We start from the raw sequence: 259,976 nt of genomic DNA, 5'->3' as shown, positions 1-259,976 counted from the left end.
GTTTAAGTGGAGGCCGGGAAACAGAGGAGTTAATAGCGGTGACCCTCTTGCTGTGCCTCTGTCGCTCATCATTTATCAGGCTTAAGGGGCTTAAACAGGCAGCACAGACCCACCTTTTATTACATATCAAACCCTCTCTCTCTCCCTTATCTACATTATAGGAAATACATGCATCGTTGCCTGTTATGCGGATTTGGAAATAGAAACATGTCCAATAAAGTCGCCCTCCTCCGCTGATCAGAGGAAATATGGCTTTAGGCGCTGCAGAGACAACCCCAGCGGTTTAAGCCTTTATTAAATTGTCTTAATTCCCCCTCTCCACTTTCAAATGAATATAAATTCCGCCCTTGCGTTGTTTGTCCAGTGCGGAAGCGCGGGGGAATGAAAGTGTGTGGATGGTTTTTCATGGTCCCAATATGATTAAGAAGTTGATAACGAATAAAAATGCGCAGAATTAAAGCATGCTGCCTCCGAGTGTGTGGAAACTGGTAAACCTGTCCAGATCTGAAATAATGCAAGAGCTAGAGAGATTTAACATGACTGTAAAAAAAGAATAAAAAATACCAAAATAAATTACCATGTCTTATCCCAGCTTACACTGAAGACGTCAGGCAAAACTGTCTGCAGCAAAATGGGAGCTGCTTTATTCATACAATTAATTAAAGGTGAGGAAAAAAGAGAGGAAACTTCCATGTGAAAAGTTAGGATATATTTAGCCTTAGTCTAATGCGACTTCCGTCACTCTCCTTTATTTATAGCCTTAATGAATTACATGTCCTTTAGAAGGAGACCATAAAACAGCTGCTGAGTCTTCACTCTGTGCAGATTCAACCTAAAACTTTATTTTTGTGGTAAGAGATTCTTTATTGTTTTGAGTGCTAAAATTCATTTTTAAATCTAATATTTGGCTGCAGCACTAAAGTGATTATTTTTTGGTATTTTTTTAACAAAAAGAAATGCTGGCACAGTCTTTCAGTGAAAACTTCAGGGGCCATGCCTAAGTTGTCTGCTTGATTCCTCCAAGGAGAGCTCAGTCAGTCAGCCTGAACGCAGCTGCATTCACATGGAGTGACGGATTTTGATATTCTAGTCACACAACAGAGTAAACACTGCTCTCCTATTCAATAAACATCATTGACAAGGTTCTATATCCAGCCATTAGAAACACCAAGCTTAACCCCATAAGAGTATCAGCATTTTTTTCCCCAAAAAAATGTTGGAAAAAAGAGAATCATAAGATTTCTTTTTGATTGTTGTTGTTAAATCAGTAAAGTTCTGGATATCTTCAACGCCACTTCATGTGCATATTGTAATTTTTTTTCTCTATGAATTTACTGTAATTTTGTACTTCTACTAATGATTTTCCAATTAATGCTTTAATGTAATAGTATTAAATATTTTTAAACTATCTTCGGGTTTGTTCTTCTCTTATTTCTCTCATTCAGCACATGTACACAAGCTCATTAGTACAAGGTCTCATTGAGTTATTTCTCCCTCACTCACACACACACACTCACACACACACACTCACACACACCACTGACTACAGGCTAATCAAACGACTGAACCCCAGAGACAAAAACACTATTCATTTGAGTTATAATAATCTTGCACCTAAGCGATGCTTTTCTGCAGTAACCCATACTTGTCTGACCTCATGCTTACTCCTTTCACAGCATGGGACTGTCCCACAAAAAAAAACAAAAAAAACAACAATAAAAAACACACACACACCACTGCGGTGCGTGTCTTCCTCATGACTCCACTTGTTTGAAATACTTGCAGAAAACAATGCAGGTAAACAAATGCAGATGGTTTGTTTGTGTTTGGGTGTTTTGTTTTCATCCCCCTTGCTTTGCTTTTTTTTTTTCCTCTCTCCCTTTTTTCCTGTTTATATGTTCCCATTTCCATCTCTACTCCCGATACCCACAGCCCAGCTCTACCTCCCCACCCCCAACCCGCCTCCACCCGCCACCACCCACCCTCTTTCCTCTCCCTCCTCTTTCCACTCTGGTTCTGCAGGAGTTCACATGATCAAGCAAGGTACCCAGGTAATTACCTGGCATTGTCAAATAAAGCGACCACTGATTCAAATGAGGAGTGAAGTATCAAAGACCAGCATTGCCTTTGCAGCCGCTACTTATCCACACAGGAGACAGAGAGGAGATCTGAGAGCTTGGGGGACCTGCAGGGAGGCAACAACAACATTCAGCCTTCCCTTCCTAGATAAATATCACCAATAGGAGCTACAGAGCCATACATGCCCAGGTTCACTAGGAACAGCGTATTTATTTGTATTACACATCCTGCTTGTCCATTATTAGCTTGTGGTATGCGTTATAGTGGCCGCAGCGCAGCTTTAACAAGGAGGGTTTAGCTATATTTCCGGACCTTCCTGATATGAGAGACTCAGCGTCCCTGCTGAGTCTCTCTCAAAGGTCAAAGGTCGGAAGTTCACGAATGCGAGTGTGCTCTGGAGCTGTAGCAGTCAGAGCGGTCACACGATGTTTCCGATCCTCTGTTACAGAGCATTTATTCTGTGTTTATGGATCCAGCACAAACGGAGGAATAAAGAGAAGCTGGTCGCCAAGATTAAAAGTGAACAGCGAGTTAATGTCTGGCAGAGCAGAAGTCCAAAGTCCTCAGGCTAATTAACTCAGATAACCGCAAGAATCTTTTATAATTTGAAAAGTTTGTATCTTAATCTTGTTCAAAGTTGTACAAACTTTTCTTAAAAAAAAAAAAAAATCAGCATGCACCCCCCTTTTCTCCCACCAGATTCAGCTTTTTTACAACATAATTTAATACACTGTGTAATTTCTCCTGCCGCCATAATGACACTTTGATTCGAGCCGCACCAACAACAAGACCTTTGACACGGTAAGTGGAAGGTGATCTCAATGAGCAATGTCACCGCTCTGGAAGCAGCACCCTAAGAAACCTCATTTCTGCTCCCCTTCACGTTCAAAAACTAGACAAGCAGCGTCCTGGGATTTCAGTTCGGCACAGAAAGAGTACCTGTAATTTGACTTGCCACGTCTAAATGGAAGTTGAATAGGTTACATTGTGCAACAACAAATAAAATGCTCGCATCGCTTTAGTGAGTGTTTTTCATGGTTGGAGGCGAAATAGGAGGCTGGTTGACGATGTCTGAGTGTTTAATGCTATAAACACACAGACTTCCCTCCCTCTGGCATATGGAAGGCTCCCAGGGACACTTTGCATGTAAATATTCATAGCGTGATGGGATGGGCTATTAATTATTAAGCACAGTAAAGAAATGTAATACTTCAGCATTTAACACATGAATCTTATCTTTTATTTGCTCCACCTGAGGACGAACATTTGGAGGTGAGATGGGACATTTTTCACAAAATGGTTGAAAGGCTGAAAAATAAGGATGTGCTCAAAAATGACGACTTCCAAGAAATAAAGAGTAATAATTCTTGAATAGAACATGAGCAACGTGTAGAAATATACATGACTAACATCTGAGCTAAAAGGCAAAGTAAGTTTAACTGATCCCAGGAGAGCACAAATACGTTTCTCTTATATCAAAAGTTGTGGCGTGACCACTGTAAAATTTAAAATGCTACTTTCCCTTGATTCTTCGTGGATATAAAGTAGAACTTTGAGCACTTGAGCTGTGTAACTTTCCAGGTGAACTACATCAGCGCACATTCCTGCAGCTCTTTCTCCTCCGCACAGCTTTCTGAAGGCCTGCGGCTCATGACAGACTGTCACACTGTGATGGAGCTCGAGTGGGGCCACCACTGAGTCGTGGTTAAAGGTTCATACCTAAGCTTCACACTCCAGACATTTGACAACTGAGGACAGAAGTGGTCCTATATGACTGTGAAGTTAGATAAGGGGTGAGTAATGACAGAAAGTGTAATTCTACACCTAATATGGACACTGACAGAGCTGTGCTGCAGAGGTATCATGTTTAAAGGGACTCTGAGGAGGAAAAAGAACTGTATTTGGATGAATAAAGCAATGTTTGATTTCCTCCAAATTCACTGTAGCTCTACCTCCGAAGCAGCATGCATCTCTGAAAGTTGCAGATATGAAACAGAGAGGGCTCCTCAGTTATGAACAGAAGAAATAAAATGACCTAGATACAATCAGGTCTTTGATAGTTCATATCTTATTGTGCCACTGACAGAAATGAACCAGTGATCTACCTCATTTGTGTTGACGCGAGTCAAAATCAAAAAGGACATTGGCACTCTGTGAGATTCCTCCATCCCTGCAATCCAATTCAATTCATTCATGCCCTGAAAAACTCAGTATCATCTGAGTGGAATTGAATTAACAATTTCCCCAGCTGATTTGGTCTTTTAAAACCCTCATTACACAGAAGCATTGTATATATTATCGAATCCCTCGGAGGAATATGGAATGAGGAGTCTATGTTCATCCTATCATCACCAAGTTGTAATATTATAATCAATTAGCATGGATGAACTAATTGTCCAATCTCTCACTTGCTAATTAACCCTGGAAATATAAATGGGACAAACTAATGCACAATTTTTTTTTCTTTTAAAGGGGATGCACAAATTGAGCTCATGCTTTAGTTAACGTGGTTGGTTTCTTGGCGGGGTCGTCAATATGTATGAGCTACATCAAAGAGCAGAGATAGAAATGAGGCCCTGCACAAAAAGCGGGACGCATTTCAGATCCAGAATATATGCAAATATACTGGTTCTTGTTGAACTCTGGTGTTTGCATAACATCGGTTGACACAGTCTATGAGAGCTTTTCTGTGCCACTTGTGTACCGACTACAAAACACACTGTCCTTTGGGATATTTTATTTTAAAAGGCGCACACTAGGAGCTCTGCATAAATACACTGAATTTCAATGCATTTAGTAACACAGCTTTTCCAAATTGCCACAGCCTGAGCATGTCTGAAATTACATAATTTTATGTAGAGTAGGGAGTATGTGTTTAATGCAAGTTGAATATTATCAGTCACATGAATCTCACATGAAAGCGCGTTAGTCTATGTGTATGCGTCAGAAAGCAATTTTACCTTTATGGCCAAACAAAGCGGTCTCAAACGCCAGACCAACACTGGTGTCATTAACGCCGATAACTGTAGCAGAGCAAAAGTTCACAGCGACTCCAGACAACAATCAAATACTCAATGTGACACTCCAGGAAAATTAGCGAGAGGTTTGCTTGTGTAACCATACACCTGAGTTTCCAGGGAGTCACCGTCAACTGACTCACACTATGATTCACTAACAGAAACCCAGAAACAATAAGCCCACTGTAAACGCAGCCGGTGATCGAATATCTTTTAATTAAAATGTAGGTATAACGAACACAAAGATTTTTAATCCCCTTTCATCATACTATCAAGTGTTAAAAATAAATGTCACACTCATAAAAGACTGCTTTTTGTTTATTGCAAAAGGCCAAAATAAAAAAAAGGCCCAAAATGGCAGCCAACTTTTTGTTTTCACTCTTCAGTCCTTTGTTCTGTGCTGTTGTCAAATTTGAAATTTAATACTATTTTTCACCTGACTCCATCTGTAGAAAAGATATCCTGCATTCTCCTTTAATATTCACTGGTTGTTAATTATTAAAGGTATGTATTTGAATTATAAATATACTAGTTATACAGAAGTAGGCAAAGCAGGCATATAGCCCGAGGCTAAATTCCTCCATTACCCATTATTTTCCAGTCTGCCGTCTCCATATGCCTGCCTCCTATTCCTATGTCATCTCCAAAAACACTGAGGCATTCCTTTGTACTTACCCACCCCTCCCCACTTTGGCCACCCGAAAAATCTCCCCCTCCATACATATGTGTGTTGCCTCCTTGAAGTAGGATGTCACACTTGTCTTAAATATAATGAATCACTATCTTCAAGGCATCCCTGGATCCCAAACACTCCCCACAGAAACCTGCCTCGTCCTTCCCCGTTCCGAGCCTTCCTACATGTCACAAATCATCCGTTGTGGAGGGCTCTCCACTAAATCATTAACATTGTCAGAAATGACTGGGCCAAGAATGGGAAGAGCCCAGAGATGCAGCAGAGGCGTGTGAACGTGTGATGGGAATATAGAATGGTAAACAAAGACACGCAGCCTTATACCCCGCTTTTCCCTTTTCCTAGCCGTTCCCCTTTGCCTCCCCTTTGTTTTCTTTTTTCCTTTCTTTACTTCTCTCCTCTTCCATGGGATTTCTGAGCAACAAGAAAGAAGTACAGTGTGAGGAAAAGTAAAGAAACTGTCAAAGAAGTTTTAACAAACTCACGTGAAATTCAGAACCCTTTTCTTAAACTGCTGTGGAGTTTTCCCTTTCTCCTTGGAGTTTTTCTTAAAAGCCCTTTGTTGTAAACACACTGTAAAAAACTGTGCAGTGCCATTTACTGTATGAGATTATGCCTCTGGGCCATTTCAATAACAGGTATTTATGAGTCCACTGTTGAGACTATAATCAAAAATATTACTTCTTTTACTTACTTCTTACTGCTGTGGCTTTGTTGTTACAGAATGACAATTCTCCTGTCATACACCGTTATGGCTCTGTCCACATATGTCTCATGTCTTAAAATGCAAGCTCCTCATCTGATGCTACTTATCTCGCCATTTCCTCTATAATGCTATAGCCACACTTATATCTTACACATACACTCCTACCTATGCTATCATCCATCAAAAGGATTACTAATTTTCCTTCAATTTCCGTTGCTCTCTTAAGAATCTAAAGGATGATTGATAATAGATGAAGGAAAAGCACAGTGGTACTGTTTTTAACCTTGCTCAAGTCATTAATCCGCTTTATACCCATGAAGGTAGTAAAGGAGACAATGAATTAGTCATTAAAGCACAGGTCAGTTTATTAGAATTCCTGATTGAACTGTAAAACGACTTCTCCCGGGCTGCCGGGGCAGACAGAGAGGAATCTGCAAAACCAGGGAGAAAAAAGGAGCTGAGGGAAGCAGGCAGAGGGATTCCTGCACGAGTGCATTTTCCTCTTGAAGAAAATGACAGAGGGGTGTGTATCGGCAGCCATCGTTCACCTGACAAAATAACGGCTAATTAGTGCATGCTGTGTATCTCTACACACAATCATGTGGCAAAGATCATTTGAAAATGATGAAAGCACAGAAATGATGCCAACATGATGGATGAGGAGACTATATACGCACACACACACATAAATACAAAAACCTGTAGTGACCGTTTATATGGTTCAACCGGGTGCTTTGTTTCTCTGTTGCCATGTAATGTTGCTGATTTGAGCGCTGGCTTATGTTTGTCACCGTTTGTTAAGTCATGTGGTTGTTGGCTCCACTCCACAGGAAAAGTTCAGATGGTCTCGGATGTTTGCTGCTCCCCAAAATGGAGTAATGATCTAATGACTGGTAAGGAGGGAGGGGGAGGATCACGTAGGGACCCGGCTGAGAGGATGTAATGGATGGAATCAAACCAAAACATGGCACAAAAGTTGGCACTGTTAAAACAATAGATTCAGTCTGCTGAGGGGAGCGATGGCTTTCAAAGTTTGCATTAATTACTTCCTGATACTTCTACGCAGAAACATAACTGCTTAGGTTCCATGTCAGGAAACAACTTTTTAAAAAATCTATACATATATCAGTGCCAGAGGACTATCACAGGGGCATTCGCTACACTGAAATTACTCCACAAACACAAGTGTTACGTTAAAGAGTTGTAGCTTGTAAACACCATCTTCCACTCCCAATAAACGCACATCCCAGTTATGAGAAACCCAAGTGTGACAGCTGAGATATGCCATTATTAGCCAGCGTTCTCACTCATGTAAACATCTTACTCCATTAAATGGTGATTCTGTGGCCTGTGTAAACTCTGTTGCCATGGCAGCAAACAGAATATTGTTTATTTATGTAAACAAGGGTGTTTGTGAATGGGATATGAAGATCAGTATAAACAGCCTATCCTAAATATGACCTAAATGGGGATGTGCCGTTATGGAATATCGGATTATCACTATGCATCATTTGCAGTGTGTAAGATTAAATTCTGTTAAAAAAAAATTTAAAAAGTATTTATTTTATACCCTGCTTGAGCTGTGAGATTGTTTTGAAACCAGTCACGGCCTGAGGGCTTTCAAGAGCAGACTGCAGCATGTCATGCTAACCAGGAAGGCCACTTATCTCAGTGGTGGACTTCAGAGGAACTGGCAGGGCAGTGGGGCTCTCCACTTTATGTTTTGTCTATGCCACATGAATTGAACTGCGTCACTTTAAGGAATGCTTGAAACAGCCACACCAGGTGCTCTGTGCATGTGGGCACACGGCCTTGACTTACACTGTGGTGATTTCTTGTTTACAGTCATGTCTACAGACTGTCATCCCAGTCTGTTTTCCTCCCTAACTAAATGGAACTTTCATTTCCTGGTTTGTAAATGAGTCTCTCCCTCTGCTTTTGTTTCATATTTATTTATTCAGTTTATGTGACAGGAACAATGCACATTAATCAACATCTCAGCTTTCACGTCACCGTAAATGTGTCAGACCCCCTCTCTCTCTCTCTCTCTCTCTCTCTTTCCCTCTCTCCCCCTCTCCTCCCTCCTTCCCTCCTCTCACTCCTGTTCTCCTCTCTCCTTCCCTCACAGTGTAGCGGCCTCAGCGTAACTCCAATCAGCAAATCAGCACCGTAACTCTAATGAGTGAAATTGCTTATGAGGGGAATCTGTTTCCGATGGTGGGCCCGATGATTAATGCGCACTGACAACATGTCTTTCCTCGAGGAGCTTTGCTGGGCTATGGCAGCTGTGTGACGCCACCTCCTCAAAGATGGCCCCCCTCTTCCTCTGAGAGGCTGACATCCCACAGGGAGAGGGATAAACTGGAGGTGCTTCTGAGGATCTGCTGCGGAAATCACGGAGGCTCAGGGGTTTGGGACAGCCCGGGACTGAATACTGATCATAATGGTGAAATTTTATCCTCACTTTACTTAGTTATGATATGCCAGCATGCGCCACATTAAAGTTGATGAAGTCAGCTAAAATGCCCATTATTCCTACTTCAAGGAGTTCATGCATATTTCAAACATGGTTACTCTTGTTTTTATCCTTAGAGTTACATCATATAAATGAGCCATTTTGCTATGTTACATATTTGAGTAGTTCGTTCACAAGTGAAAGCAGATACGAAGAAACGATACACGGCTCCTTTTAGATTAGCTGAATTCATTATATCAGTGGTAATATTGGTTTTAATTTAAATGTAACTGCTAGTGATGGTGGCTTTGCAGCTATTTGATATTCCTGACATCTTTGACTCAGAATTACAAGTCAGAGACTGACCTGAATGTTTTTTCCAACTCGGTGGCTCTTAATTACCGTCTGAGTGACGTGGCATGAAACGAGCAATATCTCATGCCTTAAAAGTATATACAGCTCCATAATGTAGGAGGTTCATGTAGTTTTACTGGTACACTGAAAATTCAAACACAATCAAACTACACCCAAAAAACACTTCCTGGTAGGCTAAGTTTTTTAGTGATTACAAACTGAAGTAACAAAATTTCCATACATACAAACAAATGTAGAACTTTATATTAACTCACAAATACTGAAACTAGTAGATCCTGATTGCTAGCTGGTGATACAGATTGGTAGGTACAGATTGTATGCAGCTGAAAGTAGAGAGTATGGATGCAAAAAGTTGAAATAGTTTGAATTTAACGTACTTAAGGCATATTCAACATTTCTGGCAACGTAAGAGCAGGGGCGGACATTATACTAATATATACTGTCGCATGAAATGGATTTGTCTACATAAGAGATTTGCCATACTGTTTATATGGAGGAAATTATTTTTCTCTGTAATATTATTGGTCAAGACACTGTTATATTATTTATAATATTTTTAGATGTTTTTTGCATTAATGTGATAAAGTACTTTGATGTTTCAAGGATTTGTTTTGCTGGGTTAACTAAAAACACATATTTCTATGCCAGTTAATTTATACATGAACAATTTCTCAGTTAATTACCCAAATGTATTATGTTATGACATAAAAGTGTAGATACTGCAATATGGGACTGCATCAGTGGATTATATACAGTGCAACTTTGGTTGCAACAAGTAGTATGACAGAGTTTCATATGATGTGATGCTGGTCTTACTGGGGACCAAAGAAAAAATGTCCCGCCACACATTATTTCATATGAGGGGACTCTGGTAGCTGCAGGTTGTCTCTTGCCTCAGCTGTTCAGCTGTTTCCATTTCATCATGGGTGTACATTTCATCAGGCTCCTGTTAATGCTGAGAGATTTCTCACAACTAATGGACATTCATGAATGTCTTATTATTGCTACATGAAATTAGCCATTGTTTGGACAATTGTTTTAAACAAGTAAGATGATAGCACTAACAAGCACACTCCCCCAACTAACTGCTTTGGGTCTGCAGTTTAAAAAATACTTTCAGTCATATATCATCTGCAATAAAAGTGTCTTATGTATGAATCCATTCGTACTGTAACCAGTGTGTCCCGGCTGTACAGCATGTGATGACTCTGGATTAATAAGGAACTATTCATCTCCATACTTCACACCTCAAGAGAATTTCTTACCAACCATAACCATTCTGTAAATTACATTACACAGACTCTGAAACACTTATCCTTGGTTTGTAAGGCTCTAATGTAACATGCACCATTATCAAAGAATTTCTACCTAACGACCCAACTAACCCGAACACTCCTTTTCTCATTCCAAGCTTGCAGATGAGATGAGACCCCACTGAGCCAATGAGCTTCAACAAAACTGACTTGATTGCCAGGGCTTTAGCGTCAATGATCCTAGAATAACAAGGAGCATATTGTACCAGCAGCACAGGGCTGCATAGCCAGGCCTGTTCCAGGTTAACAGGCTCTTAGATGCCTGGGCTCAATGATGGAGGTAATGACATCGTCATGATCCAGCAATACAGGTGAATATGTGGCCATATGGACAGAGGGGGACTACAGAGGGGAAGAAAACTACAGAGCAGAACTGGACATCGACATTACACTGCAATTAGAATTAATGGAGGTAATATAATCTTAAATCATAGTAAATGATCAAAGACTTTTATATCATATCCTCTACCTGATTATTCTTTTTAAAGTGTCACCGAGTGAATGTACACTAAAGCAATAACTGTAAAGTTAAACAAACAAGACATAATATTTAGTAGCACCGTCCCCTAAGATAGTCGATGCATCAGTCAAGAAGACCCGAGTCAACATGCATTTTGTGAGTTGATTCACTGCAATTGTTTTTTGGGGGATTTTTTGCTGCCTCACAGTACATAGAGCAGTGCAGGAGCAACAGTGTGTCAGGCTGTAAACATTACAAACCAGAGTCTTGTATTAAAATGACTGAACCACAAAACAAAATGTGGTGGAAGTGGAGACGGTGATGGAAACAGAGGGCAGTACAATGCCGGGAAGCGCGACTCATTTCTGTTGGCCGCTCAGACACTCTCAGCTCCGGTGTCTAGCTGACAATACAGCTGGCAGTCCAGCAGGAGAGACATTCTGCCGCAGTAGGATTTCACAATATGGTCCCCTAATCTTAACTGTTAAAGCTAAATGCCTAACCCCAACCCTAATTCTAACCTTAACCCTCAAACCAAGTCTTAATCCCCAGACAGCCCTCTGATATTGTGACCACAACCAAAGAAAAACATGCAAGCATGCACAAAGAATTGATGCATTGGTTAGAAGTAACAACTCTGAATCAATTATACAAATTCTGACTTGAGGACAGCTCTAATATTTAGATCATGAGTGACTAATACCAAAAGATTAACAACCATAAATGTGCTTTGGCATTGTGTCTATGAGGCACATGTACAGTATCAGCTTGCAAGCAAGTCATTATCACAGTGAGACCACTGACATTGCTACGCATCCCTGTCAATATTTTGAGTGGAGCTGCAGTACTTTGCACAACTCTATACGAAGCCGTTTGACACTCCTACTAATTGTGTGTGACTTTTATCAAGCATGGAAAATCCATTTCTTGTAATTTCCGCTGTAAAGACACCTTGTCAGCCTGTCCCTGCCAGATGCCACAGTAGTGGCGAATGAGTGAAAGAAAAAAAAAAAAAGCTCATTTTGATTATTAAGATATGATTGACACCAAAACAAAGAACAGTCATAGTGCATTGTGCATTTGTTTTTAATTTTCCACAAGTTTTTAATCACAACATATGACATCTGTCACAGGGAGGTCCTCTGATGTGAGAGAGATGGAAAAAAAAAAACACATGTGGCTCTATTTGTGGTGAATGCGTAACAGTATGTTTATGTATGGCTCCATGCATGAGTGCATACATGACTGCTTGCACATGTACACTGTATCCATACATAAAAGCTTGTATGCCTCTATATGTTGTGTCTGCTATATGTACAGGAACACACAAGTTGATGCAGAAAGGTAGCATTATCATTGCTTTACATATTTGCCTGTCTCCTACCACTACTCATAAGTTTAGTCCCTGTCGCTAACCGCCTTGGGAGTTCAGATAATGTTCCTTTGCTGGCAGAAGACAGGTTGATAGCTGTCAGGGACAGAAACAGAATAAATGACAGGGTTTCATTGGGGCGCCTCTAAGGCGCATTAGGGACCTCAGGATCCCAATCCCCAAACACGGGATGAAGAATCATTTTGTCACAAAGGCACAGGGTCGCCCATCACTGTCTAATGCATGCCTTGATTAATCGTAGGGATGGATCAACATTATGTCCCATTCAGGGTGATGCTTAATTGCCTCCGCCATCTAACTCATCCATTGCCCTTAATGATTGTGCGTCTGCTTCCCTGGACACATGGTTAGTCTGGTGGACTGTGGCTTAGCAGGACAGGACCCCCTTAAACATCATCACCAGTTGAGAGCTCACCCTCTCCAGACACCTTTACCTCCCCCTCACCGCGAATATGTGGATAAATGGTGCCGGCTTCATCGCCCGTGGCCCTCTGTTTATATTCACGGCAGAATGTCTGCAAGTGTTAATGTATGTAGATTTCATTTCTGATGAGTGATTATTTGACTGCTCATTTTGCCTGAGATTTATGGCACATTCTCTATCTCCTGACTGCAGTGCCACTCTTATCTTTAATAAAAGAGATGAGGACATTAATCAGGTTTTGTTGGCGGCCCTTACTAAGACATTAAATGTATTGTATGGGGTAAGTAAACACGCTTCACATCCTTCTCTCTCACAGACGAGAGAGAGAGAGAGAGTGAGGGAAGGAGCTGGAAAGTGAAAAAAAAAAAACCCTCATTATATTTATCATAATTTCACATCTGCTGTTTTTGAAGCAATGTACCATGAGCCCATAAAGTGTATTACAACTGTGCATAAATTCAACTGATTTGTGGCTGGAGTAGCTAATTCCTTGAGTACATTTTAGAAAAACAAGCACTGAGCCCTGAAATTGCAATTCCATAAAGGCTTTAAATTACTGAGTACAGAATCAAGAACTAGCTTGATGTGCTGCGCATGGTGACCGTGTTATAGGGAAAAGCAGCGCTTCCCGAGATAGAGACAATAAAACCTGAGATGAGTGAGCCATATACTCAAACAAAATAAAGGAAGAGGAGATGGGCTGGCTACGTGATGAGGGGGAGTGACTATCACACGTCTGCATCTCATTTTACCCTTTTAACCATGAGGATGCATTTGAGAGGACACATTTAGTTTTTTTTCCCCTTCCATAATATCTGTCTGTCTCTGCCTCATCCCTGTGGAAGAGGTAGTAGATGGATGCCAGCGCTGCATGCAAAACCTCCTTCAGAAGCAGTTAAAGTGATATGAATCTCATCATTAGCAGAGGGGGAGGCTGTGTACTATGGGACACTCCTTGGCAAAGTCAAAAACCTATACAGAAAAAAAAAACAAAAGGGCAACACACTTTGAAACCTACAATGTAAGCTTGTGCACACACACACACACACAGTCAGTCATGCACAGCCTCCATCCATTCATTTATTTCCCTGAATCAATAGCAAACACATTCAAATCTATGGGAAATTTATGCTCTCCACTTCAACTGACTTGCATGCTTTGGCAATGGTTTCTACACAAATCAATAAAGATCCTGGGCCTCCATTTGATACAAAGCCTTATTGTGTTATCATGCAAACTTTAGGGTGTCACATTGGCTCAGACCGTATTAATATTTTATGTCATTCTTTCCAGCCACCCTCTCTCCCCTTCCCATCATACCCTACCACCTCCTCTATCCCTCCTTCGCTGTCTCTCACCTCCCTGCTTTCTCCCTCTTCTATCTAGAGTCATTTGGGATCGGCATGAACAAGATTTTCATATCAGGTAAATGAATATCTTTATCACAGAGGCAGGAGCCAGGATGCTCGGGGAGCTGGAGAGAATAATCACACAGAGCAAACAGTCTTGGGGAAACAGAGAGGCACTCAGTAATAACAACCTCTCTCAGTCTCCCACACTGCTCTCTGTGTACATCTAAATAGCCTGCTTACTGCAGTGGATGCTGCGGGATCAATGGCCTTGCTGTGGCTTAGCGCTGACCTTTAACCTTTGATGAGCCTGCAGGGGGAAAAAAACTGGAGGAACTTAACTGTAAATGTTTTTGTTAGAATTGAGATGTTAGACACATTTGTAGTCTCGCTAGCAGCATGGCTCTAGGGATGGCAGTGTCTGTCTGTCCAGACTGAAAAAAAAATTGCACACACTCATATTCCCCAAAGGATAAAATCTACTGGGTTTGGTGATCCATTGACTTTTCCTTCAGTACCACTGTGAGATTTCACATTATTGGATTTTAGTGAAATATTTAAACATGGATGGATTTCAATGGCTTTCCAAAAACACATGTATGGTGTCCAGAGAAGTGCCATCAGCAGGTCAAAGCTTTCACTGATTCTATGAAATCTAACGGATGGATTGGCACAAAATTTTGTCCGACGCTGATGGTTCCCAGAGGATGAGGCACTACGAGGTTAACATTTTACAGAGTGAATTCTCTTGACAGCTATAGTATGGATGGCCATGAAACTTGGTACACCCATTCAAATCCCCTTCACGTTGATTTGTAACCACTTTGGTGTTCCTCTGGCTATTCGTCTAGCGCCACCATGTTAGCAGACTGACATTAGCATTTAGCTCAAAGCATTGCTGTGCCTAAGCTTCTTAGTTTGGTTTCTTGTTTTCCTGTCTTGTTTCTGGACTTCCTGAATACATAAAACTGACCATGCTGGCTGTACAATAATCTACACAGGGAAAAAACTACCTGAATTATTACCCTAAAGACAGACTTAAGCATATTGTTGTTAATAATGATATCCGCCCTTCAATAAAACAAAAGTTTGATGCTACCTTACTTGTTACACAACACTGGGATACTAAATATTTTGTCACTATTGTGTATAACATTAGTAAGCATCATGGAGATTTTAATATGCTAAAATCATTTTGTTTATATGTTACTGGTTGGTTGATGACTCATTTACCTGTGTGAAAAAATTTTTGCATAATTCATTCTTTTCTAATGTGAAGCGCAGAACAAAAAGCAGCCATCTCTCTTTATTACAATGCCCAATAATAGTTGATTTAATGGCTATAAAATGTGTTCATTAGAAGGTTATAGTTAAGAAATATTGAAAGTATACCTAAAAGTGTCACTTTTATAGTGAATGAACAGGATAATATAATCTAAAAAGGGTGTGATTATATTCAAGTCCTGTCCTCCAGCATTATCTCGGAGCTCATAAAGAAATGAAATTTAATATGATGCTTTCAGTCAGTTTAATTGAATTTTAATTGCCACTTTGGACAGAAGGTTTAGATCTAATCAATAAAATATTAAACTTTTGGGGCTTTGACGTGAAATGGTCTCCCTGTCGCCCCGCTGCAATGCATCCTGGGACCGGCGGGTATAAAATGTCTGTTTATGAGCTGAGCTAGCTGAGCCAACACCTTGCTGTTTTCCATAGTGTTTCAACAGAATGCAGTGGATAAATAACACAAGGAGAACACGCTGAGATTCCATTAATTACACTGGTGTGGAAGAGCGGTCGGTCACCTTCAAAGGAAGGCCTTTAATGTGCCAGAGCTATAAATATTTTGAAATGTCACACCTTGGGAAGACAGCATCAGGACAGAGCCGCGGCAATAAATCAGAGCTGAGAAGAACCAAGAAAGAAAAGATGGCTCTTTGGTATTTTAGAAATAATTACTAATACAAAAGGGGTAATGAATGAAGCTATAAATTACATTAAAACAGACCATTAGGAGAGGATTAGTTTATAAAACTCGTTGCTGCTCCCTAAAATTACCCTCTCAGAATATCGCCTATTTTACTCCATCCATAACTCATGGGAATAAAAAACATGTATGCATAATATCACTAACTCTGTTGATTAATGCTAAATTAATTGATTTTGCTCTGCTGCTTTTAAATGAGAAGATTGTTCTACTGAAGACGCCAGATATGACATCATCCTAACAGATCTTTCTTACTAATATAATGCCAATGTAATAATGTCTGTGGCCAACTTTTATGGTAGCTTCTAAAATCTGCAATGAATCTTGTGCATTCTTTTGCAGACTTTTGTCCAAGTTAGAGCAGGTATGGCCGGACAGAGATCTGTGTGCTATGTCTTGTATGTGGGCCAGTCATCGTCTGCCACCAGCATCACCAGCACTATATACAGTTATAAATCTAAAGGGAGCCTTGGTTAGGCTGCTGCATGGATGGAAGGAATTTATCCTCCATCCCCATAGAGAGAGCCTGGGAGAGAAAAATGACATGGCCCATCCTCTAAGGCTCATAAAAGTCTAAATTAAATATCAAATTGAACCACTGATGGATAGCGCCCCTTCCATGGATCCCTAGCGCCGCCTCAGCCTCCACTCCCTGACACGACAGGTGCTGCTCACATGACTGGAGAGCCAGACAACTTTGTTACCGGGATTGTTCTCGGTTCAGTGTAAAGCTGCTGTGTACAAAATGAGGGAGTCGAATAAGTGAACATAACAAGGCGCCATTATTCCTCGCTGGTTCCTGCCATAGCTGGATCCTCCCTTCCTTTCAAAGGATTCTTAAACATTACACTGTGCATGCGTGACTGAATGAGGAGGTTTCTTCGGATGACTTAAAAGTGCAATTTGTCACATATCTGAATTACAGAGTATATGATTCTCTATATCCATATTTATAAACTCACGATTCTCCCATCCTCAGCAGAAGAACACTTCCACAGATTGCTGTCAGCCGGGAACACCTCACTGGGAGATACTGTAATACTAATGCCAACCCCGCCACAATAGCTGGCGCTATCGCCAGGCTAAAACTGTACATTATGAATCATCAATTGTCGCCCTGCTTTGTATTATCCCCAGAGAAAATCCCAATCTGGGCTTGAGCCCACGGCTGATGGACACCCCATTATTCACTCTCGCTTCTTCAGCTCTGAGACAGGAGTGGGGATAGGCAGTAAAACGACGGCCTTAAGATTAATCCTCCGCTCTTTCTCCTGCTTCCCGAATCAGAATGAAATAGAACATTCCCTTCCCTTAATCAAAAAGTTTTTATCATCTCCCACCCCTCCAACTCAGGAAGTGGGGATAATGCTTGTTCCATAGCTCGTTCTGTGAATTGACATTGGGGAGGGTGGTGAGAGGGATCTGCTCTTGCTGCCTTTTGTACTGTAACAAGTGAGGACAATTTAGATGAGCTGGTGGTCGTCGATCAATACGTGTATTATCTAGCACACGATGCACCACGCAAGTCTTAATGATGGGGTTAGCAATCCCTACAAAGCTCCCATAGCACCCACATCACTGAATGGACTTCACAATTAAGATAATAACATGGTGAAAGTCAAACAGAGCAGAAGTTTGTGGTGCTGATGTGCAATGAGGGGGAACGCAATGGAAAGAGTTTATAGAAAATAAAACCCATTTGCCTCAAGTTTACATCTAATATTACATAAGAGGTACACTCATAGCCAATTATACTAACTAAATACAAACTTCATACTCTTCTTCTTTCTCCTCTTGCCCATAAAGTGGAGGATGTGTAGCACAAAGTGAGATGTGATTTGGTTCTCAGCAAGGTCACAAGCATCAGGTGAGCTGTGAAGTTGTGGTAGTAGTCACCTGAGTCTCGCCTCACACAGCCAAAGCCTCAATGCCATCACGCCTCGGCCCGCATCACTTAGCAGAGGGGTGTGAATTTGTTTTCACCCAGGCGTTAATGAACTGTGGGCTTTGTGGGCTTAATGAGAGCGCGCTTCTATTGATCAAAGGTACCTGGGAGGATAATAAAGAGTTCACAATTCACAAACTTCTCCCTTTCCACAGTTGAGGAGGGTGTTTTAACAAAAGGGCTGTTGATGGCCGCTGCAGCGGTTCAATCTCTGACCGGCCAAATCAGCCGCGTGGAGGAAACAAGACTCCGGGAGTATTCGTCATCCATCAAGAACATGCAGTTTTGTGCCACGGCTGCTGGCTTCCAGCCAAGTCCAAAGCGACTCATTGTACAGCAGCCAAAAGACAAAGGCAGCTCCCCCTCTGCTCTATGAGAGCAGTGCGTGGAGGTGTGGGTGGTTATGCAGATCACTAATTGTACAGGCCACCGGGGGAAGAGAGAACGGAATGGCAGCCTCTCTGCAAGACATGCCGAGGGAGGGGAGGGACGGACTGGTGTGAGCCTCCCTCCCTTCTCTCTCCCTCTCTTTCTCCTTCTTTTTCACTCTCTCTACCCTAAATTGGCAGCTGGCAGGCAAATGAATGCGGTGTGAAGTGAGCCCACTGAAGTGCAGGGTCCTGCTGTTCAGGCAACAAAGGAGCTCCATGCGAGACATCTGCTGTTCAGTTATCAGAATACATTTAGTCACGTGCCTCCCTTCCCTTGCTCTTTCTCCATTCCTCTTCCACCACGGCCCTGCAACATCCATTCTGTCAACTGAGAGCCTTTCTTTCTGTCCCCCCACCCCACTTCTCTTCAATGGCATTCTTCTTCAGATCACTCCTCCGCTGACACCCCTTCCTCCTCCTCCATCCCTCTCTCATTCTCTCATTTGCCACCGTAATCCCTCTCTCCACCTCTTCTTTTGCTGCCTTTATTTAAACAGTTTAGGTCTGGCAGATAACCCCAGAGTGCTTCCTATCTGGTCCAAAATGCGTGAACCCTGTGTGAATGATCACAAGACGGCCTGAGGAAACGGCAGGCTGAATCTTAATGAGCCACGCTCGCACAAGCAAAAGTAAATTGAGCTTACCACCATGATAAATTAACCTAATGAATGCAATTGTTTTGTGGCACGCTAGCTTGGGCTAGAGCCAGATGGTCAATACTTAGCGCTGAGTTTTGTGGCTCCTGTCTTTCTTTTCTTTCTCGCTTCCTCTCTTTTAGGTTCAAGAAGGCATTCCGATGTTAAAAAAAAAAAAAAAGCCTTAAAACAAACTAATCATACTCTAACTTCTGTTAAATTTTAAAATCTTTTTGTTTTCTCAGTTGAATGCCTCTGATTTGTTTTGCAATGGATATAGCCCGTGTCAGTAAGCATCCATCCCACACCTTGGACCAGCGCCTTGCAGCTGAGCAGAGTAAGCAACTGTGGTGACATGATAGGGCTTCGCAGAGGAGACGGCGGTGTGCATTTCTCTCCATTTCCTGTCCCAACTCACGATATCCGTGTTTACTTTAACACTTAATCCATGTAAAGTGTGTCATTTGGTTTGCACGCTCTTCACTCTCCACTTCATCCTCCATCCTCTCCCAGTGGTGCAGGCTAGCATGAAGGTTGCACATCCAGGAAGGGACAAACCCCCTCCTGTACTGCGTGTAAACTAGATGACTTCCTCTAGGCAGGTGGCACATATCCAGATGTTCTCTCAATTTCCTCTGTGTCTCTACGTGTATGTGTGTGTGTGTGGTGTGTGTCTGCCTATGTGTATGTGTGCATGTATTGCTTGACACACCCCGAGCTGGTGACCTCTCCGCTCTCTCTACAACATCACCACTGGAGCAGTTTACACCATAATGACTTGTATCGCCCGAGGCCCCGCCACATCTGTGGCTCCCTTCCTCCATCTCTGTCTCTCAGTCTTTCTGTCTCTTTGTCTTTCTACCTCCCTAACACACAACATGTCCATATTTCTCATCCTTTATTCCATTCAGTTTTTTCACTTTGTTCAGTCTGTCATTGACTTTCCCCATCGCTTTGTCCTAAAGCAAGTGCTTTCCCGCTTTGGTCCACAGCACTATTACCAGAGCAAAAAAAAAAAAAAATGCATGGCTCACTTTGCAAGGACTTAATGCATGTCTGACATGACACCTATCCACCATAATAAACAAACACATCATTCAATGTCAGCAAGCTTGAGAAGGTAGTAGCATCCCCTCACTGGAAGGTCCCAGTGTCCAAGATAAAGCACAGGGTAGGCTCTGGCAGCAGTGACTGAGTCTAATGTCACATGGAGTGACGTGTGCTCCACCAACAACAGCTCATTACCCACTCAGGAGGGGTGGGGAGTGAAACATGGTGAGTCCCAAAATGTGACCATGTGCTGACCAGGCACTCTGTCCCATTCCCCACGAACCCCCCACCCCTCCCCCCTCCGGCTGTATATGGAGAGCAATGACCTCTCACTCAGACAGTGCGGCGTTCGATCGATCACACGTGACATTTGTGACATTGCATGCATCCAAGATATGCATCTCCGCGGTGTCAACTTATCAGTCAAACCATCTCGCAGGCAGGACATACATATCACATTACATGTTCAGCAGCTCTCATGTTCCAGAAGTGGTGGTGGGGGGGACTCAGATTCTTGCACTTTCACACAAGGTAAACTGAGGCTCTGTGATTGTGGCGAGGTGCCGATGCCTGTTTCACCTTTTACAGCTGATAGCGTACTCCGTGAAATCCAGAACACATAGGCAAATAATTGACTTCATCACGGTAACACAGATTGCCTATTTCTCACCAGAGACGCACTGTATTTTTTAAATGTACCACAGCCAGCTCTGAGGTACTGTACAATACCCATCTGGATTTATGCGCGCGCACACACATACACACACATTCATACACGCACACACACAGTCCCCTCACCACACACAGTGTCTTGTTTTCAGGTTCATTAAGCCCCAGTGTTACCCAGAGTGGCTGACAGGATGAGGAACAGTGCAGAAATCTCCCCCTGCAGGTATCCATTCACATTATCATTGGGAAAAAGCCTCTCTCGTCAGTGCCCTTGTTACGGCTCGAGGGGGGACCACTAATTAGAGAGACAAGAACTGCTTGAGAATAAGTCCATTACACCCATGTGGACCCAAAAGCTTAAAATACCTGGAATATCAGCAAACTCCCAGCATCCCCTCCAATCCCTCCCTTTCTGCCGAGGGCATCTTTTAAAACATGGAAAAATATGGTGAAAGAGTTGTAGAGGCAGACAGGAATGGAGGACAGAAGCTGTCAGCTATTTGAAAGGCTTTATGAAAATGATCTTCCAATTAGAAGTGATGATCAAATCAGGCATGAACCCCACTCGAACACTCAATGATTTCTATGTCTCTCTCTCTCAATTTCTCTCTCTTTCCCCACCTCTCCCTCTCTCTCACTGTCTGTCTGTCCCTCACTGTCTCTCTCTCTCTGTGTGTATGAGTGAGTGTGTGTGTAGTGTAACTGCAGCTCAGATGAACTCATGAAAGGAAATTTGGTTAGTTTTCTCATCCCTGGTAATTATACTAATACATCGGAAATGCCTCTTTCAAAGTGCATGAGCCATGTGGGGCACCTCATTACTGTAATATAATTTTGGCAGGAATATGTATCAAACTCATCATCACCATTCATTGTGTATTTTCAAACCCACAGCCACAGAAGCAGCAGAGGGGACGCAACAATGAAAAATACAATACACAGAGATGCAACTTACTCTGACAAAATATTTCAACCCAGTACAAGTAACACATAGTGGTGTTTAAAGAATAGTCAACACGATGAGAAGCTTAGTACTGCACTTAAGTACAAGTCAGGCACTTGTACTGCATTTCCATTTTGTGCTATGTAACACTACTCCTCTAGATTTCAAAGGGATATATTGCATATTTTTCTCTGCTACACTTAAGCTATAAAAATAAGTTAACTGCAAATTACGACTTTAAATAAACACTGCACACACTGCAGATGGATTTCTCTCATTTTCTTAAAACCGGTGAAAACACCTGACAATGTGATGAGATCACTTTAACTGTTCATTAACCACTTTCATGATTTTTACAAAATCAACTGTCACATTCATGATACTACAATCCCTCTTGTCCTGTCTTCTTTCACACTCTTTTGTTGAAAATTCTTGAAACAAATTGACTCCTATTGGAAACATTTACATAATTTAAAAGTAAAAGTAATAATATGACAGTATACAAGTCAACACATATAATGTATTATTGGTGCATTTACATGTAAGCAGCATTTTGTGTTGTAGCAGCTCAAAGTGGCTAAATGCTTTTTTTACTTTATATATAAGTACAGTACTTGGGTAAATGAACTGGAGTTACGTTCCATTACAGATAATATAACACATTAAAATGGGCCATTCTGCATTGTGAGTACTTTTCCTTTTGATATCCATTCATGCTTGTTTATTTTCACTTAATTACATTTTAAATCTAGGACCTTTACTTGCAATGGAGTACTAGCACTTGTATTTGATATTGTTACTTCTACTTAAGTAAATACCAAATGCCTTTTCTTCAATGTTAATAAGGTCTGCTGATACGTTTTACTACTCCTCACAGTACACAGCTACTTAAAATCACAATACTACATCAGAATGTGTGTGCAGGTTTGGAAAGCAGTGCACAGGCAAAGACACCAGCTTCTAATCATCCCCATTCTTTTGCATTTTGATTTCATTACGATCCGACAAATGATCCATTAGTTTGGATGCAGGCTCTAAGTAGGCAGGTGAATTCAGTTGGCAGTTGGCAGTATTTATGCGAGTTGATTTAACTGCTGGATAGGGTCCTCTTGTGAAACATGAGTCAGTTCCAGCATTTAACCTCACCATACTAATTTATGCACCGTGGCATAGGGTACTTTATCATCTGCTCTTTGGGGAGAGACAGTCATCTCATTAGGCAGGATTTAATGAAATGCAAGGATACACTTCTTAATTCCATAGATGGCTGAAACAAAAATCCAGTGTAAATCCTGCACTCCTCCATGGCTGTATAAATTGTAGCAGCCAGAGGAGAAAACGGGAGGGAGGGAAGGAGGGAGGGAGGAAGCAAACAGAGACTTTTGGTGAAGGGGAAAGGAGATCAAGGTTGATGTGTGTCAAAGTATACCTGAGTCTCTAAGTAGCATCAAAGTGTTTTGCAATTGCTACATTCCTGGCTAGAATGTTGTACTGAACAATGTCTTGGAAACATGTGAAATTAAGATGCATTACTTTACATTATAATGCATCATATGTAATATTCATTGCCCAAGAATCCACAATATAATGGATATTGTGTCTACACAAATGTTCCCCTTGGCCAAAAAGCTCCCCAATGTAGATGTATCTGTACTGACAGCAATAGGCCAACGAAGATATGTTAAATCCTTTTGAATGTACAGACAGTAGAAAGAGAAGGGAAAAAAATTAGGGCAGACCGTCGACTGTTCTTGGCAAATGTACATGTTCATTTCCAGCCGGTGATTGCCGGGGCCCGCAGACGAGAGCCACCAGAGGAGGAACACACCAGCCCCTCATCAACAGCACGACGCAGAACATTAACACCATAATTTACATAAAATTACTTACATACTGGTGTAGTAATTTAATTTGTTTGACCAGTACAGTGCAACTGCAAGGAATAGATTCATACAGGCACCATGAGGGAGCTCTGCTTACTCTTCCACATGGCTAATTCTTTCATACAATATTATGGAAAAAAAGAGAGAGAGAGAGAGAGAGAGGAGAGAGAGAGAGACTATAGAAACCTTGATTTCATTTACAAGTCCCTTCATCCCAACCCGAGCACACAATAACCCAAGGACGCATATGCTCACACACATGCAAGGGAGATATTTTCATATACAAGAATGTGCTAGAAATGCTAATACAAAGATAGCATTCTGTCTGTTTGTCGTATGCTAACAGTACAATGTACATATTAAGCTACATAATAGAGAACTGCAAGATTTCTCCTTTTGTTTGGCTTTCATATTTTCAAAGTCCTTTAACAGTTGAATAGTTTCACCTCTACAGAGTCTACACTTGCCTCAGCATTTAGGCTGCATGTTAGCACATCATCCACAAAACATGAGAGTCCAGTGTCCATTGGAAGGTTCAGTCATGTTTCTGACATGCATTCAAATATATACAGTCAAATGGTAATGTGCATCATGCAGACTTCAATCTTAAAGGACATTAGGTTAAGACGTTGAAATATAAACATTTAAAGGTACAACAAAGCTATTCAAAATAAAAGTGTTGTGTATTCCTAAAGAGAGCAGGATAGAGAATGTGTAACTTGCAGTTAGAGGCAGTTGCACAGGTGGATCATATCAAGTTGAATGTCAGTTATTGATGTGTCAGCTCTTGAGGAAGTCTGACAATCACCAGTTTCATTTGCACATTTTCAACACAAGGCTGAAAACAGTCAGTGTCTGAATTGATGCATCCATCACAAAAACTGCAAAATAGCTTGACTGTGAGACAAACAGCAGCCACGAAATTATGACAAAATATGCTAAACAAAAACAAATCCCATAGCCTGAAACCACCTGTACTGTATCTATAACTACTGGCAAGTATGTTAAAAACACTGGTGTTTCCTGGTGCGAGAAGCACAAACCCCGAAGCGACAGAAAAAGTAATATGGCTTGATCAAGAGTCACCTTTCACACCTTTGCCTAAATTCAACTGCCTGATGTCATCTGTTAAACAAGGTATAGGATTGAAACGGGGTGGTCAGCAAGCTTTTCAGAGTCATTAGGTCCAATGATCACTGCAGGGCACCATACGTGCAAAGGAAGTGGAAGTCATTTTACAGGACTATACAAGGACCACTGGGTGCCAATACTGTTCCTTAAATTGAAAAGGCCCTCATACATGTTATTAAATAGATTCAAAAGGGTTTTCATTGAACACCAAGATAAAAACATCATTCAACATTAATATAATATATATTAATAATATATATTTTAGGGCTTTATCCTAAAATATCACCATCATCCTTTATCACAGACAACACAGGTACACTCACTTTCAGTATCACCCCCAAATAAAGTGGTTTAGATAATCTGGCTAAACTGCTGGCATGTTAACAGCTCATCTGACCACTACTTTCCTGACCCATCAGACTGTGTTGAACAATGTTGCTATGTTACAAGATCACAGTAATTACTGTGAAGAATTAAATGTCATTATAATAGATGGAAACTGCTGGTCAAAACTGTGAAAATAAAAACCAAACACCAGATGCGAGTCCACCGCAGTTATTCTTCCAATTTTGTGTAGATTTTATCGTGACCAATTCTATTAATTGTTTTGCTTTTGATTATTCCTAAAATCTGCTGAACAAAGTTTATTTTGCACCTTGTCAATCAACATCCTATCAGAACTCTCTCTGAACTCTCCTCTCTTCTAAATTGTCCACAGCATGTCAGACTTTCCTCATACTTGTGACAGAATTAAATGTCACCATGAAACGAGGTAAGTATGAAAGAATATAATATAGTCACTTCTTAGGCTGTTTACTCAATGGATTCTCTGAACTTAAGAGAGAATTACAACATCAGGCCATGGCTGGCCTAACAGGAGAGCTGTCACCTTGCTTGTGCGCTAGGACTGTCGTTAGCTTCGATGTTGCACCTCGTCAGCATGACAGCGGAAAAAAAGAAACCCACTACCACTACCAGAGAAAAGAACTTAATGTCCTATTCACCCCCAATTCCCCCCACCACCACCCTGCAATGCTTTGAAAATTGCTCAATCTTTTTTTTTCTTTTCCCTGTCCCTGTGACATATTATTATACATTGTTTCTGAGGAAAAGCATTTTCTATTATTGCCATTAGAAATATGAAAGTTTAGAGGGAAAAAAAGAACAGAGCTTGTAGGATGTAGAAGAACATTTGGGGGAGAGAGGTGAGGGTAAAAAGCGATTGAAAGGCTGTAATTATTTGAAATAGTCTGCTAATGTGTATTATCATGTCATTAAATGTAAATGAGATGGAGCTAAAAGACCCAATGCAGAGAACTTGTGGCTTGTTGAAGAGAGAGAGAGAAAGGGGAAGGGGGACGGGGGGTGTGAGATGGAAAAAAAAAAAAAAAGACAAATGTCAAGGCTATGTTCATTTGTGGGAACATAAACTTTTAATAAGCTGACCAACCTATGACAATGAACCAGCACACCATCACAGGGCTGTGTGATACATTTACAAACAACCACTGCAACTAACCGAACCTTTGAGGCTGCTACTGACACACAGATAAAGAGAGGGCGGATGGTGGGAGCGATTTAGTGGGAAGATCCCGATGCTGTCTGAAGTCCCGAAGACAACTGTCTTGACTGTGAGTGGGTGTGTGTAATGTGTGTGTAATGTGTGTGTGTGTGTGCATGCATATGTGTTTACTCTTGCATTTGATCCTCAACGCGAGCGAGCATCATTCCACTCCAGCTGCTTAATAAGGCTGTCTGGGCCAGCGGCTCCTCATGGCCCCCAGCCCTGTTATCAGAAACATTAAGCTGAATATTAATGGCCTGGCCCGAGACGCATGCCATTAAGCTTGGCTGGCCATTTCTCTCTGTCCTTTCCCTACCACTGTACAGGAATTAATGAATCGTGGGTAAAACAGGGGAACACAAAAGAAGAAGGGAGAGATAGAGAAAGTGAAAGAGAAATGGGAGGCTTGCACGGTGGCTATTTCTCAAAAGCGAAAGATAAATACGAGCAGAAATGTAGCATGTCATGTGTGGACAAAGGAGAAAGAGCAGAGAAAGAGTTAGGTGGCAATATATCTAAAAATAAACTCCAGGTTGTGTTTTTCTCTCCACCGATATATTAATAACACACCCAACCCTAAGACAGACCTTTGCGTCTTACTCAAAGGGAGAAACAACGAAAAAATTATTTGGTAATGATTTGTTCGTCTCTATTTCCTCTGGCTGAGAGGTTTACATTTGAAATAGAACAGAGAGGGGAAAGCACTTATTACTCCCTAAGTGCTGTGCTGTTGCAGTCTAAGCAAAGTGAGCTGTTAATGGAAATAATTTGTGCCGAATAGCCAGAGGAGAGCTTTTGATATGCAGAAGAGCTGACCTCTGGACTGCCACTTTAATTGGGTTTTTAATTTTCCAGGCCATCTGACAGTATCAAACATGATCCCTGAGCTTTGCCCCACTGATTGGAACCACCATGACAAGAGGAGCTCGGCGTTCCCTTTTGCTTTTCACGAAAAAAAGAAAAAAGGGAGGACAGCGAGAAGAAAAAGCGAAAAGAAGCAAGAAGAGGGGAAATAAAAGCATGGAGGCCAAAGGAGATTGGCGGGCTTGGGATGGAAATTTGCCTTAATAGCGAGGACCTGAGTGTAGTATTGTACGGGGGCTGGGGCTGAGGCTGCGCCGTTGATGGGATACCACCCTCAGAGACAGGGAGGAAAAGTGCAGGCTGCTGAAATATAGGCTGTCACTTCTGACTAGCGACAGCACACAAAAGACCAAACCAGACTTCACCGCTTGGGAGAGGTGCAGCAGTTGTATACAGTACACTAAAAGAGACTGCAATCCTGAGAGAACTCAGAAGAGTTTTGACAAATCTACCAACACACTCATCTTTTCTGTGCTACTACAAAAAAATCAAAGTCATTAGGTGTAGTGTGTGTGAATTCATGAGCAGAATTGTCCAAATACTCGTCTTCGCTCTGTAGGAAAACTTCAGCTCTCATATCTGGAAATGTAATAGCACGGAGCGGAAATGGCTTTCAAATGAGGCTACATCGTCAAATCCTAACATGGCCCATCAACACGCCAACCACCACAGTTATCACCTGCGCCAGTCCATCTGGCTTGCTATCGTCACACAGACAAGAGTCTGTCTTGTGGTTTTTGGACAGGGGTTCCTACTGGTGCCTGTTTGTTCAATCTGCAAGACCACACAAAGAGTTTCAGCCCTCTAATCTCCTAACCAAACAAGACAGCAATTACACAGGCAGATAACTAGGGGACATTTTCATCCGCAGTGACAGTACTGGCACAGAAGTGTGTCTGCTGTAGACAGAAGAAGAAGAGAGAGACAGACAGAGAGAGCGGGAGAGAGAGAGAGACTGTTGTCCTGTTTGAAGAAAAGAGAGGTTCACCTGCCAGTCAGAATACACAGAGACAACTGACACACACTGTAGTCATTACAAATGGACAGGGTTATCTCAAGGACCACTGAAGGAGGTTGAGCAGGTCCCAAACCTGCCAACAGTATGTGGCACTTATTGAGTAACTGACATATTTAGCCATGCTATTGATGTGATGGAATTTATTTGTTCCAAACATAAAAGTCTTAGAGCGAATCTGAATTGGATTCTCCTATCCGAGCCTAAACATCGGTGTTAAACTCTTTGTACAAGTAACCATGAATATAAAATTCCAACTATTAAAGTTGAAAGAAAATGACTCATGTCCTTGGTGAGCGTGAGAATGTGAATGAAATCGGTGGACAGGATCATCATTCAGAATTAAGTCAGTTCTATGACATGCATTAGACAAATGTAGCTATTTTTCACAAGTAGTGGAATACATTACAGTTGAGATTGAGAGTAATGTACCTTTCTTGGCACCACAGAGATTCTTCAACCTTTAGTCATTAAAAAGTGGGAACTTTTCCACCTTTTCCTTAAAGTTCATGTTCTCATTGAAGCTAAATTACTCTGTCCTAAGATACTCGTAAAAAACCTGCAGTGACAAAACCCTTTTAACGTGTCATGAAATGCAGAGCTGTTATATATTTGTACGTGTGAGCCACGTGTCTCCTAACCCACACTATGGAGTCAAATATGAGCACATAAGCACTCGCACACACACGTTCAAGCAAGGCCCCCATAAAGTCACGCTCACATACACACTCATGCATACGCAGAAATCTCATTAGAGTCTTTGTTAATTGCAGCAGGACAAATGCTAATGGTTCAGGCAACAATGCAGCTGTGTGTATGAAAAATGAGAATCCACAAAGTAATTATTACATCCAATATTAATTTAATTATACCGTTTTGTGCGATACAGTAATTTAGGAGGGTTTTTCTAATCACACACACTCTTGAAATAAATTAGGAGTTACGAAGGCGCAGGGGAGCTGAGGATTTCTCCAAAGACTCACTAGGGGGGAAATAGCATCATTCTCCTTCAGAGAACTGGGATTTTCACATTTAAATTAAAACACCACTGTTGCTCTCTCATCAAATGTGAGACTAGAAGAAAAGGAGTGGGACGGACGCCTATGTGTTTTTTGAGATTCTTTGCCAGAAAAACAAAGCCAGTTTATTTCTTTTTTTCCCTTCTTCTTCTTCTCCTGGTGGCTGTGCTTTTGCATTTGGCTGATGAAGGAACCAGTGAGACGGTGTGACTGTCAGTACATTGGCTGAATCTGAATAAAAAGAATATTAATCATCTCTCCTGGGCCTGGTTTTGCCTCTTCGCCTCTCTCTTATGAGCCCAGAAATGTAATTGCAGTTGTTTTCTATATAATCAGTAGCCAGAGAGTTGGTGCTATTACAGACACTCGACAAGGGAGCTTTTGTTTTAATCTTTTGATTCCAAAGTCAGGTTCTTTTTTATCTGCTGTGGTGTACACAAAAGCAAGTTTGATTGGCGGGGAGTTTGCATCTTTTTTTCACCCCTCTCCCTCTCTCTCTCTCTCTCTGTCATGTAAATTGTTATTGTCTTTTACCTCAAATTGCCTGAGAAGTTTGTCAGATGAATGGATCCACAGCAGCACCCTTTCTTCTATGCATTTGTAGCACTACAGAACATGCATTCCGGCCACTTATAATTCAAACAAACACACCTCGGCCTCAGCTAGTGCAAGGCTGTATATCTGCATGTACAAATTGGACAGATGTATGTTAACAGTCTCTGCCATTGTACCTCTCTTTGTGTGTGTGTGCGTGTCTCACTCTCTTTCCCTTGCTGTTTTTTTTTTATATATATATTCACACTTTTTAATAAAGCAGAACATCTCGCCTCTGGACGTCACATGGATGGACAGCTGTGCCGGTGGTCGAGGTGAAAATCAACCCCAGGACATGTCAAAGAGTGAGATTTCCAGTCCTAAAATTAGATGAGAAACCTGGGTGTCTGTGAAGGGTGGGAAGGAGAGGGAGAGAGAGGAGGGAAGGAGCGCGGAGGGGTGAAATAAAGTGTTAGAGAAGCACGTCCACCCCTGGCCAGTTACTGTAAATCAGGTCCCTGAATGACTAAGGGTTACACCTCAGGAAGTAGCTTCCTGGAGTCAAAAGTGCAATGGTATTTATATAATAACACTGTTTCATTCCAACATCTCCCAGTAACAGAGTAATGGGGCCTCTGCCAGCAGCGCCTTTAATGCTCTAATGGTGGAATTAAAACCAGGGGATGGCAATGAACGGATGTAAATTAACAATCACCTCGCTATCACGAACTTGTACGTACGTACACACACACACACACACACACACACACACAGGAAGTCAGCACGCCAACATGCTCCCTCCTCTCTAAAGCCAGTAGGGAATTGGAGGAGCATCTGACAAAAGTGGGCTATTGTTTTCTTAACTGCCTGGTAGACCTTTTAAGTTAGGGCCACTTGGAAAGAGTTAACGGTTTAACCTGACGTGCAGCCAGCGGTGGATTAAGTATTCAGATCTTTCACTTTAAGGTGCCCTGCAGTGTTTTCTTACATAACAAAAGTTATGTTCACAGTGTTTCCAAAAAAAAAAAAAAAAACACAGAGCCTTTCTTTGGAATATCTTAACTTAACAAACACTGGAATAGCATGTAACTGGCGAAGGAATGTGTCTTGTGTTGCCCACGTGCTTATATGCATACATGTGCATCCTCATGCACAATATAAACAAAATGGTGGTCCCCTCAAAAAAAGATTGCTCCATAGCCCTATTACTGGTCAAAATTTCCACAGGATACCTATAAATGAGAATATGATACTACAATGTAAAAACAGCCCTAAATGCAAAACTTTACTTGAGTAAGAACAGCAAGAGTTGTGATTTATGATTTAATGGATATTACCTAGATTGTATTATTATGGTTGCATTAATGTCTGAACAGCTTTTCAAATGTTGTAGCTGGAGAAGGTGAAGCTAATTTTAACTACTTAATTTCATTTGTGTAAAATAATGTAGCATAAAATTGAAATACTCATGTAAGTTGTGCAGTATGTACCTCAGACTCATGGCTACTTTCTTATTTGGTCTAAATTTCCATTTTAATTTTTTTGTAATATTATACTTGATTCAATTCTATTTGTCTTGGTTTACTATTCTATCATGTTCCTTAAATAATTTATGACGCAGTAGGTCAGGCAACCTGTGCTGTTAAAATACTTTGTATATAATTAACTGCAAATGTTATTGTAATTAAAGGAAATCCACACATGGGGATTTTACCCTCCTTTCACCACAGAGGCTTATGTTCTCTTCTGGGACAGGAAATGTTCGAGGGATCAAACTTAGTTCACATGTTACAGGTGGTTAAGATAGTGTATAGCTACAATTCATTCAATGATATTCCTCTGGGGAGACAGTGGCCCTTGAGTATTTACAGCAACAATGGGTCTGGCATACTGCCCGTGTTACTGCCATAGCCATGTGTGCGTGTTTAGTAGAGGGGTGAAATGGGGCAGCAGGAAAATAATGGACAAGCAGGGTGCAGAAGTAGCTGGCGGACCATACAGTATTTAGGATTTAAAAAGAAAATCCAGATCCCTACTGAAACAAATGATGTCAATTTTTCATGAACTTATCTGTACTCCCCAATGCTCCTTCCAGGGCTGCTATTGCACCATTATTCATCCACCTAAGTAGAAATAAATTGATGGATTATCATTTGACTTTATTCAATGGCTCAAACCTTATGGAAGGAGAAAAGAACAGTCCTTGCCATTTAGGATAATGGTTAAAAATGTGTATGAGTGTTTAATGTCCCTGCAGTGTTTGCTCTGTAGGGGTCTCACGGGGAGAGGAAGATGGCTGTTCTGGGTCACTGGGGTGGGGACGGCAAGAGCTTAGTCGATTAGCCAAACTCTTTTTAACCTCATCAGGCCCGACTGGCAGGCTGGCAGGCAGGCTGGCTGGTAGGTTTGGGCACACTCAGGCTTTTTGTTGTCCTATTATTCCGCTCGATGATTGAGATAATAAGCAAGGCTTTCTCTCTTACCCTTTATACCCCCCCTCGACTCTTTCTGTCTCGTCTCTCCTTTAAATGTCCTGTTGTTCCACTCTGTCATTTCCCGATGCTATTTGCATTTTTCCTTCTCTTCTTTCACAGACAAGGTCATTTACGGATTTGGAGCTGCTGTTTTTAGTTTTCTTTATCAGTCCTTATCAGTCTGTTTTTGTAGTTTTTGCCATAGGTCAATACTAGAATCACATCTACAAGTCTTAATCTTATATTCTGCTTCATGAATATGTTATCTTTACATAACATAATATCCTATAATCCCATGGTGAGGCTGTGGCCAAGTGACTATAATTACCTGTGATACTAGGAACAGAAACAGGGTTAGTCAGTTCCCTAAAATACCCTGCTTGACCTCAGAAGGCCTTTCCTTCAAGAAACAAACAGCAGTCAAACATGCCACCACATGCCAATAGACACACACATGCACACACTACCTCCATTAGATCATCAGAGAGGGTTTTCCTGACACTGAAGTGACAGATGCACAGTGAAACCTACACTGTAATTAAAATGTGTTTCAGTTTAAGTATTTGTCTTGTTTGTCTCTAAACCCATCCATCTTCTAATGCTTTGGTAAAGTCATTTAACCTCAGATTGGCTCAGTGGGGCTCTACATAGCATGTACTGTGCCACCCAGGCATACTATGGCACACAAACCTCTTTACTGTAACAGTCAACACGGTAATGCTGCGCTAATGACATTACAAAAGAGCTATTCAGTTAAATACATGGAAACATACTCTGACACAGATCTAAGTTCCAGACTACATATGTCGAGGGATTTAAAAACAAGGTACTTTAAGGTTAAGTGGTGCCGGGCTTGCCCCTCCCCCTCTGATACCCCCTGCAATGCCTCATTCTCCATTTGCTTTTGTATAAACCCAAATAAGGAGATTTGAAGAGATAAAAGTAAAGGGCACTTAATTCTGCTAACACACTTATGGTATTGTGCAGTCTGGTACAGTCCAGTGTATTAATGACTTTATCTTGTTCAGCTACATATTGCTAATTTAAAAGAGGAAGTAGAATTTTACTATGTTTCCTTATCAGAGTCTCTTTGCACAGTTAAAAGAGTGACTGAGCATAGGCTAGGGCTATTTAAGTTCATGGATGACTATAAGCCTGAGGGTTAAATACCTTGTGCTCATGATCTTATGCTCAGGACACACTGCCCACCTTTACCTGTGTGTGAAGGCTACGTGGCTGAACTGCTGCAGCTTGCACGCAAATAATGTCCCCACACACAGCATTGCTGCTGCAGCACTGCTATTGGCAGTCGTAGCTTTCTACAGTGAGTTTGCCTTTGATAATGGGCATCAATCACTGAATGTTTCATTTTATTCTAAATTTCATTTATAATGAGAAAAAAACAACAGATTTTTTCATGTCTGTGACATATAGATACAGACATTGAAACTGCATTAAAAGGTGTATGACAGCTGGTGTGATGTCAATATGACTATCAAAGATCATTTTCACTGGCTATATTAGCCAAGAACTGTGCATATCATGTGGAAAAACAGGTGACATACTAAATTTCTAGACAACTCTGCTTCTTTCAAACGCTGCACTTCCAGACTGTAATGCAGGCAAGTCTCAAGTTCAAGATAAAACAATGCCAATGACATCATCAGGGTTATTAAGTCAAATATCAAATATCAAATTTTAGAAAGCTTCCTCCAGAGCTACAGAGGACATTACAAAACTGTTTGCCTAGCTATGTAGTACTCCTCATGATATGTAAACCGCACTGATGTGTAAAATCTGAGTGCTCCTTTAATACATTCAACATATTCAAGGATAGGAACAACCAGTGTTACTATATAGGATGGTTTATGTGTTTACTACCTACATTATTACAATAACCGAGTAAATAAGTAAATAGCTTTTTGAAAGCAGGTTTTAAGACTCTTTGAGGATTTACTCTAAACAAATTCACGCCTTAAAAACTCATTCGCTTATTTTCTGCAGTTTAATTTCTACTTCATGTAGGCGTTTTTACTCTCTCTCCCATACAGTATTTAACTGATCATGCAGATTGATCAAAGTGAATAGTAGAGGTCAGGTAGGGTTGAAAGGTCAGCTGAGGACAGGTGTTATAGTAGGAGTAAATCCAGACCTACTAGATACAGATATCATCATGGTTGGAGGGGACCTTCACGTGACCCCCAGCCTGCCATTAGGGGCTACACAGATAGATGTCCTTATCTTTCCCTGCAGCTCCCCCGCAGCTAACTGACAGAACTGGGGACTGTCAATCACTGCTGACATGTGATGTCTTACTCAGCCAGGAGATGGGACAGCACCAGACGAATCACTTCTAAATGACAAATCACTGTCGTGGTGGTGGTTTATCACCGTTTTGTCTTGGTACTGAGATACGTCTATCACTGATTGAGGGTAAATATGTGTTTGGTTGGGAGTGATATTTGTGATTTTTGTGTGTGATAGTTGGCTTTAAAATGTCTTCACAAAAGGAAACTTTAAAGCAAGAGTTAGCTGACAGGAAACAAAGAAAAGCTATTAGGCTATTATGTGTTGTACAACAGGTTCAAAAAGCTGATTTCACAAACAGGTGGCATGAATAAGAAGGAAGATTCACTTGAGCTAAGTGGTGATAATTGAGTGCTGATCTTCGGTCTTCCTTTCCATCTGAAACTGACAGCCCTGGTGACCTCCTCTTTCTTTCCCTTTCTCATCCCAGCCGCTTTCCTTATATGGCGAGCTATAATGATACACGTTGTAAAGTCTCTGTAAGCACTACCTTCCAACACTAAAAGTGACCCTCAAGAGTGTAATGGGGCTATATTCCTCCTGGCATTGTGAAAAGGTGAAAAAAAAACAATTTATAACTCTTTGTACTGCCACTTAAGGACTCCCATCACCAGTTTATTTGAGGTGAATGAGGAAGCTTGTAATTTTCAGTGTTTCTCCAGGAAAATAAGTATGTTTAAGAAGGCAAACAGCAGGTTAAGCCGCAGGTTTGGGGCTGATGTTTTTATGGCTCTTGAGTATATGTTTGCCTGTTTGTTTAGAGAAGAGATTAAAGCTCAGCAGAATGAATACATGCAATGACAACATGGATAACCATAACTTAAAAAGGTCAACACAACTCAAGTCAGTCAGGTGCAGATGTTGAACAATAAGTCTGATGATACTTTTTTTCACTGTCAACAAATCCAACAAATTGATTGTTTATTTTGTGTAGCTCTTACATACACTCAGTCACACAGTCCAAAATAGCGTGAACTAAATGTGTATTAATCTGAAGGAAAAATAGTCCCAAAAAATACTGTTTTGTTTTTTTTCTTTTCTTCTGTTCAAATAAAATTTGTTGCCCGGTTGTTTTGGAAAATTACTTAGCCTTTTTTCCAAAAATGACTATATCGTCACGACCTGTTTTAAAAATATATGCATCCATTGAGCCAATGGGCTTGGAGCTGAGTGCCAGAGACAGAGAAAGTTGTCTATTAACTTTTAAAACTAGAAGTTATAGTAGTGTTTTACACATGGCCATCTTTATACTCAAAGGCTTCCTCATCTCCAAAGCAGGTATAATTCTTGATAAAGCCATCATAATTCACTCCTGTGCTTATAAGATTACATTGGAAGTAAGAAACCCAGGAGCTGTTGGTATTAGCAGGCCTGGGAAATTACATCTTCTCTGTCCAATAAGTGCTTGGACTGTTAATCGGCCTGAGTATAAGACTATGGACCACAACTGAAGCAAAAGCCTCCAAAAGCCTATCCACATGTTCGCCTGTGAGGGAGAAAAAGAGAAGGGAAGAGAGATGAGAAACACGAGCAAGTTGAAAGAGAAAAGCTCCTCGCTATCAGCTGAGGTTCCCATGTATTTATATGAAAGATATTTATTCAATTTCTAAACTCGGGGGACGGCGAATGATAATCCGTTAAATGTCTGCACACACCTTCCCTGCTACTGGCACCTTATTAAAATATGTAGATTAATTTGCGACTGGTTCAGCATGTGATTAGGAGCGGGTGGATTGGGTGCTCGACATTCAGCTCATATTTGTAATCTTCTAAATTTAACAGCGAGTGAGAGCTTGTCAATTAAATGGGATGAAATGATGGGGAAGAGTAAGATTCATCTTCATCTCCTTGTTTTATGCTCGAGTGGCCACAGAGTTATCATTTACAGGGCTTCAGATAATTGGCAGCAGTTTTGTTGAGCACCTCCGATTCAGGATGAATTTGTATTCTTCAACCAGACAGCAGCTCAATACACTTTGGCAAAGTGCAGCCAGGCTTTGTCAATTATAGCACATGTCACAGGGAAAAAATATCATGTCACTCCAGATGAGAGAAAGGCATTAAGAGAGGAGTGAGGTAAAATAAGATCTTATGGAATTTAATGGTATTTATGTCACTTTGTTTGAAGGTGATTGATTTGCACTTTTCATTCTTTACGTGTTGGGCTTTGGTCCTATTAATTTGACTTGGAACAGAAAGTTGATTTCAATCATAGGATGCTTCTGTGACAAGCTAGCAAGACCAGTTAAAACTGCCTAAGTGCTATATATATATATATATATATATATATATATATATATAGATAGATAGATAGATAGATAGATAGATAGACAGACATACATAGTCCTATCCCTTAGCACAGCATCATTAGTGAGAGTGAAATCGAGATACTGAAAAAGTTGAATGTGAAAAGGCAGTAATGGGAGGAAATGCAGGCAGTTTTTCTAAGAGTTTAAACAATAGTATTTTTCTTTTCTTATTCTACATTATTGTGACACCAATTTTGCCATGCACTATTTGTCAGATTAATTTTCCATTAAAAGAGAACTCTTAAGATACAACCAAGCTCTTCATTTTGTGCCTGTGGTCAACAGACAGTCTCTCTGTCCAGGTACCTAGTGCCCGCCCTCCATTAACAATACAGTAATGTAAGACCTTCTTTCCCCTCTATAGTCCGTATTGGCAGCTGGTCTTTGTCAACCTTTAACTGAGCTGAATGGGACAACCAAACAATGATCTGACAATGAGGTTCCTGCAGAGAAACCTCTTTGTCATCAAACACAATAACATGATTTGGGTTAATTAAATCTAAGCTAATAGGCTGTGATTGAGCCCCACATTTGACTCAAATCAAATTAGCCTGTGGCTTCAGATGATGCCGGTGCTGCACGGCTGTCGTACGGAGAGGTTGCATAGGTCTCTGGAACAAGTTTGGATTGATCTGTCCAGAGGAAATCATCTCCTGCTCATCATTACAGCAAAGGGTACATCAGAACAACATACAACATTCTACTAATGGTAATCCTCTAATTAATCATGTTCTTTGTTATTATAAAATATTTGACATTGTGTTTCTAACTTTATCCGTGTAACAGTTCACTATCAAACTCAGCTGCACTGTGCAAAGTTATCTGGGGAAAGTTAAAGTCGACCTGTTGTGCTCTGTGACAGATATAGCCATGGGGCTCTCCTTCTCTTTGACCAGACCTCAGTAAAGACCCCAGGGCTCAGGAAAGACAGAGGTGAAACACACACACACACACACACTCACAGACAGAGCTGTCTTGACAGTGTCTAGTTTCACCTCCCCTCAGCACTTTTCCATCCCTCCGGCAGGATTTTGCAATTCCACTTTTCACCCACTTTGACGGTAAAAAGTTTCGGCTCAAAACTAAAACTCCTGTGCTGCTTCGTTTTGTTGGCTCCATAACTTTAAAAAAAAAAAAAAAAAAAAAAAACTCTCCAGTTGGTCAACCAAGTATTTAGGTGGAGTAAGTAGGTGGTCTTCTCTTGTGCAGGAGAGCCTGCAGCAGAGTTGAGCTGAGGTTGGTATGTAGGTAGATTGGTCTGGACAGGAAAGGTAGTCTGGTGCTGAGTGGCCAACCAGACAACGAGACAGGATTAGAGGCCACTCCTGACATTTGGCACAACACCCAACTGGGGGCAGAGTTAATTTAACGGTGAGGGGTCAGGGGGTCACGGGCCTGACCCAACCACTGCTGGCAGGCTGAGAGATGGATACAAGACGTGCTTGAGCGCCACCATTCTGTCAGAGAGATAAAGTACTCTAAAGAAATTGTTTGCTTATGTGACGCATTTACCTCGGATAATAACACATATTTAAAGATACAGCTATTAAATGGGGCAGGTTAAGCATTTCTACATGTCTGTGAAGATGGGTATGTCTGGAAGTATGTCTGGAAGAAAGAGAACTTGTATGTATGCTAGAGAAGAGTGTGTGTGTTTGCGCATGCGTGTCTGTGCGCAAGTGTGTCTCACAGTCGGGTGTGTGATGGGTTCAGAGCAGGAGCAGCAGGGCCTCCTTGGTCCTTCAGTCCTTCAGTCACTCACTTCCCTCGTGCTTGACTGCTTTGCTCAGCCAGGCTGAAAGCTGCTCCGTTGTCAGGTTGGAGTGTGCTAATTAGGCTCCAGTTTAATTTTTCAGGATGCTCTACTGCCCTTTAAATGGCTATTTCAAATTCAAAGTGATGGTAATTGTACCATGGCATGCTGATCTTGTAATCACCCTGGGATTTTTTATTTTTTTTGTGCTTGGTATTTTTTTTTATTTTCTCTGGCACATTCTCTCTCTATTTGTTTCATCTCGTTTTATTTTTTCTGAACCTTTATTGCTTTCTTCTGAGATCTTAAGTGGGATGCACAAAGCATCTATGCCGGCACACCTCACCAGGCTGTGCAGACTGTGGGTCAGAGGTACCAGAGGTAAACAGTGGGACTAAATTAAATGTTAATTAAATGTCTTCTTGTGAAAAGTATGGGATTTTGGCTCAAACCGGGCTGGTTACATGCAGAAAAAAAAAAGCAATAAAATCAGTGACAGTTCTCTTCTCTTATGGTCTTATGTTGTAACTCCCAGAAGTCACAGGGTCACAAACTGTACTAATCTGCTACAAAGAAAGCAATGGCCAACTTTTAATGACACATTCAGCAGGGTGGGAATGTGCACTAACTAAGAGAAAAGGCAGAAAATGGACAAATTACATGACTTGGAGAATGTATTCAGGGTGATTAACCTCATGTTACATTTTTTCATTTGGCTTACATCCCAGTCTAACTCGTCCAGATTAAACTGGTTGATGAGGAGAGCAGCTGGAGTTATTAGAACACTGGAGGGGGAAAAAAAAGAGTAATTTTGATAGCCTCCTGCAAGAGTAATTGGGGTTAATGAGAGGTACTGTATGGGAGGAAATTATTACATTTGGTCAAACTATGAAAAATCTTAGTGGCAGGCATCAAAAAGAAAAAAAGAAAAGAAAAAAGAATCCAAGGCAACTCTGCCTAATGTTACAAGACTTGAAAAATGCACCAACATGCATTAGCCCCTATAGGAGATGCTTTGTATTTCACTAATGAGACTGTTTGCCATTAAGATCACCTCAACCTTTCATTGAGAGTGGCTGCTTTCTGCATCTCGTTGGAGCCAAGCCCATTTCCTTTTGTCTACTCTTATTTATGAAAAAACTCACACACACAACAGACCACATGCAACTTAATCAAAATTCCTTTGCAAAATAAAACTTTCAAGAACATAATCAATTTCACTTCCCGGATCTTAATTGATTCCAGCGGGTGCATTTCCTTTTGTTAAAAGTGGAAATACCCTTGGTGTTTGATGCTATTTACTCTTGTCCTGGGCTAGCTTTGCTTTGTCAGGTGAGGTTTTATTTCTTCTTGAAAGGGATTCCTTGAAGTGACTCGGGTGTCAGGTTTGTGACGCTTCCTCTTTTCAATTGTCTTTGCACTCAGAGGAGATGTGAGGACGGGCGGCTCCTCAGCCGTCACAATATTGATACTGTACGATGGCTGTCGAGGCACAAGCCCCTTGCTTCTAATCTGCCCTGACAGACCATGCAGCACATGAATGATAGCAGGTGTGACATCACAAATAAGAGAGAAATCAAATGAAGTGAATAAAGAGAAAACAGAATAAAAATGGGAAAAAGTTTTTGGGGAGTTTTTTTTTGTTTTTGTTTTTTTTTAATTCTCTCGCAGAGATGATGGGTAGATAGAAAAGAGATGGAGGTCTACTGTCAGATTCTGTATACGTTCTTTTTTTTTTTATTTCTTTTTTCTCAGATCCAACATCCATTATCCTTTTCTCCTTCTGTTCTGAGCAGGAAGAGATGGTTGATGGGACGATGGCCAGGGCCATTCATTGTGGCGGTGTCAGCAGTGGATTTATTTTCTCTTTAGTGTGCAGAGGGAGACGCAGGACAGGATGCTTAAGACTGTAGAACAAAGGCATACAATAGACTTCTTCAAAGACACCTTGAAGACACTGATTCATCAGTCAGACAAGAAGCCTGTGGGCAGGTGTCTGGCCACAATGGGTCACTCACAAATATACACAGACGGGAGGACACACACATACACACACTCACACAAGCACACAAACAAAAGGCACAGAGAGAAAACACACATGCCAGCTAAATCAACTCCTTGCTTTCATTGTGATCCTGCGAGATGGATGGGTCCAGGGTGGCACCTTTGTCCCAGAATGCAATAGGCCCAGCAGCATGAGGCTCTTTGTTAAGTTGCGGATCTCAGTTACAACACAGCCAATATCATCACTGTCAGACACAAGTGATGCAGCGCTTTGAATACCAGCCAGATGAATGATGAGAGTTCTATTTTCTTTTGTTAATTAATGATTAGTTATTAATGGCTCTGTTAATGGTATATATAGTATGTATAAGTATATAAGTATTAATTGTTTAGTTTTACATCGCTAATGTTAATGATACAAGTTCCCCAGAGTCCAAGGTGACGTTTTCTGACATTTTCTGACCATGAGACCAAAAGCAAACAACGATCTTCAACTATTCTGGCAAACGATTGATTGTTTGAGTGGTTTTTCCTAGCAATAGCAATAGCAAACATCAAATGCCAGGATTTTCTGCTTTTCTCTGCTGTTAATCTTTCTAAAGTTAGATTGACAAAACAAGAAATTAAGAGGAGAATTTAATCAAAAAAGATTAATAGAAAGTTGTTGTTGTTGGCTAAAGCCCTAATTTAAAATGATGTACAACAGATAGTTTGGCATTTTAGCTTTAAAATTATTAAGACAAAATAGTTGCAGATTTTCTTTTTTTGATCAGCTGACTAATTGTTTGAGTTCTAGTAAGACCAAATTTCCTGAACATTACATTTGCATCTAATTCCATGTTATGTCTATAAAAAAATAGATTCATATCATTAACCATGTTCATATTAGCTCTTTTAATCTTCTAAGTCAGCAGTTCTTTGCTGAAAAATAAATGATAAAGTTTAGCAATAAAAGATAGATTTTTCTCTGGTGTCATTTTTTGTTGTTTGAAATTGTGAAGGCTAAAAAATAATAGAGTTTGTGTGTTGGAGCAGGTGGGTAAATACAGAGCAGGTCTGTATCCCTGCACTGTCAGAGTTTGACATGACAATAAGAGGTTTGCCTGGTCATATTGTGTGTGTTCAAGGCTATTGTGGGGCTATGTAGAACCGGGTGTGAGTGACAAGTTGAGAATGGGGAGCAAATGTCTAATCAGGCACCATTTCAAATTCAATCCACTATGAGCAAGATGCCACTTCTATTTTCACTGCCCAGCTACAGGCCACTTATATTTGCTGTAAGTCCATAAAATGCAAAAACTTATCTATATTCATTGTTTTCACAAACAGCCAGAAAACTTTAAAATGTGTTTACGATGAAGTCGAAACAGACAAGAAGTCTGCGTAATATTTTAAAATTTCATTTAATTCACTACACTGCACTTCACTAAATCGCCCACATGTGAAGCTGAGATATAAACATAATGTATAACCGATATAGCTTCGGTAATAATAGCCAAACCTTCTCCTGAGAAAATTATGTTGTTTTTCTCTCACTGTTTTGTCTCGTTGCCAAAGAAAGTCTTTTTCCCCCCTTGTCCCACAGGAAAGACTCTTGAAATTGTTCATTTACCGAGAGGAAGAAGTTGAAGGCCAGGACATTCTTTTTTTTCTGTCAGATTTGTAAAGATTATTCCCATCATGATCCTATTAGCTACAGGGAGAATGTGACTACTTAAGATGGATTTATGGAAAAATAGTTATCCCCAAAAAAACACTGGTCGGTGGATGAATCCAAACCCACCCCTCCCCACCCACTCCACTCCACAGAACTTATTCCCTCTGCAAATTCAATTCAAGAGGCTACATTTGTGTTCTCAAGGCCAACAAGTCTGAAAGTCATAATCCCAGACCACAAGTACCACTTCACGTTCCCAGCAGGCTCCTTTCCTGGAACTTTGAGATTGCTGAGGCAGAGCTGATTTGGCAAGGGATTAATCTGCCCCAGCACCTGCAGTCTCTGTAACCAGCCATTGCCTGGCCCATAGAGATCCCACAGCAGCAGGTTACCAGAGGTAGAGTACAATTACTGAAGTCTAGGAAAATGCTGCTTAATCCCTTTGAAAATGTTTCATAAAATTTCACATATTTTTATATTTTTGTCTTATGGACACCTACAGTGTCTGTTTGTCACATCATAACCTTTTGGGTACGCGTCAAAGTCTAACCACAACTCTGTGTGAATTCAAAGTTCACTCATGGTTTGTTAATAAATGGATTCCTTCTTGTGCACTCATCCTAATGAGCAAGGCTTACCTTCCCCTGCCCTTCAACAGTTTATTTTCCTCAGGTCAGAACCCCAGCTCAAGGCCCCCATGGCTGACGCCATATGTGAGCAGAGCGGGGGGTAGTGCAGTGGAAGCCTGCTGGTCATGCCACTGAGCTCAGGTAGGTTCCCCGAGCCGGATCCCCCCCACCCGGGCACCCAGGGGAGAGGAGGTGTTAAAACCTGAAGGGCCTTTGCTTGGTCCCCCTGAGCATGCAACCATCTGCTCCCCGCCCCCGCCCAGCTGGCCACCTTTGATCCCACCAAATTTGAGCTAAAACGAGGATGATGACTGAGGTCTTCCAGTTTGCTCTGGAGAAGGAGGGGGGGGTAGAGGAAGAGCAGGGGTTCACGGACTCGAGATGGAGAGAAACTTGGTGATGACACGGCTACTAATCCCAGTTTAGAGAAAACGCATTCTTTTTCACAGATGTGTTTCCGCCTAAAAGCTACGTATTGTTGTGAATATGCATACTGATGCGTCATCTGCCCTCAGCTTGTCTGTGAAGGAGCATAAAATTTTTTCAACGTGAAGCCACACTGTGTTAAGGTCTGAGAGAAGTAGAAAAAAGTCATATCAGGCTGTCATTATCGTAACATTGCACGCTGTACAATGAGAAAATTACAGGTAGATTGTCGAATAATATATGAAACTATATGGAATCCTACCATTTATCTTCCCTAATGGCTTGGAACACATTGTGACCATGGCAATGTAATTGCAACATCTCATATCTCTAATTAAAACATGTCTCTCAAACAGATGTAAAATGTGACCTGGGGTCAATTAAAATTGATATCAAAATGATCAGAATTACTCTCACACACGAAAATGTATGGATCTGAGCCAAATGGCTTATTTTCCTCATGATTAAAAGAGGATTTTGACCTAAATGACCAATTCAGTGATGAATCAGTGAGGGTGCACACAATCAGCATTTTGCTCCTGCGACCCAAGACCAAATTGATTCCACAGAAAATATCATGTGAATAATTAAACGCATTGATTAAACAGTGAGATAATATTTAATTAAGGTGGCTCATTAGAAATCCTTGCGCACCACCATTAATGGGTCATTAACACAATTAATTAATTAAGCACCCTCTAACTACCAAAAGGAATTCAATCTATAATGAGTACATGTTTTTGAAGAAGTTAATTAGGTAATCCTCGCTCCTAAAGTCCTGTATACAGAATCTAATGTGAACTAAAATTACTGATAAAAACTTGCTGAAGTTCTTGACAAGGATGTAGCATGAATAGTTGGGACTTCTTAATCTGGGAAAAGAATGTGTACATGTACTTGTACAGTAGGAGATTAAATAAGTTTGGAGGAGACTTTTTCCACCCAGGTTCAGCTGCACCTTAACTTCACGACCGGGTGTTACATTGTTGTATTTCCATTAGAAATTTCGTTCATGATTGACAAAGATGACAGGTGATAATAAACAAAAAATCTGTGGGAGCTAGAGAGAGATAACCAATAATAGAGGAGGTCTGAATGGAGCCTGAGGAGGTCTCCATTCTCTGAGGGTGTGTGACGAAGTTTCTTGGCAACGTAACATGATTTTTTTTGTTCACTAAATTATATAGTTGCAATGATTAGTCAATTGATTAGTTGACTGAAAATGAACTAGCAACTATTTAAGCTTCTCAAATGTCAAGATTTGCTGCTTTTACTCATCTTGACATTGTAATAAACTTAATATTTTGGTGTTTTGGACTGTTGATGAGACATTTCATGTCTCTAAGACATTTTGATGAGCATCTGATGTCATATCTAGATCGAGAAAATGACTGGCATTAACCCATAAACAAATAATCCAATTAGTTGCAGCCCTATAGAGTACTAAGATGATATTCATAAGTTTGACAATAAAATTCCCACTGTTCAATCTCCTCCAAAAATACAAAGTTTGTTATTTAGGTAAGTCTTCATGGCAAAACTACTCTCCAATTTGGTTCCTTAGCAGTAAAAAAAATCTAAATCAAATGGAGGCCTGTGGAAGAACACGTTTCTATTTGGAAATCCTTGACATGAAATATTTTGGGAATGCTTGATCTATATTCTACAGAGGGAAGAAGGCAAGGTGGAGAAGTGACAGCTAAAGCAGCCCTGTGTGTGATCAGGGGTGAGCTCCCCTGGTGCGATCCCTCACCCCTGTAGCGTGAACAATCCTCAGACGTGATCTGCCAGGCTAACCGGCTTGCATAAATAAAATCGGTTATCTCCCCATCCCTTTTGCCTCCTTGTCCACACTCTGGCTGTATTTAATCACGCTGGGGTGGGGGGGGGGATAGGGCCGTTTTTCTGCTGGAATAATCAGAGGGCCTCCATGTGTCCTGGTCATATGTATTAATCCTGCCTTCCTATGGCTGGCCTTATCAGCTCCCAAAGCCCACCTCTCCTGGGATCTGGGCTGCTGTCTCAGCGCCCTCTAATCTGCCCTGAGAAATTGTTAACAGGATGTAAATGCGTCCAGGGATGATATATGGCTTCTTGTATAACATACATGTTATTGTTAAGCGTTTTGCATGCAGACTCTGAGATTATGCACACAGAGAATGGGAGAGATGGTATTGATTGATGGAATAACAAATGTCGAATATCGTTTTAGATGCAAATGATCACACAGGGTTATGGGACAAATCTTTTTTTGCTGCTTATGGATATGGGCAAGAATGAAATAGTGGAGGGATTGGAGGACTTATCTCAGGCAGCTATTTTTGTTTAATGGAATGTAGGTGAGGAAGAAAGGTGGATTCTACCATCAAGATTATCATATTACACACATGTATATCTGAACGGGCAGCTGAAAATTTGTTTTCATGAACTAACCAAGTTTAAAAACCTCACAGGAATGATATGAGTCACTTTCTAAAACATCTTAAGGTGTCATTTGTAATTAGTGTTTGAGACACAGAGGGAGAACAGGACATGTGCTTTGTTTTTATGTCACCAATGCAGAAATGTATTCACTGCTTCTTTACTTGTTAGAGCATTTTTTTGACAAGAATCCCATCCTGTCAGTGTCATTCAGAACCAGGTTTGAGTCAGAGTCAACTTCAGCTTCACGTTCTGATGCATTTCTATTTTGATGTACACTGTTTCATCTGTCAGCAAGAAGGGGCGTATCACTGATATGCATTGGAAATGTTCATACAAAGCTGTCAAGAATTGCATTTTTAAAACATCAATAAAATATATGCTATATGCTGTCAACTGTAACAGAATATTTTATCTTATCAGCATAGTTATCTATATTTCCAAAGGAAAGCTCAAATGAGAATCACCATGCCTCCACTCTGAAATAGAAAAGGATTCATTAATCCACGAGCTCCAATCATGAATGTCTTCAGTTTTGTTGTCTTTTACTTTTTCTTTTGTTTTGCTGTGTTCAGAACAGAAGCAGTCTTTGGTGTCACTTCCTGTCAAGGTTGGTTAGGACTCAGCATCAGTTCCGATGGACAGGAAGCTGTGTGATTTTTCTGTAGTACAGTAATTAGATCCCCCCCTTCCTCTTCTGTGCAAATGCGATGCAAAGCATCTCAAAGTACTGTCTCCCATGATTAAAGACAGCTCATTATCTGTGGCTAGTCTCTGTCTGATTCAAGCCCCCACAGAGGAATGTGCACAACCCAAAGAGAAGGCGCAATTGTCCTTGTCACCCAAAAGAGGATCTGCCTTCTTCGTATTTCTGGTTCCACCCACTCCAGAATTGGATGTTTGATTTCTTTGTTCAATTTTAGCTAAAATACCAAATTTTCTGAACTGAAATCATAAAAACCATATTCATCATTTATAATGAGGGGTTTTGTTTCTGATGGAAGACCACAACAAATACATTTTTCAAATAATTAATTTGCTGTTAATTACGTCATTAACTAAGGATTATTATTTAATTGTCAATTAATCTACTTTTTTTTTAATTAGTTGATCGTTAAGTCATTAAGTCTTCAAATGACCAAAACCCAGAGGTATTTGGTTTACAAAGATACATAACAAAGAAAAGGCACAAAGTCTCTCATTTGAGAAGCTGGAAGCAGATAATAACCAGATAATGTTTTTTTTCCTTTCTATTTTTGTTTAGAAAACGACTGAAACAAACTATCGATTATCAAAGTAACTGATGATGAACTGACAATTCAGTTCAATTCAACTTGTAATTTCTTGATAACATCCTCATAACTTGTCAGAAAACGCAGAAAACCAGCGATGGTGTTTAACGTTCTCAGCATGCCATGCTCCACTCAGAGACACCTGACAGCATCCTAGGACAGCGCAACTGACAGAAAGTGGCAGGACACAGATGACACTCCTTAAGGGCCTCCACACAGAACCAGGAACACACAGATTTGAAAAGACTGAATGATACATTTGTCCAGTAACTATAATTATCAAAAAATCAAATGTTGAGCCTGACTGCATGGTGGCAACTTTTAATGGAAATGTTACAAATGAGGCCCTCAAATAATGAATAATTTCTGACCACTCTCAGCAGCGTCTCCCAGCAAGAGGGTGCCAAAACGTGGACATTTTTCAAGCTGGGGACTGATTAGGCCGAGGATGAGACTCGGCTGGAGGATGGACAACGCGGCGCTTCCCCAGAGAATAAATTTGCACCTGCCCCATCCGGAACAATGGCCCTCTGCCTTCGCACTGTGCACTGGGCTTAATTAAAAAACATGGCTAATTTGCACACTCTACTTTGCTTCAAAATTGGAATCCAGTTCACCACTGAGTCTGTTAATTTACACAGGAAACTACAGACTGCTACCGGCTGAGAGGGGATGGGACTGTGATGGGTTTGACAGCGTACTGGACAAAGAGCGGACACAGCGAAAACATCTGCGCTGTGAGGCCCGGCGCCTTGCTCGCTTGCTCTCCCTATCTTCTGTTACATACAGTGTTCAGGGAGGGAAAAACTAACTTTGATTCAACATAGCAGAGGAATAATCCTAACTGCTTCATAGTGTGGGATAATCTCCATAAAGTGAAATCACAGAAGGGCAGATGGGGGAATGGGAATCCTGACATGTCTTTTCTGACAGGTGACCGGATTGATGATTCCACGAGAAAATGTATATTGCTGAAAAGGCGGATGAATTATGACAGTTTTCATATTAAGCAGACTTATCTGTAGCAAAGAGCATTAAGAGCGCCAAGTACATCGACCGATACTATCACAAATTGACCTGCCAATCACCTCGTCCTGGCTTCAAAGGTGCAGATAAGGTATTTAAGGTCATTGAAAGCAGATTCCACTGTCTGTTGGCCTTCCTCTTTACTATTATCAGAGCCATTCCCTACGAGAAGGCGCCTTGGTCTCTCTTGCAACATGAAAAAGATCTTGGATAATTCACCCAGGCTCAAAAACTGAGGCTATTTCACAGCTAGGATTTTACACGCTAACCAAAATAGCCCTTTAATACTTCCCTCCATGTCTGAGTAGACTTGGTAGCGGTAGGGTCGCGCAGGGAACTTCCCAAGGCTTATGAGGTAATCTCATTGATATTTATTCGTCTAATGATGACTAAGAATGTAAACTGATGGCTACATTCATTCCAAGATGACCCCAATGAGTCTTTCGTATTAAAGTAATGAATTGTACATAAAAGCAGCTCCAAATCTTCAAGTCAGACATAGAATAAGCTCTAATGCAGAGAAATCCCAGCAAGGTATTAAAGTTAGCAAATGGTAGATAATACCAAAAGATTCAAAGATGTATGTCCAACAATGATCTTGTAAGGGTGAATTAAAGCTCCTGGCAAATTGGATGTAACTAAGACTTAAATAAAGACTCTGATATTGTAGACTGAAATTTATACTGCCAACCCCCATGTTCCTTATTTGAAAATTCTCACATGGAATTTGGATATAGACTAAAAACAAATTCCATCTTCAAACAGCTTAGTGTACATGTGATAATTACATATTTTCACAGCTCAACTATGATTTAGAGAAAGGAGAAGACATCAAAAGTGAGGCTTGAGTTGTTCCTGAGAGATAAATGAGGGAAAGGGGAGGAGGCACTGGAGACAGAAAGTCGAGGGCAGGGAGAGTGTTACTTTTTGGGGGGAGATCACTCCTCACGTTGAGCTGGAGCTGTCGTACCTGTCGCTGCGGCGCTGACAGGCGGTTTGTTTGGACGGCGGGGTCAAGCAAGGAGCAGGGGAAGTGAAAGAATGCTAAGGACACTCAAAGTTAGTGATAGCAAGAGGGGATTGGGCAGCAGAGGTGACATCGTGATTTATTGACTCCTCAGGGGGGTTATCTTGACCTGAGTTTGAGGTCACTGTAACAGCCACGGGTAATGGGAATGTTCGTGCCCTTATGTTCACTTTACACAAACTGCGCAGCATGCTTTATGCAAATATGTATCAGGACAGCTCGTGACCTATACCTCAAAATTCTGTTGTTTTTACACTTTTTTGTCAAATTTATTAAATGAAAGATTAAAACTGAACACTGTTTCAGGCTTGCATGAGCAAACAATGGGCTAAACTGATAATTGTGTATTTAAAAAGGTCACAAAGCAGCAGTCCCTCTCACTTCAGCTGAGGTCTGCTCCCCTTCAGCTGTTGTTTTTGTCTTGTTTACTCAACATTCACTGGCGTCCATGTTGTCATCACCTGTGAAATGACTAAGCGCAGAGTATAAAGCTCTAATGAGAAAACACACAAAGGCGCTCATTTGGTCTTGCAGTATTACACACAGATACAGTATGAACCAACCCACCAACCCAGCTATCCAAACACGTAGCTTTTCATATAGCCTGTTGTTGCCGGCCGTTTGGCTTGCGTGGCCATGGGGGCAGCTGTTGACACTGTTACCATTGCATTTCCTGTTAAGCCTACCAGCTGCCTCTCCTCTATTCTCCACGGCCCCCTGGAAGGGTGGGTGAAACAAGTGTTACCAGCCGTCTCGACGACAGACAGCTCCTTTCTGCCTCTGGCTGTTACTGTATCGCCGCGCTTTCATGGCACAAAGAAAACCAGCGAGCGTGGAGACCACAATGGCCTCGCAACGCACCTCACCAAACCCTCTCTTCTTAACACACACCCTTCGTGCCGCAGGTTCAAGGGGAGAGGGGCGTGTGGAGGGGTGGACTGTATGCCACGTGCACAATGATAACATGGCTGCAGATGAGTGTACGTCTGCATAAAACCTGACCACACTTGACCTGCAGCTGAATACACAGAGCTTCATTTAAAACAAGATGTTAATCAAAAAGCAAGGGACACACAGAGCCAAATTCCCAAAAACTGGACCTTATTTGTAAATCATCATAGTAATACCAACAAATGTATTTATATTTAATGAATGCCTCCTCTCTAAGTTACTGGCAGCACTGCAAAGTGTATCACTAAAGAATATGTGTGCATTTGTGGATGTGTATAAGGGCCACTCCATCCCCCTCAAACTTCAAATATTGACTGTCAGAAAGAGTGAAGAGTATTCAAGTAATTAGTTTATATGCATAAGAAAGACAGAGGAGGACTTGTGATGTAAATGTATTGTCACCATGTTAGGGATGTATGTATAGCTTCTCAAAGCAAAGCCAAAACAATGATTGCCTAATGTGCAAGAGAGTCTCTTTTTCATAGCGCGCAATCGATAATGAAATCTGACCATTTTGATGGGACGGGGGCTTTTAAGAGCAGACTTTGAAAAAGTTCTCGTCGTTATTGATGGCGGCAGTTTTCTCTTGTGAATGCGGGAGATGGGGAAGGGGTGGGGTGGGGTGTGGGGGGTTTGCTGAGAAGGTGTCACATGATTAAAGCGCCGATTGGAGATAGCAGGATCGGTAGGGTATGGGAAGAGATAAGAGGAGAGTAACCATGTTTAAAGTGTGCTGTGATCAGCCATTGCATGAGGGAAAGCAATGACAGGTGTACTGTAGATAGGCTTGCTGCGAGGAAAACAGGAATGGGTGACTCCTCCAAAGCTCTGCTGCTAAAATTAGAATATTTTAGAAGATGTGAACAATGGACTGTTAGATCAGAGAATAAGGATTCAAAAAACAAGTATTTTTATTCAAACTGATAATGACCCTCCCTGCTTGTGCATACTGTTAATTCAACAATGGTGGAAAATATAGTTTTACCAAGATGAAGGAGCTGTTCTGTCTTGCTTAGGAATGACAAAAGTAAGGCCGAGCAACACTGGAGGACAAGGCCAGCCCTGAGGTAGAGGAGGTGTGGGAAGAGGGTGTTTATTTCGTACTTTACAGTCGTGCCTTGTCAGCATATCATGCTCCGAGCCAGTGTCTCAAACATGAAGCCACAGCTGAGAGAGAGACACCCCAACCGCTACAACATTCGATAAATATAATAAACATCCCTGTGAAACAAATTGTTCATAAGCTACCTGTTTAATTTTTCAGATCTCCTTGAACCATATATTTCCTTATTAGTTTGGAGACGTTCGCTTGGCTTGAGTGGATGGATGATGCTGTCAGGGGCCTGGGCATTATGGCGGCTCTGTGTGAGTGATTTCTACCAAGGAAAGCCTATTAGGCCTGACAGGGGGATGATGATATTAGGCCATCATCATTCAGGAGACACCGCCCCCACCAACCCCACTACACCCTCATCCATCAGACAGCCCAAAACACCCAGCCATGCTCCCTCCTCTCCTTGCTCACCCTGACTCCCTTACCCACTTACTCTCTCTATCCATTCCTTCCCTTGCTTTTTTTTTCTTCCCTCGCTCCCATTTCCTTCCTTCCCAGACTCTCTCCTGCTCTCGCAGTAGTCCCCTTGCATTCTGTCTCATCCCATCGTTTCTTCTTTTCATTGTTTTATGTCTTTCTGTCTATCATGTTCCCTCTCTTCACTTTTCCCTCTTCTCTCTTGCTCTCTCCCTCTCTCTGACAGCAAACACAAAGACAAATTCTGCCCTTTTCTTAGCCCATGAAACATTTAACATTTCATTCCAGATCTTGGCAGACGCAAGTAAAAAATGACCTAATGAATCTTACTTATTGTCTACCCTGAGTGCAATCACGAGCTAAATATGAGATCCCTGTCCCCTGGCCTGTATCCATTGTCTTGTTGGCCTTCCCTGTTCTTGCTCATCCAGAGTGGATTGAGATCTTTACCTTAAAGCTACAAAAAAATGTGCAAGCCAGAAAAATGAGTGCACTCAAAAGCTCTTGGGTAAGCATTTCATACTGTTACTATGAAGAGAAATTCAATATTTTTTCACTCCTAAAATAGCTTGCTTTTGTATTCACAAAGAAGACTGACATAATCAGTAAGTGTAAAGAGAGAGGTCTTTGCTGATTTAACATTCCAAATTGTTTGATGATGGACAGTTTGAAGAAAAGTATCAAAATCGATGCAGCAGAACCAGATTCTTCTTCCTCTTCATAACCTGGTCCCTACATTACCCACAATCCAACAATTCGGTCAGAGATTCTAGGTATGTTAGCCTAGTAGAGGTAAATGCAGTGTCAAGCTGCTAGTCTCAAGCAGAGATGAGTGAGATACAGTTGTCTGATAAGCTCACTTCTAACTCCACACCTTCAAATTTGCTTCATTTTAAACTTCAGCACCAGCCAACGCTGACTCAAGTGACATCACTTTAGGTAATTTATCAGACTGCACAGCCCCCTCTGGAGTCATAACCTCTTTAAGTGGTTATGACTAGCTCTTGAGGCTACACACATAGCCATAGCTACACCACAGTTACACCACAGGCTTTGCAGTAGCTAATATGCAACATTACTACAAGTCAAGGCTACGACAGCTACAGAGAGACCAGGTGGAAATTGCAAGAACTGGGGTCAGCAATGGGCTGCTTGTGGTTTCTAGTCAACTTTTTTTAACGCCAGTAGAGACTGTTGATAGGAGAAAACAGCATTAAGCAAGTTGAATAAAGGCTCAGTCATTGTCTCCTTTTTAGTAATGAGACAAGGCGAAACAGAAGTTGCGCAGATGTAACTCCAGTTCTCCAAGTGTGTGAATGCACTCACCATCACTCTATATCACAAAGTAAATGAAAGGGTGTAAACACGGTTATAATTAAAGCACAATACAAACGCTTCAAGTGCGTCTGTCTCGTGTTGCAGTGGTGCTATTGATGGTTGAAATCCATCTGCCGTTAACACCCCTTGCACCAAGTATAAACCCAGCTCAAGTATCTTAACTCCTACAGATAATGTGACAGGTTTGATTCCCATATAAATCACCTCTACCTCAGCTGCTTGCCATATTTAGTTGTTTCTTTTCTGTATAGAGGGCAGCACTGACCATTTTCTGTTCCCACAGGATTAGATAGCAAACAGCAAACGGAGGGAGCTCTTTTTAGTAATCCATCTGACCCCCGAGTCTCATACTCTGTGCTAACACCCTTTTGTTGGGGTATAAACCTAAGTCAGCCCTACTGACCTTTAGCTTTGGACCAGAGTGCCCGTAGCTGTGACCCCTGAGACCCCTGAGTCCTGCGGAGGAGTCGGACCGGAGGAGCTCCATTGATGAGAAAAGCTTGGCTGGACCTTCGCTCTAAGCTTGTTTCACATGGTGATCAGTGCAGCCGATGGCCGCCTGTTGGCCTTGACAATGGATGGTTTATGTGCCAACAGTCAAATGGTGTCAACAAGCCATTACTCTCACAATGTTCATTGTCAGCCTCTCTGTTTTGGTTTTGTTTAAAGCCTTGGTCAAATATGCCTTTGTCTTGCGCTTAAATGTTCACGTTTAAATTTAGCAAACATGGGTATAATATCGCCCTGGTGGAATTTGGAGTAGCAGTTCCACATACTTTAGCATATAAGTACATTGACACATTTATAAATATGCTCATATAAATAGTAAGCTGCATAAAAGCTGCTCCACGACACTATTCATCCTCCCTCGATGCATAGAGGGAAACAGCTTCATATGTTAAGTGAAGAAAGAACACTTTAATTGGAGCTCATTATGCACCACATATGCATACATTTGAAAAGCTGATGATTCCAAAATATTCAGGCCAATTTAAGTTCCACTGAATGATGCTAGCAAAGAGAGGTCCACCACTAAGACAGCCTTCTCCCTAGAGAGCATTACACATCTTCAAACAGCATTCATGGTTTACTGCTTTCTATCATGTCCTCTTTGAATATTGTCAAAACTTTCATTATGACATGACAGGGTTTGCTATGCAGATGCAGGTCAGATGCTTTTTAAGATGCTCCACCCATAGATTCTTTGTTTTTGTCAGTCATCCTCAGAAAAATGTCTGTTCAGTAACGATACTACTCCAGGCATTAGTCAATAGGGTTCCTGATGTCTTCATGTATTCTCAATGTCCCTCAGGCCATCACAAGGGGCCTGTCAATGATGTTTGACAGCTTTCTATAGGGATTTTTTTTTTAAACCGTACAAGAATATTGAAGATATAGATTATTTTTTTTACTGTTCTGTAACCCTTGACCATGTGTACCACATTGTCAGAATAATCACAACTGCCACACATTTACTTAACAAATCATAATTAATACAAAATATATATATACAAAAATAGTTCTGACCTGATCCATTTCAGAGATGCTAGATTATAAATCAGGATCTAGTGTGAAATAAATTGTGCGTCTGCAATATTTCACTGTACACATCTGCTGTGCACAAATGGTCTTTAACAAGGAATTATTGTATTCTTAAAATTGATCTACCTAGTCCACCAAAAGTGGTATTTTCATAAACATGAATGATTGTATTTTTTGTAAAGCAACATGCACTAGCCTTCTCAGGAGTCTGATCATCTTCAGTGCTAGCCCTGAAATAGATAAGGGATTACCTCGGATGTGAATATGTCAATGTGATCAAAATGAGAGAAGCAGACCACATTGTGAGGCAGTGGCTTTAAAGATCTTATGCAAAACATGAGATCTCTCCCTGCCTTTCCATTAACTGCCTGTATTGCTTAATATGGTATAGACATTTTTGGTGTGAAGCAATTAAAGGATTACTCTAATATAAATCACACTGCTGTTTGCTGGTTTGCACACACATTCTGGTTCAGGGCTCCAACTGAGAATGTAGGCTAAAGGAGACATGCAAAAGTAGAAAAAAAAACTGCTCTTGCTGATGATTGTTAGTTACTGTAACAAAGACGTGCATATCCATCTATGGGTAAATGAATGTTGCAGCATTTCCAGACAAAGTGACAACAGAATTTGGCCACTGCAAACAACTTAATTTGATCAGCTTTATGTAAAACAGTCATTTGAGGGGGGAGAGACGGCGAGAAGATTAATTGCAAATGTTTACAGTGGAATTTGGACTGTGTGTTCAACACGATAATCCAGCCAGGAACCAAACAGAAGAGAAATAACAAATTAATAACAATGGAAGCCTTTGCTTATCACAGACTGCTGTCTGTTTAGTGTGTGAGGAATCCAGACGTCTGCCAGTCCTAAACACTTGTACAATGTAACATATTTATTTAAGACCCAGCCATGGTTACAAGCTCCTTCCAAGGAAATGTTTGCTTTTTTTAAAAGCAACATCTGCCAGAAGTTACTGACTGCTGCATTTTTCTTATTTACCCCGCTTGCTTCGTTGGCATCATTAATTTGCTAAGGACGCTGCTGGGATAACTTCTGTGGCACAAGACACAATTATCCCTGGCCAAAAACAGACAAAGGCGAGCGCATTCACATGTTCTCTGCCATGGCACAATGCTAATGACAACTGAGGAAGTATAAGTCTGGTTGTCATGTGGTAATCAGTTCTGCCTTCAGTCGAAGGACATAATTAGCCAACACTGTATGGAAAGTAAACACAGCTCGCCGAGCATTAAACCAACAAACAATTACCATTGCTGACCTCTGCCCTGGCCTCTTGTCCCATGTTCCATCTACACACAGAGAGAAAAGAAGTATGCTTTAAGCTGTTACTTGATCATCTTCAATAATTATGTTTATGGGAGAACGAGAGAAGTGTTTTTCAGTTTTATTTCACACAGATTTTTTTTTTTTTTTTTTGAAGTATTTTTTTTCCTTTTCGGTAGTCAAACCAAATTGTGTTGATGCCAATTGTGTGAGTAACCAGAAGCTAAAATAGCTTCTTTAGTATTGCAGATCTTTTCAGGCATTGAAACAAAGACTGAAAAGGTTTTTTTTGCACATTACATGCATATACACGCACGCGTATGCTCGCACACCACAGATGTATTCAAATTATTGTACCTTGACCCTTTATTGAATATGTGTGTGTGTGTGTGTGTGTGTGTGTGTGTGTGTGGGTGTGTGGGTGTGTGTTTGTGTGCTCGTGTCACAGGCAGAAGATGGTGTCAGTCCTTAGCCAACCCCCACCTCTTTAGCTACCCCTAATGCCCCTTTTACCTCCCCATTTTCTCAAGCCTATTCATACCCTGTCACTCACTACTATGAATTCCATTAAACCTAAAGGGCGCCGTGCATTCACCTGAAAGAAAGGAAAAATATACACCGGTACTTTGTGTGCACTTGTGATGCACATTACTTTAAAAATGTAGTTTGTCTTTTTCAAATAAAAGTTAAGAAAGCTTGCGTTTTCTCTCACCGAGTATAGCAAATCCAAAACTAGCCTCTCACTGCTCTGCTGTCAGCTATCTCATTTTTTCTCCACCTGAACAGGGGAAACTAAAATCCTAGCATAAGGTCACATATTAAACAGGAGCAGAAATGAGGAGTCAGCAGAGCTGGCTGGGAGAGAAATGTGTGTCTGGGTCTGAATGTGCTGAATGAATGAATGCAGGTCATGATTTATCGGGCCCAGAGAGCCACTCCGCCTGTCCTGCTGAGTCCTGATGGCTGCAGCCTTTATGTAAAACAAACCCAGCCTTTTCATTCTGCTGCTCCCATCGTACCACTTTGCCATGACTAGAAAGCCAGACTCTGCATTCCCTGAAGCAGCCCAACAGCCACAAAATGACCACGGGTTTCTATTTTATTGAGGCATGAGGTAAAAAATCTGCTCCACATGAGAGACACTTATTACACAGTGAAGAACAGTTTGGATTATGGAGGAGGTGAGAAGTCGTGATTAAAAACAAAGGGATGGTTCATTCTGAGCTCTGTCTTACTGGAGGGGGGTGGAGGATTTAGCTGACTGCACTAATATTCAGCAGGTATCGGTCATTGATCATGATTCTGGCAACATATTAATACTTCCCCTACAGCTTAACATTTGTAAAGTTGAGTTTATGTGAGGTATAATTGGTGGCTACTGAAATCTTAATGGTTTGATCATCATCTTGGCACCATTGATCAAAAGTTGTAATCCAAAGAGATGGGGCTTCCTGTTTTAAATATACACTCTGATCTCTCCTTTCAGAAACTTAAACAAGTCTGCTTACTCAGACTGATCAGGCTGTGTATGTGTGAACAAGCCAGCATCTCTCAACCTACCACTTAAACCTAAAGGGCTTCAGAGTTTGTACTGAAAATGACCCCTTTCAGTTTAATTACTGAGAATGTCATTGACCCGACATGTCCTTTTTTGTCCAGCAAGTGGAGGGAGGGGCACCCATGACCAGCTCAGCCTACAGCCTGACAGACGCTGGACGTGTCTGTGGTAACCCCACGGCGGTGGTGTGTGTCCCTCCACTGGCCAGCAGTGTTAAAGGGATTGACAAGTGACCAGGACAAAAGCACTCAGTCAACAAGCTGTTTAATATCCATTATTATGGAGTGAACATTGTTCCCCTAGACAGGTAAACACATCTCCATTGATCCATTGATGGCAAGATAGAAATATTTTCTCTCACCGCTCACCTCCATAAAGTGCCCCCTTTCACAAAGGCAGGGAGCAAACAATACAGACAGAAAAGCAAAGAGGTGTATAGGAGGGCTGACATTCTGCTCCATTGGTAAATAATAGCGTCGGCAGGCTGGCCTATCTATAACCTCTGAAACTGCTGTCTGCCAAGATAAAATGTTGGGCCTGTTTCTCCAGAGCCTCCAAAATGATCAACACAGCTGATGCGGTTTTATTTGTCTTTAATGTCACACTCAGTCTGGGCTCTCTAAAAAACAGTCTCGAGTAAACACTAATGACAAGAATGCTCTTAGACACTTCAAATTGGACGTAAAGCACAGCGCTGAAAAGCCATTGCACCCCGGTGGATCGCTAATCTGTTGAACCTCTGAAGTGGATAAGACCTTGATGAAAAAAACCTCAGGAGCTCTTCACAATACAGATTGATGATGCATAGTGCAACCTTGTGCCTGCTCACACAGAGTCAAAAGAGAATCAAACTCTCTTTTTTCCTTTTTTTTTTTTAACAATTTTTGTTTCATCTCATAATTGAATTTAAAACGTTGCATCTGCCATTTTCTCTAAAAATATCAAATTGCATGTTTTACCGTTGTAATTGCGCATTTTTATGTGCTGTTGACACCCTTTCCTCCTCTGCTATCTTTTAACTGTGTGCTATTATGACTTCCCTCTTGTAAGCTGTGAATTAGATGCCTGCTTTTAAGTTTAAATGGAGGCGTATCCTTTTCCACAGGCTCTTCACATGAGCCCTCTGTCAAAGAGAGGGGGACACACACTTCGTATATGCTGTTATTTTGTGAACTACTCCGCTTAGTGTGAAAGCAGAGGGCATCTCTTCCCAGCAGGAAGTGGACAGCTCTTCCCCCTGTAATGATGCATAACTAGTACACTTCCATTCACTCTTGCGAGCCTCAATGAGGATGGCCCCTCAAACCTAACTATTATAGTCTAGCTAATGTCAGAGAGTCAGCCGCATTCAATATTATATTTTGGTCTTTTTTTTTGCTGTTTGATTACTCTCCTTTACAAACACTCAACACCCGCACCCCCCCCCCCCCAACCACGCCCGCTATCTCATCCATTTCCCTCTGTCTGGCTTTGACGTCTCCACCAGACCCCTCTCTCAAGTTTGTCTGTCTCACTGGTTTCACTACCATGTTTAATTTCAAAGAGGCTCACTGCTGATTTTCAACCCTGTTCGGGTGGTATAAACAAGCACAGTGGGTAATTCACACTATATTAAAAACTGTTGGTGCAACAAAGAACTCTAATCAGTGGAGGCCTGCATAAGCAAATTATCACTGTTAAATTAAAACCCTAAGCACAGGCTAGATGGTAATAATATTGTAGATCTCTAGAGCAACAATCACAACCTGGGTGCTTAACTTTATTTATTTTTTACTAGGCAGGCTATCATACTGTTTTAGGAGCTCTAACAGCATCATCAAAATATCTTTATTACACCATACATATTACAGGTAATGTAGATTAGTATCTGATGAACCATGCGGGTGAGTGCAAATTTGGGGCAGTGTTGCGGCTTTTGATTTTAGAGAGCAACCATATTGGCAGATGTATGACAGTAAAGCAACTTGTGATTTTCCTAGGTTATTATATGTTTAGATTTCTATGGTCCAAGTCACTTCCTGTGTTGTTTGTTGGAAAATTCACTGCTTAGTTTTGCAACATTAAAACCCCATTACTAGGGGTCTCATTTTAGTATGTAATAGGGTTCATATTTCAAAACACTTCTTTGTTTCCCTAAACTGTTGATTGCTATTCATGTGATGCAAAATATCCTCTCCATATTCCTTTGCCAGCCCTACAGTGATGTGTATCACAAACTCTTGTCTGCCTCCAACCTTTCATATCGCAGCCTAATGCGATAACATTGGGATTATTTCTTGTTTAAACTTATGGTATCACAAACGTGCAGAAACAGGGAATTTGCATAAGCATCAAGAAACTCCATTTAAGCATCATCTCATGGGTTCACGGGATTTAAATGATATACAATGTTCTGTTACTAATATTATATGTTATCCTGTTGGAAACTATAAAAACATCAGTATTTTGGCTTTTACTAAATCTTACAGTGTTTTCGTGAATGCATATTTTCGGGTGCTTAGGCAGTGGGCGCATTCAGGATGTTTAGTTCTGGTCGCAATGGGCAAGGGTTGCGTATTTTTAATGGGACGAGAGACGTATTTTAATGTACCACAAGAACATGTTACCGCTGCACCTCTCTTTCAGCTGTGGCCCTCCTGAATTCAAGCCGATTATGGATAACAACCACATTACAGCGCGATACATCAAAGACCTAGCTTACTGCTCAGTGGGGAGCCACTCTGGCACATTTCAAAAATCTACCCATTCAAGAGCTCTCACTGGAAGCATGTTATGCATTAAATGTGTCACACACAGGAAAGTGTCTTCTGATCCATCTGATTCCAGACCTCAGTGCTGCTGCTGCCATGTAGTTGTGCTGGTTTCATTTTTTTTTATTTTTTTTTAACTGAGGAAAAAGAACAAACAGCAGCATAAACAGTCTGAAAAATGGGAAATATCGTAACAAAAGGCTTAAATAAAAAATGCATCACAATAACTACATCTTGCCTATTATGTTAATTGTTTGGATCATTATAATTTCGAGTTTTGAGGTATTTTTCTGAGGTTATTTTTGCTGTTTAAGCTTACTTCAAAAAACGGTAATTACAACAAATTAATCACCAACACTGAAACTAATTCAGATGTTCATTAACTGCCTCAATAAACGCAGAGTGCACTATTGATTCTACATTTTAGTTCAGGAATATCTCACTTTCTTAAAGAGAAAGAACAACAAATATTCAATTTGCTCCAAGAGTATTAAAGTACCAACAGAAAAATCAGCACTACTACAGCACTGCTGTATATATCCAATTCTGTGTAATTTGGCAACTTCATTTTCCTTCCGCTATTCATGCATGCCCACGTGCATCTGGACATTTACACATACAGTAGATTCTGGTCCATTTTAATTGAATCTGATTCTCCTAAACTAATTGCAGGGTTGTTGTGTTAATAAGCAGCTGTTTTTCACATGCAGGTGTGAGGACGGTGGGCTATCAGGGTGTGTTTATGTATTTGCATAGCTTCACACCTGGTAATGAAAGTGCTTGTTTTTCCAATGAATCTCCATGCTCCTCTAATAAGACTCAGTTTCCTCCCACGGCAACCCTAATGACTGTTATCACACTACCTTCGCAGAGACCAGTTATAATAACCTGAGTACCATAGCACCGCTGTGTGTGTGTGCTTACACAACCGCACAGGTGATACATGATCCATGTAAGGGGTGAGAGACAACCAGCAGATCTGCGAGTTGAACCAGGGGAGGAGCCATAAAAAATATATTGTACATCATTTTGGATTAACTAGACTGTTGTTGTTCCATTTTTAAGCATCCACACATAAAAACAGATATTAATGTTTTTCTTGCTTATTTTTTCCATTATTTTACAAAAACTACACAAAAATGTATACTTATATGTACTATACTATATAATACATTTTTGACTTCATTTTTTTCCCTCTTTCGTACCTTGGGTCTGCTCTATAAAAATCCAGCACTCAGCCTGACACTGACACATTTTGTAGGCGAGAACAGGTGAGAGCCTGCCAAACCTTTGCCTAAACCCATCAACAGTCTTGAGAGCTGAAAACATGCCAAGACTGCCTCCGATAACAAGCAGGAGATGTGGAGATCCTCCTCTGGGCAGTAAGAGAAGTCTCTGAATAGTTTAAGAATTTTCATCTTTTCCCTCAAAAAGCCCCTCAGCCTCTCGCCCGTGACTTTACCACGCCTGGAACCATAGATACTTCTACGAGCAGGCTTCTCCATTACCGGGAGCTAAATTAACAGCATTTAAGTGTCTATTAAAACACCAATGCTTTGCTGCCTCTGGCTGACCTCGCCTTGCCCTTATTCCATCCGCTGCTGCTCATTAAAATGACATAATTGCAGGTAAGCATCCTGCAGTATCAACACGCTTAATTACCAAAGTGAGAGAGGTTCATGATGCCACATTGGCCCAAATAAACCTGGGTAGCAGTGGAATAAATAACAGTTATCATTAGCAGTGCAAGCCTGTTTCATTACTGAGTGCAGGGCCTCTGTTGATGTGTCCTTATTAACAAAAGAGAAATGTTTTTTTCTGTTATTTTTCATCAATGAATTGTCAGTTAAATGATTACAGTCTTCTTAACATCAATAACATTGTCTTTTATATATATATATATTTTTTTTAATTTAACAATTACTTACTAATGCATGCATTGTAATCAAGACAGTTTTTTCAATCATGGCCTGACAAAAAATTTTCAGTAATGTAAAAAGAATTGAAAAACATTAAAATGCAAGTCAGGTTGGTAAGCTACACTATACTTATTCTGAAGAGTATTAGCCTGTAAACTCTGTTTACTTGGGTTTGCTTTGTGTGTTGCACTTATCACACTGAATTCTTTTTCACACATTCACACTTCTCCCAGCACTGCACACTGTGTGGTGATTTAGTTAAGGATCTGGGGCACAGTTAAGCACCACAGACAAATCTTATCTTTTTACCCTTCCCTACTTTAAAGTGGCAATCTGCTAGATGGTTTTGTTTCTTAACTTTTATTTTGACTCCACTCATAAATAAGCCTCCATGTTGCCCTTCAAAGACAGAGAAGTACAGAGTATGGAGCTGTATCTACCCCCTCCTCATGTGAAGGTTTAACTATGGTGCTAATCGGCCCTTAGATTCCACTTTTGTCATCTGCCGTCCCCTAATATGCACTAACTGGATATATATTGTATGGGAATGCTCTTACTTTTTTAACCTGCCTCTGAACCGTCAAATTTCTGCTTGCTCTTGATCCTTCCATTTTATACATTTTAGGTCCTTTAAACCCCCTCTGAAAGCTTCTTAGTAACAGTCGGTCGATCAAAGCCACCACAGCCTTTCCATCCTCTCCTGAACTGAAGCACAAGTTTAAGATTGTCTGAAAGGAGACTTGGGGGCAAAATAAAATGGCATTGTTTGCCACTGACCTGACTCAGTAAACCAAAATGTGCTATTCTTAAGCTAGAGCACATCGTGTTGGAACGCAGAAGTGCTGGTTTCATTCATTATACTAAAAGGTCTGGTTTTGAAAGTGTTGGACTTTATCCAAAATCCTGCAGCATAATTGTGTTATACTGTGAAGTCAGAGAACACACTGCTGTGAATGTAGCACTGGTGTTACTGCACCACAGTAATGGTAGTACAACTATTAAAAAAACTGATTTCTATTTCCTTAAGCAGAAAAAAATATTTATATTTTTACCAGGATTACACCTGAATACGCAAAGTTCTAAGTACCATTACAAGTAATATATTATTATGTTGAACCTGACTGCATGTCTACATTTTTCAAAAGAGGATACTGCAGGTTGTTGCTTTTCTACCTGTGTGTGTGCGCATATGTGTCTTCAGTGTGAAAGCAGAGAGAGAGGGAGAGTAAGCAAGTGCATGTGTAAGCCGTGTGAGAATGTGTGTGTATGCTCTGTTTCTGTGTTTATCTGTGAATGTGTGTCTGCGTGAGCGCGTGTGCAGCTAGGTATTATTTGGCGGTCTGGGTTAGAGGAGGGGCAAGGTATCAAAGATCACAAAAAGTGTATGACAGCTGACAATTTCAGGCTTTTGATTAAGATTTGTTGATATGACCAGTCCCTGGGTCTCTCCCAAACACACTCCAGGGATTCTGGGCTGCCTGGCTGTGCCGCAGACAGAACAACCCGTCAGTTGACAGAATCAGGCGGCACAGGCGCCTTCTCCTCAATGCCTGCCTTACCTCCCCGCTGAAACCCCAGTAATTAGAGTCTGGGCAACATGCAGAAAAAACACCTACAGAGAGCACAGTGTCATGGGCATCGCCAATTATGCAGCCATTTTGCTCATGGATGCAACCAGCTCTTGTTGTAATGACACACACATACACATCCATGGGCATGCATAGCCAAGCGTGCACACACGCACGCACGCACACACACACACACACACACACACGCACACAGACACATAGACACCCACAAACACACTCTCACATACACATGATGCACATGTGGATACAATGAGATCATTACAGGACTAAATCAGGTTTAATCCTGACATATGCTTATTATTTACCAGAGTGTCATGTCAGCAGTAACACCAGGAACACATGATGTTGCTTATTATTGCTTTTTTGACCACAAATCCCTATCAAGGCCCTCACCTATAAACCTTGTGTACACCTGAGATTCATTTCACCTTTCAGTCACACAGTCATTAATACTAACTCTAAGTCTGTTGTAGCTGCATTCAGGTAGCTGTCTGTTTAAGAGGAGAGAGGCAATGGTGCATGTTAAAGCATAAAATTGTTTTGAACAGAAACTTGTTGAAAGTTATGCATATGCATTTCAACTGATGACTGTAATAATGTCTAATAACTATCTTCCTTTGGATTTTTTCATTAAATCATCCTTGTATAATCCAGCATAAAAGGGCTATTATCTTCAACTGTAATATTAAGCTCCACAGAGGAAAAAAAATGTCTGTTTAAATTTAGCAGTACCCAGAAGATGCTGTTGACTGTAGGCTAATGTCTTTAAAACACCTTCTCCCCCCAGAAAAGAGGAGGAAAAGTTAATTGCAGCATTTGCTCATCGGGGAGACAGAGGGCCACTCAAAACGTCCCCTCATTTGTGAATTAGAGACACGCATTTAGCCACAGGAAATGTAAAGTGGGATTGCTCACCATGAAGAGGAGGTTAAGTGCACTAATGGAAAGCAGTTAAGTGTTTGTTATTGTTGCTCCGTTATTTCTTTTCTCTTCGATATTTATAGTTTGTATTCAGAGATGTAAATTTTTTGAATGTTTTAATGGCAATTCTTTGATTTGTCCATCCAATAATAAATGGTGTCGGAGCGTTATACTAAGTGCATTTCATTGTCTCGTCCTTGCAGTGGTTTGGTTTTGAGCAATTACACCATGGACAGTCATGGACAGGTACACGGTAGATCACATTCAACACCATATTTGTACAGTGTTTCTCTTTGAAACTAATTTATACAGGAGAAAGAATAACAAGAGCACTTTACAAAGGTGTGACACATATAAGCTATGCATCTGAAATAATGAATGTTAGTATTTCTTGTGCATATTGGCTCATATTAGGCATGCAAGAAAAAAGACGGACTTTCTAAAAGGCCTGTCAGTGGCCATTATTTTGTACATGGCACCTCCATATTGCCTACACTGCAACACAGAGCCACCCTTATAATGGTACAGTAATGAATCAGCCCCACACCCCCTTTCCTGTGCATGTTTGGCCTTTGAGGAATTTGTGAAACAGAGTTTTAGTAATTATTTGTGCGACTCCCTCTCTATAACTTGACATGTATTGTGAATATAATCCTGCTGATGATGTGCAGTGGAATTAGTATTTCAGTATTTTCTTTAACATGGTTAATGGTATTTCCCCCAGCAGAGATTTCTGAGAGGAGGGAATTAATGGGCGCATTGTGGCTACTATTGTTAGCTGTGGCGAAGCACGCGGACATAGTAAAATGCTTGAAATTGTATTTGTCATGTTTAAACTAAGTCAGCGGCACGTAAAAAAGTAGGTGTCAGAGGAGAGAAAATCCTCAGTATTGCTCTGAGCTGGCTTTGACACAGATCTTCAGCATAACATGCTGCCACTTCCAGAATAAAACAACCCAGGCAAAGCTAGAAGACTTACACAGCAACCCTTTCTAATAAGAATTTTGTGTAATTGATGTCACCCTATGGCAAGATTGGGATCATTTCTCAGTTTCTTCTCTTTGTTTGCTGCCATTTCAGAAATACGCCCTCTGAACTTTAACAGTCATTTATTCTTTCATTTCCTTCTCTAAACAAAAGCGAGGCCCTCTCTCTGCTCATCACCATGCCAATATGAGAGAAACACCATCTTGTCACGCAATGTAACAAAACCATTAAACGTGCAGCATTAAAGGGAGACGAGATGCAATTAGCCAAGAAATTACTCTGATCTTGGTGACATTTGGGAGAAATTGTAACACAATATACGGGGCCGACGGTTGATTGACAGCCTAATCCAAGTTTGATGGGCGCGGGTCCACGTTCACCGAGCAGAGCGGGTCGTCGGCAGATAACGAGTACAGCTGCACAACCCTGATAGCTATGTCCGCCACGATTCGTCACCGGGCAAATTCCTCTGGTTTAAACGATGATGAAAGTATCGACCATTAATGACAGGATCATCTCCCTGCCTGAAATAAACGCTCTAATCCTTTTTGCCAGGTCCATGAATTCCTAATATGAGTTATATAAACTGGAGCAATAAATCAGTGTTAGCTCAGTTGTGTTTGGAAAATTGTACCAAGGCTCTTTGCCCCCTGTTTAAAATGCAAGACGGGCAACTGAGGACATCTTCGCTTAAGCTGTAACATCCAATGAGTTATTGCTGGGGATAGATTAACTTTCTCCCAGCAATAAGAATTGCAAATGGGTGAAGAGTAACGTGGAATTTCCCTTTGCTATTGTGAACTGAGACGTGTGTTTGACTGCAGTCAGTAGATGGTGATGAATATCACAACCTTTCACAGGCTGGGTCTTGGATTGGTTGAACATGAGTGATGAGAACATCACACTCATTGTATTATAATGACATTAATCACAGTCATAGGTAAGTGAGCCACAGAGGGATAGAAAGAAAAAGAGACAGAGGTTAACAGCCAAATTTTGAAATGAGTTTGTGTTAGTGGGTCATGGAAACTGATTAAAGATAGAAAAGAGTCAAAGTAGGTATTCCAGTTAGCTTCCTTTGACTACAACACAGCAATAAGTTGCATGCTCACACACATTTATGTCAACCACACACACACCACAGCTCACTGAAACATTACATGACCCACAACATGCGTGAATTAAAATTCTATCAAATTTCTTTTATATTTATCAATTTGTCTGAAATCATGTAAACATACATACATTTGTCAATATGGCTGATTAATTAAAGTGCTGATTGTGAACTGCCCACAGAAAACATAAGGTAACATCACAGGAGGAAGGGGAGGACCTTTGACTGACACTTTTATACCACAGCGAAAATGTCCACCCATGGGACGCCTGGCATAAAAGCAAGAACGCACTCCCTAATTCACCTCCCCTCTCCAAGATGATTGTAGCCCTCTCTCGCTTTTTTTTTTTTTTTTTTTTTTGGTAAGAGGAAAGGTGACACAATGCTGCTTAAATGTAATGATTAGGGTGGGTGGAAAGCAAAAGTGAATGGTTGATGAATATTTCATAAATGTTAGCAGCACTTACTGGACTCAAGGCCTGATTGATGGCAGAGTGGCTGTAAAGACTTGGACACTGAAGGGCCTCAGCCTCCTTTCACACCAGTACTTACTTCAAGCACCATCGTTAATCGCAGAATAAAGATGTATTTAGCTGAAGAGCTCTTCATTAATGGCCTGCCTTTAAACAAAAGTAGCTGCATAGGATTTGTGTCATTGGAGTGAAATGCAAAGGACTAAATGATGGCCAGAAGAAGAAAAGGCATGGTGAGTATGTAAATAGAATATTTTGTATTTTGTATGCTGTGTTACTGCTCTGAATTCTTCCACTGATACACTTATGCTAAGGTTACAGCAATTGGCACTAAACCAATACAAACCCTATGTACAGCGTCATTCAAAAACAGTATGTACAGAAAAATGGCTCAAGTAACAGGTACCCTGTGGGGCCTAACAGACATGCTTAACGCATTTCCTTAAATTCTGTCTTTAATAGTGCTTTGCTACTGGAAAGCATAAAACGGTTAGTGTGTGCATCCAATAACCTGTGTGCTCATGTATGTACGACAGTATCCACATGCGAGTGCAGGAAAAATAAACAAATGTGGACACACTCAGAAAAACACTGCTCCATAACATAATAATTCGACAATAAATAAAACTCAATTTCTTGTTAATAGCAGCATAGTTTTTTAAGATTTAAAAAAGTACATGGAGCACAGTCCCTGTTTAAGCACTCACAAATCTTGTGCATGTCAGGTTAACATCTAAATTGCCATTCCACCAAGTGGGATATGGTACTAGCAATTTCAGGATCAAATGGTGGCAGAAGGACACAATTTCATGATTTAAAGAACTGTATTCAAATGTTTTCTTTAGGGATTGTTGTGCATGAGAGTCAAGAGCAAGTATGGCCTACACTCTTCACTGCTTCAGCCCTTCAAAGTGCTTAAAAGGGAGGGCATCCTATACTGTATTTCTAAATTCAATCTAATGTCATTCACGTCTCCCATCTTGTCTTTGTGATTACTGAACTGTACTGTGATAAATATTTTCTTTTCATATAAACCCTCAGAATGAACATATACAGCTTGCTCTTACTGCCCTATGCCTCAAGAACCTTCTGATATATGACCCTGCCTGTACAGATGTGGAGAGACACCAAAATCCACTCTGGATCCACTTGTCCAGCCCTCTTTAATTAAAGCGTGTGCATTTTTCTATTACCGACAAGTCCATTTGCAGACAACCATCCATCACACATCTGCCCCCTCTTTGCAGCCATGTAATGAATTGAGAAAAAGTGATTTGTGGCTGTAATCCTTTAGAGAAACTGAATGAAGTGTAAGCATTGCATGTATTTTTTACACTTCTCCCTTTATTTCACTATGGATGAATAGTGCCCCATGGGCATCAGTATCATACAGATGGCAGCGAACATTATGTTGACTAAGGTTTTGGTGCTATTACCATGTATTTCTAATAAAACTAAAGCCCTGAGAATGACTCTCCATCTCATTTTTCATTAGCTTTAGTGCCCTTTACCTGGAGTCCTCTGCCAATTCTTCAGCTTTGCTATGAGCCTGCTAATAACTTAAATCTCGTTCAGAACATTATAGGAACAGAGGATTTGAGCAGTTATAAATGAGGTATTAGTGCAGAGAGGGTGGATGGATATTGCTACTTGCCATAAAAACTGTCATCGGGGTGTCATCAGCAATATATGACACGTTTATATATATATATATATATATATACACACACACACACACACACACACATATATATACATATATATATATATATATATTCTGCTGCATATTTCCTGACAGCCTATTTGTTTACCTTTCTTTCCAAACACATAACATAAAAACATAAGTCTATATTTTTGCGATCATTAACAAATTCCATGAAAAGACAAAAAGCTAGTAATTGTAAGCAAATATTATGATAACAGGAGTAAATGGTGTATATATAAGGAACTATTGTAGCAGCAGATTTGGTTAGTATTTACAGCTGCATTAAAGCGTTTACAGTTTTTTTAACATACTTTTATAGAATTTACATTACATTGGAAATTAACTGCAGATGTGAAATGATACAAAAAACACTGCTATACTATACTATATTAAGTCATCATAAACCCATTTTTATATGTGTTTGGTATATCATTCTTCCTCTTCCTGTATGAGCTCACCTGTGGCTCAGGAGACTTTTGGGGTCATGACTGGATCCCTTAGTGGGCCAGCCCTAGACATGCCCAGCCCTGCTATGTCCCAGAGGCCCTGCTGTCAGCTGTGTGCCTCCACTGTCACTGAGTTTGAGTGCATGTGTGTGTATGTGTGTGTCCTGCCGCTGAACAAGACCCAATTTGATTTGCTCCACTGGCCTGTGAAGCTTGGCTGTGAGGCAGCACCTCTCTTTATTCCCCTAATGGCTTCCCTTCCCCACTGCTCCTTACCCTTCCCCAGACACCAGTTATGTGCACTCTTGTAAATATACATATACACGATAGTGGGACAGGAAGAGGGAAAATACTGTGATGCATAGATCCAAAGACAGACATGGAAGAGGGAGAAAACAAGTGAAAGGGAGTGGAATAAAAGTGAGACAAAAGGCGCGATTCAAAAAATAAAAATGGTATTCTTTCTCTGGGACAGGCAACCCCTACCTCAGAACCTGACCTTGGGGCCGAGGTCTCTTTAATCTGGGGATATTAGGAGCCTTTAGATGGGCCAGGCAGTTGCTGGAGTGGTGGGACCTGCCTATCAAAATGGGAGGAGAAGCACCAGAAGCAGTCCATTTCCATGGCTGGGGCACGACCCAGGTTTGGTCATGGTGTCATTTGTGTTTCACTGAGGATTGTGTCCAAGGGTAATGCAGGTTAAGCTTTCTACTGCTGTTGCCACCCACTCTATACCACTGCAGTACATATGGTATTATACCAGTGCTGTGGTCCCTCTCCCCTCCCCCATAAGTGATCTAAATGGTAGCTCTTGTGAGTTGAACCATATAAGTGAGTGTGATGGAGAGACATGTAAATTGCACTGCATAGGACATGCAATTGGCACAGTCTATAGCTAGCTAACAGCATGGTTCTGCTCAAATAGCTTCTCAAAGCGTCCATGTGTGACTTTGAGTTTAAATGGGTCATACCATACAGGTACAATTCAATCACATATGAAATGAGTTTGCTGCAAGTAAACTTTGGAAATGATTTTCTTTGTCGAGTCTAATGTGTTGAGTTCAGTGGGTGTGTGCGTGTAGTTGTGGGCCTTGGAAAATTGCTGGGGCTGTGTGGGAGGGGGCGCTAATTTAAGAGGCTTAATAATGACCCCCTACTATTCTCTGCAGGAACTGCCTTCATTCGCCCATCACATCACATGCATGGCATGACATGGAAACAGGAGATGCATGTCATTTTTGACACAGCTTGGCACTTACTGGCTTCAGGGGAAACTTCTACATGAATCTTGTGCTGCAGTACCTGCCTCTTTCTAGGGGGAAGAAAGGAATAAGTTGAAAATCACTGATTTCTTTTTCATCTTCCTCCTCTTCCGAGATTGAAAGAAACTGCACGATCTAACTATCTGAATAACAGTACTGAATATTCAAAGCGGTCACAGTGTACAACATAGCCTGTTTATTATTGATATGAAGAAATTGGATGAATTCTGATCTATATGCCTAATTAAATGAAATTCTTTGTCAGACTGAAGTACATCTCTAGTTTTGTAAAAAAAAAGAGAGATTATTGTATTGTCTTGTACAAAAGAACTAGCTGCTGAAAATCAAGGTAAAAGCTACACATATCTCACAGAGACTCCAAAAAGACAACAGGGGGATTTATTTTTAATTGACAGGCTTTTGTCTATAGCACTTGCAGCACTGACGAGAACTATAAATAGACAGAGTGGGCTTTGTGGCCACATGGGTGTGTGTATGGACAATTTAAATCTTCCATGCTGTTCGGACTCAATAGATTAATTGATCCTATCTATAGTTGACAAATCAGCATGAGAGCAGTTAGTGAAAATGAAAGGTGAGCTGAGAGGGCGAGGCACACACACACACACACACACACACCATGTTTGAGGTAAACGTCTGGGGATTTCCAGAGCTTGGAAATCCAATTGTATGACCTTTTTTCTGGCTAACAAGAAGGCATCATTGCTATTAAAAGGCTGCTTTGAGCTTCCAGGGAACACAGAGTATGTGTTTCACCAGACTGATAGAGTAAGGCATGTCAGACACCATGAATGAACTGCACGTGTGGATATAATGACACTGACAGGCAGTAAAATGGTGAGGTGCATGACATAAACATGAGCTTCAGGCATGAATCAGATACTCTGCACAACACCAAACTTAATATATTACAATATTTTCCAATATTCCCACATACACATAGGTTATAAAACATGATCTTTGTAACGTGTTTTTGTATTTATTTAGCAAATACTTGAGGTACTCTTCTGATATCTGATTCCATAACATGAGTTAGCAGCTCAGGGTTAAATCTGGTTCCTTTTTTCAGAGAGGACCAAAAACTCTGGGGTGCATAGCCAGAAAAAAGGGGCCCCTTTGCATTGCCCCTTGATGCAACAGTCACCATAATGCAAGTGGCACGGTGTGTCCACTGCTGAACAATTCAAATGGGAATCTCTCCCTCCTTCTTCCCTCTGTTTATCTCAGTTCTATAGTCTTCCTGTCTTTGACCCATGTAGAATCTAGCTTCCCATTTGGGCCTCCATGCATCCAGTCATTTACATTTCTCCGCATTCAAACCTTTCCAAATAGGATCTGAGAGCGTGTCATCGCACTGACTGTCGAGAGAGGCAGGTCCCATAATTTCATTTAAATTTTCATGTTTTTTTGAGGGCGTTTCAGTTCAGTGGGGGGGCTTTCTCAGAGGTGACTGTTATGAATGATCGTGGGCTCAAAGTGTAAATGTGAATCATGGCTGTCTGATAACAGCATATAGTCTGAATAAACCCCGAAGGAATCTTCCACACAGCTTTAGGTAGGCCCTCTTAAAATCACTTCCTTCATCGTAAATTTATAACTGCTGAATTGTAACCAATAGCTTTCATAGTCGGCCACCTAAAAAGGACCCAACGCGACAATTTCAGGTGAATTTTTGATATTTCATTATGAAACGAGCCAACTGTCTCATTTATATCTTCAAATGTTCACTCTGCCAAAATCATTGCAGCCCTCCCCCGTCCCTCCGTCTCCCCTGGTGGAATGTGAGGCTTGGCTGATCAGCTTGGACCCAGCCCAGGCTCATCTGGTTATCATCTGATATTTTTCTGTCTTTCTGATGTGTATTTCACATTTACTACAGCTGATGAATTGCAACTCTGACAGCTGGACTACATTATCAGACATTTGTGTGGATCTTGGATAGCAAAGGCCAGATGAGGAAAACTTGAAACTGTGCTTTCTGTGCCCCTCTGCATCCAAAAACTGAATTTTATAGCCACCTTACAAAAAGTTTACATTCTGGAGGTGATGTTTTTTGTAGACCTAGCTACAATGACACAAAGTAAGTGCATTTTCTGACTGATAATACACCTAATTTAGCTCTGGTTGTACATATAAACACACCAAAGCATCTGCTGGATTAGTCACAATGAACCACTCAGCACGTGTGACATCATGAGACGTTTAAGGCCACCTTGCTGTCAAGTTTGTTCTCCAAATCCAACTTGTCATGTGTGAGCAGCTACATCAAGAATGACAAAAAAAAAAAGTCTGTGAATGCCAGTTGTTGAGGACACATTGTCCAGTATTTTCATGTCCCTAATTTGGGTTTGCGTGAGACTACTTCTGCATTTTTTTTCCTTTAAACAGCTGCCAGGACTTTGCAAGTCTCCCACAAACACACAGACCATGCTCCTTTCCCCCCCTTTGATGATATTCTGAAATTAGCCTTCTTTAATCAAATGCGCCATGGTGTTCAGGTGTTGAAAACTCCTTTTTTTCTCCCATCTTCCGGAGGTTGTTTTTGTTGGAAAAGAATTCTGTGGATTACACTGGCAAGCCACCCCTGAACCTTTCTAACTCTGTAATCCAAAGGGGAAGCATGGCTCGTTTTTATCAGGAAGCTCAATAGATAAACAATAATAATACATTTCAGCTAATGAAACAGACCACGATGTATGGAGAGCTTACCCGTAAGCCGAGCGCCTCAGCCTCGTTGCCATTTGTTTGGAGCTGTTTGTTTTTAACTGCCTGCTATTGTTACTGTTTTTAATCCGAGAGAAATAAACTTATTTGAATGTTCCATGGATTAAAGAAACTGCGATTTTCCACTTCAAACACATGCAGCATGTCGGGTGATAAAACGACTGCAGCTCAGAAACCACAGTTTCATTGTCCTTTTTCCTCCTGCACCAAATGCAGTTTATTTAAACTGTAGCCTTTCTTTTTGGGTTTTCAAGTGTCTGGGTGTCTCTGTAACGACATCTTTTTTTATTTGGAGGTATTGTTTACTTCCTTGGCTGGTTTAAATAATCCCAGAGCCCACCTGCTCAACTCAAACCCCTCCAAAAAAAGAAAAAAGGGGGCAGGTAGGTGTATGTGTGCAAGTATGTGTGCTTTACTAAACTACCAAACATAGTAATAATACACAGTAATTCCTTCCCTAGCTCTAATTGCAGCACAAGAAAACAATGGGCCTTTAGGAGACTCTGCAGCCACTGGATGCAGGCTTTATTTGCATCACATTGATCCCTTATCTCTACACAGCCAGTCTTCCATCTACCCGTAACTCCAATTAGCACCCTCTCTTTCTTTGTGGTTTCAGGAAGTCTGGTCGAATGGCCATGATAAAGGCCAAATTTGCTCTATAGGGGGAAAGCAACACCAAGGCCCAAGTGATAGATGGAAAGGAAGACGTGTGTGTGTGTGCCATGTGTGACAGAATGAAGGAAAGCGAGAGGAGATCCAGAGAAAGATGTAGGAAGATTGAGAGAATGAGGGTGAGAAAGTCTGCATGAGTTTCAGGGTTTGGCCAGACAAATAAAAGATGACAGAGGAGCTGATTGCCAAAGGTATGATACTTTAACAGCATGGATCAGAAAAGACTTCAGATGAATATTTATGAGGCAGCTGTGTAAAGACACGCATGCAGCCAAAGAAAGACCAAGTTATGTTAGGACAGAAATAAAACTCCATCCTCAATTACTACTAACACCTGCCCGATACTCTCAGAAAAATGCCATTAATAAGATGCTGAAATGACAACTTTTATTAGGCAGTCTAGGTTAAGTTAAAAGTGAGAGGGGAGGAATATATTCTATATACTGAAATTTGAACTGTTCAACGAATCATTTGCATTATTTACAAACTAAACCTGACAATGTTCTGTTTACAACAGTTATAGGGACTAAAAATGCCAGATTTTTGGGCTACCGATAATCTTGAACAGTACTGCCCATGAGAGAACTTTTATGGACCTATGTGTAACTGACAAGTATTTTATTCATGTTTCAGACTAGTTTCACCATGTTTGAAATCATCAATCATTATTTTCATAATAAACTTTTTTTCTTTGACCTAGCCAAGAACAGGTTTTTGAATGTGTCTGCCTGTGTATGTGTAACCTTGCATAAGCATGTGTGTAATTGTGCTCTGTCAAAAAAAAAAAAAAAATTGCAACATTCTGACAGTCAAGTCTATCCCTCCATTCCCACCAACACCGCTGCCACCCTCCAGGGCTGGGGGCATTTTAATTGGCCCACTTCCGAACTGTAATTTTTTTAATTGCTTGGAGACACTCTCTGAGAGACACTGCTCTCTTTAAAAAAAATCAATGCAGATGTAATAATATCTGTAATTGTCTGCCACGCTCCAGGGACACCACAAAAGCCTCGGATCAATGGAGGAAAGCAGGGAAGCTGGTAGGGGTTAATTTTTCCCTTTCTGTAGGTAATGACAGGGAGGCAACGCTTGGCTCCTGGCATAGAGGCACAACTTGTGCTGTTCCTATTGTCTCTACAGTGCCTAATTGGGCCAAATGCAGTTAGTTCCCCCTGGCAGAGGCTGTCGAGGTGGTGATTAATGAAGCCTCTAGTCACGTAACCTGATAAAAAGAAAAGAAAGGGATGGCAGAGGGAAAAAATATCAACCTGGTTTGTGTTCTTCATCCTTTTTCCTTTCTTGTGCTTTTTCACTGCCTTTGTCAATTCTCTGGAACTTCTTTCTCTAAGTAAACAGGTGAAGTAGTTTAAGTTTGCTAAGGTTTATTTTTCTTCAGGGAGGAAAAGAGGGCAGGCCCATTACTGCATTGTGGGAGTAATTAAAGCAAAAAAAAGAAGAGAAACGGGGGGTTGCTCAGCTTGAGTCCCAAGTCTCCTTTCTTGAAGTGTAATATCACACATTCTTGGCAAAAAATTGGCTGGGAAGTCTGGCCGAGGTGACAGTGTTTGGATTTTGCAGCCGTCTTTCCTGTACAGTCCCCCGAGACATGTGTCAGGAATCCAGGATCAAGAGGTCACAGGTATTAGCCTTCCAGGATCGTCATGGCCTTTGACTAATTACCTCATTAAGCTGCACTCCAATACTTTCCACAGTCTCTGTGGCTCAGCCTTGTTACTTGGTGTAAAGAGGACAGAGTGGACACAGAACCCATCCGCAGTGACCTGGGTGAACTGACCGCAGCTTGTTGCTGCCTGGTGGGTGGGTCGTGGGAGGGAAATCAATCCTTGGTAAATATATTAGATGCAATTACGTCCTGCTGGACTTTGCCTAACACGTTTATGGAAGCATTAGGCAAAGTCTTCCTTTATCAAACCCCCCAAGGCCATTAGGACAATGACATGTAATTTTCACATGCAGGAACTGTGGTGAAGGTATTGGAAAAAGAGCACAGGGGAGGAGTTACATGTCTTACTTTTGATTGCATTCAGGACAAAGTGTTTTTCATTGGTTTTATTAGGTTGGTGTCACTCTGTGGTTTGTTGTTACCCTAATAAGAAGGCTTAATGTAACAAGGCAACCAGGCTTATGAAGAAATCTTAAAGGAACTGTTACTTTTATAATGATACCTAGAGTAAAAGACGTAATAAATCTGTTTCACATCATATTTCCAACTAACAAACATTTAGATGGTGCTATATAAACCTCACTTTTCTTTTAATCGCTGGTTAATTAAGGCACAAATATATCTCCAACACCATATGAATAATGATCATTCATATAAATGAATTATTAACATGGCATTTCAGTTTCTCTCAAAGAGAAGACTGATATGCTCATTTTTAACATTTCATTTCAGTACGCTGTTGCGTGATTATCAGCAGCTGAAATGTTGTTGCGTTATTTCAGGGATTTGATTAATGTTTGTATTTGCGTATGTTCATTTTGTCTGGAATTACGTAGGCACCTTAATTCCTCTGTGAAAAAATGCCCAATTACCATAAAACGTATGAATGATAATTGTGGAACAATGTAATGTCAATAGCCTTCTGATTAATCCCTCTGAACGCAGCCAAATGGCTGGCACAGTAACTCGGTAAGTGATAAGCAATTTCATTTGTTCCTAATTACTAAGAGGCCCATTTTGCCACTGTCATGATGAGATTTCTAAACCTCCTTAACCAGCCAAGGCTTATACATTTATAAAAGCATCTTTTTTTTTTACTCTCTCTCTCTCTCTCCTTTTGGAAGGTATTCAAAGCTAATTACTTACAAGAGGGCATGTGTGCTTACAGTTGCACAAGAGGTGCTTCACAACAAAGTTTATCCCAAACAGCCAGGACTCTGAGTGCACTCAGGTATGTTTTCAGGAAAACAGCAGTTGTCCTAATGGAAATGCATATATGTGTGCATGTGTGTATGTGTGTGTGTGTCTATTGGTTTCTAAGTATGAGTGTGCCATAGTCCGTCATGCCTGTGTGTGTTTGTGTGCATATTATAGGGATTTTTTTCATGGGGTTTCAAAGCCAATAGAGCAGGTTTGTTTGTGGTCATCCATGAAACAGCCTTGGGCCTGTAAGCCATAAGTTCTTCAAACAGCTTGACTTTTTTTTCCCTCCACCTTTCTCTTTCTTTTAGCAAATGGACTAGGGAGGAGGTCTGGTCAGATGGGCTCAAATACAGCATCACACAGTTTTACCTCAGGGCTTCCTTGCTGTCACCCAAGAGCACCCTCAAGACCACTATTCTCCTTCTTATCCCAGACCTGAATTCTTCATTTGGTCACACTGTTTGCTTCTGAATAGTCACCTCTGAGGAGATTAACCCTTTCATTAAAAATGCTTGACCAGGGTCAACCTACTGCCTGGCTCTGCAGTCCCGGCACTTTGCTTTGATCTATCAGCTATGGAGAAATTATTAGCAAACTCTTAAGCTGTGCCATGTGATTTGTTTTTGTAAATTTGTAGAAATTATTCATAATCCTATTATGTGGCCAAGGGCAAACCTGCATAAAGTATATGAGGACTTTGTTATCATGGGGAAAGGAGAAGGAAGTAATGTTGAATGTGGGTGCACTGGGAAAACAGAAGGGTTATGACAGGACTTAGACATTTGATAAAGAACTACAGCTGTAACCACTGATTCCACTCACCTAAAAAAAAAACAGCTGTCCATATTTACCCATTTCCTACCTCCATCCCAATCCTAAGTACACCTCTTTTGTTCCAGACAAGGAATAATTGTGACGTTACAAACCTTAGCCCTAGCAGCATGCATTATCAGGAGGGTAATGTATTGCACATAACCAGGGGAAGAGGAGAAATCACAATTTTTACACCTCCCATCTCCCTTTCAGAGGCCAGTACTTTGCAGAACAAAAGTCAATGTCTCAGCCCAAATCTTGTCTGACAACGCGTAGCAGCCCGTGCTATTTTGGGCTCTTTGTGGTGCCAATCTCCTATCTCTCCCGTGACATTTTTTCAAAGAAAGAGTAGATTTCCTAGAGACTCTGCCCTTTGCAACTTCCACAGTGTATTCTTGCACACAGAGTAAGGACCCTCCTCCTCACTCTAATGCCGTCGCTCTCTGCAGTGACCTGAGAAAGGGGAAATTAAGACAGCGTATCAGGCTAAGAGCCCTATCTTTAGCTGGTGGTGTGAAAAGACGTTATACAGATGCTTAATTCCCAGTTACACATTTGCAATAAAAGGTGCAGGACCTGGGAAAATTTTTTCCATGAACTAACGCTGTAAACAAGAGCTAGAAACATCCAAATCATGGACAGTGTTTGATAAAAATTCTATTGCTACTTTGCCCAAATAAAACATCTGACATCACCGTTTCCAACTTGTAATGTGTTCAATTTATAATTGTCTCTAAAGTTATTCACAAATCCCACTCTTTAATCACCCCGTGTTCTGTTCTGCAATAATTCACAGCTCATACAAGAACTTGCTTCATGCTTTTAATGTCCCCATTTTAGATGGACTGGCTTACTGGCAGGCCACCAACTTCACATTAATTTGCTGCAGTGTCTGAGTGTACAAGTCTTATCCAGGCCTGCTTTTATTCAGGGTGAAAAGCTGAGTCGTTCTAAATAACGCAGGTCTAATTGGCTATGTTTTGCAGTTAATTTCCATAAAGAGCGTAGGATACTGTCACCTCAGTTTGGGAGGACAAGGTGCTGGAGCTGGAGCCATGTACCTCAGCTAGCCGTTAATCAGGAAACACACTTTCAACTGCTTTGCAAAGGGCAGAGGTCAAGGAGGAGGGGCCGACACCGTATCTGCACCAGAACACTATAATTGTAGGAGTGTAAATTGCTGTAGAAAAATGCCCTGTCCCTGAAATTCAGCGAAAACGCATGATGAGGCTCTGTTCAAAGCGTATAATGAAGGACCAAGTGTCTCTTTGTGTAAGCAGAAAAGTAAGACTTGAGAAACTTATTTGGCATTATTTTGCTGTAAGCTTAACTGATTTTAAGTAAGAGCTTGTAACAACTGGCGTAACTTGTCAAACAATACCATACTGGAAAACATCAGAATGCCAATTTAACACTGCAACATCTTCATGAGATCACAACTGTTATCAACAAAGAAGTATCTCAAACTCCTGTGTTTAACCTGTGAAAATAGTGAAAAAAAAAGTGCCTCAACAGGAGGCCTTTGCCTTTGGTATTCTATTTGTGCTGTACTGTATCCCTTGTTTGGGGCCAGACTTTCTCTCCTTATGTGCCGTGCTTGATCCCACAGCTGTGATTTTCCGGCTGCCACTTAGCATCCACTGGCTCTGGGGGCCATGAATAGAGGTGGTCTCAACAGAGTCAGGCCCCCTCATTTTATGGATGCCTGCCTGTGGTCAACAGTCCTCAAGATCACAACAGAACAGTGAAGGAGAAAACGTCTGACTCAAAATCTGCAACTTATACATTATAAAATGTATGAAGATAGAATTCTTTCTTTCTTCTTTCGATGTAATATATACAGATACTGCTCATTTAACTTGTCACTTAAAACAGAAAACCTTAAGAGGTCAAAACCTGACCTTTGAGATGTATTCAATATTTCTAGAATGCAAGGAGGCAGATGAACACGACATTAAGCATAACTGTATCCTAGAGGTCCACTTTATAGCACCACATACATGAAACCAAAAAAATTTGAGGGCTGCTTCCATTAACAGTGCTTCCCAAAAAAAGGGGGCACAGCCTGACTAAACTGGCTTTATTTATTCAGTTTCAAGCCGACCATATTGAGTTTGTGGAACACACTAACCCCCAGTGGTATACTTAAGTGGCTCACAAAGAGATTCAGAGGATGGTGCTGCCAAGTGCGGCTTTATGGGGACAATTTAACATAATGGTCAAATAAATACTGGTGTAAAAAAACACCTGTGAACAGCGGTGGCAGGTTGAGGCCCATTACTATATTTTTTGTGTGACAGTTCAGCACTATACAACAAATTTCATTCCATTTTGCAAAAGCAGAGGTTCACATTGAAGTCTTACATGCCGAACTGGTAATGCAGTGCAAGTACAGCTCAGTGAACCTGGCAAGGTAAGGATGCAACAAGCAATGCAATGATCCTTCTTATACTCATTACTCTCTAGTGAAACATCCTGCAACATAATGATTTCTCAGCAAAGCCTCTTTTAGAATCAACTAAGGGAGAACTCTTTATGAAACATGAATTAGACAACAGGAAAATATGAAGAACACAATGCCAAATATTACTGCTGATGCATTGCTCTGTTGGTTCAAAAGTCACACCCCATTCCACAATGTCACAGCTATTACAAAAATAGTCTTACCCCTAGTCTGAATTACAAGGTGAATGGTATGTACTAGTGCGAAAGATGGTAATTACGGTAACCATCAGAGTACATAAAATTGGCAATGGGCCATATGATTCAGTGTGGATTTACCCTTCAAATGGATCCTATACAGAAGAAAACATTGATCAATTCAAATCTTAGAATGAGGAAAATAAAAAACAATTCTAACTAAAAGATGATTTTGGTATCTGTTATGAATATATTGCGTGCAATGTTTGTTTGTTTGTTTTTTTTTTGGGGGGGGGGGGGGGTGACATCCACAAAGACATGGCAGTTGATTAAAAAAGAAGCAACACTCAGAGGCGAGGTCAGCTCTGGTTAGCACACATAAACAATGGTCAGTGGCACAGGCTCTGATTACTCGGTTTCTGTCAGATTTTTGGCACTCAGTGTAGTCTCAAGAGGGTCAGAGTGATGACTGGGTATCTACAAGCTGTCAAAATAGGCCAGAAATATCAACTAAGAACTGAAATCAATGCCACAAAGTCAAGTCAAAATGACAATAATAACAGTCTTTAAAATAGAGACTTTGCATTAGAATACAATTTTTAACTACTGAGTGGAACATTTTATAAGCATTGCTACAGGCTACAAGAGCGGTGCAAAAGGTTTTAAAATAACTGAACTGACAAGTACTGCAAAAAGTAACTACTTCATCATAGACCTATGCTTCATCAATCATCAATATATCATCTGTTATTGATTTACAGTTACAAGCCATTAAATGCATTTTGGTCCAGATCCACTGAAATAACTGTACAGTGGAAGGATCTAGAATCGGTAACAATGATTACGTCTTCTAAAATATTGAGAATTCATAATTGCTGATGTCGGTGTTTGATGACAAACTTCCTTTTATATTGGAGTGGGTCAGACAAAAAAACACATCTGAAGATGTTAACTCGAGCTCTGGTGACTTATTTTATAGACAAAATTATTAATCAATTAATCAAGGAAATAACTGCCACTTTGATCAGTAGTGAAATTCTCAGTTGCTGTCTCAGAGGTGCTCTCCTGATAAAGGTGACAAAAGTGAATTAAAAAGAAGCAAATTAAGAATTTACACCAACCAAATGGATTTTCACAACCTTGCAACCATAAGCTGTCCTTAACAGCAAATTTCTCATTTGTAAAGCCACAATAATTTATTCATTCAAGTGTAGATAAAGACACAAGTTTCATCTCTATGAGGCTTGCCTTATTAGAAACAGGAACAAAATACTTTCATAGTAAAACATGTTCTCTGATTTTGTTTCTGTCTATGATATAATAACATCTTACATTAACCCAACAGACAACAGACCTTGCGTGTAAGAAGTCAGCAATTTGATGACGCCACATAACTGAGCCCTGATATTCCCTCCTCTTCTCTCTCCCACTCCTACTGCTTATCATACTTCTCCCACTATGCATCAGATAGATGACCCCTGCCTCACCCCTGGCACAGGGTGTGAGCTGGGTGTCCCAGTCAGACCTGTCCTGCTGAATACCTTATGACAGGTTGTTTGTGAAACTCTTGTGTTCTGTTTGTTCCCTCTCCCCTCCCCTGTCCTTGCTGACAGTGTCCCCATTGTGCATCTGAAGGGCCCTGCTTTGTTTCGCCCGCCTCATTGGAGCCAGTGTTGGTCCAAAGAGAGCTCACACTCACACCTCTGTTCATTCTGTGAGAGCATCTGTTGACTTACCTGCCCATTATTTAACTTTTGCCACCCATTAATTAATGTTTTTGGGAGGTTTTGTGGGCTTTAATGTGCAGTGCATATCATTTAATTATGTGTAATTTGGGCTGCTAAAATCAACACCTGAGTTCTTTATAGGGAGTTAAGAATTCATATTTAATTTACATTTAAAGCAAAACATTTTAAAAATGAAATGGTGGCGCTAATAAAGCCAAACCACTGATTAAGGAAGGACCTGATACTGTCAATTCTTATGTTATGGAAAGTGATAACATGTTAATATACTGTAGGTGTATTTACCATACATTGCATTACATCTTTTTATCTTATTGCACTTGTCCAATTCACAGGTGCTGTCTAACTTAATTTCCTCACTAACACACCAGGTGTTTTATGATGTATTTTTAATATGTGGAATACTTTAACTTTAAATATATGATAAAGCATATTTTGTTGTATCAGCTCAGTACTGTCTGCCTGTAAACCACAATGCATCCATATGCATAATTAATTAAATTAATAAGCCACTTGCAGCAAACAAGACCTCACTGGACTTCACTTGTTTTAAATGTAACATGTCCATTATGGTTCCTTTTAACACACACATAAAAATTGATGATTTGGGGAAAAAAGAAACTGAACAAAAATCCAATACAATCAAAGCCGGCCTAATGTCAACATCCAGTCATCTACCTAATTCGCCCCTATTCCCTCCTTCCTCCCCCCATCTCCTGCTCCTAACATCAGCGGGGAGCGTGGCTAATTTACGAGCGTGGGCAATGCCAACATACTCTCTGAGGAGGGCCCGTTTTAACACCTCCAAATGCTGTAATGCATCCCAGCTGACCTTAATTATAAAAGCATGTGCCTCCCCTGTGCTTCCCCCACCCACTTTCTCCCCCCCCCCATATACAAGCCACAAGGCCGGGGGTGTGAGCCAGTGTTCTTACCTGCAGAGAACAACACAGCAGCAGTCACCATAGCAGCTCAATGTTAATAGTTGCATCCTGAGAGGAAATCAATACAGCTATAAAGGGTGATATCACAGTGTGTCTGGGCCCCCATGCACATATTCTCCCCCTCTCTCTCCCCTCACTCCCTCCCTCCGTGGGACCTGTTTATGAGATGGGTCTGGTGGTTGGTGGGAGCAACTGAAAGGTCAGTAGTATGAGGTTTTGATCCAGGGATGAGACACCCTCCTTGGGAGAATGGGGTAAATGGTGGAGAGGGACCCCTGACTCATCTGGAGAAGAAGTGGATCTTTTAGTGGGCTTATAGCTGCTGTGTGTTGTCAAGGTAGCGGAGCATTAGTGCCTGTAAAGGCCCATCGACGCTGCCTGGTTACGATCAGAGGAGAATCCCAGGAGGTAAAACGGGGCCTTGCTAAACTGCTGATGAACCGGGGGAGATATTAAAAGACCAGCTCTCCCTCTTCTTCTGTCTGTATTGCAGATTTTTGCCCATAATATTGATATACGCACAGCACGGGGCTCCAGCATCATTGGGCTGATAAACTGCTCATACAATAGATAATCTTTTATGTACCTCCCGTGCACAGCACAAATATTATGACTATTAGTACATTAATTAACTCACTGGCCTGGGGGTCCTCTGCCCAGCCAAGGTTAAGAGCTTCTTTAATTAAAGATCAATACGGTTTTGCAGTATATTTCTACAGCACCAAAGGAGACATAGAGCTCTTTACTGTCTACATGTCAGAATGATATAGAAGTTCACAAGATATGTACAGACAGAGATTCAAAGAGCAAAATGAGACCAATTGCAAGAATAGAAAAGTGAGCTGATATATGTCAAACTACTGAAAAGATGATGTGAAAGACATATTAATACCTTTTTTATGGAATGAGTTATGTTTGTAGTAATAATGTGGGTTCACCTTTCTGCAGGTCTGACCTTGATCCCAAACACACAAACCCATTAAGATCATCACTAATGGGCACAGCAACAATGTCCAGCCATTCTTCAAGTATTTGTTGACATTTGCCTGTCTAACATCACTTAGTAATACACCTGTGTGATGGGCAAAGTAGGTGTGGAGCAATGGTGATGGTTGAGATCAAAGCTCAGATCACTCACTCCTTAGGATTTAGTCCTTGTTTGTAGAAGTAGAGATGGCAGGGCCCAAAGAGCACACCTTCACGCTCAAAGCTCTAAAGTTCCCCTCAGATCACCATAATCCGCCTGGATTATGTTTGACAGGACAAGGATCCTCCTGCTGGTCTGCACCCCTGTCCATTCCGGAGTACAGCCTACAAAGGGTGGCTACAGCCAAAACGCTGACCCCAGACCCAAACCAAGCAACAGCCTACCTCTGTCCATGTGCATCTTGAGAACATGGACCTTTTAACTGGTTAAGGAGCCTCATATTCTATCTGCAGCATTATTTTAGAAGCAAAAACCTGTATTTTGAGTATCTTCAACCACTGTCTTGCTTAGTCTTTGTCTTCGGCTATACTTTACATATATATATATATATTTTACATATGTGACATGTGCGCACACTACATTAATTAACATAAAGCGCAACAACTCAATCTGCAAACACAAAATAACGCCAATACAGTTTTGCTTAAGTAAATATATCTGCAGCCCTCACATAATTGACAACTCACTGGTCTACTGGCAAAATATACTGTGGCTACATATTTTTACATGTTGTGTATTACAGGCATAACATAAGGGTTGTAACTGAAGAAGGGCCAACATGATTCAGATTTATTAGTCTGTAGTACTCAGGGGAAGCCACTCACACAAACACAAACACACAGAGAACCTCTTACACATTCTCAGTCTCCTTCACTCTCTCACTCACTCACTCACTCACACACTCACACACTCACACACTCACACACACACACACACACACACACTGTAGTACTCTAACAACTCAACTGGAGATGTGATGGATAAGGCAGCTTCTCTTATCAATGCCGCCCTGGCTCTGGCTTAACCCACATGGGTCTCTCTGGGCCTCTTGACCAGTCTCTCTCTCTCCAAACCCTGCTTCATCTCCCTCCCACCACCGCCCACACCCCTTTGCCACACAAGACTAAGACAGGTTAAACAGTTAAACACCAGCAAATCCAGCACTGCCCTGTGGGAAATTTGCTTCTAATCCCTAACTTATAGGCACAGAATCAAAGCCAAAAAGCCTGAGCAACAAATCTGATCCTCCCCCTAACAATCTTGGGCCTCCTGGGAGGGCAGGGAGAAGCTCCACAGACAAGCCTGAGATGGATAAATACCTAAATGATGAGACAGTCTGGGGACAGGGGAGTAGTGTCTGGCTATGGCCGTTCACCTCCAATTTGGCATCCGCGCAATGAAAGGCAATTGGGCGGCAGCCCCCACACAGCAGCCAGTCCTTATTATTATATGTTGAAGTGTGGCTTGGGCAATGATTAATGACAGTGTCAGGGCGAAAACAAAGCACAGCGCAAGTTATCTCCAATACACCTGCTCCTGTGGCCCGATTGGAAGAGAATGGAAAAGAGTGCAAGCAGCACATGGCTTGATAATGGGAAAGAGAAGAGGGAAGAGAATGGAGAGGAGAAATGGAGGAGGAGGAGAGAGGGCGGGTTGGGGGGGCATAGTGTTGGGGACTTACTGACCACAGCAAGGTGAGAATAACTTCAAGAGACATTCTATAGACATATGCATACACTGACATATAGGAATTTACAAAGACCAGTGCCAAAGTCTGTCCACTGTATGTTACAAATTTTCATCTTACATTCAAGATCAAAAATAATTCTGAACAACCCCACAGGGATTTATTCTTTGTGTCTTTAAACTAACCAAATGCCAACTTGCAGGTAGTTTCCATGTGAGGTGTGAACATGCAGCTTGCCTGGGTGATTGATTTGACAGACAGAGTGGACTTTCATGGCGTCTGTGTTTGTTACATCCAGGCCCACTGTCCCCTGCTGTATTGGTGTTGACATTTATGAGACATGTCGGAGGGGGCCTGCTAGACCTCACTAATGAGAGACTTGAGACTGACAGCGGGTAGCACAGCCTGACACTGCCATCCAGAGGCTGCTCTGGGTAATGCGGTTTTGGTGGGTCTGGTGGGTCAATTATCATGTTTACACTTGTTCCACTTCTGTGATTCTCTTTTGAGGGTGTACTAAATTGCACTGCTAACAGATGATCAGAAACTGCACTTAAATCAAACTTGAAAAGAAAAAAACGTAATAAACAAACAATTAACTGCTGATGATTTCCACACAAAAGGCTTGTGACACACTATTCATACTATGTCCGAGTGGGTCTCAGGTGTGTATGTGATTACAATTGTGATCTGCCTTAATTGCAACAATAAGTTTATGCCTGTGTGTGCTCCAACCTCACTGTCACATGCAGTCCTCTGAATCAGGTCACTGAACGGCAGCAAGTTGCAGGCGCCACGGTGACTGTAAGAGGACATTGGCTGTAGAGCAGAGCTGCCCTAAATAATGTCACGGTATGGTACAGTATTTTATTTATGCACGCGACTCAGCCCTGAGTTGCAGAAGACAACCCTTTGCTCGCTCACTTGTCCAAAGTAGAGGGGAAAACAGCGATTAGTAACCTGCTCACATACAGAGACCCCACACTATGACCAAAGGGATTAGGACACTGTCTGATAAATGTTCCTTTCAACAAAGAATGCTTTTAGGTTCATCTGTGATCTAGACTGACAGTGAGACAAGACGGAAAACAAAACAAAATCCTTGAAATTATATCTTTAAACTACAACCACAGCAACAAACAACTCCAAATAAGAAATAATACACGTGAAAAATAGGGATTTCATTCCTCTTTCTGTTTGCACTGTCCTCAAAAGCTGCAAAAGAAAAGGATTAAATAAAGTTTCATTTTGACCTATGTGTGGACTCAGATACTCTCTCCATTAAAATCAGGAAATGAAAGTGCACCACCCCTGGCTTCACTAATAAATGTCTCTGCACTCTCCAAAGAACCCCCTTGCTGGAGGCACAATATAATATACCCTCCCTAACCATCCTAAGTCAGATTTTCACCCAAAAACAGTTTTGTGTAGACTCTACTGGATAAAATAGACGCAAAAGAGCTTACAATATATACATCTGAGATCTCTTACACCTCTGTTTCACAGCTTGAATTTGCTACATCAACACATTACTCCTTGGGTTATATTTATGAGACAAAATATGCAAGGATGAAACTGCAGCTTCAAGACATTCTATATGAATTGCGAATTGGTCTGAAGTAATAAAGAGGTATGGGCTTTAAAAAGGAATAAGGTGCACCAAAAGGAGCACAGACCCTGCTGATTTTGAAGTCAAAGGTTCATATTCCCAAACACAACTCCCTCACAACACATTTTTGATCTTGCAGCTTTGGGGTGCCAGGTGTATACGTGACTATACAAGACTGTGGACATTTCTGGCCTTCTAACCATTATGATCTGTTCAAAGGCCTTGACCAGGTGTACGCCGCAAGAACATGCTGAAAGTAAGCAGCCCTCACAAAAAGGCTAGACATTTCTAAACATCAAGAAAACTGAGACTTCTCTGTAAACAACCTGTCAATCATTTCCATTAAAAATGTTTTGTCATTTTTTGTGAACACTTGTTTTGAGACTGTATGCTTTATTTGACAGTTCCAATCATGTAACACTGCATCTTTCAGCTGCAGATGTGGCAAGGGTGTCTTCCCTGTGTAGTTTTCCCCCAGCAGTGTAATCTGTGGAGGAAACAGTAGTGTTTTTAATGAGAAGTCATGGTCTCCTCTTCTCCGTAAAAGCTCTTGTCTGTCTGTAGCACAGTGCAGCGCAGCACAGCATGCTCCACTGAAATGTGGTCTGTCTATGTGGGATTGCCGGGGCCCCTTTGAAGTGCTGGAGTTGCGGCTGTTTCCTTTGTGTGTAACAACGTTAAAAATCAAACCTAAAACCAAAACACCCATAAGAATACCTGAAAGGGATACAATATAAAGTGCCATATGTATATGATGCTTTACACATCTCGTCTTTGTTTCATCCCCTCCCCTCTACCATGATTATGCATGTCTTCTGTGAAGAGCTGCACTGCGTCTGGAGAGCCCCTTGAATGGAAACTGTGAGGTACAGAGAGGCACATTAAAATCCTCTAACGCTCTCAAACGAACAACCTAGGGACAAAACATGAATTCCATGCGGTTTCTCCCCTTGTAGTGGTGCAGCTCAGACAAGCTCACATTTAGCACCGGCTGCCATCTCAGACAGTGGGTCCAGTGGGATGTGTAGCTATGTGTTTATCAGAGGATCAACTTCCTCGTTTAATGTGGCACATTTTCCCCCCGTTCTCTCCTCCCTCCTTTCCTCTTTCCTTCCTCTCCCTCCCTCTCCTCTTAGACTGTAGTTGAAGGTGAAGCACCAGAGTTCAGAGAGCAAGAGGAGCAGCCATCGCCTGAGTCACACAGCTCTGCTCTTTGGGAGCTCAGGGTTTTTGTCCCAGTGTAGACGCTGTGGCACACTTAGAGTAGCGTGAATATGGGATGCCTGAATATAGGGTTTATAAGATTGTGGCCTACATACATTCAGTTGCCATTTTATTAGGTACACCCAGCTAAAGCTAATCCTGTCTAATACAACAGTCCTGCAATAAATCCTACCTTTATGGGGGCTATAATGTGAAGTTTTCGTTGAACACTTTTTAACAATTTCACCAAAAACTGAACATTATAAACCGTCATGAAGAAAGGATTTATTGCTAGCCTGTATTATTAGAGAGCACCTTGATTCATTTCACCAGAAAAATAAAATGATTAACCACTAACATGATCATGAAGATCTCTTTATCGCATCACTCTCTTGATATGGTCTAATAAGCTTAATCTTACACACAGTAAAAAAAACAAATTATATTGTGTTGTACCACCTTAATGAAAATACATGTTTAGACTGCAAGGTTTAAGGCTTAAGACTGATTCTCCTCCTCCCCCTCTACATGGTAATGTTACATATCTGTAATATTTTCTTAAACAACATCTTAATCAGCATGGTTGAAGAAGTTATAACCACTTTGATCAGTATATCCTCCCACATAATGGAAGTTGCTGTAAGTAATAAAACTGCATAAAATAACTGCATAGTTCATTAACAGTTATCATTTCATGCAATATAAGTCATTGCTATTCTGCCTCTTATTTGATCATCCAAGGAATAAAAAATATCAGCTCTATATCAACAAACAAAATGTTTTAATCACTGAATAATATAAGATCTGTAGATACAGTATAATAACAATGCTGCATTACTACTAATGTCAGTTTGAGAATATGCAACTTAGATAGAGTGCTATTCAATCCAGTTTCAATGGTGCACTCTAGTGGACATCTTGTGTCACTGCCACAAGTGATAATGGCCACAGAACGAGGTTAGAGGAACCAATAGGCTCTGGTATTACAAGGTTCAGAGATTACAGAAGTTCCTTGAGCATGTTAGCTTTTCTGCAAACAGCATTTCAAACCCAGTTGTGGTTACTGTGGTTTTGAAGCCTGATGAGTAGCAAAATGCCCTTAAGACAAAACAGCATGACCAGATTCTTTTGAGTTATTAATTAAGAAAGAATTAAGACAGGAAATTGTGGTTTATAATATTTTTTGATGATCCTGTGTTCCTGTTTCTTTGGTTTCTCTAATCACTGCACACATAAAGCAGTGACTTGCAGACAAAGGGCAGGACTAACATGAAGGAAATAAGAAAAGAAACAACTCTCAATCATTCTAAATAGCTGGAAAACAGAAAACAACAACCACTGCACTGAGAGTAGTCTCCATGAATCCAAAGCAGCTTGACCTGTTTGTCTATTTTGTTGGCCAGGAAGTTCATGCTAAAAATGCAAAGTGCTAAGAGAGCAGCGTGAAAGCCTCTGCCTCTCAACCATACAAGGGTGCCTATCCATTTGATCGCACACTGCCTGGACTACCCCATGAAATACTGTATCTGTACTGTACAGATCAGCTGTCATAAATTTTCCAGTCCTCAAGCTTGTTACAAAAAAATTACTACAAAAGTGAGCAGGTATGGAATTACAGCAGAGTTACAGCAGCTGCTGGGTCAAAGGTGCCAGAAATACTTCAGAGAAACACACAAATCAGAGTAAGAATGTCATGATCCTAGAAATTTGGTAGTCAGTACCACTATCATTGAAATTCCACAATTTGATACCACAGTGCACGAGCACACACACACACCTCAATATAGTCAATGCACATGTAGTAGTTTAAATTGACTAACATGATAACAGACCAGCAATAGTGTGAAAATATTCATTCAAAAGTCAACATTTTACTTTGACAGAGAAAGATAATGACTACAGCCAACTAACATTATGAGCACCCAAGCTCACATTAAGAGTCACTCACCCATCCTGAAGTCTGTGCGCAGATCCGGATTCCTGTCTCTTAGGTGCTTAGATAAGTCAGAGGTGTTTCCTCCTTTCGTTCGAAATGTTCCCAGACACCATTTGCATTCTGGCTTTGGTTGTCGATAGCTTGTCCCTGATGATCTGACACTTGGCATGTATTTTTCCACAAATCACAGTGGACCTGTTGCTGCAGCCGCACTTGCCGTCACCATTCCACTGTGTTGTTATTGTTACCATGTCTGCCTTCCTTCTTTTTCTTCCTTTTGTGTTTGACATTAGACTAGAACACTTGCAGGGTTATTATGCTGCCCTTGTCAGTCCCAGAAGAAGCAAATCTCCAGTACCTACAATAAGGAAAACAAATACCGTCATGTTTTCAGAACTTTGGCATCAACTTGGTAAAGTATCAGGATGTCAAACTCTTCTGAATCCCTCTGAAGAGAGACAGAGCGGTTTGCATATACAAACACTCAAATAATATTGTATGCAGAAAATTTTATGCACACATTGAAGTTTTAAACAAAGCGGACAAACATCACAAAACATTGCCAGCCTCATTTTAAAAATTAAACAAAAATAATTGCTTAACTAAATCACAGATCAATTGACGTATGTCAGCTTTTGAGTTTTGATGCCCTGTGGGTAAACAGAATAAAATGTAGGACTTAGAAGAATTCAAATCTTTTAGTAAACAAATACTTTTTCATTCTGAGAGGCTGTCTTAACAATGAAGCCAAACTCCTGCCACCCTTGCATTGCATATTTGCATATTTTTTTGGCAACCAAATTCTCCACCATAGTTTAACTTAAATCAAAACAACTCCTACTACAGAAGTTGGAGGATGGTAAATTTAATCCTTCCTACTTGGGGTTACATTCATTGATGTGTATTTATTCCATTTGTGTCAATCATAAATGGTGCTGCATGGTCTGTGAGGATTGTTGAATACAGCTGCTTTTTCAGAATAAGTTCCACAGTTGTCTGTCTAAGATACAGGTCATACCACAAGTTAGACATTTTTCTTTTATTTTAAAGGGCCCTGCAAACGCACACAGCTGATTTCAGTGAATGTGGCTGATTAAAACCTCCCCTCTGATTGAAGTTGGCCAAAACTGTGCTGGGATTTCATGATGTAACCAATCTTTACAGGGTAATAAGAATGAGAAGAAGCATAAATTTCCCCACCATGACAAGTTCAATAAAACTAACAGGGAAAGTGAGACATATGTCAGTCAAATACAGTCTGTGCACACCCACACAGTTCTGAGCAGAATTTTAACTAGGCAAAATAAGTGAAAACACCTGTGTAAGTGAACTACAGGTGAACTTGAGCTTTACTTGCCTCTTCTGCAAGCTGCTGCTCGGTCAGTTTAAAAGTGTGATTGTCTAAGTAACTATCTTGCAAAGCTAGCATTTAACCAATTAGTGATGTGAAGTACTGCAAACTACACCTTGATAGTTAAAGCCACGGGAACTACTGTATTTTCAGAATCAAAATTAGAACATTTAACTTCTCACAATGTGTTAATTTCAGAGATGTCCTGAGCCAGTGCTAAGGATTGGTATCTTGGCCAATTCAGGCAGACTGTAATGGATCAGTGGCAAGTAAAACAGCTGATCTGAATCCCATCCTTTTTTTTTACTATGCTGTGTTTTGTCCACCTCAGCCTACTGTTGCAAAGCTGTTCTCCTTTACAACAGCAAGGCACTACAGTGTGAGCTTTTTGCTGCATATGCAAGTGAAATTTAGATTTTATAAATGGTATAAAAAAATATTGAGAGAACCAGTCTTGAGCTCCGACACCCAGGCTGACAAAATACACAGTTTCAGTTGATGATTAACATTATATCTGTGAAACTTGATGACAGTCCAACTTAGTCTGTTGGAGTTGTTGCAACTTCAAAAACACTGATACGTCTTCTCTGTAGTGGATGGCATAACATCAGTTTCAGAGTCACATTCTCCCAGTTAAACTTTAATTCATATCATATCAATAATTTAAGCACATCAACATAACAATTTTGAACCAGGACCTTATTTGGATCTAGAAGCTCAGAAGAAATGAGCTGCGCCGGATTCAGTGGTCTACAATTGTTGTTTCAATGTGTCAAATGCATATTTACCTAAATGGTGATTACATATCAAATCAGAATTGGAACCTGCAAATACCTAATGTTAAAGGACTCAGACTGCGATCAGGGAAACAAATACTTGATCATGACATCCCTAATTAAGTGTCCTATAGGCCATCTTAATGCAAACAATCAGCCTTTGCTAATGGTGCAATGCATATCTTCTTTGAACAATAGGAAAAAAAAAGTAAGAGACAGGAAATGAAGCTAAAGAGAACAGATAAGAAAAAATAATAATTAATTATTAGCAAACAAAATGCTAGAAAGGAAACAGTCCTCTTTTCTTTACAGCTCTCACAGCTAAAAACAATATTTCTATTTGTGGCATCTACGGTCAACAAGGGTGCAACCATTACATTACTAAAACCCTCAGAAGCAGCATTCTGCAGAGTAATAACCTCTGTAACCTCTAGCTCAGGCAAAAACCAAAAAGAAACCTGAGAATAAAAGCAGAATGTTGTTGATGTGGGATGACTCAAACATCAAAGAGGACTCACAGATAACAGGCAGCATTTAACAGTCCTGTCTGCACCTCCTCTATAAATAGTTCACCTGGTTACATTTCCCTCTGCATCTTTACTGAAAGCCACTGATTGGTTTCTCTGCATCTGGCATGTTGCTCCTCGCCCTCCTTAAAACCAAGGTTATCAAGTTCTAAAGAAATCCAACAAGACTCAGTCATCAAGCTAAGAAAGTACACTTGGTAAAAACATGCTTGACACTGCAGGGGAAGTGAGGATGTTCTTACAAAGTAGTTGTTTGGCATAATTTTGATGCCAGATGTTGATGCGATGGACAAATGCTTTGCCAAGATGCCACAAATTGACAGTGTTGACAGTGGAATTATAGTTCCTGTATGTGCATGTGTATGTGTCTTTGCACATATAAATATCCGGGATTCGCTGCCGTTTTTCTTTCCGAAGGGGTGTGTTAAATGACAATGACACTCATCCCTTCATGGCAACAGGATGAACGCATCAGAGTGATCAAAGCAGTGGTGACACGCCTTGAGGAGACAGACGTGTACTTAACGTGTTAGGGTGGGGGTTTGGTATCAATATAACAATTCAAACAAAGTTTTTCTCACCATCTGTAAACATGTGCTTGTCCCTGATAAAGTCATCTCTCTCCTTTCTTGTGTATATCTGTACAGCAACTGTATGTTGAGAGCTAAGCTGTACTGATTAATCTGTATCAAAATATAAAAAGAAATCTCAACTCTTATCCGTCCATGTTGAAAATATGAAGCAATGTACCACAAAGCAGTCTAGGAAAAGTACAATAAAACAGAAAAAACAAGTTTTCCCAGCATTTTCCAATGACCACTAAATTATGTTATAAAAAATGTTATATGGTTCATCCCAACTGATGTTAACAAAAGGAAGGTTTAACCAAACCAAAGATGGAAAAAGTGTCAAATCATTAGCTTGCTTCAGCATTTAACATGTGGTTTGTGAAACATGAGACACATGCACTTTAATGCACACAATAAATCAGGTACATAAATAGAAGCTGGAAGATACACATGTAACAACAGCCTGGGCCTATTTGTAACTGAAAATCAAATTAATCACATTTGCTACAAAAATTCACCTCACAGGCCAATGCAAAAATTCAAACAAAATCTCACCCTCAAAAGATTATGAGGATGTTTAATCTATTAAAAATTTGAGAATACATTAATGAGATGCATTATTTCTCAACTTCACCTTGGCTTTAAATGGCTGGAAGACAGTTGCTGATTTTTGTTGTTCTCTGTTTGCTGATTGACTATTATATATAATACACAGTATAAGTTACTTAACTGATAATTTTGTCGTCTAATAGGTCAATAGAGAAAACTAGTTTCACAGCTTCAGAGTCTTAAACATTCGTTAATCAAAACATCCGGTTTACGGTACATCACATCAGAGAAGCTACAAATCCTCACGAGAAGCTGGCTAGCTAGCTTCATGATCCCATAACCGAATATGTGCCAACCGTGCCACCCACAATTGTCGTGATGCCTGCGAGAAATTCCGAGTAAACATTTTCGAGCACACTGAAAGATCAAAGGTACAACAACACTGTGCGGTTGACACAGCTTTTTTTTTTTTTAGCTCACCTCTTTACCAGTAACAATGTCGCGCCGATAAGAAACCCAAGACAAGGATACTCTGAAAAACAGGGCTAATGATAGGAAGTCTAATTTCTAACTGCTGTACTCAACAGCAGAGTATCACCGAGGCAAACAACATATAAACAGATTTAACTCAACAACAGGTGAAGCCAGTTAAAGCTTACCTCTAGCTAGCTTGCAAATCCTCGGTCTAGCTAGCATCGTCCTTCTCCATTGACGACGACGACGACGCAGGTAAAAAGAAATAAATAAATAAAAGAAAAACGTTTCATATTTAAAAAAGTCTTTCTTCTAAATGTTATTTCCCTGTTTTAAACGACATATATATGCAATAAAAGTTTCGGTACTTTGACGAATGTATCGTCGAGTAGACAGGTTCACTCCATGTACTTGTATCACGCGCGTTTTCCCTGTGGGTGTGTTCGATTTGAGTCGCTTCCGCGTCCTAAGCGGGCGGTGTCACTCGTTGATAAAGTTACGGTATATTCTTTATAGTCTTTAAAACCTGTGCCGACGCACAATATCTGTAAATCCAATCGTAGTAATTGTCAACAATGTGTACATCTTTACCTATACTGTAGAGAAGAAATTAAACATATCCCAGTGAGAAGATGAAGAAATGAGTTAGCCTATATCTAAGCAAGTTAGGCACAAGGGAGTGAACACTGCCCACTGGTGGGCAGTCTGGGACATGCTCGTTAACCTTTAACCTTTTTTTCTTAAGTAACACAGGTGTCGCTAATAACAATACTAGCTGCAATCTGAGGCAGCAACCAACAGTTGTTTTCAGTATCAATTAATTTGCCGGTTGTTCTAGCTCTGTTCAACCATAAATTCAAAACCCTAAAATATTCAATTTGAAATGACACTTGAAAAAGAAGGGAGATGGGAGAGGGAGATGAGAATGATGTGGATGCCACATTGACAAGCCCAGGCTGGGGGGTATAAAGGTATGAGTCCAGGAACCATATATACTCAATTCAGGTTTTCAACAGTTTCTGAATTGCTGTATGCTTTGTTCTAATGTTTTGTATCATTGGTGCAAAACATTTTGAAATGACTTTAAGATGTGTTTGTTCCTGTTATAGTCCATTGGATGACGAGAAATACATCCATGGTGAAAAGTCAATGGAGCAATAAAGCGTATAAACAATACACAGTTCCAAACACTCATGAATGCACCATGAAACGTACCTTATAAATTAAGTCTTTCAGTACTGTTTCATATGGGACACATAGCAACTTCATTACTGCAACATAGGAACTGCATAGGAACTAATACCAACACTTTTCACTACTGTTTTGTGTCTATTCTGTAGATGCAAGTCTGCTACAACAATATAAATTTAATTAATGTATATTTGTAACTATTATATTGATAAATATGGAAAAACCATGTATGTGAGATTAAACAACTGGGCAACTATAAAAATATATCAAAGTAAGTTTTTGTTTTTGTGGTTCCTGATTTGTTGATTGAAAAAACTCCTCAACAACAGTAATATTGAACTGCCTCTGCCCTTGAAAATCATTTCGTCTTTTCACTGGATTTGTTGACAGCAACAGAAGTATAGACTTATACCAGCTTTATCTTTTAAGATTAACAATCTGGCAAACTAACAATATTATCAACAATCTTGCAGACTGATAAAGAAGAGGACATCAGTCCTACCTTGGCTGGAGATCAGTTTCTTGAACATTATTTCATTATCCACAAGGGGGTGCTAACTACACTTATTATCCATTAGATTCAAGTCAAGGGACATACTCAGACAGGTCATAGGCTTCACTTTTTTCTTTAAAAACTTCTTTGCAGTGTGTTTGGGATCATTGTCGTGCTGGGAAGTCCCTCTTCTGCCAAGCTTCCTGAGACTGTGAGTAATCTTCTCTTTTCTTATTCACTATCTGGGTACACAAATTTATATTCATTGTGCCATCTATAAATGTCCTCTCCCCTACACCTTTTGTAGCCCCATATCAGCACCCCCCCATCTCCATGTTTTACAGTTGGCATAACGCAATCCCTGTGAAAGTCCTGGCCAGGTCCACACCCAACATGCTGGATCCCATCTGATCCAAGCAAATTTATTTTGGTTTCATCTGACCAAAGAATGTGCTGCCAACCTCCATCAGGCTTCCTTTCATGTTCTTTGGCAAAGTTTAATCTTGCAGTTTTTGTGCCGTTTTGTGAGCAATGGTTTTCTACTTGGACGCTGTCTGTAGAGGCTGACTTCATGCAATGTCTTTCACACTGTCTGATCAGTCACAGAAACACCAATTTCCCCAGATAATCCTTGTGTCAAGTCAGAGGCACTTACCCATCTGCTTTTCAATGCAATTTTCTGTAAATAGCAAATAGTGCTTGGTGTCATTTTTTGAGGACAGCCACTGAACCTTCTGTTATTGGTAGTCTTCCAATTCTTCCCAACCACTAGTGCGAATATGTTTAAGAAAGCTCAGGTCCTTTTTTAACCTTGTTCATGCAATTAACCTTAATTGGTGATCCCGGGTACTGACTTTTTCAATGTGGTCTTTCTAACCAGTTTGTTTCCAGATCAAATACTCTACACTTCAACTTAAAGATACTACAATTGTTGTAAGATGACACACACTATTTTGAGTCATTTGACATTTTTGTGATTGCACAAGTATGTACTCAGTTTTGCTGTGTACTGCTGATAAGAACCTTTTGTTGAAACAGGGCTTGCTGCTACTGAGCAGAAATTGTTGTTGAATTACTTTCTTAGGGTATTGCAAAACCTGAGTCTTGACTTAACCTCTCTTTGTTCTTGGGTATGACTCAGTGTCTTCTTGGCTTCCGTTTAGAAAAGAGCCTGACTAAAACAGTCTGGAACACAAACTTGGCTTCTGCTCTGCATTTTGTTGCACAAGGGACACCATCTATTTGCAATACCATTGTCACCCACTTGGTGGCAGCATAGACCAAAGGAAAACAATGACAATGAGACAGTTCAAATTTCACCTAGCAACAGGGCTGCTGCTTGTTCATTCACACACCTACATGGTTACACGTGATGCCCTTCCACTTTCACATGTGCAAACAATCCATCACAAGTGCATACAGGCACACTAGCTCAGGCACAATTACATACATATATATATAGGACGATGGTTACTGCATAAAACCATATTCATCCACACACACACACTAACTTTGAATAGATAAACAATAAACGATAGAATTTAAACAAGTGAAAATCATTAGAGGCAAACAGAGCAGACAGCAGTGTTAGGAAGAAATTGTGTCCATGTGACACCAGCACTCTGTCATACTGCCCAATGCTACTGTCAGCCCACATAAAGCCACTTTCAGTGTGAATGGAAATGCTTTGACTTGGCTTTCAGGCCACGGTCAGAGTCAATGCAACAGGCTCTAATAGTAGAATTACTCCCACCACTTTTACCCCTCAGCTTCCCACTTGCGTCCATTCACCCTCGCCCACATCCCTCCCCCCTCCTCTCCTCCCTCCTGTATTCTCCAATTCTCCTGCCCTCTGCCCATTCCAAATAAACACACAGACCCTGTTTATTTGTCCCATTTGAGAAAACAGTCCAGAGATCCTGGCGCTGTGTAAGAGATCAAAAAAGCAATGCAAAAATCAATTGGCTCTGCGAGTCTCAAGACTGCCATGCAGTAAATTGACTCTGAATGACGGCACTATGTGGACTGTCTTTTTTTAAAATAGTTCCTCTTTTGAAAAAACAAAAACAAACTTTGGTGAATTTGGAGTGCACAACTGCTGTCTTCCTTTCTCTAAAATCATGTCCAGGGACTTTCGGCTGAAAGCATGTGATTGGTTTTGTGGTATTGTCATTACCAAGTGGCCAAACTTACAGAAACCAAGCGTCTGTGGTTTTTGATAATGCTTACGGGAATGAGTAATAGTTGAGTTAAATTGACTCCATTTTCTGGACAAATCCATCCAAACATATTTTTATTCAGTACATTTAGCTCCTCGGAGAGCTGAACTTCATCATGATAGTCAAATGTGTCAGGGCTCTTAAAAGCCATACCCGCTGCAGGAAACAGACTAATTATTCCTGATCAATTAAAGGACCTAGTTTTCCAGTCTGGATGTGTGCTGGCGGGTGACAGACATATAAACCATAGAGGCCAACTTCCCCCATACTTCCTAGGCTCTTTAATTAACTCTTTGATCTGAGTGCTACGTAGTGAGCTCAGGCCAGAGGCAGCTCAGAGGGCCAGGGAGAGAATGGATAGCATTTCATATACAGCACACCACAGCAGGAGGAGAGGAAAATGCTGACATACTCCTGTTTGGACCAAAATGAAAGTTCATATCCTTGTTTACTTTTGATACTACTTTGGTAAATCCCTTTTATACATAGTTTGCTGTATACAACTTTTAAGGTCAACTCTGTGATGTGGATATAATATAAAATGCAACTCTTTGTATCTATAGCTAAGTCTGTCTTGTGGTTGCATCTTAAGTCTAGGTTTGTGTGCCATGTAATAAAATTACATGACACTGACGGGTTTACTCCAATGCTGTGTGTTAAGGACTCGAACCTTCAGTGGTGTGTATTGGGATTTGAGGGGGTTGAAGTGAAGGGGCAGCCGATCTGGCAAGTTTTAAAAGGAGCAGTAAGCTCGCTTTGTTGGTTGGAATTTGCAGCACCATGGAACGACTTAATAACAATGCGTGAAGCAATGAAAATTACACAGCTCCTGCTCGAAAGGAAAAATTAATTGCTCTCAGGTTGCACTCTAGAGAGGTTTGTTCATTCAAGCACATGCGTGTACACACACACACACACACACTCATGGGCAGGCAGGAGAGCACTTTTACACCCTCTACTAATACAGACACACCGATGCACGTGGAACCTTGGCTGCGAGCAGAACCAGGCCTTTGGACTCAGTTGATGTGCAACCATGTGAGTTTGTGTGTGTGTGTGTGTGTGTGTGTGTGTGTGTGTGTGTGTGTGTGTGTGTGTGTGTGTTTTGTGTGTGAACCTGTAGTTCTCCTGTGCTGTGCAGTGGAGAGAAGAATAGGGCCTGGGCCACATTCCAGCCCTGCCTCCCTGGGCGAGAGACAGTATTCAGCATTCCTCTGCCTGCCTATCAGGCCAGGTGCATTCCAGAACACACACACACTCACAGACACACATGGACACATTTAGACAAACATCACACAGTTCAGTAACACATTACTCTCAATCACAAATACAGCATGTGTAGGCATGTACATGTGTGTTTTTGAGCAACTTACAGGTGATCCTACAGTATAGCTATGTGTACATTCAAAAAAAAAAAGCAGCATGACAACCAAAGGTGAACAAACATAGTACCTCATTAACATTCTGCTAAACACACCCACCCACCCACATAAAACTGTGTACAATGCACATATAGTACATACTGTACTACCGTATGTTCTCCGCACATACATACATGTGTTGCCTTGCTCACATGAATACACGGAGGCTTAAATCAAGACAAACCAGCATTGTCTACACAGTGCTGCTGTGCGCTGAATTACATGAAAAGATGTTCTCTGCCTCTTTAATTCTCGTATGATTCAGTCATTTTTAATGCATGGATTTTTCTGTTTGGAGGAGGCTGAGCTATTTAAAGAGCAGGGGTTGAATACACTGTGAATGTACAGCCAGCCTCTTTTTGAAGTTCATACGGTGCTGCGATGCACTGTGAGTCACACATGACAGTGCAGACGGGGGTGGAGTATGTGTGTGTGTGTGTGTGTGTATCTGTGTCTGTGTGCGTGTGTGTGTGTGGTGTGTGTGTGCGTCCCCATCCGGGTCTTTCTTTTCATTTATCAAGAGATTTGCTTAGGATCTTTTCTCTCTAGACTTGACAAGAGTAAAACAGAAAATGGCAGGTAGTTTTTTTTTTTATGTGAACAAACACAGCACAGATAGGAAGAACGTGACAAAAGCCACCTCTTCTCAAGGGTGATATGGGCAAGTTAAGGGGATAAAAGGGGTTGCTGGGAGACAAATGCGGGAAAATGGGATGGATAGGTGGACAGATTGATGAGAGAGAGAGAAAGAGAGAGAGAGAGAGGGACCTCATGTTGATGTTCGCCTTATGCAAAGTCAGTTTCATCTGCAGGCTTGATCAAATGTAAAAGCCACAACAACCCCAGAACAAAAGCCCCATTCAGTGTTAACGCACTGCTTCCCTTCCACACTGTTCCACCATCAGACAGAGAAAAAGGTTGTTGGTTACATGCTATTTGACAGGCAAAGGACTCCATGCTTGACAAGCCCTGAATCAGACCATTGCTCCTTGGTATTCCTCCCTCACCGTTATGCTCACTTCCCCTATTCTTGCATTCCCCATCACCATCCTTATCCGTTTTCTCTCCTTTCCCCATCTCCCATCCTTCACCTCCCTCCTTTTCTTCCCCTTTACATCCCCCCGTTCATGTCTGCTGGTAGCACAAGCCAATTCCCGCCCTTCTCCCCACTCACCCCACCACCACCACCACCCCCTCAGCCCACTTCTCATCCATTTCCATGTGGCGACTTTTCATCAGTGAAGTGCCTTCCTGGCCCGACTACCCCCACCCCACCTACTCCCTCCACTGCTCACTGAATGGATGCAGCATTAAGGGGAGAGGGAGAGAGAGAGACAGAGAGAGAGGGAGAGAGAGCTGAAACCATCCTTCCTTCCTCCTACAAGCGCCACCCCTTTGGCAGCTGCAGAAGTGGTATGTTCCACAGCGAGGACTGCAGAAGTTGAGAGAGCACATTGTTTGTAATCGGGCATTGCAGGGGTCACTTCCTGACTCGTGTGTCCATTCCCTGAGCCCTGCGCCGATCCCTTCTTCCCTCCATCCACCCCCATCCCCACCCCTCTCCTCCTCCCTGTGTGTCCATCCATTGGCCAAGTAGCCTAGGGCTTTTGGACAAACCCTGTTCTTCCCCTTTTGTGTAGTAAAGCTTCAACATCTGAAAACAATCAAATAATCTGGGCACAATGCGTCTCTTCATGGAGGGGTGCTGGTGGTTCCCAGATGAGCGGGAGGATTAAGTAGAGGAGGCCATAGGGGAGAGAAAGAGAGGGATGGGGATGGGGTCTACACAGCTGAGCAGGGAAGGGGTGGGGTGGGGAGGGGTGCTTATTGTTACTTGATTTTATTGCAAAATGTGTGCGTGTTTGTGTTTAGGTCGTTTTGAGTGACAGAATGTTTTGGGAACAGGGACGATATCTGAATACTCTCCCAAAGAGTAATATGAGGAGTCATGTCTGAGTCAGAGTTTTTGCACTTATTGATTCCATTTCATTTGATGTGGAATGGGAACATTACAGTGAAAACAACACAGTGAAAATGAATTGCTGTCTTTTGATCTTCTATTTCACATTAAAACCTCTTAATGACCACTAAATATCTAAGGTGTGTTAGGCCTACTTAAAGGAATAGTTACACATTTTTGAATTTCTTTCTTGCTGAGAGTTCAATGAGAAGATTAATATAACTCCCATTTCTGTACAGTAAATATAAATAATATAAAGTCTCCATAAGCAGCCTGTTAGCTTAGCTTAGCACAAAGACTGGAAACAGAGGGAAATTAAAGGCTAACTTGGGTCTGTCCAAACATAACAAAATCTGCTAACCAGCACCTTTGCTTAATCTGAACAAAAACTTTAATATGTAACATCACAGTGTTGATTTATGGAGGTTATGTGCCAGAGCATTTTTTTGTCATGGCTAGCTGTTCCCCCTGTTTCCAGTCTTTGCGCTAAGCTATGCTAACTGGCTGCTGGTGGTAGATTCGTGTGTATCATACAGTCATGGCAGTGGCAGCAGTCCTATATTATAGGACTAGACTATATTTCTCAGAATGTCAAACTATTCTTTTAAGTTTATTGTAATAAAAATACAGATATGAGATTATGACAAAATAAAGAATCTGTTTCTCTAGATGTCTTTCCTCTTCTGTCTGCTATATGTAAATACAAAAACGCCTATACATGCACACACACCCACATGCACACACACACACTTTTTCTTCTCCCTCATCTCTCATGCTGTTCCTTCTCATCCCCATGAGAATGGTAAATAGTCATCTGTAACTTCCCCTCCAACATATTCATTAATCCCTTCTATCCTGTGGGGCTGGATGATGATTACAGGGAAGCCAACTGAAGCCGCCCAAATAAACACCCCTCAGGCAGCAACAAAGGCCTGTCCACCTCACCCTAAACACAGCTTCCCCAGCTAGATCAGGTTTCAATCAAGCCCACGCACAACACACAAACAATACGAAGTAACTGAAAAACCTAACTGCGACTGAAACCAATTTAGTTTCCCATTTTTGTAGCTGAGACATCAGGGACTGGTGCAAATTTACTGTAAAGCTGATCTTGAACGCTAACTGTAATCAAGCCCACTTTTAAACCTAACAGCAAATCTAAAGTGGAGAGAGAGACTGTCTTGGCTTCAAAACATATAATACAGTATATAAAATGCTAAAAGCTGTTCAGTATGACATAAAATCTTTCTTTAAAGTACAGTACTACGGATTTGGTTTCTGTTAATTCTAAGCATAAGCATAGCACACAACTTATTTCCTTCTAAAACAACCTCCGGTGTGGTTTTTGGATGCTTGCATAGTTGACATTCTGGCCATTTACAGAACCTAGACAATTCCTGAGATGTGCCTCTCTCAAGGGCTCTGCAGCAATAATGACCTTCCCTCTGAACCGACATCCTTGTGCATGGTCACAAGACCGGCTCTTTAAGGTTGACACACTTTTACTCATCTAGTTATCCACATCCATCTCTCCTCTCCTCATGCTTGAAACAAAATCTTGAAAAAGGAAAATCCCCCTCATGCTGCTTAAATAACATCAAAGAATTCTCAGTTGGTATTCTGAGGGTGATTAAGCAATATGATAAATGTTTGAGTCTTTTGTTCCACACTGATCATATGCATATGCACACAGTCAGAAGGAGAGAAAGAAAGAGAGAGAGAGTTCACAGCACATAGTCAAACATGCCTGAAGGGCCCTCACACTTCCTTCCCCTCTAGCCATTACACCTTTTCTACTCACCACCCTGCAATTAGCGTGCCTAAAAGTTGCAGGCTTCCGAGGCCAGGCCCACACTAATCATAGGTATGCATTGTTGTGTTCAACTGCCAGGCCTTTAAAAATCAGCACCTCTTGTTTAAGCCACACCTCTTGGTCCACATTGCAAAGAGTCCACTGACGTTGTCTGATGGGTCTCACGGCTAAACTGGAGAGGATCCTCCCTCTGGAAGCTAGTACAGGTGTGTGTTTTTAAGAATGGAGAGAAACAGCATTTTACCACTCTGGAAACCACAAGTCCACACACACACACACACACACAAAAAACAAATAAACAAAACACACAGGAACCTACACTTGGTTAAAGTAGAGCAAACACAGGGCAGAGGATCCCCAGATTAGGTTATTTATCAAGAGCTGTCATCAGCTGTCTCCGGTCTCTTTCACTGGATGCCCTGAGGTCTCTGCAGACTGTATGGCGGCAACTACACAGACACTGAATTTCCTTCCCATAGTTGCTGTACAAAGAGAGGCCTTCACTTCTCCTCTCTTGTGACTAGAGGCTGCCTGTGCTGCTGGGAGCTGGTGATCACATCACCTGTGTTTTGAGGTCGTCATCTGATTCTAGTCATCATGGTCCAATACAAGGAATGAATCTTGCATGCTATTTTGAATAAAAGTAGCTTTTTTAAATAAATACACACACACACACACACACACACACACACACACACACACATATATCATGAAGTCACTGAGTTTTCCATGTTGAAATATGTCATAACCAATCTGTCATGCGCACATGTTTACAGTTTACCAATTCAATTTAATCATCACATTCTGTTAATTATCTGCAAACAGCCATTTGAAACAAGCACCATAGCCAATTCCAAACCTGCACAGGTCTATACATACTAATTAGGATTCATACTGAAGTCACAAGTGAGCTTTCATTTATGTATTTCAAGTCTTAAGTCAGAACTCCCAAGTCAGAAGTTAAAGATCTCAAGTTTGTAAGTGGAATAACAAGTCAAATCCAATAAAAAGCTGAGTTTGAAAAATGAGAGTCAGTGCTGAAGCAATCACTAAAAATGACTGAAGAAACATGACCAAACACAAATCACATCAGGCTATGATCTGCAAATCATTTCAACCATCTTCCTGAAAGTTAGGCAAGGTTATATTTGTGTTGGACTCTGCTGAATGAGGTTTGTGTTGAGCTAAACACATCCTTTATTCTGCGGTTGCTTGTTGGCAATACAAGAATGTTAGCTTGTTTACCGTCTTAAAGAGCATTGTGATGACCCTGATTGCATTTAGCGAGGGATGCCTCTGTTAGCTAAACATCCTGTTGCCTTGTTTAAGTACACTACAGTGCGTTGTGTGCAGTGTGTGAAAAACACAGGAAATGCACTCAGGCCATCCACATTTGTGAGATGAGAAAGAAGGCTGACTTCCTGAACTCTGAATACTCTGAAGGATACAAACATGCTAGTGGGAAAATTCATGGTCACTGCTTTTTCTGCTCTATTTGAAACAAGGGACACTTTATTTGGACATGTAAGCTTGATCGTGACAATTGTAACCCAATTCAAAAAGGGAGAAGTGAAGAGAAGTGTAAAATGCAGAGAGAAACTTGATTACTCAGTGTGAGGTGGCTTAGAAATGCAAATTGTTCATGTAAATAATCACAAAATATTCATATCAGGCAGATGTCTGTGTTTTTGGTGAGAAAACAATCTCAAGAGACAATTCATCTTTGCTCCCAGGCAGTCATCGGGATAGCAATACACCCTTCAAACAAAAAAATCTTTTCAAATACCAACGGAAGTCCACAATATCTGTCAGGGTTGCATGTGTGAGGGTGCCTGCATGCATGAGCTATCTATATACAGTGACACAGAGGGATATTTTATATGACTGCAACATAAGGCTGTGCCACAAGCTGTATGAAAGCCAGAGAAATACAAAGAAACTTCTCACACAACATGCTGTCACTATGACAACCAGGCAGAATCATTTAGCCTGATCTCTTGCCATTCCACACAGCACAGAAATCCAATAGCATTTAAGTCTTACGCAACCGGGCTACCGATTCACTCTGCAAGGCTTTTAACACATTTGCAAATAAGATTCATAGGTGCATTCATGGGTTTTTCTGGCGACTTTTTAGGCCTGTTTTATTTTGGAGGGTGCTCCAGCTTCCCCAGAGACAATGTGGGGTGCAAGGTGGGGCAGCTTTAACTAATGACTTGGGCTATTTGTATGTATTCTAGTCCCCTCTTAAACCTAATTTGCTAATGTTAGCTCAGAACCCCTGTTTGTGGCTTAGTGGTGATGAAGGTTAATCTAATGTCTCATTTTTTATTTACCATTATAGGCTATTACATTACTGAAACAATACCACACTCTGCCATTTCAAGCTAGCACTCAAAATAGATTACAGCTGTGCTTCACTAAATATCCTAATTTTCTGAATTGCTTTTTCACCCTTTCACTTCACATTTAGGCTTAACTGAATAACATTATATTATAATAACAACAACAATACCAATACTAGTACTAACAATGATAATACACAGGCTCACATACAAATATTACCTTGGCTATAGCCACATAAATCATGAGGGGGATCTGATGTAATTCCACGTGCTGCAGCAGTCATGCCTGTGTACATTTAAAGCATTTTCCCACAGTTTCACATCAAGATTTTAAAAGGTGTTTAGGGGGGCGGTCGATCACGGCAATACTGCTTAATGAAAGAAAACAACAGAATTTGTTAATGGCCGAGTCTCACTGTGTCAGCTCAAGTCCTTCCTCCAGATTATTTTCTACTTTGCGTGCTATCACACAGACGCTTCCCTCTTGTATCAATGCGTGATTGAAGGGAAACTTCTTTTGGGAAGTGCGGGGACTACTTTAGGTTAACTTTGGAAAGAAATACTACTAAATTACTGTATAGAGCTATGGGGGGGCGTGTTTTAATACAGTATACTTTACTCTTTAACTAGATACAATAAAATGTGCCCTGGTTGACAATATTTTATCGCAAGAGGGTTATGTTTTTACTACGTCGCGGAAGGATCTAATTTTCTCAAGCGAGGGTCGACACATCCGCCCAGTTTTCCGATGTTTCATTCCCCCCGAGTTGAAAATGGAGTTCGATTAAAGCAGATGTCCACCAACTTCTCAAGGAAATTTCAAGTGTAGATGTTTTTACTTTACGCGTCAGTATCAGTATTGAAAACAGTTGAACCTTTTTTTGGCTTTGGATGCCTTTACTGCAAATTACTCGGACACGTTGACGGAGCAACGCTGCACAGCGCTTTTTCAAGTGTTGTCCTGGACCTGAAGTTGGCGAATGGATGCTCGACAGCCAGCCATAAATAACCTGCCAAACGTTACAGTCTACAGCAATTTCTACATTTTTTGAGGATCTATTCGCGTTTTTGCAAAGCGTGGATCTGTGTTTGTTGAAGAGGATGATGCCGATGGCCCATTTGTTGTGGTCGGATTTTACTTCCAGGGAGGATAAAATGAATCAACGGTTGTCATTCCTCCTCGCGATTTAACGTTAGTTCCAGCCAAAGCAAAGCTAACGTTAAGCTAGCTTCACTTGGTTTTTCACAGGGACGCTTAGTTAGGCATGCCCCGCTGTACACCGTTTACTCACAATCCGAAATAGGGGTGATTTCTATATGTGAAGGAAAATGGTGATATTTATGGTATTTTATCCCGCCGTCACTGCGTCGTCGATGCTATTGCTAGGATTTGGATCCCCGTGAGGAAAAAAATGAGTGAAGATTCAACAAATCCAAACAACGAGTGAGTATCGTGTATACATTTTCTCCCATTTACGTACACAAATATACAGCTACAATAATAACCGCTTGCGTATCCTTTTTTGATATTAACACACGCTTTACTCGGTGAGCAGTGCACTACCACAGTTTCCAATGACATGTCTAACCGAGCAACTCTGGTATTTCATCACTTTACTAATATCAACAATAAGAACCACAGACTTCTAATCTTTATGTCTTGACAGCTTTGTGGGTTAATAGAAAGGCACTCTATGGTTTATATTATGATATTGAGAGGAACAGTGTGTGACAAGCAATGGCATATAGGCCCATAGTAAAAAAAAATCCATCTCATTCTTAATAATTTTGGTCTCATAATTCAACCAACTAACATGTATGCTGTGAGAATTCATCGTAAACCACTGTCTTAAAGCTATATTAATGGTTGCCTATACATGATTTGATTAACTGGTAAATGATATGACAAGGATATTTATCATTGCTGTATAGTTATTTGACAGTTTATGATGAATCGCTCGTTGTAGACACACACAAAGCAATAATGCAGTCTAAATCTAATTTTATATACATGTCAGTTCAGCACATCATGATCAGATAGCGTTATATTGATAGCCTAGATCCGTGTGTAACTGTCGTCCGCCATGATTTCGGAACATAATCATCGATTTAAAAAAAAAAAATCGTGCAGCTCGTGTTTGCACTTGAGTCCAGCCTTTCTTTAATGAAAACCCTTCGAGCTCATTGCGGCAATGTCAGGGTTGAAAAGCTTGAAGATGCCATTTTTTTTCTCAATCGCACTCATTTACATATCACAATCTCCATTCATAAAAACGCTTTAAAAAAGGCGTCACATTCACGCCCAAATCCCCGACAACCCTTTCGGATGTCGATTTTAATCCGTACATGAGGTGCTTTTGTGCACGTCGCGCCCATTTCAAGTCGCGTTTTGGTATTGTTTTAATGGGCCGATCCCTTGTGTGCGCTTGTTGACAGTCAGTGAGAAATATCTGCTTCGGGAGGTGCTGCGGTCACATGATCCCCTCCATTCATAAAGTACCTGCCTGCCCATTCACAGCACTGTACACTGTTTCGCATTGCACCGACGATCACACAATGCTCACATTTCCTGCATTTTCTGCACAAAGCATCACATATAAAACGGCACTGCTTTGTCTCGTGAAGTCGCTTGTTTTACATAAGCGCCGGACATGTTTTATTTAAGCCGACCTTTCTTCAGTATGTCTGAGGATTTTCTTTGATAATGTATTTGTCACAGAGGAAGTCATATGCCCTTTTCAGCCATTTACACTGTCATGGTTTAATGTTCGAAACACACCCATGTTTTTCCCCATTCCATCTATCTGGCCTTTATGAGGTTGATTGATTTAATGCATGGGGGCTTTGTCCTTGAACTACACTTGTTTTTTTTATGTAACATTTGTCATGGAGGTATTTTTTTCTCATATCAAGCCACACTAAATAAATTACACTAAAAGCACACACTGTCTTTTTATGACATATTGTTTCATGGAAATTCATCTGACCTGATTTTTGTTATTAGTCATGATTTAGCCAAAACTGTGTAATAACCTAGCATATTTATGCTAGTGGGAAGGGTGAAACCTCTGATTTGACTGATCATGAGCACATTCTCTCATCGTGTTAACCTCAGGTGAGAGTGAAATTAAACCATTCTTGAATTTGATGTGACTCTCAGGGATTCCTCAAGGCCCCCCCAGACCCCGCTTTAGGAGCTATGGCCACGGGCTACAGATCATCAGTGGTGTGTGTGAGCTGCAGTGTATGTATGCTGGGTTTGTTCCACACTGCGTGATGGCAGCAGCTAAGATGGCGAAGTGATCCAAACATTGTTGCTATGATTCCTCCACCTTCCTGGCTGTTGTATGATTCATAGTAATGGAGTGAACAGAATACTGAGCATTGCCTGAGCCATTCATTTTTGCTGAAGAGAGTCTTCTTAGTGTGCTATTTCTAATGACATTGCTGTTCACAAAAAAATCTGATATTTTGTGTGTCTTTTTTTAGCGCAGGGGATAATAATCAAGATGTTTTTCCACAGTTGTGTGTTCCTTTTTACATTGTGACATGCTGCTCTCTTCCATTGATAAGATGAGCTTAGATCTTTGATGACTCATTTGCTAAGTCCTTCTGCAACAGATGGAAATTATTGTGTAAACCCTGGTTATCTTTTGACTTTCTGTTTCTGTGTACAATCATACTTCATCAAAAATATACCTGTTCTCCTGTAGCCTGCACTGGAAGCATTTTAATTTGAAAATCGCCATGAAATGTGTGAACAGATAGTCCCGATGTGGTTTCGTCTGAATGATGAGTGGTAAGCCAAGCTGGTGTACACGCAGCACACCCAGTACTGAGAACATGTTACTTGGCCTTGGTGCAACTATGTTCACAAGGCTGAAATGACAAGAAGGCACATTTTTAAGCCTTTTCAGATTTTGGTTTGCATCTGCTCTGGGTTGTGTGTTGGTGTGGGGAGAGTGTGGTGTGATTGTAAGGCTAATGTGAATTTTGCAGACAAGGACCACGGTCATTGCCGGGAGAAGTGGGAGATTTATGAAAGTATGTGAAAGCAGCCTCTCTTTGAATGTCACGTTTATCTAAAATATTTATCTCAACCAAGGCAGAGGCCTGTTGAGGTGCACTGTTCTTGTATCCTTTATCTGTATACTGTTGATACTCCTACGTGGTCACTGTATATATACGAGAATAGTGCGTTTTTACACATTGCATCTTCTGCCTGTGAAAACCCACAGCTTAAATGGCATGCTTCCGGTTTCTAGTTTTCCTCAAACAAACAAACAAACAAAAAATTGGCTACTGTGTTTTTGTTCTTCCTCAGTTTTTACTTTAAGAAAATTAGAAATCAAACAGGTGATAATGTATATTTAAGTCTGTGTGTTCCTACACAGACTGATTTTGCTGGGATTATTCTGGCCTTCATCCATTTTTATCAGTGAAGGTCAGTTTGCCTCTATACTCCACTGAACATGCACAGGGTACGGCCCCATTGTTTTAGATTCCTGCAGTTCTGTGGTATTCTCTGTTGCCAGTCAGGTGATCCTCTGTGATTCCTCTCTCTGTGTCCTCTTCCTATCTGTGTGATTGATTTGACAGCTCAGCGTTTTATCTACCAATGTGGGTGTCATGATCTTATCACCCGAGGGCTGTTTCGCACTCTCATTCCTGTTGCTGAGCTTTCCAAACACATTCCTCCCCAAACAACCCCCATCATGTCCTGAAACGACAAAGGGAGACAGCTACTTCAGCTGTTAGGGCTAGTGCTTTATGGCCTGGTTAATTGCCTATATCCTGTGGCCCTTATGTTAAGCTAAATAATTTCCTGGACCTTTTTATAGATAGTATTATTTGGGGTTATTGCCAGTTGTTGGCTATGACCTCCATGAACACTTAGTTTTACTAGCTGGCCAAGTCTAAGCTATAGACACATTTTACCTTTGACAAAGTCTGCTGAGCTGAACACATCTTTGGTTTTGCTTCTGTATTCTTTTGGGGAAGTGTTGCTTGTGACTACGGTGGTTTACAGAGGCTAATGAAATGTGTTATATGACAGTATACTTAAAGGGCACGTGTAACAGCATTTTACTTTACTGGTTGCTTGGCGTATTAACACATTTTAGTAGATTTAGACATAGATAATATAAACATACTGTATATTGTTAGAAATTAAGCTGCCTTTACATTAAAACTCTTTCAGTTTTATCATTTTTACTTGAAAATTGTGAAAAGTTACATAATCCTACGAGATATTTTGCATACAGAATATTTATGCCCCAGTGTCTTTAGATTCTATTAGAAGCGGTCGTATTATTTGTCTGATTAATGACAATGATCCTCTGTATAACCAGAGGGCTTGGACTGTCTGTAACTGAGACAAGCCAACAAACTGAACAGGCCTTGTATAGTGGTGGACTGTTCCATTCCCATGGCCAGATTTGGGCCTGGATTCTGTGTATTTTAAACCCGAGCCACTTCCCTCTTATAATTTTCATTTCCTCTTCAAGTATTTTAGGAGCACGCATGAACTGGCGTAAATGTCAGCAGTGTATTTAGAGCATATTTCAAACCAATTTTCTTACTTTCAAGACAAAGTCCTGGTGTGGATCTCTGCTGTGTATGTCAGATGTTAAGCCTATATTTAACAATATACAGATTTTTTTTCCTGTGTGTGTGTCTGTGTCTCCATCACAACATCTAGATAGCAGGGCTTGTCTTTATTTTTTTGTCAAGGAGGGCCTCTGATGTTCACAGACCATATCTCAATGCCTCTAAGAAGTGCTTTTAGCACTAAGTGTCTGAATTGTGGATATTGTTTTCAGTTGTGCTGCATGCGGGAGCATGAAGGCTGGGCCTTGTTGTGAGTTCTTTGCTGCAGCTGGGCTGAGATGGTTCTTTCCTGCGAGGCCACAGACATAAAAGGGCACAGATGTAAATCCTAAACCTTGTGTCTTTGATTGAGTTTCCAAACGCTTTGAAAACAGGAAGGGGTTTCTGTGTGTGTGTGTGTGTGTGTGTGTGTGTGTGTGTGTGTGTGTGTGTGCGTGCGTGCGTGCGTGCGTGCGTGCGTGCGTCCATGCACACACTTGTGTGTTTATTTCTCTGGGAACATTTGGCATGTGTATGTGTTTCTGGGAGAGATAGGCCTGCATCCTAGAAAAAGCTATGTTTGAATTTAAGTAAACATAGCTTTATATCATCAAATGATTGAATTAATGAGTCACGTTTCCAGATGGGATTAAAATTGGAGGCTTGTAGGAACATGTATTTTTATCTGCTCAGTAAACTTTTGATCAGATTTAGTCCTGTCTAGTGGCTATATTTAGAAGCGTTTCTTGGTTCCTCCAATTCCTAGAGACTGAGGTTCAATAGAAAGCTGCTTGAATCTAATTGATTTTCAAGATGGCCTAACAGGTTGGTTTCTAATGTTTATGGTAATGGTGATGATGATAATGTTATGTCATTCCCAACAACAGGGCATACTGTGATGATTTACAACTTGTCATAGCAGTTTCTCTTGACATGCATGGGCCTTCATCATGGTTTGGTGGTTTATCCTTCCCAAGTTGCTCCTGAGCTGTACTGTGCTGTTCTCCCACAGCTAGACGGCCTCCCCCCCACCGGTTTCAGAGTAACTATAACTAGTAGAGGCTCAGGTCCCTGGGGACTACTTTGACATCAAAGCAGACCAGAGACACCGCGGCAGTCGAAATTTGTGGTTCCTCTTTTTTTTTTTTTTTTGTAATGGCAAGCGCAAGGTTTTAATTTTCAAAATGCTTGTGGTTCAAATTAAGATCATCTCAATATGTGGCTTTGATTGATGTTTGAGAATAGTTTTTTGGCATTTGATACACATATGGGTTTCTTTTTGATTTATGGTGCCACAGCGCAGCGGCACCTAGAACATTGTTGTTGGGGTTGCAGGCCCAATCCAGTAATAGAGGGTTTGGTTAGAAAATCAATGTTTGAAACCCTGTCTGAGTGAGCAGTTTTGACATTCATTCACTGATTTAGGTCTATCTTTGATTTGCGCTACAGGCTAATTTGACCCACTAACTGCTATCTGTGATAGATGCTACCAGAAGTGACTTCCGATCGGTTAATTTGTTGTCATATTAGATGGTATTTCTGTGAAAAGATGGTGGTAAATTGTGGTAATAAGCGGAGATCCGCTGTGTGGTGCAGCAGCAGAGTAGGCTTGTTCTGTTTTTTTTCCTGAGTCAGTTGGTAGCTAAGCTGAATGTTCTTGTGAGGGAGATGACTCACCAGCAGCCTGAGGTGTTGAGAGGAGATAGGGCAAATTTCTCTTTCACTTCTCTTTCTACAGCCAGCGTATTAGTTTTCACTGCGGCTAATGTAGCAGCCTTGTGATGCTGGCTTGGTTTTTCTTTAGGCATTGTCCCATTATTGGTCCTGGTTTTATTAATGACTAACAGACAGCCCCTTCAAAAGTGTCTTGTTCTGGAGCTATGTCATAATTTGCACTGCATTCATGTTAGGTCATATTGGTGTTTGTTTTGGGTACGTCTGTGCCCTTGAGTTTGCCACTGGTTATTTAGGGGATTTGAACCGTGGCTAATTGGCTAGCTAGTTTGCACCGTTCAGATTAGATGCACTGCTGGAATCGACGGTCGAGTCCCAGATTGCATGTTATTTATTTCTTCAATGAGGCGTGATCACTGGGAAGGAAACTGCACCACTTTATCCTCTTAGCTCCAAGTTACCACTTGTTAGACTGGATTTCGGTTTTAGACTGGAATATTTTTGTTGATTACATGTTTCTGAACACTATACTATGAATACTTTTCTGCTTCATCATATCTACAAGCTTTGGAGTTCAGCTGCATCGAGACTTTTGTGTTTTAAGTCAAGCTAAAGCTGTTAAGGAAATGTAAAAGTATCATATTTTATCTATGAGAACAGGTGTTGAACATAGCCGCACATTTTAGTAAGCAAAGCGAATGAGTCACACCCAGAGTAGCTTTTCACGCCATCTTCTATTCCCCCCTCTGCTTTCCTAGTGATTGCTTTCCTCTCAGAGGATAATCTATAGAATCGGATTGGGATAAGAAGCTTGTGTTTATTTTCCCAATGATATTTTAATGACCCCCCCCCCCCCCAAAAAAAAAAAAAAAAAAAAAGGTGGCAAGCCAAAGTGGTCTAGTGGAGCTTGACCGAGCTTGACAGCCTTCCTCCGGTTTTGATACAGAGGAGAGATGGGGAGGAAAAGGGGTGATGGAAAAAAAAAGAGGTGTGTGTGTGTGGGGGGGGGGGGGGACTTTTCTCCCCTTTTCTGATGCTAATGAAAGGAGGAATGGTTTTCCAGCTTTTAGCTTGCAGAGTGTGTCTCCCCTGCAGCATGCTCCGCTGCCTGGACATTGTGGGAGGACAAAACTCCAGGCCCGGGATCCAATAACGTGAAATTTCAGCAGAGAAGCAGCCATTGTGTAGAGAGAGGCAGCCGGGAGGGGTTGGGTAAGGGGGGGGGGGTGACTTGGCGAGCACCCAGGGCTCAGGCCACATCCTTTTTCTCTCTCCTCTCCTCCTGTAGTCCTCCTCTTCCTTCTCCTCCTTCCCTTCTTCTCCCCCTCCTGTCTTTCATTCAAGCCCCTCACCCTCCCACTGCCCCCAAAATACCCCTGCTCTCCCCTCCACCCCACTCCTCTTTGGGGTGGGAAGCCCAAGGCTGAGACAGGAGCAAAGCATGATGGCATGCTGGAGCCCAGTGAGCCATGGGCCGGAGCAGCAGACAAACGGCCACTTTGTCCACTTAGGAAATGGTTGTCCCAGGATCCCCCTTCTCCACCACACACTGGAGCAGCCGGCCTCGAGGCTCAGGCCTGCCTGGTCTGCACGTGCTCCCCCATCATGCCTTCTCCTCTTACAGTTTATTTCAAGTAGAAGCTCAATTCTAATTTAAATCATTGTATTTTGTTTGCTTTTTGCTTTCACTTTACATGAGGTTTGAAATAATGAGATACTGCTAATTCTCCTGTTCCATATATCATTTTCTAAAGATGCCATAAAAGCCTGTGCACACCCTTTTTGTGAATAGAAAAGGCCATATTCAAATGCGGGTGGGAGCTGTTGACTGTCACCTTGGTCTCCACCCTGTTCCCATCCACAGCCACCTCCTCCCTCCCCCCACAGTCCTCCATTACACTCTCAACCCTCCCTCTGTTTTTCTCCCCTGCTTTTGGTCGGAAATGAAGTCAGTCATCCAGCAGAATAACTTGGAATAATTTGGAAAGGGGGGCTCCTTTCTCTCTATCTCTCCCTCCTCCTCCTCCCTCCCTCTCTCCCTTTCTCTCCCCTGCTTGCAGGCCCTGGCCAGCTGATCTGCTTCCGCTCTCAATTGTGTGTCCAGTCGCCTGTGTGCTCCCAGCAAGGGGCGTGGAGGCCAGCCTTTGTCTCCACCATCCCACTCTGAACTGTGTTTGTGTGTGTGTGTGTATTTGTATGGTTTGCAGCAGGTTGCACTCAAATATCTTTTTGGACCACTCACTGTTTTTACTATAAGAAAGGAAAGATTTTTATATGAGGATGAAGAAGAGCAGTGGATGGAGCCTTTTTATTCCCCTGGTGTGAAGTTTTTATTAAATGGCTTTAGTACACTTGTATGTTGTTGGTTGAGTTGAGTTTAGTTGTTGGTCTGCAGGTTTTAGAAGTGTACCTTAGAGATCAGATTTGAATTATTTACCATTTCACTATAGTTAATATCAATTTTTCTAGTATGGAAATGTCCTATTCTTAAAACTAGGTTAACATGGGCGTTTTTAAGTTAGATGCAAAAATGCACGTATACACAGTCCACTTAACTTCCTCTCTGTGCCCAGCCCCCTTCTCTGTGAGTGTCATGGTTGCTGGCATGTGTGTGATGGTAGGTCTGAAGGGTCAGGCCCTGGTCATTGTGCCCTGGTCATGGCTGAGCGACACCACCGCCTGCCTTCTGTTCACCCCAGGGACCCCTTCTTGACTGACAGCCCCTCCTGCACTCATCACCCGCATCCTTTATTGGGGGCCATAGAGGGGCGTAAGAGCAGCAGTATTTCCCTCTTTTACTGCCTGTTATACTGCTCAAAAATGCATTTTTCTCTTTTGCAGGGACTCTCATGCAAGCACTTCTTCTGTGGCACAGTTATGAGGTGTGACAGGGTGTTGCTCGGAGATTGCAAGGGGGAAGTTAGTCGTGGTTGTGTTTTCTGTCTGTTTCCCACGATCTGTTGCTGTTGTCTAAGCTCGTGGCAGCACATGAGTGAAAACTTGATGATTGCAGTATTAATACATTGAGGTTGATAAGAGGTTCATAATATTGGAAAATTTTTATTCAGTAAATTCTGTATCTGTTTTTGTCCAGCCTCTCTAGTGATTGTTTATTTCAGCTGGCAGAATAGTTACTTATCTTTGGATCAGTGCAGTCATTTTGTTGCATGAAAATCACAACAATATTTGAAAATGTCCTTGTAATTATGATGAATATAATAACAAAAGAAGAGACTTCCAATGTTGTCCACTTTTGTTAGCACCCTGACTGATGAAACTTGATGAAAATATTGGCATGGCTCTGACTTTCAGCAGGCAGTAGTGAGCGCAGCACCACCAAATTTAATATTATGGACGATTCTGATAACCATTCGGTCTGACTAAAGGACTGTTTGGGTGTATTGATCAGTGAGGAGTTATGGGACAGTCAAAAAGAAGTATATATTGGTAAGACCAATATTCACTTTATCTTAGCTCTGTTTTTGGGCTCTACCAATTAATGAGCAAGTGCTTTAGCTGCCAAATGCTCCACTGTGTTCACACGCTAGTAGCTAACTGTTGGGTGCTGAGCAAGTAGTGTACAGTTTGTTCTTTCTGGCTGAAAACAACATGATGAGAGCTGTGAGAGTGAATCAAAACAGTATAGCTGAGGGTGAGACAGCTAAACAATGAGCTGAAAGTGGGTATGAAGCTCTGTGAAGGCCAAGAGCTACAGATTCAAATGACAGTCCTCTGTAGGTTCATCACTATAATGCATTGATACCTTGTTAGTATAAAAGTATTGATAATAGTAGCTCTAAAGGCACAAGAAAAAATGCATAAGTAAGTTGCAGGGGAGAGGGGATGGTAGGACATGTGGCAGTGATGCTCAATATTTTGTCAGCAATTTATCTTTTCATATATATATCAATGGAAATGCTGATCTACATGTTTGTGTGTATGTGTGTTTGAACAGACTGGAATTGGCCAGAAAGAAGTGTGTGGTTTTCAAAAAGGCAGTCTGTTTTGTCGGTTGGTTTATTTTTGAGTTACCCGTATTTATCATGCTCATCAATCCTTTGAGGGAACTTTGGTCAACTATTACCATGTGCCAGGATATCAAAGCTTTCACATGAAGAAAAAAATAGCTTCAGATTTTATGCTCACTGGCTCTTAGATTAATTGCTAACCAATAACCTGGCCACTGAGGTTTGCCAAGGGTGTGGAAGGCTGGAGACCAAAGGTTAGCCTCATTGAGCAGGCCAAGATTTAGAGAGGAGAAACAGTAAGGGGACACAGCTATTCTTCTATTGGAGCGCAAGCTACTAGTTAACTATGCAGTATATTACATGTTGTCAGTCAGCAACATTTCAAATTTGTATCCTGTCAGAGAAGATGAAATTCTTTTACAAAACTTTTCAGACTCATCTGACGTCATCTTGATTGGTCAACCCATATGTTTGCCAGAGAGCAATGTCTCACAGGAAGACATCCGACAGTCACATTCTTCACTCACATTACCCGTTTCTTTCAGCCCTCAGATCTTCTTTAATATTTTACCAGGAGTTTGTGCAAAATGCTGCCCTCAGCACACCCTGACCTTTGTCATTTCCGGTGGCCCAATGCAGTCTGTGTTATCTAATCAGGGAAACATCTGACTCTGAGTGAAGGGACAGGGAGAAGCAAAGGAGATGGGAAAGGAGATATATCTAATAAAGAACAGATAGATATAGTATTTTAAAAATAATAATTAGGTAGCATTATAAGTTTAGACACAGTAATACACTTTTGTTACATTTGCAATAGATGTGTTTTTTTCTTTACTACAGACTATAAGATTTGGGGCAAGAGAGACAGTTCAGCCATTTTCCAGTTTGTTGGAATTTGACATTTGAATGGTGACACATGCGTTTATATTGCTGTATGTCTGAAATAACCTGAAGCTCTATGCATTTTTTTACACACAGCCTCATGTCCGCTGTCTTTAAACCTCTAAAACTTTAAAGCCTTTCTTAATACAGTGATAATCTACATTTCATTCCTGCTTTGTAAATCAAACATATTTTGCTTTTGTATGAGTGTATGCTTTCTTCAGTTACGTAGGTAATGTATGTATTACAGATTAACTGCTTACGATGTATTACCGTAATTCAAAGCCTAGTAGGTGACATGAGAGAGAAGAGTAATACAACAACAGCATTAGCATTGGGGGGGGGGGGCTGATGTGAGCTGGAGCCCCTGTCATGTGCTGTCTAGTTTGAAACCACCTGCTTCAGGGGAAAGGTTGGAAATCAGCAGCGACCAGCGCCCGAATTTGGCCACATGGTCAGTCACCCTCTGGCTGGGGTTAAACATACACTGACGGCTTCAGACTTTAGAAATCATAGCCAATAGTCTGCTATATCAGTCACTGAAACCAAAATATATGCGTTTAATCCAGAACTGAATCTCTTGACTCCTTCACATTCTATTTTTAGTTTTGTTAGCTTCCGTCACCACACAGATTTCCCCACTTGTTTCAGCTGCTTGGATTAAACTGAGTATCGGAGTAGTTCTAGTGTGATGTGGTTTATGTTTTAGTTGAGTAAAAACATTCAAACTGTTGGACAAATGTGACCTGGACATTTTAGATCAGTCTCCTCGCTTTATCTTATCTGTATAGTGTTTTCCTCACCACACATTTACAAACCATTTTGCGCAGGCTACATGTACTGTATTCCAACTTGTTTTTGTTGTGGTTCAACTGTAATATGTGGGCTGATATTTGATGTAGGCTGTGTAGTTCTGATGATGCTTTTGTGGTCCAGGTGATATATTGTATCGACAGAAAAGGCCCTCAAGGTAAAAACATATTAACTGCTTATTATCACAGATTATGTTCACTGACAGCATTGTTTTTCTTTTTGCTCCTCCCATGTCTTCTTATTCCCTCCACCCTCCTTGTCTTCCTCCCTTCCTCCTCCGCAGTGACAGTTATGCGCGTGTGAGAGCAGTGGTCATGACTCGGGATGACTCCAGTGGTGGGTGGCTTCCCCTGGGGGGCGGAGGCCTTAGCTGTGTCACTGTCTATAAGGTCAGCCGGGCGGAGGACAGCAGCAGCACCCACAGTGGAGGCAGCGGAGGAAGCAGCAGCAACCTCAGCCCCTGTAGCCCCAGTCCTAGTCCCAGTCCCAGCCCTAGTCCCAGCACCACCGCTGTGGAGTTCCACATCAAGGGCGAGAGGCTCAAAGACAAACTGGTAAGGGATATGTGAATAGTGTCTTTATAAACCACATTACATAAATTCATATTCCTACTATAAATTAACTAGCTAGTTGATACGCTTGTTTTCTCTGTTATTTGGTCACCCCACCTCTTTCATGCACATTCAGGTGTACAAACCGGAGATGATACATTCTCTTGCATGAGATCACCATGAGCCCCCCTCCCTGTCTCGCTCACACACACACACACACATTCGCACACACTCACACAGGAAGTGGTTGTTTGGCTTTCCTCCATGGCGCAGGTATCTGAAAATAGGAGCAAACTGCGTGATGCTGTGATGCATGATGACATCAGAGAGAAGGGCAGGAGATTACTCAGGAGAGGAGAATGTAGGATGAGGGATGTGGGAAACACACAAAGAGACTGGAAGGGACGTAAAGGATGGAATAGGGGCTGGAAATTCACACTCATTCTGGTTTTCCAAAAGTACACAAACATTTGCCTACCTTTTTTCATAAGCATTTTCTCTTACTTACTCAACATGTAAAATAAGGAGTGTATGTGACAGTAAATTAGGCCAGGAAAATATGTTCCTGGTTACTTTAACAGTAAAAAAATATATGCAAAGCACTCTATAATTATTATTGTAAAACTACAAATGCTATTTAAAATATCTTAGCTCAAAAAACAAGGGGTTTTATATAGTATGGCAGCCACTAACAATTGTTTTAATTATCAGTTAATCTTATTTTCATTTTCAGAAAATGCTGAAAAATACTCTTCAAAATTTTCCAGAGCTGATTGTTTAGTGTGACCAACAGTCCAAAACCAAAAAACATTGACTAAATTATATCACGTCAAAGAAAGGCTACATATCTTACATATTTGAGAGGCTGGAATGAGCAAATGTTTGGCATTTTGCTTGAAAAATGAGCCAGCAGCTCTAGTATAAAGTCTTGTAAACTAAGCATTACACAGGACTCAGCTGGGTCTGTAGTTACACAACAATTGTCTAAATCAATGAGCAGTGAACTTTCTTTGGCCTATTTTATTCAACAACCTAAGAATTAATGTAAACTTGTATTTCTGCCTCGTCAACATTTGCATCATCAAAGAAATAAGTGACCTCAATAAGCACAATTTGTCAGTAGTATAGGTGTTCATTCACAGGTAGTACAGTGTCTGACACTGCAAATGTGGGTTAAAGGTAAAAGTTTTTTGAAGTGTATATAGTGAAACATCTGGAATTACTGACATATTAAATACTTTACTTATTTTTTTTAATCCTATTTTTGGCAGCCTGCATGACATACTCATAAAAATTCCTTAGCTGCAAACTGTGTGGTCATTCTTCTCAATCAAAGTGAGGCTTCAAAAGATCAAGTCGTATGTTGTGGTTCTAATCCTCATGGCTCATGCTGTAGTTTCTATAAAACTCATGACCTACTTGTCACACACTCATTCTGTGGTGTAGATGTAAAACAGATCCAGTAGATGCACTGGGATAATCCTGGTCTGCGGTAATGAGAGTGTAAATCAGTGTGTGTGTGTGTGTGTGTGTGTGTGTGTGTGTGTGTGTATGAGAGAGAGAGAGAGAGAGAGACAGAGAGAGACAGAGTGAGCGAACGAACAGTCTGTCAGATGCCAGAAGACAGAGGAGGCCACCATGATGCATGGAGTCTGGTGGCTCCTGACGGTCCGACATGAGAGGCTTGTTACAGCAGGGCGTCTAAATCACCTTTTTTTATCTCCTTTGACTGAACGCATTTTTATGTGTGTTTTGTGTTTACAGCGTGTTTGTGTTTTGCGCGTTGCTATCCAAGTGTGTGTGTGGCACAGGAAAGGGTGTGACGGGAATGCTGTTGTTCAGGCAGGGAATAGACATGGCTCAGAGACCCTGGCAACTGTTCTGGGATGTGGTAAAACACCCCTATCACTGCCGGTGTCTACCCCCATCCACCACAACAAACACCCAGCCATATGTAGGTCTGTCGGGATGCCACCCAGTGCCAGGGTGTTGGCGTCAACCACAGTGCTACCGACAGTCTGAGGGCATCAGGGGAAGAAAGGCAGAGTGATGAATCCAAGAAAAAAAAGAGCAACAGACCCAACCACATAAGAACATGTTAGCCATAGTCAGAAAAACACAGGGCAATATCAGTACTTGTTACGACAGCATTGTTTAAAACAGCAGCGTCAGTGTTTTGATTCCAGAGGTGAATGAAAGACCGTAATTATGTTGTATGAATGATGTTGAAAACTGAAATAAAGGCCTAGTGAAGAGCTCCTGAATGTTTGAAAGGATGTTTGGTTTGAGTTGTTATTGTGTAGTACACAGAAAAAGAAAATACTGTTCCATGTCGTAGATACTTTTTTTTTTTGTCTTTTTATGGGATATAATTTCAGTGTTGTAATTGAGCCAGAGATGAACAGGATAGAAAAGCACAATGGCATCTCCCATCCGTGATAGGAACCTGATCTAGATGGAGGAAAAACAACAGATCAGAGATGCAGTTATTTTGAAATCAAAAAGGCACGGTTTTGGGCTGATAGAAACAAGGTGATTTTTGGGGGTGCGTAAAATATGAGAGGAATCAGGGAAAGAGATGTGGGTGTAGTCAAAGAGCAGGAAACAGAGGTGGAGCCAGATAGACGGGAGATGGAAGAAGAGAAGTGGAGGGGATCTGTCTATAAGCGCAGTGATGCGGCACAGAGTGTACTGGTGATGACTCAGCTGGCTCTCCATATAGCTACCAATCACTCTCCTCCTTGCCCTCCTCCCTTCTCTCTCTCTCCCCTCTCTCTCTCTCACACACACACACACACACACACACCACACACACACACTCTGATTCTCTGACTCTTAAAAACTACAGATCTAATTAGTTGATGATTACTTACCATACTGGCTCTCGGATTATGACAAATCTCTGGCGAAGCTCTCTGCCACTCCACCTCGTTTCCTGTCGTTCATAGTCTGTGACTCCTGATTGATGCAGCTGTGAATGTGGTGTGGACCAGGCTTTAAGCTAAATAGCTTTGCCTTGGGGCAAGAGCCCACATGATACAGTTGTTTGTTTCTACTGTCTAATCTTATTTTTTACTGTTGTGACTCATCTTTGTTAGCAAAATATGGTTTATTAAATTTAAATCTTGGGCAAGGGGAGAAGTGTGTGTCAGTTTCAGCCAGTGCAGTGTGGCCTGATTTCTCCCACCTGGTTTCTTGTGTGCGTGTAAACGTCTATCTGCCCCCCCCTTCTACGTCTCACCTTTGTCTGTCTCTGTCTCTGTCCCTCTCCTCCTCTAATATCTCCTACCTCCATTCCCTGTCCCGTGTCTCTTTTTTCGTCAGGGAGGCTCCTCCTCCTCCTCCTCCTCCTCTCTTTTCTCCGAAGCACGGTGTGGAATGTGGTGTTAAGTATCGTCCTATCGTGCACCCGCAATACTTCCTCCTCCGTCGGCCTTGCTGTGCGCTCACCTTACCTGCTCCGGCTCCATTCAGTCTCGCCTCCACAATCAGCCCCAGAGGCACAGAGGACCCCCCACCACCACCACCACCACACCCACCATCCTCACACCACACCACCCCAACCCACCCCCAAACTCCTTGCCACACCGTCCTCCTCACATCCATCCTTTTCTTCATGCACTGCCTCTGGGTAAACACACAGGCTTAACCCTTGCCCCTCCTTTTCGTGGGGAGGCCTGTATGCAATAGTGACATGAGGACAGATAGTAAGACACATCCTGACCACATTTGCATGCATAAAAATTACACTGCACTATAAAGAGTGTAAAAAGCAACTCTCGCTCAGACATTCAGAATGAAATGTAGAGCAGTGTACTCGTGCTCTGACACACGCATATCACATATCATCAACCTCTCTCGTACAGCTGCCACGTATCAGCGTCTTTAAAGCGTGCTTGTTGACTGTTGTCCAGATCCAAGGGGAACGGTGCCATCTGCTTTCAGCCGTCGAGTATTGGTTTTGCGACTGTTATCCTCTGACAAGGCATTTGCATTGTGAAAGATGCACAGTGTAGCACTTGGGTCATTGAGCTTTTCATCACACCAGCTCTCCTGTGCTCATGCGTTCACTCTCTCTCTCTTGCTCTCGCTCTCACTCGCACAGGATCGCCAGCGCACGCTCACTCACACATTCACACCCCATTAAGCCACCTCTCGTGCACGTCGGTAAAAAACCTCAAAGACTGTAATGGCCGTCTCTCATTTCATTTAATCTGCCTAGAGGAAGGCCGGGAGGCGGCCCAGTAGCCCTGATTAATAATAGGCTTTGGAAACACAGTCTCTCTCTGCCACACACTTGGGCTGCCTGGCTCCAAAACATACTCAGCACCCCCCCCCCCTTCTCTTCTGCCACCACTGCCGCTCTCCAACTTTATCATCATCTGTAATGAAAACCCCTCCATTTAGAATGTGTTTTACAAATTATCCAAAAAAGTATGTGAAATTATTGGGGTTAGGATGATTTTTCTTTTTTCGTTGTCTATTTTAGAAGCTCTAGTTATGTGTAGTTCCAGACGCAGGCCTCTCCTCTCTCATCTCTCTCTCTCTCTTTTTCCTTTGCTCATGTTGTGGTGGAATGATAGAATGTGACACATTTAAACAGCTTAGGGTGAGGAATAAGATGAAGGATTTACATGTGTGTTCCCCACTGAGTTTCATCAACCTCATTCTGCCTTTAAATTATGCAGTTTCCAGTCTGAATACTAACAACTTACAGCTTGACCAAATGGAACTTTCATTTTCTGGCACTGTCTGAATCAGGAGTAGAAAGTACAAAATGTGTGGTTTCTGTGTAATCCCACATTTAATTTCATTCAGTTCTAATGTGTCTTGTTTTCAAACTCTGTGTGTGTGTGTTGTCAGGTGGTCCTGGAGTGTGTCCTACAGAAAGGCCTCATATACAACAAGGTCAACCCCATCTTCCACCACTGGAGAATCAATGACAAGAAGTTTGGACTGACCTTCCAAAGCCCAGCTGATGCCCGTGCCTTTGACCGGGGCATACGCCGGGCCATTGAGGACATCAACCAAGGTATGTGTTGTCCCATTGTTAGCGGTGCCTGCATGTGTGAATTTCTGGTGTTTAAAGCAGGTTGGACCAGATAACAAAGTCGGCAGCAACTCAGCAGAACACACCTTAACTTGAAAATCAAGCAACCAGCATTTGCTGTTGTTTCCGTATCAAAAAATCTGAGCAGCCCACAGCTCTTTTTTTTCCACTACCCTCACCCCCTTTAACCCTCTCACACTATCAACAAAACACCAGGTTTGTTTGGAATTCCCTCTAAGAGGCTGTGCTATACTATGTGTTTTGGCAGTCATCCAATACGTCTAAAATAACATGGGTGTATGTGTATGAACGTGGCACGCATTCTGTTGCTGGGTGTCTACAGCCTATGTTCCTGCCTGTCTGTCACTAGCTTGTAATGGCTGACCTAGCATCTGTTCTGAGAGAGATGCATAGCGTTGATTAGCGGTGATGCCCCCCAGCCCCACTGCTACCTGCTCACTCACCCAAGCATGACCCCTGCTGCTATATCTTATCATTACCAGCTGCCAAGATAAACTCCTCCACTTCCTGTAGAGACTGGCAGGGCAACGCTGTGCCCAGGCAGTGGGCGATACAGGACAGAAAGGGAGGGCTGGTTTGAAACAGAGGGGAAGGAGTTGAGACATAGAATAGATGGCAACTTGAGATAGGAGCAGAGCTTTAGTCAGAAGAAATATGACCAGGTTGGGCTTTTATGCCGTACAGACTTGGTAGGTTTGAGGACTTGCCAGGCTAGTCTAAAAACTGATAGGGTTTGGTCTGGCTGCGTATAAAGTGGCATTTTTACGTATTTTTAAGCTAAACTAGGTCTTACACTTGGGTGGAGTTGAGTCTCTGATTTGAGTTGGGTCCTGATAAGCATTATTTTTCAGTAGAGTGCCAGAGGTTGCAAAGTCATCCAATTAGCAGGAGAATCGCCAGCTCAGCAATCTGCCACCCAGGCCCATGTTACACAAGAGGCTGGCTGGCTGGGGAGCTATAATCTCCTTTACTCTCTAGACCTAGGAACCCTGGGGAGCATAGAGGAGGTACAGCAGAACATATCGTAAAGGCTTATCACCGTTGGGCATCAGTCGCTTCTTGCCCGCAGCCTATTATCTGAGATTTGAACTTCCTGGGCACAAGTCCACACATAGTCTAGGTAAAAGGTAATCATGGCCAGCAACTGTAAGGCTGGTTTAGCAAATAGCTTTCCCTGTTGGTTTCAATTGAAGAAAGAGAATAAAGAACAATGAATTACACTACACATAACACTGTATTAATGAGAGGATGATGGTATCGTATGTGAAGTAATTTGTCAGGGCTGATTGGTTGGTGTGAGAGCTAGCTCACTTAGACTGTTTTGCTCTATTTATTTATTAGTTAAATGACAGAAAATTAATCTGCAACCATTTTGATAATCAGTCATTCATTTTTAAGTAAAATGCCAAACATTCACTGCTTGGCCTTCTCAAACTTAAATATTTGTGGTTTTCTTCGTTGTTTTATAATAGCAAACAACCTTAACAACCTTTTTTGGGAGTTTGAACAGTTAGTTGGAAAACAAGAAACTTCAAGATGGGGAGAGAACAATTGACTGATTTATTAATAATGAAAATAATAATTAGTTGCAGCCCTCGTTTGCATAACAGGATGCTCTGTGGGAAAAGTCGAACATCTCAGATGACTAGTCACTGTGATTAAAAACACATTCCCCTCACCTCACCCAGAGGCTGTTCAGTTTCTGTCTTGCTAGTAAATGCTTCAACTCTTTCCTGTGAATGTCAGCTACAGCAGGTGATGGTGAGCTTCGTCTCCCCAGAGCCTGCACTTCTTTATCCCTCTCTCTCTCTCTCTCTCTCTCTCTCTCTCACCCTCCCTCCCTCCCCTTCTCTTTCTCTGTCTCTTTCCCTTGCTGTCCTCTCCTCCTCCTGTTCTTCCCTCTCTCCTGGCATCCTCTGTATTCTGCCAGTGTTGTGTAATGCCTCTCCTCAGCATAGGCAGGCAGGTTCTTCTGTATTCCTGTTGCATCGTTCTGCTGCTGGACTGCTGCGTGAATGTGCGTGGGGGAGCGAAGAGGCAGCGAGAGAGAGAGAGAGAGAGAGAGAGGGAGAGTGAATATGTTTTTGCCTGTGTGTATGTGCGCGCGCGTCTGTGTGTATCAGTCTTGCAGTCCTCTGTTGCCATGGCAATGCCGGGCACATGGCACAGGCAGCTTCGCGGCCCAACACTGCCAGAGTCGTGCTGCAGGAAGCCTCTTTCTCTCAGTAGTGGAGAAATGCGAACACACACATACACACTCTCTCTCACACACACAACAAACACCATTCTCCATGTGATTCAGAGACAGACAGACAGACTGATGGACAGACTGTGTCTAACACAAGCCCAGTGAATTTTTCTGTCCTCTCTGTGGCAGAGACAGCAGTGCCATGTATTGCTGTATTCTCTCCCCGAACGCAGACAGGCTGACTGATGCCTCAGTGCTTCAAATGAGGCCTCAGTGATCCTAATTAAGCGAACCTAAGTTTTTTAAAAAGAACCTCTTGATGCCCCAGGTACAAACAGTTTCCCCTTCATCCCAGTGGAAATGGTTCAATCCCTGTTTTCTTCAACGCTGCCAAGACCCCTAGCCTCAACCATTTTCTCTTCTATTAAAATTCTTTAACAGTGTTTTCTGTTATCATGAATATGTTGGCTGCTGCTACTGCTGCTTGAAATCAAGCTCTGGGTTTGTTTTCATCAGACATAGTGTGTAAAAATGCAACACTAGTCTGAATATCAGTACATGTGTTATGATAATGCACTTGATTTTAATCTTTAATAAGGTAACAGACAGTTGTAACACACATTTTATTGACCTGACCTAACCCAACATGTGTTATAAACATTTTTCTTTGAAAACCTTGAAACCTTGAAAGCACTAGTTTCTACTCTACATCAAACATTAGATCCAAACCTCCTTTGCTGGACTGGATAATCTCATGCTCTACTAGCAAAATAACACATCTTATTTGCAAACACAGAGCATCACATGTTAACAGTTAAAATGAAAAGCAGTACATTGTCAACATTACTTCAGTATTTTTTCATTCAGGACAGTTCTACAATATTGGACAGCAGCCTTATCTATTCAACAATTGGAGGTCTTAATGTGACAAAAATTCCACCTTGCTTTACCAATAGAAATGGGTTTGACAAAACCAGTATTTTGTGTTAAAAAAAATATATATATATATCAGTAACATTAGCCCCTGGCCTCATATTACAACATCCACAGAACCAGTTTAATTCTCTGTGGTAATGAAAAGCTGTAACATGGTCAGCCTGATACCTGAAACATAAGCTCTGACTCCAGCATCAGCAGACGAGGTGTTTTTGGATGCGGAAATGGCACATGGCCTTTTAGCCGAGGTCGGGGTTACATTATTCTGGGCATGCATATTTCATTAACTTCTGTGTGCCCCACTGACACAAAGCAGCTTTCATTTCCCCATTACGCACAGCGAGAGGAAAGCAGAAGTCTTGGTCTATTCTGCCCTGACAAAAGTCAGCGTTGTCTGTCTATTGTCTCAACATGCAAACATGCTTTGTAGAAGAGATGTCATCTATTGATAGTGAAGTAGTTTTGATAAATATAGTATAAATTACTAGTAACTCAGTGAAGGATTAAAATGAAAATATCTTGTTGGTTGTGTGCATTTGTACCAGGAAGTGAAACACTGTAATTTAGAATCTTGTACACAGTTTTCACTGGCTTTCACTGAGTTTTTGCCCCCTAGTGGTCCAAAACCAGGTCTATTTGTCAATCAAATTTAGCTAAGACACTAAAAATAGTGCTATGTGTACGTGCCATTATACAGGTACAAAAACATGATGCTACATGTCTGCAATTGACTGTGTGAGGAGGTTTTAATTGAAATAGACAGTGGTGTTACATAGGCCGTGTGCTGTTAATACTTAACTTATCTAAGCTTTTAGTCACTTATTTAACTGTAACAATGCTGATGTTTGTCTGAGTGTATAAAATGATTAGGCCAAGCATCTAAACTTTTTTCCTCTTTGTTCCTCCCTCTCTTTTCCAGGTTGTCGGTCGTTTGGGGATGGGGATACTCCCGAGGATGGACTATCAGTGAGTGAAATCAAAGCTGAGAGGTTTTAGTATGAAGAAAATTGTGTGTGTGTGTGTGTGCGTGTGCGTGCACATGCATGAGTGCATGTTTATCTTTCTGACTTTTGTGGAATCTAGTTTTCTCTGTTTGACTTAGGTCAAATTTATTGTAGAGTTTTTTGTGAGAAGATGCTCTACAGAGCAGAATTACATTCACAAAAAGCCTAATTGAATAAAAAAAATTGATCAAGTATCTATGTGCTCTGGAGTGAGAATTAAAGTGTTAAAGTACACCTACTGTTGGGTTTTATAAAGTTAGATTTATTACCCAACTCTCCCTCACCAATTAATAGGAGGCAGGTCATAGCTAGAACCTGAGTCATATGTTTGAGGCCTGATATGTCTCAGCCAGGCGCTGACACCTGCCTTTGTTTTCTAACAGTTGTTCTTAGAGATTTACAGGTGTTTAACCAGTGCCAACCAGACCCTGAGGTGAAGCTGGGTGTTGGCCAGCGAATGTGCTAGAGCAAGCTTAGCTGTCTCTATCAATCTAACTTGGTACCTGTCACTCTTGTTACAATAGATGCCAATGTAATAACTATTGCCTCGGGAGCTGGTTGTAGGCAGCTTGGTGAAAATTCTTTGCGATTTCAATGTTATCCAGTCTGAAAGTGTTTTCCTCATGTGTTGGGCCTCCTTTTGTTGACAGTTTGAGAACTGTTACGGTGCATTATGTTAAGAATTGTATATACTTGGCACGCTGGCACTATATTGGCTGTCGACATGTGTGGTTAAGAGTGCAGTGTTCTCTTTAAAAGAGAAAGGCAGTGCATATGTAGCTCAAGTCTACACACCCATGTTCATTTGTTTTAGATATCAGGCTTGTTACAGGAGCGTCAGTCACCTGTTCTACTTCTGATTGCAAAGTAGGTGAAAAGACACATTAGTAGGAGGGAGGGCACTTCTTGTAAATGCACACTTACACTGAGTGACAAGAAAGACAGAGAGCTCTGCACACTGTAATGCAATCCAATACACAAAATAGTCTTTCAAAAGGTGCTGTCTTTGTGAGACTTATAAGTTATCACTGTTGACGCTGTGTCAAAAAGGTGTTGATTCAAACCTGGTCATTTTTCAGACTGGTTTGTGTTGCGCACAAAAGTACAACTTCAGATCATGTCATAGATTTGAGTGCAATCAGCTAAAATAGTAGCCTTTACAGGTATTTATTGGAAGACTATTGCATCGCAGTGCATTTTGTTTGTAGTTTTTGCTGACTCTGGTTATTGAAAATGTCCCAGCAGTTCAACAAGTTGACCCTATGGTCATATTTGTGACACCACACTGCACCTCCACTGACTTAGTTTTGAGCTCTGAGTTCATTGCATTTACCAGTGACTTGTCATCATCACCTTTGACCTGCCCCAGTGTCTGACGCCCCTTATGATGTGGAGTACAAGTGCAGTGAAGGAGGGAGAGCTGCGTTCCTGTTCCTGTGGCGAAGTTCCTCTTTAAGGAATCAGCCTGAACATACAGGAAATCCAATGGCACCACTGTTGCTAGGCAGCAGGGGTGGGGGGTGCACGGTTGTGTGCGGTGGGGGGTACGGGGTAGAAAGGGTTGTTCACAAGGTTCAGTGAGTGAGCCACTGAGGGTGTCACCATGGTGATTTGGCATCCGAATGTTGCGGTCTGAGACCTGGGCTACAGAGAAAGAGAAGTGAACCAGTGGCAAGTGCTGCAGCCAGAGAACTAGCAAATACCACCACTCAACATGGTGTGGCACTAACTGTGTTGCTTTATGCTCCAAAATAAATTCACACTACTTTTCATACACATAACCTGATTGAATATGATCTCTAGAGCATATATAGGCTGGATAAATAAAAACATACACAGACCTTCAGTTTGTATTATTAATGGTTCCATTTAGAGGCAGTAGATCTGTTCTGAGTAGCTGTGATTTTGTTGAGAACAGAGACAGTGTAACATCAGCATGGGAGGTAACCATTAGGCCTTGTTTAGTTCCTTGATTAGTTTCAGACATCTCTAAAGAAAATCTAAAAAATTTGCCAGAATTCATGATAGCCTTGCATTGTTACAAGCATTTCACTTGTGTGTGTAAGCACACTCATCCATGCATGTGTGTGGTGCGTATGTGTCAGTGCACATGCGTTTGAGATGGCCTTCTCCACCCACATCCTGCCCACTGAGGCTCAGCACCCACTTGTATGCCCTTCACAAACTCACCACATTCTTCCTCTCACTCAGAAACACACACAACACAACACACACTATATATGCACATGCAACATATTTAACCCATTAAAAAAAATGTGGTTGCTCAAATCCCTACTCAGCTGTGATGACCCACTGCCAGGAATTATGCTGTACCATCACAGTCCTTCCGCTGGTACAAAGTAAAATGTGTGTGTGTGTGTGTGTGGTGTGTGTGTGTGTGTGTGTGTGTGTGTGTGTGTGTTTTTTTTTTTTTTTTGAATGCCACAGGAAAACATCCGCATCTAATTTAGCACTGACAGGAACTTAACTCTTATCAGTTCAGTACACAGAGGTTTTGTTGGCCAGTTGACTTCCACAGCCTCAGTCATAGAGCAGAAACTATCGCAAAACTTTGTGACTGGTTTGGTGTGGATCAACAGGGCTCCATATAGCACCTTGCCATCAGTAAACAGGGGTGGTTTAAAGGAACAGTTTGGCATTTTGGGAAATGTGCTCATTAACCTTGAAAGTTAGATAAGAGGACTGATACAAGTCTCATCTATGTCTGTTAAATATGAAGCAACACCCTGGATCTGGTTTGCACCTAACCTGCCGTAAATCCACAAATTGTCCTTTTTACAGTTCAGTTTTACAACAGATTAAACTGACAAGATATTATATGTTAATTAGTGACTATTAGAGGTGCTGGTAGGTGGATTTTGTAACCTTTGGACAGAGTCTGGCTAGCTGTTTCCCCGTGTTTGCAGTCTTTATGCTAAGCTAAACCATCCGGCTGATGACTATGACTTCATATTTAGCATATTGGCAGAATAGTGCTATTGATCTCCTCATCTCACTTTTAGCAAAAAAGGAAATACATGAATTTCCCATTATTTCTAGGGATATGTGGGAAACAGGCTGTAACTTGGCTGTACTGTAAGGTAACGAGAGAAGTGGTACTCATGATTTGCCTTATTTGAGCCCAGTGCGCCAAACACGTCTGTTCACAGACATATACCTTTGAACATGCACATCATCTATTCCTCCCCTTTTCTCTCTCTGTCTAATGCAGAGAGCTAGTGCGCTGATTGGGTTTTCAGCGTGTGGGCCGACCCCAGCCTTCCCTGTCCTGAGCCCCTGTGCCTTTGAGGGCGGAAGTGCACGGATCCCTGATGTTGGTTCGGAGCCAGGTTGCCCTGGGCTCCCCTTCCCCTCCTCCCCCACTCCATCCCTCCCATCTCCTGCTCTCCTCTCCTCCCTCACCCAGCCACATCTCTAGGGTCAGATCAGCTCCAGATTGGCCCCCACGCATGCCTTTGAATGGTGGGGCTTAGGCAAGCGCTTTAAAAGGAAGCCCAAGTCTGTTTCCCATTTCGCCCCCCACCTCTCCCCCCCTCACTCCTTTCTCTCTTTCTCTCACATACACACACAGCTGTCATCTGGCTTTTTAAGTTCTGTGCTGCATTTCTCCAGCTGGAGCTGGTTTATGACATTCCCTCAGCAGACTCTTTGGCCTCTTGCTCTCTTTCTCCCTTTCTCTCTCTCTCTCTCACACATACACACACACACACACACACACACACACACACACACACACACACACACACACACACATGCATACAACACAAACTCATTTTTTCCTGTTCTGTTCTTTCTCTTCTCTCCCTCCACTGTCTCCTATTCCTCACATTCCCTTGCAGACGCTGTGGATGTGTGTTACACCACTTGGTATGTTTGGAGGCAAAGAGGGAGCAAAGTCACACACACACACACACACACACACACACACACATCCATACACACACCATGTGTTAGCAGTCTAGAGGTGGGGGGTGAGGGGGGAGCAAGTGGAGGAGAGCGAGGGAAAAAAAGAAGAGAAAGAGAGGGAAAAAAATAAGTCAAAGGAAGCATCTCTTAGCAACCACAGGACAGTAATTACTGTAGCAGCAGCTGGGAGCAAACCAGATTTCCGCTGTGCGTTAAAGCACTGGCGTGGGCTACTTTACACACGGCACTGACTAACCAGAGCCAGCAGCCTCCTCCACATGCAGAGCAGAGAGAGCGATAGAGAGAGGGTGGGAGAAGGAGAAGAGAGGAGGACTAACCCTGCCTTGATGAGGTCGGGGTGAGTGTGGGAAAAGAGGGACAGCTAGCCAGTGTGTTACAAGGCTTGAATGCAGTTGGATCATATGGTTGTACGTGTGAAGATACCTCAGCGTGTGTCCAGTGTGCGACTTGAAGCAAGGAATAACCTTGAAGACCTGCATTTTGCAGGGGTTTTTTTGGGCTCATTTTCAAGACTTTTATCAATAAAGGCAGTATTGATAGAGATGACACAACTCAAGTTTTATTTTTTGAATTTGATCAACCCTAATTCTCCTCATTTTCATGTCATTTGCATATGTGATGTGACGTTTGGTGTGTGAACATGCTGGAAGTTGTGCAGATGGCTGTGTTGAAATAATGCTGGACATAAAATATCATCACAAGGCTCTTGATGTAATAACCGACTATCCTCCCCCATCTCTCATCACCTCTGCACGCATGACTCATGAAATAGCCATCGCTTTTAATTTTGTTGCCATGAGCAAGTATCAGACTGTTTCTGTTGGATCTATAGCTATTTATTTTATGTCTGTGGATGTGTAGAAATATTTTTGTTGTATTGGATGCCATCTGTGGCATTCACAAGATGTTATATATAGACATCTCTCCCTGATTGATGTCAACAGTGAGTTTCCCTCTTGTAATTATGAGATTGTTTGGCGTGAGGTGAAAGGAATGTTCACATTCGCTTTTCTCGTTTCCAACATTTCTCTAATTTTTTTTTCTTTGCATGTTTCAAGAGCCTCCTTTTTTTAGGCCTGTGTTTGTAGATTTTGCATCAGTTAAAATGTTTGTGGGAACACATGCAAGGCTGATGGGAACTCTGAGTTCTCAACAGAAGGGCCTTGAGTCATCACCACACAGCACAGCCATTTGGCCGAGCGTGGGCGCAGGATGCCCCCTGGTGGTTACGAGTGGAACACACACAGCCTACACACCCCGAGTCAAAACTGTTGTGGTCTTGAAAGCTGAACTGCTTGACCAGTAGTGCTTTTGACAGTGTTATGGTATCAAAATTTGTGAATGACAGGTGTTATGTCAGCACATGTATTTTGTTTGATGCGCATTCTTATGTGGGGAAATGTGTTTTTCTTCAAATGCATTCCTACAATTCAACCATCAAACTTACCGGACCTGACTTGAATTTTCTTCTGTGTTTCTCCAGGTGTGTGATGAGCCTCCCTCCATCTGTACCCCAATGAAAGAGCCATTCTCTCCCCTGAACAATGTTGTGTCCACCGAGCCATTCAGGGGCTGCTATGTCCGCGCCCAGCCCTTCGACGAGTTCCCCTCCAGCAACCGCCGCTACCTGCCTCCACAGGTCTGCCTCTCCTCCATGCAACCTATCACATCTTCAAGATTTGAAAAATAGGCTCCTCAAAAAATGATATGTTTGATATAAAACTGTGGTGTTATCAGAGCAACGTTAGGTGAAATAAATTTAAATGAAGAATGAAGTAATCTAAATGTCAATATCTCTTTTTTTCCCCTCTTATTTTGAAGGTCCCCTTTAAGTCGACTCGTCATGTCAGTTTTCACATGGACGAAGAGGAGATTGTTCGCATCAACCCACGCAAAGACGTGCTCATCCGCGGCTACGAGGATTACCGCCATCCTGTCATGTGGAAACAGGAGGCTGACCGCGAGGACCTGGACTTCCCCACCGCCTTCCACAAACTGGACAGTAAGAAGTGCGAGTACCTTTTCCCCGATGGCCCTGGTGGGGACTCCCACTCTGGCCCTGGTATGGGAATTGGAACAGGTATGGGGCTGGGTCTGGGTAAGGACACAGCCATCAAGACTCAGCCTTCGCCCCTGCTTGAAGTCCAAGAAGGGCCGTCGGCGACGAGAGGACGGTGAGCGCTCGCGCTGCATCTACTGTCGGGAGATGTTCAACCACGAAGACAACTGGCGGGGGCAGTGCCAAGACGCCCCCGACCCAATCAAGCAGTGCATCTACAAAGTCAGCTGCATGCTGTGTGCCGAGAGCATGTTGTACCACTGCATGTCCGACTCCGAGGGCGACTTCTCAGACCCCTGCTCGTGTGACACATCTGACGAGCAGTTCTGCCTACGCTGGCTGGCCCTGGTGGCACTTTCCTTCATCGCGCCCTGCATGTGCTGCTACCTGCCCCTGCGTGCCTGCCACCACTGTGGCGAGGCCTGCCGCTGCTGTGGGGGCAAGCACAAGGCCGCGGGGTGACCCGATGCCGGACTCTGGGACACCCTCAAAGCTAGCTAACACAGGAAGTGGATAAAAGCGGAAAATTAAAAGCCGGCATCCTTTTTTCATTCCCTTCTCAGACGGGGTGATGTTGTTGATCCCCAGCTCTGAGGGCTTTTGGAGATTTCAGTTTGTGTTTGTCGCCGACAAGCAGCAGTGGAGGACAAACCATATGCTTTGTGGGGGCTCTGAGCATCAAGCTAAGTTCAGGAGCTTAATCCAAGGTGAAGAGGAGGAGAAAACGTCAAGATTAATAGACTTGGAGATGTTACTAAACACACCAGTACACACACACTCACACAAACACACACACCTCTCTCTCACATTCACACTCATGCATTGACAAAGCCAGGCCACAAATGTCAGAACTCTACTACAAGTAATGTGTAACTTTATGAAGGAAAATTGTCTTTTGTACAGAGAGTGACAACATAATGACAAAAAAAGAAAACAAAACTATTCTGCGTTCAGAAAAATACTTGCTGTTTGAGTATGCTAAAAGGGATATGTTCTTGCTTTTTTGTGAATTTGCAGTTGGGTAACAGTGGCCTTTCCTTCATGGCTTAAGCATTTGCTGAAAATGTAATTACTAGACAGAGAGAAGTGCACTATAAATGCCCCCCCAACCGAGTTAAGGTAACCCTCTCAAATTCTCGTGGTACATTAACCACCATATTTAGTGTAATTTTAACATTTGAGACATGTTGCTGTGGTGGATGTATGGCCAATTGATTTCTTTGTTTTCCTTTCCATCAAATGTTGAAAAAAATCAAAAAGGTGACAGCTTGTTTCTGAAGGTACAGCTTGGCTTTTGACATTCATTGAGAAGATGTTAAAATGATTACCTTGGCTTCCCAAGGTGATTTAGACCATTTGATTGCATTCCAAAATAAAGGGATCGATTCCATGATTAGAAGGGAAAAAATGGTATTGACTTTACCATGCTGAGTTCCCCCAAAAATAGTTTTTCCACATCACATAAAATAGCATTAGAACCTCTTGAACCATTTAAATTGAAACGGATACATGACAATTTCATTTACTCCAGTGAATCTCACTTTTAGTCCAGCTATTTACTGCTGTAGTGAAATTGTTGTTTTGTTTCTTCATTGTTATTTTCCTGCTCATTTTAATTATTTTTGAAACAAAGGCTGAAATGTTGCTCAACCAGCAAGTTTTGTTTTGGTGAGTACAGGGGTTATTGTACTCCTTGGTTAAATGATGAGGCACTTAAATTAGGCTATTCTTTGATTGAGAAACCCTCGGATTTTGGAAGTAGTCTGTACATAAATTTTTACTTATTTAACATCCAATTTGGCATGGGGGGAACCCCTCCTGAAAGCACTGCTCTCCAAGCTTTGGTTGCAGCACCTTCTTCAAATTTCCATGTTTGTCCCATGAGTCAGTTTTTCTGTTTTGTTTTCTTTTACACCTTCCCCATATTTTGTGTAAATGTAGTATGTTGTTCTTTAGAAGTTAGTCCACTCCTTCTGTGTGTCTTCATTTAACAGGCCCTGAATGAATGAATGAATGCATTGTTTCAGGAATGCTGAGTATCTTAGCGATGTTTTAAAAAAAAGCAAAAAAAAAACAAAAAACAAAACAAACAAAAAAAACCCCACAAAAACACACAGATGTTATGTATGTGTGTGTGTGTGTGTGTGTGTGTGTGTGTGTGTGTGTGTGTGTGTGTGTGTGTGTGCGCATAGGTCCTTATAGGCACTGGTGATCTGATGTCATGTAACGTCACCACTGACTATGTGATTAAGGCTTTGACTCTTAACAGTACTGACCAGCATCCTGTTTCCCAAAACATCCTGGTCTTTGACTGTTGGCTCAAAGGAATCATTTGTAATTTTGAGAAATTCACTTATATGCTTTCTTGCTGAGAGTTAGATGAGAAAATCAATACCACTGTCATACCTGTGTGTCTGCTTTATATGAAACTGAAGCTAGCAGCCAGTTAGCTTAGCTTAGCATAAAACTTGAAGTAGGGAAACCAATAGCCTAGCTCTGTCCAAAGGTAACAAAATCTCCTGGGACTTCTAAAGCTCACAAAATAACACTGTTATGTCTTGTATTGTGTTTAATTCATACAAAACTCAAAGTGCATAAATTATAGATAATGATATACCCCTATAAAACTGCAACTTCCCATTTTTACACTTGGTTTATGCAAACAAACATGATATAACATAATATAATATAATATAATGATATGTTAATTTGTGAGCTTCAAAGGTGTAGGTTGATTTGTTAGCTCTGGGCAGAGCCAGGCTAGCTGTCCCCCCCCCCCCCCCATTTCCAGTCTTTATGCTAAGCTAAGCTAACCAGCTGCTGACTGTAGCCTCATTTCCTATTGTTTGATCTTCGTACGTAATTCTCGACAAGACAGCAGATAGACCTAAATCTATTCAGGATCCTTTGGCAAACAGGGGCGAGGCAGACTGTAAACCAGAGTCGAGCTGTGTTTGAAACTGATTTCCCACCCAAAAGAAAAGACAAACTATAAATTGAACATGTCTGGCTCACAAAACATTCTGAAATTATTCCAAACAACACTTAGATTAGAACAAATTCCCTTACAGGAATAACGGTTCAGTTTGGACGTCTGGCTGCAATAACTTAATTATTATCCCTAACTAAGACATCGGCACGTTTGAAATTAGTGCTAATTGTGATACACCTCAGTATTTAACAGCAGATTTGGTACAACGTCCATGTGCTGTTGCTAACAGATATGCATCTCTTCTCACCTCCTGTCACTCCTAGTTTAAAAATAATGAAGTGGCAGGGGAAACATTTATTTTCCTAATTCCACTCCCAACCAACGCTCCCTTTACTTTCTATGCAAACTTTCTAACGTGGGAAACACATTGACCTCTCTGCAGACTGAGTCAGTGACGGGACAGGACACTTTAATGCTATATAGGTAGACAACCAATCCCTGGTACCAAACTCCAAACACCTGTAAATACTTAACACTATATTTAAGTACTGATAATAATCCCAGCTTTTTTGTTTTGTTATGTTTTTGAAATTTTAAAGATAGAGCTGTATTTATCGTTGCTGTCAGCATATACTGTAGCTTCAATTGACAGCATTATGTACATAGGTCACCTTTTAGTATTATTTCACATTGAAAAGTAGAGGGCGTTGTGATGGAAATGACTATTGAGCTTCTAATAGAGTTTCTCTCTAGTTTTGTACGGTAGAAGGAAGGATAGTGCTAACACGGTACAGTAGTGGCAGTCCACTTGTTTCAAAAGTTTGATATATAAATATATATATTTGCATACATACATATAAAGCTGCTAGATACAATCACTAATTTTATTGTGTTGACAGAGAAAATCAGCTATGAACGACTGTTAAACCCTAATTCTCCAACAGCATATAACCATGACGGCGAATTTTTAAATGTTTGATTGCTCTGTGTGATGAAGTGGACACTTGTGCATGTGTGTGGGTGCGCGAGTGTTACTATATATATATATGTGCGTTCTAGTGTGCCCACGAGTGTGCATATTGTGTGTGCGTGTGCGTGTGTGCGGGGTTGGTGTGTAACCAAATGTTTGGTTGGTTGTCATATTCTCCCATTGTAATTGGATTGCCCTGCATTATTGCAAGCTGAACCAAGGTTTGATGAACCTGATTAAAACTTGCTGGCTGAGAAGCAAAATGTAGGACGTGCATTTATACAAAGTGTAGAGAATGCTGAAATAACACTTCTCATTCTGCATTAACCAGCACAGTGCAACTTCCTGTCATGTACTGTATTATATATGCAACATTTGTCTGTCCGCTTTAATATATATATTTTTTTTGACCTGCATTATATAAGACTTCAGTTTTAACCACTTTGCTGCTAGTCTTTTATCCTCTTTCAATCTTGGAAATTGTGCATATCTTTGGGAATGCATACAAGTGTACATTCTTGACATTGTGTAGATTAAAAAAGAAAAAAGCTATATAAACCTGTTTCTCTTCAGTGTATCGTTTTAAAAAGGTTACTTTTCACAGCAGTTGAGTGGTTATGTTTCAATTCTCCGATGCTTTGGTGCACTGATGATACTATATGTAAGCTTTTTTTTTCATCTTACAGCGCTTGATGTAACATTTATGTGATTAGTTCTAAATAGTGGAAGACATTTGTGTTTTGAAACTTGCAGTATAAATGGTACTACTCTTAACTATTCTGTAAACACTGCCTGTTTTCTTTCTTTTTCTTTTTTTCCACTCTCTCTTTGTGCATATTTCTTTCCTGTGCATCTTTTTTTTTCTTAGTGCCATTGGCTTTCACATCCTGACAACCTCAAAAAAGTGCCTCACGTCCATCCTAGTTTCCATCTTACAATTTAACATCTCTCGTTCTGGTTCTATTGGTTTCTACACGTCTAGGTATTTCTTATCATGGTTCGAGAATACCAAGTATATGATGTAAAATTTATAGTCCCAATAACTCATGTCATAGTTGTATTTTCTTCATACAGATGTAGCTCGTTACTTTTCATAAATATATAATGTAAATATGCATACATATGTTTGTAACTGTTTTTATGTTACATCATACACTTGTAATTTGACATATCAAATAACATTATCATAATAAAATGGTGAGTTTTAATCTTTTGTTGTGTAGACTTCATTGTGTTTCTCTAAATCCAGTTTACATCTGCTTGTACAGTGGAGATCGGAAATTCCAGCGCAAACAAACGCAGCAGTCGTCACGACAGATCAGACACAATATTGTTTATCTGTGAGAGACAGAAAGAGACAGAGGACCAGCCAAACGCATAATGCTGATTAGGAGAAGACTAAAGTACCATGTATGTTACCTCCTCTTTTGTAAATACTTGAAGTTCAACTATCAGGACTCTAATGTTCCCTCTGCATTTATGTCAAAGACAGACTATATACATGAATCCAGACGACTAATTCTAATCAGAATGAGTAAAAGTGTTAAGACTGGTTGTTAAGATGCCTGCTTGGTAGATCTGAGGACGCAGGTTCAATTCTTACGAGACAATGGATTTTGAAGTTGAAAGACCAAAGGCTTGACGAGACAGTAGAGCATCAGATCAATTAGCTTAAGCTATTAAGACACTTTCTTGGTAGATCTGAGGATGCTGGTTTAATTCATATGAGAGGCAATGAATTTCAAAGTGAAAGACTAAATACAAACGCCTAAAGACTCAGTGAAACAAGTATAAAGCTTCAGGTCAAATAGGGCAGGCTGTTACGGTGCTTGCTTGGGAACTAAGAGATCTCAGGTTTGAATCTAACCAGGTGCAGTTTTGAGGTCCATCACCCAAAATGAAGCTTGAAGAATAATCCAAGAGATGTTTCTAACTACTCTACTATACTACACTCTATTCATCTACTCTCTGGTTCTATGTATTATTTCTTCTCTTAAGCTTAAGCTTAGCTTGGTAGAAATCAATACACAATCTCTATGCAACCAAATGATTACATAATATTTTCACACAAATAATCAAAAGTCAGAATGTTAAACACAAGAGATACAGTTCTGACTCAAAATGAATTATGCCACACATTAATCTGCTTTAACATGATTATTATTAGGACAGATATCATAAATATGTTTGAATGTGATCTATCATTCCAGCCTTTCATGGGCAGGACAGATACAAATAGTTATATATATAATATATAATATATATAATATATATATATATTTTTCACAACGCAGTTATACAATAGTATTGTTATTATTGACACACAAACATTACCTATATCCATTTTCACAGACTTTATATCATCCTACAAACCTATTTATTTATTTATACATACTTACATAGTGGAGCGGAACAAACGTTGCGGAACCTCGAAAGTCGCCCGTTTCACTCCGGCTGTTATACGTCACAGGAGCGGCATGGAGGCATGATGTCGCTACCGAAATGAATGGGTGCTAAGAATTCCTGGGAGTTGCTGGTGTTGAGTTGATTTTAAAAGCAGCATCGCAATGTTTTAAACAGGTTAACACGCACCAAAGCCTCACGGACTCGGAGTCAATGGAGTGCGACATTTTGGACTCGCTAGAACAGCTGGGGTAAGCTAATTCACCGTTAGTATGTTACGTTAGCTGTTTAGCTTTGCATTTAACGTTAGCGTCTACGTTCGCCGTTATGTTTTCAGCGTCAGTGTTGGTAAAATACAGAGCGGCTGCAGTAGCTAGTTTTGAGAGAAGTCATGCGGAGCTAGTGACGGAAGTACCGCTGTACAAATATCTGGCTGTGCTTGGTGCTCGTATGTTTCTCTCAGCTATGACGGCCCTCTGCTGGAGGAGAAGGCGCTGCTCGGAGCCGCAGAGGCAGGCCTGTCCTCGCAGGAGTATGTGGACCTGTGCAGGTGGCTGGCGTCCAGGTTAAAGCCGCTGTGTGGCTTGGAGGAGAGTATCACATCCGGTCTAGGTGAGCCACATCTATCCACACCCCCCTCCACGCAGAACAAGCGTGAATGTTCCTGTCACTCGTGTCTTGATTTCTCTAACATTAAACCTGTGTCTCGGTCTTCACCCTCCCCCTCCCTCTTTCTCTGGTCCAGACGACACTGACAGCCTCCAGGTTGAGTTGAGCGGTTTGTTGAAGGAGTTGCACTGTCCTTATGAAGAAGTCGTCTCAGGAATTCTCAAGGGAGCTGTGCGAAAACACAAAAGATCATCTCAAGTTTCTCTGTAAGTTTATCACTTTTGCTCCTTCCTTCCTTCCAGTCGCTGTGTTACAGGCTCTCTGTGTGGTCTGACAGATAATTAAAGGTTATGATCACATGTCTTTTCCAAGTGTTTCTCAGCTCTGAGCTCCAGGCCGCTCAGATTGTGAGAAGCAAACAAGCCTCTGATAAACAGCAAGATGAGAGTCCGGAAAATCAGGAGCTTCTCGCAATCTGTGAAACACTGAAGCTACCAGAGCCCAGAGGATCAGACGCAGCAGGGGTCCTCTCCCAAATTCAAAACAAGGTGGGACTGTTAAGTACATCTGTATCAGCACCACAAAATGTCACCGTAAGCTTTGTTTTAGCCTTCAAGTAAAAGATAAAAACATGTTTCACTGTATGTTTACAACATAAGACCAGTTGTTGTGCATGCTGTGAACACACTGCTTTGGGGCAAAAATATTTAAAACCATGACTTAAATCCTCCTCCCCCAAAATACCCTCCTGACTTATTACATGTTTATGTTCCTGAGGGTCTCCTCTGCAGGTATCTCTACCATTTGAATCAAGCAGATTTGTTTTTGGGGCAGAAACGGGTACACCACTTTAATTTAATTCAGTGACAAAAATGAGAATGCTACCTTAATATCATGCATTTTAATTACAGAATTGAATGCAAAATAAATGGCATTCCCATTAATTATTATTTTTTGCCTTCCTTAGGAACAAAGGTTTTGTCACAAGCAGACATATGTACATCTTCTCCTCCTTTGAATGGTATTAATACATTAATCCATGTGTGTTTTTCTAGGTTGATAAAGTACTTAAAGATCTTCCAAATGCCTCGGTTGGAAGTCCAGTGTTGAAGAAATCTCTCAGCAGTGATCAGTGGGTAAGTAGTTAAGCATCTGAAACAAGCCAAGTTACATTAACTCTTCTATCTGTATGTCAGCGGCTGGTTGTATTTTGTATTCTGTAATCGTGTAGTTTTACTTAACATCACTTTCTTTGTCTGTGTAGGAGAAGTTGCATAATATTAACACAGTCCTGTCTTCGGAATACGAGTGTCGGCGCAGGATGCTGATCAAACGGCTGGACGTCACAGTTCAGTCATTCGGGTGGTCAGACAGAGCCAAGGCATGTTCCCGTGATAATCACACATCAAACCAGTGACCACCTCTCTCCCTACACTGAAGAGCATGAGTTTAACTGCAAAACTGAATGTCACTGATACACCTCAGAGAAAGCAGTATTTAGATCGTTGAGATGTAAGATGCATTTCATTTTCAGTAGCACATGATTTTATCATACTGTATGTCTGTGGTTTGTTAGGTAAAGGTGGACAGCATGGCAAGGGCCTACCAGCCTAAGAGACACTCTCTGACGCCACAGTCCACCGTGGACATGGCCAAGCTGCTGGCAGCCAGAGAAGACATCTGCAACGTGGTGAAGACCAGCAGCGGCTCCAGCAGAGAGAAAACCGCCTGTGCTGTCAACAAGGTACAGGAGGACTTTTCTTCTTCCCCAGCAAACGCCCTCAATCTGGTGTTTTCCTCTGACAACAGCCGTTCCTCCTCTCTCTGTCATCCACAGGTCCTGATGGGGAGAGTGCCTGACAGAGGAGGACGTCCCTCTGAGATAGAGGCCCCGCCTCCTGAGATGCCACCCTGGCAGAAAAGACAAGACGGCGGAGGTGGCGGTGGTGGCTGGGGAGGACGTGGTGGAAGAGGAGGAGGAGGAGGAGGAGGAGCAAACTGGGGACATGGAGGAGGAGGTCGTGGTGGTGGTGGTGGTGGTGGTTGGAGGGGAGGCGGATGGAACCAAGGAGGACATAGTGGACATGGAAGTTATGGAGGACATGGTGGATACGGAGGACACGGAGGGAAGAGAGGACGGTACCAGTATTAATCTATTTTGATTTTCTCTTGTGTTTCTATTCACATGGACTCAGTTTTCTGTTTTCCATTGAAGATCGCATTTTTTCAAAGGATGACAGACTTGGCAGCATTCAGTGACAAATCTCAATTTGTCCTGGGTGATATAGAATGCCCCTATTTTTACTTTTATCAGTGTTTCATTTTGCCTTTTTAATATTCTCATCACTGTTTTTTTGTCAGTGAATACCATACAGTTTTGTTTCATAGGAAGCTGATAGGAACAAATGATTTAACATGTGCATTGGGCTGTGTTGTTTATATGACAGAGTAAAGTATAGGTGTTCCTTTAGTACTGACAGAACAAAGGGAAAACAGGATACTAAAAAGATTAGTAAATAGTATGTAGTATGGAATTCGGACACAGTTTGTGTTTCTGATAAGGTGCAGGTAAAATATGGAAATGATTGGAGCACTGAAAATACACTTCATACGCTTTCTTAACATAAAATACGAGATCTTTACCCTTAAACATTTTACTTTTTAAAGGCTGCTTTTTCAATTTAAGTGTTGATGTAGGGACAGAGTTAAGAGATGTTGAAGACAGTGTCTCCAAAAAGTTGACAACAGATCTCGCCTGGTTTGTGCAACCTGCTGCTGCCTATTGAGGGAACAAACTGATGCCAGTGTAAGAAGATAGGACTAAAACACAGGGAGGTTTAACTTCTGAATCAAACCATATTTCACCTGTGTGACCCTCGAGCGTGCTCTTCCTCCCTGTTGAGGATTAAAAAAAAAAAAACTCACTTTTTAAATCCATATTTTACTTGATATTTTAGACTTTAAAATGATCAGATCTCACCTCCTTTCCTCAAAGATTCTGTACCAGCTATATGTACATGTATGATGATTGTGATCCTTTTTAACCTTTGAATTTATTTAATAAAAACCAATAATATAAACTCCCTCTTATCTTGATGAAATTATCAACTACAGAAATAGTGTAACTAATGACACCAGCTCACTTCCACCACAAGGTGGCACAACGGACTGTTGCAGGAGGCAACACTTATTTCCAAATATTTATTCTTGGCTGAAAAGATTTTCTACAAGTGTTTATTCTTCCAATGGCATATGATTTTTTTTCAATAGATACAGTTTATACATAGTTTGTACAATAACCAGTATTCATTAAAGCAGAATTTTACACTGTGTACATTATGAACAACATACCTGTACATGGACAAGAGTTACACCTGGCCACAAAAACATCACTCTTATCAGTCTCCAAACTAAGACTCAATCAGCATCTTAACACCAAAAACTCAAGCAAAATAAAAAAAGATGGATGTTAAAAAGATCCAGTTAAAATATATCTCAATACCAGTGAAGATGAATTTTTCTCCAGTTAAGTAGGATCACCGTTCATGCGTCTTTGATACCAAAAACTTGTCAACAAAAATATCAGGCTGATAAAAATTGGGAACAATTTACTTTGGCCAACGTCATAAATTAAGTTGCCACCTTGACTGTAAATCTGCAATTTCAATCAAATTGAAATAATAAGATGTTTCAGTAAATGTAAACTCTGCAGTGCCTCTAAGCATTGTCTCTGTACAGATTCGCTTCCTTCTGATCTCTAAATACTATTTGTAGCTGCAGCAGGGAATAGACCATACTGTGTCCAGTTGAAAGTGATTGCGTAAGTGTTCATTAATAGTCAGGACGCCGTTTGTAACAGCAGAGGGAGATTTCTCACTGGAGGTGAAAACAAGCGCAGCAGCCAGAATACTGAAACTGGAGATAGTCTGTCCCTCGGACTTTCTGCTTCACAGTAATACTGAGCGTCACAGGCCAGCATAGGTGACGTAAAACCCAGCACACTGCATGCCACTGTTAGTTACATGGCCTCCTTTCCCCTGACTAGCTCTTCTAACCGTTTTTGTTTTGTACACTTATGTGAAAATACAGGTTCATCTGACCTGATGTATGCTGGATGATGATGAAAAATCCTAATTTTTTTGCAGGGGTTTTTCTCTAATGTAATGGCATTACTTAACACGTTACTGCAACAGTTTCAAAACAAGCAATATATGACACTGAATGAGAAAAATGTCTAAATGTCCTTCATATTATGCAAAAATACACAGCATTTTCAACTTTACAATGCAGATATTTAGGCACTTTGTCTTAAAAATACATTTGAAAGTATATCGCTCAAATACAGCACACTGATTTTGAAACAGTTCTCGTTATAAAAAAAAGTTTTGAAAAAAATACATTTTCCAGTTTTACTCTGCAACTTTCTCTTCCCTCGCTCATCAACTGCAGATTTCTCAAACCTGTGCTATAGATTTCTACTTTCCATCGAACCAGTGTTTTTACAAAGACTAACCACCCTTCTTTGTTTCAGCAGGTGTTTTGTTTTACTGAGCAGATGGTGGGCAGAAAGATGGGGAAAGCTCACTGACTATTTTAGGTACAGATGCCTCAGTTTAACTGCGTTTTTGAACTCTTGACTCCATTAACAAACCTCCATATGAAACTATTTCTCTGCTTTTGTTCATCACTATAGAAAAGTCCTTCATTATCAGAACCAGTAGCAACAGCAATTCAAATATATACTCATCTGAAAAGCATCTTTAGTCAAATGAAAATAAATCAACTGTTTTCAATACACATCTATAATAAAGATTTTTTTTTAATGCAGCTTAACATTGGTTCAATATGTACAGCAAAGTACTGTAAAAGTGCTGGGCTTTATTAAGCAAAAATGTATGTAAAAATAACATAATACTGTTTAGAGGCAGGTTATAAGTCTTTATGCTCCTTCATGTGGCATTGTGTCTTTTTCTTCTTTTTTTTTCATAAATCCACACATCATTCCATCAGCCCTGTCCAATTTAATACTTGGCCAAAACAGGGTCCACCACACACAGGCCGCTACATTTAAACTGATTTATACAGCTGCATCATCACAGTGCAGTTTGGCATAAACCTGGAGCAAATTCCACCCTGAAATCATCTGTGCTGACAGTGTGACAGTGTGACAGTGTTGATGGAGGCTGGACAGACACCTGTGCTCAGATCAGCCTGGAGTTGCGGAGGTACTGGATGAGGACCTTGTAGATGAAGTTGTACTGAGACAAAGTCTGAACCATCATCATCCTCTGAGTGCGTAGCTTCAGCAGGACCTCTGGGACATTTAGTGGCTGAAACAGACGGACACGGGGTATGAGGGAGACTAGCTCTGCTTCATCAAAATACACAAAGATGGCAAAGCAACCAAGAAAATGCTGTGATCTGTTTTTGTGAAAGTGAGGAAGTTACCTCATTGTGCTCTAGACAGGCTATCATGATCTCAGATAGGATGACCACTCCAGTCCGTCCCACTCCGGCACTGCAGTGGACCAGTACAGGTAGGTTGGTGTTCTTTGGGTCACTGATGCTGTTTGTGTGTCTCCTCACAGACTGGATCTCCTCTAGGTAGGCTGGAAAAAGACAAGAGTGCTTACTTAAGATTTACTTATGTAAACATATGTTGCATTTTTAAACATGCAACCTACATCTTCTTAAGGTTGCAGCACTGAATATTATGCTAGGTCATCTATACCTTTGTTTAACTGTATACAAAACTGATAAAATTTTATGGCACATATGGAATAAATGTGGCTATAAATGCAAATGTAACAGCCAACAGAAACAGCAAGGATGATGACCCTGAAACTGATACTGATCCCACTCACTGAGGAAGCCTTTGAAGTCCTCAGGACAGCCATGATCAGGCCAGTCTGTGTACTGCAGGTGCCAGACAGTCCTCTCCTGGCCCGTCAGGAGGTGTTTGATCTTAAGCCCTGTGGTGGCGTAGCAGCCGGACTCGGTGCGGAACCGGGTGGTGATTTTGAAGCGGCCGTACGTCACCGTGTTGTGGCGTGAGCCAAGTCGCGGCCAGTACCGGAAGCTCTTTTCTCGGCCGCTCTCCTGGAGGAAGAGAATGACGCAGAAAGGTCGGTCCAGGGCGGAGATGAGAAATAAAATGTGTGGAGCTGTAAATGTGAAATCAAACGCACCTCTTCAGCTGTGACCATGGCGATGATGGAGACTCCCTGCTCCCACACCATCTGCCAGAAGTCCTGACACGTGTTCGACATGGGACCCTGCGTTGCGATGTAGCTCCACTCCTGCCCGGCGACTGTTATCTAATGAGACAGGAGACGTGTGTCTTTAAAATCATCAGTCACAGGATCTCATCAGTAATTGGTGTTTTAAAAAACAGAGCTAAAACAACACAAAATGGAAAGAATTCTGAGCAAAGATGAGTAATTCTATTGTGTCAGAAACATAACTGAGGGAGTGAAATGTGATTAAACTACAGTCACAAACCAAACACCAGTGTATGAGTAGTATGTTTGCTCTTCATGAGCAGCTGTTATCCACAGAGGAGTCTGACTGTCAGCCTGTCACAGTTGGACAAAGGGATGGATACACTGTGTAGGTAGTTAAAACCCTTCCGTGTTTTACTGAATTTATTCTGGTCATTCTGAATTCTGCCTCAAATGTTAAATGTGTCAACACACATTTATGATTGTAATTACTCTTAATGAGGGAATAAAAGCTTAAAGCATTTTTGCTTTACTCATCATGACTATTACAACTCTGCTAGTGACTAGAGTTGTGTTATGTCTTCTGAGAAGCTTTGTCAAGCCTGAGAAAATAATCCTATTGTTGTCATAGTGATTTCATCAGCTTGAGTTTGGAAACATATTTATAGCAGTAAACCTCCCACACAAACTGAGGGTCTGTATTAACCAGGTAGAGTGACTGATGTTGACAGTATTAAATTGCGTAAGGGGAAGTGTGAGATCCCACATTTTAGGAACTTAACTCTATCTAACTCATTTATTTAGGCCATTACTGCTTTGTTCTACCTTTCACAAATCTGCCAACTACATGACTTAAAAAGCACTTTAAAAGTACTGAATTTCAAGCAGGCCACTCTCATTTCCAATGGATTCCACTGTTTTGAAATCTCAGACATGCTACGAGTATTTTATTGCAAGTCAAACTCTGTGTTAACTCAGAAATATTTACATTTTCTCAAGTAGTCAAGAAGCAGCCAGACATGAACAGCTCCCAAACTAAACTCAGACTCAAGAGCCTGCTAAAAAACATTATTTTCTTTTTCTGGGAAAATACTAAAACAATAAAGTCACTGTAAAGCCATTAGGCCTATAGGAATTGTGCAGCATATAGTGATATACATGCCAAAACACCTGGTTTATCATTAAGGGAACCCTACAGAGTGCCACAGATACTATCTATATGTCCATATGGCAATACAACAGGAGAACTGAAGGGATTTCTATTGGTAAATTCAGTGGGTTCTAACATGTATAATTTAGGCTTTTGCTTTGTAGCAGAGAGTGACTTTTCAGCAGGCAACAATATTTTAAAACAGCATATCAGTCTGTTGCACTTTCCAAACAGTGAATACTGAAATTCAAATAATTAAATCAGAGAAAAACAGGATGTGTAGCTTGATTGAATTATAAAATCATGTACATGACATTTGGAAAGAGATAGGTCTCATGATACGTAGCTGTACTACTTACTCTGATATGCGATGCGTTGATGTAGCCTGTGTTGTTCTCTTTAGTGGGAACCAGCTCCACTCTGTTGCTGTCATAAGGCAGGACGTCTTGGAAGCGGTTTTTGTCTCCGCTCTCTGGCAGCTGGGCGATGGTGTACTCCCCTCCTGGACGCTTTGGGATTTTCTCGTACTCCTTTAACAACTCGCCCCTGTCCATGTGCTGCTCCAGCACTTTACACTGACATACACACACAGAAAAAAAGGAAAGCGAATAAATCACTGCCGTGCATAACGCAGTCCTGATCCAGGAACAGTTTAACCTCATTTGGACTTACTGTGGCCAATCAGTGTCATTTCCTAATCTTTGGACAAAACTTAATAAGCAGTGACACAGAAATTATACAATCACTATGAAGAAGTCTGATCAGCATTTGTGCTTTACTTTCTCTTATTGTAGTTCTACTGTTTTACTTTCTGTTGCTGTAGACATTGCTGGAAGACAGTTTCCTGTAAACTATGGTGAATGGTGTTACAGCAGGATACATTCAATGAATTGTGGATGCATAACAACTGCAAGAAAATATATTTAAATGACCTGCACATTTTAAAAATCCTGTGTAAAACTGAAAATATGAAGCACCACATCATTATTTTTGAAACTGTCAAAACACCAAAGTGAGATGCATTATTAAAATCTGATCTGCAGTGGTGAAATTTTGTGCACTTCTTACAGGAAGTACAGAAACATGTAAACAACTGCCATGTATGTCATTAATGAATAAGAGTTAATAATAACCTACATCTTTGAATAACAATTCTTTGGGAACATTTGGGAATTTAATGTTCACATTTAACCGTCAGAACTGATTAGCATAGTGGTAATTAATTTTAGTGTGTGGAACAACAAGCATCAAGTTTAACAAGGCTGACCAGTTCAGTTTTATGTTCATGGTGGCAACAGGAATGTCACTTTCTCCTTCATATATCCTTCATAGAAAGACCTCAGCTACCAGCAGGTTATTAATGCCAACAAAACAAGCCCCTACTGGTAATGAGCTTTTTTCTGTCTGTGGCAAGGTTACAAAACAAGTCACCAACAATACACAAGCAAAATGTAACAAATTTCACATTATCTCTTATGTTATCAATGTTTAAACTATTCATTTGTAATTGCATTATTAATACATGTCATTGAGAAAAGTCAAAAACTCAGTCTTACCCTCTCGTCATTAGAGGCTCTTTCAGGCTCATCCTTGATCTCGTCATGCATTGGCTGCCTGGACACTGACAGGCCGTTGAGCTTGGCCACCTTCAGAGGGCCCATCTTCTTCACCTCTGACCTCGCTCCTTTCTTCATGCCCTGGTATGACAATAGAGTAGGGACAGAGAAAAAGTGAGAATGAATGTGTTTAGATCTCACAGAGGGAGTAGTAGATAGATGAGGGGAGGTACAGCGCAGCTTTGCTGACGGTTTTCTTGCAGAATGTCAGCTAACCGGTTTTCCAAGGTAGTCCAACTACATTCTTTCAATATGTGTCAAAGTGAGTCTGTTTGCGCCAGTCAACGCTGGCCACTGAAACTACCGCAAATGTTTTCTACATGTATAGTCCTATTATCTTGATATGAGGCACAGACATTATGTCACCAAGACAAAACAAGTGTATACAACACGGTGTTTGAGAAAATGAGAGACACTGGGAGCAGTTGTTTGCTGTATTACCTTTACAGACAAATATAAAGCTAACCATTCAGCTATGAGGGTACCCAATAAAACATTAATTTTCAACAAAAATGCCAGAAATTCCAGTTCCTCAAATGTGAGAATTTGCTGCTTTTCTTTGTGAAGTTTGAAATGAGAATAAACTAAATATTTTAGGTGGACTTTTTGGACTGGTGGTTGAGGACATTACCTCAAATCCCTGGAAACTGTGATGGGCTTTTATACTACTTTTTGATATTTCAGTGACTGAATGACTAATCAAGAAAATGCTCTGCAGATTAACTGATGACAAAACAATTAATTTAACAATTAATTGCAGCCCTAGAGCTAAGACATAGCAGAGGTGGTATGGAGAAACAGAAATGTCCATTTATTTCTTTTTCCATGTCTCAGTTTTAAGGTATTAAATCATCACCGCATTATGTTAATAACGTAAACAACTACAGGAGGGGACTGGGAACAGGACTCACCGGAGGGGGCAAACCTTCCACTGTTTTCTTGCCAGGAGGAACATCAGACACAGGCCTCTTCTTGCAGTCTGTTTTAGTCCTCTGCTTGCCCTGGCCACTCAGGTCTCCCTCTGAGACAGAGGGCATAATCCTGGGCTGTCGGAAATCTGACAGCAGGTACAGAGGCTCACCCTCCTGGATCAGGGGGTGAACCTTGTAAGTCAAGGAGCCCGTTATAGAGGGGTCAAGGGAGGAACCTATGGGATATGCAGGCGGCGGCTCTATGGGAGTCTGTTGCTGAGGCGGCAGAGAAGAGAGAGATGATAGACTGTGATGCTGCTGGGATGCCTGTTCAGGAACAATGGCTGCCATTGCGTCCTGAGAAAGTGGAGTGTGACGTCCACTGTCGTCCTCAAACTCCTCTTCCTCACCACTACTGTGAACCAGCATGGTTGCATCTGAGAGGGACTTTTTGTGTCCGTACTGCACATCCTCCTTAATGTCGCCCCTGTCCTCTGCCTTTGTACGTTCCAGGAAGACGTTGAGCTGTGAGCCCTGGGAGCGACCGCCACGCAAGACTGGAGGGGGTGTAGCAGTTTCAGCTGCTGAAGAAGACACAGTCCGCTCTTTGACCCTCATCCCTTCGAGACTATGAGCCAATCCAGCAATCTCAATGGAGTTACGCTTCTGAGCGTAGTGTGGGTGTCTGTGTGGGGGTCCGCTGAAAAGAGGCTCAGACACCTCCTGTAGAGAGTGAGCCACAGGCAGACTGTCCTCTTGGAAAGTCTGGACAGAGTGGTGCACACGCCTCGTGATGATGAGGTCTGGGTTGCTACTGCTGACATACAGGTGACGTGACAGGTCAGGTGTGCTGTTTGCAGGCCGTGGATGGGCGTACGGGTAGGGCGGAGGTGGTCGGTACACTTGTGTTCTCATGATGTTAGGAGCTGGATACTCCTGGGCTTGTTGTAACTGGACATTAGTGAGCTCAGGGACACTAACCGCTCCCACTACGGGCCTCCTCTCTGTTGGATAGGGGTATGGAGAGGGGCTGTGAAAGCTTGAGCCCAGATGGAAAGGATAGTGGTGGTGTTGGGCCGCTCCGCCATGCTCCCCTCTGATCTCTGGCTGGCTGTAAACTAGAGGGTCTGGTCTGCTGTAGGCGTACGAGTTTCCAATGTTTAGGTTCCTCATGGAGTGGCTCTGCCGGTGTTCTTGAGACAAAACCATCCCTCCTCCCGCTCCTCGGTTTTTCTGTCGCATCACTGTCTCATAATCGGGAGTAGCGCGATAGGAAGGTGGGATGAGAGCGCTGTGGCGATGCGAGGGGACGTAGTCTGGCCTGGTAATATCACTTGTGATAGAGGGATTGGAGGACATGGGTGAAGGTTGAAGGTAGTGTTGAGGATTGGTTAGAGAGCTGGTGCTATGGGCGCTGTAGACGCTGCCGTTACGTAAACGCCCTCCGCTGCTGTATTCCATAGGAGGGCAGTCCAGGCTGGTCTGAGAGTGGTAGTAATAACCGTTCTGACTGTTCATGTACAAGTTGTCTGTGAAAGTGAGAAAATCCCAAGAATGGGTATACAATTAAAATTACAAAACAATTATAGAGCAGGCATCACAGATAAGAAAAAGCAGCATTACGTAGTGACTTGTAATATTCCCATGCACTCGCTGGAAGTTTTTTTCTATTCAGTAGTTACCCTGTGATGATGTGTAAGGCTCTGTGAAATGGCCATTGTAGTGCATTTGAGGAGGGGGCATCATGTAGGCCTGAGGCTTTGGCTGTAAATCAAAACGAGAGTAATTCAGTTACTGCTCACATGATCCAAATACTGCTCAAGAAAAAGGTGAAAAGTGTGTTTTAAGCGTGCATGGACATTACCAGAGATATTCTAGTCGAGGATCTCCGTCTGACTGGGTTTACAACTGCGGGCTGGGTTTGGCTGGTGGGAAAACAAACGCGGGTCAAAAAAAAGATGCTATAACTGATGCAAAAATGTTTTTTTCACTCTGAGAATGCACTCACACAACAAGGTGAAAACCAGTGACACAAGTCCCTCAGAATTAAAGCTCATCTTACAAGTTTCAATTTTTTCAGAAGATTTGCATTTAATAAAACACGTTAACACTTTTTGTGTTAAATGTTTGTCTTACCACATGACCATTCAAGAGACGTATTTTCAGATATATTTCTGTTGATATTTAACAAGTTCTGAGTTACATTCTATGCATTACAGATTATATATTTAGTTTATAGCCTAAAGTCTTGTAAAATCCACAAACTCCTTTAACTTGAAGAAAAAGTCATTACATGCCTGAGGGCCCATGGCTCATTTCAGACATGGAGAGTCTGTTTGCTGTGGTTATTGTTAGCTAGGGCAATCACGAAGGGATGGGTGTTGGCACCTGCTCGATAGGCATACTGTAGGCGGTGGCTGACTGTGTTGCTCACCCCTTATTAGAAGGCAGAGAGGGACGAGAGAGCATTGGAAAGCGAGGAAAGGATAGAGTGAGAAGGGACTTCTGGGAGCCCTCAGAAGGCAGGGGGTCACACTCCTCTCTGAAGAGAGAGGAGGAGAGGAGGATAGAAGTGAGGCTACACCAAGGAGGAGACACACACCTAAGGAGACAAGGAACAAAGAGACAGGAACTAGGCTAGACGTGTTAAAAAAGAGAAGGAAAAAAACACTTACAGGCTACTCTTGTTGATCTTATAAAACTTGAGTCTGGCCAGACACATCCGGCACACATATTTGGAGGTTTCCATGTCTTCCTACACAAAAAAGAGGGGGAAAAAAATCGATGGCAAGAGAATTAGTACAGATGTGGTGTTTACTTAGTTACCTACAAATAAAAGCATTCCTGTGCATGCACTCAAATACTTCTCCACTGAGTTTCACCTAATGGTATGTGACTTTATGACACACTCATACAATCCAAGTTACAGCCACCCAAACACACACACAAACACAAACACACAGGTGTATTGTTTAGACTAGCTGATGGTAAGCTCCACCACAAAGGCCACTGGCAATTTTGCCAAATCCAATAAGAGAATGCTATGCCCCTGGGGATGGAGGGGGAAGAGAAGGTGTAGTAGCAGCAGAGACTTACAGTCTGGAACTGAACACTCTCCTCTCTGTTGGCTAGCTCCAGGGCAAAGAAGGACCTGTTGTGACTCATGTTGTTAATTTCATTCCACCTACACAGCCAATTAAAGCACAAGAGAAAGAGAGGGAGAAAAAAAAAACACACGATGTCATGGCAGTCACAACATCTCACAGCAACAGAGACTATGGCACTGCTGTAACAATGTATAATAAAGCCCACAGACATATGGAGTATCTAGTACTTATATTGTTATGTAGATAGATATAGTTCAACCTAGGTCAACAATGTTCACTCACTCACTGGACTGACAAATAATCCCCCCACAATCCTTATCTTCTATCACAGTCTACCTGACTCATTTCCTCTTGGGCCACGTTCAGGTCTACAGAGCATTAAGGAACATTACGGGAGACAACCTCACCCAAAAATAGCTGTGAGCTGCACCACAAAACTCAATCTATACTGACAGACTCGTCTGATTCAATGTAATTACTGCTCAGAGTCACAAGTTAGCAGACAAAGTTTTTATTCAATGCTTCGAATTGAGAAGTAGATCATGTTTCCGGCCTGTTAGGCAGCGCCAAAGTCTATCAAACATTCTCAAACTTTTTGATTTACCTGTGTAAAAAAAGAAGCCTTCCGTTTTTGTTCTTGACAAAGATGCCGTCCAGGCAGGATCCAAGGGTAACATCTGTGCCTGTACTGTCCTGTTTAGATAAGAGGGAAGGAAAAAGATAGTTCTTTCATCAAGCTGTGCAGTAGTAGCAACAATATGCAGCTCCATACTTCTTAGACGTCTGGGCTGTCGGGGTTGGATCTTGTGGACCTACCTTGGCCTGAAAGCTTTCTTGGCCATAGCCCTCCATTTTCTCCACTTCCTGCATGTACAGCATCTCTGCCTCTGGGGCTGACAAACCCCTGAAAAGGCAAAAAATGGCAAAAACATATGGTGGAAGTGCAGTGATTTACAGAGCTGCTGAATTCTAGTTTTGACTTTGCTAACAAGTAAAGTGTATAAAATGAGGTAAAATAGTACAAGACCAACTTTATTTGTCCTTTTCAGCATGTCCCTATGTAAATCACAGAAGATGTGTTATATGTTGTATAGCCTGAGTGAGACTAAGTGAATCCAGATGATGACAGATAATCTGCCAACACAGATTTTCATCTGTCTAGACAAACAAAAATCTGTCTAGGCTGGTTTTCTATAAAGCACTATGTTCGCCTGTGCAATGAGTGAAACTTTTATCTGTTGATCAATGCACAGAACAGACAGGCTGATGCTTTGAAAACCTTGCTCACCTGAAGGACTGATAAAGCAGAGCCACTTTTTGAGTGGCCTCTTCCAGCACTCGCTCATCCTGAATCCAGTCCTGCAAAGACAGGAGTCAGGATTGATACGACGTTGCATAAAACACAAATTAACGCAGGACATCTGAAGTACTTCATTTCACGTGTCGAGCATGCCAAACAAAATGCTTACAATAGGGAATAGCACAAACTTCTGTAGGAACTCCTGGGAATCATATCGATTGAAGTCCCCAAAGTCAGCTGTGAACATAAAGAAAAGTACACTGAATGAGTAAATACAGCAAGACGTGCTTCACATGACTCTGCCCTCTGAACAAATCCTATTACATGTCCATGTTCTGCATTTGGTAAAAGGCAAAATAGATATTCAAGAATTGCAGAATGGTGTAATGCATTTTGGAAAACTGCAGAGTATGATGACTAGATGGACTAATTTTAGGAGGGGAGGGGCCCGTTTGTTATGGAAGGGAATTGCTTCAGTGTCTGACAACGCAGAGGTCCAAAACTGTTACAGCTTCAGGCTGCCTGCTGGCAACATTCTCAACTATCTTGAGTATCCCAAGCATCAGCAATGCTCAAAAGCTACAACTGCCCTTCACTCCAAAATATCCTAGTCAGGGGCACAAAATAGGAACTGCACAACTTTATTTATGGCACAACTTCCAATTTAAGCGATGATTACATCTTACAGGCACTTGCAAGAAGTTTCATGGGGCTTTTCTTTGAGGCACAAACTGCAGGCTGGTCAGTCATTTGAAAATGGCTGCAATAGTAAGTGATCTCAGTGGCTCCGTTATGCTAACACCCAGGCCAGTAAGTTGCAGTGCCTGATATAACTTTGCCAGCAGTGTTTGAGATTCTTCTGGCTGGGCCAAAGTGGGAGGACATGTCAGGGTTGAAGCTCATGCAAAGGGGTATTCGCGCGCACACACACACACACGCGCACGTGCACAAATACACACACAAATACACACAACCCTGACTAATTTAATAGGCTGGGTTAGGTTTGATGGTGCTTGTTAAGTGCTGTATAATAAAACAAGACATGGGGTGTGATAAAAAACAAAATGGTCCACAACGATATCTTATGAAATTCCAATCTCAAGTCCCATTTTCCTAACTGTGCTTTAAGAAGAAACTTGTATAAAAAAATTATGAACTGGTAGAAGCCTCATGTCTAGATATCACTGAAAATAATTCTAGCCCCAGTACAATTTTGATAGATGTTGAGGGGAAGTTTACTCTTTAAGCAGGTGTTGCCTTATATCAGGATTTATGGACAATTGCTCTCTAATTGCACCAGTAATTACTTAATGGCTGCTAGTAGTCACTGCAGAACGATTTATACCAAGACACACCACTCTTGTCCAACTGAACTTTCTGCCATAAGGCTAGTGTTATACATTCATATTACCTTGCACCGCCAGGCTAGCTAAACGTATAGCTTGTTCAAGCGAGCATGAGATCCTGCCATCCAGAACATCCTTCTTTAGCTGAAGGTAATACTGATATCTGTGAGGAAAGAGAGTGTTATTAAGAGGTGGGAACAGACAAGCAGCCAATGACCAAACATTACAACTTCATTCAGGTATGCAGAAACAGCTGTAACAGAGCAAAACTTCTCAAATACAGCGGCACCAAAATATTTTAAGACATATTTACACCATTATACTTGATGTCTCTCTGTTTGGCGCTAGAGATATCCACTGGCATCTGGTTCTTTGGGTGAAACTGTGTATCTAAATTGCTTCATCAACTTCTTGCCTCAATGACCACCTTAGTCTGACCTGAGCTTATTTAGAGAAACAATAATAGGCCTAATGTGGTTGCACTAAACTTTGCATGGCATTCAGTTCATAACTAAAATGTATAACTTTCTGACTGACACTCTTAAATATGACTTTTAACTAAGCTAATTCAGCTAGTGGCTTAGACAAGACATCTCATGTCACTAGTGGAACATCACCTTGTGATCTCCTGTTGCAGTTGGGTGACACTGGGTATGTAAAACACGACTCCAAAGTAAACGGTGGGCTCCAGCCCATACTTGTCCAGCTGCTTTTTCAGTGGCTTCTCCAAGTCAATCCATCTCTGTTGGTTCTGCTTGTTGAAGTACCACAGACTGAAGTACGTTATCTAACAAGCAAAGAAAGCAAACAGACAAATTACACCTCAACCATGCTGTGATCAAGGGAATTCTAGGGCAACTTATAAACCTGGCAGACCAACTTAGCTTTGGCTATTTGTGGTAAACTAGAAGCAAGGCGTATTTACCAAAAGTCAGAATTCGCATTAAACCTAACAACGGTATTATAGGACTGCTTGAGATCAATCACGTGTCCTTATTTAGTAACATATCTAAGTGCACTAATCTGCTGGTCTTCTTCTCATTATCCATTAAATATTCAAAACATATGTGGACCTGAAAATTCAACCACTGCAAACTTCTCTAGACCTGCAGACTGTTGGCACTCCCTGTTGAGTCTTGTGACTGTCTGAACATCTCACAATGAACACTGGTAAGAGAAGTATCCCCTGTGGGTTTGCTGTTTATGAAGGTCAATTCAGCTGAAAGAGACCTATTATGATTTTCAGTCACTGTCAAGCAAAACCAGAAAATTACTTGCCATATAAACATTTTACATGAGAAAATAATATTGTGAAATAACAACTACCTGGAGCATAGAAAATAGTAACAAATATGACACAGGAGAGAGAAAATATTTTTTCTGAATGGAAACTGCTTACAGTTTCCAATTTAAATGAAACTGTCCTCATTACAGTTTACGGACATCAGACTGAGGCTGAATTAACATAAGTCTTAAAACACCAGGCCTATTAACCATGCAATTACCACATGTGACAATGAATTTGGTTGCCTGATAACTGAAAACAAATATCAGCACTAGTCTTAATCTTTTGCTTAATACTTTTTATCACTGACGTCCAGGAAAACCATGTTTGCACAAATGCTACTGAGATCAAAAATAAATGCATTACTTACATGCTACCAAAACTCTAAATGAGGATGGAGGCCTGCCACTAGAACTACTAACCAGAGTAGACAAATGAAGCCTTGCTACATTATACAGTACAACACCCCATGCCTTACTGCCTGCATATTAGGCAGTCTCCCCTATTCATTTAAAATACAAATGGGTATGGCAGCACTTCAGCTTACATCCCATTTCAGTTCATGACAAACAGGTGGTGGTGTCACTGTGTGACCATAGTGACCAGATGCAGACTTTGTGACTCAGAACTACCTTTTCTGACCATCATGTCCATGCTCTGTGAGAGCAACTTCTATTGAATGAAAATGTCAAAAAACATACATAATATATTTGCTAATCTGTGTGATGAGTTAATTACATACATGTCATTACATAAAAATGTGGCATATGTAACCCCAGAAAATCCGAAATATAAACAAATATTATGAAATATTATGTTCCTTTCTGTTGCTCTGCTTACCAATCCAAAAGTAAGAATGTGTCAAGAAGACAACCTTAACAAAAACACTTTGTTGCTGAGATGGTGAGTCTGAAAAGGTCTATAAGAGAGAACAATCAGCACTTGTATTTGCAGAAAAGACATACATACCTCTCTTAACTCGAGTCTCTGGGCAACTGCCTCCAAACATTCCTGCCCAGTGCTCTCCACTGAAAGTGTAAACTCAACAAACTCTCCATTGAGCTGCTGAATCCGTGTGACAAGACAGCTCTTGCTTGAAACAGTATACCGTCTAGTCCTTTTAAGTTTTAAGCCAAATGGCAAGGGCATGTTTCACACTTCTTCAGGAGGGAGGTCTTCACTTAGTCCTGAGAACTTATCCTCCTCGCTGTCCTCTCCAAACTTTTGTGACTGAGCTTCATGAGGTTCATTATCAGCAATCAGATCTGAAAAGCAAGACAAGAGACATCTCAAAACACATCAACAAAATACTACAATACACACACATACACAACCGCAAGCATGAAATAACAGTCTTGGAAAAGGGATGGGATGTGAAACTGTGTGAATCACAACTTAAGGACTCATCACTGACGCATTTAGCATACAGTATGGTACTTACCCCTGACCTGTCACCCTGAAACAGATGTCAGACTAGACAAACATAAGACTTATTGTAAAGTAATCCTCTTAAATGGTGCATTTTGTTTCAAGTTACCTAACCTGGGTTTGCTACCAAAGGGATTCTATTAACGTTTCCATTTATGTAATACAGTTCTTCGAGGTAACACCACTTAAAGCAATTTCTAGTAGGCTACCTGGCCTGTGAAATTAACGCTGATCATAACACGGTTTGCTAGCCATTTTTTCCAAGCTTGTGGTTAGATTATTCCCCGTCCGGTGAATAGTCGAATCCAAAAACTGACAAGAGCGACATAACTAAACACGCAGCAAGCTACACGCAAAAATCCCTGCTCCTTTCCACCTCAACCATGCATCCACTGCATTATACATTATCTAGCTCAATCACAGTTAACATTACTTAAATTCAACGTTCACAGAAGTTTGTGCCAAATGTTTGACACTTATCTGGCTAACAAGCGACTTTACATTAATATCACTAACTTTAACTACAACCTAATTTAGCTTTAACGCTAACGTGCTAACACGCTCCAGCAAATAGACGACACCCTTGGGAAGCTGACGTCGCCGGTAAATATTTTGGCCAAGAACGTTAACGTTACCGTTAGCCACCAGATGCAAATTAGTAGTCAAACGAAGATTCAGTCCTGAGGGATTCCGCCATCAGGGTCAACGGATCGCTACTTTGGGGATAATGCTCGAAATTAGAGACAATTAATTTGTCTGCAGTTAGTTTCTGGATCAAAATCAACGTTGCACCCCATGCCTCTTGGTCCGATAGTTCACTCAAGTTCCAAGCGTGTTTCGCTTCCTGGGATTGGAAGAGCAACAAGTGTATTCAGTCTACATCCGCGGCCCTATAGCTTTAGCGTTTGCGTTTCGGCGGTTAGTTAATTCCCTAACTACCCAGTAAATACTTCAACTCTACCATATATTCATACAAAATATAATGTTGACCGTATTGTCTTGAGCAGGCGAGTCAAAATACATTATAGTGCCTCCGTGGCGGAAGAATACATGGAGGTTTTCTGAGCCATGACATCAGACAGCTGGAATGCCGAGTGGTGAAAATGCCAGAAATGGGACAGCTGCCTGGAACTGCTGGCCGCTGACCTGTCTATTTACCTTTTACATCGACTGACAACTGTAATCACAGACTAGTAACTCTGTAACTGTTTGCAAAATGGCCCAGTGGCCACTCGAATGTGGTAATAATGGCTGCTGGCTGCAGGCTGGCTAACAACCAGTTTGTGGTGTAGTGTTAATAATCAGGTCCAAGAATAAAAGAATCAGAAGAATAGAAAATTTATTGCAAATTGTAAAGACACTTTCTGGTGACAATCAGCTCCTAGTAGCTACATGTCAGAGGCATATGTCAAGTCAAACACAATTATAGGTTTATTTATGACAAAACAGTTTTTCTAGAAATCTTAAAATGTTAACTGCAGCTACATCATACTGACTGGGTACACTCTGCAATCCACTCAAACTAAATGATGCCACTAATTCCACATGTGATATCAGTGCAGTGCTATGGACTATTGTTTGCAAATCAAACTTGTTACCACTGGGCAGTAATTTTAAAAATGTTTCGAGCAGGACTTTGGACATGAATTGCAGCTTAACAGCTATGACTCAAATATGTTTCCATAATTTTACAATTTCCCAACTGAGACATGTTTCTGATATGCTTGCAGAACTTTTTTTTGTGTGAAACCTTCACTGTGCTTTTGTAAAAAGGATTGGGGGGGGGGGGGAGCAGAATGAAAATATAACAACTCACTGGTGAAGTCTTGTAAAAATACAGAAAACACAACAGTGTTAAATCACTTTTACAAAACTATACTTTAAGAAAATTCTAATATTACATTTATCTCTGGGACAACACTTGCCTGGTAACAAAAACCATAAAAGGACTTTAAAACCCTGAATACAGCCAAACTTCAGAACTCATCATCACTGACAGAGGCACCTGCATTTATATGTTGCTCATTGCTGGTCTCCACATTGTTGTGTGTACTGCTGGACACATGAAGTGACTCTGACAAACTTCTTCCCAGATCCTCAAGCTCTTTAGACTGTCCATCATAACTGATCTCAGCTTGGTCCTGATGAAATCCTTCATCACTGGCTGTAGTGGTGTATTCATGGTTTTCATTACTGACTTCTTTGCTTGTTGCAGTTGTGCCTGTTTGATTGTGTTGGAAATCTTCTTCACTGTTTCCTGTATTATCGGGAACATGCTCACTGAGCCAAGGAGAGCCAGTGCACTCTTCCTGATTGTCACTCTCCTCATCCTTTTTGTTTGTTTTTGTTGGCGAAGCGGTCCTTAAGGGTGTAGACACTGACAAGGCATCAGTGTAATCTGGTGAATGGCTGTATTTAATCAGTGACGCATAAGGGAACAGGTCATTGTCTTCTTTGGTCTTCGCTTGTTTCGCCCCCGATTCCAGATGTGGCAGGAGAGAATCAAACAGATCTTTCTCCTTTTTTTCAAGCACTGTACTGGAGGTGGACATGTTGATTGGCTCTTCAAAATCTTTACGCAGCACTTCCAGCAGGTGGCGCATTTTACCCTAAAAACGAGCAATGCAATCAAACGTGTGAGAGGAAGCCCTCAAAATTTTCAAACATTTATTTTCAGTGGTAACTCTAACACTTTAACAACACCTCCTAAACATTAAGTTATACACTCACCACATCAAGCTGATGCCGATTCATGTCAATATGGCGCTTTATCACCCGGTCTAGGACCCTTGCAGAGGAGATAAACACATTACATTAATGACTAAGGAGGTTGTAACAGGCATTAGTCACTGTTTAATGTACTCAATTACATGTACATGTGCTCACATAAGGCATAGAGATGTCAACAAACCTGCTAGAGATGTGCCCCATGGACAAGATATCCTCTGTTACAGCAGAAATAAATTCAAGGTACATTAATTCTTCTTCCCTGTCAAAGAGCAAATGAGAATAATTTAAATTCCTACAGAATACATCTTTTCAGATTCACTGAAGAATCACACTGTCAAATCTTTACACATATGGCAATATGTTCCACTATCTCAATCAAAAGCTGCACAGGCATCAGACACTATCAAAGAGAACTTACTCTGCAGATACATTCTTCATTATTGGAGATTTCCCACCTTCTAGTGAGATCCTAGAGGATAAGACTTAAATTACTTTAGTGGTTCAAACAGAAAATACACAAGTCACAATGTTACAAATAAATCAGAACATACGGTTTCCACTTCACAATTTTACCTGGATGGGGAGTCCAAGAAATAATGGTCTCCGCTCTTGTTTTTTTGACTCTGTTGTCTAGATGCTGAGAAATATGTGCCATTGAACTCATCTTCAGACCACTCATGCTCTGTAATAAATCCCTGTAAAGTAGAAAGGACTGTAAAATGAGAGGGGATATTCAATATTGTCAAGGCGTTCTCATGATCAAATACATATTTTAGGAATGTGGCAGTAAAACCTCACTTGCACTTCATTGTTTATGGTTGAAAAGGGACATAAACAACCGATTATTACTGCCCTTGAGCCTCAAGTAAGCAAATTGTAGAAATTACATTGATGGGCATAAGAAACGACTTTGGACAATATCTATGAATAATCAAATTTAATCCTCTAAATTACCTGAGATGGCTCGTCAAATTCCTGTGTGTATTCCTTTGTGTTTGTGCTGCATACAGGAGATAAAAGTCAAGATATTTTAAGACACTGGTGCACATGTTGCATAAGCTGAATGAGTTGCCGCTATCTATTACTGTCCTTTGAGACTCACTGAGATGTTTGGTAAATACCTTCCGTGATATGTCTCCTGTCGCATCAGTTTTGAGTTGGTGCTGTCCTGAGTAGGTTTCCTTTGCGGTGCTCTGTAGTAGCGATATTTTTCTAGGTATGAACTCTTATCTGATTTCAGGGTCTTAGGAGTGAAAGGTTTGTCTTGGGTAAAGTGCTGTGAGTGTTTCTGGAGCAAATCTCCACTGTACGTCTTCTGGACAGGGTCCTGGAAAGACTTGTAACAACTCTGATCTCCCGAAGCTGCCAGAGAACACGCTGACTGCTTTCTGTGCAAAGATGACTCTGGGCTCCGGTACTTTATTTCTGAAGTTGGGCGAGTGCGATGGGAGCGATCCGGTTTACCTGACTGATAAACTATCTCCTTAGCATGAAAGGAGGTGCCGAACCTTGGGCTGGAGACCAAGGAGCTCCTTGAGTAGAGGTATGAGCTGTCATCATACTGCATGGATAATCTACTCTAAAAAGCAAACATTGTATTGAATCAGAAATTGTACATGCTGAAAAAGTTTGAATGATAAACAAGGTGGACGGTGCATTTAAAGCTTTTGAATGCATGTGATAATCCAGGTTTCTCTCCCAGCCAACCCAGCAGTGACTGTGCCATGATGTCTCACCTGGGCTGAAGAGCAGGAAGCTCTGCTGTTCCTCTGTGAGAGAGAATGGGCTGACTGAGGACGACCCCCTTTCCTCAAGCGATCCTGTCTGATCTGGTCATTGTCTGTAAGCAGGTATGAAATACTGATTAAGTGTAGCAAACAGTCTACTCATCTAATTATCACTGCAGCAAAGTATTATCTTACAATGTCAAGTGTTTTTAAAAAACAAAGGCACCATTTGAAAATCTAACACTGTTTATACACTGACATTCAACACATCTCATGGCTGATTCTGTAAAAAAAATGCTGTCGTTCGCACATCTCCTTAACCTTCCTTGTGATTTACTTCATTTTCTGGAATGACTTTGATAAGCCCCAAGAGAAAGAGCTTACAACTCACTGCACTTAACAGCGTGATATGTGATGGTCAGGAGAGCAAGTATGATAGCGTAGTAATAAGAAGAATGCATTACTGTAACCATTATAGATGAGCATGAGTTGTCTCCTGTACTCAAATGTGATGACTGGCTGCATTGCATTATTGCTCATTAAGCCTACTGTCTGCGCAGTAATTGGTCTTTGCCTGTATTATGATGCACGTCTTCCTGAACTACTGAACACTGGTGCCAAGTGCCGACTTCAGAAAGAAAACATTGGTATTTGAGTCTGATTACCACAGAGACACTTGCTAGTGGTTTCATCTAGACAGTGGAAAAGTATTTCAACTAAATATTATGCAATTTAACACCATTGTATATATGCTAAAATGAAAAAAAAAAAAGTCAGCTTGAAATGTAAAGTACATCCTCTTTTCACCATGACAGTGAAAAAGTGTTTTGAATTGAATTAATATTTCATATTTGGACACTTACACTTTACACTATGTATCAAGCTTTTGGGTACTGAGGCATCAATGGCGGCTGTGGAGGAAGGCAAAAAAATGAAAGATTACAATACTATTATAAGATTATCACAGCAGATTTATTATCTCATTATTATGTAACAGACATACATGTTTTAACCACATCAACATATATGCATTTTATGCATGCAGGAGTTTGGTCAACTCAGTGTCACTGTAAGGATCATAATGTATTCCTGTCATTTGGCTCACCTTTAGCTGAGTAAACCTTTTTGTAATGAGACACCATGTGGTCTTTAATGATGGATTGTGTCAACTTGCTGGAAGAGCGAGGGCAGAAAGCTAAAAACACCAGGCAGAGAAACACATAGAGCACAATGTAAAACTGTAAAATGAAATGCTCATCTTACAAATGGCGTATATTACTACTTACGGCTACTTTTCAAGGTCTGTCCTCTCATACCAGGGCTGCACCCCAGTCCAGGTGACACATTCCCTAAAATAAACACAGATGGACATGTTGACAATTTGTAGATTGACAGTTTGAATAATTTATTATAAGTCATTTGTCAAGCATAATTAAATAAAAAAAATCTCTGTAAACTGAATTCCTTTGAGGTTTTTGAATGTTGGTTAAAAAGTTATCCTATCACTTTGGGCTTTGATAACTTGTGATGGGAATGTATCATTATTTCTGACATTTATTGACTAAACAACAATTAAATACTGTTTAAGTGATTTTATGAATATCAATCCATTAATCTCACAGTCCCTTAGTAGGGGAATTTATTATTTATATGCTTTATATACATTTATATACATTTCTGTCCTAGCTCTAGTATACTGTTATATATATATATATATATATATATATATATATATATATATATATATATATTTTTTTTAATGTGTTTTTAATTATCTTTACTTGTGGTAATGTTAGTTTTACTTGAGTTTATCGATTTGTTTGTTTGCTTGTTAATATAATTTTGCAGTAATAAGGGTAAAACGGTATTGTAAAAGCTAGCAGTGTGAAAATAGTAAATGTTATTTTCGACATGGCAAATAGCTTAAGTATGGTCCTCAATTTAAAGGACCAAAATACTATAACCTAACATTAGCTGGCTTAGTGAAGTGAGGCATCGTATTTCAACGCTAACTTCGTTTTGGATTTCAATTTAAAGTTTTGATTGCAAGCGGTGTGAGTAAAGGGGTTACCCATTGTCTACATAAAAACCACATTAGTGAGTGTGCACACAGTCAGCGTGAGTTTATCTTTAGTTAGCTGCCTAAGCACAATTTGAATTTGATTCCCTCTGCTGATTAACTAGCCAGATGGCTAGCTAATGCTAACAGTATTTACATACCTATTCTCGATTCCATGACAATGTTACACTTAGCGTATCCCATTTTCCTCGGAAATATTCCGGGACACCGACTGCAGAGTTCGAGTACATCCAAAAACGACAGTGTACGTAACTGTAAACATTTTAACGCTGTAATATAATCAAGTAGGGTAATGGTAACATCCTAATACTAGCTTATAAGCAGATGAGGGGCTAAGCAAAGCTTCCCCGTCGCCATGCTGGTTGCTACGATGGCCTGCGTCATCACGTTCAGGCGTAAGGAGGGTCACGCCACCCACCACCCACATTATGAATAGACAAAGACACACCTGGCACATGACTGGGATGTGGGCTGAAATAACATGATACAAATCTATTTGACTGTAAAATCCAACTGCACAATAAATATAGAAATTGTCATTCAACAGAAGATCTTATTCACCCTTATTCCCACATCAAAGATGCAGATCCACTGGTGGTATTGTTAATCATTGAGTCCACAAATGCAACACACATGCTAAAAACAGCAGAAATGAAAGTAGACAAAATGTCAAAATTCCCCCATGTATGTTTGTGTCTTAACACCGTGGGAGTTCTGGGTGTGGGCTTGGTATTTTTGGAGCTGCTGTTTGTTCATTAGACAAACAGGGTGATGCAAGTGGAGCCAGTGTGAAGCCCATAAACTGCAGGAAAAGCCAGCCTATATTGTTGGCCTCAATGGTCATAAAATGCAGCAGCATGTGCTCCTGTGCCTGACGATTAAGAGCAGGATTACACAAAACACTCCTTTATTTCCACTGATTTTTTTTTTTTTTTCAAATGTCTTCCTAATAGTGTAGGTATTTGAATATTCAAACGAGGAGGAGACATGAGTGGTACCAGAAATTTACTTGAAAATAGCTCTCTCAGGGCCCTGAAATGGTAGATATATATCCCTGATTCAAATGTCCTTTCCTAACAAAAGGAGACATTTGCAGACCTGTGACTCTGACTTTTTTTGTCATTAGAAGATGGGATATATAGGCCTACTGTAATCATGTAGAGAAAACTGAGGATGTTACATTTCTCTCATTCAGTGAGTGCTAGAGACTTCACAATTCATCACAGGTGTTTGAGACATCAGTGTGCATAATTCGCCCAAAGTAAAGGCCATTTTCACAACAGGTATTTTGACTTGTTGTAGTAGGAAAAGCACAGGTGCTACTAATAACATTAACTCATTTCTATTCAAGTGTCCCTCTGAGCCAGCATGCCCAGTACCAGGACCCTGAAACTCAAGCAGCTAAATAGAATCCACCCATCATTAGCTTCATTTATTAAACCTGTGCTTTTCCTGCTGTTACTGGCCAGAAAGTGAAACAGGCTCATACTGTATCTGTGTAATCTGTTCTTTGCCACTGATGGCTGAGGTTAATGTATTACATCTTAGCCAAGGCTGCAGTTACTAACGTAAACTTTGACTGAAACTGCCTTCAGTGGCTGTCTATGTGGCTATTAAGGCTAAAAGAGCTAAAACTGGGGTTATTCATTCAAGTTCTGTGTCATCCCTGCTCCCCTGGCTCATAGCTGCTTACCAGATGCACCAAGTTCATGAATAACCACGAGATGGCTGGTGGCCTGTCTTGTTTATAACTGCAACATAAACTGACCATAGTCAGTTTATGTTGCAGTAATTATCATGAAAACCACAACCATCAGTGGCCTCATTTACAGTAATGAGGCAGCATGAAAAACCTACCAATGTAGCACAACAGAGAGCGCAACAAATAGAAAATGTGATTAAACTGAAAATGTGTTACTCATAAGAACATTCTGTCAGCAGCGTATTGTTAATTCTGCCATGTTCCTTGTATTGTTTGATAGACCTTTTAACCCCTCACGTCATTTACCAACAAAGGATTGTGAATGACTTAATAGTAGTGTGACATTATACTTAAAAACAAACCAACTCATGCTCCATTGTAATATCAGTTCAAAAGACACAAACCGATGTAAACTGATTAATACAACATGCTCCACACTAAAACATTAACTTTATCAATGTTTCTGATGCTTTCTGATTCTAGTAAAGCCTTTTTAAACATAAGTGGAGTTATCTAACACACAGAGTAAGACAGCTATATTTTTGATTCTGATAAGTTAAGTTAAGAAACAGTCAAACTGCATCTTTTTTAAACGTTTAAATCAAATTATTCAATTAATAATGCCAATTTGCTTTAACTTGATGAAGCCACAAAATTACAACTTTTAATGCAGTGTTTTGGAAATCTGTCCTACTTGTACTTTAGGCTACATGTCATTTAAATGTCTCAGTAACCAGAATTTTGTCTTGTGTTTTTATTATTCCCAAATTCCTCAGACACATTTGTCTTTTTCACAGCAGACATTTTGACTTTTAATTGAAGGTGAAATCAATAGTTGTAGTCTATTCAACCAGATTTAACTCCATGATTTTTCCCCTTGTCATGTCATCTTTGTAATCATTAGTAGCTTTTGTTATGAATACTGATATATAAATAAGCTTCATTATTATTAAGTGTTTTGTTCTGTTACTCCATCACAAAAGCAAATGATGTTCAACTTTTAGATTTTTTTTAAAATACTTATGAATTTATAAAAGTAAATTAGATATTTAACTTAATAAGTTGCTGGTCTGCAAATGAATCAGTTGGAACCAATGCCTGTCAGGATAGGATAGAAAACTCATTAAATTAATAGTCAATAATGAATGAATGGACAAAACATGCAACAAAAAGCCAAGTATGGTCTTCTAAATATCATCTGAAAACCTGCAACAACTGTGGGTCGTTTTTGCCACATAATTACAGTAAAAACACAAGTGCAGTTCCACATAAGCCTGCAGAGGAATTCTTCGTTTATTATTCCCTGAAACAAAGTTGTGAATTGTTTCAAGCTCGTTCAGAAATTGCCCCTCAATGGTAAGACTCATCATCTGACTTAGTTCACGATTTACGTGGTCTGACGGGGTGGAGGTGGTGACTTGTCTTTAGCTATTGAAGTCCATAAATAATGCACTGCTTCCCATACATGCCAATGATGTAATGGTATAAGTCTGCCACTGATTTGGGGGTACATCTCCGAGTTCCCGCCCTGCGCCATGTGCTCAATCGCCGGTTGCCAAACGATGAGAGGATAATCCTACCTTGGAGGAAAAGAAAATAAGAGTGAGTATTCATTAAGAGATTTGACAAATATGTTAGAATGAAGAGGACTGTAAGCAAATTTCCTTGAGCTCATCATTACAGTGAGGGCAGGTGGAGTAGCGCGCTGTGGGAATGAAAGGGAGGAGAGCATCCTCTCCCGTTGTTCTCGCTGCCGGTAGCGTAAACGCGTGCGTAAAGTTGCTTGTTTGGACACACACCGGCTGCGTTTGTGGACCGAACCACTGGTTATCGTGTGTTTGAGAAGTGAAATCAGATGTGGTTTGGTCCTGAGAACGCTGCGACGGCTCAGTGAAAGGTCTCGCAAGTATCTCAGTCCGTCAGACGATCACCACGAGTCCGAACGAGGCGGAGAAGAAAAAAAGGAGGGGGGGAATCGGCAGAAGCAGACAATGCGGTTTTGCGGTGCGTCCTTTCCTCTGTAACATTTACAGCCACATCCACGAATAGATGATGTGAAGATGTGGGAGAGGAATTCCTCGTGATTTAATTCTCTTTTTGCATTTTTTTTAATTCGCTCTGTACACCTTTCGTTGCGTTTTGATTGGGAACAAAAGCAGAGATGAAATTTCCAATAGAAAACCCGAGAAAACAAGTTAACTGGGACCCTGAACAAGGTTGGTAAATACTGTTTTATTATTATCCAGTAACTTTAGATGGATGTCATTTAACAGTACTCTTAAATCTTAGCAACATCTCATGGAGGTACCTGAGATCCAATGAATCGCATCAGGCTACGTTATTCACCGGTTTTATACAGTTTTCATCAGTTTTATACAATTTCTCAGTCATGATTTTTTTCTGTTTCACCTTAAATCTGCTCTTATTTTTCTATTTCTGTAATGCAAAAATGGATCGCGAGACACAAGACAAAGCGTTTGGAGTATTTCTTTATTCTCCATCCTCAGCGTGCTCAGCTGTGCGAGACAGCGCTGCTGGGAGCGGAGCATCAGCGGCGACAAGGTTGCTGAAACAGCCGGCGTGAGACCGGAAACGCTGTCAAAATAAAAGCATGCAAAGTCGTTCCCTAAAAAGTAGCCTCGCCTAAAGGACTCGCGTGGACTAGGCGCACGAAATTCTCTGCACAAAGCTACAGTTTGAAACATCAGCTACCAGAAATACGTTATTTCAAAGACATGGCTTGACTGTGCGGACGGAATATTACTAAATTATTCATCCCACCGGAAATAGGCTATGAATCCTAATGGAATACTTTTTATCCATGCTTCTCAGAAAGTATGTCTTCAATAACAATTGGCTGAAATGATTTAATATCGTTTTGAGATATACATTACTCAGAATAAGTTAGGGATATTGTGAAAGATCAGTGCATGTAATGTTTGTTTCACTACAGAGATTTTTGGGATAGGGAGGCAATTGTATTGGGGTGATAGACACACCTCATTTTGTGTTTTCCACGTAATGGTCTCACTGTGTACAGTGTGCCTTACATATTGGGGCAACAATATCCCTAACTTATTGTGAGTAGTGTACGTGTAGACTGAAAGACAGACAGACCACTTGCAACTTCCTCAATAATTGTTTTATTTTGAATTCAGTTGTTACCGGAAATTCCTAAATCTCTGTGTTATTCAGTTTGCTTGAGTTTGAGGCTCAGCTGGTGAGTTAAACGCCTGCAACCTGCCTAGTGCCATAGGGAATAACTGGGCTAAGAGCCGAGCTGAGCAAATCCAAAATCTGCCTTTTTGTTTACTATTACTAGGCATATTTTGAATTTTGCTCATCAGTGGGTAAATCATTTGTTTGCAACAAGCGTTCCCCCATAGTATGCAGCTGACAGGCTGAAATGTTGACAAACTGAATATGTGGTGTCCCACTACAACTGTGCCCCACTAAACTGTGTGGTAAACGGCATCGCCACCATAAAAATCCTTGTCATCGTTCACATATTTCTCCCCATTCTGTCTCTGGCTGAATTGAGTAACATCTCATTTACTGACCTGACCTGAGTCTCCGGTGAACATTTCCTCTGCTTTGGCCAGACATGTTGGAAGCACAGAGTGAGGGCTTAGAGGGAGAGTATCAGATAGTATCAGACAAAAAGCACTGCTTTCCACTCAGGCCTTATTTAATTTGGAAAAATCAATATGAAGCAGCTTCAGTGGTTTGAAAAGGATTTCAGATAAATGCCACACAGACTCAGAAATGTGAAACCCAAACCAAATTATGCTCATCTCATCTTTGGTTTTGTCTGTATAGTTTAAAATATTGATTATGGACTATTATTTTCTTGTTTGTTGTTTTTTGATCACTTAAATGGGTGAAATCCAGCTTTTCTGACCTGCCCTGTCTCCCTCTGCTCTGCTGCATAGAGCTGATTTATTCAGTTTCACTCACTCACAAGATGAGATGAAAAGCAATTTTTGCAATTCATCTACCATGAGTTGTTCTACTGCATCCATCAACACGCACTCACCAAAGCATCACAGCATGAAATATTAATGTGGGGTCATCATCTTTTTGCTGCTTCACCTCTCAGTCTTAATTTTCTAATTCATCTCATGTTCTAAAAATAGCCGGCCACCGCCCTTAAAGGCACATACTGTAAATTGAAAGTGGCAGTTTTGCACCTTCCTAAGTTTGTGACATCACTTTGCCGTTATTGATTCTCTCACTGACACAGGGATTAACTAACAAGATTCATAGGTCCTGGACCAGAGAATGAGACACTTCCTGGACGTCCTTGACTCATCATGGCGGGGTGTGTGTATGCATATGTGTGTGTGTGTGTGTGTGTGTACATTTTGCTTAGCATATCCCATAAGAGTACTATCCCATTAAACATAAGTGAGCCCCCCTTACACAAATCAATTTCCTTTTTCTGCTTTCAAGAGTTGCATCATTGTACACAACAGGCTCCGCCCATACCTTCGAGGCACTCCATGCTCCGATCTGAGTGAGGCAGGGGCATCAGGGGTGAAGGCTGCAGCTCTGAATAGCTCATACAATGCCTTATATACATTAAAGTAATTCTAAATTTGGCTGCCTCCTATGTTCTGCCTGCCTCATGGTTGACCTGCTCCAGTGCACATGCATCTATTATAAAACCCATCCTGAAGCCAATGACTGAAAGTGGCACTTACCCCTCTCTTATAGTCTATTAGAAAAATTGAATCCTGCTCCCCAGCAAAGAGAGTAAATCAATTTTCACCTGTACCTGACAATACCGTGAGGGTTTAGGTGCAAGTGGTGCATCTTTTAAATATTTAAATGCTTCTCTCATTTTGCCTTATTGTGCACATACTGTTAATCTATTATGTCTTCAGGCAATAAATTAATTGATGTGCAAAATCTAAGACGTTTTTCCAGCTTTTGCATTCAATATAATTAAAGTCGTGATTAAGAGAACTCATATTAGTAATTGTGTCAGAAGCTGTGGATTTCTGAGGCTCCATTTCACAGGACTAATGGCTTTTATGTGTGGAGCCTAGAACAAATTCTCAGACAGGAAGCCTCAGCCTGGCTTTGGCACAGATAGCATTCATTTTTACTGAGAGCTTTCAGTGTCAGTGTAGCAAAAAGCCTTTGGAAGCCCAGGGTAATACAGGGCAACTGCTTTTTAATGCATCATAAAGGAGGTTATAGGATTTCAGTGGCTATAATGAGCTTATGTTTATATCTGCATTAAGTCGTGCCCCTTGTTGTTACTTTTTTTGAGAAGAAAGTCACAAGAAAGCGATGTGAAACATTACTGCAATTAAACTTATTCATGCATTCATTTTAATTTTCTTATTATTGCACCAGATTGGTTATCACAAATGAAGACAATCATATCAACACTGAAAATGACCAAAATGTCCTGTGTGATCATTTCAGATTGACTTATAAAGCTTTAACGACTGCCTGCAAAACAACATCTCAGAAGAATTTCTCTCACTTCTCAATCTGTCAGCACATTTTTCTTATCTGGTTTATAACAGATTCAGGGCCTTGAGCCAGTTATTAGAACAGTCTGCCAAAGTTTATTCATCTACAGTCATCAGAGTCAGCTTCTCAAGATCAAGTATTATTGTCCCTGTCTTGATGTCCTCCTTTACAGAGGTAAATGTAATGTATTAATCCTTCCCCTCACTCTCTCTTAGTGGCGGTCCAGACCAACTTGGCCCCTCCCAAAAAGGTCCAGCCTGGCATGACAAAATCAAGTCTTGTTCAGGCCAGTGTTGCCACCATGCAGAACCCGATGGGCTGCGACCCAAAGGCCAACGGTCACTGTCCACTGCCGCGCCTGTCCATCTCCTCCCGCTCTGCCAGCGTCGTGGCCAGCATGGATGCCAACTGTGACAGCGCGGCCGCGGCTCTCCACTCTGTAATGAAGTGGAAGACGGTGCTGGCGGTGTTCGTCGTGGTCGTTCTCTACCTGGTTTGTGGGGCTCTGGCATTCAGGGCACTGGAGATGCCATTCGAGAGCAGCCAGAAGAACAGCTTCACCCTGGAGAAGGCTTCGTTCCTGAAGAGACACCCCTATGTTATTCCTGATGAGCTGGATGCAATCATCAAGGTGAGAGCTTAAAAGCAGAGATGAGATCTTATTTGAGTTTTAGAAAATGTGAAACATGGTGTTCATATGGTTTTCATGGTGTAACAGACTTTAAACAGAGTTTCTTTCTTTTGTTCAGCTTCTCAAACAGCCTTGGAATAGTACATTGCATTTGCTTGCATCTATTCATCACTAACAGATTAGTTTGTAAGAGGATATAGATAAGGAGAAAAATTGAAATGAAAATGATCTGATAAAAATACTGAGTGTCATTCAATTTGATTGGTAGATTAGAAGAAGAAAGTCAGAGAACTGACCTTTGTAGCAGCAGTTTCATAGATGGGGATTGCTATCAGGGGTAATTAGGGGTTCTCGGGGTAATTAATTCTGGTTTCATTAGCTAATCACATGAGCTTGAAAGGCTCAGATGCTACTTCCTTTCATGTCCAGCCTGCCCTTCATCAAATGAAGCCTCTGAAATTCAGCCTTTAAAACTGCTACAAAATTTTCATAATAATTGCTCATGTGCACATAGAACAAGTTGATGCTGATGTAACATCATGTGGCATTTTGGATTTAATGGGTAAATAGCAATCTATTTTAATACTGAGTAAAAAATGTCACTTTTCAGTGGACTAATCCAGAGCAGTTTAGCTTTTCAAAGCTAAACTTGGTAGCTTCCTCAGAGCTTTCAGCCACATCTCATGGCCTTCATCACCTTATGCCAGTTACATTTAGTGAAGATAATCTAGTTGCACTTTATTACATTTACTGTTCCACAAGATAAAGATTAAACTACTGTGTTCAAATCTTTTGAACTGGTTACTTTCCTCCTTCTCATAGATTTGTATTTATGTCTTTGGGCATCATAGTTACAGACTGAAGTGTTTAAACAGTTGCCACAGAGACTGTTACTTGAACATCATCTTTTTAGATGTTGTTGCTTCAGTTCAGTCATCTCTAATCTGATTCCACTAATCTGCAACTCTGTAGTGCTGGGAAACACCCCAATTCTAAATTTGCTTAAGAGAAGTGACTGTACCTGTTCATTTCATTCTAGTATCTGTTGTAAATTTTAGAAATGACTGTCAGCCCATGGTACTCTAGATTGTTATTATTGTCTTATTCTATTTGGTGGACTAAATATGTATGTGAGTGGGTGGGCTGACTTGAGTAGGTGGGTTGAATTCATCACTGAAGTACACTCTATCCTCTAGCTAAATCGAAGGCATCCAGTATTAAGGGTTATATTAAACTCAGTTGCAACGTTTTCAGTAAAAGTGTGTTGTTGTAGGACTTATAATGCTAATTTCAATAGCATTTTCATTAGGTTTCTTCATGCAGTATTGGTGAGACAATAAATGGATTATACAGCGTCTAAAGTACCATCAGAAGATACACCCCCTACTCTCTGCCCCCTGGTTGGTTGACAATTGACTGTTAAATGTCATGAGCAGACTTAGAGGCAGGTCCATCCTTTAGCAGGAAGCACAGTAATGCCTTCAGGGTCACCACAGAGATGCTCATAATTCTCAGTGACACGTCTGTTGGCAAATACGTTGTACAGTGCAGTTTAATGTTACAGAACAGTACATAAAAGAAATAACGAAGCAAAGGACACATAAATGTCTGCATCCCAGGGTGTTTATCCTCATAGAAACTAAGGTCAGTCAGTGTGACCTTTACACGCAGCTGCCTAGAGTGGAGAACTCTGAATTGATTTTATTGTATCTTCAATCCATGTACAAGCAAATAGTGGTAAAAAAAATCCTGCATTTTGTTTGGAGAAATCGACTAATAACTAACTTGTATCTGAAAGCCTTATATACTCAATAATAAGTGTACGGGATTCCAGAGTGAGGCTTTAACAACACCCACACATTTTATATAAGGAAACTAGCTCACAGCTACAACAGCACAGTTGTCTTTACTGTAAGAAACATTTGAAGCCAGGTTTTTCAGTGTTTTCTATCAAAACTGTGTGGGATGTGTCTAATATTTTAACAAGAAATTTAGTAAAACATAGGGATTTGAAAGATCCAGGAAGATTTGAAGAACTGAGTGACTATATATATATATATATATATATATATATATACAATGAATCATTTTGTGGCAGATCTGTATAAAATAACCTGTTGTTAAAAACATGACTAACAACCCTTTAAACCATGACACAGAGCTTGATATGAGCTGACCTGAAGCAGAAAAAAAAATCCATCACATCACAACTTAACTGTGCATTTTACAATGTCGTTTTACGGTGTCAGGTGCTTTATAACACAGAGTATGATGATTCTTCACACTGCTCTCTGATATTACACTCAGAATTATGGGGTCAAGATTTAAGGTCGCTGCGTCCGGCTGACATGTACAACTGGAAGTGGGATTGGAAAATGATTTGAGATGTGTCGGTGTGCAGTTGGCCAGGTGGAAAAGTTTGATTTGTGAGGGTGTGCTGTGAAATGAAAAAAAAAAGAAGATCAGTCATCAGTTACTTTAGACAGACTTTGCAGAAAATGTTCAAAAAGAAAAAAGGTGTGTGTGAATGTGATGTGAATGGGAGTATGTAATTAGAAGTTTTTCAGATATCACATAGAAATAATTGATCTCGCAGGAAAACACTGTAAATTGTTTACATTTTTATCATAGCATGAGATACAGATGCCAAGAGAGCAAAAGAAGCCTTTTTGTATAATGTGCTTTCCATGTTTTCCTCATGTAGCCCCAGAATAGTAAAGACAAGATTCACGTTAGTGCCACTGTGGACCCCTCTGATTCTCTTAAGCTTGAAATAACCCCAAAGAGGGAACCAACCACATGGCATTTGGTGTGCTCCACTTTCCGCTAGAATGGCTCCATTTGATGTTAACGTCTTCAACAGTGCTCCAGTGAATACCGGACTGCCTATCTGTCTCTTCCTCCTCCTCCACACCCACCTCTGTTCACTTATTCTTTGCTAGAGAAGCATCCTTTCTTCTTCTTCTTCTTCCTCCCTTGCGGTGCTTAACCTCTGGGCCACAACAGTGTTATCATGAGTTTGTAAAAGAAAAAAAAAAAAAAATCAATTACAGTATTTCCTAAGGAGAAGTGTGGAAATAAAAACCTTTAGCATGGTGTGCCTGGGGTCCAGAGGGAATCAATTATTCATTGCACAGGCCAGCAGTCACAGACCTCCTGCTGCCTGAAGCAGCAGCACTGGTAGCAGCAGCTGAATCATAGAGAAGGCTGTCAACTGGACAAATGATCAGATTCAGATACGTGAGCTAACATGTGACAGCATGTCTCACAAGTAAGTGAAAGCTAAGGAGCTCTTTGCTTGAATAAAATTTCCCAGAACTCTTTTACAATATTACATCTGACAAACTTAATGTATTAAATGAATCTACTTCTTTAAATATTTGTTTTTCTGCAGAGTTAGATAAGATGATTGATAGAACTCTCATGCCTAGCCAGTTAGCATAGCTTAGCCTAAAGATTAGAAACAAGGGGAAACAGCTAGCCTGGCTCTGTCCCAACGAAACAAAATCCACCACACTGGCATCTCTAAAAGTCCAGTCTTTTCCAGACTTTATACTAAGCTAAGCTAATGTCTCATGACATTTTTACCATACAGACATGTGAGTGGCTTCTCAGTTAACTCCTGAATATAGTGAATAAGTATATTCCCCAAAATGTCAAACTATGTTGTTCAATCAGACGAAACGATACTGATTTAACACTCTACTGAGTTGTGATGGTACATGTCCCAAAAAGAAGGAAAATCAAGCCATGTGTTAAGCTCAACCTGAGAAATGTTTTTTCTGCTGTCTCAAGAAAAGGCCTTCAGGACATTCTGCTTCACAAGCACTCCATCAAAGAGTCTGTCTGGTCGTCTAACAGGTTCCGTTATCGGTCTGTTCGTGCCGTGTCAAGCCTGTCACTCAACCGACGGTCCTCTGTAGGGACGCAGCAGTGGTGACTCACTGTTTTCAAACTGTTTGGCGGAGGAGATGACAGAAAAATGGCAACCTTAGGAAGCGTGTGTGTGTGTGTATGAGACAGAGGGAGACGATGTATTAAAAAGGCACCTATTGAGGTTTACTCCACAGCATGTGTTGACTTGATTTGTGTGAGAGTGTGTCTATGCACAAATGTTGGCCTCCTCATGTCTGCTTCTGTATCCGTGCTGTCCACCTACCCACTGTGCGCCCACAAAGACGGCAGACCTAATTGGCTTTAACAGCGCTGTTGGGATGACTCACACTGTGGCACGATGTGAAGCCTCGCTGTTATTGACACCAGTCAAGCCTCATTTATTGATGAGTCACTTATCTACAAATAAACTTTTAAACACACTGAGCTACCTGCAGTCAAACTACGTCAGGACACGCAACCAGCACCATCATGACTTTTTTAATAGCACGAATTACGTGATTCTGAGTTGACTTTTTGGATTTATAGTTATTTATATGAACTACTATGCTACTATGCTACTAGGCTGCTTTATCAAAGTGCTCAGGTGTCTTGACAACATGCACCAACTAATTTATAGATTCTTCATGACTTATTATAGATACATGACTCTTATAGACTCTCCATATACTCATTATGGTGCATAATGCATATGTTTACTTATGATACTTGAGTACATTTTGCTGAAAACTTTCTGTACTTTTACTTAAGACTTTCAATGCACAAATTTTACTTGTAATGAAGTATTTTTCCTTTATGATATTTCTGCTTTCACTTAAATCTAATCCAACACAGTGTAAATGGTGGCCTCAAGTAAAAATTACCAGCACTCCATTTTTGAAATCAGTAGACCAGGACTGTAAGATAAAGTGTTTTGAAAAGTATAGCCTTAATGTCAGAGCAAGACCAAGAACAAGCAGGTTTTTGCAATATATCTACGTATCAAAGTCAGATTTTGTCTTTTAAAAGTGCCAACACACCAGATTATCATCAACTTGCTCTATGATGGACCTCAGTCTTCCTGTTTGTTTGGCAGTCATTTGTGCAGCCGTAATGCTTCAAGGTGGTCAGGATAAAGCTGTGGATATTAGTGATGGTGGGAGTGCCGCAGAGGAGAGTGCTTGGCACAGCATCACAGCGAGAGTGAAGGAGAGTGTGAGGCACCTCGCTGGCTGGATCACTGCCGTCACCCGCTGTGGGGTAGAAAGACGCACTGAGAGGATAAAGATCTGCAGCGACTTTGCTTGCTCTCTAATGATCCTGCAGTGGAGTATATGAAAACACATTAGCTCAAGAGCCCATCAGGAGCGCTTGGTGGTGACTGGGTGTCTGTAAGAATGGGTGCTGACTCTTTTGCGTGAGCAGATCAAGAGACCGTGATGTGTGAAAGAAAAACACCATTTGTTATCCTAATTAACATGCTGCAACACAAATTAAAGTTATCATCCCCATGCCTCAAAAGTGGATTTGCAAAAGGAGGATTTTCCACATCTCTAATGCAGTGTGAACTTTGCTGTGGAAAAGGCGAGAGACAAAAATAGGCCTCCTCATAAAGTATTCAGATACATTTGAGGCTATTTATAGCTCTCCCTTGATTCCAGAATTAGGTTATTTAGGGTTTATTATATAATTACTGCTTTGATATTGCCCCCATGAAATAGCTGTGTCTGATAAAACCTATGAAATAGCATTACTGTAATTGGCTAATTTTAGGTACAGAAATCAGTCTCATTAGGGGGGCTGCACTGATGGAGCTGAGGTAATCACAAGCAAGATTATGAGTAGGCATGTGCAGCGATGCATGTAGAAGTGGTCCTCCTCTCTGTCTGCTTTGAAATGTATGTCACGAGAGTTGATACATATTTCATTGTACGGACGTGCATCTCACTAACAGCTTGCATGGATGGACTGGGGTGGGGTGGGTAGTGGGGGGTTGGGGTGCTCTGAATGAAGGTGCTGTAGACGTTATCCCACGAGGAATGTAGGTAGGATAAGAAATCCCTCACAAATGACTTCCAAGTCAGCAGAGGCACTTATTTGTGCCCAGAAGCAAAATTTAAACTCTAAATTTCCACAGAGATAAGAAAATAAATGTATTTCTCATAAAATGCCCATAAACAGGGAGTTCAGGCAGATAGCAAAATAGTACATTAACATTTCACAGCTACATAATGGAGCGCAGAAGGAGATTAATGAGAATAATGATGCAGTGAATGCAAAGCATCGTGGCTTCTTAATGTTTTCTCCAACACTAGACAAGCTGGGGATAAAGGAGAACCGAGGGACTAAAGAAAAAGGCTGACACTGACGAAAAAGGAGATAAAGGTCTTTTTGCTGCTCGTGGAAGTCTGTGTTGATTTAGTCAGTGTGATCTGTAAAAACATGCAAATTGGGTCGAGAGGAGAATCAGCTCCACGTGAAGAGCCAGACACTGAATAATTTGCACAGATCATGTGCTAGATGTTTGCTCACATACTTACTGTATATCCACAGGGGTAGTTAAAGAGTCTTGATGGAGGATTTTCATATATTGACATTATAATGGTTGATTCTTTTAATGTACATGATAAAACAGTGTTCATGATTGCAGAATACTTTCAGTCAAAAATGACTGAATGATTGATTTTTTTCTTTCTAAATAAATATAAAAGCTCACTGTGTAGACAGAGGTTCCCAAACATGGGGGGTTGGGACATCCACAAGAGGTTGCAAAGAAAAATATTTTTGCTGCACAAAGTTATCCTTGAATTTTTGCTTCTTTCATTACTGGATAATTTGACATCTTTAGGACTCAAATAGTTTGAACTGGTCACAACCAGCACAATCAGTGTTTTCTTTTAGGAGCTCACATGCCAAAAAGGTTGAGATTATTGCTCTAGATCAGTAACTAGTACTAGGAAATGTAGCTGAAACTAAGTATACGTCATATTAAATGTACGCAGTATTCAATAATAAAATAATCAAATTTCTGTTCAATGTAATGCCTATTTTGTTAGTGTCTGATTACAGATTGCCTGGAGTTGTCAATTTAGACAAGAGCATTTTGTGAAACAGCATCACAATATGATCATATCATTATGATATAAATTCCACTACAATACCATAATATTGGACTGATTGAATTAATCATAACACCGTCCGCTTAGAGCCACTTCCTGTGCTATCATAGGGATATGACATGGGTATAGTAATCATTAAATCTTCATCTGTCTTTCATTTCCCCCCTCCCCCATTTTTCAGGAGCTATCAACATGCTTCCTTCTTCTTTCTCCTCTTTTATCAGGTAGTGTGACCTTGCGGCTAGATCTGGAGATAGGCACACCTAATCTATCTTCAGTTACCTCATGAGTATTACACAATCAGTGGCACAGGTCACATGTTCACATAAGAGACACATGTAAACAGAAACACATAAACACTGGCAGGAGGTGGGTTAATGTGCTCACTCTCTTCACGCCATTATGGTGAAATCAAAGCAGACATGTTGTGTGTTTGTTGTGTCGCCATCAGCTGAGCTGGCATGCAATAATGATGACCCTGAATTCCTCTCTTTATGGGTAAAATGTAAGTTCGATGCTAGTAAGTGCTTCAGTATTGCCTGTTTTACTGACACAGAATGTCTCCATTATTTCATATTAACACGTATTGTCACATTTTATTTCTAAGGTTACTTCTGGATATCTCAGGTTCAGATACCTGTAACACTTTATAAACTGTCCTCTTTCCAGCATGCCATAGATGCCATGAGTGCAGGAGTGAGACCCACTGGAGACACATCCTACAATTCCAGTCACTGGGACCTGGGCAGTTCCTTCTTCTTCGCTGGAACTGTCATCACAACCATAGGCAAGTTAAAAATACTTAAATACCAGTTAAATCTGCTGTTGTTGTATGTATCATAGTTTAACTTCAGCCCCATTACATCCAACCTCTGTTTTTCCACATTCCCAGAATGAATTTTGACAATCACTAATAATATATAAGAAAAAAATTGTAGTCAACAGCGTTTCATCAAACAACAATATGAGCTTACAAATGCAGGACTAATTCATTTTTCAGAGGTGCTGAAGCATTTCAGGTTGGATTGGTCCCTTCATTTTGTTGAAGGTGTTTTCTCATTGTAAATCTCTGTAAAGCTGTGAAAATGATTCCTTCTTATTGCTGCCTTCAGGTGAGTTTTACAAATCCCTTTGCCCTCATGAGGCTAAATGATGCAAAGTACAAGCACTGTGGGATTTAACAAACTGTGAAGATCAACATTATTGAGGATGTTTACAGTACAGACACCGCTGACAGCATTCCTTACTTTATATCATGCTATCATGCTTCTGAGTGTTTTCCTTCTTAAAGCTTTCCTGGCTTTGCAAGACAAACATGTAATTAATCAACTGATCAAAAATCTTTTGGGTGCCTGAGAGCTTTGATCAAATGTGACCATTTACAATAAATAGTTCCATCCAGGAGCCATAATTCAAACACCAGAGCTGATTCATTAAAGTTTCTGTTCTTTCTATTAGCTGCATGAACCTATACCTTCATTGAAATTACTGGAAAAACTCAAGGCCACTGACCTGTTATTATGCCGTAGTCTAGAGATATAATTACCTCTGGCATTTGCTTATATGCTGCTGAACAGTGGCTTTCAGTGGATTTGTTTACTTCCCTGTCCAGTTACAGAATTATTTTGAAATATCAGACATTACAACACAAGATCTACAACATCCAGTGTTAAATTCAAAAAGAAAATAAAAATACATACAAATTCTATTCCATAGACATCCTCAAGTGAATTTAGATAAAATTTATGTTAAATATTCATGAGACAACTGTGCCTGGTGTGAGAAAACAGCATGAGTGAAGGAAACGTGAAAGAAAACATGCTAATGCTAATATTCTGGTAACAGTAGGTTGAAACAGAAGGATTTGGCTCAAGTACAATATTCTTTGTCCCCTGCCTCCCTGGCTTTTTCATTGTATCTCTGTCACTGTGGGGCCATAATTAATTCAATTTTCTCTAAAGGGAACCTAATTATTGTCTCTGTAGGAGTTTATTTACCTCAGACCCCTGCTCCAGGAACTAAAAGACATTACATAAGTGCTTCAATTGGTGATGTTGCATAAGAAAGTCTTGATTGTCTTCTCCTGCTTCTTATCTTACTGTTCATACTCCAACCCCCTCTGCCACCTCCACATCACGTCTTCTCTGCCTTACCTCGCATCCTTGTTTTATGTCCTTAATGACACGTTTCTACATTCATTTCCCCTCTTTTTTCTCTCTTCTCTTTTTGCTTTCGTTGTTTCAACAGGTTATGGAAACATAGCTCCGAGCACGGAAGGCGGGAAAATCTTTTGCATTCTTTATGCCATATTTGGCATTCCTCTCTTTGGCTTCTTGTTGGCGGGGATTGGAGACCAGCTGGGGACCATCTTTGTGAAAAGTATCTTGAGAGTTGAGAAGATATTCAGGGTGAGTTACAAGTACACGCAATGTATTGTTATTTCCTGCTATATGTGTGTGTTGTACTGCAAATAGGCAAAGTATTATTCCAAAACTGTTAACAGTAAGCCTGTTTAATTTGTTTTTAATTTTTTTCTTACCCACTTTATTTAGTGGGATGTTTTAACCAGATCTATATATTTTCCAACTGAGTCGTGTTTTATTAAGCCATGACAATTAGTTGGGGCACTCTTACATGATTTTCTTTTACCTCCCTGGAATAATTGTCCTACTTGTCATTTTCAGCAAAAACACAAACAGATCAGTCAGACTAAGATCAGAGTGACGTCCACCATCCTGTTTATCCTGGCCGGCTGCATCGTCTTCGTCACCATCCCAGCTGTCATCTTTAAACACATTGAGGGTTGGACCACACTAGAGGCCATCTACTTTGTAGTGATTACTCTGACCACAGTGGGAATAGGAGACTATGTGGCAGGTAGGGCCATGCAGCAGATGGTTATTCTGTCATCACGTAGATCACTTTTAACGACTCATTTCACCACACCTGTGCCTTTACTTCATCTGCAGGTGGGAACCGTGGGATTGACTACATGCAGTGGTACAAGCCGCTGGTGTGGTTCTGGATCTTGGTGGGCTTGGCATACTTTGCGGCTGTCCTCAGCATGATTGGAGACTGGCTTCGAGTGCTGTCTAAAAAGACCAAAGAGGAGGTGGGGTTCATTCAATTACACCGCTCAGTATTACATTAGAGAGGCAGAGCATAAAAGGTCACTCTCCTGCTGCCTCTCTTGTCTCATCTGTCTACTCTCTGATTTTGAACATTAATTGCTGCTTAGGTCTTTGTAAAAAGGATCTTTTAACAGGCAGCTATTGTTTGAGGTGTTGAAGATGTAGCTGTTATACCAAGTCCAGAAAGAACAGACAGTGACTTATTGATCCACTAGGGCAGAAGAGGATGTAAGGAGTAAGCCCATAGCTAAGTGCAGGGTTTTTCATTTTAGATGGTAAATGGAAATTTTTATAAACAATACAAGGATAAGGTTGGTGATTCTATATTTTTATTAATTTCAACAAATCTCATGAAAATACCAATAGAAATTAATTTTCCTCCTAACCTTTAGCCTTTACTGTATTTAAAAAAGAAAAGAAGCTTTTGTGGTTCTGAGGATTTAAATCTTCAGTAGTCACCAATGGCATAACACTGAGTCTCACTGACAGGGTAGGAAAGTCAGAAAATATTGAGACAGACAAATCCATTGTTGGTTTAGGTCTGTAATGGGATTTGTTGACAATATGACAATATAGAAATATAAAGTTTTATCCTTCCAAACAATGAAAATGTCTTGCCACTGTAGACTGTATCACTATCCCTTCCTAATCTTACCCTGATCCTTTCCATATTGCGCTATTGTCACAGGTTGGGGAGTTCAAAGCTCATGCAGCTGAGTGGAAGGCAAATGTACGGGCAGAGTTCCGTGAAACGCGGCGGCGCCTGAGTGTTGAGATCCATGACAAGCTCCAGCGGGCCGCCACCATCCGCAGCATGGAGCGCCGTCAGCTCGGCCTGGAGCAGCGAGCTCACTCTCTCGACATGCTGTCCCCAGAGAAGCGGGCCATGCTGGCCAGCCTGGACGCTGGCCGTTTCAAGACTTCCTCCCAGGAAAGCATCGACACCAAGCTTAACAACCTGAGGCTGAGGGGGGCCTGTGAATTGTACGAACATCAGGGGGGTGAGCAAACGGAACAGACGGCGTCTTCCTCAGAGGAGAATCTCTTCAACCTACGGTTCGGATCCCTCACCAAACTGGCCAGACGCAACAAGAGCCGTGAGCTTCGAAGGAACATCCCTGAAGATGTTCGACGTGCGAGCCTGGGCGTAAGCAATGGCAGTGCCATGCTGGGGGAGGAGAGGACAGAGGAGGAAGAAGATGGGGAGCCACATGAGGAAAACACAGAAAGGAAAGAGAGAAACATCAGTCTGACAAACCTGTCGCAGTACACGATGGAGCGCACCAAGTTGAATGGGTACACACCAGCACAGGCCAAAGATAGAGAGAGCGATTAGGTATTGAATGGAGGAGGACTTCAGCCATAGATGAGGAGTGTAGAGACAGAGAGAGAGAGATAAAACTCAGACAGAGTCAGAATGAGAGTGCACAGTCCTTTGAGATGTCAAGAAATGTGCCTTCCTGTTTCCTATGCTTAGATTGGAACTGCTCCCAGGAAATTCAGTCATCGTGCCATAGCCATGGGAAGAAAATGTGTTGCCAAAAAATGAGTAAAACTGAAAAGACAGAAGAGGCTGTAGTTAAAATACCTCATCATGGATGTTACTGTACAACAGGCTACTCAAGAACTGTAACTGCTAAAGGAGCTTTCCAGCTCTGTTGTCTTTCAGCCCTCTTGGCTCTAATGGGTCACTTGGGCAAAGACCGTCTATTCATGTAGAGTCTTATTTTTTAACAATGTGGGCGGGACATGCAGAGAGATAGATTTGTGTCATCCATCTCCAGAAACATTATCGATCTCTGCTTTGTCATCTCATAACACGGGGGCTATTTTTAGCTCAGCAGACTGCTTCAAAAGGACTTCAGCATTTAACGAATGGAGAGTGGGAGGTTGTGTTTCTGCTGGATCAATAGACAATACGAGCATTTACCTAGCTGACATGTACAATTATTCCTACATGGTATGTGACTTTGAAAATGTAGCCTTAGGATATAAACAACCACATGCTAAGAGCTTATGAAAAAAAATAACCAAACCCTTCATCTTGATAGTGCATGGTTCTTAAAACACAACCAATGCAGTTAATTGACGTAAACTAACTTAAAAGCTTGGAGTTACAGCTGTAATAATGTCTCTTTTTGTTCTAATGAAATGAAATGTACTGCTCTCAGCCACCATTTTCTTAAAAGAGAATCAACACAGTGCTGGAATCCACCTGGTAAAGACACAACTAATCACCTTTGGCCACGAGATTGTCAGAAATGTTGAGTTTTGAACTTTTTAAAATTTTGTATATGACATTCACATCATCACAAATTCTCATGAGACTGCTTAAATGACATTTTAAATTACTGAATGTGATGCTATTGATTTTGTACTCACCCAGCATGTTTGCATCTGTGTTTACTCCGTTTTTTATTAGCCAAGCAATTGAGTTGTATTTCCCATTGACCTGTAAAATATGAACTAAATATATCATGCTTCCTTTTTGTATTTATTTTTTCTGGAACACATCTTGTAGTTCATAGAGGTTAACTCACCAAAATGTTGGACATGATCATGATGTTCTTTTGCATTTTACAAACAGGTACTGACATGACAGCCTACTTAAAATTTTTCTGAATTATTAAATGTATGTGCTTTGCATGCATTTTTACAGCACACAGACACAGACACACACACACACACAGACACACACACAGTGGTTGTACTGATAACCTGTTTAACCTTTCCATGACCATGACCTGTGAAGAGCTTGTTGTGTACAGTTTATTTTATGAACAGATCACATTAAATGTAGTGAGTGCCTTTTTCCAGATAATAAAGACGACAAAAGAAATTTTAAAAAGTGGTAATTGCTATATTAATGACAACATTACCATGTTAAATCAATACATGCTAGAGGTATTGCAGGGCGTATAAGAAGGACATTGCTTTTCCAAAACTTGCTTGAATTAAAGCCTTCATAAGCATTTTACACAGCAGACATTTTGACTCACCAAAATGAGAAACCCACAGGTAATAACATTAGCTATGGCTACCAGGACCCTGAAACTGAAGCTTAAATGGAATCCAGCCATCACTAATTTACATTATTTACACCTGTAGTTTTCCTATCGTGACATGTAAACATCTGTGAAAAAGTCCAAATGTTTTTTCAATTATGACCAATTACTAAAGGCCACTTGCTGGAAGTACTGTTTATAGGATTTGATTTAGCATACACATGTTCAAGGAGGAGAATGAAGAAGAAGAATGGAATAAATAATGGAACTAGAGATGTTAGTGTGTATATGACCAGTGTGCCCAGTCTGTTGTCTGGCCTGGAACATTGGCATGGACAGGGTTACTCCAGAGGAATTATGGTCTCTGTTAAACCAATGAATTGGAAATGGTTAAATTTGACCTCTAGTGTAATACTACAAAACATGTCAGTAAATCAGTTTTGAGAATGTGAAATATTCTGTATTTATGTAGTTACAATAAATACAGTTAATGCTACAATATACTCTATGTCCTTTACTATTTAGTGAGCTCACATTGTACATCTATTTAGTGTGTTATTCACAACTTTCCCCCCAAAAATCAAGGGAATGAGCACAAAAACAAAGTTACAAATGGACACACTGTAAGTGCTCTCAATTTTCTCAATGTATTCAAATACAAGCATCACTTCTCTGTAGTTTTGAATTTATTTTTTTTATTGCATTTCTTTTTTCACTTTCAAAATAGTAGCCTAATCAGTTTTTTTTTTTTTTAAAAAAAAAACATACATTATTGTTGTGAATTTGCTGTGATGCAGCTTTTGGTTAATTACATGACATAATCCATTATTATGTAACTGACACTTAGCGTGTTGTCTGATGATGGAGCCCAAGGTCTCCATCTGTGCACGTCATGCTCAGAGCCACAATCAGGTGTGTCAAAGTGTGTGTGACACCCACGAAAACGACCCAGCTGAAAGCACCACAAAAGAAATTAATCAGGGAGGCAGGTCAGTAAAGGGAGAGCTATAAATTGCATTTATTGGAAAGTGTGTGTGTGTGTGTGTTGAGCTGTCCTTCAAGGTGGAAGTGACCTCAACCTGCTCTGCCTTCCTCCTCTCTTTCCCTTCTGTGCATCTGTCACTGTCTTTCCAAGCCTTTATCTTTATTTCCTTGCCTCCCCCACACATGATGAATCACTGAGGGATTTCATTCTCTCAGTTCTTTTTAATTATTTTTTAAAATTCTATTTGTGTGTTGCTCAGTCTATGCACTCATGTCCTTCAACAGTCAACCAGGATATATTTAAATGGAAGTGGAGGTGGTAGAGAAGATGTTCCTGAACAGCTCAGGAAAATTAGTTGATAAATGAGTCTGAGATTAGAATTAAACATTTTGTGTGCCCCTGTCATATGCTGTGTTTAAATTTGGATTCACACAATAACATTTTTCATAATCATGCATTCCCATGTACTGTCACAGCTTTAAATTCCTACACATTGTAATATCTGGTAACATGTATCCACATATGGGACAGAAAAGAGCTTGGAATATATTAAAATAACTTTAAAAACTACAAGATTGGTTCTCTAAAAGACATAGTTGATTGAAGACATATTTTACTTTTCTATAGATCCATAAACAATGATTTTACATTTACAGCCTTGGATGGGTGGTTTTGCACAGCGTCACTGTAATATACAATTTGACTCTTTCACATTTGGAAGCATCAGATCAATCACTAAACGAAAGCAAATGAATCCAGACTCCTTATGAAACTGTTCACATCTACTGCTCTCTTTGCCTAATCCCCTATCCCCTGCTTGACAATATGCACAAAACATTCACTGCTACTACTACTGCTCTTTGCTTCCTCCCATTGCTTTTTATAGTTTTTTGTGCTGAACATTGCATCTACCAGTGGCGTTCTTCTGCAGCCAGCAGGAGGAGAAAGGTATCTGTTTAAACTGAATTTGCACATGCAAATTTAATATGCTGTTTTAACAAGAATGGAGTTTGTATGCAACAGGAAAAACATGTAATTATTTGAAACTTTGGCAAAGTATTTTTCATCCATCTGGCCTTCATCTAAGACTTGACACTCCATGACACACTGCCAAAAGATAATGAGTGAGACGAACTGAACATTTCTGGTCTTAAAAGCTCTTTGATGCCAAAAAACACAGTTTTTCTTCTGGCATAATCACAGTTAAGAAAACCTAAACTGATGATTGACTACACAGCTGACCCAAATCAACCACAGAAAACACAGTTGAAACAATTGAATCCATGGGATTTATTAACATAAAGGCATACCAAAACATCAGGAGACTAAATAATTCAATGACTGCAAAAGACACAAAGTCAAAACACAAGAGCTAGACAAAATCAAAAAACAAAAACAAAAAACAAAATGAGAGACAGCAAGTCAGCAGTCACTATGCTAGAAGCTTCTCCCCTCTGATTCTGGCACAAGAGCTTTTAAGCACTTCTTTCACAGCCAGGTGTGCCTCATTATTACTGATAAGGCAATGCCTGGGCAGAGCTACAGGGAAAATGGAAGGAAAGGGGCAAACAAAGCACCAGGAACACATATGACTGTAACGCCCTTGCCCTTAAAACAATGAATAAATGAACAATCATTATATGGTTTTATCAATTACACACATTTAGAAAAGCATTCAAGTTCAGTGAGGCACTAATATATATCAAGGTTCACTGTGACAAAGTACCACCATACTATTTACGCAATGCATTTTACTTACTGGGTATTTAAAATTGCAAAATAGATGCTACTTACCAAGAACTCAACTCAGTGCACAAATCAGAGGCACTCAACAAAACTTATTGTAAAGCAAACACCACTTCTTCTGTAAGCATGAAGACTAATGCCAAATCTGCCACCAAATATTATTCAGGGCTACCGTCACACACACAACAGGCCTTCACTCCTCAATCTGAAACAAATAACATGCATTTACACCCCGTCAGCTTTACAGCTCAGTCCCCCATTAAAGAGCTGTGCAATTTATCCCAAGGAGTGCTGCAGAATTGCTTTAGAATGTGTATGAACAAGCACACAGGCTTGTGTATCTCATCCAAGAGGATCACCCTGCATGCATGGGCACACATCCTAATCTTATCCAGTCTACAAGTGCTCTTAAATAAAGGCAATCTCAGTGAGGGTAGCTGCAGCTACAACAGAAAAAAATACTTCTCTTTCATTTGAGTGATGGAGGCCACAAGACAAATTCACTCCATGTTGGAGATAGATCAAGTAGAGGAATTGCTATATATATATATATATATATATATATATATATATATATATATATATATATATATTGCTAATTGTGACTCCTGCCCATTTTCAGTTCTCTTTGAACATGGTCAAAAATTGCCATGAATCACCCAAGAGAAAGGGCACTGCGGGGGTTAGCTCATTTCCTGTGTTTATACATCTTTAGTCATGCATAAAATTTACATAAAACAGGTAGTTCTGCACCCCAAACCTCAGATTTTCTCAGAGTGACATTGGATTTGTCTCTCTCTCAAATCACTCCTCCTGTGCAGAGTTCCATTTTGCTGATCTTTGACCTGCAAAGTGGTGTGACTCACCAAGGCTGTGGGTGGGACTGACCTTGTGCTTTCTCAAACTTGAGGAAGTGTTTTTGTTGTTTCAGGGTTAACACAAAAATCACAAATGTCTCAAGGGCTGAAAGGGTATAAGGAGGAGAACAGAACTTTGTATGATTGTTGAGTTGTATGATACAGGTGCTAACATACATACACAGCTAAACCTAGACCAGTAACATGATGCATGGTAACAATCCTATAATTTTAGCAAAGCTTTCTGTCCCTGCACTTTAATAGCAAATCCCTAATTCTAAATCTACCATATGAGATTATTGTAACAAAGCAGAATTAGTCACAAAAAGTCACAAAAAAGGTGATTTATTCATGTAAAAGCACAAAATTCATTACAATGAAAGATACATACCATAGGGAGGCATGTATGAGGAATTTGAAAATTCATTAAAATTTTGAATATAAAATGTGTTGTTGTTGTCTTTGTAGATGTTTAGAGTCAGTTCACAATAATTTCAGTGAAATAAAAAACCTGAGACTTTCACACAAACATGACTGCCAAGAGTTGTTTCTCTACTTTCAGTCTGATTATAATTTCTTCACAAGATTTTGCGAGGTGTTTGCCAGAACAACTAACTGTTGCAAGGAAGAAGGAAAGTGTGAAAGCACCGAGAGCGACAGGAAGGATGATGAAGAGGAAAGGTTGGAGGGAGTGTCAGACAGTCGCCTGGAGGAGCCCGGCGTACTCAACATCAAATGCAACAGGAGGGAGATGTGAAATCTGCCTGACAACGTGTCTGGCAGCTGAGATACTGAAGTGAAGAGAGATTTAATGTGATGTCATATAAACCACTGAAGATAAACTGACAAGTCAAGTACACCCTTATATACCATAGAGGGAGTAAACTTGGACTAGGAGTTGGGTTTGATCTTTGGATAAATGTCAGACCAAATGGGGTTGACAACAATGACAGTTTTTTTTGATAGATATCTTTTTGAAGATATCAATTTTGAATAGACTGTCTTTGAATAATCTGCTGTATTATCTTTAACATTGGTGCAGAATTAAAGGGGAAATGTGTACAATTTACATCTAGAGCACAAGATGAACCATACAACAGTAGAATGTATCATAAAACTGGGATATTTAATAACTCTGACACAAAATTATCCCAGGAATGTGTTGCTTATAATGCTCAAAATTGTCAGTGGTCATTCTAGTTAAGACACAAACCAAAAGACACCAACCACAATACTCATCAGAGGGATATTATTATTTTTAAAATAGTCAAATTTCACTTTGACAAAAGTTTAAGATATATATCTTGAAAAAGCAGATGTCTGGTAAAGAAGCATACAATGTTTCAGACAAAACAACACTACCCAGAAAACAAATATTAAAAATGAATGTGACCGATGTTCTTGCAATTCCCACTGGTCAGGGTTGAAAATTACTTGATGCCCTTGTAAAAAATAAACTTATCACAATGTTAGGGACTTTTTTTGAGCATTTTTTCGAGAGATTTGGGATTTTTCAGATTTTTTTTGTCATTCATTTTTGGGACAAAGTAAAAATCCATTACAAATTCCAATACTTGGAAAGGAGTCAGGGGCAAACAAAGAGCTCTCTGTGTCTCTGCTCCTCAACGACTGAAGATAGCTGTTATTATGGCTGAGTCAGACTGTGCACATCTGGAAAATGGGATAGAAACAAGTGAGACAGTGAGACAGTTTGGATTATAGACTGGGAGATAGCACAGATGTCTCTGAGAAAAGCAGATTTATTAGGGGTTTTAGATAAGAATAATGAATAATTTCAGTAGATGAACTGGCATGAGAAAGAGTGCCAGTAATAAAGTAAGCAAAAAGATTTCAGGCAAATTAGTCCACGAGAAAGGAAATATTAGTGTTACAATATTTTTACAACAGCAAATCTCGATTATGGCTGGAGCAAATTGCTGAATGCAAATATAACTAAATTGACAGCTTGATTTATTCATAAAACTATTGTGGTAAATACTGTAAAACCAGATTGATTCAATTCTTAGAATAGATTACAAATGGCTTACGTAATGTTGTTACCACACAGTCCCAGACTGCTATATTTGTTCATCTGTTTCCTTTTTTAGCACATGTGTGTATTTGGCTCAGATTTTCTCTGCAGCACGTGTTATACTGTATGTACATTACCCTGAATATTCCCACAGTTCGCTAGCCCACACTCAGCACCAGTCACAGCTGCCAGACTCGAGATTGGCCAAAATGTAGCTGATTCCACCTGACTGAAGGTTTCCTACATCCGGAATTTTCAGTCAAAATGTCATAAATCACCACTGTAACTAGAGTCCAGTTTGCACGCTGTCTTTTTATTCCAAATAAGATCATGGTCCTATTACATGTGTGTGCGTACATTCAGATCACCAGTGTGGATTACAGTCCCATTCATTCATCATGCCTGAGAGGGAGCAGGCTCCCTCACACGTGCCGCTGCTGAAACTCTGCCAACATCCAGGTAGACGCTGAGATTCACTGTCCGAATCTATTGATCCTCAGTTATCTCCATCTCCACATACATACACTTGTACTTCACATGTAAAGAAGTCTGTCTGTTACACAGTCAAGGACAGTGGAAGGTGAGAGGATAGATATTCAGATGAGCTTTATAGCCCCCAGGTTCTGCTGATGCAGGTAATTCAGTGTTAGGTGAAGCATATTATCTGACATGGATGGATGGAAGAGTGAGGCAGGACAAAGACTCACATGGAGGAGCACATGTCCCTTTCCAGCCTTTGTTACTATGAGGGCATGATGACAAGATGAGTAATGTCATGCAAATTAAATGCCAGAGGGAAAAACATGAGATGCTAAATCTCGCAGGTTTTCCTACCACTCAAGTTGTTTTAGTATTCTGTCAAATTAAGGATTAAGGGCATTTGTTCTCATACTGACCTTATCGGGACTCACCTCCAATCTGGGGACATAAAGCTGGTCCCCACAAGGTTACATTTTCCTATGGTCAAAGTGTGTGTGTGTGTGTGTGTACATTTGTATGTGTGTGTATGGGCTGCAGGAGTGAGTTTGCTTAGGGCTTTTTTTGTCACTAAAAGTCAATAACCAACTCTGAGGTCATCAGATCTGAATTGATGTCAAAATAAAGATAACAGAGAACAATGTTTATGGTGTACATGTATTTTTATGTTAGATATAACTCATAAAACACCACAAGTTATGTTATAAAACAATTTGTGCAATGGCAACACAGAATACATTTATATCTGAAATGATCAAATATTCCAAGAGTTGACAGCTTGGTGCACTTCCATAGTTGTCCACTAGAGAGCTTCAGATATCCATATTTTAAAGTGTAGTTTTGTACATTGTAGACCAGAAATTAAAAGCACTCAACATTTCTGTGAATATGTGACCATACACAACTGAGAGATAAAGTCTAAGTATTGTAAAATATAAAAAGTACATACATGAGTAAATTTTTGTCATTGGAATTTTAAATATCTATGGTTTTTAAATAGCTTTACTTCCTGGAATAACTACCATCATAGGAAAGAGAGAGAGAGTTCTCTTATGACTTTTATATTGACTCAAGAATGCAGAAATGCTAAATGTTAATTTCAGGAGCCATTTGCAAGTGAACATGCTAAACAGAAAACATTGAACTGAAATATTTATAGTTTCATTTTAAGCTCAGACATCCACATATTGGATAGCTGCAATTGCTTGCACAATTGTTAGCTTAAATGGAAAGATATGTTGTTAATATTATTTTTGAGCCTTTAATTTGCAATTTCTTTCTTTTTAGATCATAATGAGTTTGGTACTGAGTATTTAACATTTCCCTCAATCTTCCAAAACACATATACAATGTTTTGTGGAAACAAAAAAATATTTGTCTCCCTTAAATGCAAATACACTCTCCTCATGGCACCTGATGCCCACTTATCAGACTTAAAACAGGTACTCACAGGTGTGTTGCCAGTAGAATGTGTCATCATATGGTCTCATGGTCACATGATAAGTTAAAAAACAAATATTCTTTTCCCACTCGTGGCTTATTCAAATGATGAATGCCATCAAATTTGCATTAATATCCCTTCTATTTTATTTGACACGTGTAGGGAAGAGTTCAGACAACACAGCTGTGATGATACAGATCACATGCTGATGTGCCTTGATAGAGATGTACGTGCAAGGCCAACTGTCAGTTTAAACATGCAGGGGGGGTAGACAAAATAATCTGAACACTTGCACTTACTCAGTGTAAGCAATGCAATTAAGATTTGTTAGCCCTGAAGTTAATGAATCCAAATTGCAAACACTGCTATAAAGGAGACTTAATTTGAGGCTGCATTCCAGTTACTGTTAGCAGCCTCCAGTCAGTACACATCTGCAAAAAACTGCAGTGCACATTAGTAGGAAATTACTTTTTGCAGTACAATATATGTGCAGAGGTTTGATGCTAGAATTGATGCTGTTTTCAGAGTCATCTGCTAAAGTTTATTGAGTTCAAATGCGTTTAAGACGTATGTGTACAAGGAGTACTTTCATCATCGATTTTTGATTTTTCTATGAAGGAGAAGTAGTGGATGTAATTTTTAGATTTTTAAGATGTGAAGTTAGTTTTTTTTGCAAAGGAATAAAGACATTGTTATTCAAAATTTGTCTGGAAAGGACTTTCACAACTTCTCAAATTTGATAACTGACTAATATGTCTGTTATACTGTCCTATACTACATTTAACCTACACCATGCCTTCATCTTGGCTTCTCTTCTTTCCTTGGCAGAAGAGAACAACCTGATTAACATTTGCCTGTCCTGTTCTAGTAATAAAGCAGTAAAGAAGTGGGTCTGCAAGGCAGTTGAGGCTTGAGATAGCAATGCTGATCTTGTAAGGATAGAGGAGCCATGCAACATTCCTACAATTATCCACCAGTGTGCGGACAAGCATCATGACATGGATAGGTCCAAAGCAGAACAAAAGACAGAGCAGAACTACTGTCAGCAGCTTCAAAATCCGTTTACGTTCCTGTTCCTCTGTGGCCTGGTTGGATTTCACTGCCACACAAATCCTCCATGTAGAAAATACCAATAGGAGAGCAGGAACAATAAACCCCAGGAAGAAGCGCATTATGTTAGAACGAGCCATATTCTCTGACATTGGGAGGAACATGTCAAAGCACACAGACTTGTGTTCCTGGTATGAGTCCTCCCATGTGACGGTGGCTACATTGAAACAGATCACCAATACCCAAATAGTAACACTCACTGCTGCTGCCGTGCCAACTTTCCTCAAGGATGTGTACTTAAAGGGGTGAACCACTGCCAGGTAGCGGTCAACAGCAATGCAGCAGAGGAGAGCATCACTGGTGTAAAAGTTAGTGAAGAGGAAGTAAACAGAAAGCATGCAAACATAACCGCCATGGGACCAAACTCCTCGCCACAGGAAGTCCAGCCACAGAGACAGACCAACAGTGAAGGTCAGGTCACTCAGGGCCAGGTTGAACAGGTACACACCAAGTTCATTCCTCTGTCTAATGTGCTGCCATGACACGTAGAGGGAGAAGGTGTTGGATGGGATGGCAGTGATGATGATAGCCAGGTAGAAAAATAAAAATGGCCTTCTCCTGTATGCACTGTCAACAAAGTAACAGTCTGAATGATTGGTGGCTAGGGTTAAGTTTTCCATTGCAGATGTAATGTTAATATGGCCAACCCTGTAGAGAAACAAAGAAGGGAATAAGAAAGGTTTCCAGCAAAGCATTTGAACACCTAAACCTTTAAATTAAAGGGTCACTTCACCAATTTTACCATCAAGCTCAAGAGAAAACTACTAGCCTGACTGATGAATGGTGAATGACTGGTGAATTTTTGAGGCCGATACTGATATAGGTATTAGAGTAAAAAAAACAAACCCAAAACTTTAACAATATGTTGGCCAATAAAAAAAAAAACACATCACATAAACAAACAATATTAGAAACACAACAGGACCAATATATCTACAGTAAGCTAATACTGGGAGATATACTGATTTGATCAATTTATCAGTGTTGCTCTACTTCTCAGAATATTTCAGCCTTTTGACAATTCTTTTTTTTTTTTTAAAAAAAGTCTCTTGTGAGTCCCCAAATGTTTTGCAAGTGCGACACCATCAGTTTTGGTCATTTTGATCAATAAATGACAAAATGCTCTCTTACTGCTGTTTAACAACCTGGCGAAGTTTTGAGATTTGTCTCCACCATCTAAACAACCTTTGGTTTTAGTGCATTTCAATAAACTTTCACAATCAACAAAATTTTATGCCTGTACCGTAACCGTAAACATCTTTTATCAAGTACTTTTCAAGGACAAGCGTCAAGTTAAAAACTCGTAAAGCTCTACTTACCCTTTATTCAGCTGTGGCTCTACTCCAGACTCTGTTAATAAAATTCATTATCAAAATGGAAACATTAAAACAGATGGATTCGGTCAGTTGTCTTGTCTTCCTCTGCTTAATCAGCCAGTTTAAAGAAACGGGAAGAGTCCACTACTGCTTCCTTGTTGTCCCTGACTACTATATGTCATTTACTGGGTGACAGGCCATGACAGAACAAACTGAGGACCACATGGCAGATTTAATTTGGGTACTGAGTCTATATGAGACTGCTTGTCTTTATGTTTGGTGTGTCAATATAGACATGTACTCAGGTAAAGGTGATGCTGATAATTGTCTGATAAAGGAATACATTCTGCTTGACTAATAGTTTCCATAGCGTAGTTATATTGTTACAGATGGTCGTTATGTTTGTTATGACTGAGCCTGTATCTTCTTAAAATATAGTGACACACATTTCTTTAAAATTCTGCCTTAAACACTGTACTCACATGTCCAGTATGTGATGTATCCAGATGTATACCGTATGCATTATTATTTGCTGTGTGCTAGCTATGTCAATGTAAGTGATAGGGCACAAAAAGTCACAGTCCTCTATCAGTGTAGAAATGAATACAAAAGTTCAGCTAAAGTTAATATGAGACTTCAGCAAAGTTTGAATAATCAGCCATGGAGCTTCTGGTTTTTAAGTACCATATTCTGTCTTTGTGTTACTATACTGCAGCCATGGCTCAGAAAACAAATATTGTCAGTGGAAGCACAAAGTGTACTAAAAGGACCAATAACCTTGTCAATGTACATATGGACATGGGAGTAATGTATTAGGATAGACTGAAAAAATGTGAACCAACAATTTAATGCAATAATGCACCAGGAAACTTAGTTGAATTTCTGCTATTCAACTTACATAATCAAAAATCAATTCACAAATATATTAGAATATAATCTGTACACCACAGACAACCACTGTACAATACAGGACTAAGAGAGATTATTTGTCAAATAAAATGTCAGCATAACATTGTCAGGAAAAAAGTTCACTACATCAATACTTAACACTCTTTCATCTGAAATTACAGTCAAAACTAATAATTAGATTTCTTTTTTTCCTTTTTTCCTTTTTGCAGTTAAAAACAAAACAAATGAATGATTCAGTTCTTAGGAAACTGACTGAACTGCATCAGAGCTTTCTGACCATTTCCTACACATTAACACTCCCTTGCCTTTCTCTAGAAGTTTCTTTACCTCTTTCTGAGCACTCTTGCTGATTAAACAGTATATTATAGGATCCAATACACTGTTTAAGGTTGTGGTGGCAACTGTTACTAGATATGGGTCTCTGAGCCTTCTGGCCCAGGTGCAGGCTCTAGGCTCCAGTACAGCCCTGAGCAGCATGACAGTCTGGTAGGGCACAAAGGCTACTAGGTAGGTTAGAAGTAGAGAAAACAACAGCAGTCCCACTTTCCTGCGCTCCTCTGCCAGGATTGAGGTGCTCTGTTGGAGTGATTGCATGATCTGCTGAAAGCAAAAAGTCATGATGAAGACAGGGACCAAGAAACCCAGGCTGATCCGTGCAAGAGCAATGTTGGCATCCTCTTGTTTCATGGGCACTTTGTCCTGGCACAAGAAACTTGAGGAGAAAGCTTGCAGTGCCCCCGTGTGGTCAAGTAAGATAATGTGGATGACAATCTCCAAAGCCCATACAACAATACTCGTAACTGCAGCTGTCCGCACCTCTCTGACCCAGTGAAAGTGGAGAGGGTAGACCAGTGCCAGGTAGCGATCAACTGAGATGCAGCAAAGGAGGCCAGAGCCAACGTAAAAGCTGTTGTACATGATCACAGCCACTAAGCTGCAGAGATCACCACCTATAGGAGTCTGTAGAGCCAGCTCAATCCACACAGGCAGAGTGATTGTGTAGAGCAGGTCGGAAATGGACAGGTTGACAAGGTAGACTGCCATGTTGTTCCCACTCCTCATGAGCATCCAGGCTACATATAGAGACAGGCAGTTAGCTGGAAAGCCCACAATAAAAAAAATAGAATAGATAGCTAAATAAAAATAATTATCCACTTTGGGCTCTACAGTGCAGTTTGTCTGGTTGAGGAGTGTTGAGTCCATCCTAACGTGATGATGACCAAACATGAATATGAAAGGCAGTGGAGAGCTCTGTGTTGTGTTGAACTGAGATAAGCTCCGTGATGCAAATAGTTCCCACTAAAACGTGTTTGGTCACGCTAAAAAAAGACAATGTCATCCAAAATGGCTTTCATGACATTTCTGCTGTGTTGAAAGCTGATACCGAATCAACACAAAGATGAAACTGTATCTGGAAGTTTGTAGGATTAAATCAAATGGGAATCTAAAACTCACAACTTTGACTGTAATTCCACCCAGAGCATCCAGAGCTCAGTTTTTGTTTTCTACTGTAGTGTCCCATTAGTAATCTCACAACCCCTAAGATTCATCTTGTGACCCTTTGAGGGACATATACATACAATAATAAATCAGTCAGACAGGCAATTTTACTTGATACTTTTGATACATTAAGTATGTTTTGCTGATAATACTTTGGTACTTGGTACTAAAGGCAGGACTTTTACTTGTATTACAGTATTTTCACACTGCAATACTGATACTTTTAAGAAAGCAAATGATCTGAATACTCATTCCACCAAAGTAAACCAGTGAATACCGGTTAATCTTTACAAACTATATACACCTTTCCAGGAATAGCATGGATTTGCATATCTTATCATTCACAGCTATCAGTACTATTGTGATACAGTGAAAGATTCTGTTAGTTTCTGTTATGTTTCAGTTGCGTATTGCTAAAACAACGCTGTGTGCTAACAAGGCAAACAGGCACAGATGGAGTGAAACAGTGATCTAGCTCTTGTTAACATTTCAATAAGAGTGTTAACATTAAGAAGCCACTTCATAAACAATGAGGTCTGCAGTCCCTAATACGGAGGGATCACCGCTGTCCAAATAAAGGCTTGCTGGAGACACAGGAGCTGAGGTTCAGGGTTAAAATCTGCCCACTTTCATAGTTAAATTGTGAACTTTGATAGTTAAATCAGATCTGCTCTAATAAATGAACGATTCATAGATTGGACCATGTGGAGGCTTTTCCTGTTTTTGAAGTCCTTTTTAGAGGAGAGCTTGAATGTGTCAGTTAAATATTCTAGGAAAAAGGTGGCCCTGTTCTTGTACTTCAGTTGTAGTACAGTGTAATATAGCCATATTTCTACAAGTTCAGTTACCAAGAGAGGCTATGTCATGGACAAACAAGGTTGAACCTCACTAAACAAAATTGTGATGGTGACTTATGTATGGGTAGAATAAAACAAAATCTCCTCTGAGCCTGAGAGCATTAAAAGAATTTTCCACTGACTAAGTATTGCACCTCTATAACATTGTTGGGTTGTGACGGACATCTTAAAATACACATCAAATAGATGCAGCAGAACCAGAGAAATCACCTTATTCCATGCATTCTTCTTATTTTATCTTCAAGCCTCTTGCTTGATGAGAGAACAGACACTGACTCAGGTGACAGCACTTGAAGAAATGCATTCATGCATGCAAGCTATACACAGCTCCCTCTGGAGCTTCAAAGGGCTTTATACAACATTCTTCAAATACAAGACCTGTAAACAGACTTTTAAGTGTCAGTGGTCTCAGTGGTTAATTTAGTAAATGCAGTGTTATTACTGAAAATTCTTTCCTGGTGCAAAGTTATTCCAAAGATCTTTGTTGGAAATAATGAGGGATTACTGGCAACATTTCGAAAGAACTCACTTGCAATACTGATAAAAGATTAAACTTTATTTATGTCACTCCAGAAGTTACATTAGGTTAATTATACAGACACACGTTGTTTCAGAAACAATGAAGTGTTTTCACACTGTAAAGAGATACAAGGATGACTGTGAGAGTCACTGCTCCTCAGGTTACTGTGACATTTGAATTGTAAACAAACTGTACAAAGCAACAAATTGTACAAACATGCAAATGTGCACACAGTGTATAGGTGGTAATTCTCTCATGTTACCATATGGAAATTTGCTTTTTATAGTCAAAGGAAAAGAAAATGCATGAGTTACAATGTCAGACAGAAGGAAGAAATATCACATAGATACATAGAGGGGTTCGTTTTTCAGGTTGCATTAAACTATCACAAGTTAGTGAGAATAACACCAATTTTAACAGTGCAGAGAAACAGTCAGACACATATAGCCGCAGAAAATGCACACATGTCATGGAAAATCCTACCATTAAAGTGTCATATTAAATGATAACTCTGGTATTTCTGAACTTGGTCTGACCTTGCTGGGGGACAAAAATCCTTGAATCCTTGAAATTAGTGCAGCATTGACCAAGAACAGTGTACTCAGCCACAGTGAACAGCTGCAGCAATCTAATCCAATGTAATCCAATGGGCAATGGTCCACATGAAAGTGCATCCACTGAATTGCTTGTTTTTTGCTTGTGTTGTTATTATAAGTTTACAACATTATGGATATGCTTTCTACAGAGAAACACATTTTTAGCCAAGTGTAAGATCCTTTTTGTTGAACCAGAAACTCTGCCATATATTGCTGCCAGACTCCACTGACAACATTATTTTACCTCCTGGAACACTGACTTCTTAAAGGATCACAGTCTTGCAGACATGCCTGAGACATCCACAGTTGTTACACTTCTTCTACAGATATGTGTCTGGAGGGGTGAGGGTTGTCCTTTTCTTACAGCTCCACTGCTTGGAGAGTTCCATAACTTTTTCTCTGAAGTTTTTTCCTACGATAACATAGAGGATGGGGTTGAGAACACTGTTGAAGAAGGATAAGTAATTAACGATTTGTCTGCAGGTTTCTATGACAGTGTCAAGGCTGCACCCTTCAAGACTTTCAGCTCTCATAAGAAATTCTATAATCTTCAGCCAGATGGAATGGCATCCAACAGATCAGGAATGCTACAAGGACTGCCAGGACCAGAGTGGTAGCTTTATGCTCTTTTTTCTGAGTATTTGATCCCTCCATTAACCGATTATTCAGAGCTTGTAATAATCTTGAAAGTGCAGAAGGAAATAATAAAAATGGGGATGATGAAGCTGCAACATGGTCAGCATCCCCTCACACAGCAGTTGTACAGTGGTATTTTGGTAATTAAGATAGCATAGTGTGGCATTTAATTTGCAGGGGTCTCCCACTTCCCTGTAGATGAGTGTGGGGACACTCAGGAGCAAGCCCAAAGCCCACACCAGCAGACAACTCAGTTTGGCAAACTTTGGCCTACGTAGTCTTTCATGAGACAGCGGGTGCACCAGTGCCATGTAACGATCTATGCTGACCAGAACCAGGGAGTAGATGCTGCAGTAAACATTCATATTGATTGAGAGATTGACCAGTTTGCACAGGGAACCACCAAAAGGCCAGTTGAATTTTCTGGCTGCACTACACAGCCCAGAAAGGCAAACAGGAGACCAGGACAAGGTCAGCAGCAGCCAAGTTGCTCAAGTAGATCTCAGCCACGGTGCATGCCTTCTTGTGGAGACAGAATACCATCAGGACAAACACATTAAAGATGATTCCCAGCACAGCGATGACCAGGATATAGATCTGCAGCACAGTGTAGGTCCACTCCTCAGGTTCTTTCGGACAATGAGAAACATTCTTGCAGTTTTCTCCATGTGTAGCCACAGGGCTGAAGGTAGTAGGGGTGCTGTAGAGGAAGGCAAACAAAATATTAAAAATAGAATAGTGTGTATACTGCTGTCTACTGTGAATTATTTAATATCAACCAATACTAAGGAACAAGGAATACTGTAATTCTGCCCTGGAGAAGTAAATAAAAAGGTAGCAAATTAGGCTCAATATGGTTCAGAGCTTATCTGGTACAACTGTGGTAGCTCTTCAAATAAGAGTTATGGTTTACCCTTTTGTTTTATGTTAATGGAGGGTTATTTTGTAGCATTGTTTGACTTAATAAAAAACAAACAGACAAGCCTTTCAATAAATACATTTAAAGAATCACTTTCTTAATAAAGTTTGATTTTGTGCCAGAGGAGGTGAAATTGAAAATACTGCATGATAGTGTTAAATGATAACATTCACTGGGGATGCTTCACTGGCCTCAGGGGTTAGGGCACTGACCATGAACCACAATGTTGGCATTGCCTATATGGCTGGAAACCTTTGGTTTAATGTCAACAAAGACTGTAACAAGTTCTGCTTGAGTGGATGGATAAACTACTGTTGCATATAAGTACTTTTTTTTATGTTGCTCTGTAAATAAATGATAAACATGTAATTGAGAATTATGAATTTTTTGTCAGTTTGTGCATCCATAGCTATGTACACAATAGTTTTTACATATGACGTATAGCTCTCATGTTAATAAATTAAACTTTATTTTTCTTAATACATATTTTTGTACTAGCAAAACACAAAACTTTTACCAGTTTCTCTTTGTGTCCAACACTGAAAGCTTTCTGATATTGATTACTTAAGGTGCCAAAGAAAGAAACACATTAAAAACAAGTGTAGCAAAGGTTGTTTACTTGTCTGCCAGTAACAACACAACAGCCTTTTGCTCTCACACGTCTACATAAACTGATGCATAATGATCGTCATCCAGCACACATATGTTGAGACAAATGTAGTGATAGAGCTGTTGTCTACACGCTAGCATATTAAACAACAAAAAATACTGGGTTTTAAAACCTGTACAACCTGAGCAGACTGTGGCCACGCAGATTTAACCGTTTTCTGTTTGAGATAACTATAGTTTCACTTTTTGAATACATAGAAAAGTAAGAGAAGCTCATGCATACCTTGTAGGCAGAAGAGTCATCATTCCTATTGAAGAAGTCCAGATGTAAAAAAATCAAGATACCCAGCCACACTCTTCCAGGTCCTACAGCCACTGTTGTCTGTCTGCCCCTGACTTGCCCTCTTAAAGGAGAAAGTGAATTCATGCCAAAGTGATGAGTTGACAGGATTTATTGCATCTCCTTCCCCCTTCATTCCATCTCTCTTTTGTTTTTTTTCCCCTATTCTGGATGTAGATGCTGTCTATTTACCAAATAAAGGCTTGTTGTAGGCACTGGAGCTGAGACTCAGTATTAAAAAAGTAAGTATCTGCTCACTCTGATCTGTGCAATACACCACATCTACTCTGATAAATGAGTGTTTCATAGATTGGACTGTCTGGAGGCTTTCCCTATTTTCTTTTTTAGAAGAGTTTGAATGTGGCTAACACAAAGAGTCAGTTAAATATTCTGTGAGAAAAGGTGGCGTTTTATTACATATTATATATGTATTTTATTACACACACACACACACACACACACACACACACACACACACACATATATATATATAAAATTTTGATTAGGATGTACATTGTATTTCAACAGTTATAGTACATTGTAATATAGATATATTACAGCAAGTGCAGTTGCTAGGAGAGCCTATGTTATGGACAAACAAGGCTGGCCTTGATTAAAAAAAATTGTGACAGTGACCTTTGATGGGTTGAATGAAACCAAGTCTCCTCTGAGCCTGAGGCTTTTCCCACACATTCATCTAATTTTATCTTCAAGCTGTTTGCCTCAAGCGAAACAGGCTACAGAGCCTACAGAATGCTTCTGAAGTCCACAAACACACATTTTCTTTTTTTAGTCTTCAGCCCCAAAGGAGCAATAGCTGAAGACATTTATCAATCAACACATAGCTCCCTGTGGAGCATCAAAAGGCTTTATACAACATTTTCCACATATGCAGGAGTGCTCCCCAGGACCTGTTAACAAACACTTAAATGTAACATTCTGTTTTATTTCCCCCTTATTTTCATAGTAATTCTCTTTAATGGCAAAAAATATTGTTCTTGCGAAGTTCATTGCTAAGCTCTAGGAACTCAGCAACATCAGTGAAGCTGAATCTGGGCACTGGGCCAGAACCATGGGCTGTCAGAAAATCACACAGATTTTATCAAAATAACCCATCTGCTGGAGTTTCTTGTCTGCATTCTCAAAGATTCACTTGGTAAATGTAGTGTTATTATTATAAGATAAAATGCAGGCCAAGTGTAAAATTATTCCAAAAATCCATTATAATTTGCAAACTGATGTTTTAGTTTAACTTGGCAACTTAGGGACTTGGGGGTCTGTTCCTGATGTGATTGTCCCAATATGTCAACACTATCTGCCATCCTTGTGTGTGCTTACAGTGAACTCAATTTTCCAAATAAAGAAGTTTAGATAATCTGACCAAACTGCTGGCTTGTTTCTGACTTGTGTCCTGAACTACAAAGAGCACTACCTTTATTCATTGTGAAAAGCCTCTTCTAAACTTTGCAATATTGACAAAAGATTTAACTTTATTTATGTCACTCCAAGTGTTACATTAAGTTAATTATACAGTTTTACAATTGATAAACGTAAATTGTTTCAGATATAATGAAGTGTTTTCACACTGTAAAGAGATACAAGCATGACTGTGAGAGTCACTGACTCCTCAGGTTACTGTAACTTTGAATGGTAAATAAACTGTACAAAGCAACAAATTGTACAAACATGCAAATGTGCACACAGTGTATAGGTAGTAATAGTAGTAGTACTTCTCTCATGTTAGCAGGTTAAAATGAGCTTTTCAGAGTCAAAGAAAAAGAAAATGCATGAATTACAATGTCAGACAGAAGGATAAAATATTACATAGACATACAATATGGCAGGTTTGTTTTTCAGGTGTTCAGCATTAAACTATCACAAGTCAGTAGTAACAAGTCAGAATAACACCATGTAACAGTACAGAGAAACAGGCAGACACACAGAGCCCTATGCAATATAAATCACATTCTGGCAGTACTGTTTAATTATGTTGCAGTGTTGTTATTGTGTTGATACCAAAAGCTTTTACAGTTAAACAGAAATTGAGGCATAATTATTAGAATGTTATTTGTAATTTGAGACCCATATCCTGTAAAGTTTCTCCAGAAGTGGTACAAATGTCAACAGGATGTCACGAGAGAGGGAAAAATCTGATCCACTGCATTAAACCACACCCTTAATCTCCTCTGGTCTATTGACACAGCTTCAGTGTTGATGTCTTGTCCTCCCTCTGTCTAACTTTCTTCCTTAAGTGCTGCCCAGATGAAACATCTTGTGAAAGGTCAGATACACTGACATAAAAGTGAATTTTAAAGTGTGAGACCAGTGTGTGAGTGGGTGAAGGAGGGTTTTTTGTAATGTGACAGTATACACCAGTGCCACTGAAACCAACATTCTACCTCCTTTTAGCCAAAGCCCTGGATCATGGTCCACCTGGAGCAACTTATGAAAAAATAATCTAACTTATTAAAGGATCACAGTCTTTCAGACAGGCCTGTGAAATCTGCTGCTTTAACACTTCTCGACAGAGATGTGCGTGTGGAGGTGAGGCTGAGGGTTGCCCTTCTCTTAAGGCTCCGCTGCTTGAAGAGTTCCTTAACTTTTCTCCTGAAGTTTTTCCCTACAATAACGTAGAGGATGGGGTTGAGAACACTGTTGAAGAAGGCTAGGTAAATAAAAATCTGTTTGCAGATGTCTACGACAGTGCCAAGTTTGCACCCTCTCAAGACTTTAGCTCTCATAAGCCACTCTATTATCTTCACCAGGTGAAATGGTACCCAACAGATCAGGAATGCCACAAGGACTGCCAGGACCAGAGTGGTGGCTTTCTGCTCTTTTTTCTGACTGTTTGAGCTCTTCATTAACCGGTTATTCAGAGCTTGAATAATCTTGAAAGTGCAGAAGGAAATAATAGAAATGGGGATGATGACACTCAACATGGTCAGCATCCCCTCAGTCAGCAGCTGTACAGTGGGACTTGGGTAATTAAGATAGCATACTGTGGCGTTGATGCCAGAGAAATATTTCACTTCTCTGTAGATGAGTGTGGGGACACTCAGGAGCAAGCCCAAAGCCCACACCAGCAGACAACCCAGTTTTGCAAACTTTGGCCTACGCAGTCTTTCATGAGACAGCGGGTGCACCAGTGCCATGTAACGATCTATGCTGACCAGAACCAGGAAGTAGATGCTGCAGTAGACATTCATTGTGATGGAGAGATTGACCAGTTTGCACAGGGAACCACCAAAAGGCCAGTTGAATTTTCTGGCTGCACTCACAGCCCAGAAGGGCAAACAGGAGACCAGGACAAGGTCAGCAGCAGCCAAGTTGCTCAAGTAGATCTCAGGCACGGTGCATGCCTTCTTGTGGAGACAGAATACCATCAGGACAAACACATTAAAGATGATTCCCAGAACAGCGATGACCAGGATATAGATTGGCACCACAGCGTAGGTCCACTCCTTGGTTTCTTTCAGACAATGAGTGGCATTTGTGCTGTTTTGGTCTTCATGTGTGGCCACAGGGCTGAAGGTAGTAGGGATGCTGTAGAGGAAGGCAAACAGGACAAAATGTTATGCAACATTAAGACAATTTGAAGGTTACTTTTAGAATTTACTCTAACACTGTTCTACATCACTATATCTAACCCACTCTCATGGCAGTTTGTGAAATAGTCACAAAATTGAATCTATTGAAACTAATTTCATGACATTCAGCAGAACATTCAAACTCTCAAAAAACCACTGTCACACCAGAGACGTTGGTGAAAGATTGTGGATTTGATTTAATATTAATAAACATGTAGTGTCATTTTCTGTATTAATCTTTCACTAACCTTAAGCAAGTGCTGTAAGTGCCTAAACATAACCATAACTAAGTGTAATAATGTTGTTGTCACTACAGGTTCACATTTTTTTTTTCTTTTTTTACAAAATGTCAAATTCCTGTCCATGTATAAGAATCAACACATTACATTTTTTCTTACTATTTCAGTAACTGACGTAACATTGGATTTAAAATTGAAATAGAGTCGCTCATACATTCCATAGTTTTATTCAGTTATGTACACAATAGTTTTCACATATGACATACTGCACTCATGATAATACATTAAAGTTTATTTGATTAATACATTTTTCTACTTGAGCCACACACAAACAAACTTCTATCAGTTTCTCTTTGTGTACAACATTGAAAGCTTTCTGATATTGATTACTTTTTGCACATTTTATTTATTCTTATTTTATTTTTATTGTATTTTATCTTATTTTATTTTTACTTTTATTGTACATATGTATGTGTGTGTGTGTGTGTCTATAGTGTGTTTATAGTTTTCTGTTTGTATATTTTAAAATATTGTGTCTTTGTCTTTCGTCTGTCTTTTTCTCAAGCCGAAAGCTACCTAATGAAATTTCGTTATGTGAATGCATAATGACAAATAAAGAATTATTGATTCTTGATTCTTAAGGTGCCAAAGAAACACTTTAAAAGCAAACGTAGTAAAGGCTGTTTACTTGTCTGCCAGCAACAACACAACAGCCTTTTGCCCTCACACGTCTGCATAAACTGAGGTTGAATTTGTCAAGAACAACCTCTTCTTGTATATTGTTATCTAGTGCTTAACCTGCACTTTCTAAGTCTCAATAAAGTCTAGTCTAAGTCTTTACAGAAACTTAATGTTTGTCATTTACTGCATGAATTGTTTCAGCATATCTTCAGCTGCATTTGGAGCCACAACACTGTTGTTGTCATTCACAGTCAATGTTTAAAGCACAGCCCTTTGTTGATGTTGAACAATATGGAACATTAAGTTGCTGATTATAATTTTTAATATTTCAACTACAGTGAATAATGGTAAAACAAAGTAATATATAAACCATATGAAGCTCATGCATACCTTGTAGGCAGAGAAGTCATTGTTTCTCTTGAGGAAGTCCAAATATAAAATGTCAAGATACCAAGTTAGACTCTTTCAGTCCCTTATGCTACTGTCTGCTGTCTGTCTCTGACTTGCTCTCTTAAAGGAGACAGTGAACTAATACTGAAGTGATGTCATATAAAATCCTTGGAAATATCAGTTGACATGCCTGATTGCGCCTCCTTCCCTCTTTATTCCTTCCTCTTTTTTAAAAAAGTTTTTTTAGTGTTGTACACAGTCTGTGTCACTGTTTGCAGTCTTTAGATAGTTTGTTTCTAAATAATTCATGTTTTTTCAATGCTTCAATCTCAGAGATGTTCATTCTCAACAATGCACGTTTAGGGTCAGTGCTGTTTTATTACTTCTTTGAAGTTTTTCCGGTGCATCCAACTGGGAGCAGACCCGGAGAAGACAGAAAGCTCACTGGAGGGATTATATTTGCTAATCTGGCCTGGGAACGCCTCATATCCCCCAGGAAAATGTTGCTGGGGAAAGGGACATCTGGAACTCCCTGCTTAGCCTGACGCCACTGTAACCTGACCCTGCACAAGCAGAAGAAAATAGAGTGATGGTTGTTTTGTTAAACACTTGACCTGGATGTAGGAAGTTTGTAAACTGACATTAGTGGCATTTAAATGGCCATCAGTTCCTCTATGAATACTATGAGATTGGAAGATGCTATTAACAATTCAGTAGAAATACCCAGGAAATACCTCAGAGGATTTTCTTCAAATTTGACACAAATGTTCATTTGGACTCAAGGATGAACTGGTTCGGTTTTGGTTATTTAAGGTCATTGTGACCACACAAAACAATAACCACTTTTGACCATCAGGAATTCACGCATTAACTGCAACTGGACTGGTTGGCAGAGGCATACAATTACAAGGCAGTAATTCTAATTTGTATTAAATCATTGTTTACAAAATAAAGGCTTGTTGCAAGTGCTGGACTGTGTGGAAGCTTTTCTTATTTTTAAACTTCTTTTTATAGGAGAGTTTGAATCTGGGCAACAGTGAAAATAAGTGAAATATTCTGGGAAAAAAGATGGAGTTTTATTCTTTTTAATTTTGATTACGATGAACATTGTATTTGAACACTTGTAGCACAGTGTAATCAGACATAGTACAGTTACCAGGAGAAGCTATGTTATGGACAAACAAGGTTTGACCCTGACCAAACAAAATTGTCACAGTGACCTTTGTTGGGTTGAATGAAATAGAATCTCCTCTGAGCATTCTTCAAATTTTATCCTCAAGCTACTGGCCTCAAACAATGATGAGGAGCAGGGTGCAGAGTTCTAACTCCACATCCCCAGATTCTTTTCTTCTGTCGTTAGCCTCAACAATCACTCACACAGCTCCTTCTGGAGGCTTCATACAACATTTTCCCAATATATGATACGTAAACACATTTCTGCTTTAAAAGCATAACTTTTTTCATCTTACTTTCATAGCAATTCTTCCAGTCGGCCATAAAAATATTGTTCTCAGCAAAGTTCATTGCTAAACACTGGGAACTCAGCAACATCAGTAAAAAAAAAAAGAGTGTGGGCACTGAGCCAGAGCCAGGAGCTGGCAAACAGTCTTACAGATTTTAAGTAACCTGCGTGCTTGAGTTTCTTGGCCAGTCTGACTCAGTTTTAGTGATGTTTCTGCTTTTACAGCTGTCTGCTAAATGCAGTGTTATTACTGTTAGAGAAAATTAAGGCCAACTGCAAAATTATTCCAAAGCTCTTCATTGAAAAAATCCATGATAGTTTTCAACATTTTAGTTCAGCTTAGCGTGTTTTCATATCAGGTACAATTGCTTTGTGACTGGGTACAATTGTCGAATGAACTGTGCCTGCAAACAGGACTTTGGGATCAAGTGTACTGGGATATTGGCTGAGTTCCTGATGTGACAGTCCCCTTAGACTACCACTATCTACCATCACTGTGTGTGCAATACAGTTTTCTTATGCCAATCCAGGTGTTACATTAAGTTAATTATACAGATAGCTGTACAGTTGATAAACATAAGTTGTTTCAGATACAGTGAAATGTATTCACACTGTGAAGAGACTGTGAGAGTCAGTGCTCCTCAGGTTACTGTGATGGAGTAAATAAACAGTACAAAGCAACATATTATACAAGCACGCAAATGTACACACAGTGTGTAGGTGGTAAGTCTCTTAGGTTAGCAGGTTGAAATTTGCTTTTTAGAAGGAAAGGAAAAGAAAATTCAAGACTTACAATGTCAGACAGAAGGAAGAAATATCACATAGTCGGTTTGTTTTTCAGGTGTTCAGCATTAAATCATCACAAGTCAATGAGAGTAACACCATTTTACAGTACAGAGAGACAGTCAGACACATACTGTATAGCCACAGAAAATGCACATGGATAAACAGACCATTACAGTGTCATATTGAGATTGTAAACTCTGTTTTCATCTCTTTTGTATGTTACTTCCATTATTTTTACCCATTACTTTTGCAACATAAAACACAATCAGACAGCTGTCTAATTATGTAGCAGTGTTGTTATTGTGTTAATACTGACAACATTTTCAATGAAAGAACACTCATGACATAAGGGTTAGAATGGCAGATACAGTAGAAGTGGTACAAAATGTCAATAGGATATCATGAGTGAGAGAGCCTATTATGAATCATTGCATTAAAATGGCCACACCCCTAATTTCCTCTCATCTGTTGACACATCTTCAGTGCTGATGTCTTGTCCTTCTTCTGCCTAACTTTCCCTCTGATATGTTGCCTAGGCATCTGCAGCTTGAATTCTTTTCAACAGAGATGTGCGTGTGGAGGTGAGGCTGAGGGTCGCCCTTCTCTTAAGGCTCCGCTGCTTGTAAAGTTCCTTAACTTTTCTCCTGAAGTTTTTCCCTACAATAACGTAGAGGATGGGGTTGAGAACACTGTTGAAGAAGGCTAGGTAAGTAAAAATCTGTTTGCAGATTTCTACAACGGTGCCAAGTTTGCACCCTCTCAAGACTTCAGCTCTCATAAGCCACTCTATTATCTTCACCAGGTGAAATGGTACCCAACAGATCAGGAATGCCACAAGGACTGCCAGGACCAGAGTGGTAGCTTTCTGCTCCGTCTTCTGAGTATTTGATCCCTCCATTAACCGATTATTCAGAGCTTGAATAATCTTGAAAGTGCAGAAGGAAAAAATGGGTATGGGAATGATGAAGCTCAATGTGGACAGTGTCCCCTCACACAGCAGCTGTACAGTTGGTATTTGTGTAATTAAGATAGCATAGTTGTGGCATTAATTCGTGTCAGGGAGATTTCCACTTCTCTGTAGATGAGTGTGGGGACACTCAGGAGCAAGCCCAAAGCCCACACCAGCAGACAACTCAGTTTAGCAAACTTTGGCCTACGCAGTCTTTCATGAGACAGCGGGTGCACCAGTGCCATGTAACGATCTATGCTGACCAGAACCAGGAAGTAGATGCTGCAGTAGACATTCATTGTGATGGAGAGATTGACCAGTTTGCACAGGGAACCACCAAAAGGCCAGTTGAATTTTCTGGCTGCACTCACAGCCCAGAAGGGCAAACAGGAGACCAGGACAAGGTCAGCAGCAGCCAAGTTGCTCAAGTAGATCTCAGCCACGGTGCATGCCTTCTTGTGGAGACAGAATACCATCAGGACAAACACATTAAAGATGATTCCCAGAACAGCGATGACCAGGATATAGATTGGCACCACAGTGTCGATTGACTCAAGTTGTAGAGAAGAACAATTATTGTCATTTGTGCTGTTTTGGTCTCCATGTGTGGCCACAGCATTGAAAGTAGTAGGGATGCTGTGGAAGAAGGCAAACAAGGCAAAATATTATAGAAAAAACAATAACCTTAAGGCAATTTGAAGGTTACTTCACTTCAACATTTTGTAGTAATCATAACTAACACACTCTGAAATAGTCCCAAAATTTGATTTGAAACAAATTTTCAAGTTTTTTTTACTGACAGTCAGCACAACTTTTAAACTTTCCAAAAAAAAAAAAAAAAAAAAAAAAAAAAAAAAAGTCTGTGGTTTAGATAACAAAAGCACTTGTGAAAGATTGTGGGTTTGATTTAATGTAATTAACATGTGGTGTCTGAAGTAACTGTTTTGTATTAATCCAGACAGTGATCTTTTATCAACCATAACCAACTACTGTAAGTGCCTAAATATAACCAACAGTGAAATAATTCTGCAGTCACTAGAAGTTTATATTTTTAGTGTCAATACTAAATCAATCAAGTGATCAGTAAACCATGAATCAATAAATTACATTTTGTGACTATTTTACAAACTGCTGTGAGAGTGGGTTCTCATAATATAGAATACTGAGAAACCCTGAATTCTAAGTATCTCCAAATACTGTGAGTGATACTAAAAACAGAGTTAATGCTGTCTACTGTTAATTATTTAATACTGAGCAACACTGAGGAACAAGGAATACTGTAAAATGTTTGTCCAGTTAAATGCAGTTCCTAGAGAAATTCTGTCACGTTTTGGGGCAAGGACACAAGGACAAGGACCCAAATACCAACAGTTTGGGGAATTTATTTAAACAAAAACCAAACCAAAAGTACAACAAAAAGTCACTGGCCGGTCAGGCACAGAAAAAGTCCAAAACAAAGACTCCATAAAAACCCAAAATCAAAGAAGTCTAAAAACACAGGAACACAGGGGAACACACAGGAGTACTTGAGCACACACACAGGGCAGAAATTCCCAAGACTGAAACCAATGGCACCAGATACCAAACGCATATGCAAGACTCTGACAAAGCACAGGTGAAAGACAGGACTATATATACACACAGAATAATTGGTAACTCGACACAGGTGAGGCTAAAAAAGGAGGAAAACAAGCAAAGACCAGAAGTAAAAACACCAAAGTCAAGACAGGACAAGAGACTTCAAAATAAAACAGGAAGTACAAGGACACAGGGAACACTAGGGAAAGGGATAACAAAATAAAACCAAGAAACCAGAACCACATATTCTCAAAAATAATAAAAAATAATAATGGTAACTCAAAGTCACTACAGGAATGGGTCATGACAAGTTGATTTTGAATTGGAAAAAAGGGAAATTGCACATTTTAAATATTGTTTGATTTTGTATCTATAACACTTGTTGATAGTTGATAAGAAAAGAATATTGTTTAATAAATTTGAATTTGTATCTGATCACACTTCTTTGACAGTCTGTGGGATTTGTGCATGAGGGGGTGCAGTTGAATGTTGCTATAGTTACTTATATTTTTACTAAGTCAGTTTTACATGATCAGAGCAACACAACACCAAAAATAAGTGATTCACAACACAAAAAATAAGTGATTCACTTTACCTGGAATTAATAAAGAAGAAGAAGAAAAAAAAAAGAAAAAATGTTTTATGTTTTATGAAAATGTATTTTAAAAAACTTGACATATCTGTTTTTGCAAATTTGTGAGTAGCTCATGAAATGATTTATCATGCTGTTGTCAGTCTATTAAGAAAGGATACACAACCCTTAATAAAATTAATAAACCAAACAGAGAGCAGAGTGTTGCAGATGTGTGACACTGATGAGACTACCATTGTGCCATAAATAATTTTAGAATTTGACTGATTAATATCAGTTGCAGGATTGTGTCGCAAAACAACAAAAAATGAATTGTGCAAGCAACAAAAAGGTTGACAAAATTCACTGGAATGCTTCACTGGCCTCAGGGGTTGGCATGGCATTGACCATGAACCACAATATTGGCATTGCCCATATGGCTGGAAACCTTCAGTGTACTGTCAACAAAGACTGAAACAAGTTCTGCTTTTGTATAAATTAACTATTGTTGCATTTTGTTTAGTACTGTTTTGTGTGTATTGCTCTGTACAAAGTTTTCACAGATGAAGTTCTGTGCTCATGATAATAACTTTAACTTCATTTGATTAATACATATTTTTATATTAGCAAGACACTAACAAACTTTTACCAGTTTCTCTTTGTGTCCAAACTGAAAGCTTTCTGATATTGATTACTCAAAGTACCAAAGAAACACATTAAAACCGAGTGTAGCAAAGGTTGCTTACTTGTCTGCCAGTAACAACACAACAGCCTTTTGCCCTCACACGTCTACATAAACTGAGGTTGAATTTGTCAAGCAAAACCTCTTCTTGTATATTGTTATCTAGTGCTTAACCTGCACTTTACAGAAACTTAATGTCACAACACTGTTATAATGCTTTCAACTGAAATGAATCAAGAGTAATTTTTAACTTTCCATTTTAGATTGACGCATCAGCATGGTACACACATTACTGTTTTAATTAATTACTGTACCAGTACTGGTTTACCTAAATATTTGGAGCTGAAGCTCAGTGACATCCAGTAATAAGCCTGTTGTGTTTCAAAACCTGTATAACCTGAACAGGTTGTGCCCACATAGATTTAACCCTTTTCTGTTTGAGATAGCTTTTATTTCAGTTTTTGAGTATTTGTTTCATTGTCATTCACAGACAATGTTATAAAGCATAGCCCATTTTTGATGTTGAACAATGTGGAACATTAAGTTGTTGATTATCCTTATTAATATTTAAACTACAATGGATGGTAAAACAATGGTAATGGTAATGGTAAAACATAAAAAAGTAATATATAAACCAAATGAGGCTCATGCGTACCTTGTAGGTAGAATATTCATCATTCCTCCTGAGGAAGACTAGATGTAAAACATCAAGATACCCAGCTACACTCCTCCAGTCCCTTCTGCTACTGTCTGCTGTTTTCTCTGACTTGTTCTCTGAGAGGAGAAAAAAATCAGCTGCATGTTCTGTTGCACCCTCCTTCCCTCTTTTGTTTTTTTTCTCTCTTCTTGTAGCATTGTGTATGTAGTCTGTGTCACAGTTTGTAGTCTTTAGATAGTTTGAGTCTAATAATTCATGTTTTTTTGGACTGTTCCAATCTCAGAGATGTGCATTCTCAACAATGCACGCCTAAGATGAGCAATGTTTTATTACTTTCTTCCAAAGTTTTTCAGGTGCATCTAATTGGGAGAAGACTGTGGAGTAGACTCAGAACTCACTGGAAGGATTATATAGCTCACCTGGGCTGGGCATGCATCAAGAATAACTTTTTAACTTTTAATTTTAGATTTTTGTATCAGTTTTGAGCACTACTCATACCAGTATTAGTTTGCCTAGATGTTGGGGGCTTAAGCTCATTGACATTCAGTACTAAACATGTTAAGACAAATACACTGACGGAGGTGTGGTCGAGATGCTGGCATGATTAAACAGCAAAAATACTGGGTTCCAAACCAGTGCAAACTGAACAGGCTGTGGCCACATACATTTAAGCACAGTCTACTGTTGATGTTGAACAATATGGAACATTAAGTTGTTGATTATCCTTTTTAATATTTCAACTACAATGAATAATGGTGAAACATAGAAAAGTAATAGAAACTTATGCATACCTTGTAGGCAGACGAGTCATCATTCTTCTTGAGGAAGTCCAGATGTAAAATGCCAAGATATCCAACTATACCCTTCCAATGCCCTCTGCTGCTGTTGTCTGTCTGTCTCTGACTTGCTCTCTGAATGGAGAAAGTGAACTGCCAAAGTTATGTCATACAAAATCCTTGGAAACATCTGTTGATGTGCTTTGTTGCTCCTCCTCCCCTTTTCATTCTTTCCTTCTTTTATTTTTTTCTCTCTTCTTGCAGCGTTGTACACATAGTCTGTGTCACTGTTTGCCGTCTTTAGATAGTTTCTTTAAACATAATTCATGTTTCTTATATTTTGATCTCTGAGATGTTCATTCTCAACAATGCACATTTAAGATAAGCGTTGTTTTCTTACTGTCTTTTGAAGTTTTTCTGGCACATCCAACTGGGAGGAGACTCTGGAGTAGACGATGAACGCCTCAGAATCCCCAAGGAAAATGTTCCTGTGGGAAGGGACATCTGGAATACCCTGCTTAGCCTGACGCCACTGTAACCTGACCCTGGAAGAAAATGGATGTATGGATGTGGAAGTTTGTAAATAACTACTGGCTACTACTAATAATTACTGGCTTTTTATCATCTATTAGTTCATGAATACTTGAGGTTGGAAGATGCCTCAAGTATCTTCAACAGTTCAGTAGGATACCCAGTAATATTTCCATGTTAGGAGCAGGGGGAGTACATATAAGGTGTTTGTGAACAAACTCTTCATGAGTAAATCAGATATTATACCTCCAACAGCCATGGATGGAAACTAGAGATAGAACAATATGTTTTTTTCAGGGCCGATACCGACACCGATTATTAGTAGCCGTGGCTCTGCGTGTAACCAATCAGATGGTGCTGTGGGTGGAACAATGCTGGAGACAGAGTAGTGACTGCAGACAGAGTGGTGTGGCTGCATCAGAGCCAAAATAACCCAGTTTTAAATTGATCTCTTATCGGCCGTTGGATTAAAAAAAAGGCTGATGGCAATATGTGTCAAAATGCCGAATATCGGCACCGATAATCGGCCCGGCCGATAATCAATTAAAATTCACACATTAACTAACAGCAACTAAACTGGCTGGCAGAGGCATACAATTGTGAGGCAGTACTTCAAATTTGTTCAGTGTAAAATAAGGGTGCCTTGGAGGTGCTGGAGCTGAGTTTCAGAATTAAAAAGAATTATCATCTGCCTGCTCTGATCCTTGCAACACATCATGTCTGCTCTTATAAATGAATGATTTATAGGTGGGATTGTTTCTTATTCTTTCTTAGTTAAGAGTTTGAAAGTGGGTACCAATGAAAATCAGTCAGTCATCAAAGCTGGAGTTTTTCTTCATTTTTAATGAGGAGGTACATTGTATATCAGCAGTTACAGTTAAGTACAATCAGACACATTTCAACAAGTGCAGTCACCAGGAGAGAACTATGTTATGGGCAAACAAAAATGACCCTGACTAAACAAAACTGTGACAGTGACCCACAATGGGTTGAATTTAAATAAAATCTCCTTAAGAATTAAAAGAGTTCTCCCCTGACTAAGTACTGTTGGATCATAATGGATAGCATCACCGCAACTTGTAGTTACATTTCCTGAGAGGTGCACTTCAGGCTATGACATATGGGGTCTGCGGCTACACAATATATATGCCATAGCTACAGTGTCAGTTCAATGCAGAATAAATCAAGTTTTTATTTACAGATAGGAAAGTAGTTTCGATAATGTGACCAAACTAATGGTTTGTTTCTGACTTGTGCTCTGAACTAGAAGTAACTCTACCTTCATTCATTTTGAATAGAGGTGGAACTCCATTGGTGGAAGAGTTCCTTAACCTTTTCCTGGAAGTTTTTCCCTACAATGACATAGAGGATGGGGTTGAAAACACTGCTGGATAAGGTTAAGAACAAAAAGATCTGTTTGCAGATGTCTACGATGGTGCCAAGTCTGCACCCTCTCAAGACTTGAGCTCTCATAAGCCACTCTATTACCTTCACCAGATGTAAAGGCACCCTAGAAATCAGGAACACCACGAAAACTGCCACCATCAGAGTGGTGGCCTTTCGCTCCATCTTCTGAGTGTTTGCCCTCTTCAACACCTGGTTGTTCAGAGCTTTAACAATCTTGAAAGTGCAGAGGTAAACAATGGGAATGGGGATGATGAGCATGACAATCAGCATCCCCTCACACAGCAGCAGTACAGTGGTATTTGGGTAATTAAGATAGCATACTGTGGCGTTGATGCCAGAGAAATATTTCACTTCCCTATAGATGAGTGTGGGGACACTCAGGAGCAAGCCCAAAGCCCACACCAGCAACAACAACAACAACTCAGTTTAGCAAACTTTGGTCTACGCAGTCTTTCATGAGACAGCGGGTGCACCAGTGCCATGTAACGATCTATGTTTACTAGAACAAGGAGGAAGTTGCTGCAGTTGATGTTCATACTGAAGGAGAGACTGACCAGTTTGCACATGGCACCACCAAAAATCCAGTTGAATTGCTTAAATGCACTACACAGCCCAGAAGGGCAAACAGGACACCAGGATAAGGTCAGCAGCAGCCAAGTTGCTCAAATAGATCTCAGCCACGGTGCATGCCTTCTTGTGGAGACAGAATACCATCAGGACAAACACATCAAAGATGAATCCCAGCACAGTGATGACCAGGAAATATACCGGCACCATGGTGTAGATCCACTCCTCAGATTCTGGAGGATAACAATTATTGTCATTTGTGCTGTTTTGGTCTCCATGCGTAGCCATGGGGCTGAAGGTAGTAGGGATGCTATGGAGGAATGCAAACAAGACAAAACATTAAGACAATTTGAAAGTTGCTTTGAAAATTTAATTTAATATTGTGTTAGAATCATTACTGACCCACTAATTGCAATTTTTAATATTTAATCTAGTGAGTTGACATAAATTTTCAAATTTACATGACAGCACAACTTTTAAATGAATACATTTCATTTGAAAACAGATTCTTTGAATGAATAGCAGCAGAATCAGGTAGTTGGGGTGGATGGTGGTTATACAAACCCCACAACCATCATACCAGAGACCAGGGTTCACTTCCAGAGTATTGTCTGCAGTAAGGGCAATAAAAATAAAAATTCTACCTGAGAACATTTTCGCTAACTTTCGCTAACTTTAAGCAAGTGCCTAAACCTGACCATAAAAAAGTGTTATAATGCCATAGGCACTACAAGTTTTATTGAAGAATCAATTTTGTGACAATTTTACAAACCGCTGTGAGAGTGGGTTGTCATAATATAGAATACTGAGAAACCCTGTATTCAGTGTAACACTGTGAAATATTGAGTAATATTAAAAATATTATTTGATAGTGACAAACACTGAGGAACAGTGCTGTAAATGTTTTGTTTGTTGAATTTGAATAAATAGAGACAAATCATTTTTAGTTTTGTATATATAACACTTCTTTGACAGTCTGCAAATAAACCAATGCTTGCCTTTTCTTTGACAGTAAGTGTTAAACAATAATCTTCACTGCGATGCTTCACTGGCTGTTGACTGTAATGTCAACTGTAACAATTTTTGCTTTTGTATGGATAAACTACTGTTGCATTTGTTTAATACTTGTTGTGTATGCTGCTCAGTAAATAAATGATAAACACGCAATTTAGAAGAATGTCATTTTTGTCAGTTATTGTATCCACAGTAATTTTCAAATATGAAGTACTGCGCTTATGATAATAAGTTTAACTTCAACTGATTCAACTGATTATTCAGACAATATCAGTTCTTTGTGTCCAGCTTTGTGAAAGCCAAGTGTGAAAGCTTTCTGATACGGATTACTTAAGAAGCCAAAGAAACACATTAAAAGCAAGTGTAGCAAAGGTTGTTTACTTGTCTGCCAATATCAACATAACAGCCTTTTGCCCTCACACATCTACACAGTACAAGTCTTCTAAGTAAAGAATGTATCTGTACCTGTTTATCAAAACATCAGGGCTTAAGCCCATCAACATCCAGCACAGTGTTAGAGCTGTAGTCTAAAAGAGCCCTTTATAACCTGAACAGGTTGTGCTGAAGTAGATCTAACCATTTTCTGTTTTAGATTTTATTTCAGTTTTAGAGTACAATTTTATGAAGCTTGGTTTCATTGTCATTCACAGACAATGTTACAAAGCACAGCCCATTGCTGATGTTGAACAATAAGGAACATTAAGCTGTTGACTATCCTCTTTAATATTTCAACTACAATGAATAATGGTAAAACATAGAAAAGTAGTAGAAGCTCATGCATACCTTGTAGGCAGAGGAGTCATCATTCCTCTTGAAGAAGTCCGGATGTACAATGTCAAGATACCCAGCTACACTCTTCTAGTCCCTTTCCGCTACTGTCCACTGTCTATCTTTGACTTGCTCTCTTAAAGGAGGAAGAGAACTGGAAAAGTGATGTCATTAAAAATCCTTGGAAACATCAGTTGGCATGTTCTGTTGTACCACAACTCCTTCCCCCTTTTGTTTTTTTCCCCCTCCTCTTCCATCATGTTTTTCCCCTCCTCTTGTAGTGCTGTGTACACAGCCTATGTTGATGTATATATATTTGTAAATATGTGTGTACACATTACATGGCTCATCTTTCCTGGGAACACCTCGGGATCCCCTAGGAAAATGTTCTTGGGGTAAAGGGACATCTGGAGTACCCTGTTTAGCCTGTTGCCACTGTCACCTAACACCCAAATAAATGTAAGAAAATTGATGGATGGATTGATGGTTGTTTTGTTATATACATTTGACCTGGATGTGGAAATGTATAAACAAATATTGGTGGCATTTTAAAAGCCATCAGTTCCACTATAAATACTGTGACATGGGAAGATGCTATCAGCAGTTCAGTAGAAATACCCAGGCAGTATTTCCATGTAAGGAAAGGTAATGGAATTGCGTACAAATTGTTTGTGAACAAAATCTTTAGGAGTTAATCAGCTGCAGACTGATGCAGCTGCAATTTCAGCTTACATTTGGTGAAAGGTGGGGTACACTCATCGCCAGTGCTTTTCTTATTTTTAAACTCCTTTTTTAGAAGAGATTTTGAATGTGAGTAACAGTGAAAACAGTTAAATATTCTGTGAAAAAGGTGGAGCTTTATTTATTTATTTTGATTTTGGTGTACATTGTATCTCAGCAGTAGTTGTACACTGTAATACAGACGTATTTCAACAAGTGCAGTCACCAGGAGAGGTTATGTTATAGACAAACAAGGTTGTTGATAACTTAACAAAATTGTGACAGTGATCTATGATGGATTGAATTAATGAAAATCTCCTCTCAGCCTGAGTTCTCTACTGACTAAGTACTATCTGATTATAATGAACAGTGTTGCTACAACATGTGGTTGCAGTTCTAGGTAGGTGTATGTCAGGTTACAATGTCCACAGCTATGCAATACCTATGCCGTAGCTATGGTACCAATGCAGCACAGAAGTATACATGAACCTTTACAGCTTTTAATCCCAAATAAAGTAGTTTAGATAATCTGACCAAACTGCTGACTTGTTTCTGACTTGTGTCCTTAACTCTATCGTTATTCATTGTGAAAAGCCTCTTCTAAACTTTGCAATACTGACAACAGATTGAACTTTATTTATGTCACTCCAGGTGTTAGATTAAGTTAATTATACAGTTGATTAACATAAGTTGTTTCAGGAATAATGAAGTGTTTTCACACTGTAAAGAGATACAAGCATCATTGTGAGAGTCACTGCTCCTCAGGTTACTGTAACTTTGAATGGTAAATAAACTGTACAAAGCAACAAATTGTACAAACATGCAAATGTGCACACAGTGTATAGGTAGTAATAGTAGTAGTAATTCTCTCATGTTAGCAGGTTAAGATGAGCTTTTCAGAGTCAAAGGAAAAGAAAATGCATGAATTACAATGTCAGACAGAAGGATAAAATATTACATAGACATACAATATGGCAGGTTTGTTTTTCAGCATTAAACTATCACAAGTCAGTAAGAATAACACCATGTAACAGCATATAGAAAAAGAGTTAGACACATATAGCCACAGAAGTCAGTCATGGAACATCCTAACATTAGTATCATGTTAGGACTGTAAACACTCTGTTTCCATCTCTTTTTGTATGTCACTTCCATTATCTTTTGCCCATCACTTCTGCAATATAAAACACACTCTGGCAGAGCTGTTTAATTATGACAGTGTTGTTATTGTGTTAATACTGGAAGCATTTTCAGTTAAACAGTAGTTGGGGCATAAGAGTTAGAATGGCAAATTCTGTGATTCAAGACTCATGTCCTGTTAAATTTCACCAGAAGTGGTACAACATGTCAACAGGATGTCACAAGAGAGAGAGAAATCAAATCCATTGCATTAAAATGACCACACCCTTAATTTCCTCTGGTCTGTTAACACATCGCCAGTGTTAATGTTTTGTTCTCCTTCTGTCTAAGTTTCATCCTTAAGTGCTGGTCAGACACACTGATATAAAAGTGAATAAAAGTGAATTTGAAAGTGTGAGACCAGATCTTCCCATCCAAAACATGATATGTGAATGTGTGAAGGAGGGTTTAAGACTGAGAACAGATAAGAGCAGAGTAAGAAGTATAATGTGACAGCATACACCAGTGCTTTAGCCTTTGTGTCACTGGAGACCAAACCTCCACCTCCTCTTAGCTAAAGCCCTGGATCATGGTCCACCAGGAGCAAATAATGAAAGAGGGAGCTAAAACCTGGCCATAACAATGTGCAACCCCTCAGTAGGTATATCATGCACCTAAAATACCAAATAAATAAATAAACCAAATAAACATGCCACTGCCTTGACTTCACTGTTTTGTGAACTACGATTTGAACGCTAAATAGAACTTATATATTCTGATTACACCAACATAAAAAAACGTCAGACCAGAACAGAAATCATTGAAAAAAAAAACCCTAATGTATTAGAGGATCACAATCTTACAGCTATTCCTGAGACATCTGCAGCTTTAACACTTCTATAAAGATGTGTGTGTGGAGGCGAGGCTGAGGGTCACTGTTCTCTTCCAGCTCCACTGCTTGAAGAGTTCCTTAACTCTTTTCCTGAAAAGAGTTCCTAGAATAACGTAGAGGATGGGGTTGAGAACACTGTTGAAGTAGGCTAAGTAAGTTAAGATCTGTCTGCAAGTTTCTACAATGGTACCAAGGGTACACCCTACCAAGAGTTCAGCTCTCATAAGCAACTCTATTATCTTCACCAGGTGTAGTGGCACCCAACAGATCAGGAATGCTATGAGGACAGCCAGGACAAGAGTGGTGGCTTTCTGCTCTTTTTTCTTAGTGTTTGATGCCTTCATTAACCGGTTGTTCAGCACTTTAATAACCTTGAAAGTGCAGAAGGAGATGATAGGAATGGGGATGACGATGATAAACATGGTCAGCATCCCCTCACACAGCAGCATTACAGTGGTATTTGGGTAATTAAGATAGCATAGTGTGGCGTTGATGCCAGAGAAATATTTCACTTCTCTGTAGATGAGTGTGGGGACACTCAGGAGCAAGCCCAAAGCCCACACCAGCAGACAACCCAGTTTGGCAGACTTTGGCCTACGCAGTCTTTCATGAGACAGCGGGTGCACCAGTGCCATGTAACGATCTATGCTGACCAGAACCAGGAAGTAGATGCTGCAGTAGACGTTCATGCTGATTGAGAGATTGACCAGTCGACACAGGGAACCACCAAAAGGCCAGTTGAATTTTTTGGCTGCATACACAGCCCAGAAAGGCAAACAGGAGACCAGGACAAGGTCAGCAGCAGCCAAGTTGCTTAAGTAGATCTCAGCCACGGTGCATGCCTTCTTGTGGAGACAGAATACCATCAGGACAAACACATTAAAGATGATTCCCAACACAGCGATGACCAGGCTATAGACAGGCAGCACAATAAAGGTCCATTCCACGTCTTCTTCAGGACAATGAGCGATATTTGTGTTGTTTTGGTCTCCATGTGTGGCCACAGGGCTGAAGGTAGTAGGGATGCTGTAGAAGAAGGCAAACAGGACAACCTTAACCTGAGGCATTTTGAAGGTTAGTTTGAAAATGTACTTTAACATCCTGTTATAATAAATACTGACCCACTCTAACGACAGTTTGTGAAATAGTCATGAAATTCAATCTACTGATTTGAGACAAATTTTTCATATTTTCTTCATGACACATACTGAGATACCCTTAATTCCAAGCATCTCAGGTTACTGTGAAATACTAAGTAATATTAAAAACTGAAACAATGCTGTGAATTATTTAATACTGACAGTGAGAAACAAGAAACACTGTAAAATATTTTTCCAGGTAAATGCAGTTCCTAGATAGGTTTATTGTGAATAAATACATTTAGGTTCAATTTGAGTCATGTGTGATAGCTTCTCAAATAAAAGTTAAGGTTTGACTTCACCCTCCTTTTTTATGTTAAAGGACATGCATACCCACAATGTAGCTTTGGCTGTTTTATAGCATTATTTGACTTTGAGAGAATGATCAGAGCAACATAGCACAAAAAATAAGAGATTGATATTACCTGGGATACACAATAAGAAACATTTTTTAAATTAATTTGATGTAAATTAATAAAAATCTGAGGCAATAAGCTGATTTGTAAGTAGATCATGAAATGATTTATCATTCTGTTGTCAGTCTGTTAAGAAAGGATACACAGTCCTTAATAAAATAATGAAGACTAGGATAGTAAACCAAGTGAGCAGAGTGTTGCAGATGTGAGACACTGATGAGACTACCATTGTGACATAAATAATTACTGAGAAAAATATTGATGATATCAGCACTTGAATGGTTGCTTGCTTCTTTGACAATGAGTGATAAATGATAACATTCACTCAGATGCTTCACTGGCCTCAGGGGTTATGGCATGGACCGTGAACCACAATGTTTCCCATATGGCTGGGAACCTTCAGTGCAACGTCAACAAAGACTGTAACAAGTTCTGCTTTTGTATAAATTAACTATTGTTGCATTTACTAGGTAACATGCAATTTATAAATATGAAAGTTTTGTCAGTTATTGTATCCATAGTTTTATTCAGCTATGTACAATAGTTCTCACATATTAAGTACTGTGCTCATATGGTGACAGAGCTGCAGGCTAGATACTGGCATGATCAAACAACAAAAATACTGGGTCTCAAAACCTAAATAACCTGAGCAGACTGCAGTGTCCACATAGATTTAACCATTTTCTGTTTGGGAAAACTGAAATAAGAGCTTATTTCAGTTTCTGAGTACAGTTTTATAAAACTTGGTTTTATCGCCATTCACAGACAATGTTATAAAGCACAGCCCATTGTTGATGTTGAACAATATGGAACATTAAGTTGTTGATTATCCTTTTTAATATTTCAACTACAATGAATAATGGTAAAACATAGAAAAGTAATAGAAGCTCATGCATACCTTGTAGGCAGAGGAGTCATCATTCTACTTGAGGAAGTCCAGATATCCAACTACACCCTTCCAATGTCCTCTGCTGCTGTTGTCTGTCTGTCTCTGACTTGCTCTCTGAAAAGTGAACTGCCAAAGTGATGTCATACAAAATCCTTGGAAATATCAGATAACATATTCTTTTGCACGTCCTTCCCTCTTCATCCCTTCCCTCTTTTGTTTTTTCCCTCTTCTTGTAGCATTGTTTGCACTGCCTGTGTCGCTGTTTGTAGACTTTTAATAGTTTGTTTCTACATAATTATTTTTTAAAAATGTTCTGATCTGAGAGATGTTTATTTGCAGCAAAACATGTGTAAGGTGACTGTTGTTTTCTTCCTTCTTTTGGAGGTTTTCTGAGCACATTCAACTAGGAGGAGACCCTGGGGTAGACTGGGAACTCACTTGAGGGATTACATATCTTATCCGGTCTAGGAATGCCTCTGGATCCCCAAGGAGCATTCCCAGATAAATTGAAGAAAATGGATGGATGAATGGATGCATGGATAGTTGTTTTATTATACACTTGATCAGGATGTGGAAGTTTCTAAACAAATGATGGTGGCATTTTATCAGCCATCAGTCCTTTTGCTACTAATAGTAAAATAGAAATGAAGCTTAGCAAAAGTCCAGTCAGGAAAACTGCATGCCATCAGAGTCACAAACAGTTTTCCCACTATCTCTAAGCCCCACCTGCTCATTCTGTTTCCATCCAGTCATAACCTGACACCCTTGCCTTGAGCCAATCACTTGTAAGCTGTCAAGGTTTTAAAATATTCTCTTTCTGCTGTCATTTCAGCACTGTGATGTCTTGTCTCTGCTTTACCTTTTGCATGGCATTTGCCTTCATCATCTTACTCTGCTGCATCCCCTCCCCTCGCCTGATTCTAATTCTGAAAACATGTCCGATTAAGTCAAGTCAAGTCAGTTTTATTTATATAGCACCAGTTCACAACAGAAGTTACCTTGAGGCACTGTACATATAGAGCAGGTCTAGACCATACTCTTTATCTTACAACATTTACAGAGAGAGACCCAACAGATCCCGCCATCAGCAAGCACTAGGCGACCAAGTGCAGCCTTAAACGCACCAGAAAATCTGCTGCTCCTCAACTTAAAAATGGCAGTCAAATTCTACCAGATCTTCAGTTTCTTCCACACAGAATACCACTCCCACTCCAACGACTCCAGCCATTCCAGCTCTAGAACTGGCTAGCTCTATACTGGCACCCAGTGTCTTGCAGTCTCTGGTGTGATCAGTTCAAGCTCTCATCTGACATCTGCACATGCTCAAAAATGCCTCAGCTTCAGCTTCTGTAGCCCCAGCTCTACATCTCAGCCCCGCTTTCTCCCAGCCCCCTTGAGGCCTGTACAGAGACATGTTCTTTTCACCCCAGTAGAAGAACAGTGCCTATCTGGCACTGATTGATGATCTCAATCTTAGATACAGAAGGAACATGTTTTACCAACATCACAAAGCTTTTTTCAGCATGGCAGCACTCTACATTTCTCAGTCAAATATCAGTCGAATTGGTCAATTCTGAACACAGAAATTCTCATCATGCTGGTCGGGGTTCCCAAGCAGTCTCTTGCTTGACCTGTGACAATTAAGGCCACACTGCCCCGTTTGCCCTCAGCTGGCTTTTCTGCCACCAGTACCTCATCCAGCTTCTCTGAACTTTCAAAACCTCCCTCTTCCTCATGCTGTTTGATACCTGATGTGTGTTTAACAACATGCCCATGTGCAACAATTTTTGCAGTTAGTGCTTGCAAGGAAGCTCATCCCAGATCAGTATTCCTCCGCTGATTTATTCCCACTCGATTAGCTCACCCCTGTGACACAAAACTGATGAGGCTCAAAGAATATTTAAAACACATCCTTCCATTCCAATAAACACCTCAAAAAAACTCCACTGTCTCACAGTTCTGTGAAAAAAACTTAGTGGAGATTATAAACGGCCTGCACTAGTCCATTAGGCATCACTACTGGGAAATACTCAGGGAAGAAAGGATTGATCATTAATTTTTGATCCATTAGCTCCTTGCTTCTGAGTCACTTTTGCAATTTTTTGTGTTTCAATTAGCATTCCTCCGAAACCTGACCAATTTATACTATATGTGCTTTCTTCTGTTATTGTATCAATGTTTGCCATTTCAAGCCTCAGTGCATTTGTGGCTTGCTCTCTGGGATTCAATTTTGTGTTAAATGTTTTGATCACTTTTTTCCTTTCCAGCTTCTCTTTTTCCTTGTTATTAGAGAGGGACTGTTTTCACCCTATGTCGATTCACTTCTCATCTGTCTGTTTTTATTACAGCTCTATGGGCTTCTAAGAACTGGTGAATTCACTTCTTCATCAAATTCATACAGTCCTGCTAGAGATATCTCATTCTGATTTATTGTTCAGCCAAATCACCATAGTTTACTTAATAGACATTCAACGGCTAAGGGTGTTTATTCTGTAATCATTGCCTGCATCGACTCCTCTGTTGCCCTCTTAAATATATGGTAAAATGTATTCACCTCAAACCTTAACAGGAGTATTCAGGTCATTCATTTAGAGGAGGTGCTGCCACCTCAGCTGCACTGCACGGAATATCCTCAGCCTCTCTGCAACAACTGGGCCACTGGTCCTCTGCCTACTCCTCCTACATATGTCAAGACTCTTATGATTATTTCTGTCCTCTCATCTTCTCTATCATAATGGCAATTTCCCCCCTGCATCATAATTGCATTTTCTTTGCATTGTCTCCTGCATTTAGGCTATTTCCCTGCTTCATGTTTGCCTTTCCTTTACATCATTAATCCATTTTCTTCAGCTTATTCGGGTCGGGTCGCAGTGGCAGCAGGCAGAGTATTCCAGACCTCCTCCCCAGCAACACATTGTAGTTCCTCCTCTGGGATCCTAAGGCATTCCCAGCCCAGATAGTGTATGTAATCCCCACCCAGCAAGTTCTCGGTGTACCTCTGGGTCTCCTCCTGGTTGGACGTGCCAGAAAAACCTCTAAAGGAAGATGCCCAGGCTCATCCTGATCAGATGCCTAAACCACCTAAACTGACTCTCTTCGACTTGAAGGACCAGTGGCTCTACTCTCAGCTCCCTCCAGATGTCTGAGATCCTCACCTTATCTCTAAGGCTGAACCCCACCACCCTACGGAAAAAAACTAATTTCTGCTGCTTGTATCCGTGATCTCATCTTTCAGGCACTACCTAAAGCTCATGACCATAGGTGAGGGTTGAAACATAGATTGACTGAAATCAAAAGCTTTGCCTTCTGGCTCAGTTCCCTCTTGACCATAACAGTCCTTTACAACACATTCATTACTGCTTACATCACACCAGTTCACCTCTGTCTGACAATGACTCATTTGGTAAATGCAATGTTATTACTGGAAAAAGCCTCTTCCAAACATTGCAATACTGACAAAAGATTAAACTTTATTTATGCCAGTCCAGATATTATATTAAGTTAATTATACAAATATTTTATGAATTGATAAACATAATTTGTTTCAGAAAGAGGCAAGGGAAAAACACCAGAGAAACAGGGGAAAACAGACAAGTAATGCTCAAACTCTGGTAGTACAGTGTAATACAGACATTTAAAGACATTTCCATTTCAATAAGTACAGTCACCAGGAGAGGCTATGTTATGGACAAACAAGGCTGAACCTGACCCCCCCCATCAAATCTTCTCTGAGCCAGAGAGCATTAAAAGAGGTTTCCACTGACTGAGCACTGCACCTCTATAACATTGTCAGTTCATGATGGAGAGCTTAATGGATGCAGGATGACAATGCTTGAGAAAAATTTAATCAAGCTTTTATCAAGCTTTCCAGGCATTATTCAACAGTTTTCACACTCACAGTATGTAAACACACTTTTAAGTGCAATACTGGCACACTTTGACTTTAAAGTTTTCTTTTTCCCGTTATTTAATTGGCTATTCTCTCTATCAGCCATAAAATATTGTTCTCAGGAAGTTCGTGGCTAAACTCTGGGAACTCAGCAACAGCATCAGTGAAACTGAATCTGGGCACTGGGTCAGAACCATGAGCTGGCAGACAAACATCAAGTTTACTTGAATCTGGGCCCATTTTCTGATATGACAGCACTCTCAGATAGATCTACCATCCTTGTGTATGCTTACAGTTACATCATTTTTGGTTTTTACTTCCAAATAAGGGAGTTTAAATAATATGACCAAACTAATTACTTGACTTGTGTCCTGAACTAGAAGGAACTCTACCTTTATTCGTTATGAAAAGCCTCTTAGTATTAAATTTTTATTTACACCAATCCAGGTGTTACGTTAAGCTAATTATGCAAATATCAACAACTGATCAATATAAGTTGTTTTAGACACAGTAAAGAGATACCGGCATGACTGTGTGAGACACACCTCCTCAGGTTACTGTGACTTTGAATAGTAAATAACCTGTACAAACATGGAAATACGCACAGTGTGTAGGCCGTAGCTCTCTTATGTTAGCAGGTTGAAATATGACAAGAAAATGCAAACAATGAGTTACAATGTCAGACAGAAGAAATGGAAGAACAATTACGATATAAGATATAAAATATGGCAGGGTTTGTTTTTCAGGTGTTAAGCATTAAAATATCACAAGTCAGTAAGAATAACATCATGTAACAGTACAGAGAAACAGAGTCACACACATATAGCCACTGAAATGTACACAGACAGTCATGGAACATCCTACCATTTCAGTGTCATGATAAGACTGTAAAACCTTCCTGTGCACTCTGTTTCCATCTCTTTGGTATGTTACTTCCATGATCTTCTTCCCATCACTTCTGCAATATAAAACACACTCTGCAGAGTTGTTTAATTGTGTAGCAGTGTTATTATTGTGTTAATGCTGCAAGCATTTTCAATGAAAGAACACTTAGGGCAGATACAGTTATTTGAGACCCATATCCTGTGAAGTTGAACCAGAAGTGGTATGAAATGTCAACAACTGATCCATCTCATTAAAAATGACACAAAAAAGTGTTGACACATCGTTAGTGTTGATGTCTAGTCCTCCTTCTGTCTAACTGTCCTCCTTAAGTGCTGCCCAGATGAAACATCTTGAGAAAGGTCAGACTCAAAGTGAATTTGAAAGTGTGAAGATGTGAAGATGTATGTGTGTGCCAAGGAAGGTTTAAGACTGGAAACAGATCCCAGCAAAATAAGAAGTGTAATGTGACAGCAAACATCAGTGCTATAGTCTTTCGTCAATCTATAACCTCTTAGCCAAAGCCCTGGATCATTGTCCATCTGGAGCAAATAATGAAAAAAAAAAAACACACCCTAACATATTAAAGGATCACAGTCTTGTAGACATGCCTGAGACATCTGCAGCTTTAACACTTCTTGACAGAGATGTGAGTGTGGAGGTGCGTGTGGAGTTGAGGCTGAGGGTTGCTGTTCTCTTACGGCTCCACTGCTTGAAGAGTTCCTTAACTTTTCTCCTGAAGTTTTTCCCTACAATAACGTAGAGGATGGGGTTGAGAACACTGTTGAAGAAGGCTAGGTAAGTAAAAATCTGTTTGCAGATGTCTACAATGGTATCAAGGCTGCACCCTACCAAGACTTGAGCTCTCATAAGCCACTCTATCATCTTCACCAGGTGAAATGGCACCCAACAGATTCAGGAATGCTATGAGGACAGCCAGGACCAGAGTGGTAGCTTTCTGCTCTTTTTTCTGAGTATTTGACCCCTCAATTAACCGGTTATTCAGAGCTTGAATAATCTTGAAAGTGCACAGGGAAATAATAGAAATGGGAATGATGAAGCTCAACATGGTCAGCATCCCCTCACACAGCAGCATTACAGTGGTATTTGGGTAATTGAAGATAGCATACTGTGGCATTGATGTCAGGGAGATTTTCCACTTCCCTGTAGATGAGTGTGGGGACACTCAGGAGCAAGCCCAAAGCCCACACCAGCAGACAACTCAGTTTGGCAAACTTTGGCCTGCGCAGTGTTTCATGAGATAGCGGGTGCACCAGTGCCATGTAACGATCTATGCTGACCAGAACCAGGAAGTAGATGCTGCAGCAGACATTCATAGTGATAGAGATATTGACCAGTTTGCACATGGCACCACCGAAAGGCCAGTTGAAGTTGTTAACTGCATACACAGCCCAGAAGGGCAAACAGGAGACCAGGATAAGGTCAGCAGCAGCCAAGTTGCTCAAGTAGATCTCAGCCACGGTGCATGCCTTCTTGTGGAGACAGAATACCATCAGGACAAACACATTAAAGATGATTCCCAGAACAGCGATGACCAGGATATAGATTGGCACCACAGTGTCGATTGACTCAAGTTGTAGAGAAGAACAATTATTGCCATTTGTGCTGTTTTGGTCTTCATGTGTAGCCACAGGGCTGAAGGTAGTAGGGATGCTGTGGAAGAAGGCAAACAAGACAAAATGTTATTAAACATACATAACACATAAATGGTTGCTTGCTTCTTTGACAATGAGTGATAAATTATAACATTCACTGAGATGGTTCACTGGCCTCAGGGGTTACGGCATCGACCATGAACCATGAGCCTTTTGTGTAATGTCAACAAAGACTGTAACAAGTTCTGCTTTTGTATGAATAAACTATTGCATTTATTTAGAATTTTTGTTTATGTTGTTCTGTAAATAAATGATAAACACGCAATTTAGAAGAATGATTTTTTTTGTCAGTTTGTGTATCCATAGTTTAATCAGCTATGTACACAATAGTTTGAAGTACAGCTCTCATGATGATAAATTTAACTTCATTTGATTACATATTTCCATATTAGCAAAACAAAGACAAACTTTTAGCAATTTCTCTTTGTGTATAACTTTGAAAGCTTTCTCATACTGATTACTTAAGATAAAGAAACATATTAGCAAGTGCAGCAAAGGTTGTTTACTTGTCTGCCTGTAACAACACAACAGCCTTTCCCCACATGTATGTTCAGTACAACTGTTCTAAGTAATGATCGCACCAGTACCTGTTTATCCAAACAGTGGGGCTTAAGCTCATTCAGCACTAAATACAGTGATAGAGCTGCAGTCTAGATGCTGGCATAATTAAACAAAAATACTTGGTTTCAAAACCTGTATGACCTGTGTGTTCATGTAGATTTGACCATTTCTATGAAACTTGGTTTTATTGTCATTCACAAGCAATATTATAAATTACAGCCCATTGTTCAGAATACAGAACATTAAGTTGCTGATAACGCTTTCATATTTCAACGACAATGAATAATGGTAAAACATAGAAAAGTAATAGAAGTTCATGCATACCTTGTAGGCAGAGGAGTCATCATTCCTCTTGAAGAAGTCTGGATGTAAAATGTAAAGATACTCAGCTACACTCTTCCAATCCCTTCTGCTGCAGTCGTCTGTCTCTGACTTGCTCTCTTAAAGGAGAAAGTGAACTGGCAAAGTGATGTCATACAAAATCCTTGAAATATGAGTTAACGTGTTCTGTTGCACCTCCTTCCCTCTTCATTCCTTCCCTTTTTTGTTTTTTTTCCCCTCATCTTGCAGCATTGTTGATTGTTCATTTCTACATTTTAATGCTCTAGTCTTAGAGATCTCAACAATACATGTTTAAGGTCAGTGTTGTTCTATTATTTCCTTTTAAAGTTTTTCAGGCACATCCAACTGGAGGAGACCCAGAGGTAGACGAAGAGCTCGCTGGAGGGATTACATAGCTCATCTGGCCTGGGAATACCTTAGGATCCCCCCAAAAAAATGTTGCTGGGGGAGGAACATCTAAAATTTCCTGCTTAGCCTGACGCAAACATTTTATCAGCCATCAGTTCCTCTGAATACTGAAATGTTGGAATTGCTATTAACAGTTCAGTAGAAAATACCCAGGAAATATTTCCATGTAAGGAACAGGGATGGAGTTACATCAACAAACTCTTGAAGGAATTCAGCTGTGGGGAGAGGCATTGTTTTTGGTTTGTCCCACTGCTTATCCCATTCTCCTGACTGCAATATCTCAGTAAATACATCAAGGGAATTTCTTCAAATTTGACAGAAATGTTCATCTGGACTCAAGGATGAACTGATTAAATTTTGGTTTTTGGTAGGTCAAGATCACTGTGACTGAAGAAAACCATAACAAGAATTCACACATTAATTAACTGCAACTGGACTGGTTGGCGGAGGCAAACATGTATGAGGTGGTAAGATAGCAGTGTATTAAATCAGTGTTTACAAAATAAAGCCTTGTTGGAAGTTTCAGTTTCAGTATTAAAAAGAATTATCATCTGCCCACTCAGATCTTTTATTTTAAACTTATATTATATTTTTAAGTTATATTTTTAAATCAGTCAAATATTCTGGTAAAATAGGTGGAGTTGTAATTATTTATTTTTTATTTTAATTAGGATGTACATTGTATTTCAGCAGTTGTAGTACAGTGTAATACAAACATATTTCAACAATTACCATGAGAGCTTATGTTATAGACAAACAAAGGTGACCCTGATTAAACAAGTGTAACAGTGACCCATGATAATACTAATAATGGGTTGAATGAAAGAAAATGTCCTTTTAGCCTGAGAGCATTATGTATTGTTGGTATTGCAATGTGCAGTTGCATCTTTGGGGAGGTGCGTGTCCTGGTACAACATAGGTTACTGTAGTGGGTCCATGGCTATGTAATATTTTACGCTGTAGCTTTGCGTCAATTTAACACAGAGGTATAAATCAAGCTTTATGGTTTTTACTTCCAAATAAAGTAGTTTAGATAATCTGACCAGCATGACTGTGAGAGTTACTGCTCCTCAGGTTACTGTGGCTTTGAATAATAAATAAACTGTACAAAACAACAAAGTATGAATGAATGAAGTGTATGAATTACAATGTCAGACAGAAGGAAGGATTTCAGCATTAATATATCAGTCAGTAAGAATAACACTATGTAACAGTACAGAAAAACAGTCAGACACATATAGCCACAGAGGTCAGTCATGAAATATGCCACTATTAAAGTGTCATATTTCATGCTTGTTCCCATCTCTTTTGTATATTACTTCTGTTATCTTTTACCCATTATTTCTGCAATATAAAACACACTCAGAGAGCTGTTTAATTATGTAGCAGTGTTATTATTGTGTCAATGCTGACAGCAGTTTCAGTTAAACAGTAGTTAGGGCATTAATGTTAGAATGTCAGATAGAGACATTTGAGACCCATATCCTTTAAAGTTGCACCAGAAGTGGTATGAACAACAGGATGTCTGATCCACTGCATTAAAAATGAGGTTGGTGAAAGATAGTGAGTTTGGTTAAATGTAAATAAACATGGTGTCCGAACATTTTCTGTATTAATCCAGACCATGATCTTTCACCAACCTTAACCAAGTGCTGTAAGTTCCTAAACATAACCATATAGGTGTAATAATGCTGCAGTCACTACAAGTCAATATTTTTATTGACTATCGCTGATTATTTACGGACTATTTCGTAAACTAGTGTGACCCTGGGTTGAAGCGCAATGTAACACCAACCCCTGGAATTCAGAATTTAAAAAACAAAACAGAACAAAAACTTTCATTTCATGAAAATAAAAGAATGAGGTATCTCTTTTTGCAGATTAATCAGCCAGTTTGTGAATAGATTATGTAATGATTTATCATTCTGTTGTTAGTCTGTGAAGTGAGAGAGCTGACTTATGCAAGCAATAAAAAAGGAAAAAAAAGAATTTGAGACACAAATATTTCCAGAAAGTTCAGCTTTTGTATAGATAAACTACTTTTGCATTTATTTAGTTTTTTTGTGTATGTTGTCCTGTAAATACACAATAAACATACAATTTAGAATAATGAAAATGATGTCAGTTAGTGTATGCATAGTTTATTGAGCTATTCACAAATGAAGTACTGCGCTCATTATAATAAATTTAACTTAATTTGAGTAATATGTATTTTCATATTAGCAAAACACAAACAAGCCTTTACCAGTTTCTCTTTGTGTACAACCTTGAAATCTCTCTGATGTTGATTACTTAAGGTGTCAAGAAGCAAGTGTAGCAAAAGTTGTTTCCTTGTCTGCAAGTAACAACACAACAGCCCTTTGTCCTCACACGTATGCACAGTACAGTTGTTCTAAGTAATGATCATACCAGTACCTGTTTATCCAAACATCAGGTCTTAAGTTCACTAACATCCAGCACTAAACGTGTTGAGACAAATATTGTGATACGTCAATCAATGTGCTGACAACACATGCATAAAAACATTTACACACAAATTCAATAACCATCCTTACAAAAACCTCTCAGCACAAACTACAGACCTTCCCTCTGAAAAACACTTTGACTTTTTTCCAAGAGTCTTCAAGAGAATGAAAGGCGTAGCAAGCTAGGGAAATGGGATAATAACAATGACTAAACCAGATTAAACCAGTCCAAAAGAAGGCCTTACAGTAATTAACTGTTCATATTATTAGATTTAGATGAAAGGAGGCCCTGGAAATGGATATCAAGTTGAAGTTGCTGACAGACAATAAGTTACGCACAAATACCAAATATTTATTTTTTTCTTTTACTACCTCTACTGCTGCATGTCAACATGATATATTAATTTACAAACAGGTGTATCTGGTAGATGTTTGTGAGAACTGCACTATGTAAGATTTCAGTATCAGCACATTAATATGTCAACATGCATACAGTTTGTTTGGTAACTTGCTTACTAGATAACGTTAGCATACTAATGTTTGCACATGTTAATCTCAAAAGCAGCTAATGATGTCAGAACTGCAGCTATTACTTTCAGAAGTATTCTCTAATGAAGTGAAAAGTTGACATGTGGAAATATTGTGGTGGCATATGCTTGATGAAAAGTCAGGGAATCACCAAAATTGTTGCTACACCGGTCCAACTTTGCATTAATAATCCATGGTTACTTGCCATAGAAAAACATATTTGGACAAGCACCATGATGGTGTAAATTATGATTTAGTAGCACCATTTTCACTTTTACACTTTTACAAGAGAAAAGGTTTCGAGACAGAGCATGAACAAATTAACTTGGCAAATGTATCTCAGGTAATCCTCCAAAAACCTGTTATGAAGTTGCTGCAGCAAACTGCCAAATCATGCGGAACATGATTTGTCTCTCTTACTGGATGTGCTAGTTTAGTGTAACCATGCAAAGCCATCATGCAAACTCATGCAGAAAATACTTTGTCACTGCATTAATGTGTGTAGGTAAGTGCATCAAGCTGGCCCATTCACATTGCTTTTAAGAAAAGTGTTCATTCAGCATTCACATTTATTATGGCAAATCACATGTTCAGTTGAACTGATAATACAAATTATTCCAGTAATACACAAAAATATCTTAAGTAATGAGTGTAGATATTGTAAGGATAGACTGCCACAGGCACTGTATGTACTACTGAATAAATGTTTTGTTAACATGCCAAGATATACTTTGAAGTGAATTCCAAATCTAAATGTACACAAAGTACATGTACGTGGCCATCCTCTCACCTTAACCTTCAATGTGACAAAGAATGGACAAGAAAAGACATTACAAGACAAACTCTAGATAGAATTTCAGATAACCCAGGCTTTGATGTGTATGTTTAAAAAGTCAGTAATTATAAGGCCATGTAACAGTTCACAAACAAATTCGAATATATACTGGGCGTCCACAGAGTATGACACAAGTGCTATTACAGAGACTGACAGAGAAACTGAAATCTGCTTCCATTATTTCTACACATTATGTCCATTATGTCTGTTTGTGTCCATAATTTCTGAAAAGCATAGTATAAACATTCTCTGATAGTGCTCTTTAACTATATAATAGCATCATTATTATATTAAGTCTCATGAAATATCCTGTCATATCCTGTATATTGTATCACTTTACCCCTAAGCAGCAATGGAAGTGGAGGATGGGATATCATGAGTAAGATTCACATCTAATCCTTTACATTAGGAATGACCACAGTCTTAATTTGTTCCACTCTGTTAATGTAAGTGGATACAACAGAGCGTTGATATATGGTCATATCTGACCCTCTGCGATGACGTGTAGTCCTCCTGTAGATGGCGCAAACTTTTTTCCTGAAGTACTGCCCTGAGAAGACATACAGCAGTGGGTTGAGGGCACTGTTGAGAAAGGCCAGATACACTGAAACTTGACCTCCTACATCGAGAGTGTGAGACCACAGCGTCTCATCCAGTGCTTGGACATCACAGAGTGTGTCAAGGAATGTGAATACCTGAAAGGGACCCCAGCACAGTAGAAATACTAGTGTGACAGCATACACCAATACTGTGGCCTTTTTGTCATTAGTGTCATGAAAACCTACACTTTCCTTCCTCTGAGCTAAAGCCTTGATTATGTTCGCACTGCTGAAAACAATGACCAGAACAGGGAGTGCAAAGCCCATTACGTTCATCAGAATCTGATGGGCCAACTTCCAAGAGTGGGAGTAATCCAGAATACAGGACATTGTCTTGTACTCCATAATGAACTTAACCTTTCTGTGAACTATGGTTGGCATACTCAGTAGGAGCCCTAATATCCACAGGATGAAACAGGTCACCTTGGCATAAAGTGTCCGTCTCAGCCACCTGGCCTTCATGGTCTTCACAAGTGCTAGGTAGCGGTCAACGCTAATCATAACAAGGGTGTAGATGCTGGTGTAGAAATTGATGATGATGATGATGGAGTTGACCAGTTTGCATAAGGTATCTCCATACGGCCAGTTAAAGTTGTTGAGGATGTACATCGCCCAGAAGGGGAGGCCACACAGGAGAATAAAGTCAGCCAGTGCAAGGTTGCTCAGGTAGATTTCTGCTACAGTCAGTTGATCCTTGTGAACTATGAACACCCCCAGAACGAAGCTGTTAAAGAGAAGGCCTAACAGGCATAAGATGAAGATGTATGGGGGAATGACAGTGTGCATGATCTCCCATTCTGCAGAGACTGGAGACTGTGATGGCAGGGATGTAGTACTGTTTTCAGGCCAAAGTGCTGCCATGGAAACAAACTTCATTGGCTCCATTGGCTGGGAAAAAGAATTCAGAATTCATCAGTAAAATGCTATTGTTTGGTTCAAAACACAGTGCTGTTATTTTAACAACTGCTGCATCAACAGTTAAACTGAATAAGTAAAGTTTAAACTTTCCTGTTCACACACAACAAAATAAATAAGATATGTTGCTGACATGTATATATACTGGTGTTTAGAGCTGTTAGGGAGAGAGATCCATATTGACTCGGATCCTCTCACAGGCTACTGCAGTGCTTGTCCGATGCTGAACTACTTTGTAATAAACTTCTATATACAAGTAAGTCAGTGTCAGCGGAGATCTTTTCTTCATCATCTTCACGTCAACATCACCATCTAATATACCACAATGACAGTCAGTCTTCAGTTAGGCAGCTTAAGTTCTCCTGATGTAAACAGCCATACATTAGCAAGTTAATCAATTTCTTTAGTTTAACAAGACTCACCACCAAGCATTTTGTAATGACTGTATAGTGCCAAGTATTTTCAAAAAACAGATTTGATACTCAAAAAAGAAGAAAACATGGGAGCTCTTACCGTACGTTTCATGAAAATTTTCTTACAAAAATACTCTTGGTAAAAGACACGTTTGGAACAGGGCTCATCTGTGTACACTGAACTTCTGCTATGAGTACACAGCAAGTCAGAGGGGAGACGTGCTACGAGAGTTTTTGTATACAGAGTTACATTCTTCCACACCCTTGGCCAAGGAGTTTAGTATATCAACTTGTCAAAATGTTGTCTGTGCACATATTAGACATGCTGAAACTGGAGTGCACTAAACGTAAGTAAAGAAGCTATAACTGCTGATGGCAATGCAATGCAATATGTGTTGACTAAATCAACACTACTGCAGACTATTATGACAAAATTAAGACTATTATCTGATCTAAGATTATCTGATTATGGTTCATAAGTATTATTTTATTATTTGAAAAATAGAACTAAATAATAATGACACACAATGTCTTCTTGTGATCATAACAGTCCTCAAGGCCCAAGGAGAGATTAGCTCACTGCATGATGGTTTGCTTTTTGATTTAGTAACATTATACAGTTTATCTACAACTAATAACCTCTAGATGTTTGACTTAATAAGTACTAAAAACTGATTTATGCCTATTCCAATCTAATTCATCCATAATCTTTTCTAAATTTCATCCTAACTCCAGATGACAAATTAGATGTAATACATAATTTAAACAGAACTTTTTTTTTTTTTTTATCAGACTGTGATGGCAAGTGTTATCTAAAATGAATGTAGTTGACACCCCTTTTATGGTCAAGATCACGACAACACACTTGAAATATGCAGTTCATTAAGACAATCTGAAAGGGAAACTGGCTCATAGTCTGTGTAAACAGTCCTCTACTATCAAAACAAAGACATCTCATCCCTCTCTTAGTCACAGATGATACTTTATTGAAGACAACAACATGCATACATTGTTGAAATACCATAAATAACGTTATGATCATTTAAAGCCTTAGTGTACAATTTGTTGTCTGGAATTCAAATGCTTTGTGGTTGTTGTTTTGTTTACTTCATTTCTTTATATTGATAACAAAGATTTTAAAACCAGTTACTATATTTCATTCTATACACACTATATTCAATAATACACAAACATAATGGATTCATCACCTAATATATTTTTCTCAGTTACATCCGTGGAGTTTCAACACATGAAGTTGTTTGACAAAACAAACCTCCTTGTTTTACAAAAATAGTTCAGCTTCCTGATCGTATAAAAATAGAAAGTTCCACCTTGGATAATATCCATGAGAAACATCACCAGTGCTAGCCTTGCCTTGGAAAGGAAAGGAAAGGAAACTACTGATGTTTCAACAGTGAAATGTGGAATCAAGTTCAAGGTTAACAAGCACAGTACAGTATAAGAAAACAATAGAACTGTATGTATTTCATACACAGTAAATAAAGTTCAACTTTTTTAAATGTTGAAATGTTATTTTCTTTCTTGCCAAGAATTAACTGAAAAACTTCCAATCCAAAGGTAACAAAATCTGCCTCCTAGCACCTTAAATGCACTCACAAATTAGCACCTAATATCTAATTAATTTAATCTGTACAAAAACAAAATGTAAAATAACATACTGAGGTTTTCCATGTGTTTTCTACATGGACTAAATTAGTGAGATACAGCATGTTCATTCGTGAGCTGTAGAAGTGCTGGTAGGTGGAGTTTGATACCCTTTGAAAAAGTCAGGCTACCTGTTTTGTTTCCCATTTCCTTGTTTATGCTAAGCTTAGCTAACCAGCTACAAGCTTTGGCTACATATTTACTTTACATAGAGGTACTAACCTTCTCATCTAACTCTCATCTTGTACTTTAATTAAACTAAACAGCTGGTTTTAATCAAATTTTCTCTTTACGTGCGGATGCAATTTAGATTTTAGTACTGTCAGTTTGTTTAGTTGGGTTGAGATTAGCATTGGAATGACCAGACTTCCTCCATTGTTGTTTTCTTCTGCACAGCACTAGTCTAAACACCTCCCTTGCCCTCTGCTGAAAGTGCTTCCCCACAATAATATACAAGAAAGGATTCAATGAGCTGTTACTGTAACCAAGGTATGTAGCTAACTGGTTGCCAATGTCCAGCACATATGCCCATGTGCATCCAGAGATGACTTCATAATAATCCAAGGTGTCCAACACCATCAGAATCTGGTAGGGCAGCCAGCAGAGAACAAACACAGCCAGAACAACAAGGACGAGGTACGCTGCTTTCCTCTCTACACTCCCTCTGCTGCCTTTTCTCATCTTCTGGCTGCTCCAAATGACTTTGGTGATATGGTAACTACAAAAGGATACAATAGGAACAGGGATAAGGAAGCCTACTATGCTGATGGTCATGTTGTGGCGCAGTCTCCAGCCTTCGTGGGGGTACGCTACGTAGCATGCGTCAATGCCCAGATGAGGGAAGAACTGCACAGAGCGGAAGAGGATGGCAGGGAAGCTGAACAAGATTCCAGCGATCCAGATACCGAAACAAATCCCACGCGCCCAGAGGGTCCGTCTCTCTCGCCCCTGGGACAGCGGTCTGGTGAGGGCCAGGTATCTGTCCACGCTCACAAGGGTAAGGAACAGCACACTGCAATAATAATTCATCCCAATGATGACACTGATAAGCTGGCACATGGGCTCTCCAAACCTCCAGTGGAACCTGTCGATAATGGTTGCCACCCAGAATGGCAGACACGAAACCATGAGGAGATCAGCCGCTGCCAGGTTGCTCAGGTAGATGTCGGCCACAGAGTTGTGCCTCTTCTGAAGACAGAACACGCAAAGCACAAAAGAGTTGCCTATCACTCCAAGAAAGCAGATGATGGACATGTACGCTGGCTGTATGGTGTAAACCCAGTCCCATGCATCTGTGTGGTTGCAGACAAGCTCAGTTCTTGTGGCATTCTCCATAAGTCACTCTTCCACTGAGCTGGGGATCGCTATGACAGCTGCTGCACGGTAAAAGCAGTTTTGGAGGAAGAAACGTAAGGGTGTGGTCAGAACTAATACATATACTGGTAAAACCTTTTAACTCTGTCAACATGTTTGATGTATGTTTTGCAACCTTCACGTCATAATTTGACTTCTAAGTGTGCAAGAATAATTGATTTAATGGAGTGTGGATAATGGTGTTTTATCAGTGACAGCACTCAGCCTGCACATGCCATTGTCAAAGAAGGGAATCTTAGAAACAGGTACTGTAAGGAGCATGTGATTGAGAGCATCCTGGACCCCACATTTATACCTGTATGGACTTAGACACATACACTGTAATGTCTCTCTCTCTCTCTCTCTCACACACACAGCCACAATTTATAGTTATATTTATTAAAGTTCAACTGAATTTTTTTTTTTTTTTTCACTTTTGTGTGAGGAGGTAACTCAAACTCAAACTGACATCAGAACAAAGGAAGGGCAATTGTATGTATAGTCCTGGTTGATTGTGGAATTAAATGCAGGTGGGGAGAGACGAGGTGACTGCAGGCTACAGGGCTGATTGGGGAAATGGGAACAGGTGAGGGGGTGAAACACTGAAAAGGAAAGACTTACAAGGACAGGAAGCAAAACTGGAGACCTGACAAGGTAATTTCAAAATAAAACAGGAAATAATAAATACAAATCCAGGCAAAGAGTCACTCAGGAAGGCAGATCATGACACATCTGCCTTGTTACAACATTCAGCATTTGACCGTTATATGGTTACGTTTTTATTCCATTCAGAAAGTGGAAGGTATTCAGCCTAGCTGACTAATGTAACCACCCAGTCCCACTAGACATTCACATTAAATCAACACCTGCTGAGTAATCAGATGCTCCTGTGCCCTCAGTGTTGTATTCATCCTGCATTATAGAAAGAAAAGGTAACAGCCAGTGTAAGCTGTCCTTTCATGGATTAAGTTGTCAGCACCCACAGCAACAGACAGTCCTGTGTCCCAACCTTCCTGTGCTGTGATTTGAAACAGTGATTAATGTCTGGACTCACAGAGAAACAGGAAAACACCAATATAAAGTTGGGGAGCCAATCAGAACAATATATATATAGTATTCTGACTCCTTTTGCAAAAATGAGTTTTTATTTCAGTTTGACTTAAAAATGCAAATCTTTGAACAAAGAAAAATATATATTCCAGATTTGAAAGAAGAGCGTGAAAAACATTGTGTAATCCTGAGAGGCAGACAAAAATACATGAAACAGGTCAAACTGTGTATTTTTGGCGTATACTTTACTGTTTGAGGTAACTTTGTCTGCCTGCATGTTTTTTGTTCCACAACACTTTCCAGCCCTGGCAATAGTGGTAAAGCATGACTCCTAACAAAGATTTCCTGTTTGGCATCACATGCCTTCATTTTGGGGAAAGCTAGGGGTGTACCCTCACCCACAGCCCACACTGAGTCAACACTGGGCCAATAAGTGGTGTGGGGAGAACTGTATAACGAGACAACTGATGTCTATGCAGCCAGAAGAAGAAAAAAAAAGGACGCATGTTTGTGTGTCACCACTGGAAACTGTTTGACACAATCTTGTTTTTAACTCAGGAGACAATGAGTCAGAAACATCAGAAAACACTTAGCAAGCGTTTTTACAATCTGAGCTATCAGAAATACGATAAGATGGAGTATAAAAATTCTATTTACAGAAATAATTTTACAGAAGCCAAGCAGATTTACATTACACTGCCTGTACATTCAAGATACTGATGTTTACCAATGTTTGTAACAAGGGTTCCAGCTGTAGTTTATTGCATGTGGTAGAGCTATTATAAAAGTGTGAAAAACAATTCTTTGTGGTTTAGGTTTTCCAGTTTATGTTAAGTGATATATAATTATCTAGCATGGCTGCAACAGAATACCACCATTATCAGAAATCTGTAACACCCTCTCCAGGAGGGAACATTCCAGCCCCATATGTCTCTATACATGTAGTTACATTTTCTAAAAATAATTAAAGATTTGGTTTATCTTTAAGACATCTCATCATAGACTGATCTGAGGTAGGGTGATTTGGTCCCATTTGATACAATTATATCCACTGTAAAAACTCTAGGTCATCATTTCAATCATTTTCATTGGCAAGGGGTTATTAAATGACTGTCCTCCACAGTCAGCTTTCTACAAATTCTACTTTGGAGAGGAACAGTGCTTTTGTTAGTAATATTTCATAAGACAGTCTTTAAGGTGGAGGACAGGTTTGACCGTGTGGACTCTGAGCTTGTTGTTCTCTTAACACTCCACTGCTTGAAGAGTTCCTGAACTTTTTTCCGGAAGTTCTTTCCCACGATGACGTACAAGATAGGGTTGAGAACACTGTTGAAGAAAGCTAGATAGGTGAAGATCTGGTTGCAGATATCTAGGACTGTGGTTAAGTGACACCCTCCCAGGACTTCAGCTCTTAGCAGCACGTCCAGTGTGGTGACCACGTGGAATGGCACCCAGCAGATGAGGAAGGCCAGGAGGACAGCCAGCATCAGAGTGGTGGCCTTCTGCTCCGTTTTCTCAGCACTGAACCTCTCTATTGCCTGGATTTTCAAAGCCTGGATAATTTTGACGGTGCAAAATGAGATGATCGAAAAGGGGATGATGAAGCTAAAGACAATCAACATCCCGTCACAGAACAGCTCCAGGGTCTCGTTGGGGTAGTTCAAAAAGCATGCAGTGACATCAAACTCAGGGAAATACTTCACTTCCCGGAAGATGAGTGTGGGGACACTCAGGAGCAAGCCAAAACTCCACATCAGCAGACAGCCCAGTTTGGCATACTTCGGCCTACGCATTCTGCCATGGGACATTGTGTGCACCAGCGCCACATAGCGATCTATGCTGACTAGGACTAGGAAGTAGATGCTGGAGTAGGCGTTCATCTTAATGCCCAGGTTGACAACTTTGCACAGGAACAGACCAAAGGGCCAGTTGAAACCGTTGGATATGTTGACAGCCCAGAAGGGCAAACAAGACACTAGGACAAGGTCAGCAGCAGCCAAATTGCTCAAATAGATCTCAGCCACAGTGCATGCCTTCTTGTGGAGACAGAATACCATCAGGACAAACACATTAAATGCGATTCCCAGCACAGCAAGTAGGATGATATACACTGGCTGACCAGCATAGAGCCACTCCCAGGTGTCCTGATCAGGACAGTGAGTGCCATTGGTGTTGTTTTGATCTCCATATAAAGCTGTAGTGCTTAGGTCTGGGACACTGTGAAGAACATTAAAAAAAAGACAATTAAGTATTGACAAACACTGCTGAGAGTTAAATGAGACAATTGATTGAATCATGTCTTCACAATAAATATGAAGCTAGAACCAGCAGCTGGTTATCTTAGCCTAACAAAGATTAGAAGTGGGAAAACAATAAAGCCATCTACTATTACCTAGAAACTTCCTTTATACAAATCATAACATTTTAACAAGGACAATAAATAATAAGGTAAATGTAAAGGATGTAAATGTAAGGATTCTTATTTGGCACATTTATGGTAATTTAGTTGACTGACAATAAAAATTGTCTTGGTGTCCTAGCTGTTTAAACACTGTATGCTGTTTATTGCTTATTTTTAATCAATTTTTTTTTTAATTAACTTCCACTGATGCTAGTTTTCCTGGGGTCCATTAGTACACAAGACAAGATCTAGACATTAACAGTTATTGAAGAACAGTGGTTACTGGGGTAACATAAAATAAAAAAAGATTCCAAAAACACTGTCAATATAAACTAGGATGCATAACCAAAAAGAGACAGATGTTAGATCTTTAGTTATATGGCATTATGCCATATAAACTAATATATATTTGACTTAGCTCTGCGTGGAACAGTGTCTTTCTAATATATATATTTTTTTACATTGTGGAAGATGTCACTGGCCCTTTTCAACATCAAGCTTTTGGTGTTTTTGGTGTTTTGTGTTTTTAAGCTGATGCCAAAAAAAATTTGGTTTACCAGAGATGATGGCTTTCCTGATAAATATCATGATACTAAGATAAAATCTGGTTTTGACAAGCAGCCATAATAATTTAGACTGTACTGTGTTACTTTCAATACTCATGTTATACGTACAGCTGTTATGGACTAACTGCAACTTCTGTTTATCTTTTTTTTAGCTGAAGACTAAACAACAGCGCAATATTCAAGGAGGTTTAGAACCAGTGATGATATAACCATGTTCATAACATCTACAGTGACATAGGGAGAGCACTTTTTGCTGATGCCCTTCCCTTCTCTTTAAACAAACAAAACAAAATTAACAATATACTGAGGCTCAAAAGTGGTATAATACATACCATCATAGCTCGAGGACACATTTGCTCTACTTGGAAAATATACAACTGTATAACCAACATCAAGTGCTGAATACATGTCTGCCTGTACATCACATTACTTTGAAGCAGTGACCTTTGTAGTGAACTAAAATAACAGAAATCATCATAGAGCTGATCAAAAGTTGAGCTTTTTGAGCGCCAACTACACACCCAGTTATACAACAAAGTGGTGTGTTAAATGCCCATCTCCCTGCTCTATATCAACTGTGAACTCCATTCCTTCCTGTCAATCATAAGTTTCAACTGTACCTGAGTCTCCCATAACAGTCACCACTAATGAGCAACAGGCTCAGCCCTGTTCTCTCCAATTGCCTTCAGGATCTTTGATTTTGCTCTGCACAGTATGAGATATAATCTTGCTAGGAATCTGTTTTTTAATGGACCATTACATCTATGTCAACTGTATTTTCAAATCATACTCAACAAATACTCACACAACATTTTAAAAACAAATAAATAAATATAATAAACAAAAAACAATAACCAGGTGTAGCCTTTTATACCTGGGCCAGAACTGAGCACAGATATGATGCACTGCATTATAATTTTCATTAGAATTTCCATTCTGTCAACACATCCATTACTGCTGCTGCTCACTGACATGCATGAGCAGAACTTGAAACTTCTGTAGAGAAAGACAAGTTTCTACTGGTAAGGACCATTCTGGTTTTTCATTTCCCTGACATTGTTTTGGCTCTCTTCACCTACTTGTATTACATGTATCTAGATTTGAGCAGCAGCTTTCTCCACATGACAGTAAATTTTTACCAGGTTTCTGTACATTGTTATTGACATAAGATTAAATAATGTATCACTGATTGTGTTAAGTATTTTACAATATATAAAGCAAAATGAAGCTTATACATACCTTGTTGGTTGAAGAGTCATTCCTCCTGAGTAAGTCCAGAGATGAAATGTCCAGATGCCTAGCCACACTGTTCCCAGTGCCCTGCCTTTCTCTCCTCTGTCTGTCTCTGACTGACGCTCTTACAGGAAACTGTAATTAAAGTGAAGTCTGCCAAAAAAGCATACTCCAGTCTGCATGCTCTCTCTCTCTCTCCTTTTCTCTTCTGTTTGTCTACCTCTTAGTAAGATCATTAACATGTATCTGACATACATAATCTTTACTTGTTGGTCTTTCATTACTGAGATTTTAACATCCACATAACAACTAATGACCCAAAAAGCTATATGTTTCAAACATATATTTTTTTTTGGGCAAAAATAATAATCACAATTATTTCCAGTCACTACATATAAATTAAACATCACCTCAAATTGTTTTACTGTTTTCATTTGTACTGTCTTTTTATCAGCTTGTTAGTCTTTTGTAAAGCACTTTGAATTGCAACTTGTATGAAAAAAAGATTGTTATGCGCATGTTAGGGTTATTTGCTGGTTATTGAAGTAGTATAGATATGTGTTTGGACAAGGATGTAAGCCACCAAGAGATGTTCATTCACTACATACTCTGCTTTAAGAGATGAATCACTTTTCTGCACTGCATTGCATTTAAAGTACAACATACTCATGCATGGGGACACTGTTATGTGGAATAACCTTGACAACTGTGGGAAATTTGAAACCAAGACCTATCTTCCATCTAACCACAAAACATATTCAAGCAGACAAGAATGCTATGTGACATCATCCAGCAAGGTGCTGGTTTGTTTTCTTGGCTAATCAATGACGTGCCTTCCTAGCAGATGTTTGTAATGCAATTTGTGCATTTCCGCTGTTTAGCTTGTCACTCAGGACAATGGAGGATAAAATGACTGTGGCTGTTTCACAAAAACAATTTACAAGCGCTGCCCACGCAAATGGTGGGAGCGTCATGTTTCACATGCAAGTTGTAAATACATTTGTGAGTCCCACAGGGTTCTTGTACATGGGTAATAAGTAAATATGGCATTTCTTCTGATTAGTGAAACCTGTAAAAGTTGAATAGAGGGGGAAAAAAATTGTTGCACGCTGCAGGTTGCATGTTGCAGATATGTTTGAGAGGGCCTCAGAGCTGTAAAATCGACAATTCCTGACCATGTAGGCTAAGTGAATCAATACACTGAATGTTGATGATGACTATTTGACAAATGTGTAATGTGCAATTTGTGCTGTCACAAAAAAAGAAAGAAAATTTGCATCTATATACACAAAATCAATTGACTATATTTTGTGCACATGGACACAAACTGCCATGAGACTGGGTTGTCTGAAAACATGAACTACATTCCATCTAATCATACCTGAATGGATTTTGTTTCCCCATGTCTGACTCACCCAAAACCATATGGCTGGCCTCTGTATCAAATGCGAAAGTCTTCCACTGACACTGGTGGTGATAGTAGCTATTGTGGCTGGTAGGCCTCTTCAATCTGCTCTTCTTTTAATGTAGACAAGGGATCATTTCAGGGGTAGAGAGGGTGGATGGCAATGTTCCTAACTGGTGCAGAAAATCAAACAATTCTCCCTTTTGGCATGTGGCACATGTATCATCCACTGTTTCTCTGCTGTTATCTTGTATCCTCTATAATGACACCCTTCCTCTCGATCTGATGTCAGTACTGATCCTCTCCCTGGACTCTCCCTAATCTTCCAAACTAAACTAAGATTTATAACAGACAAATGACATTATCAGATATTCTATTCTGTGTGCGTGTATGTATTACTAACAATGAGGGAAGATGGACAGGCGGCTCCATCATCAAGCCAATGATTATCTCAGAAACAGCATTTGGTTGAACAATGTGGCAATTTGATAGACAGTGCAGTTAAAAAGGGAGAATGTGCTTTAAAGTTAGCATTGATGAGAGTAGACAAAGGACTTAAGTGCAGTCACTAATGTGTGAAAACAAATCTGTTGTGTCATATTCATATGATTAATATGAGTTACATGCATGACCATGAGGAAGTCAGTGAGCTGACTGTCACACTATAATAAGACTGGCATCTTCCTTGAAATAATGTTGCAATCATTTCAGTTCCCCACTTTGCCAAAGCACAGATATTCATGATATTCTGTAACAGACACCTTAGAAGTGCTAACCTTATTTTTTAGGAAAGGTCTTGTATTCTGGTTTGTAACCAGTGAACTCAAAGTGATCCTAAGCAGATGGGAGTCATGTAGCCAGACCACTTTGGTCAGTTAACATTCAGTTGCAGATTCCCAGTTGGTGATGGTGCCATTCTCTTGCCCACCATTAGTCTCCCTTGACAAGATGTAGCAGGTTGTCTGTAGGGAAAGAAATAACTGTGAAGTAATGAGACTTCCTGGTGTTGCAGTGGACAAAATGTTTTTTCTTCTCTTATACACTCTTTCTTTGTTTCTTGAAACGATAAGAATCAAAATCAGATGTCATATTTGATGGATGTTTTTATTCACTTGGTATGGTTGACTGCTCTATGTAACAATGAGGGCACTGGATTAATTTTCCAACCATGACACTCCAAGACATTTCCTTGGAACCAAATACTTGTCAAGGGAAATTTGACATCCAAACAATACACCAAAATTATGTAACACCTTTATTACAAACAATGTAAGTAATCTAATGCCCAGGTTCACGTTAGACTATGTACTTATGTAAAGATCAACATCCATAACAAGTTATTCAAGTTTTGAATCAATAATGCTTAGACTATGTGCCCTCAAATAAACTTTAAAACATTTCTTTCCCTTCTTGGACAGAATGTTTGGTCTTCTGCCAACATCCTCTCAGACCTGCATGCCTCCCAAGTAACCTGGTTTGCCAATAGGCTCTGGTTTGCTCATCACTTTTGCTCTGAACTGTTGTTCTGAGGGTGGTTGTGTTTTTTTCCTGTTTGATTCCCAGATCTGCTCTGCTCCATATATTCCGACTAGACTTGTCTTAACTTTGGGAGAATCACGGAAATAGATTCAATCTATTAAGCCATCTGGATTTGTAGACATGTAGAGGCAAAACCTGTTGCTTAGGACATGGATAAATGTGTGATCTGGGTCTCACAGGTCATATTTGCTCTCAACCTGTGAATGAAAAGAAGCTTTTAAAAATGCATGCAGTGTTGTGTGGGTAGGTGACTGACTTATGATGCTTATATATTATGATATAAATGCAATTAAACTTTCAGTGAAAACATAGACCCTGACAATATTCTTGTGGCAAATCACTATTTTGGCACTTGGCAAGTATACATACCACACTTGAATTGCACAATCTGTCAAAAGATGTGTAATCTTTCTTCCGAAATGTCCCCCAGTAAACATAGTTTTATTTATTGTTTTGTTTTTACAGAATAATCTGCACAGTTGCTGCCCAGAAATACCTCCTGTTTTTTAACCCATGCTTTCAATGGCTTTACCAACAATTCAGCAACAATAACAAACCGCTGCCAACAAAAGCAAAGATGTAAGGAGTTTTACTGTGGTTTGTGACTGGGTGTTGTGAGCATTTTTGTGTTTCTTGCTGCAGTATATCATGGGCAGATGGCGGACTAAACTTAAAGTATAATACTGTAGCTTGTCTCTACTGGCTTGACATTTTCATTAGACACAATTTTCCACTGAATGTGACAAAAAAGCTTGTTAAGTGTTTGCAAGTTCTGTGGTTTATCCTAAGTAACTCATATTTTGTTACTGGAAAGAAAAGCTGTTTTCCAAGTGTAATATTCCAATAATCTGAGCACCACAAACAGAATTTTATTCATCTCTATTGTGTTGGGATGGCGACAGAAGTCTCAGTGGTGGTTATCGCAATACCACAGCAAATAAAGCCCTGATCTGCATGGTTAAATAGGGTAGGTGAAAAAATATGTATTTTTTGTAATGTGACTCTTAAGTGTCCAAACATAACATTTATTAAACTTTACTGCCTTGGCCCAGCCTTTAACACGTTTAGACACACTCCATGACTTACTTACATTACATTAACTGACATGTAGTAGACTCTGAAGTAATTTATTATAGTATGACAGCTGCTGTTAGTTATGTCTCAGTGGTGTGTAATGAAGTATATAACAAATGTCTGGACACAGGAGCGGCAAGCCTCATGCTCCTCTTCAAAAATACTCAGCTCATTTCCTGTCTCCTTCTGCTTGTCTCTGAAAGTTTTTTCCAGGCAATGTGCTCCATTACTCAGGGCTGATCCCGCCCCCGTTCCCTCTTACATAACTCCTCACAGATTTGAGACATCGGGGCACATCAACTCTTGTGCAGTTTTAGATATTGTTTTCACAGCTGTCTGGTGAAAAGGGGCCTTTAAAAGGAAAGTGAGAGCTGGATGAGACAGAACCAACACTAGGGTGTGACACTGGGACCGGCCCTAAGCCTCTCTGAAACCACTAATGGAACTCTGACAAGCACTAATGCAGCCAGCCAAGGAACACAGAGCCATTTAGAAAATCAGAAATCAAAGTAAAATTCAACCCCAGCTTTCAGTGCTGCATGTTGAACTGCACAAATGTTCCTGGCAGTGACAGAAACAGGGTGATACAGGTTTTGGAAAGTGATGTGTATCCTCTGCTCTCTGATTTAACATGCCTGGTGTATCATTTTCATTCTGCCTTCAGGGGAATAAAAAATAGGATTAGATTTCACATCCCTTTTTCTTATTAAAAAAATTCACAAGACACTATGCATACAACACTGTGAGTCAACAACAGGTGGGCAGCTGTCGTCTGACATTTAGTTTTGTTTTTACTCTGTAATTTGAATGTCAGAAGACATGAAAATTAAACTGATTCCAGGAAATTTATGGTGAGATAAACATGTTTATGACCACAGACCAAGCTGAAAGCTTGAGTTTTGGACTGTGGGTTTTTATAGTTTAGAGAAGAGGTAAACTACGTGGGAGGAGGCCACTTGATTGGAAATGAATATTTGATTATTTAGCCGCTTGCAGAGTGGAAATGACTACAGAGTATTCTACTGAGTTATACAACTTGTAAGTCAGTATGCACTTTGCCAACATCTGCAAACAGTTTTGAGCCATAAGAGAATTTTCCAGGCGTCAGACCAATTACTGCAAGTTTTATAAATTGTGTCACTGTTTCGGCAATTCATTTAGTCTTATAGTCAAAATATGACACAGTAGAGCGTTTGCTATTATGAGAGACATCAGCCTCTGCATCTGATATGTTTGAGATTTTCCACCATTATGGGAATGTCTGATCAATTATGAAAACTTAAATACAATGTAAGACAAACCAATGAAAGGCATGTCTTGTCTTACACTTTAATATTTTGTCTCTTTACTCTGCAGTCTGACAGACAACATGGCCAGTGTTTGCCTCAGAGTGACAAAAGAGATGACTGCATGTTTCACTGAATGACTTCTGACAACATGGTGATAGTAACAGAGGATTGCCACTACATATCACTAACTTGTCTCCTCTAGATCCCTGAAACATCTCTTCTATCTAAAAAGAAAGACTTTAGGAAAACTGGATGCAATAAAAAAATGTAAACTTTCACTCTTTCAACATTCATTTAAATTATTGTTTCTTATTGTGTCTAAATATTACTAACAAAAAATTACTATTATACTATTATGACATGGCTGCTAATTGTAAATTATGTTTTTCCGAAACAGTTCTAAAGGGCGTTGCTCCCTATAAAGTAAACAGGGAAGGGGAAGAATTCACTTTAACTCTAACACACTGCACATGTTTTATTTTCTTGTTTGTCCTGGCAGGCACTACAGTATGTCAAACAAACAGTCACAGACCAGAACAATCTCTTCTCACAGGCCAAACTCTTTCATTGCCGTAGCATTACCTTGCAATAACAAAAGATCTACGGCACTTACACATACATAGTATGAGCAAAATGTGCTGTATATAGTGAACATATACTCTTTCCATCAATAGATGAATATAATGCATGTATTACATGCATATAAAAAATTACACATCTATGCAGCACTGAATTCTTGCATTTTTGCACTTTTATGCACTTTCACTCTCCCTGTACAGTATAAGCACAGTCTGCAGGCACTGTGTGTAAGCCTATTTAAAACTACTGAAAACTGAATTCAAATTCCTTGTATGTTAGTACTTGTACTTGTACCAATAAAGTTGATTCTGATTCTACAGTATACAGTATGTAATGCATGTACTGTATATCCTAATTATCTTAAATACCAGCATCAGTTAGATATGGAGCCCTCTACTGGACAAGCTATAAAGTGTCCTCCGCCTTGGAAATATTCTGAAAGTGAGAGGGCAGTCAGCCCGGCCCTTCTGAAAACGCACAGGTACATTAGAACAACACAAGGAAATATGTTACACTTTCACACATTGTGTCAATGTCAGAGACACAATATTTGTCCGAGGCGAATGAAATATTTGATTCAATGAGCATGTGAACATGCATATACAGAATTACCCATGTCAGAATAATAAATATTATATTATTGAATTATTGATGCATTAATGTGTACATCACTTTAATGCTGCAGCTAATAAAGAGGTAGATAACTTTTATTACTTGCTTATCAATTTAAAGTTTTAAATTAAATGTAGTGCAGTAAAAAAGTACAATATGGAAGTATAAAGTAGCAAAAATTCAAACTAAACTCAGCATAATGTATGTTAAGTATACATACCTCAAAATTGTTATTAAGTTCAGTATTTGAGTAAATGTTCATCTACTCATAATACACTCATAGTACTTTTACTTTTGATGCCTTAAGTACTTTTTGTAGTTTTACATTGTGGGGTTGCTTTAAATTAAGAGAAGCATCTGAATACCTCAGTGCCTAATCCACACAGAAATGACCTCACAGGTCATCACAGATATATGAACTTCCACAAACCAAAAAACACTCACTCACTCACATTCACTGGCACACTTGCTGGTCTTTCACAGTGAGCCTGAGACGACAAAGATCAGCATCGATCAGTCTCTGCTCTTCTCAGCTCTAAGACAACACCTGTCAGACATTCATCTCAACACTGAGAAATGAACAGAGGCTTCCACTGTTAATCCCAATCCCTTGCCTTCCTATTCTCCTACATTTTTGCTCTTCTCCATCATCCTGTCATTTTCTGTCAGCCTGTACATCTGTCTATCCATCTCTCCACTTGTCTTACTCTCCGCTCAATAGATCCTCCATTAGCTCCTGGCTTCCACTTTAATTTTGGCCAGCAACCGAGTAAGTGGGACTCGACAGTGCCTGCCAATGGGGTGCATCAGGCGAACAGAGTGATACATGTCAGTCTCCATGGTGACAGGCTGCATGTTCTGCATGCTGATATCCAATCATATTCAGTGTAGAGACGGAGCAGTGGTCTGCTGAGGGATGGGCGTTATATTCCCAGGACTCCTCTAGTACTTCCTGAAACACACTATATTGTAACACCAGGTTCCAGGTTATCCTGTTTATAGATGAAATGTCATATTTCCGTTTTGATAAATGACTGATGAAGTTCACCTGTAACTTGAATGTATTTCACTGCAGCCAATGCAATAAAAACTGCTGTGCTGTTTTTTTTCTCTAAGCCACTCTAGCAGTGTGGCTCAAGGGATGACGATGTTCGTCTAACAGCTGGTTTGTTATTGTTGTTTAGACTGAAATATCTCAACAACTATGGGATGGATTGGTACAAAGATGATGAGTCCCTCTGACTTTAGTGATCCCCTGACTTTTCCACCATGACGTTCATTATATTGATTTTTAGTCAAATATCGCAACCAAATGCCACCAAATATGGCAGAGATACAGATTTGTTGATCACCTGACTTTTCATCTAGAGTCACTAGCAGGTTTTAACTTATTCTGAAAAATATCTCAATATCTAGAAGGACTAGCACAAAATTTTGTTCCCACATTCAAGGTTCAGAGAGAATGGAAATGAACGATTTTGATGATCCTATGATTTCCCCTCTGGTGCTACCATGAGGTTGACAATTTGGTTTTCAGTTAAATATCTTAAACTCCACGAAACCAAGAACAGTTATTTATTATTGTATATTTTTGTATAGAAGTTGGATGATTCCACAACTTGTCTTTTGTGTATCTTCTATTTTACTGTACTCTTTCAAATCTTATATGTTTCATTTGTATCTTTTGTACCTTATGTAAATGTGAAGTGCCTTGCCACTGAGAGGGGTTTGTACAAATTGTTTGTACTTTTTCCTGTATGGTTACTATCCTGGACTACAAACTGATACTGCATTGTAAACAGTATAAATATTGGATGTCAAATCCTTCTCACCAACCATTCATTCAACTTTGTCAACTTGCTTGATAAAGTTATATTTAAATAAAAAATTGATAACAGTAATAAGCTTAATAGGTTGAAGGTTTGGCTCAGGGCACAGGTGGGCAGGGATGCATCCATCTTGTTCAAAGGGCAGCTTCCTCATAAATCCCCTTCTCTTTCTAAGGATGTTTTCTATATGAGATGACAGGCAGAGACAGATACTTTGTCTGTCCTCCTGCCTCATTGAAGAGAGAGAGGCCTAGCCATCCACTCAACAGCGATACTAAATCAAAAGAATAGGGCTCCTGCCTTTTGGATGACGGGTGATACTGAGCTCCCATCATGGAATAACAGTAATGAAGCATTTTCACTGAGGCTGCTGCAGCATCAGGGGGTGGTGGAGCCCCCGGGATTGCATTAAAGACTCTCTGTTCCCTGTCACACTTTGCACATTATTTACCATCCCATGCGTTTTCAGGTAGAAAGGAAAAGCTCAATACAGAAATGGCTTCCACGTGACTTCTTTTACATTTTGCATATTATGCTGCAACAAATGACAGGGAGACCAAAATAATTAGAGATAAAGCTTTCAATTATGACTCTGATTTGGAGGGATACTAACAAATTGAATCTTATTGAGGATACACATCATCAGTTAACCACCCTGTGTCAATTTCTGCAGGGTTATTAATGCTACCCCATCACAAATGACCCTGCTCACAGAGTTATCATTCTGCTTAATCATTCTGATTAGCTAGAGCTGTAGGCGCTGCTCTGTATGTTCCTCATCATGGCATATTAGCTGGATTGACAAGCACCTGTAATGAGCAGCATCATTAGAGACGGAGGGTGTATTGGTGGGTAAGAAAGAAATAGTCGCAAGAAGAAAACTCACAAAGAAACGAAACAAAATCAAGGTCCAGAAATGGCTGCAACAAGCCAAAGGTGCTGTCCAAATCCATTACAGCCTGCTGTTGCCATGGTAGCAGCCCACCTAAAATCCTTCTCACCAACCATTCTTCCCTCTTATATGTCATCAAGAGACAATCACACAATGCCAGCTGGTGAAATCTCTGTAAACTCTGTTAGTATGATGACAGCTCACGTAGTCGTGGGACCAGAAAATAAGAATCCTTTCTGCTTGTGTGCTCGGGTACCATTAAAAACTGGGCTCTAATACCTTCTGCCATATGAGTGTCTCTTTTAATCAGAGTTAAACAGTCATGCCGTGGAGTTGAGGCCGACTGTTGATGAGAACAAGTACTTTTTCTTCTTCTTAGAAAGTAACAGTAGGCAGGAAACAGTGTGATCAAAACAGCATTACTGACTCCAATAACAACCTAATCTTATGAGTCAGAAAAACAAATTAGCGTTAACCTGCAGCAAACTAATGCATCTCCATTATCCCCCCTCTATTGTGGTCTGCTGCCATGAGCTCATTCACCAGGGGACAGCCATTAAACTTTTGACTTCAGCTCCAGAGCTCACTGCTGCACAGTCAGGTTGATATCTTGGTACCCTCACTGCTGATAACATCACTGTAATGACTTGATAGGCTAGTGCTGTGTAAGTTCTCCCCTAATTTTAAACTGTAGGCTATATAAAACTGAGATTATGAAATCAGAAGAGTTTTACTTTGCTTTTTGTGATAATTGTATTGGTTTTATGTGTATATTATTTTTACAATAAACCAAAAAATCGTGTGTGTTTCCGTGTGTGATATCACAACAGTCGAAGGACCTGGAGACAATGAGAGTATTTAAATGAAAATGCAGAACAATTATTGACCCTGACAGACACTGAAGGTTGTCTGACTATCAACCAAACAGAGAGTTTCTCTAAACTCCACAGGTAGCATGAATAGTATTAACAGGCTAACAAGTGCTACAATGTGATTGATGTTGGTACATGAACGAATCTGAAGCTCTCTTCAGCATTCTTTGGTGCATGGTCTGCAATTCGGTGTGTATAAGTGTTGAGGGCAGTGAGTCAAATGTGCGCATTTATAGTATTTAACAGCCTAAGCATTAAACACATGTTATATATCCATGTTTCCAGGGTTGTATGACCCCATGGTCTTAAATTCCCCAGTTCAGTATTCTGTTGACAAACATCAACTCTGTGTTCAGATCAAATTTGATGTTAAGTATTTTTCATAAATATACCGTGTTTTTTTTTTGTTTTTGTTTTTTTTTTTTAAATCAGTTAGGCTTCAAAACAGCTATATGACACAACAAGCCTACTTAACCCTAACTCCATTTGATACGTTCCCTCAAGTGTAGGCATGTTATATTGAGAGTCAGCAAGGCTGGGAACCAGACAACCTCTTTAATGAGTTCCAACAATAACCCATGTTAGGGGCTATAGACAAATACAGAGCTTGGGAACATCTTTTTCAGGTTCACATTATGTGCTATATAAACCTGGGGAACATAGGACCTATGGGAACATAGGGATGACTATGGTAAGCCAGTTGGTCACCTGCACTGCAGAAATCAAAACTTTGTCACATACACTGTGTGTACAACCTTAATACTGAAATGCATTCATCTCAAAATAAAGTTGGTCCTTGCAAGTGTCACTTGAGTTTTGATCTCTCAAAGTAACCCATATTTGCTTATATAGCAATCATGGTATTACATCGTTTGCTTCACAGCTTCTTAATCAATGAAACTATACTTGCGTGGCACTCTTGTCAAAGACAGCTTTATGTCTTTATTTTTTCTATTTTATCTTAGACAAGCCTGACAGCTGTATTTGCAAACTAATTAAATCTACCCAACCATCAATGCACAGAACTGCTACAGGCTCTGATTTTCATTTTTCATGATAAGATGCCAGTCCTCCCATCAGATACTGAGTTGAATGATTGTTAGGAAGTCCTAATACTACAATACTAATCATAATAAGATCAGTGCAATTAAGAACTGTAATCTAGGACATTGAGTCAAAGTGTTGGACACTCACAATATTAACAGTACTGTGACGTGTTGATGTGTAAAGATGCTGAGTTTTCATTTATACATGATTCTGTCTTCATTTCTTCATATGTATGTGTTGAAGCTGCATTTCAGACACGTTTGCAGGCTCCTGATGATTCAGTATAGCTCTGGTGTTACTCACTCTCTTACACACCCACATAAGCACAGACACTGTAATAGATATCCTCGCCTGCCCCTCCGCTAGCTGTTGCAACCTTTTCTCACAAATAAGAATGTGCTGTTACGAGCACTTATTTATGTGACGCATTATATAGATGATAATGTATCGCCTTTGTTATGGCATGGGGTAAGTATAGACACATACTGTACATTCCAGTGTGTCCCAGAAGTGACAGTTTGACAAGATGTGTCTAAGCTGCTTGGCATATATTAGCATACCCAGCACCTCATCACCAAGCTGTCTCTCTCGACTGGACAGGAGTCGAGCTCAAGTGTTACATCCTGTGAGACTCAGGGGCAACAGAGGAGAGTGTCTTCCTCTCCTTATATCCTCCTGTGTTTTTCTTCCATTTTCTCTCCTGTCCTTTCCTTTCTCTTCACTTCTCTCATACTTTCAGACTGATTCATC

General features: G+C 40.3%; 12 protein-coding genes, 1 long non-coding RNA gene and 2 pseudogenes across 20 annotated transcripts; 3 read left to right on the top strand and 12 right to left on the bottom strand.

Annotated features, from left to right (window-relative positions):
• Positions 1-87,738: 87,738 nt before the first annotated feature.
• LOC127143616 (uncharacterized) lies at positions 87,739-95,219 on the bottom strand. Its single transcript, XR_007815182.1, has 3 exons — positions 94,934-95,219; positions 90,515-90,860; positions 87,739-87,850 (listed from the first exon to the last, which is right to left on the bottom strand). It is a non-coding gene; the product is annotated as an uncharacterized LOC127143616 (long non-coding RNA).
• Positions 95,220-106,864: 11,645 nt separating this feature from the next.
• spred1 (sprouty related EVH1 domain containing 1) lies at positions 106,865-139,988 on the top strand. Its single transcript, XM_018663447.2, is given in 7 exon segments — positions 106,865-107,634; positions 119,400-119,670; positions 124,531-124,699; positions 128,782-128,828; positions 134,298-134,453; positions 134,636-134,950; positions 134,952-139,988. Coding segments are annotated over 7 exon segments (1,374 nt in total). The 5' UTR covers positions 106,865-107,602; the 3' UTR covers positions 135,336-139,988.
• A 1,234-nt stretch (positions 139,989-141,222) lies between these two features.
• Positions 141,223-144,867, top strand: fam98b (family with sequence similarity 98 member B). The gene is given in 9 exon segments (XM_018663627.2): positions 141,223-141,429; positions 141,642-141,790; positions 141,924-142,027; positions 142,029-142,053; positions 142,160-142,335; positions 142,843-142,923; positions 143,052-143,168; positions 143,364-143,531; positions 143,625-144,867. Coding segments are annotated over 9 exon segments (1,173 nt in total). The 5' UTR covers positions 141,223-141,391; the 3' UTR covers positions 143,940-144,867.
• Positions 144,868-146,588: 1,721 nt separating this feature from the next.
• On the bottom strand, positions 146,589-161,012 carry ptpn21 (protein tyrosine phosphatase non-receptor type 21). 3 transcript variants are annotated; one of them, XM_051077993.1, is made up of 20 exons: positions 160,787-161,012; positions 159,693-159,988; positions 158,056-158,225; positions 157,504-157,601; positions 156,262-156,329; positions 156,081-156,151; positions 155,609-155,696; positions 155,397-155,485; positions 154,782-154,869; positions 154,361-154,440; positions 154,120-154,263; positions 153,550-153,610; positions 153,368-153,449; positions 151,686-153,214; positions 150,715-150,855; positions 149,518-149,733; positions 147,976-148,104; positions 147,652-147,886; positions 147,236-147,396; positions 146,589-147,117 (listed from the first exon to the last, which is right to left on the bottom strand). In XM_051077993.1, the coding sequence occupies exons 2-20, from the start codon at positions 159,870-159,872 to the stop codon at positions 146,989-146,991; spliced, it is 3,759 nt and encodes a 1,252-aa protein (XP_050933950.1). In that variant the 5' UTR covers positions 159,873-159,988; positions 160,787-161,012; the 3' UTR covers positions 146,589-146,988. The 3 variants fall into 3 exon arrangements, with proteins under 3 accessions (XP_050933950.1, XP_018519140.1, XP_018519142.1); XM_018663624.2 differs by having other exon boundaries at positions 154,120-154,227; XM_018663626.2 differs by lacking the exon at positions 154,120-154,263 and having other exon boundaries at positions 160,787-161,010.
• A 461-nt stretch (positions 161,013-161,473) lies between these two features.
• Positions 161,474-167,054, bottom strand: spata7 (spermatogenesis associated 7). 4 transcript variants are annotated; one of them, XM_018663769.2, is made up of 12 exons: positions 166,829-167,054; positions 165,895-165,957; positions 165,714-165,803; positions 165,472-165,519; positions 164,618-164,721; positions 164,003-164,460; positions 163,836-163,881; positions 163,455-163,576; positions 163,300-163,350; positions 163,063-163,140; positions 162,882-162,939; positions 161,474-162,760 (listed from the first exon to the last, which is right to left on the bottom strand). In XM_018663769.2, exons 1-12 carry the CDS (start codon positions 166,869-166,871, stop codon positions 162,128-162,130), a joined length of 1,794 nt encoding a protein of 597 aa, XP_018519285.1. In that variant the 5' UTR covers positions 166,872-167,054; the 3' UTR covers positions 161,474-162,127. The 4 variants fall into 4 exon arrangements, with proteins under 4 accessions (XP_018519285.1, XP_050934207.1, XP_050934208.1 ...); XM_051078250.1 differs by having other exon boundaries at positions 165,901-165,957; XM_051078251.1 differs by having other exon boundaries at positions 165,925-165,957.
• A 3,033-nt stretch (positions 167,055-170,087) lies between these two features.
• Positions 170,088-188,077, top strand: kcnk10b (potassium channel, subfamily K, member 10b). Its single transcript, XM_018663758.2, has 7 exons — positions 170,088-170,606; positions 174,093-174,508; positions 182,170-182,287; positions 183,748-183,908; positions 184,185-184,377; positions 184,470-184,612; positions 185,320-188,077. Exons 1-7 carry the CDS (start codon positions 170,552-170,554, stop codon positions 185,965-185,967), a joined length of 1,734 nt encoding a protein of 577 aa, XP_018519274.1. The 5' UTR covers positions 170,088-170,551; the 3' UTR covers positions 185,968-188,077.
• Positions 188,078-194,400: 6,323 nt separating this feature from the next.
• LOC108874855 (psychosine receptor-like) lies at positions 194,401-196,916 on the bottom strand. The gene has a single exon (XM_018663397.2). It carries the CDS (start codon positions 196,902-196,904, stop codon positions 195,960-195,962), a length of 945 nt encoding a protein of 314 aa, XP_018518913.1. The 5' UTR covers positions 196,905-196,916; the 3' UTR covers positions 194,401-195,959.
• A 1,786-nt stretch (positions 196,917-198,702) lies between these two features.
• Positions 198,703-199,712, bottom strand: LOC108874848 (G-protein coupled receptor 4-like). The gene has a single exon (XM_018663391.2). It carries the CDS (start codon positions 199,710-199,712, stop codon positions 198,750-198,752), a length of 963 nt encoding a protein of 320 aa, XP_018518907.1. The 3' UTR covers positions 198,703-198,749.
• A 1,689-nt stretch (positions 199,713-201,401) lies between these two features.
• Positions 201,402-204,543, bottom strand: LOC108875063 (B2 bradykinin receptor-like; annotated as a pseudogene).
• A 1,415-nt stretch (positions 204,544-205,958) lies between these two features.
• LOC108875062 (B2 bradykinin receptor) lies at positions 205,959-221,226 on the bottom strand. Of its 3 annotated transcripts, XM_051078064.1 has the most exons (3): positions 221,148-221,226; positions 219,388-219,660; positions 205,959-207,759 (listed from the first exon to the last, which is right to left on the bottom strand). In XM_051078064.1, exons 1-3 carry the CDS (start codon positions 221,168-221,170, stop codon positions 206,961-206,963), a joined length of 1,095 nt encoding a protein of 364 aa, XP_050934021.1. In that variant the 5' UTR covers positions 221,171-221,226; the 3' UTR covers positions 205,959-206,960. The 3 variants fall into 3 exon arrangements, with proteins under 3 accessions (XP_050934021.1, XP_050934022.1, XP_050934023.1); XM_051078065.1 differs by lacking the exons at positions 219,388-219,660; positions 221,148-221,226 and adding an exon at positions 216,861-217,250 and having other exon boundaries at positions 205,959-208,029; XM_051078066.1 differs by lacking the exons at positions 219,388-219,660; positions 221,148-221,226 and adding an exon at positions 209,384-212,150 and having other exon boundaries at positions 205,959-208,029.
• A 751-nt stretch (positions 221,227-221,977) lies between these two features.
• LOC108874852 (B2 bradykinin receptor) lies at positions 221,978-226,418 on the bottom strand. Its single transcript, XM_018663394.2, has 2 exons — positions 226,317-226,418; positions 221,978-224,889 (listed from the first exon to the last, which is right to left on the bottom strand). The coding sequence occupies exons 1-2, from the start codon at positions 226,337-226,339 to the stop codon at positions 223,869-223,871; spliced, it is 1,044 nt and encodes a 347-aa protein (XP_018518910.1). The 5' UTR covers positions 226,340-226,418; the 3' UTR covers positions 221,978-223,868.
• A 3,339-nt stretch (positions 226,419-229,757) lies between these two features.
• On the bottom strand, positions 229,758-234,073 carry LOC108874840 (B2 bradykinin receptor-like; annotated as a pseudogene).
• Positions 234,074-237,609: 3,536 nt separating this feature from the next.
• Positions 237,610-240,013, bottom strand: bdkrb1 (bradykinin receptor B1). Its single transcript, XM_018663387.2, has 2 exons — positions 239,921-240,013; positions 237,610-239,380 (listed from the first exon to the last, which is right to left on the bottom strand). Exons 1-2 carry the CDS (start codon positions 239,930-239,932, stop codon positions 238,286-238,288), a joined length of 1,107 nt encoding a protein of 368 aa, XP_018518903.1. The 5' UTR covers positions 239,933-240,013; the 3' UTR covers positions 237,610-238,285.
• A 772-nt stretch (positions 240,014-240,785) lies between these two features.
• On the bottom strand, positions 240,786-243,777 carry LOC108875092 (B2 bradykinin receptor). Its single transcript, XM_018663767.2, has one exon. The coding sequence runs from the start codon at positions 242,818-242,820 to the stop codon at positions 241,792-241,794; it is 1,029 nt and encodes a 342-aa protein (XP_018519283.1). The 5' UTR covers positions 242,821-243,777; the 3' UTR covers positions 240,786-241,791.
• A 138-nt stretch (positions 243,778-243,915) lies between these two features.
• LOC108875091 (B2 bradykinin receptor) lies at positions 243,916-248,205 on the bottom strand. Its single transcript, XM_018663766.2, has 2 exons — positions 248,095-248,205; positions 243,916-246,105 (listed from the first exon to the last, which is right to left on the bottom strand). The coding sequence occupies exons 1-2, from the start codon at positions 248,112-248,114 to the stop codon at positions 245,067-245,069; spliced, it is 1,059 nt and encodes a 352-aa protein (XP_018519282.1). The 5' UTR covers positions 248,115-248,205; the 3' UTR covers positions 243,916-245,066.
• Positions 248,206-259,976: the final 11,771 nt, after the last annotated feature.

This window comes from Lates calcarifer, linkage group LG19, assembly GCF_001640805.2.
Source record: "Lates calcarifer isolate ASB-BC8 linkage group LG19, TLL_Latcal_v3, whole genome shotgun sequence".
Lineage (NCBI taxonomy): Eukaryota > Metazoa > Chordata > Actinopteri > Centropomidae > Lates > Lates calcarifer.
Note: the sequence above shows the minus strand (reverse complement) of the source record. Positions and strands in the feature narration are given on the sequence as shown.

Excerpts from the sequence above, each read along its gene's own strand:
- ptpn21 (XM_051077993.1), bottom strand. The coding sequence starts at position 159,872 with ATGCCCTTGCCATTTGGCTTAAAACTTAAAAGGACTAGACGGTATACT. Across the intron at positions 153,215-153,367 it reads GCCTTACACATCATCACAGG|ACAACTTGTACATGAACAGT; the intron begins GTAACTACTGAA and ends TCACTTTCACAG. Across the intron at positions 150,856-151,685 it reads TGGAAGGTTTGCCCCCTCCG|GGCATGAAGAAAGGAGCGAG; the intron begins GTGAGTCCTGTT and ends TTGTCATACCAG.
- spata7 (XM_018663769.2), bottom strand. The coding sequence starts at position 166,871 with ATGGGATACGCTAAGTGTAACATTGTCATGGAATCGAGAATAG. Across the intron at positions 163,577-163,835 it reads AATTTGACGAGCCATCTCAG|GGATTTATTACAGAGCATGA; the intron begins GTAATTTAGAGG and ends TCTACTTTACAG. Across the intron at positions 162,940-163,062 it reads ATGGGGCACATCTCTAGCAG|GGTCCTAGACCGGGTGATAA; the intron begins GTTTGTTGACAT and ends CTCCTCTGCAAG.
- kcnk10b (XM_018663758.2), top strand. The coding sequence starts at position 170,552 with ATGAAATTTCCAATAGAAAACCCGAGAAAACAAGTTAACTGGGACCCT. Across the intron at positions 170,607-174,092 it reads TAACTGGGACCCTGAACAAG|TGGCGGTCCAGACCAACTTG; the intron begins GTTGGTAAATAC and ends ACTCTCTCTTAG. Across the intron at positions 184,378-184,469 it reads AATAGGAGACTATGTGGCAG|GTGGGAACCGTGGGATTGAC; the intron begins GTAGGGCCATGC and ends CTTCATCTGCAG.
- LOC108874855 (XM_018663397.2), bottom strand. The coding sequence starts at position 196,904 with ATGGAAAACTTAACCCTAGCCACCAATCATTCAGACTGTTACTTTGTT.
- LOC108874848 (XM_018663391.2), bottom strand. The coding sequence starts at position 199,712 with ATGGACTCAACACTCCTCAACCAGACAAACTGCACTGTAGAGCCCAAA.
- LOC108875062 (XM_051078064.1), bottom strand. The coding sequence starts at position 221,170 with ATGATGACTCCTCTGCCTACAAG. Across the intron at positions 219,661-221,147 it reads ATGACTCCTCTGCCTACAAG|CATCCCTACTACCTTCAGCC; the intron begins GTATGCATGAGC and ends ATTCCTCCATAG. Across the intron at positions 207,760-219,387 it reads TTGCCCTTCTGGGCTGTGTA|TGCAGCCAGAAAATTCAACT; the intron begins GTGCATTTAAGC and ends CTGGGCTGTGAG.
- LOC108874852 (XM_018663394.2), bottom strand. The coding sequence starts at position 226,339 with ATGATGACTCCTCTGCCTACAAG. Across the intron at positions 224,890-226,316 it reads ATGACTCCTCTGCCTACAAG|CATCCCTACTACCTTCAGCC; the intron begins GTATGCATGAGC and ends CTTCTTCTACAG.
- LOC108875092 (XM_018663767.2), bottom strand. The coding sequence starts at position 242,820 with ATGGAGAATGCCACAAGAACTGAGCTTGTCTGCAACCACACAGATGCA.
- LOC108875091 (XM_018663766.2), bottom strand. The coding sequence starts at position 248,114 with ATGACTCTTCAACCAACAAG. Across the intron at positions 246,106-248,094 it reads ATGACTCTTCAACCAACAAG|TGTCCCAGACCTAAGCACTA; the intron begins GTATGTATAAGC and ends TGTTCTTCACAG.